The 243793-nt window shown below is 42.5% G+C and overlaps 2 protein-coding genes and 1 pseudogene across 4 annotated transcripts in view; 1 reads left to right on the top strand and 2 right to left on the bottom strand.

Annotated features, from left to right (window-relative positions):
- The first annotated feature begins 7885 nt into the window (after positions 1 to 7885).
- SHPRH (SNF2 histone linker PHD RING helicase) lies at positions 7886 to 202116 on the top strand. Of its 2 annotated transcripts, XR_012243953.1 has the most exons (31): positions 7886 to 8052; positions 10640 to 11270; positions 29409 to 29538; positions 39771 to 39989; positions 58235 to 58313; positions 68657 to 68807; positions 84927 to 85014; positions 86929 to 87185; positions 89548 to 90159; positions 94617 to 94868; positions 96222 to 96300; positions 97321 to 97484; positions 98976 to 99232; positions 109722 to 109843; positions 118159 to 118247; positions 126032 to 126124; positions 126812 to 126919; positions 134574 to 134716; positions 136855 to 137028; positions 137634 to 137696; positions 146179 to 146404; positions 147902 to 148045; positions 157871 to 157972; positions 159530 to 159601; positions 174890 to 175078; positions 178227 to 178319; positions 183768 to 183854; positions 184431 to 184609; positions 186676 to 186756; positions 198286 to 198496; positions 199952 to 202116. XR_012243953.1 is itself a non-coding variant. In XM_073627811.1 (30 exons), the coding sequence occupies exons 2-30, from the start codon at positions 10659 to 10661 to the stop codon at positions 198377 to 198379; spliced, it is 4959 nt and encodes a 1652-aa protein (XP_073483912.1). In that variant the 5' UTR covers positions 7886 to 8052; positions 10640 to 10658; the 3' UTR covers positions 198380 to 199847. The 2 variants fall into 2 exon arrangements, 1 of the variants encoding a protein (XP_073483912.1); XM_073627811.1 differs by lacking the exon at positions 199952 to 202116 and having other exon boundaries at positions 198286 to 199847.
- Positions 201274 to 216257, bottom strand: LOC141141276 (PACRG-like protein pseudogene; annotated as a pseudogene).
- An 11255-nt stretch (positions 216258 to 227512) lies between these two features.
- The window catches only part of LOC141140520 (sulfotransferase 6B1-like), a 104126-nt gene continuing 87845 nt past the window's right edge, over positions 227513 to 243793 (bottom strand). For both annotated transcript variants that reach the window (XM_073627810.1, XM_073627808.1), the window contains 3 exons: positions 240510 to 240604; positions 236927 to 237083; positions 227513 to 228024 (listed from right to left, as the gene is read on the bottom strand). In XM_073627810.1, coding sequence (XP_073483911.1) covers positions 227894 to 228024; positions 236927 to 237083; positions 240510 to 240604 — 383 coding nt within the window. In that variant the 3' untranslated portion in view covers positions 227513 to 227893. The remainder of the gene's footprint in view (positions 228025 to 236926; positions 237084 to 240509; positions 240605 to 243793) is intronic.

The following is a 243793-nucleotide window of genomic DNA, read 5'->3' as shown; positions in this document are numbered from 1 at the left end:
CAAAAATAAAGGAGGCCTGGGATACCCTAATTTTACTAACTACTACAGAGCAGCACATTTGGCCAGTCTATCCAAATACCATGCAAAACAGGAAATCCCATTATGGGTATTTATAGAGGCTTCAGAAAATGACCCTCTATTAATATCAAATTTATTATGGCTTGATCCTAAAGACCGCTTTAAAATTCATAATCCCATAACTAAACACTTCTTATCTCTCTGGGATAAACTAAAAACCAAATATCAGTTACAATCTCCACACAATCCTCTCCTTTCTTTTATCAGAAATCCAGGCCTTTTATCCGGCATGGATCTACCCAAATTCTTTTAAAGCTTGGACAACATCAGGCATTCAGACACTAAATGACTTCATAGCATCTAAATCATTCCTTTCATTCCCATCGCTTAGAGAAAAATATGATCTACCAAACTCTGAGATATTTAGATATCTCCAAATCAAAAATTTCTATACACCATTCCTAAAGGGGGATACACCATTATCCCAATTATCCATTTTTGAATCAATCTGTACAAAAGATTCATTTGCTAAAGGTACAATTTCATCACTTTATAATCAATTATATGGAGTAGCAAATCTTAATAGACCCTCTTACGTTCAGAGGTGGGAGGAGGACCTGGGACGAACTTTAGAAGACACGGACTGGTCTAACATATGGCTCACATCTAAGTCATCTTCACCCAACATCTTAGCACTGGAGACAAATTATAAAGTCCTAACTCGCTGGTACCTTGTACCCGCTAGAGTGGCAAAATATTCACCTAATACCTCAGCTCTTTGTTTTCGAGGATGCCCAGAAATAGGCACATATTTACACATATGGTGGACGTGCCCAGTAATCCAAACCTTCTGGAAGGAAGTCTTCGTGATTGCATCTAAAATATTTAAAAAAATAATACAACCAGATCCATATTTAACTTTACTTAATCTAAAACCGGAATGGTTAACCACTTGACGACCGCCTCACGCCGATTTACGTACGTGATTTGCCTTCCGCGGGTGGGGGGTCCGATCGGACCCCTCCCCGGTGCCCGAGGCCCCCCCCTCGCGATCGCCGCCGGCCAATCAGATAACTTCCTTTGCTGCTGTATGCTAAACAGCAGCAAAGGAAATGATGTCATCTCTCCTCGGCTCGGTATTCCGTTGCAGCGCCGAGGAGAGAAGACATCACTGTGAGTGCACCAACACTACACACACAGTAGAACATGCCAGGCACACAAAACACCCCAATCCCCCCCCCGATCGCCCCCCGATCCCCCCCCCCTCCCTGTCACAAACTGACACCAGCAGTTTTTTTTTTTTTTTTTTTCTGATTACTGCATTGGTGTCAGTTTGTGACAGTTACAGTGTTGGGACAGTTAGTATTACCCCCCTGTAGGTCTAGGATACCCCCCTAACCCCCCCTAATAAAGTTTTAACCCCTTGATCACCCCCTGTCACCAGTGTCGCTAAGCGATCATTTTTCTGATCGCTGTATTAGTGTCGCTGGTGATGCTAGTTAGTGAGGTAAATATTTAGGTTCGCCGTCAGCGTTTTATAGCGACAGGGACCCCCATATACTACCTAATAAATGTTTTAACCCCTTGATGGCCCCCTAGTTAACCCTTTCACCACTGATCACCGTATAACTGTTACGGGTGACGCTGGTTAGTTTGTTTATTTTTTTTAGTGTGAGGGCACCCGCCGTTTATTACCGAATAAAGGTTTAGCCCCCTGATCGCCCGGCGGTGATATGCGTCGCCCCAGGCAGCGTCAGATTAGCGCCAGTATCGCTAACACCCACGCACGCAGCATACGCCTCCCTTAGTGGTATAGTATCTGATCGGATCAATATCTGATCTAATCAGATCTATACTAGCGTCCCCAGCAGTTTAGGGTTCCCAAAAACACAGTGTTAGCGGGATCAGCCCAGATACCTGCTAGCACCTGCGTTTTGCCCCTCCGCCCGGCCCAGCTCAGCCCACCCAAGTGCAGTATCGATCGATCACTGTCACTTACAAAACACTAAACGCATAACTGCAGCGTTCGCAGAGTCAGGCCTGATCCCTGCGATCGCTAACAGTTTTTTTGGTAGTATTTTGGTGAACTGGCAAGCACCAGCCCCAAGCAGCGTCAGATTAGCGCCAGTACCGCTAACACCCACGCATGCAGCATACGCCTCCCTTAGTGGTATAGTATCTGAACGGATCAATATCTGATCCGATCAGATCTATACTAGCGTCCCCAGCAGTTTAGGGTTCCCAAAAACGCAGTGTTAGCGGGATCAGCCCAGATACCTGCTAGCACCTGCGTTTTGCCCCTCCGCCCGGCCCAGCCCAGCCCACCCAAGTGCAGTATCGATCGATCACTGACACTTACAAAACACTAAATGCATAACTGCAGCGTTCGCAGAGTCAGGCCTGATCCCTGCGATCGCTAACAGTTTTTTTGGTAGTATTTTGGTGAACTGGCAAGCAACAGCCCCAAGCAGCGTCAGATTAGCGCCAGTACCGCTAACACCCACGCATGCAGCATACGCCTCCCTTAGTGGTATAGTATCTGAACGGATCAATATCTGATCCGATCAGATCTATACTAGCGTCCCCAGCAGTTTAGGGTTCCCAAAAACGCAGTGTTAGCGGGATCAGCCCAGATACCTGCTAGCACCTGCATTTTGCCCCTCCGCCCGGCCCAGCCCACCCAAGTGCAGTATCGATCGATCACTGTCACTTACAAAACACTAAACTAAACTGCAGCATTCGCAGAGTCAGGCCTGATCCCTGCGATCGCTAACAGTTTTTTTGGTAGCGTTTTGGTGAACTGGCAAGCACCAGCGGCCTAGTACACGCCGGTCGTAGTCAAACCAGCACTGCAGTAACACTTGGTGACGTGGCGAGTCCCATAAGTGCAGTTCAAGCTGGTGAGGTGGCAAGCACAAGTAGTGTCCCGCTGCCACCAAGAAGACAAACACAGGCCCGTCGTGCCCATAGTGCCCTTCCTGCTGCATTCGCCAATCCTAATTGGGAACCCACCACTTCTGCAGCGCCTGTACTTCCCCCATTCACATCCCCAACCAAATGCAGTCGGCTGCATGAGAGGCATTTTCTTTATGTCCTCCCGAGTACCCCTACCCAACGCCCCCCAAAAAAGATGTTTTGTCTGCAGCAAACGCGGATATAGGCGTGACACCCGCTATTATTGTCCCTCCTGTCCTGACAATCCTGGTCTTTGCATTGGTGAATGTTTTTAACGCTACCATTCACTAGTTGAGTATTAGCGTAAGGTACAGCATTGCACAGACTAGGACACACTTTCACAGGGTCTCCCAAGATGCCATCGCATTTTGAGAGACCCGAACCTGGAACCGGTTACCGTTATAAAAGTTAGTTACAAAAAAAGTGTAAAAAAAAAAAAAATATATATAAAATAAAAAAAAATAGTTGTCGTTTTATTGTTCTCTCTCTCTCTCTATTCTCTCTCTCTTGTTCTGCTCTTTTTTACTGTATTCTATTCTGCAATGTTTTATTGTTATTATGTTTTATCATGTTTGTTTTTCAGGTATGTAATTATTTATACTTTACCGTTTACTGTGCTTTATTGTTAACCATTTTTTTGTCTTCAGGTACGCCATTCACGACTTTGAATGGTTATACCAGAATGATGCCTGCAGGTTTAGGTATCATCTTGGTATCATTCTTTTCAGCCAGCGGTCGGCTTTCATGTAAAAGCAATCCTAGCGGCTAATTAGCCTCTAGACTGCTTTTACAAGCCGTGGGAGGGAATGCCCCCCCCCCACCGTCTTCCGTGTTTTTCTCTGGCTCTCCTGTCTCAACAGGGAACCTGAGCATGCAGCCGGTGATTCAGCCAGCTGACCATAGAGCTGATCAGAGACCAGAGTGGCTCCAAACATCTCTATGGCCTAAGCTACGAGCATTTTATGACTTAGATTTCGCCAGATGTAAGTAGCGCCATTGGGAAATTGGGGAAGCATTTTATCACACCGATCTTGGTGTCATCAGATGCTTTGAGGGCAGAGGAGAGATCTAGGGTCTAATAGACCCCAATTTTTTCAAAAAAGAGTACCTGTCACTACCTATTGCTATCATAGGGGATATTTACATTCCCCGAGATAACAATAAAAATGATTTAAAAAAAAAAAAAAATGAAAGGAACAGTTTAAAAATAAGATAAAAAAGCAAAAAAATTATAAAGAAAAAAAAAAAAAAAAAAAAAAAAAAAAAGCCCCCCTGTCGCCCCCTGCTCTCGCGCTAAGGCGAACGCAAGCGGCGGTCTGTCGTCAAACGTAAACAGCAATTGCACCATGCATGTGAGGTATCGCCGCGAAGGTCAGATCGAGGGCAGTAATTTTTGCAGTAGACCTCCTCTGTAAATCTAAAGTGGTAACCTGTAAAGGCTTTTAAAGGCTTTTAAAAATGTATTTATTTTGTTGCCACTGCACGTTTGTGCGCAATTTTAAAGCATGTCATGTTTGGTATCCATGTACTTGGCCTAAGATCATCTTTTTTATTTCATCAAACATTTGGGCAATATAGTGTGTTTTAGTGCATTAAAATTTAAAAAAGTGTGTTTTTTCCCCAAAAAATGCGTTTGAAAAATCGCTGCGCAAATACTGTGTGAAAAAAAAAAATGAAACACCCACCATTTAAATCTGTAGGGCATTTGCTTTAAAAAAATATATAATGTTTGGGGGTTCAAAGTAATTTTTTTGGAAAAAAAAAAATCTTTTCCATGTAAACAAAAAGTGTCAGAAAGGGCTTTGTCTTCAAGTGGTTAGAAGAGTGAGTGATGTGTGACATAAGCTTCTAAATGTTGTGCATAAAATGCCAGGACAGTTCAAAACCCCCCCAAATGACCCCATTTTGGAAAGTAGACACCCCAAGCTATTTGCTGAGAGGCATGTCGAGTCCATGGAATATTTTATATTGCGACACAAGTTGCGGGAAAGAGACAAATTTTTTTTTTTTTTTTTTTTTTTTGCACAAAGTTGTCACTAAATGATATATTGCTCAAACATGCCATGGGAATATGTGAAATTACACCCCAAAATACATTCTGTTGCTTCTCCTGAGTACGGGGATACCACATGTGTGAGACTTTTTGGGAGCCTAGCCGCGTACGGGACCCTGAAAACCAAGCACCGCCTTCAGGCTTTCTAAGGGCGTGAATTTTTGATTTCACTCTTCACTGCCTATCACAGTTTCGGAGGCCATGGAAAGCCCAGGTGGCACAAAACCCCCCCAAATGACCCCATTTTGGAAAGTAGACACCCCAAGCTATTTGCTGAGAGGTATAGTGAGTATTTTGCAGACCTCACTTTTTGTCACAAAGTTTTGAAAATTGAAAAAAGAAAAAAAAAAAAGTTTTTTCTTGTCTTTCTTCATTTTCAAAAACAAATGAGAGCTGCAAAATACTCACCATGCCTCTCAGCAAATAGCTTGGGGTGTCTACTTTCCAAAATGGGGTCATTTGGGGGGGTTTTGTGCCACCTGGGCATTCCATGGCCTCCGAAACTGTGATAGGCAGTGAAGAGTGAAATCAAAAATTTACACCCTTAGAAATCCTGAAGGCGGTGCTTGGTTTTCGGGGCCCCGTACGCGGCTAAGCTCCCAAAAAGTCCCACACATGTGGTATCCCCGTACTCAGGAGAAGCAGCTAAATGTATTTTGGGGTGCAATTCCACATAGGCCCATGGCCTGTGTGAGCAATATATCATTTAGTGACAACTTTTTGTAAATATTTTTTTTTTTTTTTGGTCATTATTCAATCACTTGGGACAAAAAAAATAAATATTCAATGGGTTCAACATGCCTCTCAGCAATTTCCTTGGGGTGTCTACTTTCCAAAATGGGGTCATTTGGGGGGGTTTTGTACTGCCCTGCCATTTTAGCACCTCAAGAAATGACATAGGCAGTCATAAACTAAAAGCTGTGTAAATTACAGAAAATGTACCCTAGTTTGTAGGCGCTATAACTTTTGCGCAAACCAATAAATATATGCTTATTGACATTTTTTTTACCAAAGACATGTGGCCGAATACATTTTGGCCTAAATGTATGACTAAAATTTAGTTTATTGGATTTTTTTTATAACAAAAAGTAGAAAATATCATTTTTTTTCAAAATTTTCTGTCTTTTTCCGTTTATAGCGCAAAAAATAAAAACTGCAGAGGTGATCAAATACCATCAAAAGAAAGCTCTATTTGTGGGAAGAAAAGGACGCAAATTTCGTTTGGGTACAGCATTGCATGACCGCGCAATTAGCAGTTAAAGCGACGCAGTGCCAAATTGGAAAAAGACCTCTGGTCCTTAGGCAGCATAATGGTCCGGGGCTCAAGTGGTTAACGCTCTCTCAATTCAAACTTATGATCCAACTAATAACGGCTGCAAAACAAACAGTGGCCAAGGCATGTAGGAAATCTCCTACATTGGTACTAGCAGAAACAATTCACAGAATGAATAATACAATGTCCCATGCTAAGATGGTAGCCATCGATCAAAATCAAATTCAAAAATTTGAAAAACTTTGGCATTCTTGGATAAAACAACAGTTCCTGTCAAACTTCAATGACTCTGTCCTGTTGCCATGGTAACAGATTAAATGACTTACAGAGACACCCATTCTAAGGCTTCAAAGAGAACTAAAAAGAATAATAAACTGACGAGCGGGACAACCTTGTGGACCATACCTCTACCTTTCAACCCTTTTTCTTCTTTCTCTTTCCTTTTCTCCACCTTACGATTAAAGCTCATTATCAGAATTTATTTGACCTATATACACTCTACTTGTAAACAATATGTATAGTAGGTATAAATCCTTTAAATACCTACAAAAGTAACTAAGGAAATGATATATATCTTTAATTTAGGTTTACGTGAACCCAATGTTTAATATTTGAAATTTCATGATATTTACCTATATAAACCTTACTGTAAAACAATGAGCTTACTTTATAGATCCTTGTAAACTTACTTTATGTATCTTGATAACATTGTATACTCAATAAACTTCTTTTGACAAGGAAAACAGCTGTAATCCCAAATAATCTCAATCTTACAATCTGCTATTCTACTTGAGGAACAGCTGTGGGAAAGGTGAAATTGCTATGTCTCTCAGATTTGCCTGCAAATGAGTTTAGATTTTACTTCTCATTATACTCTATGGGCATTCCCTTCTGTCATGCCATAAAAAAACAACAATAATCCCACCTAATCTCAATATTAAATATGGCCACTGATATTTAAAAGTAGGTTTTAAAAAAAAAAAAATTGATATGTCTAAAGTGTCTGTCACAAATTGAATTTTTTTTTTCAATTATTCTCTATGGGCATTCCACTTTGTTCCATTATTCTCTATTGGCAGTCCATCTCCCTGTTAAAGTCTATGGGCATTCCATTCTGTCATTCCTTTAAGTATGTCCCCTACTTGCAACGCTTCTAGAAGCGTGCTTCAGATCACTCAGGGGTTAAAAATAGAGAACAGAACACGTGAAAATCAAAAGCTTCTTAGGGGTTTCATCCGACTATATATTCCTGTACAGCTACACAGACACTGCCCCGAATAGCGCCCATACACCTTTAGCAGCACCGTACAAAGAGTACACACAGGTCATACCCGTCCCTTTACAACATACAGGCTAGGACAGAGAACTGAGCAGCACACTGGCAGTACAGGGGGAGCTCTGTATAAAGAACACAATCACACACACACCGTTCTGTTACACAATAGTAGTCACAACTTTTCTTTTCCGCCTACAAAACATCACGTGACAGCCCCTGGCCCTTTAACCCGCCGTCCAATCACGGCTTTCCCCCATAACAACGCTTCTCATATTGTTATTGCTCCAGTGTGTGAGAAGCGGTGATAGGCTACCGAGCCGGGAGGGCGGGGTTGAGCTGTGGGAAGTGCATGGCCGCTTTATTAGGTTGCTCTCAGTATTTCCGGTACACAGTAGTGGCTGACAGGGAAGAGAAGTGTGCAATGTTTGGCTTTGTACAGTGCAGGAGAATCTAGCAGTGATCGTATAGTGAGTGGCGGTATGTAACTGTGAGTTTATGGAGTGCAGCCCCAGTCTAGTACTGTTACCTGTTCTGCAACGTATATACACTTTTATTTATGAATTATATTTGTTTATACATATACCTTGCTTTGGAGATGATTGAAGCCTGATAGTGAATGTTTGGGTACTATTAGTATGTATATACGTGTGCTTGTCTTTTACATATGTACTGTACTAAATCAGACATATATGATAGTCTGTCACTAGCATTAACAAAGCAGTCTTTGCATTTCTGAGTCCTCCCTGTAACTTTTATTATTATTTTATTTTGCCTGTTGATCCTGCCACTTGGGGCTGGTTTAGACCTCCTGAAGAGTGATCTATGGTAGATTGCTTTTCAGAAGGGGTTTGACAGGTGGTGAGGAAGCATTATGTCTACAGCCCCATTAACTTGAAGGGGGATACATTTTGTATGTATAACCTGGAATGGCTGCCGCAAGACAGAAGTGCTAATCGCTGTGCTTTCTGTTTCCTCTGTTTTCTTTACATCCTTTCTGTGCTTCTGCAAATGTATGCCTTTTGTCCACTGTACTTTGTGCTACATGCTACTGACCTCTGACCTCTGCCGCGGTACCTTCTCCTGACCTCTGACCTCTGCCGCCGTACCTTCTCCTGACCTCTGAACTCTGCCCCCGTAACTTCTCCTTACCTCTGAATCCCTTGTTAGGGATGCACTAATACCATTTTTTTTTTTTTTTTACAAGTACCAACACTCCCCCCCTGCCTCCCCCCCCCCCCCCACTCACCGATACCTACCACAAATCCTTTTTGTTTGTTTTGTTTTTTTTTTTTTTTTTTCAGTTCATTGAAGTGTATTTTTTCCCAAAATGCAGCGTGACATAAAATATTGCAACAACCGCCATTTTATTCTCTAGGTTCTCTGCTAAAAAAATAAATATATATAAATATATATGGTGGAGGGGGAAGGAGGAGGGGGGCCGAATTTCCTAGAGACGGAGCTGCTGCCTCGTCTTCAGAAAACGGGGAAAGGGAACTGTCGAAAACAGGTCCCATTCCCCCGTCCCCCCTGAAAGGTGGGGGGGGGGGGCTTAGGGACGAACAAGGGGGGGAACTCTGCTTTAAGACTCCTTTCACACTGAGGTGTTTTTGCGCAATAAATAGCGGCTGTAAACTGCCTCTTCTGCAGCCCCAGTGTGAAAGCCTGAGTGCTTAAAGGTGTAACAAATCTTAACAAACAAAGCAAAGAAAAAAAGTTTTGACTATAAATAGTTTATAAAATAGAAGTGAACAAAAAAAATCAGCAGGATTACTTGATGGGTTTCTTTCAACTGACTTCATCAGCAGATCAAAGTTCATCCTATTGATCTCTAGATGAATAAACAGAAAGCTACAAAAAGAAGCAATGGGGGTTATTTACTAAAGGCAAATCCACTTTTCACTACAAGTGCACTTGAAAGTGCAGTCGCTGTAAATCTGAGGGGAAGCTCTGCTGATTTTATCATCCAATCATGTGCAAGCTAAAATGCTGTTTTTTTATTTTCCTTGCATGTCCCCCTCGGATCTACAGCTACTGCACTTTCAAGTGCACTTGTAGTGCAAAGTGGATTCGCCTTTATTAAATAGCCCCCAAAGTTTATTTTTATCTTTGTTTCAGCGGCTGAGCAATGTTGTTGATAAACATTGGCCAGCTGCTTTGTTGATATATTTTTTTTTTTTTTTTTAATATAACAAACATGTCTAGACTTACCTGCTCTGTGCAGTAGAATTGCACAGAGCGGCCCGATCCTCCACTTCTTGGGTCCCCCGCTGCCGCTCCTGGTGCCCCCAATAGGAAACTGATTCCCATGAGGGTACCCGTGCTACCTCACTCCCGTGCCATGCTGCTGCTTCCATTGACCCAGACGGTGGGACGCGGCCCCGCCCCCTACTCCCTTGTCACTCGAGTTGATTGACAGGAATGGAAGCCAATGGCTCACGCTGCCATCAATCTGCTTAATGAGGAGGGAGACAGCAGCGAGAGCCACTGCTCTCGTGCACGTCGCTGGATCAGATTGGGCTCTTGTAAGAATAAGGATGGGGGGGGATCCTACAGCGAGAGAAGGTTTTTTTACCTTAATGTTCTCACCAGCAAAAGATCAGTGATTCTAGTCAGCATATGAAGAGTCTAAGGAGTGACTTCTTCAGTAGTGACATGGTACTAAACGTGAAACATTAAAACTCAATTTCAACCTCCCCCCCTTGCTTTTTCATTGGCATGCTTTGAGCAACATTGTATTGAGTGCAGGGCACCATGGGGATGCACTGGTGGTTTCCCAGGCTCGGCTGAAGTGGGGTGAAGGATGGTTGAAGTCATTCTACCCGGAAGAGGACAAGCAGTTGATCAGGGAGTGGAGAGGAGGTAAATATTGCTGCACCACTAATTTTTAAAACAACTGGGTCACTGGAATTGAGCTATAAGGAAATGCTTCCATGGAAACATAATACATTCTGCAAAATGCATTGTGAGACTGTCCTTTTGAAAACCTTTTCTATACTTCATATAAGAGAATTATCAAAACTAAGATGTGCTTCCTATTTGCTAACATTTAATGTGTCTGTTGCAGGGTGAGACATCTTTCAGTTATGGCTGGTCGTAGGAAAAGGGCTGCTCCAGCAAAGCTGGATGATGAAGCAAAGAAGCAATTATGCTGGAACATGCATGAAGACAGAAGGAACGACCCAACTCTAGAAGTGAATGAAAGTGATCTTGATGCTAGTACATCATTCTCATTTGTAAAAGACAAACCTGAGAGTCTGTTTCCCACATTGGGACCTGAAAATGTTAGTTCAGAACTATGCACAGAGGGTAAAAAAGAACCTGATGTCATCTTAACACAAGTGTTCACTGACCTTACTATTTTGAACTCCCTTCATCAAGTAGATGTTTGGAAAGTGTTGCTAGGTATTTTCAGTATTTATTTTAAGTCCACACTGCACTCTCAAACAATTTTTCAAGGCCACAGTTTTACGTTGACTAGAAATGCTCCACAGTCAGCTCAGCTACTACTTTGTGCCTATAAAAGCGGAACAGACGAGGATGATGAGGGGACTATGAATTCTTGCAGGAAGAATAAAACAGAAGAGCTGATGGTTGAAACTTCAGTTGGCGATCAGTTTCTTGAAGATTTAATTTGGTTGCAAAAAAAGAAGCTAATTGCACTTTGTCAAAGACAAATAGAACATGATGAAATTAAGGTAAATTATTTGATTTAGTGTCAAACTCTTACTTTTTTTTTTTTTTTTTTTTTAAGTGATACTAAAGCCTGTTTGTTTTTTTTTCTTTAAAAATAACAAACATGTTATACTTGCCTGCTTTGTGCAGTGGTTCCTCCTCCTTCTCTTGTCCCTCACCAACGCTTCTACCTCCTTCCCCCTGCCGAGTGCCCCCACAGCAAGCAGCTTGCTATGGGGGCACCTCAGCCGCGCCACTGCTCTGTGTGTCCATTAAGACACAGAGCCGTGGTTCAGCCCCCTCTCTCTCCTCATTGGCCAACTGTGTGTCCCAGCCAATCAGGGAGAGTCCTGAATGACCGAGGCACTCGTGGACATCGCTAGCTCAAGAGGGGGCTCAGGTAATTATTAGGGGGGGGCTGCTGTACACAGGTTTTTTTTTATCTCGATGCATAGAATGCATCGAGATAAAAAAAACTTTCTGCCTTTACAACCACTTTAACTGCTGAAAGACAAATTGCCTCGGACAAATTTTTTAGCAGCAACCAGTCTTTGCAACATGAAAAATCAAATTATCAACCTGTCTGATAATTATTTTTTTACAATTTTAGAAATTAGGCCATTTATGTAGATTCTTTGTCCACTGTTTGTTTAAGAATTGCACCATGAAAATATTTATGCATTTTTGATTGGTACAGCAAAGCCATCTTAAAGACCTGAATGTTGAAAGCTGTCCCCAAAATTAAAAACACTATTTTCCTATAAGTTCCCTTAGAAGATCGTTTCCCCATTACTGACTTGTCTTGTCTTGTTCTGCTCTGTGTCTCTGTGTTAAAGGAACCTGGGTAGATGCAGTAGTTTGTTTACTTATGCCAGAGCTTCCCCTCTGATGACTTGTAATCTAATAGTGGGAGAATATTCCAGCAGCAGCAGGAGAGGATCAGAAGGCACAGATTTACGAAATGGATAAGGCAGGAGTAGATACTGTACATTCTTGCACTGCAGGTCCTCGGGTACACATTTCACTGCAGCAAGGAGAACATATTTAGCAGCAATGACATAGCCAAATCTCACTCTTAATCTTGTAAGACCAGCAGCCAGAGGCAGCAGTGCCCTGTAAGATCTCACACTGCAGATATACAACTATAGAGTGACTAGGAACAGGTAATGCACTGCTATTTTTCAGGGGGAATTCAAGATAAAAAGTTAATATTTCAGAGTATGGGTTAAGCTACCCATACATTATGCAATTTTCTTGTTCAATTTTCTTTCTTTTATTTTTTATTTCAAGTTCGTAGTGCAAGGGCCTGTCTACTTGCAAACAAGTTGAATGCGTTCAGGTTTGACCTCGTATGATTTTTGGGAAAATTTATACAAGAAAATTTGTGTAATGTATGGCCGGCCTTAGGTGGAATTAATCTTCAGTTTACATCTACTTTAAGGCACAAGTTTTTACATTTTCATCACTCTCATTGCAAATCTGAAAATGAACAGGGGTTTATTTGTCTTTTTTTAAATGCAGTTTGTAAAGCCATGCACTTTTTATTTTATGTACCATTGGCAACACGTTCATCAGGAAGTACTGGTATATAGCCTAATATCATACTTCCAAATATTACAAACGACATCAAGCTGTCAAGATTTCTGGTGAAAGGTTGAATTCCTAGACAAACAAAAACGCCACCCAGGCAAATGAACATCTACTGATTATTAAAGGATAACTCCACTTTCGTGGGGAAAAAAAAAATATAGTGTGTAAAATTGCGATACAAGTCATATTGTTATTGAATGTTTTTAAAAATGACCTTTCCCTTTCAAGCTGCAGCCACTGTAATTTTATATAAATGCAATGCAATATGGCTACATGGAGTTGTTCTGTATACAGAATGTGTACTGACCACCCCCCAGAAACATAATTTCCTGCTTGTGTGATTGGCTCACCAATATTCCCAGAAGTCTGACTAAGATACAAGTCATATTTCAGGCATCCCCTGCAACAAAAATAAAATTTTTGGTGAGATACTCCCTGTAGGAATACATCTAAAGGGATGCAGGCCCAGCAGATTTCCTCAGCGGTGCTCTTCAGCTATCACAGCTGACCAATAACTATGAAACCACTCCCATTAGACCTACTTAGCACAGATGGACAGACAAACACACATGGGTTTGTTCAGAATAACAAAAGGTAGGAATTTGCAACAAAGGTTGTTGTAATTCTTGCAATGTACATAGAGTCACCCAAGGAGGAATGTTCTTTTTTTTTTTTTCTAAACAAAAGTGGATTTGCGCTTTAAAGGAATACCCATGGATGCTTCCTTGGAGGCCCTTGTTCAGGCACCTCCGATAATGGGGTGACAATCTCCCCATAACAGATGTCACCCAGTTGTTACACGTACCCCTGGTTGAAACTGCAAGTGACAATGCTGACACACCGTAGAGTGCAAAATCTGGCGCAAATCTGCATAAAAACCAATCTGCATCCATGTTTTATTGCTAAACTTAATTGAGCAAGCTGAGGTTAGAAGCTGGTTGGCTACCATGCACAGCTGCACCAGATTCTTAGTGCACCAGTTTTAGTAAATCTACCCCATTGTGCAGGCAAGGGCCACTGTTGTCACTATTAGGGCTGCTTCTTAGCATTAATGTGCAGCAGATGCCGAATTGAGTGCAGAAAGACAGGGAAGGGTGTGACAAAAAGAGGTTGAAGGAGATTGGCGGCAATTAAATATGGATACAGATGGAAAACCTGGAAACGGCAATGTATTAATAGAAAAAAAAAAATTATACATTTTTAGTAAACAAGGGGAATTACACATCAATATATGATTGGTGAATGTCATATTCACTGCTTTCAAATTATGCCCCTAAATGCCATTTAGTGATGATTTCACACAGGCGGTCCGATCGGGTCAACCTGTCACTTTTTCAGGAGGACCTGACTGGACCAGCCATTGTTCTCTATGGAGCTGGCAATGTCAGCGGACATGTGTCCACTGACATCCACTGGCATCCAATCCAATCCTGTTTGCCAAAAACAGACAGATGGGGGATCCATTCCCCATCCGTCCTGGGGATCGGATTGGATGACAGTCAGATGGACAGGTGGACCATTTCCATTCGACCGCCCCAGTGCTGAGCAGACAGATGCGCATTACAGAGTCCGCCTTGTGTGAAAGAGGGGCAAATGGGTCCAGACAGCAAGCAAAGTCAATCACAAAGCTAATAATGTTACCCAGGAAACATTGCTACTAGATTTACTGCGGCAGGGCGGCCACTCTGCACCAGATCATGTACCTGGTATGTGATCTGACAGTTCTGGGTCTGGGGCGCACGTGCGTGCCGCCAGCGACCCACTCCCATTGTGATTGGACACAGTGGGAACCAATTAGCGGGTCCTGCGGACGCTACGTCTGGGACCCGCCAATCATTCAGGAGATAGGCAGAACGACGGTCTGCCTATGTAAACAAAGCAGACTGCTGTTCTATGAGAGGGGAATGTGCTGATCTTTACATTTCCCCAGTCACATTTAGCAATCACTCCTAGGGAACACATTTAACCCTTTGATCGCCTCTGATGTTAACCCCTTCCCTGCCAGTGTCATTACTACAGTAACGGTGCATATTTTTTAGCACTGAACACTGTATTAGTGTCACTGCTCCCCAAAACGTGTCAGGTGTCCGATTAGTCCGCCACAATATCGCAGTGCCGCTGTAAGTCGCTGATCGCCACCATTACTAGTAATAAAGAAAAAGAAATAAAAATATACTGCAGTTTGTAGATGCTGCAACTTTTGCACAAACCAATCAATATACACATATTGGGATTTTTTTTACCAAAAATATGTAGAATACATATTAGCCTAAATTGATGACATTTGATTTTTTTATTTATTTATTTTTTTGGATGTGCTTTATAGCAGAAAGTAATATTTATATATATATATATATATATATATATATATATAATTTTTTTTTTTTCTTTTGTTTGTTTATAGCGCAATAAATAAAAACTGCAGAGGTGATCAAATGCCACCAAAAGCAAGCTCTATTTGTTGGGGGAAGAAAAGGACATAATTTTGTTTTGGGTACAGCGTTGCATGACCACGCAATTGTCAGTTAAAATAACGCAGTGCCGTATCACAAAAAATTGCCTAGTTATGAAGGGGGGTAAATCTTCTGGAGTTGAAGTGGTTAAAGCGGTATCAAACCCAGAATGTGGTATATTGCAGCTATCCAATCATTAGATGTAGTGGCTGCATCAGTTTTAATTTCTTTAGCTTTTTGCCCTCTCTTTTCACCTGGTGATCTGGCCAGTAACACGCCTCCTGTATTAGAGTGCCCCCATTATGGAGGGATGAGCACAGGAAGCACAGCAGACAGCAGTATTGTCAGTATGGGGAGAGTAGTGTTAAATGTATTAGCAGATTTAGATACAATAAGAAATTGAAGCCAAACTCCCGTTCACGCTTTATAATCCATTACACCAGTTTGTGTTTTTTTCTTTTTGGGATAAAGGTTTTACATGAATAAATAAAAGCTGATCATTGTTAAGCACCCTTGTCAGTGTTAAGTGGCTTGTCTTATCCCTGTAAAATGATACATTTTGTTGGAGAGCTTGAGCTTGTGAAACACAACAGCGTTGCTGGCTGGATCACCAGGTGAAAAAGAAGAATGAAAGGTAAACTAATACAGCCTTTACTGCACATCTAAGAATTGGAAAACTGCAATATGATAATGTTTGCTTTTGGGTTTAACACTGCTTTAGGCCTGGTTCACTCTTGTGTAAGTTGCAATTTGCATATTGCAGGTGCATTTTGCATTTTTTTTTTTTTTTCAATACACATCTTTAAACCAGTGGAGTTTATGGAACCAAAAAACAGAAAAAAAAACCCTGTCCCTTTCCATAAAATGCAGATGTGAACTCCATCCATAGGAAACCATGTTAAATGGACTGTAGTGTGTTTCTGCAAAACTGAAAAGGCACTAAAAAATGCATAGGCCTAAGGCCTGATTCACACCTATGCATTTTTAGTGCTTTTTGCATTTTGCAGATTTGCACTACAGTCCATTTAACATGGTTTCCTATGGAACACGTTCTGTAGTGCAAATCTGCAAAATGCAAAAAGCACTAAAAATGCATAGGTGTGAATCGGGCCTTAAATCATAATTGCTTTTTGGAGTGGGGAACACTGAACCAATTAAAGCAAAGCTCCAAATTTTGTTGAGGGGGGGGGGGGGGGGGGGGACCACCTCAAGATGTGCTCTTCTAGCAGATTAGCAAACCTCAACACCAGTTTGTTGAGCATAAATCCCCCTCAAGGTGAACTGTTTAACCACTTGCCGTCATTATGCGGCGGCAGGTTGGCTCGTTCCCGTGAATCGCCGTAGCTGTACAGCGGTCCCTTCAACAGCTACAGCGGGCAAGCCGATGCGCGTGGTGGATGGCCACGATCGCTCCACAGTACGCCAGAACGGGGATCTGTCAATGTAAACAAACAGATCACCGTTCTGTCAGGGGAGTTCAGAGTAATCCTCTGTTCCTAGCGATTAGGAAAAGCGATCTCTCTGTATTCCCAGTCAGTCCCCTCCCCCCACAGCTAGAAACACCTCCCAGGGAACACATTTAACCCCTTGATCACTCCCTAGTGTTAACCCCTTCCCTGCCAGTGACATTTATACAGTAATCAGTGCATTTTTTTTAGCACTGATTGCTGTATAAATGTCAATGATCCCAAAAAGTGTCCGATCTGTCTGCCGCAATGTTGCAGTCCCGCTAAAAATCGTTATTTTTCTACAAATTTATTACCTATTGTGTAGACACTATATTTTTTTTTTTTTTTTTTACAAACCAGTCAATATACGCTTATTGAGATTTTTTTTTTTTTTTCTACCAAAAATATGTAGAAGAATACATATTGGCCTAAACTGATGATGATATTTTGTTTTTTTACATTTTTTTTTTTTTTTTTAATATTATAGCAAAAAGTAAAATATATAAATATATTGCTTTTTCTCAAAATTGTCACTTTTTTTTTTTTTTTTTTTGTTTTTTTTCTTTTGTTTGTTTATAGCGCAAAAAATAAAAACTGCAGAGGTGATCAAATACCACCAAAAGCTCTATTTGTGGGGAAAAAAAAGCACATCAATTTTGTTTTGGTACAACGTCGCACGACCGCGCAATTGTCAGTTAAAGCATTGCAGTGCCGTATTGCAAAAAATGGCCTGGTCATTAAGGGGGCAAATCTTCTGGTCCTTAAGTGGTTAAACTTAACCACTTCAGCCCCGGAAGAATTTACCCCCTTCCTGACCAGAGCACTTTTTGCGATTCGGCACTGCGTCAATTTAACTGACTATTGCGCGGTCGTGCGACGTGGCTCCCAAACAAAATTTGCGTCCTTTTTTTTTTTTCCCACAAATAGAGCTTTCTTTTGGTGGTATTTGATCATCTCTGCGGTTTTTATTTTTTACGCTATAAACAAAAAAAGAGCGACAATTTTGAAAAAACGCATTATTTTTTACTTACGTATTACGTATTCTTCTACATAATTTTTGGTAAAAAATCGCAATAAGTGTTTATTGATTGCTTTGCGCAAAAGTTATAGCGTTTACAAAATAGGGGATAGTTTTATGGCATTTTTATTTATTATTTTTTTTTTTTCTACTGGTAGTGGCGGCGATCAGCGATTATTATTTTAAAATTTAAAAAAAAATTTTTATCTTGACTGCGACATGGCGGACACGTCGGACAATTTTGGCGTGATTTTGGGACCATTCACATTTTATACAGCGATCCGTGCGATTAAAATTGCATTGATTACTGTGTAAATGTGATTGGCAGTGAAGGGGTTAACCACTAGGGGGCGGGGAGGGGTTAAATGTATCCTAGAGATGTGTTCTAACTGTAGGGGGGATGGGCTAGCAGTGTCACTACACTGATCGCTGCTCCTGATGACAGGGAGCAGAAATCGGTAACACTGTCACTAGGCAGAACTGAGAGATGCTTGTTTACCTTAGCATCTCCCTGTTCTTCCTCTCCGTGAGGTGATCGCGGGTATCCCCGCGGTGATTGAGTCCGCGGGACCCGCGACCCGACTCACGGAGCACCTGGCCGGCGCGCGCGTGCAATGGCAGGGCAGCAATTTCAAAAGGACTTACAGGTACGTCCTTTTGCCTAGCCGTGCCATTGTGCCGACGTACATCGGCGTGCGCCGGTCGGCAAGCAGTTAAAGCAGATTATTAAACACTATTGCAATTGTTCACCTTTTTCTTTTCTAAGGCTACTTTGACACTGGGGCTGGGGGGCGCTTTACCGCTGCTACAGCTAAGCTTTTTCGCCCTCTAGCAGGGCGCTTTTAACCCCCGCTAGCGAACGAGGAAAGGGTTAAAAGAGCCCGAAAAGCACCACTGCCGAAGCACTTTGCAGGCGCTTCAGCAGCGCTGCCCATTAATTTCAATGGCAGGGGTGGTGGAGGAGCAGTGTATACACTGCTCCCGCACCGCCCCAAAGATGCTGCTTGCAGAACTTTTTTTTTTTTTTCCCCTGTCCTCTAAATCGATAATCGTTTGTGATGTTTTTGTGGAAAAAAAAACGAACGGCAAGTTTGGAAAATTTCTGCCGAACGTACGATAAATTGCAAGGTTAATGTGTTTCCCGTCCGAACTGTCTGCACTAGGTATATGTAAAAAAAACGAACAAAAAATTGTTTATGTCCACTTAACGATTTATCGGTCATTACATGATGGCACGATCGTTTGCGGTCACGGTCAAACGTTAGTTTTTCGAAGATGTGTTCGGCCGATTTTTCGTATAGTGTATGGCCAGCATAAGACTAGGCCTTCTAATCGCTTTTGCCTAGGCCCTGGTGATATCACTAAGCCTTGGAGTTGGTGAGGATTGCTTGTGAAGTAATTCTAGTCAAAGTTGGTGGGGTTTTCTTTTCTTTTTTTTTTTTTTTTTTTTTTTTACTATCAAAATAAAAAAAAGTTATATTCATCTGCTCTGTGCAATAATATTGCAGATAAGGACTACTGACTCTTCTCTGGTTGTCCTTGACTACAGGTATATACTGTCCCTGGCCAATGTCCACGTTAACATTCTGAAAAAAACTAAAACTTTTTCTCCATATTTGTCATAAACCCTGTCCCTCCCCATGGGTAGGTGAGAAAGCTAGATAACACATAAACACTCTCACATACACCCTACACAATCTTGCCCCAGCTAGTGCCTCGCACTACAATAGCACAAAAATTATAATTATTATTATACAGGATTTATATAGCACCAACAGTTTACGCATCGCTTTACAACATGGGGTAATGTCTTCAATTGATAGTCAGGAATTGCTAGTATTTTTGTACCATAGTCTATTCTATTGACTCATTGCCCATGGCTGTGGAAGCCATGCATCGTTACCGGTAAAATTTTTATTTTTTTTTATGGATCTAAATGCAGGTGTATTGCTTTAAACTAATATCCAAAAATGGTGTAGTGCAATATATATATATATAATACAGTATCTCAAATCAGTGTGATACTGAAAACCGACCGTCTCCTATGTCTTTTAACTTTGGTATGCTCTTACTGCTGCAACTCCAGCTAAAATCGCATTACTGAAAACTGTCTCCTATGTCTTAACTTTGGCATGCTCTTACTGCTGCAACTCCAGCCAAAACTAAAACACTGCTATCTTTTTTCTTATGTGTCTCTAATAATGCTGTCCACATTACAATGCTTTATTATCTCCCTTGTCTTACCCAAAATTATGGCCCGTTTTAACTTTAGTGCCCTCTTGCTAGTCTGTTTCTGACTTAGGAATTTTGCCCTGTTAACCAGCCAAGCTTTATTACCTCTTGATTGTTAATTGAAATCCACCCACACCCACCCTTATCAGTATAAGTATAAGCTTCTCTTGGGGGAAGCATTTGCAGGGGTTACACATTTGCAACTTGGCTCTTTCTCGAAGTGGCGATTTCTCTAAGTGGAATGCACTTCTGACTCTGCACTTTAGCGAATGCATAAATCGAAGGGACACAAGATAAACGCTTTGAAAAAATCCACACAGACATCAGGTGACCTTGTTTACTCCTTTAGCTCTTTCTCCTTGTAACATGCATTCTCTACTACTCCTTTTGACAACTCTGTCCTAAAACTATCCTTCCTTCACCCCTCTTCTCTCTCTCTCCCCCTCTCTCCCCCTCTCTCCCCCTCTCTCCCCCTCTCTCCCCCTCTCTCCCCCTCTCTCCCCCTCTCTCCAAACTAAAAATCTTCAAGACCCTGGGGCTTGGCCCTTCATATAAATCCCACTCCCATATTACCTCCCTCACCCTCTTGCTTCTCCTAATCTCTGGAGATATATCCCCAAACCCTGGGCCTCCATCATTTAACTGTACCCCATACACCCATCACCCTGCACCCTCTGGCAGCAGCCGCAATCAACACAGTTTAGTTTCCATTTCTATTCTTCCCAAGACCAGACTCCTTTTCTCTTGTGCCCTTTGGAACTCCCGCTCTGTCTGCAACAAATTCACCTCTCTCCATGACCTCTTTATTGCCAACTCATTTAACCTACTCGCCATTACCGAAACCTGGCTCCACTAATCCGACACTGCGTCTTCTGCTGCCCTATCCCATGGTGGTCTTCTCTGGACTCACTCCCCCATATCCAGTGGACGTAAGGGAGGAGGTGCCGGAATCCTTCTAGCCCCACATAGCACCTTTCAGGTACTTCACCCACCTCCCTCTCTGTCACTCTTCTCTTTCGAAGCACACTGTATTTGTCTTTCACTACAATTTCGCTAAGGATAGCTGTGATCTACAGGCCCCCTGGACCAGTGTCAACCTTTCTTGATGACTTTGTTGCCTGGCTACCCTACTTTCTTTCTTCTGAAATCCCCACAATCATTCTCGGGGACTTCAACATCCCAATTAATACTAACATTTCTGCCACTTCAAAACTTCTCAGCCTAACATCCTTCTTTGACCCGAAGCAGTGGATACATGCGCCTACTCTCTCAGAAGGCAATATCCTTGACCTTGTTTTCTCTCACCTTTGCACTCCATGCAACCTCTCTAACTATCCATTCCCTCTCTCTGATCACCACCTTATTAGTTTCAGTCTCTCCCTTTCCTTCACCTACTCTCCCTCCAACCACCTTAAAGTTACCCGCAGAAACCTACGTCATCTCAACCCTTCTCTTCTCTACTCTGCTATCGGCAACCTCTACAACAAAATCTCACCCCTATCCTGCACCAACCTAGCCACTTCTGTCTACAACACTTCACTTCTAGCCTCACTGGACTCACTGGCCCCCCTCACTAGACACAGAATCAAGCCCAGACCCCTTCAACCTTGGCAAACAGATGGTACTAGAAGTCTGAAAAAACGTAGTGGTGCTTTTGAGCGCCTGTGGTGTAAAACTAAGTCTCAGATTTCAACCAATATAAATCTTCCCTCCAAAAATACAATTCTAACCTCCTCTCTGCCAAGCAGACCTATTTTACCACTCTCATTAGCAACTTATCATCCCGTCCCCGTCAACTCTTCTCCACCTTCAACTCTCTACTTCGTCCTCCACCCGCCAACTCACTCACTGCCCAGGAGATCGGCAATCACTTCAAACAAGATTGATACAATTCGCACGGAGATCTCTACTGTTCTGACACCCTCCACGCTTTACATTTCATGCCCACAGGCACAATCATTATTTCCCTCTTTCAACCCCACCAATACAGACGAAGTTGCTAAACTACTTGCTAATGTCCACCTTACCACCTGCCCTCTGGATCCTGTTCCCTCACAAATGCTACATTCACCCTCTGGCCCTATGCTACACTCTCTAACCCATATCTTCAATCTCTCCCTCTCTTCTGGCATGTTCCCCAACTCTCTAAAACATGCACTTGTCAGACCCATACTTAAAAAGCCCTCACTAGACCCATCCAATCTTAACAACCTACGCCCCATCTCCTTGCTCCCCTTCTTATCCAAACTCCTTGAACAACTGGTCTACAACCGACTGAGAATCCACCTCGCTGATAATAACCTTCTTGATCCCCTTCAGTCTGGATTTCATCCTCAACACTCCACAGAAACTGCTCTCCTAAAACGAACAAACGATCTACTAGCGGCCAAAACCAATCGACACTATTCTGTACGCCTACTTCTGGACCTCTCTGCTGCCTTTGATACGGTTGACCACCCCCTCCTCAAAAAAAAAACTACACGCCTTTGGTCTCCATGACTGTACACTTCGCTGGTTCTCTTCCTACTTATCCAACTGCTCCTTTAGCGTTTCTTATAACTCTACTTCCTGCTCTCCTCTTCCTTTCTCTGTTTGGGGTTCCCCAGGGTTCTGTTCTTGGACCTCTCCTATTTTCAATCTACACCGCCTCCCTGGGTCAACTATAAGCCCATCCCCACATGCCAAGGTTCTAGGTGTAGTCCTAGACTCTGAACTCTCCTGCAACACATCCAATCACTGTCCAAATCCTGCAGCCTCAACCTCCGCAACATCTCCAAAATATGCCCCTTTCTAACCAATGACACAACAAAGCTCTTAATTCACTCGCTAGTCATCTCTCGCCTCGACTACTGCAACTCCCTTCTCATTGGCTTGCCTCTACATAGTCTATCACCTCTTCAATCCATTATGAATGCCGCTGCCAAACTCATCCACCTTACCAATTGCTCTGTGTCTGCCATTCCTCTCTGTCAATCCCTCCACTGGCTTCCGCTCGGCCAAAGAATTAAATTCAAAATTCTAACAACTACGTACAAAGCCATCCACAATTTCGCCCCCAGCTACATCACTAGCCTAGTCTCTAAATACCAACCTACTCGTTCTCTTCGTTCCTCTCAAGACCTCCTGCTCTCTAGCTCCCTTGTCACCTCCTCCCATGCTCGCCAGTCCTATGGAATGCCCTACCCCAATCTGTCTGCTTATCTCCTACTTTATTAGCTTTTAGACGATCCCTGAAAACCCTTCTCTTCAGAGAAGCCTATCCTACCCACACCTAACAACTGTATTTTCATTTTTTCCATCAGCTCATCCCCCACAGTTATTACCTTTTTGTTTCCACTTGACCCTCCCTTCTAGATTGTAAGCCCTAACGAGCAGGGCCCTCTGATCCCTCTTGTATGGATTTGTATTGTAAGTGTACTGTCTGCCCTCATGTTGTAAAGCGCTGCGCAAACGGTTGGCGCTATATAAATCCTGTATAATAATAATAATAATAATAATAATACAAAACTTCCAAAGTATATAATCAAAATATATACAGAAATTGTGCATTCAAAAATGATTGATATATTGTCTCTCAATTCCAAACAAAAACAATCCAATGGATATCCAAATGAAAAATGTTGAATCAACTTCAGATGATATCCGCCTTCACTCCACTGTAATCACCTCTGTGACATGCATAAAATAAAGTGAATCCACCACCCTTACAGAATAGCCTCTCACCTCCCTGACATGACCCCTGCTTTACCAGTAGGTCATATCATGCAGTCTTCCCTCTCTGGGGAGGAATCAAAGACAGCTACTACTTTCCGAGTTCTCCCTGCTTAACAGTCACAAGAGTGGATGGATGGCTGAATGGATCTCCGATCACAGCATTACATAAACAGGAAGAGAAACCACATACCCTAGGTTTCTAAGCCATAGGTGATTACAGTGGAGTGAAGGTGGATACCATCTGAAGTTGATTCAACATTTTTATATTTGGATATCCATTGGACTTTGTTTTTGTTTGGAATTGAGAGACAATATATCAATATTTTTGGAGCGCACAATTTTTGTATATATTTTGTTTATATACTTTGAAAATTTTGAATCACACTGATTTGAGAATTTGAAAATATATATAATATGAGAGTTGTGCTACACCATTTTTGGATATTGGTTTGATGTAGTAAGCTTTGAATCGCTAAGGCTGGGTTCAGACTGGAGCACAAAGCGGCTCACGGCAGGAGTCTTGTGCGCCTCCGTTCACCGTTTCAGGTCCAATTTCAGCCTGAATTTTTGGCTGAATTTGGATCTGAAATGGACCAAAAGACGCACAGGGCTCCTGTGCAATTCGCACCGGAGCCACTCCACAGATGTGTGAACCAGCTCTGTAGAGAGTCGGTCACAATCTCCTGCTATGCAAATTGGATGCAGGGAAACCGGCATCCAGTTTGCAATAGAGTGAACCCAGCCTTATAGGTGTTGGCTAGCAATTAATTTATCACAGGTTATTTATTATTATATGTTTATTGTATGTGATTGTGCTGATTGATCACTGGTACACAAGTGTATTGCTTTCTATAGGTTCACAGCTGAGTAAATACCAGTAAACTTGTACTGTGATCTCTAAGGACTGGTTAACACCAGAAATTGCCCAGGAACGCGTTTGTGTTGAAATGGGCTAAAATCGCACCAAAAGTAGTGCAGGCACTACATTTAAAAATGTACTGTGCAATCTGGTACAGACAAACACACTGCATTTGCTATCTGTGTTTGGGGTCTCATTAACTTTAAACTGACACCTGCTGCAGATCTCTAACACAGCGAGTTTTGAACGTGGTGCAGAAAATGAGCACGGAACACAGGTTTCCCATACCGCATTCCACTCAGTCTCAGTCTAATAACATATTTCTATTTGTTAGTTTTTAATAACATCTCACAACACTCCTTTCTTATCTATATATAAAATAACATGTAATAATAAATTTTCACTGAACGGACATTTTAAACACAATGATTGAGTCCTGTGAATCTGTTCCTGCAGCTGCAGTATTAACTTTGTTTTAGAGTCCCAATCAGAAATCAGTAATATCAAGGGTGTGTTTGAACTGTATGTTATGCTGTACACATGGAAATTATGTATACATGTGTGTAGCACAGTCATACACTATTGGAGTACAAAAGCCACCTGCGTCAAAGCATGGGAGGACACTAGGCGGCAATAACCGGTTGTATCCTAGAAACCAATATGCTGTATTAACACTGAACTTGTGTTGGCATGTAAATGTTAAGAGATCCTGTGTACTTGTTGCCATATTTTCATATGCCTACAGTGCCTTGAAAAAGTAATCACACCCCTTGAAATTTTCCACATTTTTTCATGTTACAACGAAAAACAAGAATGTATTTTATTGGGATTTTATGTGATAGACCAACACAAAGTGACACATAATTGTGAAGTGGAAGGAAAATGATAAATGGTTTTCAAAATGTTTTACAAATAAATATGTGAAAAGTGTGGCGTGCATTTGTATTCAGTCCCCCTGTGTCAATACTTTGTAGAACCACCTTTCACTGCAATTACAGCTGCAAGTCTTTTTGGGTATGTCTCTACCAGCTTTGCACATCTAGAGAGTGACATTTTTGCCCATTCGTCTTTGCAAAATAGCTCAAGCTTTGTCAGATTGGATGGAGAGTTTCTGAACAGCAATTTTCAAGTCTTGCAACAGATTCTCAATTCAGGTCTGGACTTTGACTGGGCCATTCTAACACATGAATATGCTTTGATCTAAACCATTCCATTGTAGCTCTGGCTGTATGTTTAGGGTCATTGTCCTGCTGGAAGGTGAACCTCCGCCCCAGTCTCAAGGCTTTTGCAGACTCTAACAGGTTTTCTTCTAAAGCCGCGTACACACGAGCGGAATGTCCGACAGAAAAAGTCAGACGGAAGCTTTTCATCGTCTATTCAGATTGTGTATGTGCCTCGAACACGTTCTAAATATTTCCGACGGAACCAATTCCTATCGGGAAAACCGCTCGTCTGTATGCTGTTCCGACGGACCAAAAATGACGCTTGCTCTGAAGCAAGTACGAGGCGAAAGCTACTGGCTATTGAACTTCCTTTTTCTAGTCCCGTTGTACGTGCTGTATGTCGCCGCGTTCTAGACGGTCGGACTTTGGTTTGACCATGTTTAGGCAAGACCACTTGAATGAAATTCCGTCAGAGTTCGTCGGAGAAACCTTCAGGGTTTATTCCGACGGCAAAACCGGTCGTGTGTACGCAGCATAAGATATCCCTGAATTTGGCTCTATCCATCTTCAAATCAACTCTGACCAGCTTCCCTGTCCCTGAAGAAAAGCATCCCCACACCATGATGCTGCCACCACCATGTTTCCGGGTGTGGATGGTGTGTTCAGGATGATAATTTTCCGCCACACATACAATTTTGCTTTTAGGCTAAAAAGTTCAATTTTGATCTCAACTGACCAGAGCACCTTCTTCCACGTGTTTGCTGTGTCCCCCACATGGCTTCTCGCAAACAGGACTTCTTATGGCTTTCTTTCAACAATAGCTTTCTTCTTGCCACTCTTCCATAAAGGCCAAATTTGTGGAGTGCACGACTAATAGTTGTCCTGTGGACAGATTCTCCCACCTGAGCTGTAGATCTCTACAGCTCTTCCAGAGTTATCATGGCTGCTTCTCTGATTAATGCTCTCCTTGCCCGGTCTGTCAGTTTAGGTGGACGGCCATGTCTTGGTAGGTTTGCAGTTGTGCCATACTCTTTCCATTTTCAGATGATGGATTGAACAGTGCTCTGTGAGATGTTCAAAGCTTGGGATATTTTTTTTATAACCTAACCCTGCTTTAAACTTCTCCACAACTTTGTCCCCTACCTGTCTGGTGTGTTCCTTGGCCTTCATGATGCTGTTTGTTCACTAAGCTTCTATAACAAACCTCTGAGGGCTTCACAGAACAGCTGTATTTATACTGAGATTAAGTTACACACAGGTGGAATCTATTCACTAATTAGGTGACTTCTAAAGGCAACTGGTTCCACTAGGTTTTAGTTAGGGGTATCAAAGTAAAGGGGGCTGAATACAAATGCATACCACACTTTTTAGATATTTATTTGTAAACAATTTGTAAAACCATTCATCATTTTCCTTCCACTTTACAATTATGTCCCACTTTGTGTTGGTCTATCACATACAATCCCAATAAAATACATTTGCATTTTTGGTTGTAACATGACAAAATGTTGAAAATGTCAAGGGGTATGAATACTTTTTCAAGGCACTGTATGTACATATACTGTACCCTTAATCTGCACTCTTTAGTCCTATGCTCTTCACAACAAAATTTATGTTAAAATACAGTTTGTTTCTATGAAGAGATATTTTAAAGTGACACTAAACAATATCCTTATCCTGACAAAATTAAACGTACATATTCACTACTTGATGGCCCTATTTTTCATGATCTAGTTGATTACTGTGTTTTTCTGCCTCCTTGAAATGTCATTTGAGCTCCTAAACCAAATTTTTTCCACCTTTACTTCTATTTGTTTCGAACAGACAGTGCACATTATTTGTGGTCATGTACACTATTCTGTGTATACTACAAATCACAGTCTATAGTCCACCTTGTTAGCGAGCAACTTAGGCCCCTTTCACACTGGGGCGGTGGGGGCGTGCCCACGCCATGACACTACCACCACCATGCTTCACGGATGAGGTGGTATGTTTTGGATCATGAGCAGCTCCTTTCCTTCTCCATACTCTTCTCTTCCAATCACTCTGGTACAAGTCGATCTTGGTCTCATATGTCCATAGGATGTTGTTCCAGAACTGTGTAGGCTTTTTCTGATATTGTCTGGCAAACTCTAATCTGGCCTTCCTGTTTTTGAGGCTCATCAATGGTTTACATCTTGTGGTGAGCCTCTGTATTCACTCTGGTGAAGTCTTCTCTTGATTGTTGACTTTGACACACATACACCTACCTCCTGTAGAGTGTTCTTGATCTTGCCAACTGTTGTGAAGGGTGTTTTCTTCACCAGGGAAAGAATTCTTCGGTCATCCACCACAGTTGTTTTCTGTGGTCTTTCGGGTCTTTTTGTGTTGCTGAGCTCACCGGTGCGTTCTTTCTTTTTAAGGATGTTCCAAACAGTTGATTTGGCCACACCTAATGTTTTTGCTATCTCTCTGATGGGTTTGTTTTGTTTTTTCAGCCTAATGATGGCTTGTTTCACTGATAGTGATAGTTCTTTGGATCATATTGAGAGTTGACAGCAACAGATTCCAAATGCAAATACAACACTTGAAATGAACTCCGGACCTTTTATCTGCTCCTTGTAAATGGGATAATGAGGGAATAACACACACTTGGCTATGGAACAGCTGAGCAACCAATTGTCCCATTACTTTTGGTCCCTTAAAAAGTGGGAGGCACATACACAAACTGTTGTAATTCCTACACCGTTCACCTGATTTGGATGTAAATACCCTCAAATTAAAGCTGAAAGTCTGCAGTTAAAGTACATATTGTTTGTTTCATTTCAAATCCATTGTGGTGGTGTATAGAGCCAAAAAGATTAGAATTGAGTCGACGTCCCCAATATTTATGGACCTGACTGTATTGGCCTAAACTGATGAAGAAATTAGATTTTTTACATATTTTTTATTGGATATGTTTTATAGCAGAAAGTAAAAAAATATTGTTTTTTTTTACAAAATTGTTGCTCTATTTATAGCGCAACAAATAAAAACTGGGTAATTAAATACCACCAAAAGAAAGCTCTATTTTTGGGAAAAAAAATGACATCAGTTGTGTTTGGGTACAGTATCGCACGACTGCGCAATTGTCAGTTAAAGTAACGCAGTGCCGTATCTCAAAAAATGGCCTGGTCATTAGGGGGTAAAACCTTCCGGGGCTGAAGTGGTTAAGGGCTGTAGCATTCACTTCTCTTTGACAGGAGGCCTAAGTTTTACTTTAAAAAGGAACCCATGGGAAACTGTTTCCTCTCAAAACAATCCTCAAAGCAACCCCTCCTCCTCCCTGACGGCTGGTAGCATTTTACAATTTCACAGTACCCCCGGATTGCCAAAAACGTCTAGGGCCAAACTATATAGCTTGCACAACTTTTTTGGTTGTTCTTCTTTTTCACCTCCCCCACCCTTCCTGTAGGCCACCAAATGCATCAAGCAGGCTCAGTGGCTTAGCACGAGTGTGAAGGCAGACCTGAGGTGTGGTTAGGAAGCCGAAGTTGCTATTTGGGCCCTAGGTTTAGGGATCTCGGAGCATGCAAACTTGCAAACAGGAGTGTGCCAGCTTTAAGTGTGAGGATCTGTTTGGATTTCTTTGTGTGTGTTATTCCTCCTTATACAGTATGTTGGGTTAATTTTGCATCAATGTATTGTATTGTGTTCTATTTTCAGGTTGGGATCTATTTGCTGGAATCGTGCTTATCTAAACCTGAATTTCTAAGTGAAGGACATAGAAGAATGAAAAAATCTGGTGTTATCATTCAGCGTATGATGGAAAAATTCAATAACATCACCATTCCAGGTGGGAAAAGCACTTTACACTTTATGCAGTAAAACTATTCAAAGCAAAAAAAAATTAAATCCAGTGTGTGTGTATATATATATACATTATATATTGTGACACATTGGGGAATTTGTAGCTCATTGGTAGTGCCAAACGGTGAGTTTACTCCACTCTAGAAGTACGTTTTAGGGCCTTTTCTGACCACTTTTATTTAAAAGTAACACAAAAAGTTCACATGGATATCTCTCCACGCAGGTGGTTCTCACCATTAATACGATAAGGAAAAAACAACATTCAGCCTTGTGGCTTTCTGTGCAGCTTTACTGCTCAACTTAGTAGTTTTGGTCTTCCTGACCATCAAACACATCCAGTGCTCATGAACACCCTCTGTACTTCAGCTCTGTGTCTTTTCTGCAGCGTCCCAGCTGCTCTGTCTGTCGCAGACTGCCTCTCTCTCAGGATCGTGCCTCAATCTGTCCTGTCATGGACAATATGGTGCAAAGTGCACCTGTCACATTAATTATATATATATATATATATATATATATATATATATATATATATATATATATATATATATATATATATATATATATATATATATATATATATATATATATATATATATATACACACAGCCATTTATTTCTAAACCGCTGGTAACAAACGTGAGTACACCCCTAAGTGAAAATGTCAAAATTAGGCCCAATTAGACATTTTCTCTCCGTAGTGTCATGTGACTCGTTAGTGTTACAATGTCTCGTGTGAATGGGGAGCAGGTGTGTTAAATTTGGTGTTATCGCTCTCACTCTCTCATACTGGTCACTGGAAGTTCAACATGGCACCTCATGGCAAAGAACTCTCTGAGTATCTGAAAAAAAAAAATTGTTGCTCTACATAAAGATGGCCTGGGCTATAAGAAGATTGCCAAGACCCTGAGACTGTGCTACAGCATGGTGGCCAAGACCATACAGCAGTTTAACAGGACAGGTTCCACTCAGAACAGGCCTCACCATGGTCGACCAAAGAAGTTGAGTGCACATGCTCGGCATCATATCCAGAGGTTGTCTTTGGAAAATAGATGTATAATTGCTGAAGAGGTTGAAAGGGTGAGGGGGGCCAGCCTGTCAGTGCTCAGACCATACGCCGCACACTGCATCAAATTGGTCTGCATGACTGTCATCTCAGAAGGAAGCCTCTTCCAAAGATGATGCACAAGAAAGCCTGCAAACAGTTTGCTGAAGAAAAGCAGACTAAGGACATGGATTACTGGAACCATGTCCTGTGGTCTGATGAGACCAAGATAAACTTATTTGGTTCAGATGGTGTCAAGCGTGTGTGGTGGCAACCAGGTGAGGAGTACAAAAACAAGTGTGTCTTGCCTACAGTTAAGCATGGTGGTGAAAGTGTCATGGTCTGGGGCTGCATGATTGCTGCCGGCACTGGGGAGCTACAGTTCATTGAGGGAACCATGAATGCCAACATGTACTGTGACATAATGAAGAAGAGCATGATCCCTCTCTTCGGAGACGGGGCCGCAGGGTAGTATTCCAACATAACATAACTCGAAACACACCTACAAGATGACCACTGCCTTGCTAAAGAAGCTGAGGGTAAAGGTGATGGACTGGCCAAGCATTTCTCTAGATCTAAACCCTATTTAACATCTGTGCAGCATCCTCAAATGGAAGGTGGAGGAGCGCAAGGTCTCTAACATCCACCAGCTCTGTGTTTTTCATCATGGAGGAGTTGAAGAGGACTCCAGTGGCATCCTGTGAAGCTCTGGTGAACTCCATGCCCAAGACTGTTAAGGCATTGCTGGAAAATAATGGTGGCCACACAAAATATTGACACTTTGGGTCCAATTTGGCCTTTTTTACTTAAGGGTGTACTCATTTTTGTTGCCAGTGGTTTAGACATTAATGGCTGTGTGTTTGAGTTATTTTGAGGGGACAGCCAATTTACACTGTTACACAAGCTGTACATTCACTACTTTACATTGTAGCAAAATGTAATTTCATCGGTGTTGTCACATACTGTAATGTTACTTTTGTTTTATTGTTGACCATCATTTGCTTAGCAGGTACGCCATTCAGCTGCAGCACGGATTTATTTATCTTGACAGCAACAGCGTTTGCTCCCACGATACATAAAGCCGCGACTCCATCGCTGTAGGAGGTGATTTCACCACCACTGTTTAAAACAAAATGGTGCATGTATGCCCATCATTAGAAGTGGGTGGATGAAGGGCGGTATTCTAATAGTGGGCATACCCACTGATCATTCTCTTTTTTTCGTTCAGCCTACAGGCTGCATGAAAAAAAAGATTACAATATATGCCCAACGTACTGGTATGTCGCTGGACTTTGGTTATACCAGAATGATGCCTGCGGGTTTAGGTATCATCTTGGTATCATTCTTTTCAGCCAGCAGTCGGCTTTTGTGTAAAAGCAATCCTAGCGACTAATTAGCCTCTAGACTGCTTTTGCAGTGGGAGGGAATTACCCCCCCCCCACCGTCTTCCATGTTTTTTTCTGGCTGTCCTGTGCCAACAGTGAACCTGAGAATGCAGCCGGTGGTTCTGCCAGCTGACCATAGAGCTGCTCAGAGACCAGAACGGCTCCAATCATCTCTGTGGCCTTTGAAACCGGAAGCTACGAGCATTTCATGACTTAGATTTTGCCGGAAATAAACAGCACCATTGGGAGATTGGGAAAGCATTTTATCACACCGATAGGGCAAAGGAGAGATCTAGGGTCTAATAGACCCCAATTTTTTCAAAAAAGAGTACCTGTCACTACCTTTTGCTATCAAAGGGGTTATTTAAATTCCCTGTGATAACAATAAAAATGATAAAAAAATAAAAAAAATAAAAGGAACAGTTTAAAAATAAAATAAAAAACTAAAATAAATAATTAAAAAAGAAAAAAAAGCACCCCTGACCCCTCCTGGTCCTGCGCAAAGGCGAACGCAAGCGTCGGCCTGGCGTCATATGTAAACAGCAATTGCACCATGCAGGTAAGGTATCACCGCGAAGGTCAGATTGAGGGCAGTAATTTTAGCAGTAGACCTCCTCTGTAAATCTAAAGTGGTAACCTGTAAAGACTTTTAAAGGCTTTTAAAAATATATGTAGCTTGTTGCCACTGCACGTTTGTGCGCAATTTTAAAGCATATCGTGTTTGGTATCCATGTACTTGGCCTAAGAGCATCTTTTTTATTTCATCAAACATTTGGGCATTATAGTGTGTTGTAGTGCATTAAAATTAAAAAAGTGTGCTTTTTCAAAAAAAATGCGCTTGAAAAATTGCTGCACAAATACTGCAAAAAAAAAATGAAACACCCACCGGTTTAATCTGTAGTGCCTTTGCTTTAAAAAAAATATATAATGTTTGGGGGTTCAAAGTAATTTTCTTGCAAAAAAAAAAAAAATTTTCATGTAAACAAAAATTGTCAGACAGGGCTTTGTCTTCAAGTGGTTAGAAGAGTGGGTGATTTGTGACATAAGCTTCTAAATGTTGTGCATAAAATGCCAGGACAGTTCTAAACCCCCCCAAATGACCCCATTTTGGAAAGTAGACACCCCAAGCTATTTGCTGAGAGGAATGTCGAGTCCATTAAATATTTTATATTTTGACAAAAGTTGCGGGAAAAAGACTTTTTTTTTTTTTTTTTTTTTTTGCTCAAAGGTTTTCACTAAATGATATATTGCTCAAACATGCCATGGGAATATGTGAAATTACACTGCAAAATACATTATGTTGCGTCTCCTGAGTACGGGGATACCACATGTGTGAGACTTTTTGGGAGCCTAGCCGCGTACGAGACCCTGAAAAACCAAGCACCGCCTTCAGAATTTCTAAGGGTGTAAATTTTTATCCCCATACTCAGGAGAAGCAGCAAAATGTATTTTAGGGGGCAATTCCACATATAACCATGGCATGTGTGAGCAATATATCACTTAGTGACAACTTTTTGTAAAAATTTTGTTTTTTTTGTCATTATTCAATCACTTGGGACAAAAAAAAAATTTAATCAGCTCAACATGCCTCTCAGGAATTTCCTTGGGGTGTCTACTTTCCAAAATGGGGTCATTTGGGGGGGGGGGGGGGGGTTGTACTGCACTGCCATTTTAGCACCTCAAGAAATGAGGTAGGCAGTCATAAACTAAAAGCTGTGTAAATTCCAGAAAATGTACCCTAGTTTGTAGACGCTATAACTTTTGCGAAAACCAATAAATATACGCTCATTGACATTTTTTTACCAAAGACATGTGGCTGAATACATTTTGGCCTAATTGTATGACTAAAATTGAGTTGGATTTTTCTTATAACAAAAAAGTAGAAAATATCTTTTTTTTTTTTTTTTTTCAAAATTTTCAGTCTTTTTCCGTTTATATCACAAAAAATGAAAATAGCAGAGGCAATCAAATACCATCAAAAGAAAGCTCTATTTGTGGGAAAAAAAGGACGCAAATTTAGTTTGGGTACAACTTTGCATGACCGCGCAATTACCAGTTAAAGCAGCGCAGTGACAAATTGTAAAAAGTCCTCTGGTCTTTAGGCAGCCAAATGGTCCGGGGCTTAAGTGGTTAAAGACTAAACCTTTTTCGGACACTTGTTGCTTACAAGTTAAAATCAGTATTTTTCGCTAGAAAATTACTTAGAACTCCCAAACATTATATATACAGTATCTCACAAAAGTGAGTACACCCCTCACATTTTTGTAAATATTTTTATTATATCTTTTCATGTGACAACACTGAAGAAATGACACTTTGCTACAATGTAAAGTAGTAAGTAGAGGTCGACCGATATATCAGCCGATATTTGGCCTTTTTTAAGAAATCGGTATCGGCCGATTTTTGTGCAAAAATCGGCTGATTACCTCCCTTCCCCACACTCCACTGACAGTTACACACTGAGCGGCTCTGTGCTCAGTGTGTGAAACTGATTTGCAACTGAATGCAGAGAGAGGAGCTGTCAGAATTCAGCGTGATGTCGGGGGGGTGGGCGGTACCCAGGATGGGCGGGACCCAGATATCAAACACCAGCCAATAGGATGGTATCTGGGCGGGACGCTATGTGTATGTGGCCCCACCCACTTTCTTCAGCAGCCCAATCGTTGGCTGGTGTTTGATAGCTGCAGGACCCCGCCCACCCGGGTCCTGTCCTCCCCCGACATCACGCTGAGTTCTGACAGCTGATCTCTGCATTCAGTCACATATAGTGTAACTGAAACTGACAAATTGGCTCAATGTGAAACCTGCCAGTGCCACCTGCCAGTGCCAACCAATGCCACCTGCCAGTGCCCCTATCAGTGCCAACTGCCAGTGCCAACCAATGCCACCTGCCCGTGCCACCTGCCAGTGCCAATCAGTGCCACCTGCCAGTGCCAACCAGTGCCATCTGCCAGTGCCAATCAGTGGCAACCAGCGCCACCTGCCAAAAAAAAAAAAAATTGGCTTAAAATATCGGCCGCAAAAATTGGCATCATATATCGGCCGTCGGCCGGCCCAATTTCTAAATATCGGCATCGGCCAGAGAAAAACCCATATTGGTCGACCTCTAGTAGTGAGTGTACAGCTTGTATAACAGTGTAAACTGGCTGTCCCCTCAAAATAACTCAACACACAGCCATTAAAGTCTAAACTGCTGGAAACAAAAGTGAGTACATCCCTAAGTGAAAATGTCCAAATTGGGCCCAAAGTATCAATATTTTGTGTGGCCACCAATGATTTTCCAGCACTGCCTTAACCCTCTTGGGCATGGAGTTCACCAGAGCTTCACAGGTTGCCACTGGAGTCCTCGTCCACTGACGACATCACAGAGCTGGTCGATGTTACAGACCTTGCGCTCCTCCACCTTCCGTTTGAGGATGCCCCACAGATGCTCAATAGGGTTTAGGTCTGTAGACATGCTTGGCCAGTCCATCACCTTTACCCTCAGCTTCTTTAGCAAGGCAGTGGTCATCTTGGATGTGTGTTTGGGGTCATTATCATGTTGGAATACTGCCCTGCGGCCCAATCTCCGAAGGGAGGGGGATCATGTTCTACTTCAGTATGTCACAGTACATGTTAGCATTCATGGTTCCCTCAATGAACTGTAGCTCCCCAGTGCAGGCAGCACTCATGCAGCCCCAGACCATGACACTCCCACCACCATGCTTGACTGTAGGCAAGACACACTTGTCTTCCAGTGACCAGTATGAGAGAGTGAGAGCGATAAAACCAAATTTAACACACCTGCTCCCCATTCACACCTGAGACCTTGTAACACTGAGTCACGTGACACCGGGGGAGGGGGGATGGCTAATTGGGCCAATTTGGACATTTTCACTTAGGGGTGTACTCACTTTTGTTGCCAGTGGACGAGTGGATGAGGACTCCAGTGGCAACCTGTGAAGCTCTGGTGAACTCCATGCCCAAGAGGGTTAAGGCAGTGCTGGAAAATTATTGGTGGCCACACAAAATTGGCTTATTGGGCCCAATTTGGACATTTTCACTTAGGGATGTACTCACTTTTGTTGCCAGCAGTTTAGACATTAATGGCTGCGTGTTGAGTTATTTTGAGGGGACAGCAAATTTACACTGTTATACAAGCTGTACACTCACTACTTTTACATTGTAGCAAAGTGTAATTTCTTCAGTGTTGTCACATGAAAAGATATAATAAAATATATACAAAAATGTGAGGGGTGTACTCACTTTTGTGAGATACTGTATATATATATTTTTAGTAGAGAGTGTTGTCACATGAAAAGATATAATAAAATATTTACAAAAATGTGAGGGGTGTACTCACTTTTGTGAGATACTGCATATATATATATATATATATATATATATATATATATATATATATATATATATATATATATATATATATATATATTTTTTTTTAGTAGAGACCCTAGAGAATAAAATGGTGATTATTGCAATATTTTGTGTCACACTGTATTTGCACAGAGGTCTTTGAAACGCAATAATTTTGGAAAAAATACACTTTAACAAATTAAAAAAAAAACAAACAGTAAAGTTAGCCCTTTTTTTTTTTTTTTTTTTTTTTTTTTGTATAATGTGAAAGATGTTACGTCACGAGAATCGTGAGAGAATCGAAATTGTGATTCTCCATTTAGCCAGAATCATGCAGCTCTAGGATTTTACATTGCCATATCATCACTGAATGTAGACATTCCAGATCATTGATGGAAAAAGACTGTGGAATAGTAGGGTATCAAATCTTCGAAATGTGGTTACTTGATTTAGGTACACATGTGAGTGAGTCAGAATTGGGTGGGCCCTGCCTTATAATTAAAATCATGTTGCTATTCAAAACAGAATGTTGTTTATTGCAAGATCACTTTTAAGAAAATTGCTCCTCAGAGGTTTACCAAAGGATATCTATGTTTGTGTCTCCATCCGTCCACAAGTGGATAGTTTACAAACGCAAGAAATTCAGAACAAATTCTACCATCTGTAAAGATCGGACTCTATATAGTTCTCAAAATACATGCTGCTGAATCCCAACATAATTGAGATGGACTAAATGTGTCCTTTGTACTTGATAACGTCCAACATTGGAAAAATGCTGAATAAGACTGTTGTGCATATTGTGAATCTATCTAGGAAACCACTGAAAAAAAATACATAAATAAAATTAGAATGGATTCATGGCAGTGAATTCATGACAGTGTTATAAAATTATGTGGACAAAATAAAGTGGGCATTTCTGTAACTTCACATGCCTACATAAATACATTCCTGACATAATATAATATACAGCAACAATATATTTGTTCCAAAAAAGCATGTTCACAAAGTTACAAGGTGAGAGGTTACAGCAAAAACTGATCTTATTCAGCCTTTTGTGAAAACCAAAGTGAACAGTACGTGCGCCAGGATTTATGTGATTGTGTCATCTTTGAGCCAGCATCTCAGTCAGGTAAAGTAGAAAGGGGAAGATGGCGCAAGAATTTGAGGCATACACAGTGTTATGGAAGAGGCATACTGTAAACAACACAATCATACAGTATCATAATAAATAAGGATAAAAAAGTTTAAAATGACAAGAATATAACAATGGATCAATATTAGGTGAAGTCCCGGTTTAAAAAAGGTCCATAAATAAGTAATTAAAGCACTGATGGCAGCACCCTTAAGAGCGAAGCAGACTCTGGAAGACAGGATAAGAGAAACACTGCACCAACTAAGTGCAGTATATTAGAATAAGCTGAATTTATTAAGATAATGATGAGAAAGCAGCAAGCTTTGAAACGCGTCATCTGACACGCCCCAACGTCATTTCCGGATCCTCTCAATTGCACTCCACGCTGGTACGCACGCTGCCACAGCAGGAATCGGGCCAGCCTGCACCATCTCTTTACATTCCTTTGCTGACGCACCACTGCAAGCCCGCTGGGACGGCTTCTTGGTCTCAGCTCCGGATTAACCAGTGACTATCCACTTGTCATATCCATGTCTGTTTCTCACAGATGTCATGTGAGTAGCCATTTGGCTGATTATCTTAATAAATTCAGCTTATTCTAATATACTGCACTTAGTTTGGTGCACTTTGTTTCTCTTATCTCAGTCAGGTAAGTAGATGCTGATTCTGAATTTTGTCTAAAGATAGCATTGGCCTTCGGGAAAAAAAAACAGTAAGGAAAGTCCTATCCCTGGTGAGCTAATACTGTATCTTGGCAGATGAATGCAGCAAAACCAGCTGGTAGAAACCAGCTGCAGTCTGCAAGAAACTTCGGCCTAGGGAGGTTTATCTTGCAATAAGGCAATGACCCCAATAATAAAGCCAAAACTAGACAAGATTGGCTTAAAAAAAAACTGTTTTGATGTTATGTAATGGCCAAGCCACAGCCCAAATCTCAGTGCAATAGAAAATTTGTTTCTGGACTTACAAAGTTTCACTCATAACCCCCGTAAAATATAAAAAAAATAAGCTTTTGGAGAAAAATTGCAGTGCATATATGTGCAAAGCTACATGGAAGCCTATCCACATGGGGTCAAGTCTCTAACTGTTGCTAAAGGTGCATTTACTAAATACTGACCTGAAGAAGGTGTAGGCTTACGTAGTCAATATTTTTTTTTTTTTTTTCATTGTAACTACCGGTAACTGAAATGTCTTTGCAGAGATCTGTTTTAAATTGAAAAGAAAGAGTTAATTCATGTTGCTCACTGTAAAAATAAATACACAAATGCACCATGATTCAGTGTTCCATGACAACGAGCATTGTAAATGCACTGTGTATTGTTTAGTTATATGGTTTATTTTCAGCTGTTTCTTTTTATGTTCCCTTTAATGTAACTGAGATATTCCAAGAAGTACATTTTACTCTGAGAAAAGTCTGTGTATTTTGTTAGTATTTGTGAGGAACAAAGTGTTTTTTTGTTTTTTTTTTACCTTTTGATGCTCTTATTCTATTTTGCCACAAAGATGATGAAGAGTGATTGGGAAAACACACCAGTCCCAGGGCCTTTGTTGTCAGTGAGAGCTGGACTGCAAAATCTAAAACCAGAAAAGCCTGGCTAACAGTGCATGCAATAGTTTTTACTTTGACAGCTTTGTTAAAATATTGTCTATGAACATCTTTGAAGTTTTGCCATCTTGGGGTGGAAAGCTGACCACTTAATAAATGCAGCAGGAAATGATTGTGGAAAGGCAACCGCAAGTTTAATTCAGTATCTTTACCAAGATTTGTACACAAGCAGTTGGCATTTCAAAAAAGAGGGTTCAACAATGGTAGCCTACATGTTTTCTTTAAAGAACTACTAATATATAATGTTTGGTGACCATGCTGTACTCTATGTAGGTTTATGAGCATGTCAAGGTATTCTGTAAAGTGACAGATTAGACTCTGATGAAAGCAAACATACTGGTGAGCTGCATGCATGTTTGCTGACAATTTATTGAATAAGTTTAGCTCTACTCTTTTTCTGTTCATCGGACATGATTTTTTATCCCTTGTAAAATCAAACATTGTGAATGTTTGTTTCTTATGCTGCTATACACTGTTTGTGACAATGTTGACCCCTTTCAACAAGCTTTCAATTACAAAAATGACAAAATGGATCAAGATAACAAGAGTTTTAATACAATTTGTTGGTGGTAGGTTGCCTATATCCGCTCTGCTGTTTATGTATGTGAAAGCTGATATAAAGACATTTAATATGCTAGAAAATGACCAAAGTTTATGACCATCAATAGAATGAAATCATAAACTTTTTACTTACCTTCAGATATCAGTGAAGAGGATGACCAAGAGTCGGACCAAGAGCTAGAGAGACAGAATATTGAAGAACTGTATGACTATGTAAGACAAACACATCAGCAGGAAGTACAGACTCTCAATGAGGATGTGCAGCATCCAGCTTTGATACCAGTTCTCCGTCCATACCAGAATGATGCTGTCAACTGGATGCTTGAAAGAGAAAACTACAAAAATGTTGCTTCTAATGGTAAAAAAAAGGAAAATTTGGTTTTAATGACATAGTTTTGATTATGCTTTAGACCTTCTTCATATCTTTGCAGACCATTGCTGCATGTGCATTAGCCTCCCTGGCGGTTTTCCCGAGTGTGGCTCGGGGTTAAAATTCAGGACCATTAGCGGTAACCCCGAGCCACACTCGGGATTACATCGCAGGATCCTGGTGCTCCTTACTTACCTTGTCCCCGGGATCCTGCGATGTCCCCCGCAGTGTCCGAGGGCTCCGTCCTCCTCCGAAGCCTCTCCTTGCCAGGCTCCGTTCCCTGCGAGCGTCGCGACGCACGGGGGCGGAGCCTGGCGGCAATTAAAAAAAAAAAAAAAAAAAAATCATAACACATACAGTACTGTAATCTTACAGATTACAGTACTGTATGAAATGATTTCACATCCCTTTTGTCCCCAGTGCTTTGTCCAGTGCCCTGCATGCAGTTTTACATGATATACACTGTTCTTTCTGCCTGGAAACTGGAGATTGTCCATAGCAACCAAAAAGTGTCCCTTTACATCAAAAGTGGCTTTAGACCAGCTAGAAAACAGCGATAGTAAATTAGAACACTTGCAGAATTGAGCGATAGTGAATCCTGGGGAAATTTATTTTATTACTATTTATTTTTATTTTTTTTAATTATTTATTTTTATTTATTATATTATAATTTATGTTTTTGTGTTTCAAACTTTATCATACCCGGGATATCTACTAGACTCTGGTTTGGACAGATTTAAGTGTGTTATTGTTAAGATTTACAGACCTACAATATAAAACGCCAAATTTCCATGCAAAATAATTGTACCGCTTTCAGCACCTAAAATCCGAAATAATCATACCGCCAGGGAGGTTAACATGTGGTATTTCATACTGTTGTGTGGGAGCTCAGAATCACCCCCAGCCGCTTGTAAATGTGGCAGTCTTTATTAAATTTGCAAACAATTCCAGAAAACAAAACAGCTTACTTCAGCAAACAAAAAGAAAATAGTCCATAACTCTGCTTCAGGGGTCCCAGGTTTAGCAACTATGGCTCAGTCCCAAGCTTTATTTACTATGCTCACTCAGTTGTGTCCAGCGCTCTCTCTCTCTCTCTCTCTCTCTCTCTCTCTCTCTCTCTCTCTCTCTCTCTCTCTCTCTCTCTCTCTCTCAGGCAGTTGTCCTCTGTTTCCTTGTCAATTTCTGCACTGTGATGCACCTGAGTTAACCGCTTTAGGACCAAAGTCCATGTAATCAGGATTTGGAGGTTCTTCTCACCCAAAACTCTTTGAATCTCTGAAATTCTGGGTCCCTAACAAAGGACTTGGCAATCCAAAGAGTACCAAAATTCAGTTCTCTCCTCTCCAGCTGGACTACCCCGGAACTAGGGATCAACTGATATCGTTTTTTCTGTGCCGATACGATATCAATATTTCGCCCACCTCTCAGGCCGATAGCCCTTTATTGCAGTAATAGGCAGTGACAGTTACTCTTTATTGAGGGATCGGGGGTCTATATGACCCCAAACCCCTCCACTACACTTGAAAGTATTAAAAACGTCAAGACCAGCGTTTTTTAATGCTTTATAGTTTTTAAAACTGGTGCATTTAAGATGCCAGTAATCCGGGAAGTGATGTCATGACATCGCTTCCAGGTTACTAGATCCGAGACCCCAACGAAGCATAGCATTTTTCCGGGTCTTCGGCCAACCGGCGGACGTGCTGGTGGGACAGGAGAGCCCGGGCGAGCGGCGGAAGGCAGCGGGGGGGATTTCCCCTCCCACTGCTTGTAATAACAGCTGAGCGGCTGCAGAGCTGTCTCGGTTGTTGTTACAAAAAAGCTGACTGTCTGCTCTAAAGAACAGTACCGGTGTGATACATGCAGCTGCATTCGCATCACACCGGTAAAACCCCTTGAAGCAATATCGGTAATATCGGGTACGTTTGTGCCCGATACTTCAAAAAAAGTGATTATCGGCGGCCGATAATCGACCCCACTGATAATCAGTCGATTCCTACCCGGAACCCATTACCTTACTTGGATGAAAACCCCTGAGTAGTCAAAAATTACTGCAGGCCATCCCCCTTAAAGGGACCACAACCCAAATACTGGGAAAATATACTTTGCGTTCAGGACCCATCCCTGGCATTCCGTACAAATCCCCCTCTGCCTTGATGCGGAGATGTCAGATGCACTGTTGGACACTATATAGTGTATACTAAAAAGGGCATCCGCATTTTGGTGTTGTTTTCCCAGGCTGTGTTCCTTGTGTGTGTGTGTGTGTGTGTGTGTTCTGTCTCATCCAGGTCAGTGTAGGCATAGTCCGATGCCAGAGGAAACTTCCTGCCAAGGAGAAAATAGCGTAGTGAGTCCAGAGCCCACTTAATGGTCAGGTACTCCATTGTGGCAAAATTTTCCTCCAGAGCTGTCATTTTTCTACTAACAAAAACTAAGGGGTTTTCCTCCCCGTTGACCTCTTGGGACAGAACAGCTCCTAAGCCCTCACTGGAGGCATCTATTTGGACAATACATTCTCTTGCCAAATCCGTAGCAACCAGCACTGGATACTGGTATAAAACCATTTTAAGCTCCTGGAAAACCTCCTAAGCCTTGTCATTAAACCTGATTATAACTGACTTCTTATGAAACAAGAGTGACATGCCATGCTCAATCAACATTACTTGCAATAAACAATGAATATTATTGGTGTTCTTAAAACTAAAAAATAATATGGTGAACTAGTAATATATGTGCCAATAATATTATGCAAAAAAACACATAAAATCATTGTCCGTCAAAGAAGGTAAAAATTCTCTGAAAATGTAAAACCCGATCTTGCTGTGATTGTAAGTGCTCACAGATACATCTTCATGTATAATCTACCACAGGTCCACTCCACCTTATTATTCAGGCTTACTAGAACTATTGTGAGGCTCTGGAGTATGAGAAGTCAAATTACGCTGGATGTAAACAGCGCTCTGCGGTTAATATAGGGATATAGTGATCACCACGCCTCTAGTCCAGGGTATATTCAGTAAACCATACTCATAGGAGATAATAAATAAAGAGCACCAGGCTCCGATAGTGTAAAAATCCTTAGTAAAACTTTTACCAAAGCGGCGCTCCAGGCTCCTTCAGAAAAAATGAAAAGTCAGCAGCCAGAAATACTGTTGCTGGTGACTTTTAATATTAGGACACTTACTTGTCCATGAAACCAGTGGTGTCCTCATCCGAGCCGATTTTTCAATCGGCTCTAGGGTGCTGCCGTCGTCATCTCGGCTAAGGGAAACCGGCAGTGAAGCCTTGCGGCTTCAGAGCTGGTTCCCTACTGCGCACTGTGCTTTATGAATGGCCCAGTGGTAAGGGAAGGAGGAGGGGGGCTGAACTGCCACAGTGAACTCACACGGAAGTGGGAGCGGGTACCTGTCAGTGCCAAACAAACTACATTTCCCAGATTTCCGTCAGCGGCCATGTGCATGCGTAGTGAAATCATGGCTTCCGACTTCTACCTGTTTCATCATGGCAGGGCAGAGCTAAGTCTGAATAGCCTCTACATTATTTTTCTGAGGTTTCACCAAACCCCTACCTACAATGTACTCCCAAGTACTTGGTCTCTTCCATAGCAGTGGCACATTTTTCCGGATTAACAGTAAATCCCTTTTTACAGTCCAAGACTGTCTGCAGTCAGGTAGATGGGACTCCCAGTCAGTACTAAATATGACAATGTTATCCAAATACATCGATGTGTATTCCTTATGTGGCATAAGGTTTAATCCATCGCTCTCTGAAAAGTAGTCGGGGCAGAATGCAAGCCAAACGGCATTCTGTTATATTGAAAAGGACCTTCTGGAGTGGAAAATGCTTGGTAATATATCAGGTAATATATCAGGCCGGCCTCAGCCTCTCTATCAGTTCATCTATTTGGGGCATTGGTAATGCATCGAATTTTGATACCTCATTGAGTTTTCAAAAATCGCTGCAAAAAGTCTCATCGGGCTTTCATACCAACACAATCGAGCTTGACCATTCACTCTGCGATTCCTCAGTGATATAGAGTCGCAGCCCCTTCTGAACATCCTCCAACATCACTTTCCCATGTGCCTGAGGAATGCGGTAGAGCTTACATCAGGTTCTGTGACGATGCCATACTCAATGACCCGAAGTCTGGAAAACCTTTACCTATTCTGCTTTGAAAATTCCTTTGTTTTATCCTTTTTTGGTTTGGACAGGGTGGTAATAACTGGGACTAAGTCCACCCCTACAAAGGGCTGAGAACTAACCTCAGCCAGGGCAACTACCTGCTCTTGGTCCTTGGAGGGTTTTCACGGACTCCCGTGGTATATCTGGTATTGCTTTCGCTTCCCAAGTTGGTGTACTTTTATAGTTTATACAGTGAAAAAGGGGGATGATTAATGCACTACCCAAAAAGTGAAAAGATACAGCTACTACAAAACATGTGACAAAAATGTGAACCAATATGATAAATAAATTGTAGCGCTAGAGAAAAAGAAAAAACACCATATATAATTTGAAATGAATGTCTCTGTAAACATGAAAATATGTCCCAGTGATGACGTGTTGTCAAGAAGGGAGTGGTAGTCCCCAACAGATGGTGCAATCAATATAGAAGTTCTTTCAGCTTCCCAAATATCTGCTTAGATGTCATCAGAACAATAAGTGGATAAGGTACGCTTACCGGAACTGTTGGACTCGACTACCATTAGTATAAAGTCAATCGAGCTTTATGCCACCAAGGGCAGATGTATGGAATGGTCAAGGACGGATGCAAGCCAAGATATCGCCTCTAGATCCACAGGGAGAGGGCCAGGACTGGTTCCAAGGTTCAAACAATTTCTCAGATCCTGGAGGTATGTGGACTACCACTCCCTTCTTGACAACACGTCATCACTGGGACATATTTTCATGTTTACAGAGACATTCATTTCAAATTATATATGGTGTTTTTTCTTTTTCTCTAGCGCTACACTTTATTTATCATACTTTTATAGTTTACCTCTCCAGCCTATTCCACCACCTCAAATGTTTCCTGCCACTTGGCCAGGCACTTCTTTTCTAATGTGGGTATGGGTACAGACACCCGATCCCCAACTGGGAACTATCCAAGCTTGGCATACCGGTTGTACACCATTCTCTCTGTGTCCTGTGCTGTTCACATATGCTCTTTTACTAGAGGCATCACCTTTGCAATCTTCTCTTGCATTCGGATTAAATCCTCTACCACCATCTTGTAGGGAAAGGATTCTCTTTTCCAGGTCTTTTTCACCAAGTCAAGCAGTCCCCTTGGTCTTCGCCCACACACAAACTCAAACAGAGAAAACCCTGTGGATAACTGAGGTATTTCTCTAATGGCAAACGTAAGTGCTGTGAGTTGGCAGTCCCAATCGTTACTGTCACGGACATGGCCGGAGCAGAGGCTGTTGGAGAGGACTGTGTGCAAGCCTGTTGCCCACCGATTATGGGCCCTAGCATTTGAGGTGAATGAGAAATCCAGTCTGAACTGTATTAATCTGACTCAGTCATGTATATATTGTATGGGGACTCCTTACTGTATATTTGTGTCCCTGAAGAGGGAGGGGGGATTCCTCCAGCAGCCCCCTGCTGATAAGACTGATTCATTCTGCTGGGACACATCCTGTGAGGAGATGCTGGTGTTATCAACATGTGTTTATGTTAATTGAGAGAGCTGATCACATTAGCCACCAGCCCTGGCTAATAGACGAATGGTCTAGGCTGAGGAGGGGGGAGATTGTTGTTTGTATTGTTAATTGTATTAATGTGTGAAGCTCGGTGCCCACAAGACTGTCATCTGGTCTGGGTACATTTTGTAGTAAATTAGGTCATGTTAATTAGGTTAGCTTTGAGTCATCCCTGCTGTATAAAGGTCTGTGAGATCTCAAAATAAAGGTAGTTCTGATGTACTCCAAGACTGGTGTTGTCTAGTTCTTGGGGTTCCTATAGCCAGATCCATTGGACTCGTGTTCCAGAACTTAGGAAGCGGTATATGACGGAAGCACTCAAGCGGAGTGTGGGGCGTTCCGTGACAGTTACCATTTTTTTACACCACCTTCTTAAGCATAAATTTTAGGGTTTTATTAAAACGCTCGACCAGCCCATCCTTCCGTGGGTGGTAGACAGAAGTACGTAACTGACTGATCTTAAATAACTTACTGAGATCTGTCTTCACCCTTGATGTGAATTGAGTACCTTGGTCCGTTAAAATCTCTTTAGGGAATCCAATCTTGGAGAAACGTTAAACAACTTCCTGTGTATTGCTTTTAAGGAGGCCTTTCTCCGAGGGACCGCCTCTGGATGCCCTGTGACATAATTGAGTACCATGAGGTTGTATTGGTGTCCAGAGCTGATTTCACTAAGGGACCCGCCAAATCCATTGCAATACGCTTGAACGGTATCTCGATAATGGGCAGAGATGCCGCAGGTTTCCTAAAATGTGATACTGGTGCTGTTAGCTACAAAGGGGGACATGAACTGAAATATTGTTTTACATGCCGTCAGTGCAGCATATTAGTGCAGCCTCATCAGCGAACGAGAAAAATCACTTATTTACAAAACTTTATAACAGAAACGAAGAAAAACCTTTTTGTTTTCAAAAACGTTAGTCTTTTTTCATTTGTTTAGCAAAAAAAAAAAAAAACCCAGTTGTGATTTAAATACCACCAAAAGAAAGCTCTATCTTGTATTAAAAAAAAAAAAAAAAAAAAAAGTTTTGTTTGGGTACAGTGTTGCATGGCCGTGCAATTGTCATTCAAAGTGCGATAGCACTGAAAGCTGAAAATTGGCCTGGGCAGGAAGGGGGTGAAAGTGCCCCAGTAGGCAAGTGGTCAATCATTGTATCCTGTTCCCAGGCCTTTTTTGTAATGTGGGGTCCCTCATTTGGGTGGAACCAAATGCGTCCCCTGACACTTTTAGGTCAGCATGGATGGGATTGGAGGGACCTTCCCCCTCATCCTACCTGGACATAACCTACATTGGGAAGGTTTATTCTACCATTTATCCCCAACCATGACTTGCATAAGAGAAGGTTCCCCACTCCCCACGGGTCTCCTGAGCTCGTAGATCATCTGCCCCAGGTGCAACACTATCAACATTTTCTAAAGACCCAGCATCCAGCCCTTCAAAGGGAAGGTAGAACTTCCTTTGCCTACATAGTGCCAGAGTTCAAAGAACAAAGGGCAGTCCCATCTCACTATTATGTCATGTACAATGTTGGATAGCACCCCAACCTCTTAGGTAACTGTGCCACAGGCAGTGGTGATAATCACTGGCACCAGCAGGTACTCCTTAGTGTCCCCATGTATACACAACACCTTCAGGGTCTTAGAACCAGTGCCTACTTATGCAGCTACCCCAATATGGTCTAGTGTTGCTATGCTACCTGCCAAGGTCTTCTCATAGTGACGATTTGCATCTGCGGAGGCCACCTTCATGGCCTGGGTGTTTTGCAATAGAGTTCTTTCTTGCCCCTTTCAGCTGTTTGTAGTGCCTGTGTGGCTCTGCCTAGGGTGGGTGCTGGCCCTTTTAAATGTCAGTTTCATTTCAAGTGGCATTTATGCTTGGATTGCCTGTATCCGAGCACCACTTGTCATATGGGATCTCAGGATCACCACAAGTCGCTTGTAAAAGTGACAGTCTTTATTAAACTTGTAAACAATTTTACAAAAACAAAACGGCTTACTTCAGCAAACTGAAAAAAAAAAAATAACTGATTCAATGAAAACACAAGGTAATGGCAATTCTTGTCATCCGTGTTAACTCCCAGTTGTGTTAGGGTGGCCCATTATTTTGAATAAGCTATCAATGTAAGGCATAAGCCCAAAAAAATATACATGAAGCACACCAGAACACACAGCAAACAAACTGATATATATTATTTCTTGTTGCAGTAATGCACATTACTGCAATGCATAGGTCTGGAGGGGCCTTAAACAGCAACCCTGTCTTGCATGAAATGTAATAAAAGTGTAAACCAAATTATATAGCTGTTATTTGCTTGTCTAGTAAGACGCTATGGTAATATTTTCTTTATTATTTACTTTCATTACCTGCATCTCCTGTAAAGTCACCTGTCCTTAGTCAAAAAGTTTTTTGGATAATTCCTGTTAATTTTGGAGAAGTGCTTTTAGCATGATAATTTAATCTGCTAAGAACTTCTGAAAATGGCATAAAACACAAAAATGTAAGTTTATTTTATTCAGTTGGGAACCCAGTTTTGCCTGAGCACTGCTTGTGGATGTATCTGTAATTCCAGGTAAAACTGCAGAATTTTTGAGGGTCTGTTTATAAATATTTTTAATAATACAAAAAAGATGCGGCGCTAAGGACAAATATAGTGAATATGATACAATAATCAAAATATTAGTGCAAATTGAAAATTACATAATACAATGTCCCAAAACTAATGGGATAGATAGATAGAATCCAAGGCAAACAAAGAGTCCGTGATAAATCAAGAAAGAGTGCAAAAAGGGGCCATAGCAGAGATGAGGGTGCAGTGGAGAGAATCTTCCGTAGTTCCTCACACCCGAGGTGAAATATCAAATATGCTCACCAGATCCCGTTGACCGCCGTTACAGCGGTCAAAGACAGCACAGGGAATTTCGGGGCTCCCCACAACCTCAGCTCAATATTCCCGAAGAGCGACAGATGGTATAGTTAGTCGATTCAAGGGTGTGAAGCGTAGGTGCCTCCTCTACGGGGGAGAGAAAATTCCTGTTGTGCGTTGTCGCAGAGCAGAAGTTCTGGAGTTGAGGCTGTAGGAGAGAGCTCTAAATGCCTGTTGCTAGCAACAGGCATTTAGAGCTCTCTCCTACAGCCTCAACTCCAGAACTTCTGCTCTGCGACAACGCACAACAGGAATTTTCTCTCCCCCGTAGAGGAGGCACCTACGCTTCACACCCTTGAATCGACTAACTATACCATCTGTCGCTCTTCGGGAATATTGAGCTGAGGTTGTGGGGAGCCCCGAAATTCCCTGTGCTGTCTTTGACCGCTGTAACGGCGGTCAACGGGATCTGGTGAGCATATTTGATATTTCACCTCGGGTGTGAGGAACTACGGAAGATTCTCTCCACTGCACCCTCATCTCTGCTATGGCCCCTTTTTGCACTCTTTCTTGATTTATCACGGACTCTTTGTTTGCCTTGGATTCTATCTATCTATCCCATTAGTTTTGGGACATTGTATTATGTAATTTTCAATTTGCACTAATATTTTGATTATTGTATCATATTCACTATATTTGTCCTTAGCGCCGCATCTTTTTTGTATTATTATTTATGGTGGGATTTGGAGACTAGATCTCGATGCAGGCTGCTTAGTTTTCATCACATTGTATTTTTGGTTCACCTTAAGCGCAGCTTTTATTTTTGTTTTTGCTATAAATATTTTTACACAACTTTCACCAAAGATTTACACATTTTTCTATTTGAATCTTAGGTAAACATTGTGTGGATCTTTTGTGAAAAAAAATATAAATGTGTTTTCTTTATCTGCTGCTTTACATTGGTGGTCCATTCATTATGACACCAACAAAGAACGTACTGCAGTGGATTGCTATATGAATAAGCCCTTCATCTCCCAGATAAAGCAGGATAGATCTCTCCTTTTAAAACCACAATCTTGGCAAACAATAAATCTAAAGTGGAGATCCGCCCAAAAAAAAAAAAATTAAAAGCCAACAGCTACTCATACTGCAGCTGCTGGCTTTTAATAATAGGACACTTACCTGTCCTGGATGTCGGCACTGCAGCTGATGTTTCCATCAGCTGTTGGGTGCTGCCGCCGCCATTGCAGGTAAAGGGACCCGGCAGTGTAGCCTTACGGCTTCATGCCGGAAACCCTACTGCGCATGCGTGAGGCTCCACTCCTCTCTCCTGCTGGGTATGCTGGTGGGAACAGCGGCGGTTTTGCTCCCCTCTGAAGTCTGTTTGAGGAAATTGCTTGGCTGTGGTGGATTCCAGTACTCCTTAAACCATCTGCTTGGGCTGGGCTTTGAGTTCTCCCCTGCTCCTCGGATAAACTATTCCATCCAGTCCATTTATTCTGTCTGGCTATTTCTCTCTATTGGAGGCTCCTTTTCCATCTTTGCGAGGTCTGCCATCCCTGGCCCCACTACTATAGATGCCATTTATTTTATGGGTATTTATTTGCCTATTCACATTTTGTATCTTGCCCTGGTCCCCACAGTCACCCGGGAATTTGACCTTAGGGGCCTATAGATGCCCTTTGATCTGGTCGGTCCATTCATGGAACAATCTCTGGAAAATTAATTGGATTTCCCTTCCTGGATATTGATATTGGAGAGCTCTGATTAGGTAATCGAGTTTGGAGATCTCAGGTTGGAGGATAGAGCAGAGGAGATACCTTGCCAGGTGAATCGGGTGGAGGACACACCAGGGGACACCGAACCCTCCGGTTACCCATATATGCTTATTACTCCTGCAGGGGTGCGGGGGTGAGTGGGGACCCTTCAGGGGGAGCACAAGAGCGCTTTACATATATATTATACATTCACATCAGTCCCTATACCCTCAAGGAGCTTACAATCTAAGGTCCCTAACTCACATTCATACCTATACTAGGGCCAATTTAGACAGGATACAATTAACCTACCAGCATGTCTTTGGAGTGTGGGAGGAAACTGGAGTACCCGGAGAAAACCCACGCAGACACAGGGAGAACATGCAAACTCCAGGCAGGTAGTGTCGTGGTCGGGATTCGAACCAGCGACCCTTCTTACTGCTAGGCGAGTGTGCTACCCACTACACCACTGTGCATATTATTTGATTTTATACTGTTTGATTTTTGGTATATATTTATTGATATACACGAGTTATATAATTTTTTTCACCTTTTTTATGTGGTGCTGCATCCTAACCTTTTAGATGTAGGTACCCCACTTTTTAGGTATAGATGTTATATGACTGTTTGATGTGTGTATTTATACCTGCTATATAATATTGTTTTTATTATCACATATGATTATTCACCAGTTTTCGTTATAAGTAAGGTAGGGACAACACACTAGGGTGGGTCACAGAGTACCCTTCACCTCATTTTACTAGGGTAGCCCCACCTACACCTTTTTTGCGTTTTATCCTCTCTCCTACTGGCCCGGCGACAAGCGGAGTAGGAGGGAGCCCCGCGGTGACGTCATGGGCAGCGGCGTGGACTCCCGGAAGTGGGAACAGGATACCTGTCAAAGGCAGGTATCCTGTCCCCCCTCCCCCCCGAAAGGTGCCAATTGTGGAATTGAGGGGGAGAGGAGACAAATGAGTGAAAGTTCCACTTTTGGTTGGAACTCCACTTTAAATAGTGCTAATGTTGATAGTGAACTTTCTATGTAGTAAAGGCAAATTAAAATTTCCAGATTTACTGCTGTAGGATTCCACGTTCAGGAGTGAAATCTCCAGGGTCCACGCAACCCACCCCCCCACACACACACACACACACACACACACACACTCCATTCCACCTCCCCCTCTTGGCTTTTTCATTAGGTACCTATGGGCCCTTTACTTGTGTTATGCAATCCTGACCCCTGAGCTCTGTGCGTTGATAACTTCTGACCCTTACATTCTGTGTCTTGCAAACCCTCTCTCTCCTGTGTTACTTTTCATAATTTTGGCCACTGTACTCTGTACACTAGGCTGTATATGACATTCTTCTGACCACTGAACAGTAGTCACTGATTGTGTTAATGAAGTTCTTCTTCAAGGTAGGCTGAGTTCATAAAAAACATATGTAAAGGAAGAGTTTCCTTTTTAAAAATTATTGTACTGAGGTTTGTATGTGTCTCTTATACTCTCTTGTGGCACAATAAATTCAAGGACTTAATTTCAAGGACTGTGCCAAATGTTAACTGTGTGCACAGTGAGTAGACTCAAGTTTTAAACCCCTCTCTCCTTTAGTGTAATTTTGCCACACTCACAATGCATCATACTGCAGGCTCCACCTGCTTATTCCTTTTCAAGCCCAAGGCTGAAAAAATGATCTACAGCTTTGAGCTAGGGGATACAGGGAAAAAAGAAAAAACAAAAAACTTTACAGCCCCAGGCTACATGATACAGGGGATACAATCATTTACCTTTTTCATTCTCTGTACTTCACCTGTGCCCTTCTGCTGTTCCACTGTTCAATGCTCCAATATCCCAGATTTACTACTTTATTTCTGTATATCTTATACATTGATATGGCCACCTGTTCTCTACTGTGAGCCTCCTAAGCATATACAGTCAGGTCCATAAATATTGGGACATCGACACAATACTAATCTTTTTGGCTCTATACACCACCACAATGGATTTGAAATGAAACGAACAAGATGTGCTTTAACTGCAGACTTTCATCTTTAATTTGAGGGTATTTACATCAAAATCAGGTGAAGGGTGTAGAAATTACAAGAGTTTGTATATGTGCCTCCCACTTTTTAAGGGACCAAAAGTAATGGGACAATTGGCTGCTCAGCTGTTCCATGGCCAGGTGTGTGTTATTCCCTCATTATCCCATTTACAAGGAGCAGATAAAAGGTCCAGAGTTCATTTCAAGTGTGCTATTTGCATTTGGAATCTGTTGCTGTCAACTCTCAATATGAGATCCAAAGAGCTGTCACTATCAATGAAGCAAGCCATCATTAGGCTAAAAAAACAAAACAAACCCATCAGAGAGATAGCAAAAACATTAGGTATGGCCAAATCAACTGTTTGGAACATCCTTAAAAAGAAATAACGCACCGGTGAGCTCAGCAACACCAAAAGACCCGGAAGACCATGGAAAAAACTGTGGTGGATGACCAAAGAATTCTTTCCCTGGTGAAGAAAACGCCCTTCACAACAGTTGGCCAGATCAAGAACACTCTCCAGGAGGTAGGTGTATGTGTGTCAAAGTCAACAATCTAGAGAAGACTTCACCAGAGTGAATACAGAGGGTTCACCACAAGATGTAAACCATTTGTGAGCCTCAAAAACAGGAAGGCCAGATTAGAGTTTGCCAAACAACATCTAAAAAAGCCTTTGCAGTTCTGGAACAACATCCTATGGACAGATGAGACCAAGATCAACTTGTACCAGAGTGATGGGAAGAGAAGAGTATGGAGAAGGAACTGCTCATGATCCAAAGCATACCACCTCACCAGTGAAGCATGGTGGTGGTAGTGTCATGGCATGGGCATGTATGGCTGCCAATGGAACTGGTTCTCTTGTATTTATTGATGATGTGACTGCTGACAAAAGCAGCAGGATGAATTCTGAAGTGTTTCGGGCAATATTATCTGCTCATATTCAGCAAAATGCTTCAGAACTCATTGGACGGCGCTTCACAGTGCAGATGGACAACACCCGACGCATACTGCGAAAGCAACCAAAGAGTTTTTTAAGGGAAAGAAGTGGAATGTTATGCAATGGCCAAGTCAATCACCTGACCTGAATCCGATTGAGCATGCATTTCACTTGCTGAAGACAAATCTGAAGGGAAAATGCCCCAAGAACAAGCAGGAACTGAAGACAGTTGCAGTAGAGGCCTGGCAGAGCATCACCAGGGATGAAACCCAGCGTCTGGTGATGTCTATGCGTTCCAGACTTCAGGCTGTAATTGACTGCAAAGGATTTGCAACCAAGTATTAAAAAGTGAAAGTTTGATGGATGATTGTTAATCTGTGCCATTACTTTTGGTCCCTTAAAAAGTGGGAGGCACATATACAAACTGTTGTAATTCCTACACTGTTCACCTGATTTGGATGTAAATACCCTCAAATTAAAGCTGAAAGTCTGCAGTCAACGCACATCTTGTTCGTTTCATTTCAAATCCATTGTTGTGGTGTATAGAGCCAAAAAGATTAGAATTGTGTTAATGTCCCAATATTTATCGACCTGACTGTACAGTGTGGATGGAAAGTATTCAGACCCCCTTAAATTTTTCACTCTGTTATATTGCAGCCATTTGCTAAAATCATTTAAGTTCATTTTTTTCCTCATTAATGTACGCTCAGCACCCCATATTGACAGAAAAACACAGAATTGTTGACATTTTTGCAGCTTTATTAAAAAAGAAAAACTGAAATATCACATGGTCCTAAGTATTCAGACCCTTTGCTCAGTATTTAGTAGAAGCACCCTTTTGATCTAATACAGCCATGAGTCTTTTTGGGAAAGATGCAACAAGTTTTTACACCTGGATTTGGGGATCCTCTGCCATTCCTCCTTGCAGATTGTCTCCAGTTCTGTCAGGTTGGATGGTAAACGTTGGTGGACAGCCATTTTTAGGTCTCTCCAGAGATGCTCAATTAGGTTTAAGTCAGGGCTCTGGCTGGGCCATCCAAGAACAGTCACGGAGTTGTTGTGAAGCCACTCCTTCATTATTTTAGCTGCGTGCTTAGGGTCATTGTCTTGTTGGAAGGTAAACCTTCGGCCCAGTCTGAGGTCCTGAGCGCTCTAGAGAAGGTTTTCGTCCAGAATATCCCTGTACTTGGCCGTATTCATCTTTCCCTCGATTGCAACCAGTCGTCCTGTCCCTGCAGCTGAAAAACACCCCCACAGCATGATGCTGCCACCACCATGCTTCACTGTTGGGACTGTATTGGACAGGTGATGAGCAGTGCCTGCTTTTCTCCACACATACTGCTTAGAATTAAGGCCAAAAAGTTCTATCTTGGTCTCATCAGACCAGCGAATCTTATTTCTCACCATCTTGGAGTTTTTTAGGTGTTTTTTAGCAAACTCCATGCAGGCTTTCATGTGTCTTGCACTGAGGAGAGGCTTCCATCGGGCCACTCTGCCATAAAGTCCCGACTGGTGGAGGACTGCAGTGATGGTTGACTTTCTACAACTTTCTCCCATTTCCCGGCTGCATCTCTGGAGCTCAGCCACAGTGATCTTTGGGTTCTTCTTTACCTCTCTCACCAAAACTCTTCTCCCACCGATAGCTCAGTTTGGCCGGACGGCCAACTCTAGGAAGGGTTCTGGTTGTCCCAAACGTCTTCCATTTAAGGATTATGGCCAGATCTGTGCCTTGCCACAATTCTGTCTCTGAGCTCTTCAGGCAGTTCCTTTTGACCTCATGATTCTCATTTGCTCTGACATGCACTGTGAGCTGTAAGGTCTTATATAGACAGGTGTGTGGCTTTCCTAATCAAGTCCAATCGATATAATCAAACGCAGCTGGACTCAAATGAAGGTGTAGAACCATCTCAAGGATGATCAGAAGAAATGGACAGCACCTGAGTTAAATATGAGTGTCACAGCAAAGGGTCTGAATACTTAGGACCATGTGATATTTCAGTTTTTCTTTTTTAATAAATCTGCAAAAATGTCAACAATTCTGTGTTTTTCTGTCAATATGGGGTGCTGTGTGTACATTAATGAGGAAAAAAAAATGAACTTAAATGATTTTAGCAAATGGGTGCAATATAACCAAGAGTGAAAAATTTAAGGGGGTCTGAATACTTTCCGTCCCCACTGTATATCTCACCTGTCATTAAATAAATGTCCTTGTTAGTGCCAAGCCCTACCCTTGCCAGCTCCTACTCTGCCCCCGTATGCTTGCCCCCAACCATGATCTTCTCCTGTTCTACTTCTTGCTTGGAATAGATGTTTTTTTCCATAGATCAGTTGCTGAACTGTTATTTGTTAACCTGTTTGGTTACACCACTCTATAGCAGAGTTTTTCTTCCTGCAGAGAAGCTACAAACTGAAGAGTCATTAATTGTGTGGGGTTATAAACCAAGGGGGAGGAGCATTGGAGCTCAAATTCCTATATTCTGAGTACTTGCTGCAGAGGTAATGCCAACATAAAAAATATTTTATTGTAAGGAAAGGAAAATCCCATTTTAATAAAGACCTCTTATCGGGTGCTTTATGTACTTAAAGTGATTGTAAAGGGAAAAAAAATAATTAATAAACATCTCTATACTTACCTGCTCTATGCAATAGAATTGTACAAAGCGGCCCTGAACCTCCTCTTCTCAGGTCCTGACTCCTCCTCTCTGTCCAGTGCCCCCACGGGAAGCTGCTTCTCATGGGGGGCATTCATGCATGCTCGCTCCATAGCCCCGCTGCTGCGTCCATTGACACAGACAGCAGGACTTGGCCCTCGGGGGGCTGAGTGAGGAGGGAGACAGCGACGAAAGTCACTGCTCTTGTGCACTTCGCTGGATCGGATGGGACTCAGGTAAGAATAAGGGGGAATGCATTAAGGCAAAAAACCTTCAGACTTTAGAACCACTTTATTACTTCGCGAGATGTGGAATTGCTTTCAGAAGCCATAGAACAGTAAATGGACTGTACAAATTACAGATGACTTTAAAGCAAGAAACATGCGGCTAAATGTGAGTGATAATTTTTTTTTTTTTAACAGAAAAGTTTTTATTAATCTCCATTGGGAGATGATTTTCAGTACATTATACAATTAATAAACCTAAAAAAAAAGGAAAATCAGATCAAACAGATGACAAATCGACAGATATTACAACAAAGTATAACACATAGTAGCCAACATGTTATTTACATGTGTTTTATAGTACATAGCATCAGTATTGCGTTCTCGTGCAAAAGGGGGTAGGGTTGTCTGTAATTCAAGGGATAAGATGTCATAGGTATGAATAGTCCTATCCTGTACCAACCATATTTAGCAATAATGGAATTTTAAGGGGTTTCCTAGGGGGGTGAGAGGAGTGGGGGGAGACACCGAGGGTCCCAAGCATGATCTGCCCAGCTGTACATACTGGGACAGAGTGGGGTCCTCTCTCATTATAAATAGGATTTTAGCTGTTAGCCCAGTCACCCCAGATCTTCTCGAACATTTTTTCAGGCATCTACGGCTCATATATGTAAGCTTATAAAGTGGAAGGGTAGAGTCAATAAGCTTTTTCCACTGCCCAACCGTCGTGGGCTCCGGCTGCTTCCATTTAGTTAGGATGGCCTTTCTGGCATAGAATGAGACTTAGAAAATCAGTAACCTTTTGTGAGTGTTAGTGGTAATATTGTCACAGACACCAAGTAAGAGGACACAGGGGTCAAGTCCTATGGCCAAATTCCCAATCAAGTTGATACATTGCACCACTTCCCTCCAAAATTGTTGGATAAGAGGACAAGACCACATCACATGGAAGAATGTTCCCACTTCAGTATTGCATTTTGGACATTTGTCAGATTGCGTGGGGTATATCCTAGCAAGCCTCTGGGGGGTATAATATGCCCTGTGGAGGAATTTTAGCTGAATGTACCTATCCCTGGCGGATATCATTAAAGGTATATACTGTTGGATACCTTCTTCCCAATTGTCATCCATCAGGGAGGGCACATCCACCTTCCATTTATTAAAGAACTCAGTCCCCTGGTCATCGGTCCCACAGGATACCCGAAGGTACAGGGCGCAGAGGATACGGTCCACACTGGTTGAAATAAGAAAGCGCTCCACCATATGTGACTCCAAGTGAATGTCAGTGGGAAATTGGGCTTGTATGGCATGACGCAATTGTAGGTAGCGGAAAAACATCTTCGCTGGAAGTTGCAAGGTGTGTTTTAGTTCATCATATGAGAGGAGTTTACCTGCTGGCATGATATGCTGTAAAATTTGTATATCATATCTAGCCCAGATAGCTGGGTCTGGGATAGACAATAGATATGGTAGCCTAGGATTGCCCCACAGTGGCGCATAGGGGGAGAGTGTGTTAAGTGGGTTGAGTTAGCAGTCAGCTGTTCCCAAACCCTAGACGTCGTGCACATGGAGACGGTCATTGCGGCCTGTGCCCTCCGGCCCCTAAACACTAGGTTACTCAGTGCCGAGTACGACCCCAGGATGGCTGCCTCTAGGTTAACTGACGGGTTATTTTGTGACTGGGTGAACCACCAACGTACTGTTACCAGCACCGCTGCCCAGTAATACTGTTTAAAGCACGGCAGTGCCAATCCGCCTGCGGAGGGAGGAAGTTGTAAAACAGTTTTAGCCACCCTAAATGTGAAATGTCTTCCTTAAGGGTGATTGGTGCATCTAGTTTAGCATTGTTAACTTCTGATAAGGTAGGGAATTCTATTTGAGCTAAGAAGTCTTGTAGCGAATCTGGTTTGTAGCCTACCCTGGATGTATATAAATGTTCATAGTATTGTGCAAATCTAGCATTTATCTGGACAGGGTCTGTCTGTATTTGTCCCTGGTGAGTGATAAATTAGTGACCTAAATATATTGAACTAATTGTGTTATTCCTTTTTTTTTTTTTGTTTTAGAAAACTCTCTGCATGCGTTGTGGAGGGAAATCACCACACTTGATGGAGTGAAGATCTACTATAATCCATTCTCTGGAAGGTAAAAATGATGTTTGCTGTAGTGTCCTACTTGTTAAAAAAAATACATGATTTCAAGTACCTACAGTATTTTGCAAAGTAAAAAAAAAATGTAGACAGATTCTGAAAGCTGAATTACCCTACACATCGTCTTCAAGAATATGTATGATTTTGTCTGTGTGTGTAGTCCTGGTCAAAAAAGTATTCCTTTCTCATCCATTGAGGAACACAAAGTCTTTCACCTACAGGAGGTCTGAACAAAAAAGTGTAAGCCAGGCCAGGATAACTTCTTCTACCAGTGTGCCTCAGTTTTTTGCTAGGATCCTTGGGAGATGGATGACATTTTTCAGTTCTGCTGTTAAAAGACTAACCCTTTTCCTCACTCAAGACTCTTCTCTACATTGCTGCTAGAGCTGTTCTTTTTGATTGTAACTATCTTATATGGCTGTCATCAGCCTGGCTTTTTAAGAGTTACATTTTAGACCCTGCTGAAATGGACAATGCGGAGGTAGCCTAGAAATAGCCATGGGACACTGGATTCTGAAAAGAAGAAAAAGAGCGCACCAGCCTAGTGCATTATCCTTGACAGATTTATTAATTAAAAACAAGATAAACTACTCACAAAGGTCGAAGAAAAAATCGCATAGTATATGGCACAGAGGCAATTATTCCAGTGGTAGCAGTTTTCCAGGTCCCAGGAAGGAGGCATACGGACTACTGCTGGCTAACGCGTTTCGAAGGTTACCCTTCTTCATCAGAGCCTTGATTCTGGATTCTGCATAAGGTGCTTTCCAGACCCTGTTCTGGAACGCTTAAAGCGTAACTCCACTTTTGTTGAGAAAAAAAAAACATTCCCCTCTGGGTGATCTATGTACATTGCAAGAATTATAACAACCTTTTATGCAGATTCCTACCTTTTGTTATTCTGAAGAAATCCCTGTATGTTCCTCTCTGCCTCTGTTCTGAGTGGGTCTAATGGGGTAGTTTCATAATTAACTGTCAGGTGTGCACCTGTGCAGCACTAATGAGGAAATCTGTTGGGCCTGCATCCCTTTAGACGTGTTCCTACAGGGAGTATCTCACCAAAAATGACATTTTTGTTGCAGGGGATGCCTGAAATCTGAGGCAGACTTTTGGGAAAATTGGTGAGCCAATCACACGAGCAGAAAATTATGTTTCTGGGGAGTGGTCAGTACACACTCTGTGTACAGAACAACTCCAGGCAGCCATATTGCAATGCATTCTCAGAAAATGACACTGGCTGCAGATTGAAAAAGGAAGGTAATTTTTAATAACATTCAATTACAATATGACTTGTGTCACAGTTGTATACGCTATATTATTTTTTCTTTATTTGCTATTTTTTTCCCCACAAAAGTGAAGTTACCCTTTAACAGATCCAGAGATGCCCTGTCTTTGGAAACTCCAACTCTTTTTTCTATTGTGGAAGCAGTTAAGGCTGTGGTTCTGAGCATCTCCCTGTCGTTGCTTCTACATGCAGAAAAGCAACATGGAACTGTGCTCCTTGTTTTGTTCCTGCTGCTCTCCTACAGTTACCTTGGTCCCTTCCAGGTCATTTAACCCTCATCTGCTACCACCTGTTTGGAAATTGTGAGTACCCTGAGGATTTGCCTTGTACCCTGAGCTTCAATTGCTTTATCACTATCTAGTCACATTATGTCTAATCTTAGCCACAGAGGGGACAGAGTCTGGCTGCCACAGCTCTGGGGCTGCTTAATTCATGCTTTCTGAAGATACCATCATCTGCCACCTGGTATTCTGTTATCTTATTCTCCTAAAGTCTTTTTTCATCATTGGAGTCCTTTCTAGCTCTGCCAGGTGTAGCTTAGTCTCTTACCTTGTATTGTCTCCCATGCCTTTGTGTAGCAGATCTGCCCGCTGGCTTAGCAGGTTCTGAGCCATTGGTTGTATTGACTCTCTGATTCTAAGTCACTCCATTCTTTACCTGACAAGCTTATCTTCAAAGAGTCACAGTTTACTATAAAACTGAAAAATACCATTTTAGTTTGTATGGATAAGTTGGTCACCAATTTGAAACCTCGAGGTTCAGCCTGTTTCCAGTCTCTGATATTTTAGAGCCCCTGAAGTTTCAAAGATGGTTCCATTGCAGCCACTTTTCTCTGTGGACATTGGAAACACCCTGACATGCCCTTGACATCTCCTAAACGCTTATTAGACTTGTTTTCTTTTGGAAAGTGTTTTGCAAAACACTGGTCTGCCCATACTGTTGACTCAGTAGTGGCTCACATTAACAATGTGGTGCTAGGGAACATTCCTGTATTTAAAGACCCTATTGAGTAATGGTTGGAAACACTCTTTAGAGCTCAGTTTTATACTTCAGCTGCAATGACTTGCTGGAAACATCTTGGCTTGTCTCCTGCATTGTTCTTTTGTCAATAACTTATGCTTAGAGTATTCTGGTTGCTGGTCTGAAGATTCTGTGTATAAGTCATATTTGATCTGCGAGGGACAATATCTATTTTAACCAGCCCTTGATATTATTATCAAGGTTGTCACTGAAAGTGCACCCACCTGCCTTAGTGCAAGTAAGGTCTGCAAAGTTTACTCCCTTTCATTTCTTTACTCCTGGAGCACACACTTTTAGGCATCCCAAGCTTGGTTCTTTGTCCACCTGCAAAGTTTGGGGTAAAAAGCCTACTAAACCCTCACAGAAACCTTCATCACCCCCCCCCCCCCACCCCCACACACACTTTTCAAATCTCAACAGTGCACCCTGTGTTCCCCAGGGTGCTGAACCTAGTCATGGCCCAACTACATTCTTGTGGCATCCCCACTGTGATATATCTAGGCAACTCCCATTTGAGTGGAGAGTCAATGTGGGCTCCATTGGTCTACACCTACGTTGGAGAATTCTCGTCTCTCAATCTACATCCTGCTCTTTCAGGAAATGTTATTGTTTCTACATAGCTGAATCAAAGATTACCTGATCTTGATCCAGTTGGACAACACCATGGCATGGGCGTTCCTCAGCCGTCTACTTATGACAAAAGAAATACTTTCTATCCTGGTTACATTATAGTCTTGTTAATCATGTTCAACTAGGATCTAGCCAACTGGTGAAAGGCTTCCTCAACCAGTTACACCTACTGTAGATCTTGGGAAGCGATCCATACACCCAAATGTGTTCTTGTGGCCTACGATGCTAAAAGTTGAAAGATATTCCAACAAGGTCTATCATTAGGGTTCCGCTCCATGTGTGTCTTCCCTTTTTTACAGATAGATTGGGCTTGAGCTCAGCTCTCAGTACTGGATTTTTTCCTTGCTATTTTTGGTTTAAAAATGTTAACCTCTCATACTTTTCCTAAGACTTGGTATAGAGAATTTCCCATGTAACCTTCCACGATTATCCCTTTGTGACTCGGTGGGATTCAAAACTGGTTCTCTATGTCTTTTTCAAAAACTGCTGTTTGGACTCCTCTGGAGGTACTGTATTTTTTCTCTAATTCTTCACAAGGGGTTCTTTCTTTGTAGTCATTGACTGTGAAATGAGTATCTAACCTGACAGCTTGTCATTCAAGGGACCCTATTTTGTTTGGATTTGCAATGGGATCTAGGAGGATTCAGTTTCTTGTTCTATCATTTTGGGTGGTTCAGGTAAACTACTTTCTCCAAGCGTCTTCCAGGACAGCCCATGAGACCTTGGGCTCCTCCTACCAGGACAGGAAACACGTCACCCCCACCAGATAAAAGGGCGGTCCTCCAGGCCCATGTCAGTTATTTGTGTTTCCTCCGGACGGGGGGTAACATGTTCATGGAACCTGCTCCCATAGGCCTTATAAGCAGGGGCTTTGTATGGCCTTTTTCTGGGGCATATCACTTACCTCTTCCTCTGCCAGAAGCAGCACACCGCTGGGGAGGTTGGCTGTGTTGCTGTTCTCTGTCCTCAGTGCCTGGAGAGGGCCAGGACCGGTGTGAGGTCGTGCCCCTAGCGCAGTGCATTGCACTCTAGCTCAGCTGAGCTTCGGTTGTCCTTCCCTGCCGACAGCCTGGCTGATCTGAGCAAGGAATGGAGGAAGCCGCAGCGTTCGAGGGGGCGGAGCTATTGCGCTCCAAGCTGGCCCACAGGAAGTGCCTGGAGAGGGTTACTTCCGGGGCATATGACATCATCATCGGGCGCCGGAGACGAGGTTCCAGTCTTCATAAACGGCGCGAACAGAGAACGCTGGCTGCTGGTGTTTCTTGGTGTTAAGCAGCCAGGCTGTGGATGACCAAGAGGGGCAGAATGGATCCTCCTGCAGTACCTGCACAGGCAGCGGATGCAGTTCCCAACACCAGCACCTCACAGGTAAGCCTGGGATGTTCTGTCACCACCTTACTATCCCTGTGAGTGTTCCCTCCCCCTCCCCCCTCTGTAGTAGTGGGTGTAAGGGGACACATTTCCTCCCTCCTGCACGTGGTGTTACGGAGTGATTGTGTGGCTTTAATTACATTGTGGGTCATTTATTTGTCTTGCAGACCAGGACTCAGGACAAGGCCCAAGCGCAGCCACTTAAAAGGAAATGTGCGGTTTGCGCAAACAAATTGAGCTCCTCATGGAGCAAAGCAGTTTGTCGCACCTGTATAGAAGGCCTAGTAAAGGATGACCCGGTTGCCTCTTGCCAGAAGATGCTTACTTCTGTTAGGGATGAGCTTGCGTCCACCTTCAGTTCCTTTAGAACGCTTATTGACAAGCTCCAGACTCCAGCAGAGAGTCCGTCTTCACTGAAGGCGTCAGTAAGCACTCCGCAGCAGGCAGAGAGTGAAGACTCTGAGGCTGAGGTCAGATTTACCCGTTCTTCTCTGGAAGAATCAGGGTCAGATACAGAGCCCAGAGATAGAGAATCCACTCGAGGCTCAAGATTTAAGTTATCTGTTGAGGATGTAGATGACTTATTAAAGGCTATCTATACTACCCTTGAATTAAAAGAGGAAGAGGTTCAGTTATCCAAACATGATCTTATGTATAAAGGATTACATAAGAGAAAATCAAGAGTGTTTCCAGTTCATAGTTCTTTGGTTGATACTATTAAACTGGAATGGGATAATCCCGAGAGAAAACCATTCTTCTCCAGTAACCTGAAAAGGAGGTTTCCTTTTGATGAGGACACTGCGCAGCCATGGAATGAGAATCCCAAGTTAGACGCACCTCTTTCAAAAGTTTCAAAAAACTCGGACCTGGCGTTTGATGATATGGGTACGCTTAAGGATCCGATGGACAAGAGGGGGGATATCCTTCTCCACAGAGCCTGGGACTCAGCAGTTGGAAACCTGAAACCAGCTTTGGCTTCCACTTGTGTGGCCAGAAATCTGGAGGTTTGGTTGACTCAGATTCAGTCACATCTGTCAGCAGGTACCTCCAGAGAGCAAATTTTAAAGTCTTTTCCTCTCCTATTTTAGGCAGTGGGTTTTTTGGCAGATTCTTCCGCTGAGTCGGTAAGAATGTCAGCCAGGACTTCGGCTCTAGTGAACTCGGCCAGGAGAAGCCTTTGGCTTAAGACCTGGTCAGGGGACTCGGCCTCCAAGTTGCGCCTTTGTGGCCTTCCTTTAACTGGCGATCATTTATTTGGCCCAGGTCTACAGGAGGCACTGGAACGCACGGCTGATAAGAAAAAGGCGTTTCCAGAGAAAAAGAGTTCAGACAGCCAGAAAATTTTTTCGTGGCCAAAACAGGCAACAGAGTCCTAGAGAAAAGGACAGCAGGCCGAAAAAGCATTGGACTGGGCACAAAGGCAGAGGCAAACAGCCCGCCAAGCCGCAGTGTTCCCCGGTGGGAGGGAGATTGAGGGCCTTGATCCCACAGTGGGCAGCAGTCACTCTGAGCCCCTTCGTCCTGGACCTAGTGACCAACGGGTACAGGCTGGAGTTTGTTCACCAACCACCAGAACGTTTGTTGGTCACATTTCCTCCACAAGATCGGGAGAAAGCAAGGGCTCTGGGTCTCCAGATCGGAGACCTATTAGATCAAAAAGTCCTGATTCCTGTTTCTCGATCGGAGCGGGGCAAGGGATTCTATTCCCATGTATTTGTGGTCAGAAAGCCAGCAGGAAAGTTTCGACTTATCCTGAATCTCCGGACCTTAAACAAGTCCATCAGATACAAGCATTTCCGTATGGAGACGGTTTTTACAATCAAAAACCTACTATACCCAAACTGCTTTATGGCCACGTTGGACTTAAGGGATGCTTATCTTCACATCCCTATCCATCCAGCCTTCCAAAAGTTTTTTGAGATTGGCAGTGAAGACGGGTATGGGGACCCGACATTTTCAATTTCAGGCCCTCCCCTTCGGTCTTTCCTCAGCCCCACGCATCTTTACGAAGGTGTTGGGGGAAGTGCTGGCTCCTCTAAGATTAAAGGCAATAACGGTTATCCCTTACTTAGACGACCTCCTGATAGTGGCAAAATCATACCAAAGGCTGTTGGAAGATCTCCAGGCTGTACAGGACTTCTTACAGTCCCTAGGCTGGCTAATAAACAAAGAAAAATCGTCCTTGATTCCGGCCCAGAAAGTAACTTATCTGGGTTACGATTTTTGCTCCGTGAACCAAAGAGTTTTTCTTCCTCAGGAGAAGATTACCAAAGTGTTCCAGACTATGTCAACATTGCAGACCAACCAGTCGGTCTCTCTGAGACAGGTGTCGAGGGCAGTGGGTCTTATGACCTCATGTTTTCCCGCAGTACCATGGGCGAGACTCCGTCAGCGTCCGTTACAAAGGTTTCTTTTAGGAAACTGGGACGGGGACGTAAGGTCCCTGGAGTCAAGGATCTGGATTCCCGACAGGATAAAAAGAAGCCTGTGGTGGTGGAGAGCTGGTCAGCACCTAGCAGGAGGTCTTCCATGGTCCTTTCCCATTTCACGAAGGATTACCACGGATGCGAGTTCCTGGGGATGGGGGGCCCACCTCAGCAATGCAGTAGCACAAGGAGAGTGGTCCCCAGAGGAGGCAAGGGCCTCATCCAATCAAAGAGCTGCTTGCAGTCCAGAGAGCCCTCCAGTCTTTTCAGATGGAGATCAGGGGTCACAACCTCCAAATCCTGTCAGACAATATAGCGACAGTCGCGTATATCAACAAGCAGGGAGGCACGAGAAGCCGGAGGCTTCAGTCCATTGCCCAGGAGATCCTTTCATGGGCAGAGGGGAATCTAGCCTCCATTTCTGCTGTACACCTGAAGGGGAAAAACAATTACCTGGCAGATTATCTCAGCCGTCACAGGATAGACCGAGACAACTGGTCCCTTCATCCCGAAGTCTTTGCAGACCTCACCAAGAGATGGGGTTATCCGGTAGCGGATTTGTTTGCAAACCGAAACAACTGCAAGACGGAGATATTCTTTTCCATGAACCCGGCAGACCAAGCCTTGGGGATCGATGCTCTGGCGAACCCGTGGCCTCCAGGCCTATGTTATGCCTTTCCGCCAATCAGGCTGATTCCAGAAGTCCTCCGGAAGTTTCGGCTGGAAGAGACAGATCTGATTCTAATTGCCCCGTTTTGGCCCAAGAGGCCATGGTTTTCCCTGCTACAGTCTCTGGTTTCAGAGCCTCCGTGGAGTCTTCCGAAAAGGGAAGACCTATTATTGCAGGGTCCAGTATCACACCCTCAGGTGGTTTCCTTAACTGGTATCTGAAGAAAAGATACTGAGCGCCCAAGGGTTCTCTGACAAAGTAGTCAGGACTCTCGTTAATTGCAGGAAGCCAGTTACTAGAGCCATATATTCCAAAGTTTGGAAAAGGTTTAACTCATGGTTATCTGAAAATGATAGATTAACTCATGATATTCCGTCTATTTTGGAATTTTTCCAAGAGGGTGTCGACAAAGGTCTTTCTGTTGGTACCTTAAAGGTACAGGCAGCAGCTATTAGTGTGTTCCTCCAGTTTTCTCTCCTGGAAAATCCCACTATAGCCAGATTTTTCAAATCTATCTCTAGGGCCAGACCAGTAGTAGTGAGAAGTTGTCCAACGTGGGATCTGTCCCTAGTTCTTCAAACTCTGGTAGAATTTCCGTTTGAACCTCTGGAAAGTATGTCAGTTAAGTTACTTACATTAAAAACTGTGTTCCTTATAGCTGTTACCTCAGCTCGTAGGGTAAGTGAGTTGCAGGCCCTATCAGTTAGGGAGCCCTTCCTCACGATTTTTGAGGATCGAGTTGTGTTACGAACCGATCCAGGTTTTTTTGCCCAAGGTGGCAAGTACATTCCACCGATCTCAGAACATTGTATTGCCAACCTTTTGTAGTTCGCCACAGGGCGACTTAGAAAGAAAATTTAGTTTTCTAGATGTAAGAAGGATTCTCTTGGTCTATCTTGAGGTCACGAAGACCTTTAGGAAAACTGATGCCTTGTTTGTCCTCTTTTCTGGAGTTCACAAGGGGAATAGTGCATCTAAAGCCACATTGGCTAGATGGATAAAGCAAGCCATCTTGGAAGCTTACAAAATTAGGGAGGTCCCTACACCTTTTGTTACTGCGCACTCAACTAGAGCCTTGTCTACGTCTTGGGCTGAGAGGGCTGGTGCCTCACCGGAACAAATTTGCAGGGCTGCCACTTGGTCCAGTTACTCGACCTTCATTAAACATTATTGCCTGGATCTCCTATGAGCTCAGGAGCAGGCGTTTGGTCGTAAGGTCCTTCAGGCAGTTGTCCCTCCCTAGACTGGTAAGTTCTGGCTCATCGTCTCATGGGCTGTCCTGGAAGACGCTTGGAGAAAAGCTGAGTTAGACTTACCTGTAACTCCTTTTCTGAGAGTCTTCCAGGACAGCCGGATTCCCACCCGGTATTGTCTGAAGTTATGTGTATTATGCATATGTTTTGCAGGGTCCTACGGTTCTTGAGAATACTGACATGGGCCTGGAGGACCGCCCTTTTATCTGGTGGGGGTGACGTGTTTCCTGTCCTGGTAGGAGGAGCCCAAGGTCTCATGGGCTGTCCTGGAAGACTCTCAGAAAAGGAGTTACCGGTAAGTCTAACTCAGCTTTTCAAGCTCATGGTCTTATAGTATGTAAACCCTTTTTAAGTATTTTCTGGTATATGAGACATAAATAGCACCATTAAGTGGTATTAAAGCCAAAACCAAAAATGTAATTTATTGCATCCTACCAATCATTATATGTGGTGGCTGCATCAGTTTTTTTTTTCTTAGGCTTTTTTACCTCTGTTTTTACCTGGCGATCTAGGAAGTAACACACCTCCTGTATTAGTGTGCCCCCACTCTGGATGAAGGAGAACAGGAGAAACTTTGGACATTAATATTCTCAGTCTGGGGGAAGTGTAGTGTTAGATGTACTAGCAGATGTAAGTACACTAACAAATTTAAGCCAAACTCCAGCTCACATTTTATAAGCATTTATAGCAAACAGTTTTTCTTTTTTATCTTTTTGGGATAAAGGTTTTACATTAACAAAAAGCAGATCACTGTAAGCACCCCTGCTAGTGTTAAATGGTTTGTTTCATCTCTGTAACTGATATAATTCTGTTGGCGAGCTTGTTCTTTTGAAAAACAAAGGACTTACTGACTTACTCACCAAATGAAAAAATTAATGCAGCCATCACATCTAAAAAATGGTAAGTTGGAATATATTAAATGTTTGATTTGGGGTTTAATACCTTTTTTGTTGCAATATAATAAATGTTTGATTTTGAGTTTATTACCACATTAAACAGCTGTCTAAATGGCATTCATATAACATAGTAAAATATATTTTTGGAGCTTTCATATACCATGGACCGCAATCATGTGATATTACCTGCTTACTCCCCACTGTACTGTACGATCTATGGGTGGGGCTAAAAGGAAGCCTATGATGCTGCCTGCAGACATCACACTGCTGGAATTGCCTTATTTTCCCTGTGGCTGTACAACAGAGCGGATTGATGCTGTTGTGGTTAGGTAAGTTAGGCAAGGCTGCCATCTGGCCTTCTGTTTCCATGTTCTTCTACCAGGTGGAGGCTGCAGCCTCATGTGATGTTAGCTTCAGCCAGCTCTTTAGCTACAAGCGATCTCCATTTTTTTATGTTCTTTGGGCCTGTTAGCGACTATTTTCTGTTGGCCTCCCATATGTTAGACTGCTTTTGGATGCTCTGAAGGCAAAAGACTTCCTGTGAATGGAGGGAAAGTTAAGGGGATTTTTGAACTTGCCAAACAATTATTTTCCTCGAATCCCTAGAAAAAGACTTTATGATGAGCACAAAAATCCTATTATTTTGTTGACTTCTAGAAATGTAATAACATGACTAATGTATCAAACTGGTAAAAATGGTTTGATCTTATCTGCTTGTGGTATTTTACAAAAGCCAGTCCCAACCCTGACCTTCATCTTTCATTCAAAATTCAAATTTACTGTCTTCCAGTATCATTCAGGAATACCCTGCTGCTTCTCGTGAGTGGCCTGGAGGTATTCTTGCAGATGAAATGGGCCTCGGAAAGACAGTGGAAGTTCTGAGTTTGATCCTTTGTCATCCAAGAAAAGATCTTCAAGCTGACTTGCTGTTGTTACCTGAGGTAAAAAGAATTTTGGGTCTAAGGTCCCATGCATGTGGTTGCTTAGCAGCTCCAGTGTTTTAGGCATAAAATCCCTGTCACTTTCTGGAACCCAGTGAGCTGCACATGCTACTTACAGCCGCTAATACAAAAGAATGGCTGTGCTTGAGCAAATGGCAATGGCTTCTACTTTGGTGCTTACTTACGCATTTGCATATGACACTTCTCCCTGAAGGCAAATATGGTGCATCCAGGAAAAAGAGCCATATACGCACAGGTAAATGCCGATGTAGAAGTCATCAGAGTTTACCTGAGCACAACTGCATATAGCAATTCACTTGCATTGGCAACTCTACGTGGCGTGTGTGGCTCCCCAGGCGCTAGAAAGCATCAGGGATTTTACGCATCAGCACACAGGACCTGCTAAGCATCCCTGCACATGAGGCCTAATAATGACAGTTTAAATTAAACGTTCGGTGCATATTTAATTTGGTACTGTGGAACTTACTGTATATATTGTGGCATTCATTTGGATTTGATACCAGCAACTGTAATTACATCTTATTTCTGTTGTCTTTACTTTTTTGTCATGCAATGTTTACAACATAATTCTTATAATTAGAAAATACTTGGCCAAGATATTTAAAATATCTGCTCTCATATTGATATTGATACACATCATACTAATCTTAGTTGTGTGAACAAAACACATATTAAAATGAGCTAATTCATGCACAATTGTATTCCTGCACCTCTATGGTGATTATATTGCTTGCAAATTATTCCAGAATATGTAAAGTGCCTTATACAGCTGAACATCCATATACAATAATCTAAACAGGACTTGGCCAATACATGCTTTTTTGTACATTTGGGTATTTGATATATATAGAGTGGTTGATTAAGTCCCGATCATATCTTTTATTTTTCTTGTGGGTTCATGATTTAAGTACCAAGAACTCCTCCACTGATAATACTTTATTTATTATTATTGGGACCGAGGTTTTTTATTTTTGCTCCAGTTGTTATCCTAGTTATAGTTATACTAAAGCTAAAACCTAGGTAGTGTTGTCTTGTTCCTCCATTCCATCCACACACACAAAGAATATGAACTTTTAGGGGCAGTTCACACCACATGCAGTCCATTGCGTGTTTTTTTTCTGCATCAAAAATGCATGGAAAGTAGGTTATATGGTTTTCAATGGCATAGTTCACACCAGTGCTTGCAGTTCCAGTGTGTTCCAGCTCCAGGGAAAAAAGTAGAACATGCTGCATTTTTTCTGCACTGGACTGTACTGCAACGCCGTAAAACGCATCAAAAACGCACTGGAACTCACCGGAACGCACCTAAATGCACCAAAAAGGCAGTGCAACACACTTGTCCTTATTTAAGGTTAAAAAAAAAGAGGGGGAGGGAAGCACTGGACTGTATCAAACGCATCAAAACCGCACTGGAACGCATCAAAAATGCGCATGCAGAAAAGCACTTGGAACACATCTGGACTTCGTTTCTATAGTGTGAACTGGCCCTTAGGGTAGCAAAAAAAAAAAAAATACTCATAAGAAATATAAAACATAGCTGACACCAATATTGTGGCAGCTTCTGATCTTCTCATAAAATAGTTGTCATGGGCAGAATGTGCAGTAGAACTTTTCCATCCCTACATTACTATGCCTGCCACAAAGCTTTGTAAGGATGCGCATCCCTGCACAATTTTGTTCTAGATGCCATGTTTCTTAGGAAATTGGCATTATTTTCTGCCCTTTTGAAAACTTGGAAAGCCATCCTTGACAGCACATGGCTGTGGCCAAAGGCATAGCACATAACCATCATGGGTGTCATTTTGATGAGTGCTGCTGTGCTTTAGCAAAATGGTATTTAGGACAATCAGATCCTACTGCTGCTATTAGTAGGTCTGCCACCATTTTGGACAATACAACCATTACTCTCCTGAAAAAATGGCATTAGCAATGGACATGGCGTGCACAGTAAGGCATGTTCTTTATGAATGGCATTTTATTAAGCATGAGCAGCAAACAAGATTTTTTAAAGATAAACAACCATCTGGATCTGGAATATGCAGTTCAGTTTTGGGCACCAGTTCTCAAAAAGGATATGGGGGGAACTGGAGAAAGTGCAGAGAAGGGCAACCAAACTGATAAGAGGCATGGAGGAGCTCAGCTATGAGGAAAGATTGGAGGAACTGAATCTATTCCCTCTTGAGAAGAGGAGATTAAGGGGGGATATGATCAACATGTACAAATACATGAGGGGTCCATATAGTGAACTTGGTGTTGAGTTATTTACTTTAAGGTCATCACAGAGGACAAGGGGTTGAACTAGATGGACTTGTCTTTTTTCAACCTGACTAACTATGTAACCAAAATAGCTCCAGAAGTTGGCATGTGCATGTTATGTTCTTGGGTGCCATTTTGATGAGGATAGCAATGGTTGATTTACCTTTTCAAAATAATGATGCAGTTTTGAAAAGGATTACTGTACTCCGCGAAATGGTGCCCAGAATGACTAGGCCAGTGTAACAGCTGCATTTCCTTGTTAATGTAGTAGGGAACTATACACTGACCACTAAAATAAAATGTGCATGAACACTGACCACCAATATAACTCACCAGTTCACTCTGTACACTAAGCTGTACATTAATACATTTGATAACACTCTACACTGTCCTGTACATTAAATACTTCACACTGTTCCACTTGATATGGCTGATTTCTGATTGGGACTCTAAAACAAAGTTAATACTGCAGCTGCAGGAACAGATTCACAGGACTCAATCACTGTGTTTAAAATGTCCGTTCAGTGAAAAATGTATTATTACATGTTATTTTATACATAGATAAGAAAGGGGTGGTGTGAGATGTTATTAAAAAGTAACAAATAGCAATATGTTATTAAAAGCTAACAAATAGAAATATATTATTAAAAACTAGCAAATAGAACAATTGCAAAAGTTAAACCTTGAAAAGGGAGGGGGGAGTAGAGAGCGTTTAGGAGAAGTGTCTGTGTGTTAGGTGAAGGTTACAGAACACATTTCAACAGTGAGAACAAAATGGATTCTCTTGTGCTTAAATAAACAGTACAATGAATGTCCATGTCATTTCCCCCCTTTTGTTTATTTGACACCATTCTTCTCCGCCTTACGTGCAGCCGATTGCTGGTAACTCCTGTTACATTGGCGCAGAGAGACGGCGTCCTGTTCAGCTCTCTCCTAGCTTTCTCACAATAATGGGTTCATCAGGGCTGGTGGTACATTTGTTGGTACAGCGGGTAGTCACACAGAGGCTAGCCTGATGAGGAATTAAATAACAAACATGAGAAATAGGAACATCACAATGTAAGCGCCTAGTTTCTGTAACCATGTTGCTATGCCATATAAAAAATCACCAAAACCTCCTAAACCCTGAAAGGGGTTCCATCCATCTTTAGCAATATCTCTGGCCTTATTCTGTAGTTCTCTTATCTTAGCAAGATGCCCTTTAATAATGTCCTCATTATCAGAAATGTATATACAACAGTCAGTGTGAAATATCTTACACATCCCACCTTGAGCTGCAGTGAGATAATTTAGCGTTAATCTGTGCTCTAATACTACTTTTTTAAGCTGAGCCATTTATTGTGGTCCTGTTTAGATCAGTGAAATTGAGAGGCATTGCTATCATGGGTATTGTTCCTGTTTGGGGATGTAAGTGAGAACACACCCAGCAGTTACTAGCGTTGCTATGGGTTGCATACAATTTTAACATTTGGATGAAAGGGTTATTTTTCCATGTCTCAGTTCTCACAAACAACAAAAAGAAAAGAAACATTATCATCTTTTTTTCAAAGGATATCATCACTTCAGGATTTTCTTGCAGTGACTGGCGTGAATCCAGGTGGGTTTTCCTTCCAACTTGACAGCAGAACCGGTTGTCAAAAGCACCAAATGTAGTCCGTCAAATTTTGGTTCTAGTGGCTTTCTGACGTGTCGCTTGACCACCACCCAGTCACCTGGTTGGATTCTGTGAATACCTGAAACAGAATCTGGGTCGGGGATAGATTTATAAACACCTTCATGTATTTTATTCAATGTTCTTTGCAAAATCTGAACATATTCTAACAGATTAGAGTGAGAAGCCTGCAACTGTTGGGGAAAATATAGCCCTGTTTTGGGTGGCCCTCCAAATAAAATCTCATAGGGGGACAGCCCATGTGGTTGTTTAGGGGTAGTTCTTACAGAATATAGGGCTAATGGCAAAGCTTCCACCCATCCTTTTCCTGTATCTGCTTTAATTTTTGCACATCTGTTTTTCAAAATTCCATTAAGTCTCTCAACTTTACCACTACTTTGTGGGTGATAAGGTGTATGGAAAGCTTGCTGTATGTGAAGTGCTTCCATTACCTCTTTCATTACTTCCCCAGTAAAATGGGTTCCTCTGTCACTCTCAATAGTTTCAGGAACTCCATATCTACAAACTATTTCATTCAAAATTTTCTTTGCTGTTGTTTTTGCATTTGCTTTGGCTACTGGCCAGCTCTCGGGCCAACCTGAAAACATGTCAACACACACTAAAGCAAACTCATAGGTGCCTATTCTGGGAATCTGAATGTAGTCTATTTGAATTCTTTGGAAAGGGAAATCTGGCTTTGGAGAATGCCTTTGGGGAACATGAACAGGCCTCCCTGCATTGTACAGAGCACAAGTGAGACATGAAGCACAAAACCTGGCTGCAAATGCACTAAATCCAGGTGCTATCCAATAGCAGTCAGTAAGTGCCACCATCGCGCCCTTAGCAAGATGACTGACGCCATGTGCCAGCTGTGCTAAAACTGGGTACAAACTCCTGGGTAGACACCACCTGTTGTCAGCGCTCCACAGGCCCTGCTGATTTTGGGTAGCATTACATTTGATCCACTTATCCTTCTCTTCATCAGGGGCCTGGTTCTGCAACTGAATTAGAGTTTCTACATCCCACTGCTCTTGATGAGGGGAATCTGTCCCCGCTACCTGGGCGACCCCTACAGTGGATGTGACTCCAAATGCCATAAGGGCAGCATCCTTTGCCGCTTGGTCCGCTAAAGCATTTCCTCTGGCTGTCATGTCACTTCCCCTTGCATGCCCTTTTACCTTCAAGATGGCAACTTCTGCTGGTTTCTGAAAGGCCTCAAATAGCCGCTCTATGAGTTTTGCATGTCTCACTGGCTTCCCTGCACTAGTCAGAAAGTGCCGTGCTTTCCAGATAGGCCCAAAATCGTGGGCTATTCCAAATGCATATCTGCTGTCAGTGTAAACATTTCCCCTTTTATTCTCTAGGAGATGACATGCTTTGACTACAGCATACAACTCCGCTTCCTGTGCTGACATCTGGGGTTTCAATGCTTCCTGATGTAAAATGGTGTCTGTAGTGGTTACAGCAAACCCTGTGTGTGGCTGACCATCATCAGTGTAAAATCTGGAACCATCTACGAATAAGTGTGTGTCACAATCTGATAAGGGCTCATCTTTTGCTGGTGTGACAGAGGCCCTTTCTACCTCCATAAGAGCCATACAATCATGAGAAAAACTCTCAGGTTCTACATCAGTACCATTTGTTGCATCTTCCTCATCAATTATAGGAAGAAGAGTAGCCGGATTTAAAGTAACACATCGTTTGATTGTTAAATTCGATGGAGCAAAAAGAGCAGACTGGTACTTGTCAAATCTACTGGCAGACACATGTCTAGTATTTACTTGATTCATGATTTCCTGCACTGCATGTGGCACATACAGGATCAGAGCAGAATCTAGTACAAGCTCCGTTACTTTGTCTAGCAGCAAAATGCAGGCTGCTATGGCTCGCATACAACTGGGGGAGCCTTTGATGACAGGGTCTAATGAGGCTGATACATACATCACAGGCCTCTGTTTGTCTCCATGTAGCTGGGTGAGTACACCTGCAGCAAATCCATTGACTTCATGACAGAACAACGAGAAAGTCTTAGTATAGTCAGGAAGTCCAATGGCGGGCGCTTCAGACAAAATTTTAATAAGCTCCTTCATCTGCAATTCATTGTCCCATGTGAGTTTGAAAGGGTTTCTAGTGGTAGCCTCATATAGAGGAGCCATAAGTTCTGATGCATTTGGAATCCAGTCCCTACAATATCCCACTAACCCCAGGAAGGCACGTAGTTGCCGGACATTTCTTGGCTTTTCAAAGTTTTATAGAGTTTTAACTCGATCTGGGGTTAGGTGACGGATTCCATGTGAAATGCAGTGACCCAGGAAGATCACTTTCTCTTGGCAGTATTGTAGCTTATCTTTGCTAACTTTGTTGTTACTGTTATAGAGAAACAGGAGAAGGCTTACTGTTTCTCTGCTACAAATGTCCTTTGTATCAGAACAAATAAGCAAATCGTCTATGTACTGAAGCAAAACTGTGTTTGGGTGTAAGGGGGACCATTGGTCCAATACTTGCTTTAACGCAGTATTATATTCAGAGGGGCTACTCACACAGCCTTGGGGCAATCTTGTCCATGCTAACTTTTGGGCATCATGGGTAAATGAAAAAAGGTGCCAGCAATCTGGGTGCAGGGGCACCGAAAAGAAAGCATTTGCAAGATCAATCACTGTAAAGCAGGTGCTGGAGGCAGGTATTCCACTTAGTAAAGTGCGGGGGTTGGGCACGATCGGGGTATCTGCCTCTATTATATTGTTAATGGCTCTCAAATCATGCACCATGCGATATGTCACCTGCCCACCCTTTTTGTCTGGCTTCTTTGCAATTGGGAACAGGGGTGTATTGACCTGGGACTTAATTGGTACAACAACCCCTGCTGCTTTCAGTTGAGTGATTTGATCCTTTATCCCCTCAGTCTGAGCAATACTCAGTGGGTACTGTTTAATCTGTGGGAGATGGGCTCCTGGTTTAATTTTTATCATGACTGGGGTGCAATCCAGCAGACCTACATCATATTTGCTGGTGGCCCATAATTCAGTGGGAATCACTTTCAATTCTGGTGGAAATGGCAGAGTGGAGTCTTGGATTAAAAATACTCCACAGGCAGAATTTAAAACTTCTCCTGATAGACTACTGACCACTTGGACTCCTGTAGGAGTGTAGTCTATGTTTGCTAGAATTTGGTTCAAAATGTCAGCTCCCAAAAGATTGGTAGGAACTGTGTCTGAAACTAACACTTTAGTGACAATTTCTGTTTGCTGTCCTAGCCTGAGTTTAAGTGGCTTGGACTCAACCAAATCAGTAGAGGTCCCGGTTAGGCCAACACCAGAGATAACATTTGTAGATAATAATCCTGGAGGTAAGTCCTCTATATTAAAAACACTTCAGCTTGCACCAGTATCAATTAAACAGGTTAATTCTGTTTCTCCTCCAGGATAGGGGAGTTCTTGTAAAAATACTTTTACTCTGGCCTCGGGACCATTGTCTCCCCTATTTAACATGATTGATACTGGCATGCCATTTTCCTATGCCTGATCCACTGCTTTTGGCAGAGAACTGGGATCAGCATGAGGGGCCTCTAAGCTCTTTTCTAGTCTACGGTCAGGAAGATGGCAGAATTTGGCTATGTGTCCTTCCCCATCACAATTGTAGCATATAATTGGTCCCCGATTGCCATGATTTCTGAAATTGCCTTTGCCTCTTCCTCTTCCTTTTCCTCTCTGCTTCCCCATGTACATTACCTTGGGTTTGCTGTCTTTTTGGTTAATCCTGTTTTCTATGGACAACAGGATAGGCAGGACGTCTAGAATAGACATATTGCCTGCCTCAGGCCTTGCTGTGAACAACTTTTCTTTCAACTGGGGTATTAAACCATCAAGAAACCTTTGTTTCACCAGTTGTGTAGATGGACTTGCAGTTTCTCCCGCCTTCTCTTCCTCTATTTTAATGCCTGCTTCCTCAGCCATCTCACTTAACCGCCTCCAATAAGCCCCTGCTGCTTCCTCTTTCCCTTGCTTAGCATTCATAAATTCAGCATGTCTGGTTTGTCCATATATTTGGGGCAATTTTTCCTTCAATTTCTCACAAACCTCCCGTCCACTAACCATCTTACCTAGATTTTTGACGTCTACACCACATTCTTTAAGTATATAGCCAGACATGTTGCTTCCCACTGCTTTAATAAGAAGCTGATGAATGTCAGTAGCAGAAGCCTCATATGCTTCCTGTGCAGCACTAAGTTTGTTTGCAAACCCAATTGGATTCTTTCTAGGATCTCCCAATCCTTCTAATATGGCTCTCATATCTTGGGGACTAAAAGGTACATGCCATTTAATTTGAGACTTACTGTCAACAGCATCACCTTCAAAAACTAATTGGGTTCTGACAGGATAAACTGCAACAGATTTCTCTATGCCAGGGGCAGAAGGGCTGGCATCTCCCTTCCTTCTCTCTTCATCTTGCTGCCACAATTTGGAAATTATGGTTTGCTCCGGAAGTTCAGACTCTATCTCTCTTTCTCTGGCCAAAGCCTTAAGTTCAGAGAGATCCAGGTTTGCATATGTGCCTTTTGATTTATGCCAATCATCTGTTTCTAGGATACGAGCCAAATCCCTCTTTGTAGGTTGATATGGGGCTGTTAAACCTCTGCTCTCTACTATATTGCATAGCTCATCTTTTGTGTGTTCCATGTAATCTAATTCTTTTGCTTTTGTGCGTGGACCCCTTAAAGCTAAACTGGCAGCCACATAAGGTGGGGGGTCCTCCTCTACAGAGTCTTCTGGCCAGACGTAGTAAATTTGGGCAGTACTTTTATTAAATATCTCCGTCAAGCCAGTTTGATTTGCTACTTTAGCTTCTGTCTCCCATGTGCAAGCTATTCTCACTGCACAGTAGTGGGCCATAATCGTGCAGAAAAGTTTGCCATACTTTTAAATCAAAAGTCCCTTCAGATTTTAAAGGTTTAGCTGTTCCCTTTGTCCATTCTACCCATTTATCTAGGGGCTCAGTATAAGCAGAACCGTACCTTCGATTCATATATTCTCTAGCGCTCATCTTGCGCTGGGCATTTTCTGAAGGCCTCTCTCCCTTCATTCCCTTAATTAATTTAATGCCCATAATGACTGGCCAGTCTTCTCTCTTCTCTACTTGTGCCTATACCCTCTTGCCTCTAAAACAAATAGTACAGCAAATCTGCAGATTTACAAGAATAGTCTCCACTTATCTACGTGGATAGAAGGGGTTTATGACAATAGACAAAACACTCATTAAGAGACCCTCCTCGTCTCTTCTCTTCTCTGAGTTTTATCTGACCCTACCATGCGCCTCTGACCCAGGTTGCCCACAAGGAGTCAACGCAGGGAACTGCAGAGGATTTTCCCTATCCACACACAGTCCAACCCGTGAAGGGGGACACAAACACATTCACACACACACGTTACCCAACCAGAAAGGTCCGAGAGTGGTCTGGTTTCCTTGAGAACCGACAGATAGGATACATAGGAAAAGGCAGAAATATAGCAAGCTTAAGGGCAGCTTACCTAGCCGGCATTTGAGGTCTGCGTTTCCCGATGATCCCGATCGAAGCGCGGTTCCTTCTGGAGACTCTGCCAAACTCCTGGCTGGCTCGCCAAGACTGATATGACTGATTTCTGATTGGGACTCTAAAACAAAGTTAATACTGCAGCTGCAGGAACAGATTCACAGGACTCAATCACTGTGTTTAAAATGTCCGTTCAGTGAAAAATTTATTATTACATGTTATTTTATACATAGATAAGAAAGGGGTGGTGTGAGATGTTATTAAAAAGTAACAAATAGCAATATGTTATTAAAAGCTAACAAATAGAAATATATTATTAAAAACTAGCGAATAGAACAATTGCAAAAGTTAAACCTTGAAAAGGGAGGGGGGAGTAGAGAGCGTTTAGTAGGAGAAGTGTCTGTGTGTTAGGTGAAGGTTACAGAACACATTTCAACAGTGAGAACAAAATGGATTCTCTTGTGCTTAAATGAACAGTACAATGAATGTCCATGTCACACTGTATTCACTGTACTGTACAATATATAATCTACACTCCAATCTGTATACTGTGCTGTACATGAATGTACTCAATAAGGCTATTTTTAATATGCACTGTGCTGCGCTTTAATATACTCCACACATCTTCACTTTGTACATTGTGCTGTGCCTTACAAACTCCTAATGCTTCACTCTCTACACCATGTTGTAGAATAAAGGACCATTGGTGAAGTTGTTTATTTGTCCTTTATTGTACAAAACATGGAATATATTGGAACAGTGTACTTCCAGCAGTAATCACAGCAGATAATTGCTGACTGTGCAAACATCCACAAAAGGCCACTGACAGCCTGTCATTGCATTGGTATGGGTTGATCACTGCCAGGCCTGTACTGGCCATAGGGACTACCGGGAGATTCCCGGTGGGCTGATGGCTCAGTGGGCCAGTCAGGTGCAGTCCTGGAGCCGCTCCTCTCTGACAGTGAGTGATCGCAATTTCACTCCTGTCAGGAGGAGAAGCTTCCTTCCATTAGGCGTTATGCTCCCTCCAGCCTGCAGGGGGAGATAGACCAACGGCAGACTTTCCTTCCTCTCTCCCCTATCACTTGTTATCAAATGACTGGAGAGAGGAACGAGAAGCTACCTTCAAAATGGTGAGTAGATGTGGGAGGGGGAGAAGAGGGAGGACACTGATGTGAAGGGCTGCTGATGGGGGCTCTCTGATGGGGACTGTGATGTGAAGTGGGCTGCTGGTGGGGACTCTGATGTGAAGTGAGCTGCTGGTGGGGACTCTGATGTAAAATGGGCTGCTGGTGGGGACTCTGATGTAAAGTGGGCTGCTGGTGGGGACTCTGATGTGAAGTGGGCTGCTGGTGGGGACTGCTATGTGAAGTGGGCTGCTGGTGGGGACTCTGATGTGAAGGGAGCTGCTGGTGGGGACTCTGATGTGAAGGGAGCTGCTGGTGGGGACTGCTATGTGAAGGGAGCTGCTGGTGGGGACTCTGATGTGAAGGGAGCTGCTGACTGGGACACTCTGATGTAAGGGGGGAGCTGTTTGGGACACTCTGATGTAAGGGGGGCGCTATTGGTGACACTCTGATGTAAGGAGGGTGCTGTTGGGGACACTCTGATGTAAGGGGGGCGCTGTTGGGGACACTCTGATGTAAGGGGGGCACTGTTGGGGACACTCTGATGTAAGGGGGGCGCTGTTGGGGACACTCTGATGTAAGGGGGGTGCTGTTGGGGACACTCTGATGTAAGGGGGATGCTGTTGGGGACACTCTGATGTAAGGGGGATGCTGTTGGGGACACTCTGATGTAAGGGGGATGCTGTTGGGGACACTCTGATGTAAGGGGGATGCTGTTGGGGACACTCTGATGTAAGGGGGGGTGCTGTTGGGGACACTCTGATGTAAGGGGGCGCTGTTGGGGACACTCTGATGTAAGGGGGGTGCTGTTGGGGACACTCTGATGTAAGGGGGCGCTGTTGGGGACACTCTGATGTAAGGGGGGCGCTGTTGGGGACACTCTGATGTAAGGGGGACGCTGTTGGGGACACTCTGATGTAAGGGGGACGCTGTTGAGGACACTTTGATGTAAGGGGGATGCTGTTGGGGACACTCTGATGTAAGGGGGACGCTGTTGGGGACACTCTGATGTAAGGGGGACGCTGTTGGGGACACTCTGATGTTAGGGGGACGCTGTTGGGGACACTCTGATGTAAGGAGGGCGCTGTTGGGGACACTCTGATGTAAGGGGGGCGCTGTTAGGGACACTCTGATGTAAGGAGGGCGCTGTTGGGGACACTCTGATGTAAGGGGGACGCTGTTGGGGACACTCTGATGTAAGGGGGATGCTGTTGGGGACACTCTGATGTAAGGGGGATGCTGTTGGGGACACTCTGATGTAAGGGGGGCGCTGTTGGGGACACTCTGATGTAAGGAGGGCGCTGTTGGGGACACTCTGATGTAAGGCGGACGCTGTTGGGGACACTCTGATGTAAGGGGGGCGCTGTTGGGGACACTCTGATGTAAGGGGGTGCTGTTGGGGACACTCTGATGTAAGGGGGGCGCTGTTGGGGACACTCTGATGTAAGGGGGGTGCTGTTGGGGACACTCTGATGTAAGGGGGGCGCTGTTGGGACACTCAAAATAAAGTGGGCCAGTCATGAGGAAGTCCAGGGCCAAATTTTTGTCCCAGTCCAGCCCTGATCACTGCAACTGTCCACTCTCAGCTGTTAAACCCAGCAGCAGGTATCAGTAGATTTCTGCTGATGAGAATACAACCTTAGGCTTGTACACTTAACACTAAAACAGTGCATTTATCCATAGGAACTAATCATATTTCTATTAATACATTGGAATTCTGATTGTCTTCTATAGGTTATTGCACTTTGCTCATCAATTTGTACCTTCATGCATAAGCTTTAGAAGTGGTATGTTTTAAAGAGCAGCAAGCAACTTGATCAAGTCATCTAATCCAATCACACAGTTTGCACAGTCCAATTGGTAAATAGGCAGCAATCATTAGAATGTAATGTGTTTAAATGCACTAGTTGCACAGGTTCTTTACCAGTATTATATGCATCTCAGGAGGGCACGTCTGCTTCTACTTACCTTGTCACCAGGATCCTGCGATGTCCCCCCGCCAGATCTTCCACCCAAAGCTCTGTGTTCCGGGCTCTGTTCCCTGCGAGCATCGTGACGCATGGGGGCAGAGCCCGGCGGCAAATTCAAAAAGTACACAATACAGGGGGTCCCCTAGTTACAAACATCTGACTTACAAACGACTCCTACTTACAAACGGAGGGAGACAACAGGAAGTAAGAGCAAATCTACCCCTAGGAAGGGAAATTCTCTCCTGTAAGAGCTATTATGGGGAAAAGGTACCTCCACTGATGCTTTATCACCAATCCTTGTTTCCACAACAACTCAAAATTTTCAAAATCCAATTGTCATTGGGACAGAAAGGGAGGTGAAATCTTCTGAACAGGGGCACACACAGCAAAACAAATGTTACAGGGGTGTTAACCCTTCCCTATGCTATCCAAAAAGCTTAAAAATAGTTTTTTTGGCTGGAGCTACACTTAAAAAATGTACCTGTTCCGACTTACAAACAGATTCAACTTAAGAACAAACCTACAGTCCCTAACTTGTTTGTAACCCGGGGACCCCCTGTACATAACACATACAGTACGCTGTAATCTTACTGTATCAAATCATTTCACCTCCTTTTGTCCAGTGCCCTGCCTGCAGTTTTATATTATATATAGTGTTCTTTCTGCCTGGAAACTTGAGATTTTCCATGGCAACCAAAAAGTGTCCCTTTACGTCAAAAGCGGTTTTAGACCAGCTAGAAAACAGCGATAGTAAATTAGAACACTTGCAGAATTGAGCGATAGTGAATCGTGGGGAAATTAATTTTATTATCATTATATTATTATTTTTTATAATTATTTATAGTTATTTATTATATTATAATTTATGATTTTGTGTTTCAAACGTTATCATACCCAGGATGTCTACTAGACTCTTGTTTGGACTGATTTTAGTGCATTGTTACTAGACATGTGCATTCGTTTTCGTCCAAATGCATTTTCGTCCGAATTTCAGGTATTTTCGTTATCGTTTTAACAAACGATAACGAATGTGCAGAATCCGAAAAACTAAAGATCCGACATTAACAAATGCTTTATTTTAGTTTTCGTTGCTACAACAGTTCGATATAGATAGGAGATTCGACATGATGATGACAATAACAATCTGTGTCCATCAAACCTGTGGTCGATTGTGCCTAACCTTAACTCTATTAGTCCAAGATTATTCTACATAGAGAGAAAAGATTTGACGTTGGGGAGAAAGATTCGACGTAGGGGAGAAAAGATTCGACGTAGGGGAGAAAAGATAAATAAAAATAATGATGATGATGAATGTTATTGGCTGATTGTAACCAAAGAGGAGGAGCAGTAAAATAGCTAGAACTAAGTACACACGTACTTTGGCTTATGGTGTCTGTTGAAAGTTCTAAGAAGATTCGACGGAGCAGGTAAACTATACGGCGTCGTACAGTTTAGCTGCTCCGTCGAATCTTCTTTGAACATTCGACAGACACCATAAGCCTTCAATGACAGATTCGACCTCAATTTGGATTTTCGGACGAATGCAATTTTTAACAAAAAACTAAATGAATAAAAACGTATTTCGGGAGTAACTAAATAAATTTATTTTTTGGACGAAAACGAAATTCCGAAACGAAATATTTCAGTGTGCACATGTCTAATTGTTACTAAGAATTACAGGCCTGCAATATAAAACGCCAAATTTCTATGCAAAACAATGTAGCACTTTGAGATTAAAAAATCTGACATCATACCACCAGGGAGGTTAATGGCATCCCAGTCTTCGTCCGTAGGGTTTAATCGTCCGTTGGCCCACCCTTTGCAGCTATACCAGCTTCAACTCTTCTGGGAAGGCTGTCTACAAGGTTTAGGATTGTGTCTTTGGGAATGTTTGACCATTCTTCCAGAAGTGCATTTGTGAGGTCAGGCACTGATGTGGACAAGAAGGCTCACAGTCTCCGCTCTAATTCATCCCAAAGGTGTTCTATTGGGTTGAGTTCAGGACTCTGTTCAGGCCAGTCAAGTTCCTACACCCAAAACTGTGTTATTCATGTCTTTATGCACCTTGCTTTCTGCACTGGTCCAAATCATTTACCTAAGACAGTAATAATTATGGAACAGCTGCAAATCTAAGCTTAAATTTGTCAGAACCATACTAGAGTGGTTGGAATAGGATCCTTCTGCAGAACCCTGGGATAACACTTCTGTATCAAAACTGACTGTGTTTATTGAAGTAATTTAGGTAAAATGCAATGCAGCAAGCAGTGATTTTTGGTTATCTTTGACAACTGATAGGAGGTCAAGCAATTTTAAACCCAAAAACAAAAATGTGATTTACTGCAGCTTACCTATTCTTAGATGTGGTGGCTGTATTAGTTTCCTTTTATTCCCCTTTATTTTCACCTGGTGATACTGCCAGTAACACACTAATATGTCACCATTGCACTGGAGTGGCAACTGAGACACCTTTGGACTGCAGAATTTTAAGGATTGATAAGCTGCAATATATTACAGTAAAACCTTGGTTTGAGAGCGTTTTGTAATACAAGCAAAATTTTTTAATAACTTTTGACTTGAGATTCAAGCGATGTCTTGATATACAAGTAGTGTCATGTCACAACTGAGTATAAAAGAGAAGAGAGGCACCTTTAAGTCTAGCAGTATGATTAGATTACATTTAATGAAGGTACAATGTTTAGAAACTCACATGGTTGATGATTAAAACAGACATATCTAAGTGTATAGGCATCCAGGGTAAATATGTCCACATAGACCATCCTCTGCACCGTCATTGATGTCATCCCTTCCACGCTGCACTCCACGAGCGGTTCAAGCCTCGCTTCCAGATCGCTCTACTGCAGGGTTGTCTACCCGGTCACGAATGCAGACAGCTTTACTCTGGATGCCTGCATACTTAGATGTGCCTCTTTTAATCATCAACCATGTGAGGTGCTAAATGTTGTACCGTCATTAAATGTAACCATATTGCTACACTTAGAGGCGCCTTCTCTTTTATACTCTGTAGCTCCTACTGGATTTTGCTTTTAATCTCCTTGTGGAAGCTTCCATTTGTGGATGGACATTTTATGGTTACACAACCTATCACATTGCTATAATCTTTTTATGTGGACTATAAACTGAAAGACCTATGAATAAATGGTTGTGGAATGAATCATCTGAGTTTCCATTATTTCTTATGGGGAAATTCACTTTGATATACAAGTGCTTTGGATTACAAGCATGCTTCTGGAACTAATTATGCTCGCAATCCAAGGTTTTACTGTACTTTGTTATTTTGAAGGTCCATACCTCTAAAATGATTCTGCACAGTCATAGGACACTGGAGCACAGGATTCCATCAGTACATGACAATAACAGGCACACAAAAAGTGAAAAAAAAATTAGCCAGCACACCAATAGTTGCATTTAAATTTTAAATATGCAGCTCTGGTGCTATTAGTACTAACACTGGGATTTAGAAAAAAAACATGACTTTTTTTATCTGTACAAATGTTAGATATGCATCACATTTTCTTTTCTCGAAAGCTTTATTTTTCTTTATTTCAGGGAAGAGTTGTAAACTATTTTATTCCAACTCCACCAGTAGAAACATCTAAAAAGAGAAAAGCTGGAGATACCAGATTGATTTACCCAAGTAAGTGTGTTGTTTGTTGTGCATGCTAATTGTTGATTAAGAAGTGTTGATCTTTATATGTGACTATATATATATATATATATATATATATATATATATATATATATATAAATCTAAACATAAACCCCAAGAGCCAGTTCACTTATGCCCCGTACACACGGTCAGATTTTCTGATGGAAAATGTCCGATCGGAGCGTATTGTCGGAAATTCCGACCGTGTGTGGGCTCCATCGGACATTTTCCATCGGATTTTCCGACACACAAAGTTGGAGAGCAGGAGATAAAATTTTCCGACAACAAAATCCGTTGTCGGAAATTCCGATCGTGTGTACACAAATCCGACGGACACAGTGCCACGCATGCTCAGAATAAATAAAGAGATGAAAGCTATTGGCCTCTGCCCTGTTTATAGTCCCGACGTACGTGTTTTGCATCACCGCGTTTAGAACGATCGGATTTTCCAACAACTTTGTGTGACCGTGTGTATGCAAGACAAGTTTGAGCCAACATCCGTCGGAAAAAAATCCTAGGATTTTGTTGTCGGAATGTCCGAACAAAGTCCGACCGTGTGTACGGGGCATTAGTGTTACTAAACCCACAACAGTGAAATCAGTCTGTATATGCAGTAAAGCACGCTTATTATACTCACACTGCAACCTAAAGGGTTAATCCTCTGCATTGTGTAAAAGGGCTGTTTGATCCTGTATGCACAGATCCTCCTTCTTCCACTGACTCGAACAGGTCTGGATAAGATATAGTTACTGGCTGTACATGCTCAGTTTGATGTGTATTGCTAGAGAGTTTTTCTTTTTTCTTGGGAGAGAGCATGTGATCAGCACTGTCCAGACAGAGGGTCAGGTGTCCTGGATGCTGATAGGACAGCTCACTGCAGTATGAAAACCCCTCCTACAATCTTTAACCAGGAACTGATAGAAGTCACAAGACTGCTATATACTGCTGATGAGAAAAGGTATTTACTTAAAACAATTGTATTTCCATGTTCTGTGTACTGTGGGAAACCAGATATAGTGAATGCAGGGTCCTGGGTTTAGTAACCCTTTAAAACAGTAGAGCTGGTACCTTTTAAACACATACGATTTTTGGGCAAATCAAGTGACAATCTTTTATGGAAGACCCTTAATGATTAGCCCCCATTCGAAGGAGTGGTTAATGGGACATGTTTTAAAAAGTTTTCCTTTGTTCTTGCTGTTCAAAACTTCCTGCCTCTGCCATCTCCATACACATGAACATGTACAGTATGGTAAGCACAGCCGACCTTGCCATTGTATCAGATAGTTAGAAATACTTAATGTGAAATAGCATGCTTTCTGTACCACATATAATAATATGCTAGAGCATATCTTAAATTTCTATATAATCCGGTGTTTACCACTGCACACATATCAGAGATAATAAATGAGCCCGGGTGCGCAGCAAAGACTTTACTACATATAATCCAAAAGAGAGGGCAGCACTCATGGGTCTTGAGAGGTGAACGCACAGTGAAGATTTTATTTCGATGTTTCATTGAGGCACAAGCTCGTCTTCCTCAGGACAGGTCCTGAAGAAGACGAGCTTGTGCCTCATAGAAAATGTCAAAATTAAATCTTCACTTTGCATTCACCTTTCAAGACCCATGATTTCCGTTCTCTCTTTTGGATTAAATTTCTATATAGATATTGAAGCTTTTACATACAAATGTGTTATTTTGTGAATAATAACCTCCTTTTTTTGCAACTTTTATTCATAATTTAGTTTAGTGCATAGTTTACAGACCACCCCTTTGTACATTTGTGTAGTTTGAACAGAAACTCTTCATGTTTATTAATGTTTGCATAATTAATAAATAATCTCAACAAACCAAAAGACAATGTAATAGTTTATCATACTTAAAAGATCGTTTTGCTTTTATAGGTTTACAAGTTATGATTCTTACAGCAATCAAGGAAATGAGTGTAAGCAAAGGTGTGTCTGTAATCGGCATACTTAAATATGTGAACTCTGTATATAGTTATGACATGCAGAGAAACCATCGGCTGCTTAAAAAGACTTTGGAAAAACTACTATCTAAAAAGATTGTGGAGCAGGTTAAAGGACGTGGACTTCAAGGATCTTTTAAGCTGGGGGTGAATTACAAAGAAGAGATGACACGAGATAAACAACAAACACTGGTATGAAACACTCAATAGTATACACTCACATGTTTACTGGAGACACTTTTTTTTTTTTACTTCTTTGTTGAGGACTTGTAGCCTATGTGAGCTTTGTTCATAGTGGAAATAAACCCATTAATTTAACTGTTTCCCATAACAGTAACATCCAAGGCATGCTGTGGATGATAACTATTGAAAGTGCTTGTTATCCGAACGAACAGTCAAACCATTAAATGGCTTGTATCATAACTGATCACATATGCAGCACCATGGCAACTGCAGATCAAACAAGGGCTAAGATGGCAGCTTCCTTGGCTGTAAAGGATAGGAGGGTTTAGTTTTGGCTTTAAGAGTGGGCTCTAGAAGCAGAGACACTGATTAGCTGCCTCTTCCTGAGCAGAACCCACCTCTGTCTACACCTGAACAGTGGAAGTGATGGTGAAGTAGTGACCAATCTTACTCCAGGGACACTAGGCGAAAAGTAAGCATTTCCAAATACCCCCTCCAGAGTTGCACTGTTTTTTTTTTAATTACAACAGCAAGGCCTAATGTCAAGTTTTGACTTAAGGTCTACAAATACAGAATAAGTAATAGTCTAAATCTACTCTTACATGAAAATGAATGTGCCAACACATACTATCATGACTTGCTTTAGTTATGCTATCCTACATGTTTTATTCAATTGACTCAAATACTAAAATTCACCATGCAAGACTTTTATGAAATGTAGCACATTGGTGGAAACAAATGCTGCATAAACCAGTGAGTTTTTTTTTCCATTTATTAAGCTGATGCTGAGAGCTGGAGGAGAAATGTTTTGCTGTAGGATGCAAATAAGAAAATGTCAGGAAAGACCTACTAGAACAGCTGAACATTATTTGAGGTTAATCAGAGGCACTTTAAATGATGACAGGTGTGTACTGACTCCTATTTAACATGAGTTTTAATGTGATTGCTTAATTCTGAACACCGCTACATCCCCAGTTATAAGAGGGTGTGCACACTTATGCAACCACATTATTTTAGTTCTTTTATTTTATTTTTTTTACCCCCCCCCCCAAAAAAAAAAAAAAAATATTTCAGTTTGTTTTCCAATTGAGTTGTACAGTTTATAGGTCACATTGTATGAAGATTGTCATGACCAATTTAACAGTTTCAGCCAAAATGTTTATGCTGTCAAAGTTAATTTACAATTTGTAGCCATATCTGGTGCAAAGTAGACACAAAGAAAGGCAACTGGCAATAGCATACTTTATTAGTACAAAATAAAAAATGGATCTGTTTGAACAATGTGTCCTTTTTATTTCTGCATCACCTTGTACCTGATACATGAATATTAGTTTTCAATGCCGTTTATGAGATAATCACAACAAAAGGCTAAAGCGATCATGTTATAATAATAAAAAAAAAATGTTCATACAATGGTGACCTGCAGGAGAAGAACTCTCATACCTTCCCTATATTCCAGGGATGAAGCATCCATTAGTCTCTTTAGCATTCTACACTTGTGAATCTCCTTGCCTGTGTTCCCCACTGTGATGTAGAGATTGAAGGATGGAACTCTGCAAGGACATAGGCATTCAAAACTTCCAGAAGAGAATGAAAGAGCAAGGTAGGGGATCAAAGGCCACTGGAGCAAGAAACTGGAATGGAGGGAAGTTAAAGAGCTCTTCTTTTGCAGTGCACCTTTTTTTTTTTTTTTTTTTTTTTTTACCCTGACCGGGTTGTTTTGAGCATTTACAATGGTCATAGCTAGCCAAAATGCCTATTTATCCTAAAATACTTGATGTGAGAAGTTGCAAGTGAGGATGAATTTGCACAGACATACCATCAAGGAACATAAAAAAGACAGTTTATGCACACCTGTGTGACATCACTTCTCACAACCGGACCACACTATAGGAGACCTCAATGTTTTAGTTCTTAAAGGGAATTTCAGAACTATCCAGGAAAGGAAAACATTTGAACTAAGAATGATAGTTCTTTTTGACACAAAAAAAAATTGGCCTATACTAAAGTTTTATGACCCCTTTTGTGACTAGCACCCCCCCCCCCCCCCCTTTCATTCTATAGCTCTCCCTCTGTCTTATCTCACTAACTCTGCTGCTATCTTTATTACCATTGATTTGTATGTGTTTGTTTTTCTCTCTTTTTTTTCTCTCTCCTTTCCCTCAGAGATGTGTTTTTTTTTTTTACATTCTGCTTAAAAATGTGTGAATCAGTACTGCTTGGACCTTGAAGGGGGCATACCCCGAAAGCTTGTCCTGAAAAATTGTATGTTAGTGCAAGTAAAAAAAGTACTCAATTCTCTCTATCCTAAAATAGTATGTTGCCTTTTGTAACTATATATTTGTTTGTTTTTTTTTTGTATCCTGTTTAGAGAACAAGATCTTCCAGCAGAACACAGCCCAAAAGAAATCATCTCAAAGAAAACAATGAAGAGTTTTCTCAGACTGGCACTGATAAAGATATGATGCCGAAGGATCATGACTACTGTGCTCTAAACAGAGACGATAATCCGGAAAATGATCCCCACAACTCTACAACAACAAATGGAATTTCAAAAAGAATGTCTGGTTTGGAAGCTTGTACTTTAACAGATGACTCATCTACAGCCACTAGTAACAGCACAGCTTTTGCAGAATCTGATGATTTAGGAATAAAAACAGTTGATGAGAACTTAGAGTCCCCACAAATAGTCTTCCCTAGTAATACCTCGAATTACCGATTTGAATGTATATGTGGAGGACTGCAATATCCTGACCTCAAGGACAGAGTACAGTGTTTACAGTGTCATTTATGGCAGCATGCTGATTGTGTAAACTATAAAAAAGAAAATGTAGACACAATACCATTTTATTGCCCACACTGTCTAGTAGCAATGAAGCCAGTTCCCACAGGAGCAACCCTGATTATATCCCCCAGTTCCATTTGCCACCAGTGGGTAGATGAAATTAACCGACATGTGCGCTCATCTTCTCTACAAGTTATGGTAAGAGATCATTACTGCTTAGTTTAAAGTGTTACTAAAGAAGTGTTACTAAACATTTTATACTTACCTGCTCTATGCATTGGTATTGCACAGAGCGCCCCGATCCTCCTCTTCTCGGGTCCCCCAGCCAGCGATCTTGGCTGCTCTTCTTCTTCGTGTATTCCCATAGCAAGCCATTTGCTATGAGGACACACGGTGCCTGCTCGCTCCTGAGCTGTGTGTCTATGGAGCTGCGCTCCATAGACACACAGCGGGATTTAGCCTTGCCCCGCACTTCCTCCTCACCACATTTGATTGACAGTTCAAATGTTCTAGTCCCTGTGTGAAGAGAGAAGAGAGGTGATGCAGCCGTGCACAGCACTGGATCTCTTCTCCCCTCTCTTCCCCTTTACATAGAGAAGGGGGAGGACAGAGAAATATAAAACATTATTTAATTTTCAAGGTATGCATTAAGGTAAAAATGTTTTTAGCTTTAGTATCACTTTAAGTATATTTAATTTTATTGCTTTTGCTTTTCAACACTTTGAGGTCTAGTTATAACTGTTTTCACACAACCTTCACCCAAGATTCACACATATTCTAATTAAATTCAATTAAACGTGTGAATCCTGGGTGAAAGTTTGTGAGTTCTGTGTGTAAAAAAAAAAAATAATTAGACCACTTTGGGCCTTTATTTACTAAAGGCAAATCCACTCTGCACTACACATGCACTGCAAATGCACTTGAAAGTGCACTGCAAGTGCACTGGGAAGTGCAGTCGCTGTAGATCTGAGGGGAAGATCTGAAATAAGGGGAAGATCTGCTGATTTTATCTTCCAATCATGTGCAAGAAAAATGCTGTTTTTTATTTTACTTGCATGTCCCCCTCAGATCTACAGCAACTGCACTTCCAAGTGCACTTTCTAGTGCAATTGCAGTGCACTTGAGTGGATTTGCCTTTAGTAAATCAACCTCAGTGTGTGTGTATTGCTTCTTAACCACTTCCCTACCCGCCTATAGTCAAATGACGTCCACAGATGGGATCTCCCATCCTGGGTGGACGTCATATGACGGCCTCAGGTTCCCGGCCGCCTAGGGGGCGCGCGCGCGCCCGCCGCGTTGCTCAGGACCCGGTGCGTGTGCCCGGCGGCCGCGATGTCTGCCAGGCACCCGCGTTTGCCCGTTAACCGGGCCGGACCGTGGATCTGTGTGTGTAAACACAGATCCACGTCCTGTCAGTTCAGAGGAGAGGGATCTGTGTTCCCAGAACAGCAGAACACTGATCGGTCTCCTCCCCTTGTGCGTCCCCTCCCCCTACAGTTAGAAGCATTCCCTAGAAAACATATTTAACCCCTCCCCGTCCCCTAGTGGTTAACCCCTTCACTGCCTGTCACATTTACACAGTAATCAATGCAATTTTATAGCATTGATCGCTGTATAAATGGTCCCAAAAATGTGTCAAAAGTGTTCGATGTGTCATACGTAGCAGTCACGAAAAAAAATCGCTGATCGCCGCTATTACTAGTAAAAAAATAAATAAATATTTTTTTTTTAAAAATGCCATAAATCTATCCCATATTTTATAGACGCTATAACTTTTGCGCAAACCAATCAATATACGCTTATTGTGATTTTTTTTACCAAAAATATGTAGAAGAATATGTATCGGCCTAAACTGAGGAAATTTTTTTTTTTTTTTTTTAAATTGGGATATTTATTATAGCAAAAAGTAAAAAATATTGTGTTTTTTTCAAAATTGTCGCTCTTCTTTTGTTTATAGCGCAAAAAATAAAAACCGCAGAGGTGATCAAATACCACCAAAAGAAAGCTCTATTTGTGGGGAAAAAAGGACGTCAATTTTGTTTGGGTACAACATCGCACGACCGCGCAATTGTCGTTTAAATTGCGACAGCGCTGAAAACTAAAAATTGGTCTGGGAAGGAAGGGGGTGAAAATCCCCGGTATTGAACTGGTTAATGAAGAAAACAAGAGAGAACCAAAGCAAGCTAGCAGTGAGAAGTATTCGTTTACACATGTACAGGTAGTGGCAGGTTTTTTTGCACCTACCATGACACTGAGATGGATCGACCTTCTGGAAAGTGGAAGATTTTGAAACAAGATTTTGCTACTTTCATAAAATGGAATCTGGAATCTGATTAGGGGTTATTTACGAAAGGCAAATCCACTTTGCACTACAAGTGCACTGCAAGTGCACTTGGAAGTGCAGTCACTGGAAATCTGAGATGTAGATCTGAAATGATGGGAAGCTCTGCTGATTTTATCATCCAATCATGTGCAAGCTAAAATGCTGTTTTTTATATTCCTTGCATGTCCCCCTCGGATTTACAGTGACTGCACTTCCAAGTGCACTTGCAGTGAGGTTGAGGTTCAAATGAGGTTCAATGTAGAAAAATGTAAAATAATGCATTTGGGTGGCAAAAATATGAATGCAATCTATACACTGGGGGGAGAACCTCTGGGGGAATCTAGGATGGAAAAGGACCTGGGGGTCCTAGTAGATGATAGGCTCAGCAATGGCAGGCAATGCCAAGCTGCTGCTAACAAAGCAAACAGAATATTGGCATGCATTAAAAAGGGGATCAACTCCAGAGATAAAACAATAATTCTCCCGCTCTACATGACTCTGGTCAGGCCGCACCTAGAGTATGCGGTCCAGTTCTGGGCACCAGTCCTCAGGAAGGATGTACTGGAAATGGAGCGAGTACAAAGAAGGGCAACAAAGCTAATAAAGGGTCTGGAGGATCTTAGTTATGAGGAAAGATTGCGAGCACTGAACTTATTCTCTCTGGAGAAGAGACGCTTGAGAGGGGATATGGTTTCAATTTACAAATACCGGACTGGTGACCCCACAATAGGGATAAAACTTTTTGGCAGAAGAGAGTTTAACAAGACTCGTGGCCACTCATTAAAATTAGAAGAAAAGAGGTTTAACCTTAAACTACGTAGAGGGTTCTTTACTGTAAGAGCGGCAAGGATGTGGAATTCCCTTCCACAGGCGGTGGTCTCAGTGGGGAGCATTGATAGCTTCAAGAAACTATTAGATAAGCACCTGAATGACCACAACATACAGGGACATACAATGCAATACTGACACATAATCACACACATAGGTTGGACTTGATGGACTTGTGTCTTTTTTTCAACCTCACCTACTATGTAACTATGTAACTATGCAGTGGAAAGTGTATTTGCCTTTCGTAAATAACCCCCAGTGTGTAGTGGAGTGCAGCTCAACTATAACTTGTTGGAAGGTGGCGTAGTGTAAAGAATGCGTCCATTATTGTAATATGCAATTTTATGTGGCTACCCCATATATCATATATACGGTATATATGAAAAAAGGCCTAAAGTCAAACTTGATCCCAGCCATCCACTTTTTTTATGGGGTTTATTTACTAAAGCTAGAGAGGGCAAAATTAATCACAATTCTGCAGAGAAACCAATCAGCTTCTAACCTCCGCTTGTTTAATTTAGCTTTAGCAATAAAACCTGGAAGCTAATTGGTTTCTCTGCAGGATTTTGCTCTCTCTAGCTTTAGTAAAAAAAAAAAACCTTATGTGTCTTTTGTCAGAAATAAGCCAAAAAAATTAATGAATGAAGGAAAAAGATGCAGAGTGACACCTTCGTGATGAAATCGGGTAAATGAGCAAAACATCTATTTTAGAAGTTATAGTTATTGGACTTAGAAAATGCATACTAATTCCCTGAATGGAAAGATGAGTATGCATTTCCTCAGGAAATAATATCACATCCCAGAATTAATATGTAGTTTGTGAAATGTAGTTTGCCAGCTCTGTGTCAGAATTTGTGATATCATGACCCTCAAAACAGTAAGGGCCAGTTCACACCAGAATGCGGTGCCGGAAACCCATGTTCCATTTGCGTATCTCACACCGTGTTGAAAACGCATTGCACTTGCAATCTGCAACGTGTATGAGTGTTAACGACATCCCACGTGCCAGTCGCAAACAGTAGTACCAGTTGTGCGTTTTATACAGTAGTGCATGCACTACTTTTGGTGTAGTCTGGCGTGATTTTAGCCCATTCAAATGAATGGGCTGATATTGCACTGCACCAGGATTGCATTGAATCGCACAGGAATGCACAGCGCATTCCTGTGCAATTCATGGTGTGAACTGGCCCTACATGTAACTTAATCATACATTAAAAGACACTGGATGAATATTCATAGACCCTGGGTTATAGGTTGGTACCTTGAGGTGATTGGACACAGGCAAAGCTTTGCTAGACATCCCCTCCCCCCTCCTCCTTTGGCTACCCCTCTTACCCTACCCATGAGAGATTTGTTATTTATTTAAGAACATAATGGAACTCTGAAAAAAGACTGTTTATTCACAACTTATACTTCCTGTAGTTCTGCTTGAAATGTGTACTCTGATATTCATCTCATAGTTTTAGACATCAGTGAGACATTTGCAACTTTTGCATTCTACCAGGTTTATCAAGGCGTCAAGAAGCATGGCTTTCTGCAACCACAGATGTTGGCAGAACAAGACGTGGTCATAACCACTTATGATGTTCTGAGAACCGAGCTAAATTATGTGGACATCCCACACAGCAACAGCAAAGATGGGCGCAGATTTCGGAACCAAAAGCGGTACATGGCAATACCAAGCCCACTCATTGCTGTGGAGTGGTGGAGGATTTGTTTAGATGAAGCACAAATGGTAGAGTGCACAACAGCAAAGGTGGGTTACACTGTATAAGCTTAAAGTGTGCTACTAACCATTTGAGTAACTTTACTGACACATGCAGCAAACTCAGGTAGTTCTTAATAGTGCCGAATGACACCTTTAATGCACCAAATTGAAAAATAATTAGCTCCAGTTTGTAAATAACAAAACTGAAGGTTATTAAAACCAATTGTAATTTGGCATGCAGAGACAATCAGAATGTCTGTCCCTGTACACAGTGCAGCAGAGTGCCATATTTACCGCCACTACCCCTTGCTTTCACAGGTTGTTTAGGACACTCAGCTTCACAACTGACAGCCTCCTAGTGACCAATGAGACTACAGTGGGCAGAGCCTGATGAGGAAGCTGATACATTAGTTCCACATCAGGTCAATTCTCTCCTTGTAATTGATAGCAGGCAGTGGGCGCTTTCTTTATCTATTAGCAGTCTGTCTTTTGGAGAGTGGGCCCAATGTGGACCTAGCTTCTGTAAATCCCCATAAGGCTCTGTCCACCCATGTACAAGGCCTAACCCTCCACACTGCCGTATCTGTCTGACAGTTGCAGTGGCAGGAGGAAGTCAAATTGTAAGGACACTCCAGTTTCATTAAGCTTCCATGCTCGGTGCGTGCCACAAATTCATGTACCTGTTTACAACAGGTACATGAATCTGTCACTGCATCAACATTTGTCATTTGGCGGTACATCAGAATTCTAAAGAATGTCGTAGACGCTCTTTTGTAGACACTCTTTATTTCCCACATTGATGCTAACAAATTCATCTTTGCTTCTGTGTTCAAAATTTGTATGCACTTTTCAGTTTTCCCTGGCAGTAAATATAGATTTCCTCCTAATATATTCATTTTTTTAATGAAATGTTTTAGAAATTTGTCTTCTCAACCTTTCCTTATTAGGATGTTATTTTTTTATTTGTATGTTATTAAAAATGACCAAAACATGTAATATGAGAGCATCTCTTGAATGTATGTATATTTACCTATATTTATTTATACAGTATAGTGAAAGGAGGTGGAAATCCAGTTGTTTGATATCCACCTCTTTCAGGTATGCACATATCATTTAGCTGGTTTTGAAATTTCCAGTGAGACCAGATATTCAATGTTACAATATTATGTAAAGGTGCACGTGGCCAAAACATCTTGGGTCAAGCAAGTCTGTTTGATGCTTTATGAATTTGGTCTGCCATTGTAGTGCCATTATTTGCATCTATGCAATCAAGGCTGCAAATATAGTCAAAAGCATTTTTTATTTTCTTCTGCAAATAATAATAATGAGTGATGTAGGTCTGGATCAAAAAATACAATATAATATGGTAAAGTTAAGAGCTAACTGATTTCTTGTTCACAGGCTGCGGAAATGGCCTTGCGTCTAACTGGGGTTAATAGATGGTGTGTGAGTGGAACCCCAGTGCAAAGAGGATTGGAAGGTAAGCTCTAAGCCATCTACTTTAATACATTTTGACATCTCCTAGCAGATTAACAAGAAAATGCTAAATATGTAAGGAAGCTTCTTGTTTATTATTTCCTGACACTGGGTCCTGAAGATCATTGTTCTGCTAGAGTTTCATCAGAAAACGTGTATGTTGTTTATAACTGGTTTTGGATGATCTTGCACATTGCACATCTTGCACATTGTAATGGTTTCCTGTTACAAGTAGGTAAGAATATAGTTGGGTTATATTTATTGGTTTCAAAACTGTAAAAAAAGATCCTGCTCTATCCTCAATCTGTTGAGTTTGTTTTGCTTTTTAGATAAAATAGGAGTCAATTCTAACTGTACTAATTTCAAAGCAGGAGAACAGAAGCATATTGCACTCAATGAACACTTTATCACAAACCGATATTGGGATTAATTTACTAAAGGCAAATATACTGTGCCGTGCAAGTGCAGCTGCTCTAAATCTTCGTATATGAGGGAAAGCTCTGCTGATTTCTATCATCCCATCATGTGCAAACAAAAATGCATTTTTTTTTAAAATTTTCCTTGCATGTTTTTGGGTATTCTTTGCAAAGCAAAGCTTTACCACTTTTACTAAGCTCTGGAGCAACTGCACTTGCAGTGCACAGTATATTTGCCTTTACTAAATCCACTTCAACCTTTACCACCACCAACAAAAACAACAGTTCTGTCTTTTAATAACCAGCTAAACCAGGGGTACCTCCACAGCAACCAACATACACACACTTTAAGAGTGAGCCCCTCTTAAAATGCTATAACACTGCTTTATATAAGAATTTTTTGGGACTATGTCTGTATGTAGTAAAGTATTTATTGAGTGACTGTTCTCGTCTTTTGAAATTAGTTTGGATTTCAATGTACCACATGTATTTTGTTTCACACAGATGTTGAACCTAATTATAGAATTATAGTGGAGAAATTAGGGAGAGGTGGTGCTGGTTTTATCTAATTCTAACTATATTTATTCTGATAAATATTTGACTTCCAGATTTGTTTGGGCTGGTATTATTCCTTGGAGTGGACCCCTACTGGGTGAAACACTGGTGGGACCAGCTTCTATACAAGCCATATTGCAGAAAGGATCCTTTGCTATTATACCATTGCATAGCCAAAATAATGTGGAGATCTGCGAAAAAAGATGTAATTGACCAGGTGAATAAAAAACATTTATGAACAGATTTTAAACAGTATATTTCTTTTAGAGCTGTAACTGGTCCTCTTGGATAAGAGGTTGCATTACTATTTAAACAGCAGTTTGTCTTGTATTTTCTTAAAGCAGGCCTATCATTAAAAGTTTGTTAGTCTCTCTTATTAGCCTATTAATCATTATACTAGCTTTTAGTAATTATTTAGCAAATTATTTATCATTCATTTAAAAAAATCTTGTTTTTAATTTCCCATCATGTAAACAACCATAGGTATAGATACAAATTGTTATTTGCCCCAGGAGATATCTCATCATACTGATATGGCAGCAGGAGAGTGGGAGGGAAAGGACACAATGGACACTACCGCTATAGTATTAGCAAGTGTCAGAACTTTTTCCATTTGGAACGTATGACATTTGGCCAAAGCAGAGACCAATTGGCAACTGAAGGTATGATGAGGAACCTCTTAAGTGGTGCACTTCAAAGAGGAACTTAAGTCTGGAAACTGTGTAAAAAGAAAAAAAAAAAGAGGTAGGCAGAGCGCAAAGGACTAGTTACTGGTATCACCTGTGGTCCACAGAGGTGGTCTCTAGCAGCTGTAATGTTCCTACAATATATGCTGTTAGTTGCATTTCTTTTGTTACTGAGTATGGTATTTTTGTAGCTACAAGTTTGCTCTTTCTAACTAAATATTTTCTCCACATAGAGTAATAATATAGCATTGGTCCTGTAGACGTGAGATCATTGGCATAACTGTCGCTTTGTGACTATGGATGAGCTAAATTTTCAGAACTCTAATGAGCTTGCTTTTACTCAGTAACTGTGCTGACTAAAGTCATACCTGTATGTATGTGTGTGTGTATATATATATATATATATATATATATATATATATATATATATATATATATATATATATATATATATATATATATATATATATATATATATAGAGAGAGAGAGATCTCTCTCTCTCTCTCTCTCTCTCTCTCTCTCTCTCTCTCTCTCTCTCTCTCTCTCTCTCTCTCTCTCTCTCTCTCTCTCTCTCTCTCTCTCCCTATATATATATCTCTATATCTATATATAGATACATATATACTCAATGCGACTGATTTACTAAAGGCAAATAGACTGTGAACTTTGCAAGGGCATTTGCTCCAGAGCTTAGCAAATGAGGTAAAGCTTCACTTTGCAAAGAATACCCAATCGCATGCAAGGGAAAAAATAAAACAGTATTTTTGCTTGCACATGATTGGATGATGGAGGTCAGCAGAGCTTCCCCTCATTTACTAAGCTCTGGAGCAAATGCCCTTGCAGAGTGCAGCCACAGTCTGTTTGCCTTTAGTAAATCAACCCAATAGTTATTTATACTGCAGAGCATTATAGAGGGCAACTTTTTGCCACACACTTCTCATGGTAGTATGTTTCATTTTAGCTGCTCCACTGCATTAGAATAAACATGACAGCAATTTATGTATTTCCTTTTTATCCCTAGATTCAAATCCCAGAGCAAACAGAAGATGTACACTGGCTGCATTTCTCCCCAGTGGAAAGACATTTCTACCATAGGCAACATGAAGTATGCTGTCAGGATGCTCTTGCTAAACTACGCAAAATCTCAGATTGGTCTCTCAAGTTGAGTAGCTTGGACAGACGAACGGTGTCCTCCATCTTGTACCCCCTTCTGAGATTGAGGCAGGCCTGTTGCCATCCGCAGGCTGTCCGTGGAGAATTTTTACCGTTACAGAAGAGGTAACAGGCATATCCATCAACTACCATAGCTCCATTACGTGTGTGTGTGTATATAATATATACATATATATTTCCTCTTTGCACTGGAGATTCTGCTGTCTGTGCTTTCTTTTTCATAGACTATAACCCAGATCTAAATGATCAGCCGTTTCTCTCCTCATTACATGACCAGATTTTCTTCTGCGTCTTCTCCCAGTGGAATATCGTTAGCTATCGCTCCTCTCTCTTCATTCCACCACTAAGCAGCAATCAATTCTGGTTTGGCCTCCTGTCTTCTGTGTCCACATTCTGCTTCTGCTCTCATTTCTTACACCTTGCCACAATTACTATGTCCTCTGGCCCCCAACCATTCTCAGACCCACTCCTCTTCTTGCCATAATCCATTATCAGATCATACTAGGCCTTCTGTCTTTGCCAAGCTCAGATCCCAATTTTTATTCATATTCCTATAGTGATAATCCATTATCTGCCTTCTCTCTTAACCACTTAAGGACAGAGCCTCGTTTTGAGATTTGGTGTTTAAAGTTAAAATCATTTTTTTTGCTAGAAAATTACTTAGAACCCCAACGTAATATATATATTTTTTCTAACACCCTAGAGATTAAAATGGCAGTTGTTGCTATACTTTCTGTCACACTGTATTTGAGCAGTGTTCTTATAAGCGCACTTTTTTGGAAAAAACTAAGACAACAGTAAAGTTAGCCCAATATATTTTTTTTATATTGTGAAGGATAATGTTTCGCCAAGTAAACTTATACCCAACATGTCACTCTTCAAAATTGTGCTCGCTCATGGAATGGCGACAAACTTTTACCCTTAAAAATCTCCATAGACGATGTTTAAAAAATTCTACAGGTTGCATGTTTTGAGTTACAGAGGAAGTGTAGGACAGAGGAGGTCTAGGGCTAGAATTATTGCTCTTGCTCTAACGATCGCGGTCATACCTCACATGTGTGGTTTGAACACCGTTTTCATATACGGGCGCTGCTCACGTATGCGTTTGATTCTGCGCGCGAGCTCAGCGGGACGGGGAACGTTAAAAATGTATTTTATTTTTTCTTATTTATTTTACTTGTTACTTTTTATTTTTATACTGTTCTTTTAAAAAACATAAACATCCATAAACATCCCTTGTAATAGAAAAAAAGCATGAGAGGACCTCTTAAATATGAGATCTGGGGTCAAAAAGACCTCAGATCTCATGTTTACACTAAACCACAATAAAAGAAAAAAATTGTTGTTTATCCTGCCACTAATAAAAGTGATCTCGAGGCGAATCCGCCGCAGAGACCACTTTTATCTGAAAGTCGAACGCCGCTAAAGAAGAAGATACCAGGGCTATGGCAGCTAGCTGCTGCCATAACAACGATATTCCTCTTCAAACAGCCGAAATATAACGACGGTGGGTGGTCTGCAAGTGGTTAAGCTGGCCATACATTATACAAATTTCTTATTAGATTTCCTTTAGATTTACCTTCCACTATGTAGTGCAAGGATAGTATAGAAAAATCTCGCACTAAATATAGGTAAGACTGATGCGCAATTACTATATCTTGAATATGAGAAGGTGAAGATACGGTGCTCAAAATATAAAAGATATGCGCTGTCTCATGTGAATCAATAAAGTGAAGTATTGTGAAAAAACACCAAAATTACCACAATGTGATTAAATGAACATAATAACATAAAATGAAACCAAATTCATCAGAAAATCATTCATGAAAAAATATTCATCAAAAAAAATAAAATTATATATTTTTTATCAAAAAAAATACATATAAACTGTCCTGGTGTTTTCATTTCAATCCATGTTCAAATCTTTCTATAAAATCAAGTGAACCACTTCCAGTGAAAGAATATTTTCAATTAGGTTTTCCAAATATAATTAAATGTGCAGCTTACCAGATCCCATGGATCTCCAAGTTATAAGAGATCATTGATCACATGAGATGGACAGATATGTGTATTCCTCTTGTATGTAACATGACCTCCTCGATGGATCACTCCAGCAGCCCCCTAATTAGCCTCCCAGCCCTGCACACTCCAACCTGGACTCGCTTGATGCTCTCCACTCGGTGTATGTGTGGGGTTTAAACATAGGGAAGACTCATCGCATAATACGTTTACAAAAAGGTTTATTGAAGCTAAAATAATGCACTTACAGCAACTAGGATAAATTTAGGCAATAGAGAGGGTAATCCAACCAAGAGATCATCAACAAGTATGGATCATCACATCACAGCTCCCATCTCCTTCCAACATGTTTCCCCTTAATAGGCTACTTCTGAAAATGGAGGATGGAGCAGAGACTTCCAGCACTGATTTTAAAACCGGCTGTGACACCAGAAGTTAATTGCCTAGCCATATTGACCGGGGTCACTGCAGAAGAGGTTGTCAAAATACTACATAATCAATCAAAATTGATCAATTTAAGCAATAAAGGGATAACAAAATTAAATATAATAAATACAATATGTATAATAAAAATTAAAATGTAGTGCGAGAGCCTGCCTGATTGCATACAAATTGAAAGAATCTAGGTTTGACCTCATATTGACATTCATGTCAAATGTGTCACAGTTGTACTTTTAATCAATAACCGATACATTGTGAGCGTGGTACACTAGTGGGGCTTTTTTTTCAACCGCCTCTGGTGAACCTAACGCCTGGAAATTAACTTTCATATATAAAGTCTTATATCAATTTGCAAGTAGACTGTAGTTGATCCTCCTCTTTTACCTTTCTGGTGACATCTCTTTTATAGCCATAACCATAGTCGGTAAGGCCAAAAAAAGACAATAGTCCATCCAGTTCAACTTGTACGTGTACCAGTGTCTATAATTATTTCCCATATCCCTGTATGTTGTGTCCTTTAAGATGTACATCTAAAAGTCTTTTAAAAATATCCATACTCCCCGCAGCCACCACCAGTTGTGGGAGAGAGTTCCACATCCTTATTGCCCTAACAGTGAAGGACCCCCTACGCAGTTTAAGGTTAAACCATGTCTCCTCCAGTCTCATTGTTTGGCCCAGTGCGTTTTTACACTCCCTAGGCCTGAATGGTTTATTTCCTATGCTGGGAACCCCATTGAGATATTTGTAGATCGCTATCATGTCTCCTCTTAAGCGTCTCATTTCCAGCGAGAATAAATTTAGTGTTTGCAGCTGTTCCTCGTAATTGAGGTCCTCCAGTCCCTTTATTAGTTTTGTTGCTTATCTTTGAACTCTCTCCAGCTACAGCACATCACTTTGGAGGACTGGTGACCAGAACTGGACGGAAAACTCCAGATGAGGCCTAACCAGAGTTTTATAAAGTGGCAGAATGATAGTTTTGTCCCTGGAGTATATCCCTTTTTTATGCATGCTAATATTATGCCTGCTTTGGTAGCTGCAGCTTGGCACTGCATGCTGTTGCTCAATCTGTCTATTAGCACCCATAGATCCCTCTCCATCCTTGATTCTCCCAGCTGTTCTCCACCTAGTGAATATTTTTCATTTGTTTTTAACCCCAAGTGCATTACTTTACATTTTTCCACATTAAACCTCATTTGCCATTTGTCTGACAACTCCTTTATTATATTCATATATTCTCTATGTCCTGATGCAAGTTTATTACTCTACTTATCTTTGTGTCATCCGCAAGAACTGAGACTGAACTAGTTATCCCATACTCTATATGAATAAGTTGAATAGAATTGGTCACAAGACAGAACCTTGGGGTACCGCACTCACCACTCCAGACCAGTCTGAGTACATGTTATTTATCACTACCCTTTGGACCCGTCCCTGTAACCAGTTTTTTACCCAACACAGACCCTATGGTCCAAGCCTGGAGACCTCAGCTTGTAAATGAAGCGTTTATGGGGGACTTTATCAAATGCTTTTGCAATGTCCATATACACCACATGCACAGGCCCCCCTATCTAGATGGCTGCTCACTTCCTCGTAGAATGTTAGCATCCTCTCATAAACCCATGCTGATTACTACTAATGATATTCTTCTCCTCAGTAAAACTTTGGATATAGTCCCTAATCATCCCTCCAATAATTTACCCACTGTTGATGTTAGGCTGACTGGCCTATAATTCCCATGAATATGTCTCTGCCCTTTTTTGAATAATTGTACCACGTTGGCTTTTCTCCAATCAGCTGGTACCAAACCTGTCATTATGCTGTCCACAAAGATCAGGAATAATGGCCTGGCTATAACTTGACTGAGTTCTCTGAGGACTCTCGGTGTAAGCCATCTGGTCCTGGTGATTTATTTGTGTTAAGTTTATTAAGTCTTTCATTGACTCCGGCCCCTGTTAGCCATGTTTCACTGTATCACTAACACTACAGTCGCTGTCGGTAAACCCTTCTTTTTCTTGCGTAAAAACTGTGAAGAAGGTATTTAGTACAGTTGCCTTCTCTGTCATCTGTAACCATCCTCCCATCCTCGTCTTGTAAGTGTGCAATGTGCTCAGAGTTTGTCTTTTTACCTTTAATTTGGGGTTATTTTTACCCTTTTCCACTATGTATCTCTCCTTTTTAGCCGTCCTGATTGCCATTTTATATTTCGTATTGCATTCCTTGTAGTGCTGGCATGCTGATGGTGACCCATTCCCTTTATATTTTTTAAAGGCCATACTTTTCTTCTTAATGAGGCTAGATCAGAGGTCAGACTTAGATCGTTCGTAATTAATAGGTCTAACGGGGCATTTTTTCTAGTTGGGGAATCCACCAATTGTGACATGAAGTTATCCTGTAAAACATTCATGAAATGACGGGCCTTTAGTGAGTGAGCTGTTCCCTCTGCCCAGTCGATATCGGGATAATTGAAGTCCCCCATTATGATTACATTTCCCTGTCATTTCTAACTGAGATAGTAATTCCAGCTCCTCCTCCTCCTTCATGTTGGATGGCCTATAGCATACCCCCACTATTAATTTCCCACTTCCTCTCTTTGAAGCTCTACCTATATTCCACCTCCCCCCTAGTCCCATACATAATGTCACTCCTCTCTACCACCCTTACATCATTTTTAACATATAGACACACCCCTCCCCCTCTTCTACCTTCCCTGACCTTTCGATACAAGGAATAGCCCTGTATATTGGCCAGCCAATTGTGTGAGCTGTCAAACTAAGTTTCAGTTATTCCCACAAAGTCTAAGTCCTCCTCGTGTAATAGCAGCTCCAGATCCACTATTTTGTTAGCTAGACTGCTAGCATTTGTGTATACTCCTCTTAGTGTTGTATGAGTGCTTATTGTTTCCCCCTTTGTTTCCCCTGGCTTTGTTTTTGAATTTGAATTGCCCACTCGCTTACCCCGGGATTCGTTTTTATGGTTGTATTTTCACTGCCATTACTACTGCTGACTCTCCTATCAGCCTCTGTCACCTGCTCCCTCTCGGCTATCGCTTTCTCTGATTCCCCCCCCCCCCCAACACCTAGTTTAAAAGGCCCTCCAGCTTTCTGGCCATCTTACTTCCCAATAGAGCTGTACCATCTGCATTAAGGTGCAGCCCATCCTTACTAAAGAGCCGGTAACCGACTGAGAAGTCAGCCCAGTTCTCCAGGAACCCAAACCCCTCTTTCATCACCAGTTCCTCAGCCACTTGTTCAGTTCCCTGAGTTCCTATTGCCTCTCTGGTGTGGCCCGAGGTACAGGTAGTATTTCAGAGAAAACTACATTTTACCCTCTATTCTATTGGGGAAATTGAGTAGACTAACTATTTGTAATCTACCCTATTCCCAGCTCTCTACTCCTAGTGCACCCACAATGCACAGGCACTCACAGTACGCAGCACTCACAGTACACAGCACTCACATCACTCGAGGACTCACAGTACACGGGCGCTCACAGCATACGGGCGCACACAGCAGACGGGCACTCAGCACATGGTGTTCACAGCAGACGGGCACTCATATCACACGGGCGCTCCCAGCACTCGTTCCCTCACAGCACACAGGCACTCACAGCACTCGGATACTCGCAATACACCGGTACTCACAATACACATGTACTCATATTACACAGGTTACTCCCAATACACAGGTACTCACTGGGTACTCACAATTCAAAGGGTACTCCCAACACACAGGTACTCACAATACATAGTAGCAAGAGAAAACTCACCCAAGCTCTACCGCTATATCATGTAGTTAGTGTGCAGAGTGGTCGGTGCTCTGGCTAATTGAGTTCACAGTGAATCCATAACAAGTACAAGCCAGCAACTTGACAGCTTCTCCACAGAAAATTTTATTATAGCATTATAGCAGTAACATCATCCAAAATGCTGATGCGTTTCAGCCTAAGCGTTCATTAAAGCATAAAAATATGACATTAAAAACAGGTATATATAAAGGAACAACCCTCCTGAAATGAGAGGGGCAGTATTAGCTTGATGAAAAAATCATCTCATTAATCGGTTACAGATGGAGATGATCAAAACCTGGGTCAAATTATCAAATGTGACAGAGGGTTTAAACAGGAAGCACAATTAGCCATTTTCCCTCCCCGATGTCATGTAACTTGTTAGTGTTACAAGGTCTCAGGTGTGAATGGGGAGAAGGTGTGTTAAATATGGTGTTATCACTCTCACCCTCTCATACTGGTCACTGGAAGTTCAACATGGCACTTCATGGCAAAGAACTCTTTGAGGATCTAAAAAAAGAATTGTTGCTCTACATAAAGATGGCCTAGGTTAACCATTAAAGTCCCACTGATGCAGAAGTGGAAAAATTGCAATACAAAAAAAAAAATATATTTCAAAGACTTATTTCAAAAACAGGCTAACATCCATCCTGTTCATACCCAACGGCATCCTGGTATTACAGTGTGTATCCACCACCCCTCTCTTTGGAGTAGGGTGCGATGGGTGACCCCTCCCCCTCTTGTAGATTGTTTGATTTTGTTCTAGACCGAAGAAAGAAAAGGTGTCAAGGTTACCTTCATGCACTGTCTTAAAATGTTTTGATACATTTGAAATGTTTTTGGCATTTGGATTAGCAGTGTCTTAATGTTCTGAAACCCTGAATCGTAACTCACGAAGGGTACACCCCACATACTGTATCTGACAGGCACTACATTCCACTACATAGATCACTGATTTGGAACTGCAGTTAATAAAATGTTTGAGTGTATGTTTTGCCTGTAGAAAAAGAGGTGACAGTTTTAGCCTTTCTGTGTCTTCTACATTGTCTACACATGCTAGTGCCACAAGGGAATGATTCTGTGGTACTTAGCCATGTGTGTGAACCAAATAAGTTTATCTTGGTCTCATCAGACCACAGGACATGATTCCAGTAATCTATGTCCTTAGTCTGCTTGTCTTCAGCAAACTGTTGTCTCTTGTGCATCATATTTGGTAGAGGCTTCCTCCTGGGACGACAGCCATGCAGACTAATTTGATGCAGTATGCGGCATATGGTCTGAGCACTGACAGGCTGACTCCCAACCCCTTCAACCTCTGCAGCAATGCTGGCAGCACTCATATGTCTATTTCCCAAAGACAACCTCTGGATATGACGCTGAGCACCTGCACTCAACTCCTTTGGTCGACCATGGCGAGGGCTGTTCTGAGTGGAACCTGTCCTGTTAAACTGCTGTATTGTCTTGGCCACCGTGCTGCAGCTCAGTTTCAGGGTCTTTGCAATCTTCTTATAGCCTAGGCCATCTTTATGTAGAGCAACAATTCTTTTTTTAGATCATCAAAGAGTTCTTTGTCATGAAGTGCCATGTTGAACTTCCAGTGACCAGTATGGGAGGGTGAGAGCGATAACACCATATTTAACACACCTTCTCCCCATTCACACCTGAGATCTTGTAACACTAACAAGTCACATGACATCGGGGAGGGAAAATGGCTAATTGGGCCCAATTTGGAAATTTACACTTGTATGTAACTATGGGTGTACTCACTTTTGTTACCAGCAGTTTAGACATTAATGGCTGTGTGTTGAGTTATATTTACACTGTTATACAAGCTGTACACTCACTACTTTACATTGTAGCAAAGTGTCATTTCTTTAGTGTTGTCACATGAAAAGATATAATAAGATATTTACAAAAATACTCATTGTACTCATTTTTGTGAGATACTGTGTGTGTGTGTATGTATGTATGTGTGTGTATATATATATATATATATATATATATAATTTATTATTATTACACAGGATTTATAAAGCGGCAACAGTTTACGCAACGCTTTACAACATGAGGGCAGACAGTACACTTACAATACAAATTAATACAGGAGGAATCAGAGGGCCCTGCTCGTTAGAGCTTACAATCTAGAAGGGAGGGTCAAGTGGAAACAAAAGGTAATAACTGTGGGGGGTGAGCTGATGGAGAAAACTAAAAAACAGTTGATAGGTGTGGGTAGGGTAGACTTCTCTGAAGAGAAGGGTTTTCAGGGATCGTCTAAAAGCCAATAGAGTAGGAAATAAGCCGACAGATTGGGGTAAGGCATTCCATAGGATTGGAGAGGCTTTGGAAAAGTCCTGGAGGAGAGCATGGGAGGAGGTGATGAGGGAGCTAGAGAGCAGAAGGTCTTGAGAGGAACGAAGAGAACGAGTAGGTTGGTATTTAGAGACTAGGCTAGCGATGTAGCTGGGGGCTAAATTGTGGATGGCTTTGTACGTAGTTGTTAGTATTTTGAATTTAATTCGTTGGCCGACCGGAAGCCAGTGGAGGGATTGAGAGAGGGGTAGCAGAGACAGAGCGATTGGTAAGGTGGATGAGTCTGACAGCAGCATTCATGATGGATTGAAGAGGTGATAGACTATGTAGAGGTAAACCAATGAGAAGGGAGTTGCAGTAGTCGAGGCAACAGATGACCAGCGAGTGAATTAAGAGTTTTGTTGTGTCATTGGTTAGAAAGGGGCGTATTTTGGAGATGTTGCGGAGGTTGAGGCGGCAGGATTTGGACAGTGATACAATGTGGTGCTTGAAGGAAAGTTCAGGACTATACCTAGAACCTTGGCATGCGGGGATGGGCTTATAGTTGTGCAATCGATTTTAACCGAGAGATCAGGGGAAGGGGCGTATGGGGGAGGAAAAATTATAAGTTCGGTTTTGGATAGATTGAGTTTGAGGAAGTGGTGTGACATCCAGACTGATATATCTGATAGTAAAATAGTGATACGTGAGGAGACAGAGGGAGTGAGCTGAGGGGTAGAGAAATAGATTTGAGTGTCGTCAGCGTAGAGGTGGTATTGGAAGCCATGGGATGCTATCAGCTGACCCAGGGAGGAGGTGTAGATTGAAAATAGGAGAGGTCCAAGAACAGAACCTTGGGGGACCCCAACTGAGAAAGGAAGAGGAAGTAGAGTTGTAGGAAACGCTAAAGGTGCGGTTGGATAAGTAGGAAGAGAACCAGCGAAGATTACAGTCACAGAGACCAATGTCGTGGAGTTTTTTGAGGAGGAGGGGGTGGTCAACCGTATCAAAGGCAACAGAGCGGTCCAGGAGTGGGAGTACAGAATAGTGTTGATTGGTTTTGGCCATTAGTAGATCGTTTGTTAGTTTTAGGAGAGCAGTTTCTGTGGAGTGTTGAGGATGAAATGCAGACTTTAGGGGATCAAGAAGGCTATTATCAGCAAGGTGGACGCTCAGTCGGTTGTAGACCAGACGTTCGAGGAGTTTGGATAAGATGTGGAGCAAGGAGATGGGGCGTAGGTTGTTAAGATTGGATGGGTCTAGTGAGGGCTTTTTAAGTATGGGTCTGACAAGTGCATGTTTTAGAGAGTTGGGGAAGATGCCAGAAGAGAGGGAGAGATTGATGTGGGTTAGAGAGAGTAGCATAGAGCCAGAGGGTGAACGTAGCATTTGTGAGGGACAGGAGCCAGAGGGCAGGTGGTAAGGTGGACATTAGCAAGTAGTTTAGCAACCTCGTCTATAGTGGTGGGGTTGAAAGAGGGAAGTAATGATTGAGCCTGTGGGCATGAAGTGTGAAGCATGGAGGGTATTGGAACAGTATAGATCTCACGAATTGTATCAATCTTCGTTTGAAGTGATTGGTGATATCCTGGGCAGTGAGTGAGTTGGCGGGTGGAGGACGAAGTAGAGAGTTGAAGGCGGAGAAGAGTTGACGGGGACGGGATGATAAGCTGCTAATGAGAGTGATAAAGTAGGTCTGCTTGGCAGTGAGGAGGCTGGAATTGTATTTTTGGAGGGCAGATTTATATTGGCTGAAATCTCTCTGAGACTTAGTTTTACGCCACTGGTGCTCGTGAGCACGACTATTTTTTTTTTTTTTCTTGTATGTTTTGTATATCACTTTTATATTGTATGATTTGTATACATTTACAATAGTTGATCATTTTAAACAGTTTCTTAAGATGTAAAAATTGTCTTTAGTAATAAAATATACAAAATAGATATAAAAAGGTTCAAAGAAGTTCATGTGCTGCAGGTTAGACTAAAATATACTCGTGTAACCTTTTGTAGGAATTAACATACATTAATGCAAATTTTGACTATGACTGACTTTGTGTTGCAGCACAATGACAATGGAAGAGTTGCTGACATCTTTGCAGAAGAAATGTCGTACAGAGTGTGAAGAGGCACATCGTCAGCTTGTCTGTGCTTTTAATGGTCTGGCTGGAATCCACATCATTAAAGGTGATGTGATTGAACGGTCTATTGGAAGTTATCTATTACTTTACTGGTGGTAATTAATAATCACACATATTAGAATATTTTTGCTGTTGAAATATTGAACTTTGTGATCATATTAGAGATGGACTAATGTAGTATATATAATCCTAGAATTTGTGCCCTGTGGGATAGGGGATATACAATTAAAGCTGCCCCTTGATAGTAAACGAGTCGCCAATATAGTGTTATACAAAATATAGTGTAGGCGCTAGGTATATCTGTGATTATACAGTATATATCAGCATTTTGTTGGTTTTTTTTTGGTGTTGGGTACACTATCACAAACGGACTTTTAGCTTGCTATATGTTCAATATTCTATGTTTTTTGGCAGTGTTATATGTTATGTATTTATGTTCATGATATATACTGTATATTCACCTATATACCTAGTGCCTACATTTTATTTTGTATAACAAGAGATGTTGTCATGCTACAAATTAGTTTTTTCAAAAATGATTTGATTTTAAATTCTAATTGTAACTGTTAACAGTACGAAAATTAGAGCTTGTTTGTTTACCTGGTCCATTGCTTTTGTTGTAGTAAGTGCCATTAATGGTTTAAGTGCCGGTTCACTTTTGTACGCTCTGCGAGATCGCATGGGATTCGCACCGCACTGCAGTGCAAATCACATGTGATGTTCCGTGCAATGCGATTTCAGCCATACAGCTTCGCATTCAGACCAAACTCACACAGGATTCTTTTCTTTATCGTACATCATGGGACATAGAGCCTTAAGTAATTACTTAATGGGTTATAGGCCACCTTCAGGTGTTGACACTGGTTATACCCAGTCAAGGAAGTTCACTCCCTATATAACCCCTCCTCCTTCCAGGAGCACTTCAGCTTTTTCGCCAGTGTCTAAGGTGTTAGTCACAAGTGAAGATGTGCTCTGAGGAGCTCCACTGGAGGAATCTATGCTGGATTTAAATAGCCTCCATAAAGACCAGATCCATCCAAAGTACCACTAAGGCCTAAAAGGATGTTACCTGGGGCCTCGTATCCAAAGCACGTGTTTTTGCCTGTAATGCCTCTCTTTGTAGGGCTGGACCCCAGGAACCCATGGCCTTAGGTCTTGCTACACTACCTAAAGCTTCCTGATGGGGTGTTTTACAGGTCCAAGGGAGTTGGAACCCCGTTTTAGGGACCCGGTCCTTGAAGGTTTGCTAAACGCAGCCTGCCTTGATGGGTAAAGGCTGGATTGTCTGTTAATTCAGCAAATCCTGTGACCGGGATAAGGTAAGGGAAGAAACTTGGGTATTAAAAACACCTATGTATATTTCTTCCATTAGGGAAAAAATCTTGTCATGCCTTAATTCTTCACTAGAGGGAGTCTATGCACATACCTTATTCTGTTGTCTTCACTGTAAAGCTCAGTTCGTGTCTGATTGCAGCAGCGTGTGGTGGGAGACTTTCAAGGTAAAGGAACTCTGAAAAAATGTTTTCTTTCTCCCCTGATGGGACCAGAGGTTTAGGCTTACATTAACCACCCAACCCCCACCCCCGGCACCACGTGGGGGCGTGGAGGTCCCGCTAATACCGATAATTGTTTTAACTGTGGCTGATTTCTCTATTGTTTGTGCCTGCTGCTCGATGGGTCCCTGCTCCCCTTCCCCCCCTCTTGTTGGGTCGGTGGACCCGAAAACGGCGCGCACAACCGCAGGAACTTTTTAAAAGTAAAAAGGGGCAGAATTTTTTTTCTTGGAGGGGGCGGGCCTAAGCACGATGCCGTGAATGTCCACGAGGACACACGGCAGGCTAAAATCAAATACAACACAGCTGTGACAGTCTCTCCTCGGGGGAGAAAACAAGCAGCCTGCACAAAGGGACACAGGAGCTGTGGGACATGTGAGGGTTGCAAACTGGCATTCCTGATACAGGAACGACACCTTTTTCCCAGGACTAGACTGAATTTTATAGCTGCTTTAATTGTCATGGCTATTTTTCAGCGATTATGTGCAATTTGTGTAGTGCCTCTGTTTTTGTACTTAGGACTATGCCTACCAAAAGAGACACCACAAAAACCAAAAAGGTAAAGGTTTCACCCCCAGGCAGTAGGATCCCAAGTCGCATTTCTATGCTGTCATTCTCGCCTGAATTACCAGTTATGGCAAGCCAGGGTGAGCCATTGGAACAAATTCCTTTCCTTTCCTCCTCCCTGCAGGGTCTGGAAGAAAGATTAGCATCCTCCATTCAGATGGATAGGAAGCGTGCTAGATCCCCCTCACCCACTTCAGAACCTTTGCAAGGGGAACAGTGGGCACAGGATGAGGCGTTACCCTCAGTCAATCAGGAGGAAAAACAAACCAATGATGATTCCTCTGCGGAGGAAACAACGGTAGATGAGCCTTTTTCAGCCTCTCAAATCTGAGAAATTGCTGATACAATCTCTTACGGAGATGGTTCGTTCTACTTTCATGCTACCCCTAACAGAGTCTCCTGAAAGTTCGATTTCTTCCTTGGGTTCCTTAAAACCCTCTCAACCACTACATGCTTTTCCTGCACATGCATTATTAGAACAGCTTATTTTTGCTGATGGGATCACCCGAATAAGCATTTTCTCCCTCCTAAGAAATTTGCAATTCTCTATCCCCGGATGAGAAATTCTCCAAAAGGTGGAAAATACCAGCGGTTGACGCTGCAATTTCAAATGTGAATAAACTTGTCCAGTAGACAATGACAGATGCTTAAAGATCCAACAGATAAGGAGTTGGAATCGCTGTTAAGATCTACTTTTTCCATGACAGGTGCCATTACTCAGTCTGCAGTCGCTGCAATAAGCATCTGTCAATCCCTTAAGGACCAATTTAAACAGGCCCTTAGACAGCTTCCTGCACAACAAGCTCGGGATTTGGCTGAACTACCAAAAGCATTATGCTTTGCCATAGATGCTATTAAAGATTCTATTCACCAGGCGATCCGCCTTACGCTTATGCTTGTGCATATGCGTAGAATCCCCGACTATTTGGAGAAAACTTGGACAAATATATCCAAACAATTTCTAGTGGGAAAAGTACTCTTTTGCCAGTCAAAAGAATGTATAAATGCCCTTCATTTAAACGGGCTCTTTCCCCTATGTCAGGGGCTTCCGCCTCTAGGCAGGGGCGATGGCCTCTGCCGTCACACTCTAGAGGAAGATCTCAGAATCAGACCCAGGCTCAAAAGAAGTCCTGGGATCGGAAACCTGCAAGTCAGAATCCTAAAGCCTCATTATGAAGAGGCAACCCCCCTCACCAAGGTGGGGGAAAGACTTCTGCAGTTTTCAGACGTCTGAAAAGAAGAAGTTCAGGACAGATGGATCCTCTCCACGGTAACACTAGGGTTCAAGCTGGAATTTCGGGAATTTCCACTGTCTCGCTTCCTGAGGTCAAGCGTTCCCAAAGATCCAGAGAAAAGACAATCTGTTTCAGGCACTAGCCTGATTAATATCTCAAGGGGTGATCATACAGATCCCCAAAGCAGAGCAAGGTTTGGAGTTTTATTAAAAAATTTTTTATGGTACCGAAACCAGATGGAGATGTCAGACCCATCCTAGATCTAAGAAATCGAAATCAGTTCCTGAAGATCCGCTCCTTTCGCATGGCGACGATCAGGTCAGTTTCTGTCCTTCTAGGAGGAGAACTTCTGGCATCAATCGACATCAGGGATGCATATCTGCACGTCTTTATATTTCCCGTTCATCAAAAGTCTCTGCGGTTCGAGTTAGAACAGCAGCATTTCCAGTTTGTAGCCTTGCCCTTCAGCCTAGCCACAGCACCCCGGGTGTTCACCAAAGTGCTGGCCCCACCTCTAGCCAGGTTAAGGGCACAGGGCATAACAGTTGTAGTGTACCTAGATGATCTATTACTAATAGATCAGTCAGTGTCTCATTTGGAGCAAAGCAATCAACTATCTGAAGAGTTGGGTTGGATTCTAAACCTAGAGAAATCTTCCTTAATACCGCTAAAAAAGCTGGAGTACTTGGGTCTGATCATAGACACAGACCAGGAAAAGGTGTTCTTGCCTCAGGCAAAGGTCAACTCCATAAGAGAGTTGGTGCGAATGGTCAGGTCAAATGACAATCCCTCCATTCGCCTTTGCATGAGGTTGCTAGGAACCATGGTGACTTCATTCAAAGCAGTTCCCTATGCCCATTTTCATTAAGACTGTTGCAAAACAGTATCATGTCTGCTTGGAACAAAACAATTCAAGCTTTAGACTTGCCAATGCAGCTGTCCCCAAGAGTGTCCCCAAGCCTCACTTAGTGGTTACTAACTCAGAATCTGCTGAAAGGAAAATCCTTCAGACCAGTCATCTGGCAAATGGTAACGACAGATGCCAGGCTTTCGGGCTGGGGAGCAGTACTAGAAAAGACAACTGTCCAGGGACAGTAGTCGAGAACCCGAAAAGAACCTTGTCCATCAATATCCTAGAGATTCGGGCAGTACATCTAGCTCTCAAGACCTGGACTTTCAGGTTATGGGATTGTACTGTCAGGATTCAATCCGACAATGCCACAGCTGTGGCCTATATCAATCACCGAGAAGGCACCAAAAGTCTCTCAGCGCAGAGGTGAACCATATTCTAACTTGGGCAGAAAGGAATGTTCCTATCGGCAGTCTTCATTCCGGGAGTAGAGAATCGGCAGGCGGACTACTTGAGTCACCAGTAGTTATTCCCAGCGGAATGGTCTCCTCACCCCGACATATTTCGGGCTGTTTGCCAAAGATGGGGGACTCTGTACGTAGATCTTCTAGCGTCCAAGTTCAACATGAAGTTAGTCAACTTTGTGGCGAGAACAAGAGATCCATTCGCATGCGGAACAGATGCGTTGGTGACCCCATGGGATCAGTTCTCACTGATCTATGCATTCCCCCCTATTCAGTTGCTGCCTCGACTTCTTTGCAGGATCAAGCTGGAAAGAAAGCCAGTAATTCTGGTGGCACCAGCATGGCCCAGAAGGTCATGGTATGCAGAAATCGTAAAGATGGCAGTGGAGGGCCCATGGTCCCTCCCACTACGGCCAGATCTGCTCTCACAGGGACCGATATTCCATCCTACCTTACGGTCTCTAAATTTAATGGCTTGGCTATTGAAACCCACATTCTGAAGAAATGCAGGCTTTCCGGGTCAGTTATCTCTACCCTGATTAATGCAAGGAAGCCAGCTTCCAGAACTATATATTATAGAGTCTGGAGGGCTTATGTTTCCTGGTGTGAATCCAAGGGTTGGCACCCTCGGAGATATATCATAGGCAGAATTCTTGCCTTTCTACAATTAGGGGTAAAAATTAAATTGGCCTTGAGTACTATTAAAGGCCAAGTCTCAGCTTTATCGGTCTTATTTCAAAAGACCACTTGCTACTCATTCTTAGTCCGGGGTTTTATACAAGGGGTGACGTGGCTTATTGCGTCCTTCTGACAAGGAAGTTGGTATTTTTGATTGCTATATCCTCAGCAAGGAGGGTTTCGGAATTGGCTGCTCTTTCTTGTAATGAGCCATATTTGATTTGTCATGAGGACAGATTGGTGTTATGCCCTCGTCCAGACTTTTTTATCAAAAGTGGTTTCAGGTTTCATCTGAACCAAGATATTGTCCTGCCATCATTTTTTCCAAAACCATGTTCCAGGGAAGAAGAGTCTTAAATGTGGTGAGAGCAGTGAAAATCTATTTTAAGGCAACTGCTCAGATTCGTAAGACTGATGTCTTATTTATTCTGCCAGAGGGTCCTAAGAAAGGACAGGCAGCGTCGAAATCCACTGTCGCTAAGTGGATTTGGCAGTGCTTTACCAGGCCTCCATGGCTCAGATCTGTAAGACCGCAACTTGGTCTTCAGTGCATACATTCACAAAATTTTATCAGGTGGATGTAAGGAGGTATGAGGATATCGCCTTCAGGCGCAGTGTTCTTCAGGCAGCAGTATAAATCCACAAGTTTGTGGGTACCCTGCGGGTTGTTTCTCCCTCCCCTCAAGTAGCATTGCTATGGGACGTCCCATTAAGTAATTACTTAAGGCTCTGTATCCCATGATGTGCGATAAAGAAAATAGGATTTTTATTACAGCTTACCTGTAAAATCCTTTTCTTTGAGTACATTATGGGACACAGAGGTCCCGGCCCTCTTTTGGGATTAAGTATATTGCTTTGCTAAAAAAACTGATGTGCTCCTGGAAGGAGGAGGGGTTATATAGGGAGTGAACTTCCTTTATTAGGTATAACCAGTGTCATCACCTGAAGGTGGCCTATAACCCATTAAGTAATTACTTAAGGCTCTGTGTCCCATGATGTACTCCAAGAAAAGGATTTTACAGGTAAGCTGTAATAAAAATCCTATTTTTTTGGTCCACACCAGAATCGGATCGCATTGGTTGTGTTCACATCCATGCGATCTGATTCATGTCCGAACTGTCAGTTCGCAGTGCGATATGGGAGCTGAAATGGGGGTGTCATTACCTTGTATTGACACTCCCAGCAGTTCGCATATGGCAGTGTGAACTGCCGTGCGATGTGGGAACCCGCAGTGGATTCACAGTGTTCCCGCATCGCACCTATGTGAACCTGCACTTAAGAGTGCTTGCAGTGATGGTGTTACTGCGGAAACATATTGTTGCATCCTATCATTCCTCTTTATGGGACTTTATCACGGCAACCAAAGATGTTTAAATACTTAATTGTATAGAAGTATAAATTGTATTCAACATATTGTTTAAAAAAAGCCATCATAAGGCTTGATGATTCCTAAAAGGTATATATCAACATTCTAATGAAACAGTTATTTGCAGGGTTGTACTGTCCTAAAACCATATATGACTACACATAACTCAAAGGTTCGGTTACAGCTTGTTTATAATAATATAAACAAGATATAGTTATTAGACAGATATAAATAATATCTGTCTGATAACTGCCAATAATTTCTGTTTTCACAATTAATCATAACAATAATAAAACATATTAACAAGATACCCATTGATCTACCATTATGGTCTACCATTTTGACGGCCTGGTAGGGTTTGTGTCCTCTCTGCACCTCTCATCCTAAAGACTTCCATGTCTGTGTATATAACATGGCCAGCAACTTTTATAAGTCTGTAAGAGAGTGCAATAATGACTTTTGTCTCTGTGTTGCTTAATAAAATGATAACCAACTGAGACTGACAGCTTGGAAGAAAGACTAAAATCCTTTGAGTGCTCGCCCACGGTGATTAATGTGTTCGCACAGTCTCGGCTCCTGCCCTCTATTCGCGAATAAGGATTGTACACTTTATATTTGTATGTATATTTTAGAGTTTATTTCATAGCGCTGCACTATTTAACAATTATAATTAATATATGCTTATTGCGATTTTTATTACCAAAAATATGTAGAAGAATAAAAAATGGGGATATTTATCATATAAAAAAGTACAAAATATTGTTTTTTCAAAATTGTCAATTTTTTTGTTTATAGCGCAAAAAATAAAAACTGCAGAGATGATCAAATACCACCAAAAGAAAGCTCTATTCGTGGGAAAAAAAGGACGTCAATTTTGTTTGGGTACAGCGTCACACGACCGCGCAATTGTCAGTTAAAGTGACGCAGTGCCGAATCCCAAAAAATGGCCTGGTCATTGAGCAGCCAAATCTTCCGGGGCTGAAGTGGTTAAACTCCAAAAAAAAATCTATTGACAGAAAAAAAAGAAATCCCTACAAATTAGGGAATCTCTTTGGGACCCCCAGGTCACCAGAACTAGTGTCCCCCGTTGGAAAATTATCCTTCTATTACTGTTCTGGAGACAAATTTTGGATTTTCTTTTACTTTCACTTTCAGTGATAATAGTAAACAGGGCATATAGAGAGGATAAATCTCCTTAACAGGGACACAGACAACAATAAGACATGTTGTGGGTGTTCTAATTTATCTCCCCTCTATCCAAAACAAAAAAATGTTTTCCCTTTAGTTCTACTTTAATCCCCTTATTTTACCTTGTTGAGCTATAATCACTAATAAAATGTCTGCTACCAGAATAAGGGCAGGACAACATGGGAGCCTTGGCAAAGTCCAGATGCTGGGGTGGATTTTGCTTGGTGCTAATAAATAGCTTACTAAGCTTCTTCCTTCTCTTAGCTTAAAAAGGTGTAACAGTAAATATACTATAGTTCAGCTTAGTGTGTTCAGGAGGTAAGGATTGTTACATCCTTTCTTCAGCTAAACTTTGCTAATTTTACTTTGAATGTGCACAAAGCCTGCTAAGTTGATACCACTTGATATGGTTCTTCTTTCCCTATATTTTCATTTTCAAGTTATATTTATTTACATGCAGGCGAGTACACACTGGCTGCAGAATTATATAGAGACGTATTGAGGTCATCAGAAGAACACAAAGAAAAAATGAAAACTGACTCCTTACAAGTAAGTATAGCTGTAAAAACAAATCTAGTGAGGTAAAACCATATATTTTCAGTGTTTTGTTGTACTGCATGAAAAACATGTTGCTCTATGTGCTCTGTACTGCTCTTCATTGGATATATTTATTCTTTTATCTATGACCTGAGAGGTATCAGATTTTTCCTAGCCCATGTAAATATGTGGTAAAGGCTTTCTGAAATATTTTAGCCATTGTTAAAAGGTGCAGTGCAAGGCAATACAATGTCTGGCTAAGAATGGTTGATAGTGAGATATTTGCCTATCCCCAAACCTGTCAGAAAACTACCTGTGATCATTTCCCCAAGTCAGAAAACTAACAGAAGTGGGTCACAAAAATGACCCTTTTTTGTTTCTCTATAGTAGGGGTGCCCAACTTTTGAGGAGCCAGGGCCACTTTAGCGATTTGGTATTCGGACATGGGTCATAATGAGCAGAACGGGCAGATGACAGGTCCGTGTCCACTCTGCATATGCAGAGCAGACATGGACATAGCCCGCTCTACTCTATGGGCCCTCTAAACTAATCCGCCCAGACAGAAGGGGACTGATCCCCTTCTGTTTTTTTAAGTGGATTGGATTAGAGATAAGCAGGTGTAACCAGACACAAGTCTGTTTACATCTGCCGCTCTATAGTGGTGAATGGAGGGTCCAATTGGGTCCACCTGAAACACAGACATGCAGACCCGATTGGACCAATTATGTGAAAGGGGTTTAAGGCTGCTTTCACACTGATGCACTGCACCTCAACTGACCTCAATCTTCACTTCTCCTCAGGATTCCTGCAGGTATCGCTGGTTGCTGCTGTTCCCCAGGCGGGTATGGCTGGTGGCTGCTGCAGGCTGTCCTCCAGGGCTGGTACTGCTGGTGGGTACTACTGGCTGGTACTGCTGGCGGGTACTGCTGGTGGATACTGCTGGTGGGTATTGTTGGCTGGTTCCCGACCCACCATCCCAGAGCATCAGTGTGACAGGAGCCAGTGATAGGGGAAGCATGCGGCTGCAGTAGAGAGCAGAACCGATGCATCCTGTATCACAGGCACACTACATTTGGTTTCAATCCGCCTGTGTCAGGAGCTGGCGCTATACAGGAAGCATCTGCTCTGCTTCCTCTAGCGCTGTCTTTGTTCTTCACACTGATGATCGGGGATGGCGGGTCGGGAACCCACGATCTGAGCTTGCCGACCCGACATCTCAGAGCAGGAGGTGGCAGGCCACATCAGAGGGTGCCGCAGGCCACATGGTCCATAGTAAAGGGAAGATCACTGTGTGTGATGTTTGTGTTAGTGGGTTGTTCTTGTTATTGGCGCTAGGGAAATCCTAAAGGGTTTGATCTGCAGAGATTGATCTGCAGATCACCATTAATGCCTAAATCAGGCATGAGCACCCCTCACGCACACCTGTAAGCTTAAAAAAAATTTTTGTTCATACATCACGGAACACAGAGCCTTTGATAATTACTTAGTGGATTAGATAGTCACCGTCAGGTGATTGGACAGTGGCAACCCTAATTACAAGACAAGTTCCTCCCCTATATAACCCCTCCCATATGGAGAGTACCTCAGTTTTTTCGCCAGTGTCTAAGGTGATTGGTCATGTTAAAGATGTGCTAAGAAGAAAGCTCTGTTTGATGGTCTCTGCGGGGGCCTAGGAGCTATACAACCGGATCCATGCCTCGGACCAATACGCCTAAGATGGATGGTACCCGTGCCTCGTGAAAGAAGAAACAAGGTTTTTCCTGTAATGTCTCTTTGAGCACTGGGCTCCGGGATCCAGCGCTTTGGTGTACAAAATTTAAGTTGCGCAAAAAAGTTTTTCTGGCAGAGTCTTCTATAGGTCCAGGGAAGAGGATCCTGTAAGGAGGAACCCAGAACCTTGAAGGTTGGCACAACATTACCTGCCGTGATGGGTGAAGGTTGGATCTGTCTGTTATCAGCAGTTTCCTGCAATCCGGGAGTCCCGCGTAGTCCTCAGGTGGTCTCCTTTCTCCCCCCTCGCCCCTGGCCGCCTCCATGATGGTCCTACGCGGGCGCGCTTTTACATCGCTTTCGGCGGGGAAGGAGGGGGTCATGGTTGCGGCGCCATGCACTTGAGGCGTGCATGGCGCACCAATGCGCAGGCGGCAATGTTTAAAGCCCAGAATGCCGGAGCCACTGTAATCGGTGGGACACAGAGCTGTGGGCAGTAAGAATCTCAGTGGATTCGGATCCAGGCATACCCAAGACACCTACTCAGCATCAGGTTGTGCAGACTGAGCTAATGTTAATATTGTAAGATTAAGGCACAACAGTGATTGCATTTGTACTAGTGCTTCTGCTTTTGCAGCTTAGAACTATGTCTCCCCGTAAGAGGGCTTCAGGGGCAGGTAAAAGAGGCACTAAGAAATCACCGCCTAGATCTAGGGGTTCTGGACATGCCTGCAGGATACCATCCCCCCTGAAAGACTGGAGGCAGCCTCACAGGATGAGTCTGTGCCCCTGTCAGGCTTTGCAGCCTCTTCCAATGTTGCAGCTCCTGTGTATGTCACTGAAGACACTATGAAAGCTGCATTGGATGGTTTAGAAGGAAGGATTACTACTTTTATCACAGCTTCCCTAAAGAGTAGCAGAAAAAGGGGTAGATCCCCTTCCTCTTCTCTGGGTTCCCTATCGGATGAGCATTCTGATAATGAGGAAGTATCCCTATCTGGGGATGGGGATCAGGAGCAGTCGGATGATTCAGGGGAAGAGGAGAAGCTCTCTTCTGCCTCTCAGGCCCTCAAAGTGCAGGTGCAATATTATACTGAGTTGGTGCATACAACATACAAATTGCCCTCTGCTGAGGCTACCATATCCTCTGTTTCCTCCTTGGGATCTCAGAAATCCCCACAGGGTGCGTATACCTTCCCAATTCATCCCTTGCTGGAGAAATTGTTGTATGAGGACTGGGTTCACCCAGATAAACTATTTTCTCCTCCTAAGAGGTTTTCCATGCTTTATCCGGTAGAGAAAAAGTTCACAGAGAAATGGGGGGTGCCAGCAATTGATGCAGCTGTTTCCTGTGTGTATAAAAGCCTGACCTGTCCTGTGGACAATGCTCAGGGGTTCAAAGATCCAACTGATAAGAAGCTGGAAACTTTATTTAAAGCTTTTCTGTGGCTGGCGCTGTGGTCCAACCTGCAGTCGCAGCAATTGGCATGTGCCAGTTCCTCAGGGAACAAATGAAGCAGGTGCTTAACCTCCTTTCCACTGAGGTCGTGGTTTATGCAGACCTTCCTAAGGCCTTGTGTTTTGCGGTTGATGCCATTATGGATTCTGTTCATCAAGTGTCCCGCCTTACTTCCCTGCTGGTACACATGCGCAGGTCCCTTTTGGCTTAAGCATTGGGCAGCTGAGGCTTCATGCAAAAGATATTTGACTGGATTTTATGGGGAACGCCTGTTTGGAGATGATCTGGACAAATATATCCAGAAGATTACCGGGGGCAAGACCACGTTGTTACCGGTTAAGAAGAAGAATAAACGTCCCTCATTTAGACATTCTCTTTTCCCAGCCCCTGGAGCCGCAACCTCCAGGCAGTGGCGACAGCCTCCCCGGTCCAATACTAGGGGAAAGGTCCAAGGCCAAGTCCAAGGGCAAAAGAAGTGTTGGGGTCAAAGATCTGTTAAGCAGAACCCTAAAGTCTCCCTATGAAGAGGCGCCCCCGCTCGGCCCAGTGGGGGAAGGCTGCTGCAGTTTGCAGGCACCTGGCGGGAAGAGATTCAGGACAAATGGGTAACCTTCACAGTGTCTCTGGGCTACAAGCTGGAGTTCCGGGAGCTTCCGCCATCTCATTTCCTAAGGTCAAGAGTTTCCAAAGATCCAGAAAAGAGGAGGCGCTTGTTTCTGGCCTTAGAACGTCTGTTATGCCAAGGGGTAATTATAGAAGTAGCCTTAGAGCAAGGCTCAGGGTTCTACTCAAACCTCTTTATGGTTCCAAAACTGAAGGAGGATGTCAGACCTATTCTAGATCTAAAAGACCTGAATCAGTTTCTAAACATTCGCTCTTTCTGCATGGAGTCAATCCGCTCAGTGATTTCCACCCTTCAGGGAGGAGAATTCCTGGCATCAATAGACATCAAAGATGCATATTTACATGTGCCAATATTTCCCGCTCACCAAAGGTTTCTAAGGTTTGTGGTGGATCAGCGCCACTTCCAATTCGTGGCCCTACCTTTCAGTCTTGCTACCGCACCTCGAATGTTCACGAAAATTCTAGCCCCGCCCCTGGCAAAACTAAGGGTTGGGGCATAGCAGTGACAGCCTATCTGGACAATTTGCTACTCGTAGAACAGTCCTTATAGCACGATTAGACCGCAATGTGCTCAGTGCAGTAGAGTACTTAGGGCACCAAGGCTGGGTCCTCAGTCTAGAAAAATCCTCCTTACAGCCCCTAAAAAGGCTGGAGTATTTGGGCATGGTTATAAACGCAATCCAAAACCGAGTATTCTTACCCAGGTCAAAAGCCAAAGCCATAAAGGATTTGGTCCGGGTAGTCATAGCAAGGAAAAATCCTTCCATTCGACCATGTATGAGACTATTAGGGAAAATGGTGGCTTCATTCGGGGCTGTTCCTTACACTCAGTTTCACTCAAGGCCTTTACAGAGCAACATTCTCTCTGCCTGGAACAAAAGAGTTCAAGCCTTGGATCTTCCAATGTGCCCATCACAATGGGTACGCCAGAGCCTCAATTGGTGGTTGCTGACCGAGAATCTACTGAAAGGAAAATCCTTTGTCCCAGTTACTTGGAAAGTCGTAACCATGGATGCCAGTCTAATAGGCTGGGGAGCGGTTCTGGAAGAAGCTTCCACCCAGGGAAGATGGTCTAGAGCCCAAGGGCCCTTGCCCATCAACATTCTGGAGATCCGGGCGATTCATCTAGCCCTCAGGGTATGGACTTACAGGTTGCAAGGTTGTCCTGTCCGAATACAGTCTGACAATGCTACGGCAGTGGCCTATATCAATCACCAAGGGGGCACCAGGAGTCTGGATGCCCAAAAAGAGGTGAATCACATTTTTTGTTGGGCAGAAAGGCATGTTCCTTGCCTGTCTGTGGTCTTCATTCCAGGGGTACAAAATTGCCAGGTGGATTTCCTAAGCCAACAGCAGCTGTGTCCAGGAGAATGGTCTCTACACCCCAACATATTTCAGGTTATATGTCGGAAATGGGTTACCCCGGATGTAGACCTGTTGGGTTCCAGGTTCAACAAAAAAACTGGACAGCTTTGTGTCAAGAACAAAGGATCCTCTAGCACAGGGGTCAGATGCCTTAACGATTCCATAGGATCAGTACTCTCTGATCTATGCATTCCCTCCAGTTCCGCTTCTCCCGCGATTCCTTCAGAGGGTCAAAAAGGAAGGAAAGACGGTAATTCTTGTGGCCCTGGCTTTGCCCAGATGATCTTGGTATGCGGAGATCATAAAGATGGCAGAAGGAAGACCTTGGGTTCTTCCTCTGCGCCCAGATCTACTCTCACAGGGTCCAATATTCCATCCTGCCTTACGAAGTCTGAATTTGACGGTTTGGCTGTTGAGACCCACATTCTGAAGGGCCGTGGGCTCTCGGGGCCAGTCCTATTCACTCTAGTTAATGCTAGGAAGCCGGCCTCCAGGCTCATCTACTACAGAATCTGGAAGGCATATGTTTCCTGGTGTGAATCCAGGGGGTGGCATCCTAGAAAGTATGCCATTAGCAGGAATCTTGCCTTTCTTCAATTAGGTGTAGAAATGAAGCTGGCCTTGAGCACTATCAAGGGCCAGATCTCAGGCCTTGTCGGTATTCTTTCAAAGGCTGCTTGCCTCTCATTCCCTGATCCGGGCCTTTGTTTAGGGGGGCACTGCGCTTGAATCCACCAGTTAAGCCTCCCGTTGCCCATGGGATTTAAATTTTGGTTTTGTCTGTTTTACAGAAACAACCTTTTGAACCATTGCACCATGCTTCTTTAGTTATTTGGACAAAGAAATTGTTTTTTCTGGTAGCCATATCCTCAGCTAGGAGGGTATCGGAATTAGCAACTCTTTCTTGTAAAGAGCCATATTTGATTATTCACAAAGACAGGGTGGTGTTGCGTCCTCACCCGGCTTTTCTGCCTAAAGTGGTTTCAGGATTCCATCTGAATCAAGATGTGGTTTACCGTCCTTTTTTCCAGATCCGCAGTCCGTGGAGAAGTTGTTACACTCTCTAGATCAGGTATATGCAATTAGCGGACCTCCAGCTGTTGCAAAACTACAAGTCCCATCATGCCTCTGCCTCTGGGTGTCATGCTTGTCTTGCTATGCCTCATGGGAATTGTAGTTCTGCAACAGCTGGAGGTCCGCTAATTGCATATCCCTGCTCTAGATGTTGTGAGAGCAGTCAAAATCTATCTCCAGGCAACAGCTCAGATACGAAAGACTGATTGTCTATTTATTTTGCCAGAAGGCCCCAAAAAAGGGCCATGTAGCATCGAAATCTACTATCTCTAGATGGATTCGACAGGTTATTGTTCAGAAGAAAATTCCTCCTTTTCAGGTTAAAGCGCACTCGACTAGAGCAGTTAGTGCTTCATGGGCAGTGCATCACCAGGACTCCATGGCTCAGATCTGCAAGGCTGCAACTTGGTCTTCGGTCCATATATTCACTAGATTCTACCAGGTGCATGTAAGAGGGCATGAGGATGCCGCCTTCGGGCGCAGTGTGCTGCAGGCAGGGGTATAAGTCCTCTTGTCCGTTTGCAGTCTGTATTTTCTGATCTGTGTCTCCCTCCCCTCAAATTTGGGCATTGCTCTGGGACATCCCACTAAGTAATTATCAAAGGCTCTGTATCCCGTGATGTATGAACAAGAAAATAGGATTTTTTAAAACAGCTTACCTGTAAAATCCTTTTCTTGGGAGTACATCACGGGACACAGAGCTCCCACCCCTCTTTGGGATTATACTTTGGGATACTTATTGCTTTGCTACAAAACTGAGGTGCTCTCCATATGGGAGGGGTTATATAGGGGAGGAACTCTTCTTGTAATTAGGGTTGCCAGTGTCCAATCACCTGATGGTGACTATCTAACCCACTAAGTAATTATCAAAGGCTCTGTGTCCTGTAATGTACTCCCAAGAAAAGGATTTTACAGGTAAGCTGTTTTTAAAAAATCCTATTTTTTCTCCTACAGGTGATTGCAGCCTCAAAAACATGGGAAAAAGCTGCATTTTTGCATGGGCGTTTATACTTGTTCACATGCGTTTAATGTGAGCTCCCGCGCCTGTCATTAATGCATTCTATTGGCCAGAATGCTGGCTATTAGAATGCATTAACGCAGGAATGCGCCAATCGGTAATGTGCATTAATACGCGCTGTTAAGGATTATTTGAGCGTTTTTATCAACAGCTCTGCTCCAAAATGCAAAGCAATGTTTTTTTTGTTCTTCCTGTAAACTCCCCTGGCACTGAACTCCTGAAAACCGTATGGATGAACACATGCTCACATGGAGGGTAGTGCAGCAGGCAGAGAAAAAAAATGCTCAAACAACCTGGAGAAGGAACTTTTTTGAGCTCTAGTGTGCATGAGGCCTTACGCTGGGAGTGTTTTGGTCAATTAGATTCAAAGTTATGTTCCATGTTAACACTATATGTGGCAGTGTTTGTACACAGTTTAATGCAAAAATATATCACACTTTTTGTCCAATTTCACACACTGAATTATTCAGAAGGGATGATTAAAAAGCAAGTGGACCTTATTTTGCTTCTTGATGCAAATAATTCCTGTTGGTGTTTTACTTTTAGAGACTGCATTCTACACACAACCTGATGGAACTGCTGACAGCAAAGCACCCTGGGATCCCACCAACACTTAGAGATGACAAACTGGAAGAAGAGGTTAAAATTAATGTTGTACCGTAATTTAAAAAAACCTGAAATTGTCTGGTTGAATTCTGTAAAAATTTTCACAAGCCTTTCCAAATCTTTCAACACAGACTTTTGCTTTTCTGATTTTCTAAAACGAATCATTTAGGTATCATTTCATATACTGTTAACATGATTGTAACCATTTATCATATAATTAAAGAAAATTGTCACTAAAACCACTCATTTTGATATAAGAGAGAGAGTTTTCACTACAGTACATAACTCTATTGTGGTGACCCACTCCAGTGCATATCTGTCTATTAAGATACCATGTTACTGCAGTCATAATAATATGCAGTCATAATATACTCTGCATTAATTTCTTTAATAATTATTCCTACAAAACCTAGCCTGTATACTCTGTGAATTTATAAAAATTGTACTCTAAGCATCATAATGCTGTTTCTCTTACAAGTAACTTAGTACTTCTGGTCAGAGTCCTGATTTCATTTTACAGATTTTCTTCTCTTTTCTTATACATGGCTCTGTCCATCATCCATGTCTAGGCTGCACTGGAAGTCAAAGATTATACTAGGGAAGACCAAACAGTTCCCTAATATATTTGTCACGTGGCACCATAGGTCAATTGTCTGATCAGATCATTTTGTGTAAATTACATAAGCATAAATAATATAATATTTACCATTTCTATTGTAGATAAAACAGCTTAAAGAACACTACATGACCAAATCTAATGCTGAAGTGTCTGAAGCTCACCAAGCTTTGCAACCATGCTTGCAAAATTTAAGAGAACTACAACGAAAGGTAAATGTTTTATAAGTTCTTGGCATTGTATATGTTCTTTCTTTTTAAACATTTAGAATTTTTGGAGTTATACAACAGGCTGGCTGGAACAGCCAAGACTTTACCTTTATAGTCATCATGTATTAATAATACTCATTAGAATAGTCATAATTCTAGATAAATCATTTCAGCACTTCAGATATTTTTTATTGGAAAATGTAAGTGAACCTCTGGAACAATACACTTTTATAAAGTGTTAAGATGGCCATACATGGATCGAAATTCAGCTAGTTCAGCAGCGACCCGACGAATATTGATCCATGTATGGGCAATGTGATTGTACAGAAGTCGACCTACACATTGACATCTATACTACCGCCCTGTTAGGTTTTCCTTGCTTGATCAGCACCACAGGCTATAGCTAGCAGCACTGATAAGTGTATTCTAATGGTGGGGAACCTTCTCCACTGTCAGAATACAATATCTAAGCAGGAGGATTCCCCCATCCACTTGGGTGTGTGGATGGTGGAATGGGGCCAGTGTTTTTCCTTCAACCCACTGGTTGAAGGACAAAACTGACTCATGTATGGACTGCCTAACTCCACATTTGCTGAGAAAAAGAACACTCCCCTCTGGGTGATTAATGTACATTGCAGGAATTTTAACAAACTTTGTAGCGGATCCATACATTTTGTCGCTCTAAAGAAATAGCAATTTATTTCACCATGTCCTTTGGATACTGATTCTGAGAGGGATTGGTTCGTTATAATCAGCTGCTCTGTTTTCTATTGAGAAAAGCTGCAGGGTCTTCTTCCCTTTAGAAGTGTTATTATTGTAGTACAAGAAGTTCAAAAAATGTCTCTCAGCAAATACTATGTGCTCAAAACAATAGTAACATAAACATTGGGAATATTTAAACTTATAATCACTTATCACTCTGTGTATAATACAATACAACCACACTCACAACCATCAATACTACTGTATATACAACGCCTTTATAAAACAACAAAAAGTCTTTAAACAAAAATGTAGTAGTGTTTCCTTTTTTTAATCCTTCGATGTAATCACCACTGTGAAATCACTACAAATCATTTGTGGTCCCCTCACCGGTGTTTGCCTAAATCTCACACGAGATTTTTTTGATCTTTAGTTCAGTAAGGTCAACACACACTTAATGTTAGTTGCAATAAGGTTACCCTCGATAAATCTTCCCGTCCCCATCTTCATCTCTTTATAAATGTCAGAAGGACAGAATTATTTCAAATAGTTTGTTATTGTTTAAAAAAACATTTATAAAATGAATAAAATCATTCTACTCATGTTTTTAAGTGTTAGGTTGGCACCCACAACAACACTATTAAACATTCTGCCTCTGCCATACACTGCTGATCCACAAATTCCTATTTTTATTGTGGCACTTGGGTCCCATCTTTTTCTCCCCTGTCCACTAGGTCCAAACTCCTTTTTAAGGTGTCCATGCAACAAGTGCAGCCATGCAACACACCATTTCTTCCATGGGGGTTTGTCAAGCTTTGCTGGTCTGGGCAAAGCATTTAGCAAAAGAACCTGGAGCTCTGAAATTCGTGTTCAATATGTTTATTGAATTTACAATAAAAAGAAGAATATAACATTATATTGACATGTACATAAGATTTGGAAATTAAGAAACATTGTCATACAATTGATGATACCATCTCATTTAGATAATACAAGAAAGAGCTTAAATATGAAGAAAAAAAAATAAAATTCCCTCAGTTATCTGCACATCAGTTGAGTCATGCCTCCATACCACCCAACCACCCCAAATGGGATCAAACTGTGGATGAATGGGGGCATGATCTTAAGATAATGAATTATCAATTTACAGAATAGAGGGAATGTTTGACGAATCTTAGAGTGATCAAGGTAAATAAAAAATAACTCGTGTTTTCTTCATGTATAGAGTAAATATAGTCTATACACAAAAAAAAAAAGGTGATATTATAGGAAAAATGAACAATGTATGACTGAAGTATCAATACTGGTAAATTATCTCATGTATGAGGATAATAGAATGGAAAGAAAAAAGAAGAAAAAAGGAAAGGAGAAACAAGGAAAGATACTATTAATAGAACCACAATTGAGCAACACAAGCTTTAATCTACATATGAGAAAAAAATGTAAAGTAGGTATCATTCACCTCTAAATTAATGTCTGTAAGTCAATATGTGGAGAAAGAAGAAAGTAAGAAAGAAAGAAAAAAAGTCTCTCGTGGTGGTGGTGCGGCCCAAGTTCTGAAATTCAATCACTAGACAGCACACGGGGCTCTTTCATGAAGCGCTGTGCTTCTGTGTAGACCAGTTGGGAGACTCCTGCCATCAACACTCTTGTTTGGGATTTATATTGGCTCACATGAGGCAAGTACTGTGACTTAAATGCTTGCTCAGCTGACCTCCCTTGCAAGAAGCTAATGAAGTGAATGCCCTTCAAGGGTTGAGCACTTCTTTGGCAATTCCCTTAATATGTTTATCTAAAAGATTAAGGGAGGAAAGAGTACTCTCTTACATCTGAAAAAGTGGCAGAAGCTGTCTTCCTCTGGGACCAGAAAGGGTTCCTTTCATTTCTTCCAGTCCCTGGGAGCCAAGAAAAAATCTTTCTTTCGGAAAAAAGCCTGGACTTCCAAAGCTGCCATGCTGGGCACCAAATCATCTTTCCAGTGAAGGGGTGTCCCCACTTCTAAAAGTGGGGAAATGTCTGGCGGCCTCCATAGCCACAAGCTAGAATGTTGCGCCTTGTCTCCTCCATACTTCATGCCATTAAATGTGCCAACAGCACCCAACAGCAGAGTTACATTTCCAAGGGGTCAGCGTTTCTGTTACAGAGCAAAAAATGTTTGTAGATATTATTATAACCTTTTTATGGTGCTCATGTCAAATGGCAATGTGTGGCCCATGCTGGACATAAAGTGTTTGAACTAGTTTCTACATGCACAAAGGTTCCATATGAAATTTCTGAGGAAGTTAGCAACGGCAGGCTAACGAAACGCAGTGTCAGCATGACGTCAGCACATCTGTGACAAACGGACAGTCGTAGCTCGCAGCTCCTATTTGCGGAGGAGAAGTGACCCCTGGAAACACTACCTGGATGTGGAGACACCACAGCATACACAGACTGTTATTTGGACTTAATCGCATCAGGGCTGTATCTGCAATCTGCATAGAGGAGTTCTGAGTAACAGGTGGATGACCCAGTGGAGATGGTTGAGGTGGTGAGATGTCAGTGATTCCCTTTATGCACAATCTAGGATGTCATTAGAGGCTTCTATGCTGTAAAACAGAATGGCCTTGTTTCCTTCTCACCCTCACCTTCACGCATTCAAACATCCAACTTTTCCACACCACCCCCCCCCCCCCCCCACACACACCCCCCTTGATGAATTATCATCCAGGAACTTTCTTGTACCAGGGTGTTCTTCCAATGCTTGACTTTGGTTACTACAAGCCTGAATGATCAGGCATTACCTGCAGTTTCAACGCAACGCCTATAAGAGTATAGCACCAGGATTATAGGAAGTATCTTTATGAATCTAACCACACATTCTATACTATTCCTGGGTAACTCTTGAATACGGAAGCCGCCTTGCAGCATCCACGGCTGTGTATATATACGTCTTATCAGTGGTTTTTTTGGAACCCCATTTGAATTTTATTGTGCATTAACCATTTGCATCTAGTTTATCTAGTACTAAGATCTGGATAACTGCTGGGATGAATGGATGCGAGCGCAGCTGCGACCTTTCCTAAGATAATGTCGTCTTTTTAATTAACTCAGTTGTGGAAGATATCTTCACTGGAAATTATGTTATTTTTGTTGTTTATTAACAATGGTGCTTTTTTCTACAATAAATACAATTTTATTCAACCGTGGTTTTCCACACATGTGACCTTCTTGGTAAGATTCTTTTTCCATATGAAATCTGTTAGATCAGTAATTGATTCTCTCCATTAAGGAGACTTTCTGGTCTTAGTGGACATCAAGGATGCTTACTTCCACATCCCCATTTTTCAGGCTTGTCAACACTATCTGTGCTTTGCGGTGGGGAATGGCATTTTGTTTGTGGACCTGTTCTTTGGGTTAGCTATGATACCAAGAGTCTTCATGAAAGTTCTATCCCCAGTGTTGGCTTATCTTTGACTATAGTGTATACCAATTGTGGGGTATTTGGAAGGTCTGCTCCTATGGGAATGGTCAAGACAAATGTGCTACAAATGGTGCAAATCCTAAAGGACTTTGACTGGGTTCTCACTCTACAAAAGTCAACAGTGTAATTGCACTGTCTTCGGTCTTGGACAGGAAAATCTTTTCTGCCCATGGTGTAGAAAGTGCCAAAGAAAGACGCCAACCTGTTGGGATAGGATGGAGGGGGGCTGTACCTGGACACCGTGTCCGACCAGGGGACTTATCATCATTAGAAACTTGGATACATATCAACATCCTGGAACTGTGATTCGAGTGATTCGACTTGCCCTTCAAATCAGGGTTCAGTTCTACAATGCCATGGCTGTGAAGTACATAAATTGGCAAGGCAAAACAAGAAGTCAGGCTCCAAGAAAATGGAGCTCATTCTGACTTGGGCAGAATTTCACATTCCTATCCTGTCTGTGGTGCGCACTCAAGGCGTGAAAAATTGGCAAGCAGACTTTCTAAGCTGACAACAGCTAGACCCTGAGGAGTGGTCCCTCTACCAGGGGCTGTTTCACCAACTTGTCTTCAGTAGGGGACTTCAGATGTGGACATTCTGGCATCCAAACCCAACCACATGCTGGACAGGTTCATGTCCAGGGATCCTCTGGCCTTTGGGGTGAATGCCCTTGTGACACTGTGGAATCAGTACAACCTGATTTAAGCGTTTTCTCCTCTCAAACTCTTGCCTCACCTACTTTGAAGGATCGACAGGGAAGGCATACTGGTAAATCTCATTCGACCAGTTTGGCCCAGGAGGGCATGGTACTCAAGGATAGTCTAACTCTTAGCGGACAACCCTGTGCTCTTCTGTGACAAGGCCCTGTGTTTAATCCTGTTTCATGGATACTGACTTTGAAGCCCAAGACCCCAGGGATAGGGGTCTTTCAGACTCTGTGAGTCCTACCTTGTTAAAGGTTTGGAAGCCATCATCTTGCAAGGTTTACCATAGCACATAGAAAGCTTACTTTGCTTGCTGCAAAAGAGGAAGCTCCATCCTGGAATGTATTCCATCACACAGATTTTTAGACTTCCTGCATTTGGGACTGGACCAGTCCTTAGCCTTAAGGACTGTCAGAGGTCAGATTTTTGCCTTGGCAGTACTTTTTCAAAGACCGCTTGCTTCCCATTTCCTGGTCAGAACCTTCGTACAAAATGTAGAAAATGTGCCATGAATATGCTTTCCACTGACTTCTTGGACCGTAGTATTTTGGGCCCATCAAAGGCTACCATTTGAGCCTATCTGGGATTTTCCTCTCTCTCTTTCTAGTGGCTATCACCTCCATCATGAGGGTGTCTGAACTGGAAATTTTATCCTGTAAGGAGCCATTCCTTGTTCTTCACAAAGGCAAGGTTGTGCTGAGGCCTCAAAATTCCTTTTTATGCCACATACACACGACCGGACTTTCCGGCAGAAAAAGATCGTGTGTGGGCTTCATCTGACTTTTTCTTTCTAAAATTCTGACGGACCTAGAAATAGAACATGTTTCAAATCTTTCAGACGGAATCAGTTCCTATTGGGAAAACCACTCGTCTGTATGCTATTCCGACGGACCAAAAACGCAAGGGCAGCTATTGGCTACTGGCTATTGAACTTCCTTTTTCTAGTCCCGTCGTACGTCATCGCATTCTAAACAATCGGACTTTGGTGTGATCGTGTGTAGGCAAGTCTGTTTCAGCGGAACTCCGTCGGAAAGACCGTCGGAGTCTATTCTGACGGAAAGTCTGGTTGTGTGTACGCGGCATGAAAGTGGTTCCATTTGAACAATGACATAGTGTTGGCTTTCCTTTTGGAGATTACCCATGATTGGATCCTCCTCTGAATGTTGTTAGGGTGGTGCAAGTGTGTCTTGCTGCCAAGACCTTCATTAGTCAATCTGATGCTCTCTTGGTGTTGCCTGAAAGCTCTCAGAAAGGACAGAAGCCTTTTGCTCCACATGTACGGCCTCATACACACTGATCACTTGCTCAGCTCCCCTGAACTCCTTTTTCTTCTGGCAAGAGAAAAGCTACCTAGAAAACAAGCCTATAGGCATGTTTTGCACATTTGTGTTGAGGGCCTATCCAGAAGTAAGAGGGCAGCGCAGGGTTGGGACTGCGGCTTGCAGTCCAACCACAAGTGACGGTTCTGCCGGCCGGAGACCTATCATGGTCAGAGGCAGAAGGGAAGCTGTCGCCACTAAGGGACTAACCACCTTTACCAGGGACCACATTGAGTAACTGAAGCAATTACCAGAGTAACATTCTCACCGAACGGGCACGGTGGAGAATTGGGAAACTTCAGGGGGTGATCAAGTCACTGAAACCAACCAGTGGAGGTGACGCTTCTAGAGCAGCCTTGTGTTTCAAGCCAGGGACTGAGCTGGTCAGCAGGGGTGAAGCTTGAAAGGTATCTGGAGTGCCAAGCTAGGGACCCAGCAGGGTGGGTGACGCTTGAGGGAGATACTGCCGCAAAAGCCTTGAGGAGCTCACGGGATTCGGAGTCGGTGAATCAGAGAGTCCAGTGAGAAACTAGGAGCTCAAAGGGCTGAAGAGCTACAAGTGGTCATTGTAGTGAAGTTGAGAGGACAGTTGAACTTTGCGTTCGGAACTGTTAAATACTGTTGCCATAGGAGACAGCAAACCTGCACGTGCAGAAGTGGCACCTTGCTGGGGCCTTTCCCTGTACTGCTGTCTTCCTATTGAAGCCCCGGAGTCTGCTAATTTAAATTGCAACCACTTAAGGGTGTCCTGGCCCTAACCCTCTTTCCCTCACAAAATATAAAAAGGACTGTTAAAAGAAATAAAACCTATTTTGCATCCAAGAAGTGTCTGGCGCCCAATGACTTTCACCATCTTTGCACCCACTGTTCCTCACAACCCACTACATATTGAAGGATGTCAGTGGTCTGTGGCCTCAAAGGTTCTCATTAGACTGGAAGAGGTTAGAGATTCTACTACATTTGCCAATTGTGTCCAATTCCAATTACCTGGATGCAGTGACATGCTTTTATTTGTTAGGACATAGAGGACTCAATAAACAACAGGGGAAAACGAGTTAAACGTTTTTAGTAGCAAACTTTTTTGATTTTCTTTGGTGTATAAATATACAGTATCTGTAGTATAATAAAGTGCAATTTGTTTTAAACACTTAAACATATTTAGAGCTTCACTATTTCATTGGGAAATAAAATATTAAAAAGAGCAACTTTATGATAAAGCTGTTTTCATTTTTAGAAAACTTTGTAGAGGTATCATATGGATTCTATTATAAATTTACTTCAGTAATAGGTTAGTATTCCTTCTTGAATATTTACTGTGAGCCTGCTTTGTCGGTGTGTACACAATAATGGTCTCTTTGTATAAATCCCCAGATAACTGCTAACTCTTGAGGTTGATATTTTTTTTTATACACATATTATACTTGTATGGATTTCCTGCTTACCGCAGTAATTGTCTTGAATTCTTTCAGACAAATTTCTCCTCCCCCTGGTGGATTGATGTAATCCAGCGTGCCATCCATAATGCCATTGATGAAGATCTTGTTCAGCGTGTACAAAATGAAATAACAATCAGATATAAACATCAAGTTAACAAGCTGTCCATGGCTGAAAAGTATGGATAACACTTTGAATGTTTTGAACATTTGACATTTACTGTTTAACAGTTGTAAGGGGACCATAGAAACAAAAATCCGAAGAAAAAATGGTACACTGTTATTTTCTTGTTGCAAAAGTTTTACACAGTACTGTATAGGCATCCTGTATTTTTATTGCCACATTGAATGAGTGATAAAAGAAGAATAAAAGGTCCCCGCGCAGTGGAATAATACTCTGGAGATGTTTTCAAGAACTGCTGCCTCTACCAATTACTTCCACTAGGTGGAGTATAGTGCTGAAAAAAGGAGGGAGTAGATATGGCACTGTTCTAAACCTGATTGGGTTCAGGTGTGTTCTACTCCCTAAAGAGGGAGGAAAGGAGTTATAGGTGGGGAAAAAAAATATGAAATAGTGCATGTTAGATGAGTATCTTCAACCCAAAAAATGCCAGATGCACTGTGCCTATGTGCTCATTATGTGAAACCAAAAATAGAAATTAAAAATGAAAATAAAAATAAAAATGAGTAAATTACAGTTCTATGTGAAATGTGTGTCAGGCTGTGTGCCTGGCTAAATAAAAAGTGCAATGTGTAATATTCCAACTTGCTTATATAATAAATACAGTAAATCATTGTTATTATTAAAATGACCATAGATGCAATATGTTCAAACAATTAAATAAATATACAAGGTGCTACTGTGAATATACAAGTGAACACGTGACTGGCGAAGGAGGTGTGCGGATACAGCTGCGGGGGATCGTCTGATCGCCAACAATAAAGACGGAGCTATCCTATACTGCTACACAGTGGCATATACTGTGGATGTGTGAGACCCCATGAGGGGGTGGAGGATCTGGTGAGTGCAGCCACTATAGGAGCACGAATAAGGCACGCACTGAGTGTTTATTCATTGAAAAGCCCACCAGTGTCAAAACGGATTCCTTCACTGGCACAACAGCACTTTTATTGTATATATCAGTCACGTGTTCACTTGTTTATTCACACTAGCACCTTGTATATTTATTTGTTTGAACATATTGCATCTATGGTCATTTTAATAATAACAATGATTTACTGCATTTATTTATTATATAAGCAAGTTGGAATATTACACATCGCACTTTCTATTTAGTCAGGCACACAGCCTGACACACATTTCACATAGGAGTGTAATTTACTCATTTTTATTTTTATTTTCATTTTTAATTTCTATTTTTGGTTTTACATAATGAGAACGTAGGCACAGTGCATCTGGCATTTTTTGGGTTGAATGAGTGATAGTCAAGAAAATATAACATATATTTTCAGTGAAAATTCATTTTGATTGATTAGGGAAGCTTGGCTGAAGGTGATGTCCCCATTTCACCCTTCTGTGCCTTTTCATTATATTTCCATCACAAATGTCAATGTTCTCCTTTCCAGTGGCTAGTATGTTTGGCATTTTTGCTAAAAGCTAATGTAAAAAAATTAGTTGTCTGAAAAATAACCTACAAAATAACTTCCAGTAACCAGTATGGGATAGTGAGACCGATAACACCAAATTTAACACACCTGCTCCCCATTCACACCTGAGATCTTGTAACAATAACAAGTCACCGGGGAGGGAAAATGGCTAATTGGGCCCAATTTGGACATTTTCACTTAGGGGTGTACTCACTTTTGTTGCCAGCAGTTTAGACATTAATGGCTGTGTGTTGAGTTATTTTTAGGGGACAGCAAATTTACACTGTTATACAAGCTGTACACTCACTACTTTACATTGTAGCTATGTGTATGTGTCTTCAGTGTTGTCACATGAAAAGATGTAATAAAATATTTACAAAAATCTAAGGGGTTTACTCACTTTTGTGAGATACTGTACTTCTGCACATCTGTGCATGTGCCATAATGGTGTCAGAGGAGGGGGTAGAGCCAATAAAAGGGGATTTGAAGTTCCTATTTAAGCATGAATTGGATTGTTTACCTCCTTGTATTTTCCTCTGGAACCAAAATAATCAAAAATACTGAATGTAGATCTTTGTAAATACATATATAATCAGGATAATTTTAAGATGTGTTAAAAGAGAGTTCCACTCAGCTTGGCCTCCCACTACATTTTCTACACAAATACTTTAAGAATGCATAAACTCGAGCTTATTGTGTTTATATAAAGGTTCCGGGACTGCCGAGGACTTCAGTACATTGTCACAACGCAGATGGAAGAACTAAAGAAGTGCCAGAAACTGGTGAGAGATGCTGTGAAGAATCTTGAGGGTCCTCCTTCTCAAGAAATTATCCAGACTGCCTCAGTATGCCACCTTCGAGTTGGTCGACTTCCACTCCACATGTATGTTTAATACCTTTGTTAACATTACATTTTTCTTTCATTTTTTTACTTACAAATATAGAATTATGTATTTTTCCTATTACATATTAGACACTACATATTTGTGATACACAATATTAAAGTGCAAAAGTGATGGCACTCAACAGAGGATTTCTGAGTTTTTACCCCTGTTACTTCTGTACAAATACACAAAATACAAATATACACTAAATACACTGGCCACATACAGTGCTGTTGACTAGAATTAAAGGGAAAATGAATTTAGTGACTGTAAACTTACTGTTGTGAACACCATGGGGTTGATTTACCTAAAATGGAGAATGCAAAATCTGGTGCAGCTGTGCATCGAAACCAATCAGCTTCCAGGTTTTTTTTTTTTTTTTTTTTGTCAAAGCTTAGTTGAACAAGCTGAAGTTAGAAACCGATTGGCTACCATGCACAGCTGCACCAGATTTTTCACTCTCCAGTTTTAGTAAATCAACCCCATGTATGGTCTTTGCGGTACTGACTTGTATGTAGTCTTTTTTTACATTCACCTGACCTGGCTGTTCTCTGCATCAGATTAGAGGCTTTTCTAACAGCAAGTCTATTTCTTCCCCCCACAGCTGTGTCTTTTGTAAAGCTGATGAATTATTCACAGATTATGAGTCAAAACTCTTCGCTCCTACGTAAGTACCTACCAAAAAATAAATAAAGATTTGTTCTTCTGAAATCCAGACAAAACAATATTCTCATGTAGAATAGGTTGGTAATGCAAATTGGTTTTCCTTTTTATTTTTCTCTGTGTTGTTTGGAAGTTTTTGTTATGATGCAGCTGGAAGTTTTAGAAAATGAATCGTATGTTAATAATACCAGGCATTTTGGTTACACAAAAGAAACACTTGAAGTGTTTTCATGGTAGTGAATACATTTTACTTTGTTAGTTGTACATTACAGGACACAGGATAATATACTGCCACCTTCAGGAGAATTGGCGAAGCTGTTGGACAGCCCAGTATAACCAGCCCTGCTCCCAACATACGTTTTTTTAATTAGTGACCTTTTTATTAAGGATTTTTTTTTTCTAGTAAGATTCTTGATTTGCTACAGAGCTACTGGGGCTTATGTTTGCTGCTTCTGGATCGGTTACCCTTTTGGTTTGCCCTGAGGAAGCTTATGTGACCATGCCAGAAAGAAGATGTAGGGCCATGCCGTAATGTTGTCCTCTGGGCACTGGATTTTGCTTTGGCACTCTACTAGGTACATAGTTCAGTGCGTTGCATTAGCTACATGGTGCTGTACAGGTCCAGTGCCTTGTTCTGCCTATCTGGTGGAGCCCTGTCCCTGAAGACCCCATAGGGGGTATGCCTACCAGAGGGACAAAGGCTGTTTGGAAGGTACATGTTCCTCAGGATCCTCCCTATAATTTTCCAGCCTGTGTGCAATGTGGGGGCCGTAGAGGGCATTTTGGGCCACTGCTGGGGTAAGTCATGGCATTGCCCTAGAGTAGTGATGGCGAACCTTGGCACCCCTGATGTTTTGGAACACCCATATGAGGTTAATTGAGGAGCTCCAAGCCTTGTCACTTTTTTGCCTTCTATCCAGAGGTGGAAGTGGAGTGCTGGGTACTTTCAGAATTGGCACTCAGCACAAGCTCTACTGCAGTTGCACAGGTTGTTTTCCATTTTTGTTGTTTTTGATACACCATGTGTGTCCTGTGAAAGCAGCTTTCCTTTGACTGGTATTCCAGTCACCTGTTTTCTTTTGTATTAATACATATGCTGCAGGGACTGCACTGACTTTGTGAGTTGGCATATTTCTATGGTTTAAACCAATTTCCCTTTTTATTAGCACTAAAATCTGACATGGGATTTAAAGTGTATGTGAAGACATATTTATAAGACTATGCCAGCCCCTCTATTAGAGGCTGGCATAGCACACTATGTAAGTGGTTTTAAAAAACAAGTGTTCTAAATACAGATTCTGAGCTGTCGCCGCCGCTTTCCAGCTCTGATGGAAGTCTTTCGTGTATGTGGAGCCATGATCTCCCTCTGATGACAGGCAGAAAGGAGGGGATGAGGGGGGGGGGGGGGGGAGGAGAGCAGAGGGGACAGCAGCGTATGACGAAGGGACGCAATCAGACCACGGTGGTCAGGGCAGAGCAGCCCTGATTTTCATGGTCTGTACAGAGAGGGCATACAGGAAGTGGGAGGTTCAGGGAAGTTTCTTTCACAGTTTAGAGGGGGGCAGATTACACAGCACAAGCACTGTGCTGTGTAATCTGCTTTATGGGACCAGGATCTGTATTTCTTTCTCGAACATCACGGGACACAGAGCCACAGTAATTACTGATGGGTTATATAGGGTATCACTGGTGATTGGACACTGGCACACCCTATCAGGAAGTTCAACCCCTTATATAATCCCTCCCCTTGCAGGGATACCTCAGTTTTTACGCCAGTGTCTTAGGTGATGGACGTGTAAAGATGTCCTGTGCTGAGCTCCAAAGGGAATATCCTATATCCTATACTGGGGCAAGCCAGACAGACCGGATCCATTCAAAGTGTCCTTTCTAGGCCGAATTGGATGGTACCCGGGCCTTGTGTCCGAAGAAACAAGGTTTTACCTGTAATGCTTCTCTTTTTAGAGAGCTGGACCCCGCATATTAGAAAATGGTTTTCTAGCCTAATTTCTAGCCGGGTGCTTTACGGGCCCAGAACTGCAGGATCCCCCTATTCGTAGGGGGCCCCAGTCTCTGACGGTTTTTTCAAACGGAGCCCACCGTGAGAGGTGAAGATTGGGTCTGTGTAAACTGAACCCTGCGGCTGGATAAGGTAAGAGGAGATTCCACAGAATTTTCTAATTCTAGTAGGTTTCTCCTTTAAGGTAAATGCATGCTATGCCTATTGTGACCACCGGGGGCTGCCAAGAGCACAAACCTTCACATTGTTTGTCTCAGTGTTTATGCTGCACATGTTTTTCACAGCGTCTCAGGCCGTCTGCAAAGGTAGGATGGATGGGGGGATTTCTCATGTTTGAATGTTCCCCCCCCCCAGGCTAGAGAGAGGCCACAGGGGTCTAGAAGGTGGTTATACCGCTCGGGCACCGCTGCCTCGGCCGCCATTTCCGACCATTGCCGTTTTTTAGGCAGGTCTTCACTACCAGCTTCTCTCCCTCCTCCCCCTCCCCCAGCCTTCCTCCATAGTATTACAGGAGAGTTGGCCAGCGCGGGAAGCGCTCGTTTTTTTCAAAATTCATGGGGGGGGGGTTGTGGGACGTCAGCACAGGTGCTTAGACTCCCACTCAGGCCAGCTGCAGGCTATTAAGGCACTCTGTACAGGTGCACACAGCCTTTGGAGAGACACAGAGCTGACGGTCGCATGTAAGGTGGGACAAGGGCATTCTCCTAAGCAACATTTACTGAAGTAACATCAGACTGAGCATTGGGTAGCAAGGCTTTTAGCCAGACTACATCACTCGGCAGTCAGTGTTCATTTGTATACCTCACACCTTGTTGCTTTGCGCTATGGGTAGAAGAGGTTCAAGCACCCCAAGAACCAGAGACACTAGGGGATCTCGTTCAGGTTCTGAGGGCCCCCTGTCAGCAGCATCCTCCCCCCCTGATGGGCCAGGGACGGCTAGCCAGGGAGAACCGTTGGGGTCAGGGGCTACACCTGCTTCGGGCACTTCAGCCCCTGTATACATTACACAAGAGGTTTTTTCCTTAACCATTAATGGTCTAGAGGAAAGATTAATGGCCGTGATTACGTCTTCACTCAGAAGAAGAAAACGCACTAGGCCTTCCTCTGTTCCCCAAGACCCTCAGGAAGAGGAGTTTTGGGATAAAGGAGATGAATCCCTTTCAGAGGATCGGGATGGGATGGATGATTCCTCTTCAGAGGAATCAGGTGGAGAGGGGCCCTCTGCGACTTCCCAAGAGGAGAAAGTCTTAGTGCAGATCCTTACTGGATTGGTCCGCTCCACATTTAAGTTGCCTGTACCTGAAACTGCTAAAGAATCCTCTTCTGCTTTGGGGTCACTGAAACCTTTCCAAGTAGCACAGGCTTTTCCTGTTCATAATTTACTTGAAAAGCTCATTTATTCTGAGTGGGATCACCCAAACAAAGTTTTTTTCCACTGAGAAAGTTTTCAACACTTTATCAGATGGAAGAAAAGTTTATTAAAATGTGGGGAATACCGGCCATTGATGCCGCCATTTCCTCCATAAATAATAGTCTGACTTGTCCTGTAGACAATGCTCAGATGCTCAGGGATCCTGTAGATAAAAAGATGGAATCCCTATTGAAGGATGTTTTTTCCTTAGCAGGTTCAGTGGCTCAACCTGCAGTAGCAGCGATTGGAGTCTGTCAATACTTAAGAGACCATGTTAAGCAGGTCATCAAAGTATTACCTGAACAACAGGCCCAGGGGTTTGCTAACCTTCCAGCAGCCTTATGCTTTGTGGTTGACGCCATTAGAGATTCTATCGTGCAAACCTCCCGTCTTTCACTGGGGTTGGTGCATATACGTAGAATCCTATGGTTGAAAAATTGATCAGCCGAAGCACCATGTAAGAAGCTGCTGGCTGGGTTTCCATTTCGTGGTGCAAGGTTGTTTGGCGAAGACTTGGATAACTATATCAAGAGAATCTCTTGTGGGAAAAGCAGTCTCTTACCTGTCAAAAAGAAGAGTAAGCGTCCCTCTTTCAAACGGACTCTTTCCCCAGCGCCGGGGGCTTCAGCCTCCAGACAGTCTCGACGGCCGCCTCCATCTGGGTCCAGAGACAAGAGTCAACCCCAGGGACAAAAGAAGTCCTAGGAAAAGAAGCCTAATAGGCAAAACACTAAGACCTCTGCATGAGGGGGCGCCCCCGCTTACTCGAGTGGGGGGAAGACTGCGACAGTTCTCAGGGCTCTGGCAGGAGGATTTCCAGGACAGATGGGTAATCTCCACGGTAACCTTAGGGTACAAGCTGGAGTTTCAGGAATTTCCCTCTCCTCGGTTCCTCAGATCAAGTGTCCCCAGAGACCCAGGGAAAAAGCAGTCGCTCCCTCTAGCGTTAGAGCGACTTTTGTCGCAGGAGGTCATTATGATAGTTCCCGCAAAGGACCAGGGATTGGGCTTCTATTCCAACCTTTTTACAGTCCAAAAGCCAAATGGGGATGTCAGACCCATTCTGGATTTAAGGGATCTGAACCGATTCCTAAGGATTCAATCCTTTCACATGGAATCAATTCGGACAGTAGTTCCCACCCTGCAGGGAGGAGAATTTCTGGCATCGATAGACATCAGAGATGCATATCTGCATGTGCCATTTTTCCTGCTCATCAGAAGTTTCTGCGCTTCGAGGTAGGAGGGCACCATTTCCAGTTTGTGGCTCTGCCTTTCGAGTGTTCACAAAGATCTTGGCTCCTCCTCTGGCCAGATTAAGGGCTCAGGGTATAGCTGTCATAGCATACCTAGACGACCTGCTCTTGATAGACCGGTCGGTAGACTCTTTGAATGGAAACTTGAGGACCACAGTCAGGTATCTAGAAAAGTCTTTCCTAAAACCAGTAAGAAGACTGGAGTATTTAGGTCTGATTATAGATACAAGCCAGGAGAACATATTTCTACCCCAGGCAAAGATCGCTGCTTTAAGAGAGCTGATTCTGGCAGTCAGGACCAAGAAGGGTCCCTCTGTCCGCCTTTGTATGAGGCTACTAGGGAAGATGGTGGTTTCATTCGAAGCAGTTCCCTATGCTCAGTTTCATTCAAGAATGCTGCAACACAGTATTCTGTCGACCTGGAACAAGAAGGTTAAGGCATTAGACTTTCCGATGCACCTGTCGCATGCGGTGCGTCAGAGCCTCAATTGGTGGCTCATACCCGAAAACCTGCAGAAGGGGAAATCCTTTCTACCGGTTACCTGGACGGTGGTAACAACAGATGCCAGTCTGTCAGGTTGGGGAGCAGTTCTGGAACAGTCTGCGGTTCAGGATATGGTCCAAGACCGAGAGGACCTTACCCATCAACATTCTGGAGATCCGGGCGATATATCTAGCCCTAAAAGCCTGGACTATCAGGCTACAGGGTTGTACGGTCAGGATCCAGTCCGATAATGCCACAGCAGTGGCTTATGTCAATCATTAGGGAGGCACCCGGAGCCGAGCTGCTCAAAAGGAGGTGAACCAGATCTTAGTCTGGGCAGAGATGCATGTGCCATGCATATCAGCAGTTTTCATCCCGGGAATAGAGATCTGGCAGGCGGACTATCTAAGTCGCCAGCAGTTACTTCCAGGGGAATGGTCTCTGCATCCCGACGTCTTTTGGGCCATATGCCAAGGATGGGGGGGTTCCAGATGTAGATCTCTTTGCATCCCGATTCAACAAAAAGATAGACAGATTTGTGGCAAGGACAAAAGATCCTCTTGCATGCGGGACAGATGCGTTGGTGATTCCGTGGCATCAGTTCTCACTGATTTACGCATTCCCGCCTATTCTGCTACTACCACGACTCCTTCGCAGGATCAGGCAGGAAAGGAAGTCGGTACTTCTGGTGTTCCCCGCTTGGCCCAGAAAGACCCGGTATGCAGAAATAGTAAGGATGACGGTGGGTTCCCCGTGGACCCTACCGGTACGCCCAGACCTGTTATCTCAAGGTCCACTGTTCCATCCTGCCTTACAAACGCTAAATTTGACGGTTTGGCTATTGAGACCCACGTTCTGAAGAGTCGTGGGCTCTCAGGTCCTGTCATATCTACCTTGATTAATGCAAGGAAGCCAGCTTCCAGGATGATTTATCATAGAGTCTGGAAAGCTTATGTATCCTGGTGTGAATCCAGAGGTTGGCATCCCAGGAAATATGTCATGGGTAGAATTCTTGATTTTCTACAATTAGGATTAGAGATGAAGCTGGCCTTGAGTACCATCAAGGGCCAGGTCTCTGCTTTATCAGTATTATTTCAGCGGCCACTTGCTTCGCATTCTTTGGTCCGAAGCTTTATGCAGGGGGTGATGCGTCTTAATCCTCCGGTTAAAGCGCCCCTAAACCCCTGGGACTTGAACTTGGTCCTGGCTGTGTTACAGAAACAGCCTTTTGAACCAATAAGTCAGATTCCTTTGGTCTTGTTGACAAGGAAGTTAATTTTTCTGGTGGCCATCTCTTCTGCTAGAAGAGTTTCAGAATTAGCAGCCCTTTCCTGTAAGGAGCTTTATTTGATTATACACAAGGATAGAGTGGTACTGCGCCCTCATCCTAGTTTTTTACCGAAGGTGGTTTCTGATTTTCATTTAAACCAAGACATTGTTCTGCCTTCCTTTTTTCCAGATCCCTGTTCTCCGGAAGAGAGATCTCTACATTCGTTGGATGTAGTAAGAGCAGTTAAGCCCTATCTCGGGGCAACTGCTCAGATCCGCAAGACGGATGTTTTGTTTGTGCTGCCAGAGGGTCCCAATAGACGACAGGCAGCGTCAAAAGCTACCATTTCTAAATGGATTTGACAATTGATCATTCAAGCTTACAGTTTGAAACAGAAGATTCCTCCGTTTCAGATCAGGGCACATTCCACAAGGGCTATTGGTGCTTCTTGGGCAGTGCATCACCAGGCCTCTATGGCTCAAATCTGCAAGGCCGCAACCTGGTCTTCAGTTCATACATTCACCAGATTCTATCAGGTGGATGTGAGAAGGCATGAGGATATCGCCTTTGGGCGTAGTGTGCTGCAGGCAGCGGTACAGGGTCCTCAGGTCTGATTGCACCCTACTTAGTCATGGTTTCCCCCCCCTCAGGTAGCATTGCTCTGGGACATCCCATCAGTAATTACTGTGGCTCTGTGTCCCGTGGTGTTCGAGACAGAAAATAGGATTTTTTAAAACCGCTTACCTGTAAAATCCTTTTCTTTCGAAGGACATCACGGGACACAGAGGTCCCACCCCTCTTCTAATACACTATATTGCTTGGCTATAAAACGGAGGTATCCCTGCAAGGGGAGGGATTATATAGGGGGTTGAACTTCCTGATAGGGTGTGCTAGTGTCCAATCACCAGTGATACCCTATATAACCCATCAGTAATTACTGTGGCTCTGTGTCCCGTGATGTCCTTCAAAAGAAAAGGATTTTACAGGTAAGATGTTTTAAAAAAATCCTATTTTTTTTTTCAGTTAACAAACACTTTAATCCTTCTCCACTGTATCCATCCTAATAAAGAATGGTTTTATGAGTAGAATACCTCATATTTTGATGAAATAACACTTTATTATGGTAGTATTTGTTTGTGAATTGCAAAAAAATTTTGAAAAAATCTCTGAGTTATTTTAGCTCAGATTCTAGGAGTAAAATAACTCTTTGTGAATTGAGCCCACAGTCTTAAAATGATTGTAAAGCTTATTATTAACAAACATGTTATACTTACCTGCTTTGTGCAATAGTATTACACATTGTGGCCCCAGACCTCCATCTTCTAGGGTCCCCCACTGGTGATCTAGACTCCTCCTCTTCTGTGTCTGTCCCCATAGCAAGCTGCTTGCTATGGGAAAAGACAAGCTGGCTCAGCGCTGTGTGCATCTATAGACATACACAGTGCAGCTTGACCCCGCCCCCACTCCCTCCACAGTGGATTTGACTGACAGCAGCAGGAGCCAATAGTTCCTGCTGCTGTCAAGTATCCTGTAAGAAAAGAGAGAGAGGAGAAGAGCTGCTGCAGTTGGACACAGCGCTGGATCAAGATCGGCCTTGGATAAGTATTTAAAGCAGTTTTTTATATTACAATAATAAACATGTTATACTTACCTGCTCAGTGCAGTGGTAGTACACAGTGCAGCCCCAAACGTCTTCTTCTGGGATCCCCGTCGGTGATCTTGGCTCATCCTCTTCTGTGTCTTCCCCCATAGCAAGTGCTTGCTATGGGGGCAGATGTGCAGGCTCAATCTCTATTGACACACACAGAATGGCTTGACCCCGCCCTCCTGTAAGTATTGGGGGGAAGGGCACAGCAAGTGGCAACGTGTTTTCTTTACCTTAATGCAAGGAATGCACTTTAAGAGGTGGGGAGGGAGGCACAGGTACATGAAGGTTTTTTACCTTAATGCAGAGACTCCATTAAGGTAAAAAAAACCTTAACTTATTAGAATTGTATAAAAATGTAATCTGTATAATTCCAAAATATGTATTATTAGACTCTAATTTGCAGGGTAAAAGGTCAAACTGCCATCTTTGAAGAGATGATTGAAGAGGAGAATGGTGTTGTGGATGATCGCTTGCCCAAAACAAGTCGAGGTCTGTGGGCTGCTAGTGAGCTTGAACGCGCCCTAAAAGCCATACTGGCATTTGCTAGAAGCCACCGCATGGATACTTGGCTAACTGATGAGGGTGCTACCTTCATGGAGCTATTCGAAGCATGGAAGAAAGAATACAAGGCAAGATTATAATAATTTTTTAACCGCCCTTCAGCCACTTAAACAGAAATCAGGGTTTGCCATAATTGTATCACCAGCATCCCCACCTCTTTGTTTATTTTCAGCGGATAACTATGTTAAGTGAGAACATGCATGTTTTACATATGTCCTTAGTCAATGAACCATGAAAATCAATGAAATATAATAATTTAACCACACATCAGGCTCCTAAACAGAAGTCATGGTTTGCCATAATTATATCACCAGCATCCTACCCCTTGGTTTAAATAAAACAATGTGTCCTGCGCGCCACAGCTGAGTAAATACAGTGAATGTGCTAAAAAGGTGGATGTGTCTTACCGTGAAATAAGATTGCAGCAAAATCTGAAATGTGTTCACACTACAACAACATGAACTATATAATAAAAATGATCTTGCGCAATCTCATCATGTCTCACACAATGAATATACAGTGCCAAATAGAAACGTTTCAATAAACCAGTAATGAGTAAAAGTACTCTATTGGTGTCACAAAGGCTGAAAAAAAGGTGAAACCGTTCTATCAAAAAATAGTGGATAGGTGAATAAAGAATAAAAAATGCATAAAAAATATATAGAATACATAAAAAATGTGTGGATGAGTCAAAGTTCATAAGTATCTTCATAAATTGTGTCCTGTAAGTGTCAGTCTCTCTAAACTCTCACCTTCATGCATGTATAAGCAAGCGTTGTATATTGACATCAAGTGGTGGATAGATGTATGGCAGCAAAATGGAGTTCAAATGTTCCTCATCACTTTATCCCGGCTTGGTTAGTTTCCTCTTATATTCCAATGCCGCTCACTAGCCTGTCATAATATATACCACCGAGGCACAAACGGCCCGGTGGTATAAGAGGGAAAAGGAAAGAAGCCTCCAATAGTGTAGTAGTAGGTGATAAGTAAAAGGTTTTATTAAAGTTATCAGATGTACTCTTACAATAAAAACATTAAAAACAGGCGAGATACAGTGAAATGCAGAACAGCGGCGTCTGAAGCGCCTTCTCACGTTACTTCCGGTTTACGTCCTTCCACAGCCACTCCCTACGCGTTACGTCACCGCTCGTGACTTAATCTAGGGACTACCCCTTGGTTTACCTTTAGCTGGTAAATATGTGAGGCGAGAACATGCAGGTTTTTTAAGGTATTGCCTTATTCAAAATAGTGTAAGGGAAAAGTGGTAAGTGCAGATTCCTGTAACTAGCCAATCAAAACTCATTTTCCTGCAATAAGATCAATGCAGGATTGATTTAGATAGGTTGCTCTGGGTTTTAACTTTACCTGTCTTAATGTTTTGTTTTATTGAATAAACCTGAGATTGTTAGAAAACTAAATATATTGCCTACATCTAAATGATTTAGCAACATTTTTTATCTCCTGTTGCTTTTATAAACCTCTTTAGAATTCATTCAGGGAAATCAGGTTTTGCTTGAAATATGATGCGCACGCAGTGTTAATGTTTTTTCCTCCTCTGACTTTAGTTTCTTCATGAGTACTGGATGGTCTTAAGAAATCATGTGTCAGCTATCGATGAACTTTCTATGGCAACCCAGCGCATTAGAGTCCGTCTTCCTGATGAACCAAAGCCTAATCCCCCTGTTCTTCATATTATTGAACCACATGAAGTGAGTAATTTCCACATAGCTATTTAAGGCCCCATGTACACGGGACACTGCTAAAAACACGTTCAGAGGAAGTTGGATGCTTTTTTCAGCTGCCCCTGAACTCCTTCAATGTCATCCTATGCGACCATATACACAGACTCGTTTATTGCCGTTTTTAGGCAGTTGCGCTTAACAGCGTTTCTTCGAAAGCAATAAAATGGGTTCAGACGCCGACGTTTCAGATGCCAAACGCGGCTAAATGCAGTAACCCGCATTCAGCTGCATTTCGTTTATAGGCGTTTTTCATTTTTTGGCCATTTTAAAAAAAATTTTTTTTTTTTTTTTTTTTTTTTAGAAACGCTTCTAAATGAAAACACGGCTAAATGCGGCTTGTAAACGTAGCAAAACGGATGTTTTAAATGTGGGTTACTATCTGTCAAGTTAAATCATTCAGGAGAGGTTTTAAAAACGTCCCGTGTACATGAAGCCTAACCCTAAAGTAGTATTAAACCTAAAAGCAAACCTTTATTATATTGTAGCATACCAATTCTTAGATGTGATGGCTGCATTTGTTTTGTTTTTTAGGCTTTCTTGCTTCTATTTTCATCAGGTGATCCAGCCACTAAGTCTGTTGCTCTTTAACCACTACCTGCCCACCTACTGTCCTATGACTGTGGGACGAGGCAGCTCTCGTTCTGGGCGGATGTCATATGACGTGACCACCTTCCCAAGCCACCAGGGGGCGCGCGCGCGCGCTGTGTCACTGGGGACTCGATGCGCGTGCCCGGCGGCCACAATGTCCGCCGTTCACCTGCGATTGCCCAGCAACCGAGCAGGACCGTGGATCTGTGTGTGTAAACACACAGATCCACGTCCTGTCAGAAAGGAGAGGAGACCGATGTGTGTCCCTTGTACATAGGGACACCGATTGGTCACCTCCCCCAGTCAGTCCCCTCCCCCCACAGTTAGAATCACCTCCCTAGGACACTCATTAACCCCTCGATCACCCCCTAGTGTTAACCCCTTCCCTGCCAGTCACATTTACACAGTAACCAATGCATTTTTATAGCACGGATCGCTGTATAAATGTGAATGGTCTCAAAAATGTGTCAAAAGTGTCCGATATGTCAGCCGCAATATCGCAGTCACAATAAAAATCGCAGATCGCCGCCATTACTAGTAAAAAAAAAATTACAAAAATGCTATAAATCTATCCCCTATTTGGAGACGCTATAACTTTTGCACAAACCAATCAATATACCCTTATTGCGATTTTTTTTTTTTTTTTTTTTTTTTACCAAAAATATGTAGAAGAATACGTATCGGCCCAAACTGAGGAAAAAAATAGTTTTTTCAAAAAGAAAAATTGGATATTTATTATAGCAAAAAGTAAAAAATATTGTGTTTTTTTTAAACTTGTCCCTCTTCTTTTGTTTATAGCGCAATAAATAAAAACCGCAGAGGTGATCAAATCCCACCAAAAGAAAGCTCTATTTGTGGGGAAAAATGATAAAAATTTCATTAGGGTGCAGTGTAACATGACCACGCAATTGTCATTCAAAGTGCGACAGCGCTGAAAGCTGAAAAATGGCTTGGGCAGGAAGGGGGTGAAAGTGCCCTGTATTGAGGTGGTTAAAAGAACAAGCTGTCTTCCCGCTGTATCAGTTTACAGGGATGCTGCTTCCTTTGTGAGCTATTGAGCTATAAAGCCCATGTATAGGAAGCTAAGGTTTACTGAGCTTTAGGAAAGTTTCCTAGTCTCCTTTGGTTCTCGTGGTCTCCTTTCAGAGCTGCCTGGCAGTGGGGTCTCTATTCTTTTTCTGACCAGTCTAGCCTCCCCTCCACTCCTCTTCACTGGTAAATGAAGGAGGCATATGAGACATGTCTGCCTCAGCTTGACAGTTTTTTGGCTGATGGTATCCAGTTTTAAGGCGATTCCCTTTGCCCAATTTTACACCTGTCCTCTCCAAATGGCCACCCTCTTCAGTGGGGACAAGAAACTCTTCTCCCTATTCTTTAGGATCTGCAATCTTTGGGGCAATCTGGACAGCGATCTGATGACATTTTACCACTACTGAAATTGCCAGGTTTCTAGTCCACTCCGTGGATTATCTCACCAGTAATGCATTCATCACTTTACGGGCTCTTTATTCTCTGGTGTATGTCTTTTCTCCTCTAAAGCTTATTCTTTGAACTTAATTTTTAACCGCTTTAAGATTGCCCGTCGTCATTTGACGGTGGCAGAATTGCACTGCTGCTCAAATCGCCGTAGCTGTACGGCGCTCGCGCTCGCACCACCACAGTGCCTGCGGTGATCGGATTAGTTACAGAACCGATCAGTCTTCAGGTCCAGGCCAATGATTTCTGGCCTGGACCTGCTGATTGGTTCTGGCGAATGAAATGCCTCCCCTGCCTGTGTAATGTAAACACAGGCAGGGGAAGTGATGTAATCTCCCCTTGTGGAACTCTTTTCGGTTCCAGAGAGAGGACGTCTAACAGTGAGTTGCACAACACTACACTAACACCAGTACATGTAAGCACACCTTTCAACCCCCCGATCGCCCCCCAGTTAACACCTTCACTCCCTGTCACTGAGCCACCAAGTGGAGTTTTCAGATTTTTCACTGATTGGTATCATTTGTGACACTAATCAGCGTAAGGGCAGTTAGTAGTAGGCCCAGGTACCCCCCTAAACCCCCCTTTAATAAAAGTTTAACCCCTTGATCGCCCCCCAGTTAACCCTTTCACTCCCTGTCACTAGTGTCACTAATATAGTGTACAGATCTTATTTCTGATCACTGTATTTAGTGTCACGGGTGACGCTAGTTAGCCAGTTAGCTAGTTACTGTCACCGTCAGGTTTTTATAGCGTCAGGGTACCCGCCATATATTGCTAAATAAAGGTTTAACTCCTGATCGCCCCCGAGTATGGGTTTTAGGGTCAGCCCCAGCCCCAGGGAGAGTCAGATTAGTGCCAGTAGCGCTAACACCCATGCACACACCATACACCTCCCTTACTAGTATAGTGTTTGAACGGATCAATATCTTGGATCTGATCAGATCTATACTAGCATTTCCTGTAGTTTAGGGCTCCCAAAAATGCAGCGTTAGCGGGATCATCCCAGATACCTGCTAGCACCTGCGCTTAGCCCCTCCACCCAGCCCAGCCCACCCAAGTGCAGTATCAATCGATCAATGTCACTTCCAAAACACAACACACATAACGGCAGCATTCCCAGAGTCAGGCCTGATCCCTGCAAACGCTAACAGTTTTTTTTGGTAGCGATTGAAGCAGGCTCTGACAACCAGGTGCTTTTTTTGCCTGTGAGTTGCACTAGCTGTACCTGTAAATTTAGAGGCCATAATGTCCAATCGGAGGTACAGTAGTGGAGAGGCCTACACGTTTCTGAGCATGACAGATGAGTGAAGAGGAAGTCACCCATCTGTCAGATTCAGGCTCAGAATATGAACCAGTAGACAGCAGCAGCACCCTGACAGATAGCTCTGAAGACAGAGTAGTGATCTCTGCCAAGGTCAGGCGTACCCGACCCCATTCTTCTGTTGTTGAGGTGCAAGAACCACAGGGCTCTCATATGGAGCAGAAAACCAGTACTAGTGCCGCTCATCCTTCCGGTGAACTGGCAAGCACCAGTGGCCTAGTACATCCTGGTCATACATCCAGCACTACAGTAAAACTTGGTGACGTGGCGAGTCCCATAAGTGCAGTTCAAGCTGATATGGTGGCTAGCACAAATAGTGTTCCACAGCCAACAAGAAGAAAAACACAGGCCCGTCGAGCCCATAGTGCCCTTCCCGCTGCATTTGCCAATCCTAATTGGGAGCCCACTACTTCTGCAGCACCCTTACTTTCCCCATTCACTGGCCAACCCGGAATTCAGGTGGAAACAGTTGATTTTGATTGTAAGCTCTTCTGAGCAGGGCCCTCTTAATCCTCTTGTATTTTATTGTATTATAACTGTATTGTCTCCCTTTTATATTGTTAAGCGCTGCGTAAACTGTTGGCACTATATAAATCCTGTATAATAATAATTTTCTTACGTCACTTGTTTTTTTTTCGCTGTTTTTCACGGAAGATCTCTATAGATCTATTGTGGACGAAAGCAATTTGTATGCGGGTCAATTCATTGCTGCTAATCCCCAGTTGAATTTAAGAAATTTTTGGATCTATCCCTCCTCATGGGCATAGTTAAAAAAAAGTGAGTTGCGATCATATTGGTCCACTAAATAAAAGGTATAGTCCCTCGTGCTATCAAGTGAATCAGTCTAATCTAATAAATAGAAAATTGCAGCCAGACCTAAAGTGTATACAGTGCACAAAATTGGTGTTAAGTAAAAAAGTGATCAGCGCAACTTTATATAGTATAAATATATTAAAACTAATGCCCCGTACACACGGTCGGACATTGATCGGACATTCCGACAACAAAATCCTAGGATTTTTTCCGACAGATGTTGGCTCAAACTTGTCTTGCATACACACGGTCACACAAAGTTGTCGGAAAATCCGATCATTCTGAATGCGGTGACGTAAAGCACGTACGTCGGGACTATAAACGGGGCAGTAGCCAATAGCTTTCATCTCTTTATTTATTCTGAGCATGCATGGCACTTTGTGCGTCGGATTTGTGTACACACGATTGGAAATTCTGACAACGGATTTTGTTGTCGGAAAATTTTATAGCCAACTCTCAAACTTTGTGTGTCGGAAAATCCGATGGAAAATGTGTGATGGAGCCTACACACGGTCGGAATTTCCCATAACAAGGTCCTATCACACATTTTACGTCGGAAAATCCGACCGTGTGTACGGGGCATAACTATGATCATAAATGAATATCTCCTGTGTAAAAATGAGTAATATGTCTCCTGTGCAAAATAAGCAAATTACCGTATTTATCGGCGTATAACACGCACCGGCGTATAACACGCACCTCAATTTAGGAGGGAATTTTAAGGAAAAAAAACTTTTAGGAGGGAAGTTGAAGGGAAAAAAACTTACATTTAAATGCCCATCATTGCAGCCTTCTCAGTGCAGCCTTGCCCCAGTCCAGCCTTGCCCCAGTCCAGCCTTGCCCCAGTCCAGCCTTGCCCAGTGCAGCCTTGCCAGTGCAGCCATGTCAGTGCAGCCTTGCTAGTGCAGCCATGTCAGTGCAGCCTTGCTAGTGCAGCCATGTCAGTGCAGCCTTGCTAGTGCAGCCTTGCTAGTGCAGCCATGTCAGTGCAGCCATGTCAGTGCAGCCATGTCAGTACAGCCATGTCAGTGCAGCCATGTCGGTGCAGCCATGTCAGTGCAGCCTTCCCCAGTGTCCAGTCCAGCCTTGCCCCAGTCCAGCCTTGCCCCAGTCCAGCCTTGCTGAAGCCTGTGAGCTTCAAAATCGCCGACCGCGATTTGAAAATGGCGCCGCCGGCGCCGAAATACACAGAGCCGGTCCTCGGCTCTTCTCGGCGGCTCTCGTTTACTTTCGGTTCCACTCGGACGGTGAGCGGAGCTATCCGAAACTAGCCGAGTATACTCGGCTAGGTTCGGGCGGCGCTCGAGTGAAACCGAAAGCCGCCGAGAAGAGCCGAGGACCGGCACTGTGTATTTCGGCGCCGGCGGCGCCATTTTCAAATCGCGGTCAGCGATTTTTTAATTCTGACAGGTCAGGATCGCAGGGGATCGGCGTATAACACGCACCCGCGATTTTCTCCTGATTTTAAGGGGAAAAAAGTGCGTGTTATACGCCAATAAATACGGTAACTCCTGTGCAAAATTAAGCAATAAAGCGTACCGTGCAAAATGCTAATAAATATAGCAGGGTGTGTAAACAAATTGTGCGGATGAATTATAAAGTCCCAAATAGTCCTAATATAGAACTATAACAATAATTTGTGATGCAATAAAGATAAAATATAGCCCACTATGTCTACAATAGACCAATGGATAAAGTGCCGTGTCATCAAAGGCAATCTTCAATAGGGAATCTTCATGAACACCACTTAATGCTCTCTGGACTCTTAACTCAATATGAAGTATATACAGCTTTAGCAATCCACTTAGCTGGGGAACATCTATGGATCTCACGATCTTAGCCGGTGATCTTTGCACCACCAGCTATCACTGGATTCAAAGATCGTGACATCCATAGATGTTCCTTAGAACAGATCAAGGGCAGTAATTTTAGCAGTAACACTCCTCTGTAAATCTAAAGTGGTAACCTGTAAAGGCTTTTAAGGCTTTTAAAAATGTATGTAGTTGTGCGCAATTTTAAAACATGTCGTGTTTGACATCTATGTACTCGGCATAAGATCATCTTTTATATTTTACCAAACCTTTGGGCAATATAGTGTGTAGTGCATTAAAATTCAAAAAAGTTTTTTTTCCAAAAAAAAAATTGCGTTTGAAAAATCACTGCGCAAATACTGTGTGAAAAAAAAAATTTCAACACCCACCATTTTAATCTGTCTTGCATTTGCTTAAAAAAATATATATATATGATGTTTGGGGGTTCTAAGTAATTTTCTAGCAAAAAAAAAAATATTTTTTCATGTAAACAAAAAGTGTTTTAGAAGAGTGGTTAGAAGAGTGGGTGATGTGTGGAATAAGCTTCTAAATGTTGTGCATAAAATACCATGACAGTTCAACCCCCCCCCCCAAATTACCCCTTTTTGGAAAGTAGACACCCCAAGCTATTTGCTGATAGGCATGTTGAGTCCATGGAATATTTTATATTATGCCACAAGTTTTGAGAAAATTACAATACATTTTTTTTTTCACAAAGGTGACACTAAATTATATATTGCTCAAACATGCCATAGGCATATGTGAAATTACATCCCAAAATACATTCTGCTGCTTCTCCTGAGTATGGGAATACCACATGTGTGGGACTTTTTGGGAGCCTAGCCGCGTACAGGACCCCAAAACCAATCACCGCCTTCAGGCTTTGTAAGGGCGTAAAGTGGTGATTTCACTTCTCACTACCTATCACAGGCCCTGAAATGTCAAGATAGCACAAACCCCCCCCAAATGACCCCATTTTGGAAAGCAGACAGCACAAGGTATTTGCTAAGAGGCATGGTGAGTATTTTGCAGCTCTCATTTATTTTTGAAAATGAAGAAAGAAAAGGAAAAATTTTCTATTTTCAAAACTTTGTGACAAAAAGCGAGATCTGCAAAAACATACTCAACATGCCTCTCAGCAAATAGCTTGGGGTGTCTACTTTCCAAAATGGGGTAATTTGGGGGGGGGGGGGTTGTGCTATCTTGACTTTTCATGACCTCCAAAACTGTGATAAGTAGTAAGGAGTGAAATCAAGAATTTACACCCTTAGAAAGCCTGCAGACGGTTATTGGTTTTCGGGGTCCTGTACGTGGCTAGACTGCCAAAAAGTCCCACACATGTGGTATCCCCGTACTCAGGAGAAGCAGCAGAATGTATTTTATGGTGTCATTTCACATTTGCTCATGGCATATTTGAGCAATATATCATTTAGTGACAACTTTGTGAAAAAAAGAAAAAAAAATATTGTAATTTTCCCGAAACTTCTGGCAAAATATAAAATATTCCATGGACTCAAAATGCCTCTCAGCAAATGGCTTGGGGTGTCTACTTTCCAAAATGGGGTCATTTGGGGGGGGGGGGTTGTGCTATCTGGGCATTTCATGGCCTCCGAAACTGTGATCGGTAGTGAGGAGTAAAATCCAAAATTTACGCCCTTAGAAAGCCTGAAGGCGGTGATTGGTTTTCGGGGTCCTGTACGCCACTAGACTGCCAAAAAGTCCCACACATGTGGTATCCCTGTACTCAGGAGAAGAAGCAGAATGTATTTTGGGTTGTCATTTCACATTTGCTCATGGCATGTTTGAGCAATATATCATTTCAGTGAAAACTTTGTGTAAACTTTTAATTTTTTTTTTTGTCATTTTTCAGTCACTTGTGACAAAAAAATAAAATATTCAATGTGCTCAACAAGCCTTTCAGCAAATTCCTTGGGTTGTCTACTTTCCAAAATGGGGCAATTTGGGGGGGGTTGTACTGTCCTGCCATTTTAGCACCTCAAGAAATGAGATAGGCAGTCACAAACTAAAAGCTGCATAAATTCCAGAAAATGTACCTTAGTTTGTAGATGCTATAACTTTTGCGCAAACCCATAAATATACACTTATTACATTTTTTTTTTTACCCGAGACATGTGGCTGAATGTTTTTTGGCCTAAATGTATTATGACGAGAATTGAGTTGATTGTATTTTTTTTATAACAAAAAGTAGAAAATATCATTTTTTTTCAACATTTTTGGTCTTTTTACGTTTGTATCGCAAAAAATAAAAACCAGGTGATCAAATACCACCAAAAGAAAGCTCTATTTGTGGGAAAAAAAGGACGCAATTTTCGTTTTGGGTACAGAATTGCATAACCGTGCAATTACCAGTTAAAGCAGCACAGTGCCAAATTGTAAAAAGTGCTCTGGTCAGGAAGGGGGTAAAACCTTCTGGGGCTGAAGTGGTTAAAGAGATACTTTTAGAACATGTTACATGTTACACCCATATTTAGGTTGTTGTTCCAGCGCCCCTTGAGCCCCCATCATCCCTGTGACAGCAGACGAGGGTTCCTCTCCCCAAAGCCACTGTCACATTTAAAATCAGCATGACTGTGCAGAGCACTTCCACCTGAACAGCCTTGTCATTTATTCACAGACATTTGTGAATGAATTAACAAGTGCCATCTTCCACTGCGGCAGATTGCTTGTAGTTCATAATAGACCACAAGGGGGCTGATCAGTGTGCCCATAGTTTGTTCCCTCTTCTTCCAGCTTTCTAACTGAAAGCCCCTACAGAGGTATGGGCAGAAAGCCGAAGGGAGAGTGTGCAGGAGTCTGACATTGCACCCATGATCCACTGATAGCAGGTGCAATGCTTTGCAGGCTCCTGTGGGAAAAAAAGGATAAATGCACATTTTTATTTTAGCAAAATATTGTGCATTTATTATTTTTTACTTAGCCTTTAGGAAGATCAAGTTGGAGTGGGTCATAAACATCTAGTTACTCCAAACGCATTGCACCATGCTAAATACACTGTCTGTGGATGTTCTCTGGCCTCTTTTTGATTGACCAACCTTTTGTTCCCTCCTCTCCATCTCTGGCTTTAATAATATGGCTGTTAAAGCCTAGGCGCTGATCAAGCCCTTGTCCCCATGCATGTATGATTACATATATCGCAGAATTTCTTCAAGAGGTACGAATCTCATAATCTTAACCCTAAGTGGCACTGTGGGATATTAACTTGGTGCTTTCTGTTTTCCAGGATTCTCACATTGTGCCCCTTTGTGGGGGCTTCTCCCCCTTTTTACTTTCACAAAAACTGTATGTGGTGCAGGCCCCCATGGCTTACCTTGATGTTATTGCACCCTTCTGTCTGTTAGACCCCTCTTTATAATTTCTGAGTTTCCTTGCAAAGATTCCTCTGTATCTTGCATCCCCACCTGTAGCATTTGCCAGTTTATCTTCTGGGCTAATCTTGAAGGGTGAGATACCGCCCTTTCCAGTTACCACTCAAACTGGGGGAGGGGACTCTTTAATGTGTTTTTTACCCCTGACCCGCAAACCTTAAAAAAAGGAAACCAATGTAACCCCAACATCTAAGGATTGTTAAGAAGTAATATTACTGTATTTGTTTTTGTGTTTAGTAAGTAACCAAGTAAGTAAATTAACTTACAGTAACAAATTAAATCCTCTTAATTTTCTAAACATACAAATACCGAAAACAAATTAGTATCTAGAGTACTGCATAGGGTGCTTACTAAATAATCCTAAAGCCCTCCAATTACAGCTTTTTATTTAACACAGGTGGAACAGAACCGTGTAAAGCTGCTAAATGACAAAGCCGTTGCCAAGTCACAACTGCAGAAGAAGCTGGGGCAGCTCCTTTATCTTACTAATTTAGAGAAGGTATGTGTAATTTAGTTTTATGTAATGTTTATAGTAGTCTTTAGCACTGAAAGAATATGATACTTAGAAGATGAGTTTTGCTGATGCAATTTTACTGCGTTATTCCACTAATTAAATATATTTTTTACATTTATTCCTAGTCCGCTTCTAGCACTAGGTTTGTATTCTCACTCTTGTCGCACACTCTTGTATTCTCTTGAAATAGGTCATGCTTGCACCCATGAGATTGCCATTTATAAAACCAGATCTTGGAGGAATTAAGATTGTAGGGCTTGCTAAAGGGCTTTATGGCCAGCTACACATTTCCCTGATTATTTTCCAGTTACCTGGCGATACCCCTTGCTGTTATTGAAGATGTACTCTGTCTGCTAACAGTAGGAAATTTACAGTAGTCAGCTGTTATTTTGCGTTGCTATTGGAGACCAACCTTATCTGTTTGGATGGAAAGTTTTGTTGGTTTGTTTCATAGAGATCTGTGCTTTAGTCTGTTAATCAAATCTTCATTGTAACACAATAGGTTTATAGACCACCATGATAGCACTGTGAGGATTCCCTTCCTCACACTCATCCATAAGCAACTTACCTTGCTATGAAGCTAAGAGACTGCTATTTGAAATCTTAAAGAGGATGTTCAGTCCCTCCAAAAAAAATTAAAGTCAGCAGCTACAAATAGTTTAGCTGCTGTATTTTAATTAAATGGACAATTACCTGGCCAGGTGTCTAGTGCTGTCCTTACCTAAGCGAGTTGTTCACCAGTTTTCGGGTCCCCGGCATGTTTACTTCCCACTGCACATACGCGAGCCATGCTGCGCTCTGTGAATGGTCCCGCAGCCTTCTGGGACGTGTGTCCCAGAAGACAGTGTGCAAAGTGTGCACTCTGATTGCATAGGCAATCTGAGCAGAAGTGGGAGCTGGGTACCTGTCAAAACCAAGTACCTGCCCACCCCCCCCCCGCAATAAGGATCTAAAGGTGGTAGAGGAGGGGGGGAGAAAGCAGAAAAGTGGAATTTTCTCTTTTGGGTGAAGTTCCCCTTTAAGTACCGTTATCACTTAAGGTTGTGAATTTGATGTGGTTGGGCATTTATCATGCATTATCGCTTATATTTGTCAGATTTACATTGAGATCTGCAAAGTGTTAGAAAGGTATAGTTAACAGGAGGAGACAATCATACATTATTGGTACATTATTTGATTGCATATACGTATTTCCTTTCAGCTTTATATTGATCGCTGGGACCCAAGGATCTATGTTTTTATTGCTTGTTTCTTTTGTCTGTAAAACATCTTAATACATTACAAGGTTTATTTTATTTTGTCCTGTTGTGTTTCCTGATTTTACCCCTATTGTACCCTTTATACATAGTTGCTAATGTAGATATGAACATTACTGTTCATCTGCTTCTACAAATTGCTAGTATGACAGTGATTAGCTGCTGCATTGGAGAACATGAGAAGCTATTGAAAATCATGATTCTACACATAAAATTCCAGATGAGAAGTCCATACATGTTGGAAGTTGTGAATGAAAGCTTATGTTTTACAATTTTGTATTTTTAGTCTCAGGATAAAACATCTGGCGGAGTAAATCCAGAGCCCTGCCCAATATGTGCCCGGAGTCTCGGAAAACAGGTAATTTCATGTTTTATCTCATTGATAAAATTTTAAAGTTTGTATGTCATCTAAGGCATTGTATAAAGACCAACAGCCCTAAGACCGTTGCTGTGTTCCTCCACCTTGAATGTTATGTCAGCCCCAACAGACTCAAGTGAAATTGTATAGTATTCCGCTTCACTTCAAGTTTATGTAGGTAGGTAAAGGGAGAGGCTAAGGACCTTGGCTAGCACAGAGTGTAATTGGATACTCCCGGAAGAGTAGAGGGCTGTGACATGCCAGGAACGGGGAAGAGGGTCGAATCTTGTGTTAGGGAATTTACTAATCAAATTTTCCAGCAAGTCTAAAACTTTTATTGCCAACAATGTACTGTACATCATAATTCGGCAGCAATGGGGGGATTTACACACACAAGCTTAATTGTTGGCTTTCAGATGGGTTGCTTCCACTGACCCCCGGAACATGCGCCCCTCCGCACCATGTATCCTGGACCTGGGACTTGCACGCCCGTTCACGGGTCTCCTTTAGACTAGGTTCACATCTATGCGGCCATGCAGGCTGTGGTTTGCATGGGCACAATTCAGCCCCCATACGCAATAGTTCCCTATCCCTGTGACTAAGCTCTGAGGGCAGAGTGAAATACGTTGGGGGCGTGGCCGGTCAGAGTCCAGGCTGAGGTTGCCACTCCATTCAATGCAGCAGGATATCATAGATGTGCGACTTCCAGGGGTTACCCTTCCTCTTTTGAACCTTTACAGGAGCCAGGACAGGCTCCATCCCCTATCAGCACTCTAGCAGCAGCTGCGGATGCACTTCCACATACCCCCTCCCTATCGAGCCTGAGCAGCCCACACACTTTTCCCAGGTCACAGCCCATTCATTTGAATGAGCTGCCTGTCCCCATGAAATGCAGGAAAGAAGTCCCTGCACCTGAAACCGTAAGCATGGTTCCTAGTGCGGGTGGCAATGTGCGGGTGGCAATGTGTGGGTGGTTGCAACTGCTGGAATTTGTGCGGGTCCCGCAGCAGCACCACCCTCATAGGTGTGAACCTGGCCTTAGCTCCTTTAGCTAGTAAGAACCCAGAAGTTACGTGTATTGCTCCACCTTTGGTTTCTACCTTCACTTTCCCCGACTAGTGTGGCCAGGAAAGCAGCTGTTCTATGAACTGTTAGCTTCAGTGTAGTACAGGGGAGACATCAGATGTCCAATAGACCTCTGATGTCTCATTAAAGAGGGGCTGCCTATATATATATATATATATATATATATATATATATATATATATATATATATATAGTTAGTTCCATATATATTTGGACAATTTTAGATTTTTTCAGGTATTCACCAAAACATATTCAAGCTATAGTTATATAATGACTATGGGCTGAAAGTGCACTCTCTCAGGTTTAATTTAAGGGTATGTACATCCAAATCGGAGGAAGGGTTTAATGAATTACAGCTCTTAAGGATAGCCGCCCCCCCCCCCTTTTTCAAGGGGCCAAAAGTAATACGACAATTGAATCAAAAGCTGTTTCGTGGCCAGGTGTGGACTACTCCTTTGCTATTTCTTTATCAATTAAGCAGGTACAAGATCTGGAGTTGATTCTAATGCCCCGTACACACGGTCGGATTTTCCGCCGGAAAATGTGCGATCGGAGCGTGTTGTCGGAAATTCCGACCGTGTGTGGGCTCCATCGGACATTTTCCATGGGATTTTCCGACACACGAAGTTTGAGAGCAGGCTATAAAATTTTCCGGCAACAAAATCCGATCGCGTCAATTCCGACCGTGTGTGTGGACAATTCCGACGCACAAAGTGCCACGCATGCTCAGAAGAAATTCCGAGAACAACTTGGTCTGGTAAAATTAGCGTTAGCAATGGATACAGCACTTTCGTCACGCTGCAATGTAAAAAATGGTTTAATACAGTGCACTCTCTTCTTCTTTATAATGTGAGAAGAATGAAGTAGTATTGCTGCTCATATTCACACAGACTTCTCACAAACTTCTTTCTTTATTATTTATCGTGATTCCCTCAATATATTTTGATTTGTCACATCTGACCAAATTTCTTTTTTGTTGTTTTATTTATTTTTATTTATTTTTCAAGGCTGTTTTTTTTTTTCTTTTTTTTTTTTGTGTCAATTTTTTTTTTGTGTAATCTCAAGGAGATTGCTTGGTGTTGGTGTCCCTTGTTAATTTCACATTGTATTTTTGAAATGTACCTGAATCCTCACAAACAAACTGTCCTTTTTGAAGGAAAACACACATAGGTGAGTATAATTGAAACAAAAAATCCTTTATTAAGGGCTCAGAACCAGACAAAGAGGTAGGCAACGCTGGAGAAACATCATAAATTGGCGAAGCCTTGGACACCCAGGGCAGACATCAATTGTTTTACTGCAAAATTGGTGGCCTGAGGAGTCCATATCTAAGGGAGTGCAGTCTGGTCCAGAAGTCCCAGAGATCATGAAAGCAGCAGATGGCATCTATGTCCCCAGGCTGTGGTACTACAAGAGGCTGCATCTTTTGCCAGACCAGACTGGACCCAGGGTCATCACTCTCTGGTCTTTTTTCCACGCTTCCTTCCCGGCTGTGGCTCTGGTGTTGGAGATGTGGCAGGAGGAGGAGTAGGACCTGGAGGAGGAGGAGTAGTAGGACCTGGAGGAGGAGGAGGAGGAGGAGGAGGAGGACTATGTGTGAGGTTACAAATGTGGGTAGCACATGTTATTTGGCCCCTCAACCCCTTATTGAGAGCTTATCTTTCAAGATATCCATTTTCACTGCAAGACACAAGACAAGCCCTAATGTCAGCCTAAAGTCTTCTAAACTTGTGCAAATACAGGCCTCAATCTAGAAGCAGTATAGGTCCAATGTTAAATCTTACCCTCGCAATCACGATCGGCGCCTCCGTTACTCCTTCCTCCGCTCACAGATCGTACGTACTACGCACGCGTGTTACGCTTTATAGACACTGCACATGCGTGAAACTCCGCCCGCCCCTGACGTTCTTTATAGTCTATTCCCCGCCCCTTCTCGTTCGTCGTAGTGGGGAAGAGCACATGGCGGAGTCAGAGCAGGTGTCTGAATTACACCAACGAGGAGGAGGAAAGCCCGGAGGCAGAAATGTCCCGATCCAGAAGGAGACGATTTAAGGCATCAAATATGTCCTTTGGGGAGATGTTGGAGATGGCCGACATCCTGAAGAAGGCCGACTATGACGGAAAGTATGGACCTTACCCCAACCCCAGTGTCCGAAAGGCCAAGATCATGGCGAAAGTGGTCAAAAGTCTGCACCGGAATTTCAGGGTACATCAATCGAAAGATCAGCTCAGGAAGCGGTGGTCGGACCTAAAATTACGAGAGCACGAGCAGTACAGAAAGATCCGGAGAGTGCTGCAAAAAAGTAAGTAGTTGTCCTGTGTTCCTATTCTTTTTGTGTTTATTACGTTCATGCTGCTCCATGTGCTTTTCTTAACTGTTATCCAGTTTAAAATGTCAACTTTCATGTTCATGGGCACATTATTCGTTCGTATCAAACATTTTTCTTTCGGCCTATAAAACACCATTGTTTTGGCCATATGCATTTGCCCACATTTTTTAGGGTCTACTTGTGTAAAACTAATTTGGTTGTGTAGATGGGTTTGTTACTAGAATGAAATGCAAACTAGATTCTGTGCAAGAAGAGGACACTCAGCAGCTGTTTACACATCTGGACGTTGGAGCTCTAGTGTCGGACACAAGAACACCCTTTTTATTAGGGGGCCACACAGGTGCTCCAGTGTATACTATAGGGGTGTCTCAATCTGTGAAGCTTGTACAAAAAAGGTAAGTATTGAAGCCTCATAAAGGACAAGAAAAATGCAACATCTTGGAACTCTGCCAAAACAGACAATTGTACCCCACTTCCAAGCAATTTTCATATTTATAGTTCTGACATCAAATATCTGTGTGCTAAGTTGACCTATTTTTTTTTTACATAGAGGAGAAAAGACTCGGAGGACACCCCTCATCCGAGGAGACCAGAGACCCCCCCACCTCTGGAAGAAGGGGAAATCCACCCAGAACAAGCACAGCAGGAGGAGGAAGACGTGGTGGAAATTGGCACCACAACAGGTGAGTGTCTGCAACCACAGGCTCAGGTAAGAGATGGATGCCGGCATATTTATAATACATGGTGTTTTTTGGTTTCTATCTTTTTAGGTGATCGTGATGTTGTGGATCCAGATCCTTTCACCCCGGAAAGTGCACAGATCCTGATCGGGGAGATCATGGGGTGTAATAGGGACTTAGAAAACATCAAGAAAAAAATCAATGATGTTATTCAAAAAATGAAGAACATCATTGATGTTTTAGGGAGAGTTTAAAACCCCTCAAAATCCCTTTGTTTTTTTGTGTGCTAAAAATTTTTGACAATTTTTGACAAATTTGAGAAAAGCCAAATTTTGAAGATGCACACAGTGTGTCAACATGTGCTATCTGCCATCACGGGAGATCAGTGGACGCGTTTTGGGGGTGCAACCCCTTCCTCAATAATCAAGTAGCTGTGAGGAAGGGGTTGCACCCCCAAAACACGTCCCTTGATCCCCTGTGATGGCAGGTAGCATATGTTGACATTCGTAAATTTTTGTGCATCTTTAATATTTGGCTTTTCCTGGGGTGACTTCACCCCATCTGAAAGTAATATCAAACACAGTTTGTAAATACTCATGTCTGATATTGCCTTCAAGTTCTACCAAATGTGAACTTTGTAAGTTCAAGATTTGTGTCTTTCTTGTTGGTTTTAAACATGCCTGTTTTATCTTAAATGGACATTTCTACTTTTTCTAATGTGACCCCAAAAATTGTTATACAACAAACATGTTGATTTGTTTTAAAAACCTTTTCTAAATGCACATGTGATTGTGCTGCTATTAAAAAGATTGTTAATCAAGAATGTGTGGATTATTGTTTCAACGCTCCAACACTTTTGTTGTGCTCTAATTGGTGTTTTCTGTGACAATGGGTGTTATTTCCTAAGGTAAAATCCACTTTGCACTACAAGTGCAGTTTCAAGTGCACTTGTAGTGCAAAGTGTCTTTGCCTTTAGTAAATAACACCCACCAGTGCTTTGTAAGGTTACACAATCACGCCATTTTCAGGACTCGTCACATTTCTGTCAGGGTCAGCTAAAACAAACACAAGCAGTAAATGTCACAAAAGATTTGAGTAGTTATTTTTTTTTTTATTTGAAAAAGGTTTCAGACATTGTCTGGCATATTGATAGCCCCCCTACCCGCAAAGAATTCAAGGTATCTTAGCCAGACATCACGGGCACTCGGGGGGGGGGGGGGGCAAGCCAGGACGGCCACTTTCAAGCGCCGTCAGGGTTGTTTCATTTTGAAGTCCAGCCTCAGGCCCAACTGAGCCAGCATAGTTGGCAGAATGTTGCAGTAAAAAGTTGTGTAGAACACAGCACGCCAGGATAATATGATTCAGTTTGTACTCCGCCATGTGTATGGGTGTAAGAAATAGGCGGAACCGGCTCGCCATGATTCCAAACGTGTTCTCCACCAGTCTTCTGGCTCTGGCCAGCCGGTAATTAAAAACCCTCTGGTCCGGGGTGAGGGCCCTCATCGGGAATGGCTGCATAAGATGGTCCCCCAGCGCAAACGCTTCATCAGCAACGAAAACGAATGGGAGTCCTTCCACATTGTCTTCTGGAGGTGGCAAGTCCAAACTGCCATTCTGGAGACACCTGTAGAACTCCGTCTGGGCGATGACTCCACCATCGGACATCCGGCCATTCTTCCCCACGGCCACATATAGGAACTCATAAGTAGCCGACACCACCACCAACATCACAATACTATTGATCCCCTTATAATTATAATAGTACGACCCCGAGTTGGGTGGTGGGATGATGTGGACATGTTTCCCATCAATTGCCCCTCCGCAGTTAGGAAAGTCCCACCGCTGGGCAAAGTGGGAGGCCACAGTCTGTCATTCCTATGGCATGGAAGGAAACACTGGAGTCAAACAAAAAAAAAAAAAAATTTAGTCATTTTGCACATAAACAGGGAAAGCAGATTAGACACAAACATTCTTGGCCAACATCAAGATAACATTTATTTGAGGGAGTTTTTAAAGACCAAAGTATAAGGAACACCTATCAAATTTCCCCCCCCCCCTCTCATGGGCCATTTCTAACATTATAGGGGGGGGCTCTTGGACAGGTAACCCTCTCCACTTCATTGAGAGATGAATGCCTAAATAATGGGTATTACTTTGAACAGCCCCTCCTTAGTTACACTATTGGCAGCCCACTGGACAGGTAAGAAGTGTCATAATACAAAGATATAATTACACACTGTACACATTTGAGCACATTTGGACATTCTGCTATTACCTATCAAGATAATAATAGGATACAAAAACTTTAAACAGTACCATTTGAAAGTATACAGGCAGGCCCTTGCTATATATGCTTTGGGGAATTCATCCATACATCTGACCACAAAAGAGATGGGTAAAGTGTGTATGGGTTTGGCAAAGTCAGCAGATAGATGATTGAGGATCGATAGAGAATTGGTATCAGCTGACTTAGCAGTTGGGGGGAGGGAGGGTTAAAAATGATTTGGGGACACCCAAAAAGAAGGCTCTGGCACTCTGCCTGAATTTAAAGCACAAATCACATTTATAAACATTTTAGGGGGTATTTAGGGTAAAGCAATACTATGGAGCTGACAAAATACATTGTTAAGTGACTACATGAGGTGAATATAGGGCAGGAGACCATGCTGGGGAGGTAAGTGAAGGCAAATATGGAGAATAAGGAGAAAAAAATAATTACATAAAAATCCAGCATGCATGAGAACAAAGGGGACATTCACAGCATATTACAATCATGGTAATTAGTAGGGATGAGCTTCGAGTTCGAGTCGAACTCATGTTCAACTTGAACATTGACTGTTCGCAAGTTCGCCGAACAGCGAACAATTTGGGGTGTTCGCGGCAAATTCGAATGCCGCGGAACACCCTTTAAAAGTCTATGGGAGGAATCAAAAGTGCTAATTTTAAAGGCTTATATGCAAGTTATTGTCATAAAAAGTGTTTGGGGACCCGGTCCTGCCCCAGGGGACATGGATCAATGCAAAAAAAAGTTTTAAAAACGGCCGTTTTTTCAGGAGCAGTGATTTTAATAATGCTTAAAGTCAAACAATAAAAGTGTAATATTCCTTTAAATTTCGTAGCTGGGGGGTGTCTATAGTATGCCTGTAAAGGGGCGCATGTTTCCCGTGTTTAGAACAGTCTGACAGCAAAATGACATTTCGAAGGAAAAAACCCATTTAAACCTACTCGCGGCTATTGCATTGCCGACAATACACATAGAAGTTCATTGATAAAAACGGCATGGGAATTCCCCACAGGGGAACCCCGAACCAAAATTAAAAAAAAAAGACGTGGGATTCCCCCTAAATTCCATACCAGGCCCTTCAGGTCTGGTATGGATATTAAGGGAAACCCCGGCCAAAATTTTAAAAAAAGACGTGGGGGGTCTGGTATGGATTTTAAGGGGAACCCCGCGCCAAAAAAAAAAAAAAAAAAAAAACGGCGTGGGGTCCCCCCAAAAATCCATACCAGACCCTTATCCGAGCACGCAACCTGGCAGGCCGCAGGAAAAGAGGGGGGGACGAGAGTGCGGCCCCCCCCTCCTGAACCGTATAAGGCCACATGCCCTCAACATTGGGAGGGTGCTTTGGGGTAGCCCCCCAAAACACCTTGTCCCCATGTTGATGAGGACAAGGGCCTCATCCCCACAACCCTGGCCGGTGGTTGTGGGGGTCTGGGGGCGGGTGGCTTATCGGAATCTGGAAGCCCCCTTTAACAAGGGGACCCCTAGATCCTGGCCCCCCCTGTGTGAAATGGTAAGGGGGTACTTACCCCTACCATTTCACTAAAAATCTGTCAAAAATGTTAAAAATGACAAGAGACAGTTTTTGACAATTCCTTTATTTAAATGCTTCTTCTTTCTTCTATCTTCCTTCATCTTCTGGTTCTTCCTCCTGCGTTCTCGTCCAGCATCTCCTCCGCGGCATCTTCTATCTTCTTCTCCTCGGGCCGCTCCGCACCCATGGCATGGGGGGAGGCTCCCGCTCTTCTCTTCGTTTTCTTCTCTTCTTCCTTCTTCTCTTCTTCATTTTCTTCTCCGGGCCGCTCCGCATCCATGCTGGCATGGAGGGAGGCTCCCGCTGTGTGACGGCGTCTCCTCGTCTGACGGTTCTTAAATAACGGAGGGCGGGGCCACCCGGTGACCAGAAGAAGAAGAGAAGAAAACGAAGAGAAGAGCGGGAGCCTCCCCCCATGCCATGGGTGCGGAGCGGCCCGAGGAGAAAAAGATAGAAGACGCCGCGGAGGAGATGCTGGACGAGAACGCCGGAGGAAGAGCCAGAAGAACCAGAAGAAGAAGATGAAGGAAGAAAGAAGAAGCATTTAAATAAAGGAATTGTCAAACTGTCTCTTGTCATTTTTAACATTTTTGACAGTTTTTTAGTGAAATGGTAGGGGTAAGTGCCCCTTACAATTTCACACAGGGGGGGGGGCCCTGGATCTGGGGGTCCGCTTGTTAAAGGGGGCTTCCAGATTCCGATAAGCCCCCCGCCCGCAGACCCCCACAACCACCGGCCAGGGTTGTGGGGATGAGGCCCTTGTCCTCATCAACATGGGGACAAGGTGTTTTGGGGGCTACCCCAAAGCACCCTCCCAATGTTGAGGGCATGTGGCCTGGTACGGTTCAGGAGGGGGGGGCGCACTCTCGTCCCCCCTCTTTTCCTGCGGCCTGCCAGGTTGCGTGCTCGGATAAGGGTCTGGTATGGATTTTTAGGGGGGACCCCATGCCGTTTTTTTTTTTTTTTGGCGCGGGGTTCCCCTTAAAATCCATACCAGAGGGTCTGGTATGGAATTTAGGGGGAACCCCACGTCATTTCTTTTTTAAATTTTGGCCGGGGTTCCCCTTAATATCCATACCAGACCTGAAGGGCCTGGTATGGAATTTAGGGGGACTCCCACGTCATTTTTTTTTTTTTTTAATTTTGGTTCGGGGTTCCCCTGTGGGAAATTCCCATGCCGTTTTTACCAATGAACTTCTATGTGTATTGTCGGCAATGCAATAGCCGCGAGTAGGTTTAAATGGGTTTTTTCCTTCGAAATGTAATTTTGCTGTCAGACTGTTCTAAACACGGGAAACATGCGCCCCTTTACAGGCATACTATAGACACCCCCCAGCTACGAAATTTAAAGGGATATTACACTTTTATTGTTTGACTTTAAGCATTATTAAAATCACTGCTCCTGAAAAAACGGCCGTTTTTAAAACTTTTTTTTGCATTGATCCATGTCCCCTGGGGCAGGACCCAGGTCCCCAAACACTTTTTATGACAATAACTTGCATATAAGCCTTTAAAATTAGCACTTTTGATTATTCATGTTCCATAGACTTTAACGGTGTTCGCACGTTCGAACAAACTTTTTTCCTGTTCGCATGTTCTGGTGCGAACCGAACAGGGGGGTGTTCGGCTCATCCCTAGTAATTAGGGAATGAGGAAAGAAATACAATATATTATCAAACATTATATACAATAAAATGCGATGTTAAAGGATAAAAATTTTACCTTTTAATATACTCCTTCTGCAGGACCTGGATGATGGCAGAATAGGTCTCTGGGATAATGATCCCCAGAGCCTGGGGGGAGATGCCTGTCGAGAACGTCAAGTCCTGCAGACTTCTCCCCGTCGCCAAGTACCGCAGGGTGGCGATGAGCCTCTGCTCCGGAGTGATGGCTTGCCTCATGCGGGTATCCTGCCTACTAATATAAGGGGTCAGCAAAGCCAACAAACGGTGAAATACGGGGTTCGTCATCCGGAGAAAGTTCCTGAAATCATCAGGATTATTCTCACGGATCTCATGGAGCAAAGGCATATGACAGAACTGGTCACGCTGGAGCAACCAATTCTTGGTCCATGAACTCCTCCCCACCCTGTTCATGCACTGGACTTGTGTCAAGGTAAGGACCCCAACACCAAGCCCCCGCACAGCACTAACTCTATGAGGAGTACGTATACGCAACATGGCTAGAAAAGGTCGGCTGCTCAGAACTAAGTAACAGAACGCACTGAAGAACAGCAAGTCCTGTGAAGAGCGACCTGAAAAACAGTAACGAACGAACAAGAACACAATGACAGAGTTACGCGTAGCTTGCTGCACGCACTGAAGAGCAGATACAAACCCACAAGCACAAACTGAACAGCAGAAAATGATCTGAAAACCACGAGTCTGAAAAAGCGCAAATCGTCTCTCACCAAACTTTTACTAACACAAGATTAGCAAAAGGAGCCCAAAGGGTGCCGTGCTTGGTTCTGAACTGGCCTTTTCTAGTTTCGTCGTACGTGGTGTACGTCACCGCGTTCTTGGCGATCGGAAATTCCGACAACTTTGTGTGACCGTGTGTACACAAAACCAGCCAACATCCGTCGGAAAAAATCCATGGATTTTGTTGTCGGAATGTCCGATCGTGTGTACGGGGCATTAGTGTGGTTTTTCCATTTGGAATCATTGCTGTGAACCTACAGTACATCATGCATTCAAAAGAGCTGTCCATGCAAGTGAAACAGGCCATGGTAAAGCCTCAAAAACAAAACAAGTCCACCAGAGAGATAGCAGCAACATTAGGAGTGGCCAAATGAACAGTTTGATACATTCTGAGGAAAGAAGAACGCACTGGTGAGCTCAGCAACATAAAAAGACATCCACGGAAGACAACAGTGGTGGATGATCGCAGAATCCTCTCTATGGTAAAGAAAAACCCATTCACAATATCCAGGAAAGTGAAGGACACTCTCCATGAGGTGGGCGTATCATTGTCAAAGTCTACAATCAAGAGAAGACTTCACGTGAGCAAATACAGAGGGTTTACCACAAGGTGCAAACCATTCATAAGCCTAAGGAATAGAAAACCCAGATTAGTTGTTGCCAAAAAACATCTAAAAAGCAAGACCAGTTCTGGAAAAGCATTCTTTGGATGGATGAAGTTAAGATTAATCAGTACTAGAATGATGGGAAGAAAAAAGTGTGGAGAAGGCTTGGAACAGCTCATGATCAAAAGCACACAACGTCATCTGTAAAATATGGTGGAGGCAGTGTGATGGCATGGGCATGCATGGCTTCCAGTGGCACTGGGTCATTGGTGTTTATTGATGATGTGACAGAAGCAGCCAGATGAATTATGCAGTGTTTAGAGATATACTGTCAGCCAAGATCCAGCAAAATTCAGCAAAGTTGATTGGATGGTACTTCCCAGTACAGATGGACAATGATCTAAAACACACTGCAAAAGCGACCCAGGAGCTTTTGAAGGAAAAGAAGTGGAATATTCTGCAATTGCAGAGTCAATCACCTGATCTCAACCCAATTGAGCATTCATTTCACCTGCTGAAGGCAAAACTAAAGGCAGAGTAGATGGGAGGAACACCTCAGAGGAACTAACCCACAAGCTCTATATGCACACTTTACAAAGAGAACACATAAGGTGCTCTTTTACTGGTACCTAACTCCGTCACACCTGCATGCTATATACCCATCGGCCTCGGATCGCTGCTGGAGGTGTCTCCAAGACCGGGGCACGCTATACCACATCTACTGGAGCTGTCCATCAGTCCAGCCCTACTGGCGCGCGGTCCGGGACCTCCTCCACTAAGTTCTTTTAACTGGGCCTCCCTCCCCCCACACTCTCCGGACTAGCCAAAAAGCTGGCCACACAAATATTAACGGCAGCCAGATGTTTAGTATCCCTCCACTGGAAACAACAAAACACCCCATCATCAGAATTAAGGATGTAGAGGTTATGGAGTCCATAACGGCTAGACTAACAGATCGAGTAGACAGACATACAGTGAGATGGGACCCGTGGCATCGGTCAATGGACCACCCATGATTCCATGAGGCCCCTCCACCCTGCACACTGCTAACCCCTGGAGCCCATGAGAGACGCGCCCTAATGATTGGGACTCTGCTACACCTATCTCTTCCCCCCCTTCTTTCCACCTTCTTTCTTTTCTCTTCTTTTTCTTTTCTTTTCCCCACTCTGGAAAAAGGGGCCAAGCAATTCTAATTTACAATATCTGCTGTTGATCTGGTTGACAGAAGGGCTAGTATTGTAATTGCCCCAATGCTCGGTCTTCTCGTTTTATAGAACGGTACTTTAATTAATTGCTCCTGTGGACTTTATGTTAATCCAGTTATATGTAGACCACTATGCCCTTTCCAGAGCTGTTTGTTACTTTTACTGCCTTTTCATTCATTTTTTCTTCCACAATGTTGTTTTAAACAATTGTATTGTTCACACTGAAACTTAATAAAAATTGTTAATTATAAAAAAAAAAAAAAAAACTAAAGGCAGAAAGACCCACAAAGAAAAACTGAAGATAGCTGCAGTTAGAGCCTAGCAAAGCATGAGAAAGGAGGAAACTCAGACTTTGGTAATGTTCATGGGTTCCAGACTTCAGGCAGTCATTGCCAGTAAAGGATTCTCAACAAAATATTAAAAATGAACATTTTATTTATGATTATATTCATTTGTCCAATTACATTTGAGCCCCTGAAAATGGGGGGACTGTGTATAAAAATGGTTACAGTTCCTAAAATTTGTACTTGATATTTATGTTCAACCCCTTGAATTAAAGCTGAAAGTCTGCACTTCAAATTAATTTTGATTGTTTCATTTTAATTTTATTCTGGTGGCATACAGAGCCAAACGTATGAAAATTGTGCCTGTGTCCAAGTATATATGGACCTAACTGTGTGCTGTGTGTGTGTGTGTGTATGTGTGTAGATAGATAGATATAGATAGATAGATATATATAGATAGATAGATAGATAGATAGATAGATAGATAGATAGATAGATACACACTTGTGCTCATAAGTTTACATACCCTGGCAGAATTTGATTCCTAATGCCGCGTACACACGACCAGTTTTGCCGTCGGAATAAACTCCGAAGGTTTCTCCGACAGAATTCCGCTCAAGCGGTCTTGCGTACACGCGGTCACACCAAAGTCCGACCGTCCAGAACGCGGTGATGTACAACGGGACTAGAAAAACACACTCATTGTCTGTTTGCCAGGGTGCCTGTGGTGGACTCTGAAGTCAGCTTAAAGAAGATTCTATAGCCCGTTCAGACTAGATTTGAGCTTTTTGACCTTCACACTAAAGCCTGGTACACACTAAAAAATATTTTTTCGTCAGAGCTGCTGTACTAATGATCCAACATTAGTACAGTGATCTACCCCACTAAGCTGTTGTGTTCTGACAGTGAGACCCCCCCCCCATCCACAAGAACACTCCGGTCAGCGCTCTCAGCCATTGATTGAGAGCGCTGATTGAGAGCTGGCCGGCTGCTGGTTTTCCAACATGCTCGTCCGACAGAAGCCGGCTTCTGTCGGATCAGCTGACTTACACACGCCCAAATGTCTCCTGACGGGGCTTTACAGCATAAGCCAAACATTGCACATCACCATAAATGCACCGTCCCCACTAAGAAGCATGTGGGGATGTTTAGCTGCAGTACACCCTGGCAGGATTGTGAAGATACAGGTTGCATGAATGCTGAAAATCCAGGGAAATCCAGTTTGCAGTCTGAAAAGAAATCTGAGACTTGGGAGAACATTTGTCTTCCATCAAGACAAAGTCTCCAAGCATAAATCCAAAATTACAGAAGAATACTTTAAAAAACATCCGTGGTAATGTCCTAAAATTGTAATGTTGGAGCCCAAAGCTTAATCTAATAGAGAATTTGTTGGTGAACTTGAAAAAGGCTGTTCACCCACACTCCCCAGCCGGTGCATATTGCATGTTGTGACCTATTATGGGCAGGAGTGACGTCATCGCGGCTCGGCATTCAATTAGCTGGGGCCCACAAACCTGGAAGGAAGACCAGGTGAAGATGTAAGCCCTGGCAGTGATAGCAGTGTGCTGCTGGAGGGCTATGTTTTAAGATAAGTCTTTCATAATGTGCTAGTATGCGATGCATACTAGCACATTATGACATTAAAGGATAAGTTTGCGTTTTGGAACATGTTATGTGTTCCACCCATATTTAGGGTAAAACATGTAACAGCAGCTGCAGCCTGTCCCTCATCTTCTCCTAGTGCCTGCTGTCACTGTTTGAAAATAACGTGGCCATGCGGGGCTCCACCCCCCAGCCTCGTCATTCATTCACAGTCCTCTGTGAATGGGATACTAAAAGTCCCAACAACCTTTGCAGCTGTTGGCTTGTAGTTTCAATTAACTACCATGGTGCTGTTGAACGCTCTGGTAGGTCATTCATTCTTCCTGTCAGTGTGTATCTGTCTGCCCATATGAGGTATGAGCAGACAGATACACTGAGAAGTTTGCAGGAGACCTGCAAGTTACCCGCGATCTGCAATGCTTTCCAGGCTCCAAGTACAAAAAAAATAAGAAATGCTAATTTTTTACCTGGAAAAAAGATGTGCATTTATTATTTTTTTTAAAAAGGTGAACTTCTCCTTTAACTTGCAGGTACCATATATTTTTTTTTCTTTTTCAACACATTTCTACCGCTGTAAGGCAGCTCATTCATTCGATTGGAAGATATAACACATGAATGCACCAAAGAAGGTGCATCTAGTATATCTAGCAGCGCATTGCACCTCTGTGCAGGTTATGATGCAATGCTCATCTGTTGGCAAGGTGTGTTGGGGTGTTATTCAGAATGCAACACCATTGCGTGTAATATGTCTTACAGCAACACAATAGTGCGAATGGACATTTTTTAATAATCATCTGGCAACACCCTTAAAAGCATAACACATAATCTCAGTTCTTAGTTTGTGAATTTAATTTGTGAGTATTTCTGCAATAACACCTACTTTATATTTGTTACATGTTCTCATTCACATAGCATAACTTAAAAAAAAAAAATTGCTTCCTAACATGCTGCTTACCATTTTAAATGCTCTTTCCTGATAACTCCAGCACTGAAAAATCCTACTTAGTTGTTTATAAGGATGCTTTGGAGCTGAGTTTGTCCTAATTAACCCTGTCTGTACTGTGCCAGCAACTCTCATTATCAATTGTAAACTAGATTTGAATATAATACATTTTAAGCAGTATTTAAATTGTTTTGTTATGGTGATGTGAGTAATTGATTTACACTTGCTAAGCTTACAAATGTAGCATAAATTGCTAGTTTGTTAGAAAAAATGATATGATAATGTATAGACATAAGATTTCTTTTTTTTTTTCCACAGTGGGCGGTATTAACTTGTGGCCACTGCTTCTGTAATGAGTGTGTGGCGATCATGGTAGAACAGTACAGTGTCGGTGCTCGTAAAAGTGCAATCAAATGTGCAATTTGTCGGCAGACCACCTCACATAAGGAGATTTCCTATGTGTTCACAAGTGAAGCTGCAAATGAAGAACAGGATGTTCCTGTAAAGGTAAATTATTTTCTCTGGGCGATTCATTTAAGCAGTGACATCGAGGAGGCAATTTACTAAGATATTTTAAATCCACACCTCACAAATCATATTTATCTCTTTCCGATATATTGTCAATTTGGTTTTCATGAGATAAACAGAAATGAGCAATTTAAAGATTGACATTTAATAAAAATGACTTAACATTTTCATCAGTCAGTTTGTTAACAAGTTCACTTCTGTTCTCCTCATCAGATGCTTGGTTTTTAATTTCTGAATGCCTTTATACTGCCTGTTTTCATTTGCTAGAACACATTATATCTGCCATATGTCTGTCAGTCCATGAGTGATTGAATATTAATATTTCACTGCATGAATTTCTTTTCTGAACAGATAACACAAATGTTCCATATTTATAAGTGTGTGCTAAAAAAGGATTGACGGTGTTGCCCACAGATAGCAGTCTAGCTGTTGGCTGATTTGTTTACACATGTAGGTGGAGAAAAATATGCTACAGGGAAAAGTTTACTTAGAGAACATACAGTATATCACTCTACAAGTTAGGATTAGTAGATGGATGTTTAGTGCACCAAGTGATTGTTAAAACTCCCAACCCTAATAAATATTGCTATGGAGTTTTTCTGTCTTTTCATAATGTCAGTCTAAAGCAGAACTAAAAGAGGTTTTTTCCAAAATTGCTAGCAGGTAGAGTTTTTTATGACAGAAAAGACAAAATATCTCTTCTGCAAACTTTTTTTTTTTTATTCATACAGTGCAGGACACAGGCATAGTATTCATACACCCTGGGTAAGGTATAGGCTCATACCTTCAGGCGATTGGGCTCTGGCAAAGCTGTTGAGGACACCTCCCCTATAGTCCTGCCACACTCTGTGAATCCTCAGTCTTTTGCTTGTGTCCTAAGGTAATGGGCCTCTTCTACCATGCTGAGAAATCACTTTGAGGTTTATTACTTTATTTTATCTTCGGATTCTTCAATCAGCTCCTCACTGCCATCTGGATCAGTGCAATGTTGGTAAAACCCTGGGAACTGTACCTGGACCCCACAGCCTACAATGTTATTTTGAGCACTGGATCCTGCTTGGGCACTCACCTTGGCACTCCGTGTAATGCGTTGTAGTTACCCGCAGGGTGCTATACAGGTCCAGAGCCATGGTCCATTCCTGTAGAGCACAGACCCTAAAGACCCCTTTGGGGGTATGCCCACCATGATGGGAGAAGCCTGGAGCCTATTGGAGAGGGTCTTAGCACTATTGTGATTGACCCCTTTCCATCTCGTTATACCCCTTCTGCTGAAAAGAGGCTTGGAATCAAACAAAAAAGACAATTAATGAAGATTTGTGCAATCCAGGAAAAAAAAATTCTTGGTTGGTAAAAGCTGAACACAAAAGGCGCCTCATAAGCTCTAAACAATCTCATGAAAGTTGTCACTGGAAAAAGTCTTATTCCTACAATGAGAATGCTCTTAAAAGTCTCATCTTCAAAGCCTTTACCCCATCAAAGCACAGAATGCTTAGTTTTTCCACTAGAGTTGAAAAACATAAATCTAGATTCGGCCCTTATTTTATACACAACTCTAGAAGTTTAAATCTTAAAAAGTATTTACATTAAACCTTCCTCCCTTTAAAGCCCTGATCTCACTTTTAGGAGTAAAGTGTGGGGAGGGGCCCACTGTGTGCTTTTTATAGTATTGGCATGCCAGACCTGGATTTTCCAGCAGGGACACAGATAGTTATGATGTAAAGTTGAACCTGTACCTCCTCGTTTTTCACCTTTTCTGCTCTGCCAAGACCGTCAGAATTGCAGAACACCATACCCCAATTTTAGGGATTAGTTCCTGGAAACAGGTGTTTCCAAACCCCTTCAGGTTCAGAATACCTAAGCCTTTAGGGTGTGTGGGTCTTGTTTACAACACACACAAATATTCCTACATTCTTTCCATATGTGGCTCAAGTCTATTAATCGCTAGAATACTGCAAGATTTTTGAGGTCTCGTATGTCAGTAGTACTATTCAGACAAAAAATGCCTTTGTTAGGTAACTAGGCCTCAAGTCCATCCTCAGCCTTGTCTGGGATACTTGAGTTTTTCCCTACTCAAAAAAGACAGATCTCTTTTAGTAGACTCATTTCTTCACACCCACATTTTCCTGTTTACTCATAGGAGAATATGGACCTTTCATTCTGGCAGAGTTTATTTCTATGTCAAATCACACTCATTAAAAAAAAATAGACTTATTGTCACTTTAACAAATGGATCCATAGGATCTGATATTGAAGGCCAAAGATTGTTTCCTGGCCTCAACCCATGCTAATTCTTGATCATTGCTGTAGATCAGGGATATGCAATTAGCGGACCTCCAGCTGTTGCAAAACTACAAGTCCCATCATGCCTCTGCCTCTGGGTGTCATGCTTGTGGCTGTCAGAGTCTTACTATGCCTCATGGGACTTGTAGTTCTGCAACAGCTGGAGGTCCGCTAATTGCATATCCCTGCTGTAGATTATGAAGATTTAGGATAAGTCATGGAAGATCTTTTTCTATTCCAATTTATAGAGGTACTCAGTACCCTTCTAAAGTCTTTCCAAGTCTTTCCCTTTTCAAAATGGCTTCTTCTGCACTTTCCTTACATATCTTACACTACAGAAAAATCGTATCACATTTTTTTCCTTACTAAAATGTTTTTTTTCCACTTTCTTTATTAGCTTTTCTTTCTTTATCTTGTACAAAGTAAACCATTTTCAGGAATACCCTCAGTATACCTGTCTACTTTCTGCTTCCTTGATTTACAGCTAGACAGTTGGAGTAGGCAACTTCTCCTGACTCAGTCTCCTTCTAGTAGGCATCTACAGACACTTATCAGAGGGGGCCAACCTGATGTGCAGATCTGCTCCATGTCAGTATTCACTTCAATGTAAAGAAATTTGTTTTTTCAATAAACATTTAATACTAAAAGCTTTTCATAGTGTTTAATTTACAACAGAAAAGTACTAGATCTTTGCATAGTGAAATTTGATTTATTTTGTTGATATTACACATGCTTTTACACATTTTGATAGCTATAGTTTCTTTTAAAGATAGTGCTTTCTTATTTTTATTTGAATTATTTGCATATTTCAGTAAACTGTTTTTTTTTTTTTTTGTGTCTCCAAAAGGGAAGCCATTCCACCAAAGTTGAAGCAGTGGTCAGAACTCTCATGAAAATACAGTCAATGGACCCTGGAGCCAAATCATTGGTATTCTCTACGGTAAGAACATATAGGTGAATATTATACAGTACATAATATAAATGGTTGCATAACTGTAAAGGCATGAATAACAGAGGCACAGTGATCGGGAGCAGTGATCTCTGTCATGTTCTAGTGAGCCCATCCCCCTACAATTAGAACATGCTGAGGGAACACAGTTAAGCCCTTGATCACCCCCTAGTATTTAACCCCTTCCCTGCCAGTGACATTTACACAGTCATTTTTATAGCACTGATCGCTGTATATGTGCCAATGGTCCCAAAATAGTGTCAAAAGTGTCTGATCTGTCAGCCGCAATGTCGCAGTCACGATAAAAAATTAATAAAAATGCCATAAATCTCCTATTTTGTAGACGCAATAACTTTTAACCAATCAATATACGCTTATTGCGATTTTTTTTTTTTTTTTTTATACCAAAAATATGTAGAAGAACACATATTGGCCTAAACTGTGGAAGAAATTAGCTTTTTTATATATTTTTTGTAGGTGATATTTATTATAGCCAAAAGTAACAAATATTCCTTTTTTTCAAAACTGTCGCTCTTTTTTGTTTATAACGCAAAAAATAAAAACTGCAGAGGTGATCAAATTCCACCAAAAGAAAGCTCTATTTGTGGGGAAAAAAAGGACGTCAATTTTGTTTGGGTACAGGATCGCATGACCGCACAATTGTCAGTTAAAGCAACGCAGTGCCGTATTGCAAAAAAGGGCTTGGTTAGGAAGGGGGTAAATCCTTCCGGGGCTGAAGTGGTTAATATATGAGGGCTGCACTGAAATTAATTCAAGAGAGCATATAGCTTTTTTTATTAGCTTACATGGGTTATTTAAATTTCACGTGTTGGTAGAGTATCTCTTCCTGTATAGTAACTATTTATCTTCTTCTTTTTCATTGTAGGTAAGTAATGGATTCCAAGCAGAAGCAATGTGTCGTCACGTTCTGGACAAAGCAGGGGTGCACGTAGGCTGTCCGACATCCACAGAAGGCTATAAAATGTTTATTGAGATGACAATATTGATCAAAGCAATGTCTTGTCATTGGTGTCATCTCCCTAAACATTCAGTAGCCCTCTGTGGATGTTGGACAGCTGACACCCCTCTACAGCAGGTAAAATAAGTATTGAACACGTCACCATTTTTCTAGGTAAATATATTTCTAAAAGTGCTATTGACATGAAATTTTTAATACATGTCGGTAACAACCCATGCAATCCATACATACAAAGAAGCCAGAACAAATAAGTTCAGAAATGAAGTTATGTGTAATAAAATGGAATGACACAGGGAAAAAGTATTGAACACGCTAACTGAAATGTATTTAATACTTTGTCCTTTGGTAATGACAGCTTCAAGATGCCTCCTGTATGGAGAAACTAGTCGCATGCATTGCTCAGGTGTGATTTTGGCCCATTCTTCCACACAGTCTGCAAATCTTGAAGGTTCTGTGGGCCTCTTCTGTGAACTCTGATCTTTAGTTCTTTCCATAGATTTTCTATTGGTCAAGTCAGGTGATTGGCTGGGCCATTCTAGCAGCTATATTTTCTTTCTTTGAAACCAGTTGAGAGTTTCCTTGGCTTTGTGTTTGGGATCATTGTCTTTCTGAAATGTCCACCCTCATTTCATCTTCATTATCCTGGTAGATGGCAGCAGATTTTTATCAAAACTGTCCTGGCACATTTTTCCATTCATCCTTTGCCAGTACCGTATGCTGAAAAACAGCCCCACCATGATGCTCCCACCTCCAAACTTCACTGCGTTTTTGGGGTGATGTGCAGTGCCATTTGACCTCCAAACATGGTGTCTATTATGGCATCCAAACAGTTCAATTTTGGTCTCATCTGACCAGACTATATTCTCCCAGTATTTCATAGGCTTGTCTAAATGTTGTGAAGCAAATTTTAAACAAGCTTCAACATGCTTTTTCTTTGGAAATAGAATCTTGCATGGTGAGCGTGCATACATCCCATGGTGGTTGAGTGCAATACTTGTTTTCTTTGAAACAATTGTACCTGCTAATTCCAGCTCTTTCTGAAGCTCTCCACAAGTGATTCTTGGCTCTTGGACAACTCTTCTGATAATTCTTTTCACTCCTCTGTCAGAAATCTTGCGGTCATGGCTGGTTTTATCCACTTCCGGATTATGGCCCCAACAGTGCTCACTGGAACATTCAGAAGTTTAGAAATCCTTCTGGAGCCAATGCCATCAGTATGTTTTGCAACAATAAGGTTGCAAAGGTCTTGAGAGGGCTCTTTGCTTTTACAATTATTAGATGCTTCTTGTGTGACACCTTGGTAATGAGACACCTTTTTATAGGCCATCAGTTAAAACTGAACCAGCTGATATTATTTTGCATTTACAAGGGGCAGGATTGCTTTATAATCACTGATAGATTTCAGTTGGTGTCTTGGCTTTCCATGCCTTTTTGCACCTCCCTTTCATCATGTGTTCAATACTTTTTCTCTGTGTCATTCCATTTTATTACACATAACTTCATTTCTGAACTTATTTGTTTTGGTTTCTTTGTATGTATGGATTGCATGGTTTGATACCGACATGTGGTGACAATTGTCAATAGCACCTTTCGAAATATATTTACCCAGAAAAATGGTGACGTATTCTATACTTATTTTACCTGCTGTATATAATACAATTCATAGACTGTGTTGAGTAAACTGAAATATTCTGTTTTATTTCCTGTTGGTTATAAAACATATATATTTGCTTGGTTAAAATGAACACATTTTAGTTAGTAATTTTTTAAAGAAATCCACGGCACCTTCTAATGCAAATACATCCTATCACCAGTGCTTTGGCCTGCCTACGTCTGCTTCCTATACAGTCCTCTGGGTCTGATAATGTGATAAATTAAAACAATCTTAACAGAGACAATCAGCACAAACAGTAAGACAATAAGGAAATAATAATGACGGTGTTGCAAGCTGAACACTGGAGGAAACCCCTCAAATAATACATGCAGACAATCAGTGCAATGCAACTAGCAATAATAAATGTCCATTCCTTTAATTCAAAAGTAGCTGAAGTCGTAGGGAAGTCCATATACCAAGATCTTTTGTGTAAGAGTAAAGATGAATTGAATAAACACCTGGGATGATATCCTTCCACTACCAATAAAGAGACTGGTGGCTCACCTCAGACCATTGACCCCTGGTCAAACAGGATGGTCAAATGCGCTTGTCCCACCACAGGGTGTAAATAAACAGAGGCTTCAGGTCCCAGTATGGAGATGAGATCCCGGATGATATATAAAGAAAGGAAAGGAGACTAATAGTGCTCTCTGCTAAAAATGTTAAACTTTCAATGTTTGCAGATGAAAACACTCACATTTAATCCACTTGTATCATGCATGTAGGTAAAGAGCTGAAGACACTCACAAACGGCTCTCACTCGAGCCAGGATAGTAGCAAGTGACGTCACTGTAGCAGCTCCTCCTCCCAAACCCGTTACGTCCTACGGGACTTAGTGGATTGGAGCAGCTGAATTGCCTGATAATAGACATAGTAAGCCGCTGCCATGGGGACCAAGGACGCCTTCCATAGGCAGCTCGCACTGCTAGAGCTCACATAGACAAACAAATCAATGGTCCCACAGCACCTCACACAAGGGTGGAAAAAATCCTATGCCACTCACAACGGCGGACCAAAATATTACTACTGCAGCATTACTCCTTAAGCAGCCTAATAAAACCTCCAAAGAATAAAAATTACTCAGAGAGACAATACCAACTAATGTCTGATAGTAATTAATCAAAAACAGCAAAAAAAAAAAAAACAAATAGCTTAACCACTTAAGCCCTGGACCATTTGGCTGGTCAAAGAGCACTTTTTGCGATTCGGCACTGCGTGGCTTTAACTGACAATTGCGTGGTTGTGCGACGTGGCACCAAACAAAATTGACGTCCTTTTTTTCCAACAAATAGAGCTTTCTTTTGGTGGTATTTGATCACCTCTGCGGTTTTTATATTTTTTTTACTTTTTGCTATAATAAATATCCCCAAAAAATATATATAAAAAATTTATTTTCCTCAGTTTAGGCCGATACGTATTCTTCTACATATTTTTGTTAAAATAAATCGCCATAAGCGTTTATTGATTGGTTTGCGCAAAAGTTATAGCATCTACAAGATAGGGGATAGTTTGTTTTTTTTTTGTTACTAGTAATGGCAGCGATCAGCGATTTTTATTGTGACTGCGACATTATGGCGGGCAGATCGGACACTTTTGGCACTATTTTGGGACCATTCACATTTATACAGCGATCAGTGCGATTAAAAATGCATTGATTACTGACACTGGCAGTGAAGGGGTTAACCACTAGGTGGCATTGTAGGGGTTAAGTGTGTCCTAGGGAGTGATTCTAACTGTGGGGGGAGGGGCTGTGTGTGACACGACACTGATCCTCACTCCCAATTACAGGGAGCGGTGATCAGTGTCATTAGGCAGAACGGGGAAATGCTAGTTTACATAAGCATTTCCCCTTTCTTCCTCACCGTGAGACGATCGTGGGTATCCCCGCGGACATCGAGTCCGCAGGACCCGCGATCACGCTCACGCCCGCAAGTCGCCTCTTAAAGGGCAACCTACAGGTACATTAATCTGCTTGTACGTGCCCTTCTGCTGCAGTATATCTGAGTGAGGTGGTCGGGAAGCGGTTAAAGTACAGCCAGTTTGTTCTGTACTCCTGTAACCCATTTTCAACAGACAGTGGGCTGAGGCCCCCTGCCGGCTGACGTCACCGAGCCAGTCCAGGCTCAGGAAAGATCACGAAAATAGAGTCAGGATCCACCCACATGCCTGGAACGGCACCTGGCTCAGCCTCCACACCCTCTCCACAGCCCACTGATCCAGTGAGTGGGGGGGATGGTTGGTGTCAGAGCAGAGAGCCTGTGACTGACAGTTACCAGCTCTCTACTCACGAAATTGTGTTAAAGCCAGCGGGTGACAGTTGTAGCATTGGACCAATGCTGGATCCAGCTAGGTAAGTATGAAAATTGCATACTTCTCTTTTAATGAGAATATGGGGAAATCAATGTGTGAATAAAAAATTTGAGTACCAGTGCATTGTACATCTAACTGAATGACAGAATGTTTTTTTTTTTTTAAACCATTTTCCATAGAAGCAACTGAAGTTGTCAAAGCTAGCAAAAGTCGTAGCCTAACCTCCATTTTACATTGTTCTTTTTTTACAAATATATGTCTGTTAAATGTATTTTTACATATGGACATAATTGTGTAATGCACATATGCTGAAAAATGTTTGTTCCCTGAATTTGTTTGATACAATGCAATAATGCCTTGGGCACCTAGAGGATTCTGCCTCTTGGCGCCTGAGACATTACTAATTCTGGTTTTATTTATATTTCTCTTTTCATATTATTATTTTAAAGAAGGAGACATATATACATCTCATTTAGCAAAAGTTTTTATTTTTCAGTGGCAGGATGTGTTGGATATCATCGCAAAAGCTCTGCAGGACAATGGCTTGGTGTACTCACAGATTAATGGCATTCAGAAATTCCAGGTACATAATTACTACTGAAGTAAGAATTTTAACAATATACAGCATCTTAAGCTTTCAAAGTGGCTCCAAAATGTTTAAAGTTGGATTATATTTTCCGGTTAATGACAACAATGGATCATCTAAATCTTGCAATGGATGCCAAAATTAGTCAAACATTATAAATTAATCTGTCCCCCCAGATCTCTCAGCCACCAAGGATCTGCTGTAATCTGAGGTTGCACATACTGTAGATATTATGGTTATTTAATCCTGCAAAAATCAACAGGCTTAGTTGTTGACAATGAGGTAATGTCTACAGATAACCTAAGTGTTTGGAAAAATTAAAGTTTTTCCCAAAGCAGCCAGTCATTTATTTTATGCATATTCAAATGTGCTTTAGGTAATTAATAATGGAAACCTGATTGGTTGCTATGGGCAGCATACTGCTTGCCCTCTTTCCTTACAGTATCTGCTTCCCCCTGTGTGGTTTTCAGTTATAATACAGATTGTTCATGTTGGTCTTTTTAAGAGCATGACTGCATAATATATCTTTATTTTTAGCAATATGATGTAGAATATGGATGCTTTGTTTTACAGGAAAACCTTTCTGCATTTAAATATGATCCTAAGATAAACATTTTGCTTCTTCCACTGCACACTGGATCCAATGGCCTAAATATCATTGAAGCTACTCATGTGTTACTGGTGGAGCCCATTCTTAATCCAGCACATGAGCTACAAGCTATAGGTCGTGTACATCGCATTGGACAGAAAAAGTATGTTTTGTCTTTATAGTCAAAGCACTAAAGCAAACCTGTGTCTGTAAAGGTTAAAGTAACCATTCTAGTTAATAGACTACATTATAATTTTATAAGCAAGTACCTTTTTATGTATATTTCTTTAGCTTCTAGCAGCACCCAGAGCATCCCTGATGTGATAAAGATTAGATACCCCCTTCCACATCACACAAAACTATGGGGATTCTTGGTAAATCTATCTTGTTAAATTCTTGGTAAATCTATCAGTCGTGGGAATTGTCACCTGCCAATGCTTATAAAAAATATCGTCTTTCAGAAAGTCATTAAATGTATTTTTTGTTTGTCAGACCTTTGCTGTTGCTAGGGGAACATAAACTGGAGAAATTACCTTCTGACAGTTTAAGGTGTCAACTCTTTCTTAAATGGAAGTCAATTTGATAAGTGTAAGGGTCTCATTGGAACAATGTACTGTATGTAGTAGTTTAAAGACATTTTTCTCAACTATTGAGGGACATAGACATTTTTGGATAAAGTCTTATTATACTGCTACCCACAACAGGATTGAACACTGGCAATTGGAAAAATTCATAAGCCAGCTCCCAGTATAACATGTCCTCTACCCAGCATGCCTCCGTTTTTTGCTATTGTCATAGGAGGATAGATGTCTTTTCTCAAGTTCTGTAAGAAAAGTGTAACCAATGTTTGTGCTAGCCTTTTCTCTTTGTTTTGCTTCGTGGATTCCTCTTTCTTGACCTAATTGAAGATTCCTCCCTGCTTCACCACTTGAGCTGGTCTCTACATAGCAGCCATCAGAATCGCTGGTTCTTCCGCCTTGCTTTGAAGACTATGCACTGCTGGGCTGGACGTATGGGGCTAGCCTGAAATGTGACCTTTGGACACTGGGATCGCTATTGTATCACTTTCCAGATCTGAGTATACTAGTTAGGTTAATTGAAGAAGGCTGTCCAGGCCCAGAGGCATGACACAGCCCCAAGTATAACCCTGTCTCTGAAGACCACTTTGCAAGTAAGGCCAGTCAGGATACAACACCAGGATCTGATCAACCAAAACTCACCAATAACCAATGGAACAATAACAAATTCACAAACAGAGATGAAACACTAGGAACAAATCCCAGGAGGAGCAGATCCCAAAGGCAATCTAGCATAAAAAAACAGGCAAGAAAGACCAGCCAGTCTATATGGGGGTTTCATCCCTCAACTGTTAAGGTTGGGAGTGTTAGGCCTCTGGCCTTCTCATGTAGATTGGCTGGTCTTTCTTGCCTTTTTTGAATCTACTTCTTGTGGGAGCTGTGCCTAGTGTTTCTTCTCTGTTTGTGAATTTGTTATTGTTCCACCTGTTATTAGTGGTGACCTTCTCCATCTTAATCTGGAACAGAAGTTTTCAACTGCGGTAGGGGTTAGTGTGGTGTGCGATTCCGCTCATCACACAGCTCCCTGTTTTGTGTTTTTTTTTTTTTAAACTTGTGACACAGTGCACTGCGATCCTGTACAGTGTTTTGCAATAAAATACACCATGTCTGCACTTAATCAGCTGCTCTGAGCTGTGTAGCATTGTAAATAGGACATAATGAAACCAATTGTTTTCTGTATGTACTAGCAGTAACTGTTGTTTGACAGTATAGTAGAACACTGGTCACTGCACAGTGTGAATTAGCCCAGAGGCATTCAAGGTAGAGGAGGGTATTTACTGGGGTCTAGCTTACGAATTTTTCAGTTTTGTCAGTACCCAATCCTCTTGTAGATGTATGGAGGAGCAGGAGTATGGTACATTATAGAGATTGCTGTAGAAGAACCAGTGTCCTCTTGCTGCACAAACATGACCAAAATATCAGTATTGAGTAGACTTTCTCTTTATTTTAAATACAGAATGGCAGTGACCATATTGACATGATTTTTTCAGTTTACTAGATCAATGAAAAAAATTAGAAACCCATGTAAATTGTCTTTCTTGAATATATCCCTTTAGATAATAATCAAATTACATCTAAAGTAAACAAAATATAAAATGTTAGACTGTTAGTATATTAACTTTTGTAATAAATATCATTTTACTTCTTTCAGAGCTACAATAGTCCATAGATTTCTGATTAAAGCAACAATTGAAGAAAGGATGCAAGCAATGTTAAAAGCAGTGGACAGGAGGTATTTCTGATATTTTTCTGTTTTTTAATCAAAATTGCATATTTTGGTACTGTCATCCATATCTTGACTTCACCAATTAGAGAACCATTGACCTGGAACAAGCAACAGCAGATCAGGACATGTGATATGCTGATGCTTACAGTGGGGCAAAAAAGTATTTAGTCAGCCACCAATTGTGCAAGTTCTCCCACTTAAAAAGATGAGAGAGGCCTATAATTGTCATCATAGGTATACCTCAACTATGAGAGACAAAATGTGGAAACAAATCCAGACAATCACATTGTCTGATTTTTGAAAGAATTTATTTGCAAATTATGGTGGAAAATAAGTATTTTGTCAATATCAAAAGTTCATCTCAATACTTTTTTATATATCCTTTGTTGGCAATGACAGAGGTCAAATGTTTTCTGTAAGTCTTCACAAGGTTGTCACACACTGTTGCTGGTATGTTGGCCCATTCCTCCATGCAGATCTCCTCTAGAGCAGTGATGTTTTGGGGCTGTCGCTGGGCAACACGGACTTTCAACTCCTTCCAAAGGTTTTCTATGGGGTTGATATCTGGAGACTGGCTAGGCCACTCCAGGACCTTAAAATGCTTCTTACAAAGCCACTCCTTCGTTGCCCGGGCGGTGTGTTTGGGATCATTGTCATGCTGAAAGACCCAGTCACGTTTCATCTTCAATGCCCTTGCTGATGGGAGGAGGTTTGCACTCAAAATCTCACGATACATGGCCCCATTCATTCTTTCATGTACACGGATCAGTCGTCCTGTTCCCTTTGCAGAGAAACAGCCCCAAAGCATGATGTTGCCACCCCCCATGCTTCACAGTAGGTATGGTGTTCTTTGTTTGCAACTGAGCATTCTCTCTCCTCCAAACACGACGAGTTGTGTTTCTACCAAACAGTTCTACTTTGGTTTCATCTGACCATATGACATTCTCCCAATCCTCTTCTGGATCATCCAAATGCTCTCTAGCAAACCTCAGACGGGCCCGGACATGTACTGGCTTAAGCAGGGAGACACGTCTGGCACTGCAGGATCTGAGTCCCTGGCGGCGTAGTGTGTTACTGATAGTAGCCTTTGTTACGTTGGTCCCAGCTCTCTGCAGGTCATTCACTAGGTCTCCCCGTGTGGTTCTGGGATTTTTGCTCACCGTTCTTGTGATCATTTTGACCCCACGGGGTGAGATCTTGCATGGAGCCCCAGATCGAGGTAGATTATCAGTGGTTTTGTATGTCTACCATTTTCTAATTATTGCTCACACAGTTGATTTCTTCACACCAAGCTGCTTGCCTATTGCAGATTCAGTCTTCCCAGCCTGGTGCAGGTCTACAATTTTGTTTCTGGTGTCCTTCGACAGCTCTTTGGTCTTCACCATAGTAGAGTTTGTAGTGTGACTATTTGAGGTTGTGGACAGGTGTCTTTTATACTGATAACAAGTTCAAACAGGTGCCATTAATACAGGTAATGAGTGGAGGACAGAGGAGCCTCTTAAAGAAGAAGATACAGGTCTGTGAGAGCCAGAAATCTTGCTTGTTTGTAGGTGACCAAATACTTATTTTCCACCATAATTTTCAAATAAATTCTTTAAAAAATCAGATAATGTGATTGTCTGGATTTGTTTCCACATTTTGTCTCTCATAGTTGAGGTATGCCTATGATGACAATTACGGGCCTCTCTCGTCTTTTTAAGTGGGAGAACTTGCACAATTGGTGGCTGACTAAATACTTTTTTGCCCTACTGTATTGTAAGTCAGTAGCTGTCTAGGTTGTGAAGCAGGTTATGACGGAGCACAGCCCCAGAGCTTGCATGAAGTCGGCAATAGCAGCTCCTGTATTGATAGGTTCTCTGTTTAATATACAGTACTGCGCAAATGTTTTGGGTATTAGTTAAAAAAAAAAATTCCATAAATTTAGGATATAATAATGAAAATATTTTTATTTATCAATTAACTTACAAACTGTATAAACAGAAAAAAAATCTAATATTTGGTGTGCCCACCCTTTGCCCATCAATCCCCCTAGTTACATTTGCACCAACTTAAATTGTTGATACATTTTGAATTTAATAGGGATTGTTAGTGAATGTTTGTTAAAGTGTTAGTACACAGACATGTTTAGATTATGACTTAGCAACTAAACCTAATGAGAGATAGTGAATTAATTTCTTGCAAATAGCAATTAACATAGTTCAGGTGCTGTAATATGATTAGTCCAAGCAAAATAACAGTACAGATTAGTTATCGGTCACCCTTTAGCTGTGGAACCCTATAGACTTCTACATGGCTTGTCTGCCTCCTTCTAACAGTCAGGATACACAGGAAGACAAACCCTATAGATTTTTATGGGCCTGTACTGCACAGGTGTGGCCAGATTGAGAGGGCTTGCAGTGATGGATGTCATCAAAGACAGGAGGCTGTGCGTATCTCATTTTAGTAAGGCTCCATGCACACTGGCAAAAAAAATTGATGCTTCCGCAGGAGTTTTGTGTGTTCGTCTGTAGAAACAGCTCAATGGAAACCTATGTTTCTATGTACATTAGGACAATTTAGAGGCAGAAAAAAAATCCTTCTGGTTTGCGTTTTAGATTGAAAAACACTAAACATTTCTAAATGCGCCTGAACGTTTGTACAAAAATGCTCTATATGAGTGTTTTTGTTCTTCCAATGGAACTGGCAGTTTATTAAGCCCAGTGTGCATAGAGCTGAAAGTATGACTCTTTGAAGGGGGAGGGTGGGACTTGTTAGGTCAGCAGAGGGGTGCAAAAAGAGCAAGTGCACTTTGACAGAGCACATATTGTTTAAGACTTTCAACAGACTGCCCATAAGAATTTTACATTTACTTATCTAAGGGTGATGGCAGATGATAAAAAGTTGAAGGTTAAAACAGATTTATAAAGAGGTCCATGATCACAGGCATGCCATGTATTTGTTTACTGAGATCTGTAGTCCATGACATCTTGCAAAAATCCATAATTGGACCAAATCAAAAAATAGCACTAGCTCTTTTTATTGCCAGCATTTTTACACAGCTATCAACAAAATATTACATCATAACATACAGTATCTCACAAGTGAGTACACCCTTCACATTTTTGTAAATATTTTATTATATCTTTTTATTTGACAACACTGAAGAAATTACACTTTGCTACAATGTAAAGTAGTGATTGTACAGCTTGTATAACAGTGTAAATTTGCTGTCCCTCAACACACAGTCATTAATATCCAAACCGCTGGCAACAAAAGTGAGTACTTCCCTAAGTGAAAATGTCCAAATCAGGCCCAATTAGCCATTTTCGTCATGGAGGAGTGGCAGAGGGCTCCAGTGGCAGCCTGTGAAGCTCTGGTGAACTCCATGCCCAAGAGGGTTAAGGCAGTGCTGGAAAATAATGGTGGACAAAATATTGAGACTTTGGGCCCAATTCAGACATTTTAGCTTAGGGGTGTACTCACTTTTGTTGCCAGCTGTTTAAACATTAATGGCTGTGAGTTATTTTGAGAGGACAGTAAATTTACACTGTTATACAAGCTGTAAACTCACTACTTTACATTGTGGCAAAGTGTCATTTCTACAGTGTTGTCACATGAAAAGATATAATAAAATATTTACAATAATGTGAGGGGTGTACTCACTTTTGTGAGATACTGTATATTACACTGCTGCTGATCTAGCTGGTGAATGTAATATTTCTGACATAAAGAGTATGCATATCCAGCTCAGGCATCAGTTTATTATAAAACTACAGTTTTTTCTTCTCTAATGCTAGGTATAGGATTAACACTGACTGCACTACAGCTTGCGCTTCTGATAGCAGGGAGATGTCAGCCACATCCTTGCTTTACTACTTAATGAAGCTAGGAGTTTCATCCTAGTTGGGTGCATAATGGGCCCTCATTATGTAGAAAAGCAATATGTTAGCTTAGGTAAATTAATCACAGAAACTTTTTAGTACCAAAACATAAAGTCATGAAAAATGAAAATGAAGCAGGTTTTGAATGAAATGGTCTAGCTCATTTAAAGCGGAGTTCCACCCAAAAATGGAACTTCCGCTTTAAGCACTCCTCGCCCCCTTACATGCCACATTTGGCATGTACTTTTTTTTGGGGGGGGGGGGGGGCTTCGTTAGGAGGGGTCTTCCTGTCCCACTTCCTCCTTCTGCCCAGGGACCACCAAGGCGACTCCTCCTTTCGCCTTAGGCGGCCCCTCCCTCTAGGCGATCTCCTGGGACACGTGACAGGGCCCAGGAGATTGCCTGTCCACTCCGGGAGCGCAGCGTGACTCGCGCATTCGCCGTGCGTGCCCAGCCGTGAAGCCGAAAGCTATCACAGCCGGGTGTCCAGAGTGGCAATGGAGGTGCCGGCGGAGAGGAGGGGGAGAGGAGCGATGCTCCGTTCTGCTGCATCGCTGGACCGTGGAACAGGTAAGTGTCTGTTTATTAAAAGTCAGCAACTACACTTTTTGTAGCTGCTGACTTTTAATAAACATAAAAAGCCTGGAACTCCGCTTTAAGTTTCAGAGGTGTTAAAGTGGATGTAAACCTGATTCATGAAATTTGACCTAGGCACATATATCTGTAGTGTTTACTTATCTCTCTCCAAATGACTAAGTCCCGTGTCTTTCTGCTATTTCATTCCTCTGTTATCAGCATTATAACTTCTGACAAGTTCTCCGAGACTGGAGATAAAACTAGCCTGAAATTTGTGTCGGGATGAGTGCTATAAATAGATTAGTAGAGAGCTTGTCTTGTCACAGCACAGCTCTGAAAGTATCTTCCTTCTTCTGCCTATGTGGAGTGGGGGGGTGTGCCTTTCCTCCAATCAGCTGTCACACAGTGTAAGCCAAGACTACACTCTGAACGAGGAAGTAAAAATTCTAACACGGTGTAAGAATTGTAAAGAATATAGCAAGCTTAGCGCGGCTCTCTAAGATGGCGGACACGTGATCCCTGAGCTCCGCTCCCGTCCAGTGTTCCGCGGCCTCTGTACAGCAACATAAGCCACAAACTGCTCCAGAGGCGAGACGCCACGACTCCGCTGCACATCCCGGCACCCTATGGGCAAAATCGGGGACCAGAGATCCCACTACCGAGCTACGCAACACTCGAGGCCCTCCTCCACCATGGACTGCTTCCTGACCAGGCCTCAATCCCCGGTCTTGATTTCTCAGGGAGATCCGGAGGATTACGTCAGCACCCTAATGGCGGAGGAGGGATTGCAACAGCAGGCTATCCCCCCACACATGGCTTCTTCTCCTCACCCAGTCCTTACCCCGGAGATGATGGATCTTAAACTCCAGGCCCTGGCTCGGCAGGTAACCAGAGACATAGCACAGGAGAGGGGGAGAATATGTAGAGAGCTCAGGGGAGAGATAGATGCACTAGGAGAACGTACAGCCTCTCTAGAGATAAAATTTGATGAGACTCTGCTCTATGTACAGGTCCTTGAAGAGGAAAATGCAACCCTAAAAAACGCAGTGTCCCAATTGTAGCTTCAGCAGGAGGACCTTGAGAACAGAGAAAGTCGTCAGAACCTGAGAATACGCGGAGTCCCTGTGACTGTTGCTGACAACAATATCAGGCCTTATCTCTTGGGCCTATTTAACACCCTGGCACCTGAAATTGTGGACATTGATTGGCGCCTCGACAGGGCTCGTAGGTCCCTGGCCCCTAAACCCCCTGCGGGGGCCAGACCCCGCGACATAGTGGTACGTTTCCACTTCTATGAGAGTAAAGAGACTCTAACTAGGGCCACCCGGAACAGATCTGGCATTGAATACAAAGGAGACAGAATCCAACTGTTCAGTGACCTCTCTCCGATCACTCTGGCCAAGTGTCGTTTTCTACGGCCCATCACCTCACATCTACAGTAGCACAAGGTCCCTTATTTTTGGGGCTTCCCCTTTCGCCTCAACGTCACTCTAGATGGGGTACCATAATGCCCTTCGGGTCCTTCAAGAAGCTGATGCATTCGTCAAACGTCTAGGCCTGCCTCCACTTCCTGTGGACATGGATTAGGCCCTGCCTACCACCCCATGTCCATTGTCGTCTCCAGACAGAAACTGGACCCCAGTGAGAGGAAGAGGGTCAAAGGCCTACTCCACTCCCCAGCGCTCTCAACGCTCGAGACCACCCACTTGATTTGATGCGGACACTCTACCCTTGTGCATATCCTTTTTATGGCCCCATTTGGGATCTGACTGTTACTCAACTCCCTATTTGGGCCCACTGTGGTTACAGTACGCCTTCTCTTGCAGACGTCCTGCAAAGTTTAGGCTATTTTTGCTGCCTGTTTGCTTTCTTGTTAAATTGATTCAGTTTTCCATAGGAAACAGCTGTTTTTCTTTATCTAATCGTTCCCCCACGGCTGCCTTTGCCCAGGTAGCCCAGAGATGTGCTCGGACAGATAACGCTATTGGCGGATCATTGTGATGGGTAGTCATGGGTCCCTCACCATTTTGGAGACGGCTATGCTCCCCTATTGGTCCTCATTCTACGGCCAAGGATTCCTGAGTAATTCTTGCTCAGGTCTTTTTGTGAAGTTATTTTCTTTTTTCCTCATTTTTTTGGGCCTTACAGGCCTTTTGGTTTCTCAGCGTCATAATCTTACATGATCCCTTTTTTGGATCACCTCAAGTTTGCTCAAATGCTGCAGTTCTACTTTTTCTTGTTTATTTTTTTTTCATTTTTATTTGATTTTTTTTTTACTCTTAGTTTTTTGATTGATCATCTCACAGTAAGGGATAGAGCTGTGCAGGACTGGAAGATGCTGAAGCTCAGGAAGGAGGATGAACAGCTGATCCAACAACAGGCCGGGGGTTAAACACCGTTGACTAGTAAAAGTCTCTGGATAGGCAAAAACAGTCTAGTGCAAAGACTGTTAGCAGGTCTGTCAGCAGGCTGATGACTAGTTCTGAAGATTGATAGTAAAAGTCCGTAGGCAGGCCGAGGGTGAAACACAGGTGACTGGAAGCAAAGTCTGTGAGCAAGCCAGGGGCCGAGCACTGAAGACAATAGCAAAGTCCAAGAGCAGGCTGAGGGTCAATCACTGGAGACAGGAAGCAATATCCATAGACAGGCCGAGGGTCAAACACAATAAGCAAGTGGAGAAGTCCGTTAGGCAAGCCGAGGGTCAGATGCAGGTAGAGATCAGAGCAGGTCAAGGTCAATCCGGGTCACAACAGGTAATCACGAATCAGGATACAAAGCAGGAAACACACGGGGAGCTGAAAGACAAACCAGCAATCTGGTCATGGCACAGAGTGGCTTTTATAGGCCAGTGGGATGCTCATGTTGTGCACGCTATTGCGTACGCGCGTTCGCCGTTGCGCTGAATCGCGCACACGCATTAGCCGTTTCGCTGAATTGCACACAAACAGCCATTTAGCCGAATTGCGCACGCGCATTAGCCGTTTAGCTGTATTGTGCCCAGGGATGCGCCGGAGTGCCGCTCTACCGCGCATGTGTGAAGGAAGGCAGCGATATTGGCGAGACTGGTACTTGCCTCTTTCCTGACAACAGCACTTACTTATCTAACCCTATGACGATCATGAATGTATATGCTCCTAACACGGGTCAAATTAAATTCCTTATTGAGGTTTTTCAACGATTACATAGAGTAGCTCATCCCTTTATGATAATTGGAGGAGACTTCAATGCTGTCCTCTCTCCCGGCCGGGATAGGAAATCTTTGTTCCACACCGTCCCCCCTCATGCCCCACAGTCCTTAGCTACTTCCTTCAGGAAGTTGATTCGCACCCACCGTCTTTGATGCCTGGCGAGTCAGGCACCCCGTGGATCGTCAGTATTCGTTTTACTCCCCTCCCCACAAGATGTTTTCAAGACTGGACTATTTCTTAGTGATGGCTCGATTGCTTTCCCACACGGTGTCCTCCGACCTGGGTCCAATTACCTGGTCGGACCATGCCCCTCTATCCCTAGATCTTTGCCTCTCAGCTGCGTTTCCCAGGAGGTGCCATTGGAGGCTAAATGAGTCTTTAATAAAACATCTGGATTATCACCGCCCTAACTGAATACTTCCACTTAAATACAGGTTCGGTGTCCAGCCCGTCCGTCCTCTGGGAGGCTCACAAGGCGTTCTTTAGAGGACAGTGTATCTCTGTGGGATCCCAGAGAAAGAGGGCTTCGGCCCTTCTGAGGTCCTCTTTAATTTCGGAACTAGTGGCTGCTGAACGTTCTCTGCTACACGCCCCCACGATGGCCCAGCTGCGCACGGGAACTTCTCTACATAACCGTATAAAGTCTCTAGACATGTCTAAAATAGATAAATCTATTTTATGGGCAAAACACAAATTTTACGACTTTTCAAATAAACTGCATGGGATGTTGGTATCTAGGCTTAATCCTAGGCCCTCCCTATCTTTCCCGGATCATATAAAACGCACAGATGGGACTCCCACCTACTGTCCACAGACAATGACTCAATTATTTGGGGAATTTTATGACAAACTCTATAACTGCCTCTCCCCTGACCAACACCCCCCTTTTGACAAGAAAGCTTTTGAAACATTTATGGCTAATCTCCGCCTCCCCTGACTTGCTGAGGAGGAGGTGCAGATTTTAAATGCTCCCATTACTGAGGAGGAGCTCGCACTGTCAAATCTCTCCCATCCCATAAAGCCCCAGGTCCAGACGGCCTTCCCTACACTTATTATAAGACCTTTCTCCCGACTATTTTGAAACACTTGGTATCTCTATACAATTCCCTCCTTCAGGGTCAACGCCCCTGCCAACAATTTCTACACTCCTATATTACGGTAATACCCAAACCGGACAAGGACCCATTGCTCCCAGACAGCTATAGGCCAATTGCACTTTTAAACTCAGACTACAAGCTCTTTACCAAAATTTTATTATAATCGCCTTTCCCAATTCCTGACGAAACTGATAGAGATCAAGTGGGTTTTGTCCCTTCTAGGCACGCAGAGGATAACACCAGACGTACCATTGATCTCATTGACATATTAAACAGAGTCCGCCGTCCTGCCCAGATTCTTAGCCTCGAATCCCAAAAGGTGTTTGATCGATTAAGCTGGCCATATATGTTCGCAACCCTTACTAAATTTGGATTAAGAGGTCCTTTTCTTACAGCCCTCCATGCCCTTTACTCTAACCCCTCTTCTCAGGTTCAATTAGCGTCCTTTACATCCAGTCCCTATGTCTAATGGTACTAGACAAGGCTGCCCCCTTTCGCCACTCCTTTTAATCCACTGCCTGGAGCCACTAGCTAAGGCTATTAGATCACACCCAGACATATGAGGGATTCCTATGCAACAAAGGGAATATAAACTTTCTTTATTTGCCGACGATGTGCTTCTGACCCTTACTAACCTCCATGTATCACTCCCATCCCTACACGCCCTACTATCTCAGTTTAGTTCACTTTCGGGATACAAAATTAATATGTCCAAGACTGAAGATTTGCTCTTACATCTCCCACCTGACGATCTCATCTCCTTTCACTGAAGAAGTCATATCCCTATCGCTGGTGCACCACTTCTCTCAATTACTTAGGAGTACAAATCACTTCATCATATTCTACCCTTCATTCGGCCAACTATGTCCCCTTATTTAAATCTATCAAAGATATGTTAAATAGATGGAACCGCCTCCCGATATCTTGGATAGGCAGGATTAACATGCTGAAGATGTTGGTAATGCCCAAACTGTTGTATTACTTTGAAATTCTTCCTGTCCCTATTCCGATGGCCCAATTGAAACTCCTTAAACAGTGGTTTCTCGTTTTAATATGGAAGTATGGGGCACATAGAGTGGCCAGCTCAGTCATTTTTTCCCCCAGGGGGTAGGGAGGCATGGGAGCACTGGGCATCCACAAGTACTATTTGGCTTCCCACCTCCGTGCAGTGGTGTCCTGGGCCAGCATGCGTCCTCCAAACAGGTGGATGGAGATAGAGATGGGTTCGTTGTTCCCCCGACCCACCCCTGCTCCCTGGTTTGGTCTCCTGCATTATTTACTGATCCCAAGCTCCATGACCTCTGCCTAGGCCCTATGTTGTTTTCACTCAGGATTTGGCGATCCTGCTATACCAAGTTCTCACTGGCATCCTCATGCCCACTCCTTTCTAATGTGCTATTTAACCCCCTTCTACCTGATAGTCTTTCACACTCCCGGATGTTCCTTTGGGCCAAGGCGGGTTTGTTCCAACTCCGACATTTTGTGCACCCTATTACTCGAAAACTTTACTCCTTCCAGGACCTACAAACTAAAAGCCAAATTCCAAACCAGCTGTTCTTTTCATACCTCCAAATAACCCACTATCTAGCATCCCTCTCACCTTTTTTTTACTTTAACCAAACCTACACCCTTCGAAGTTATATGCTCTCAGGGACCATACCAACTGCGACTGATATCTGACAAATATTGACTTCTGCAAGAGAACCTTCTACTCTCTGTGGAGCCCCACTCATATATGAGTAAATGGTCACATTTGACACAACAACAAATCTCCCCATCCCAATGGGCTAAAATTTGGACCTCAACATCCAAAATATCTTGATGTGTAGCACAAAGAGAGACAGCTTACAAAGTGCTTCTTTTTTGGTATAGGACCCCTGAGGTTATACACCAATATGATGCTTCCCTCTCTCCTCTTTGTTGGAGATGCAGAAGGATCAGGGGCTCTCATTATCACATTTTTTGGCAGTGCGATTTGATAGCTCCTTTCTGGTCCATGGTTGTGACCGTGCTCCAGCAGATTCTTGATTCCCCTATCCCGTCGGATCCGATACATCTTCTCTTAGGCCTCCCATTCCCTGGAAAAAATGTGAACAAAATGGCATCATATGTATTACTGGCTGCAAAAAGAGCTATCCCTGCATGTTGGCTTTCCACCTCCCCCCCTACTCAGTCCCAGCTTATACAAGCTATTACTGACATCCGTAGCATATGACAGCCATGGTGGAGGATGCTATGGAGAGATTTGATGGGATTTGGGCCCCATGGGACCACTATATACATGGCTCTTCTTGAGGTTTCGGCTCCTGTCATTCTACTATTGTCCCTTGTCTGACAATTGAAATATATAGTAGAGTCCACGGCTTGATGATCAACTTATACTGATTCTAATGGTTTCATTTTGATGTTATTTTTTTTATTATTTCTGATTACATTATGTACAAAAATACTGTTTCTGTAATCACACACCTGCTTATTTTTTTTTTTCTCTTGATTGAGATTATTACAGTTTGTATGCTATGATTCTTGGAAAAAAAATTCTCAATAAAAATACAATTAAAAAAAAAAGAATATAGCAAGCTGAAGACAGCAGATATGCATGTAAAACTTATGTAGGGAAATTTGTTTAATCTCTGTGTATCATCTGAGACTGTTCACTTCACTGGGTATAGGAGAGGGTTTACATCCACTTTAAGGTGAAAGTAAATACTGTATGTAATGAGGAGAAATAATACCACTATGCACTGTTTAACTAATGTGACTGCTAGTGTTTCCACTAGCCTTCTAACCCCCATTATTTGTTTCTGGTTTCAGTCACACAAGTACATCCATGAAGCAGTCGGAAGCTTCTGTCTTGACTGTAGCTGATCTTGCAGACCTGTTTACTGAAGAAAGAGAACTTGAGTAATGGTTAATTTGTGGACACACTGATATGCCCTCAAAGGCACTTTCCAATGAGACTGTATCTTTACTATAGTTAGTTTCTTTAGAATGCACACGGGACCACTGGTGATGAAATTATTAGGTATATGACAGACAGGTGTATTTTATTCTCTACAGATTCCTGTTTAATGTGTTTGTACTAGTTTAAAAAAAAAAAAAAGTGTAAAAAAAAAAAACCTTTTCATCTTCTAGCAATATTTTCAATTTCACAGGACTTATTTGTACCTCTAGTCTATAACTTTTAACATAATTCTTCAACACTGATGCTGCTCTATGTTCCCTGATAGCATATGGTAAATTAGTTGAAGACCACTGGTGCCATGTGGAATGATCATCATATCTAATCAACTGATCTTGGCTTTCCAAATGAAGATCAATATAATAACAGTTAAACCAATCTGCCACAAGTCTCAGACCATGAGTTTGGAACTGAGCAACCCTCTTCTTGATTTTACATTTTAGCAGAATTATGGGATCTGTTCCCACCTTTTTCACCCACTGTGTGTCCACCATCATTGGAAGTGTAGCTGTTATGTGCTTTTGAACAGGAATAGTTGACTTGTTGACAAGAATTTTCTGATGAACAACTTTTCTACAAACGTTTTCAATAAAAATTCATCTGTGTGGCCAGCTTTACAACGTTGCATCTCCACGACAGGAAGCAAAGGGAAATGTCCCCAGTAGGACACAAGCATAAAAAATAGCTTAGTAGGAGATTTAAGTCTTCCTTCATCCAAAACAAAAGAAAAAAACAATAGCTATACATGCACTTTAAATCTTCTGGAGGACCCCTCTGTAAGTGCTTAACTCTGTTTTAGTTGTTTGGCCTCAGTTCTATTAAGCAAATCTTACTGTAAACCCACCTTTAAGTGTGCTTAACAAGAGTAAACCAAATGGTACCTGAAAAGTGTAGCCTTAGATAGATACATATCAATAAACAGGACAGCTGTGCCTTAGGCACATCAAAATGGAACAATCATTCAAATGCACACCTACAAAATGTCAAGTTACATCAAGTTAGGAGGAAAAAAAAACAGTATGATGCAAGGCATACGCCATTATGGCTTTGAACCATTTAAAATGACATAGTCAAAGATAATTTGCAACAGATTTTTTAGCAAGTTGCAAAATTTGTTACACCCCTTTATGGACATGACTTATAAATTATAGGGGTCATGAAATATGTCACCAGAATGGGTCTCATAAATTGTGAATATTACATGTATTCTGTTGTCCAGAATTCGTACCTTGTTTTCACCCTTCCCTACAGGAATACAGCAGTTATTCTTCCCTTTCAGAACCTGTAACCTGTATTACAAGTAAAAATAAAAATACCAGTTACTGAGACAGAGTCCATTAATGCTAAATTAATATCTGCACTCGAAGTGTATTATTTTTTATGTTTGGAATTAAATTGTGTTATTTCTATTAAATATTTTAAGTGACTCTTATTTAAAGATTAATTCCAGCCTTTTGGCATTTTTTTAATGTGTCGGCTTTCCTTCTCCTAAGAACTCCCCTTGTTCTTTTGTTTCAGATGTACTGAGTACCTCATAGTCTGCTTTCAAACTTTGCATTCATCACTATGGTACCATGTCACATCTGGGTGACACTGCTCCCTCTTCCTGACTGCCAGGTAATGTAAAAAAAAGGAAAGGAGGGCGCAACGACCTTGTGCATTACCAAAGAACATTTTAATAAAGCGTAAACAGCAGTGATTATACTCACATACAAGCGTGGTATATGAGCTTAACAACGCAACAGCAATAGCGATCAGTGTATCTATGGACTGCAAATGGAACCGAAGATCTTGGAGGACCAGACGGTATTGCAGGGTGGCTTACATGTTTAGCTCTGAGGAAGAGGGTCCTCCCTCGAAACACGTGTTTACATAGGCAGATCCCCATTCTGCCTCTCTGTAGAGCGATTGCGGGTGGCCGGTGGTCATCGAATCCGCCGAACGCATGCGCGTGCTCCCGCGGCGCGCAGCCACAGTATCTATTGCATGAAATTACGTACAGGCATCTTGTTTTGCGCAATAGAGCTGACCTGCTGCAGTATATGTACTGTGGCTGGTCGGCAAGTGGCTAAAAAATCACAGCACTTAATGCATGACCTTTTACCATGCATATATAAATCATGTTTACACCTCAGCTTTAATAGCCAAAAAAACTCCTAAAGCTGCATCCGTATACCCTAAAGGCTTTCAGTGCCCCCAGTTTGCCTAAATGCTAGGCTTTTCTGATTGGGGCTTAGGTATTTCCTGGTAAAAGCTGGAGCTTCCATCCACATCCACCTTACACGCATTCCTGTTGGCCACTGTATGTATGGGGTTGGGAGGCAGCCAGGCTCCGATAGTGTCAGGAAGTGTTGGCACTTTGCCCATCCAGCACTGCCCACCATTTTAGCTGAGGGGACATTAACAGCTGCTAAAGGTAGATGCCTGGTTTTTGTTTGTTTTGTTTTGTTTTTTTATGCAAGTGACACAGGCTAGATATCACGTTTGGCTGAGTTGCTGAGTCCAACTGCGGCTAAAATTTTTACTTGATTTTCAATAGTGTGGGGTGTTCTTGCTGAGGGGATTCCCACCACTACCTTTTCTACATGACATCTAATTCATGTACAGGAAGCAAAGGTAAATCTCCCTAATGAGACACAAAGCAAAAAAAAATAAAATAAAAAATGATTGCTGTTTGTGGAGATTTCTTCTTGATTCCTGTCTAAACACACTTTATATTTTTTGTTAATTAGTCTTTTGAAGAGACTGGTGAGCAGATTCTTTAGATCAGGGGTCTCAAACTGGTGGCCCTCCAGCTGTTGCAGAACTACAATTCCCATGAGGCATTGCAAGGCTGACAGTTACAAGCATGACTCACATAGGCAGAGGCATGATGGGACTTGTAGTTCCTCAACAGCTAGAGAGCTGCAAGTTTGAGACTCCTGCTTTAGATGAATGTTTAATGCTGGTCCAACAACAATACTAAGCTGTACCAAACCATTCAAACCTTGTTCACACGGCACCATCTGAATGTGTTCAAGGGTAGCCTTCAATGCTTTGAAGCTTGGGTAATAACGGCAAGGCTTTTTCTTCAGCCCTGGGAACCATCAAAAACTCCTTACATCTCTTTTGTGAAACAAATGTGTGTGGATGTTTGTTCTCTGGAAGACCCTCGGCAAAGTTGATAAGCAGTGGGTCAAAAGGTATTGTTTCTGGAGTGCGCTCCCACTGTAGCTTGTGCTTCACAGAGCAACGGACCAGCCTGCATGGAATGCCTCCTTTGGAGTATATGGCAGCAAACACAGAGGGAGATTTCTGGGGCTTAACAAATGGATCTATAGTTTTGGGGTTGAGTTTACCACTTGATTTTGCTTGAACTCCACTGGCTGAGCTTGTAGAAGGTGAAGCTAACAGTGATGTGGTTTTACTTCTCTTGACCTGTGGTTCTGGATGGACCTCGAGAAGATGCAGACATTGCAGTAAGTAAGGAGAAATCTCCCAAACAGAGATAGAGGGAGATTAAAAAAAAGTCAAGGGTTCCCTTTTGTTTTATTTAACCACTTCAATACCAGGCACTTTCCACCCTTCCTGCCCAGGCCAATTTTCAGCTTTCAGCGCTGTCACTTTTTAAATGATAATTGCTTGGTCATGCTACACTGTACCCAAACAAAATTTTTTATCATTTTGTTCCCACAAATAGAGCTTTCTTTTGGTGGTATTTGATCACCTCTGCGTTTTTTTTTTTTTTTTGCTAAACAAATAATAAAAGAGCTAAAACAAAAAGGTTTTCTTTATTTCTGTTATAAAATATTGTAAATAAGTATGTTTTCTCCTTCACTGATGGGCACTGATGAGGCTGCAATAATAAGGCGGCACTGATGAGGTGGCACTGATATGCAGCACTGATGGGCATTGATAGGCGACACTGATGGGCAGTCATAGGTGGTACTGATGGGTACTGATAGTCGACACTGATGGGCACTGAAAGGCTGCACTGATGGGTACTTATGGGCATTACTGATGGGCACCTATAGGCATCACTGATGGCACTGGCAGGCATTGCTGATGGGCACTGATTGGCATCATGTCTGGACACTGACTAGCGTCCCTGGTGGTCCAGGGTGGCATAACTGGTGGCCATCCATGATCAGCAACCCTGGTGGTACTGGCGGCATCCCTGGTGGTCCTGGGCAGGCATTTGCGGGGGGGGGGGGCTGCGCTGATATCAACGCAGTCCCCCCTGTCAGGAGAGCAGCCGATTGGCTCTCTTCTACTCATGTCTGTCAGACACAAGTGAGGAAAAGCCGATAAACAGCTTTTTCTGTTTACGCTGTGATCAGCCGTGATTGGACACGGCTGATCACATGGTCAGGAGCCTCCGACAGAGGGCCTTTACCGAGATCAGTGTTGCAGTGTGTCGGCTGTTATCCTGAAAGACGTCATATGATAACTGAACTACCGCCCGACTGTCATTTTGCTATAGGCCGAGCGGGAAGTGGTTAACCACTTGCCGACCGCCTAACGCACATATACGGCGGCAGAATGGCACGGGCAGGCAGAATCACGTACCCGTACGTGATCTGCCTCCCGCGGGCGGGGGTTCCAATCGGACCCCCCCCCCGGTGCCAGCGGCGGTCGGCATTTGACTGGGAGCGTCGGGAGGCGAGGGGGAGACCATCCGATCGTGGCCCCCCCCCCTCGCGATCGCTCCCAGCCAATCGGAATCCTCCCCTGCCTGTGTGTAGTTTCACACAGGCAGAGGATGTGATGTCATCTCTCCTCGGCTTGGCAGTTTCCGTCCCAGCACCGAGGAGAGAAGACATGTGAGTGCACAACACACACACACAGTAGAACATGCCAGGCATACTTTACACCCCCGATCCCCCCCCCAATCACCCCCCCTGTCACAAACTGACAGCAAGCAGTATTTTTTTTTTTTTTTTTCTGATTACTGCATGGTGTCAGTTGGTGACAGTTACAGTGTTAGGGCAGTGAGTATTACCCCCCTTTAGGTCTAGGATACCCCCCTAACCCCCCCTAATAAAGTTTTAACCCCTTGATCACCCCCTGTCACCAGTGTCACTAAGCGATCATTTTTCTGATCGCTGTATTAGTGTCGCTGGTGACGCTAGTTAGGGAGGTAAATATTTAGGTTCGCCGTCAGCGTTTTATAGCGACAGGGACCCCCATATACTATCTAATAAATGTTTTAACCCCTTGACTGCCCCCTAGTTAACCCTTTCACCACTGATCACCGTATAACCGTTACGGGTGACGCTGGTTAGTTCGTTTATTTTTTATAGTGTCAGGGCACCCGCCATTTATTACCGAATAAAGGTTTAGCCCCCTGATCGCCCGGCGGTGATATGCGTCGCCCCAGGCAGCGTCAGATTAGCGCCAGTACCGCTAACACCCACGCACGCAGCATACGCCTCCCTTAGTGGTATAGTATCTGTACGGATCAATATCTGATCCGATCAGATCTATACTAGTGTCCCCAGCAGTTTAGGGTTCCCAAAAACGCAGTGTTAGCGGGATCAGCCCAGATACCCGCTAGCACCTGCGTTTTTCCCCTCTGCCCGGCCCAGCCCACCCAAGTGCAGTATCGATCGATCACTGTCACTTACAAAACACTAAACGCATAACTGCAGCATTCACAGAGTCAGGCCTGATCCCTGCGATCGCTAACAGTTTTTTTGGTAGCGTTTTGGTGAACTGGCAAGCACCAGCCCCAGGCAGCGTCAGGTTAGCGCCAGTACCGCTAACACCCACGCACGCACCGTACACCTCCCTTAGTGGTCAGATCAATATCTGATCTGATCAGATCTATACTAGCGTCCCCAGCAGTTTAGGGTTCCCACAAACACAGTGTTAGCGGGATCAGCCCAGATACCTGCTAGCACCTGCGTTTTGCCCCTCCGCCCGGCCCAGCCCAGCCCACCCAAGTGCAGTATCGATCGATCACTGACACTTACAAAACACTAAACGCATAACTGCAGCGTTCGCAGAGTCAGGCCTGATCCCTGCGATCGCTAACAGTTTTTTTTGTAGCGTTTTGGTGAACTGGCAAGCACCAGCGGCCTAGTACACCCCGGTCGTAGTCAAACCAGCACTGCAGTAACACTTGGTGACGTGGCGAGTCCCATAAGTGCAGTTCAAGCTGGTGAGGTGGCAAGCACAAGTAGTGTCCCGCTGCCACCAAAAAGACAAACACAGGCCCGTCGTGCCCATAGTGCCCTTCCTGCTGCATTCGCCAATTCTAATTGGGATCCCACCGCTTCTGCAGCGCCCGTACTTCCCCCATTCACATCCCCAACCAAATGCAGTCGGCTGCATGAGAGGCATTTTCTTTATGTCCTCCCGAGTACCCCTACTCAGCGAACCCCCCCAAAAAAGATGTCGTGTCTGCAGCAAGCGCGGATATAGGCGTGACACCCGCTATTATTGTCCCTACTGTCCTGACAATCCTGGTCTTTGCATTGGTGAATGTTTTGAACGCTACCATTCACTAGTTGAGTATTAACGTAGGGTACAGCATTGCACAGACTAGGCACACTTTCACAGGGTCTCCCAAGATGCCATCGCATTTTGAGAGACCCGAACCTGGAACCGGTTACAGTTATAAAAGTTAGTTACAAAAAAAGTGTATTAAAAAAAAAAAAAACACATACAAAAATATAAAATAAAAAAAAAATAGTTGTCGTTTTATTGTTCTCTCTCTCTCTATTCTCTCTCTATTGTTCTGCTCTTTTTTACTGTATTCTATTCTGCAATGTTTTATTGTTGTTATGTTTTATCATGTTTGCTTTTCAGATATGCAATTTTTTATACCTTACCGTTTACTGTGCTTTATTGTTAACCATTTTTTTGTCTTCAGGTACGCCATTCAACACTTTGAGTGGTTATACCAGAATGATGCATGCAAGGTTTAGGTATCATCTTGGTATCATTCTTTTCAGCCAGCGATCGGCTTTCATGTAAAAGCAATCCTAGCAGCTAATTAGCCTCTAGACTGCTTTTACAAGCAGTGGGAGGGAATGCCCCCCCCCCCAACGTCTTCCGTGTTTTTCTCTGGCTCTCCTGTCTCAACAGGGAACCTGAGAATGCAGCCGGTGATTCAGCCAGCTGACCATAGAGCTGATCAGAGACCAGAGTGGCTCCAAACATCTCTATGGCCTAAGAAACCGGAAGCTACGAGCATTTTATGACTTAGATTTCGCCGGATGTAAACAGCACCATTGGGAAATTGGGAAAGCATTTTATCACACCGATCTTGGTGTGGTCAGATGCTTTGAGGGCAGAGGAGAAATCTAGGGTCTAATAGACCCCAATTTTTGCAAAAAAGAGTACCTGTCACTACCTATTGCTATGATAGGGGATATTTACATTCCCTGAGATAACAATAAAAATGATTTAAAAAAAAAAATGAAAGGAACAGTTTAAAAATAAGATGAAAAAATAATAATAATAAAGAAAAAAAAAAAAGCACCCCTGTCCCCCCTGCTCTCGCGCTAAGGCGAACGCAAGCGTCGGTCTGGCGTCAAATGTAAACAGCAATTGCACCATGCATGTGAGGTATCACCGCGAACGTCAGATCGAGGGCAGTAATTTTAGCAGTAGACCTCCTCTGTAAATCTAAAGTGGTAACCTGTAAAGGCTTTTAAAGGCTTTTAAAAATGTATTTAGTTTGTCGCCACTGCACGTTTGTGCGCAATTTTAAAGCATGTCATGTTTGGTATCCATGTACTCGGCCTAAGATCATCTTTTTTATTTCATCAAACATTTGGGCAATATAGTGTGTTTTAGTGCATTAAAATTTTAAAAAGTGTGTTTTTTCCCCAAAAAATGCGTTTGAAAAATCGCTGCGCAAATACTGTGTGAAAAAAAAAATGAAACACCCACCATTTTAATCTGTAGAGCATTTGCTTTAAAAAAATATATAATGTTTGGGGGTTCAAAGTAATTTTCTTGCAAAAAAAAATTATTTTTTTATGTAATCAAAAAGTGTCAGAAAGGGCTTTGTCTTCAAGTGGTTAGAAGAGTGGGTGATGTGTGACATAAGCTTCTAGATGTTGTGCATAAAATGCCAGGACAGTTCAAAACCCCCCCAAATGACCCCATTTTGGAAAGTAGACACCCCAAGCTATTTGCTGAGAGGCATGTCGAGTCCATGGAATATTTTATATTGTGACACAAGTTGCGGGAAAGAGACAATTTTTTATTTATTTATTTTTTTTTTTGCGCAAAGTTGTCACTAAATGATATATTGCTCAAACATGCCATGGGAATATGTGAAATTACACCCCAAAATACATTCTGTTGCTTCTCCTGAGTACGGGGATACCACATGTGTGAGACTTTTTGGGAGCCTAGCCGCGTACGGGACCCCGAAAACCAAGCACCGCCTTCAGGCTTTCTAAGGCCGTAAATTTTTGATTTCACTCTTCACTGCCTATCACAGTTTCAGAGGCCATGGAATGCCCAGGTGGCAAAAAACCCCCCCAAATGACCCCATTTTGGAAAGTAGACACCCCAAGCTATTTGATGAGAGGTATAGTGAGTATTTTGCAGATCTCACTTTTTGTCACAAAGTTTTGAAAATTGAAAAAAGAAAAAAAAAAATTTTTTTTCTCGTCTTTCTTTATTTTCAAAAACAAATGAGAGCTGCAAAATACTCACCATGCCTCTCAGCAAATAGCTTGGGGTGTCTACTTTCCAAAATGGGGTCATTTGGGGGGGTTTTATGCCATCTGGGCATTTTATGGCCTTCAAAACTGTGATAGGTAGTGAGGAGTAAAATCAAAAATGTACGCCCTTAGAAATCCTGAAGGCAGTGATTGGTTTTCGGGGCCCCGTACGCGGCTAGGCTCCCAAAACGTCCAACACATGTGGTATCCCCGTACTCAGGAGAAGCAGCTAAATGTATTTTGGGGTGCAATTCCACATATGCCCATGGCCTGTGTGAGCAATATATCATTTAGTGACAACTTTGTGCAAAAAAAAAAAAATTGTCACTTTCCCGCAACTTGTGTCAAAATATAAAACATTCCATGGACTCAACATGCCTCAAAGCAAATAGCTTGGGGTGTCTACTTTCCAAAATGGGGTCATTTGGGGGGGTTTTATGCCATCTGGGCATTTTATGGCCTTCAAAACTGTGATAGGTAGTGAGGAGTAAAATCAAAAATGTACGCCCTTAGAAATCCTGAAGGCAGTGATTGGTTTTCGGGGCCCCGTACGCGGCTAGGCTCCCAAAAAGTCCCACACATGTGGTATCCCCATACTCAGGAGAAGCAGCTAAATGTATTTTGGGGTGCAATTCCACATATGCCCATGGCCTGTGTGAGCAATATATCATTTAGTGACAACTTTTTTAATTTTTTTTTTTTTTTTTGTCATTATTCAATCACTTGGGACAAACAAAATGAATATTCAATGGGCTCAACATGCCTCTCAGCAAATTCCTTGGGGTGTCTACTTTCCAAAATGGGGTCATTTGTGGGGGTTTTGTACTGCCCTGCCATTTTAGCACCTCAAGAAACGACATAGGCAGTCATAAATTAAAGGCTGTGTAAATTCCAGAAAATGTACCCTAGTTTGTAGGCGCTATAACTTTTGCACAAACCAATAAATATACACTTATTGACATTTTTTCTACCAAAGACATGTGGCCGAATACATTTTGGCCTAAATGTATGACTAAAATTGAGTTTATTGGATTTTTTTTAGAACAAAAAGTAGAAAATATCTTTTTTTTCAAAATTTTCGGTCTTTTTCCGTGTATAGCGCAAAAAATAAAAACGGCAGAGGTGATCAAATACCATCAAAAGAAAGCTCTATTTGTGGGAAGAAAAGGACGCAAATTTCGTTTGGGTTCAGCATTGCATGACCGCGCAATTAGCAGTTAAAGTGACGCAGTGCCGAATTGTAAAAAGTGCTCTGGTCAGGAAGGGGGTAAAACCTTCCGGGGCTGAAGTGGTTAAACTGTGTTCTGTTAGATGTATGTTTTTTTTTTTCTTTTTTTCTTGTTATATAAAATCATTCTTCTATTTTCCTGATGAAATTTCCATTTTAGTGATCTTATACACTGTATTTTCTAGTGAAATTTATTAATGCACAACTCCAGCCCAAACTGGTTTCTTTTTTGTTTTCCATAGGTCGGACAGATTATAACTTTTCTTGCGTATTATGTGGGATTTTGTATTCCCATCATCTCCAGTTCTCAAAACATCCAAACTCATTTCTGCTTGAATAGGTTTTTGTTTCTTAAAGTGGAGTTCCAACCAAAAGTGGAAGCTCCGCTTATCTGCCTACTCCCCCCCTCTGGTGCCACATTTGGCACCTTTCGGGGGGGGGGGGTACCTGTTTTTGACAGGTACCCGTCCCCACTTCTGAGAGATCTTACCACCAACCAGTGGCTCCCAGTATATTGAACTCCTCTGTTTTCCAATACTCATTTTTTGCAAAAGTACTGTTTTCCATTTTCCAGCTCTATACATAACCTTTGTTCAAGATACAGTAAGTGCTCAAAATGGAATGTGTTAAGGGCCAACAAGTGATGGATCCAAAGTTCAATGTGGAGCCTCTTTTTCACTTAAAGGACCTCACAATCACAAGTTGAGAGACCTGTCTTCTTGTTCACTGTAGTCAAAAACTAAATATCAATAACTATGCTATCCATCTTGTATTTGATACTAAGGTAAACCATTGGGTTCACAGGGCATTCTTTATTCCAATTCGAAGAGGACACAAATTATTTGCGAAACACTTGATTTCTCTCCGTTCACAGGAGTCACTCAGTATATTTTATGGAATGTGTGTTAGACGGGGCCTGCTCTACCTTAACTATATACTATATGATGTAAATGATTATACCTTATTACTTTTGTACAGAACTGCTCATAGGTATAACATCTAAATGTTATGACAAGGAAATAATTATGCAATATCAGAAGTGGATAATGTGAATTATGACACCGATATAATATGACAATTCCAAAAGTGAATAAACCTCTATCAATGCAGTAACTGTATGATTAAATAAAGTGCATTAGTATTAGGGTTGTCCCGATACCACTTTTTTAGGACCGAGTACAAGTACCGATACTTTCTTTCAAGTACTCGCCGATACCGATTACCGATACTTTTTTTTTTAAATGTCACGTGACAGTGTTTTTTGTTTTTTTTTTTTTTGGTTTTTTTTTTTAACAGTGCTTGCTTTTTTTGGGGGGGGGGGGGGTGAACGGTGTATGTGTGTGTGTTTTTTTTTTTTTTATTTACAACTTTTATTTTTTACAATAATTTTTTTTTATTCTTTATTGTTTTTTTTTTTTTTTTGTTTTTTTTTTAATCAGCCCTTTTGGGGGGCTTTGGTGAGATATCAGGGGTCTTAACAGACCTCTGATATTTCCCCCTTGAGACAGAGAAAGAGACAGAGGATAGAGATTCCCCAGTCCCTTTCTCTGCAGCCTCAGCTGCACTGAGAATGAATGGAGAGAAGACAGCAGCTTCTCTCCATTCATAAACTGACACATCGTAATCACAGGAGATTACAATGTTTCAGTTATTGTGAATGGACAGAGTCAGCTGACTCTATCCATACACAAAGGAAGGAGGAGGGGGACTGAGGAACGGAGGGGGAGAACGGAGGGAGACAGATAAGGAGAGAGGAACGGAGGGGACAGATAAGGAGAGCAGAACGGAGGGGACAGATAAGGAGAGCAGAACGGAGGGGACAGATAAGGAGAGCAGAACGGAGGGGACAGATAAGGAGAGCAGAATGGAGGGGGACAGTGGAGAGGCACAGAGGAAAGGAGGGGGCACGGAGGAGGATGCAGTGACAGTCAGCGGTGAGCGATCACCGCTGTATGTCACTAAAGCAGCTGAAAGCCGCTGGGGGAGAATCTTGTAACTCCCCCATGCGCCGATCACAGCTGTCTTCCAGGTATCGGGTGAAGCATCGGGAGCATTTGCCCGAGTACAAGTACTTGGGCAAATGCTCGGTATCGGTGCCGATACCGATACTAGTATCGGTATCGGGACAACCCTAATTAGTATTATTAGTGCAAACAGAGTCTTTTCTTGGTGGAAAAAAGTTCTGTTGTGCTCAGTGTCCCATAGGTGTCAATACATCCACCTCCTGGGAGTAGTGAACGATCCACACTCACCAAATATGTTGGACTCCTTCACCATACAGCAAGAGGAGTTTACCGTGCTTGTGGGTCATTATTGGAGACCACTTCCCAATGCAATATCCTCTGGTAGTTCCCTCTGTATTGGATAACCTCCGGTGGTCGACTCCAAGGCTCCAGGAACAAAAGAATGTGCAGCGGGCGATATAAAAAAAAAAGAAGCTCCTTGTAGACTAAAATCCTTGGGTGATTTATTTATAAAACAACAGGATACATAAAACTTTAAAAAGCTGTCAGTATGACAGAACTGGACATCACCATGTAAACCATTAGCCCTACTCTTATGCGAGATGTGGATACTGTATCATTGCATAGCATGTGTTCCACTCTTCGGGCCAGAAGTGACATGTGGGAGGGTCAGCTTGACGCGTTTCATCATCAAGGTGCGATGTTATGGACTGTGAGTACACGAGTGCTGTGAGTGCACGTGGACTGTGAGTGCACAAGTGCTGTGGGGGGATGTGGACTGTGAGTGCACTTGGGCTGGAAGTACATGAGTGCTGTGAGTGCACGTGTACTGTGAGTGCATGTGGACTGTGAGTCCACTGTGCATGTTGGCACTAATGACAAAGTCAGAGGAAGATGGAGTGTCCTAAAAAACGATTTTAGGGAGCTAAATTGAGGAAAGGGACCTCCAAGGTAGTATTCTCAGAAATACTACCGGTACTTTGAGCCACACTAGAAAGGCAGAGGGAGATTAGGGAGGTAAACAAGTGGCTGAGGAGCTGGTGTAGAAAGGAGGGGTTTGGATTTCTAGAGAACTGGGGCGACTTCTCAGTTGGTTACCAGCTCTATAGAAGGGACGGACTGCACCATAATGGGGAAGGCTCAGATCTGCTGGGAGTGAAGATGGACGAAAAGTTAGAGGGGCTTTTGAACTAGGTGACGGGGGAGAGGGTAAATTGGTAGAGATAGTCAGCATGGAACATATTCCAGAGGGTAGTATTGGGGGCATTAGTGGTAGGTTGACTAAAGCACCTAACCCAGAGGTAAGTATAGTACAAGTCCTATTTGCAACCCCAAAGTACCCAATAAGGAGATAGTATGCGACCGGTCTAAACTACGTGGCATGTTCACCAATGCCAAGAGTCTGGCAAACAAGATGGGAGAACTAGAACTACTGTTGTACGAGGAGGAATCGTAGGAATTACAGAGACTTGGTTGGACAGCTTTCATGATTGGCTGGCAACCATTCAAGGGTATTCTCTATATCGCAGGGATAGAGAGTGTTAAAAAGGGGGAGGGGTATGCCTGTAGATCAAAAATGATGTACAAGTGAATGTGAGAGATGACATCACTAAGGGAGCAAGGGAGGAGTTGGAATCCTTATGTGTACAGCTACAAAGGGAGGAAACTAAGGGGAAAGTAATACTGGGAGTATGCTATAGGCCCCCTAACCAGGAGGAGGCAGAGGTGGACCTTCTATAACAATTTCGATTAGCGGCAAGAATGGGAAGTGTCATTATAGTGGGGGATTTTAATTATCCAGACATAGACCGGGTAGAAGGAACCGCACATTCATCTAAGGCTCGCCAGTTCCTAAATGTATTGCAGGACAATTTTATGGGTCAGATGGTAAATGTACCAACTAGAAACAGCGTTACTAGACCTTCTGATTACCAACAATACAGACCTGATCACGGATGTGGAAATATGGGGCAATTTAGGAAACAGCGATCACAAGTCAATTAGTTTTAGTATAAATCACACAAATAGGAAACATAAGGGGAAGACAAAGACACTGAATTTCATAAGAGCCAACTTCCCTAAACTGCGTTCCTTGCTAGTAGATAATAATTCAGATAAAATCTTAGGAACAAAGAACACAGAGGAAAAATGGGTATGCTTTAAGAGCATATTATATAAGGGCATTAGCCAGTGCATCCCAGAGGGAAATACATTTAAAAAAGTTAATAAAAGTCCTGAGTGGCTTAACTCCAACGTAAAAATGCATATAAAAGCAAAGGAGAAGGCCTTCAAAAAAATACAAAGCTGAGGGATCATCATCAGCATTCCAACTTTACAAAGAATGCAACAAGAAATGTAAGGGTGCAATCAGAACGGCTAAGGAAGGAACACGAAAGGCACATAGCGGAGGAGAGTAAAAAAAATCCCAAGAAATTCTTTAAGTACATGAATTGTAAGAAAGGGAGGTCAGTTCATATTGGTCCCATAAAGAATGATGAAGGGAACCTGGTTACTAAGGATAGAGAGATGGCAAAGGTATTGAATTTATTTTTCTCCTCAGCCTTCACAAGGGAATCGGGGGGCTTCAGTAACCAAAACTGCAATGTTTATCCTCTTGACGTGTCACAGGAAGCACCCTCATGGCTAACAGAGGACAGTATTAGAATTAGACTTGAAAAACTTAACATTAATAAGTCACAAGGGTCCTTGAGGAACTCAGTCAAGTATTTGCCAGACCATTGTTCCTAATTTTTACGAACAGTCTACTAACTGGAATGGTACCAGCCGATTGGAGAAAAGCCATGTAGCACCAATATTTTAAAAAGGACCAAGATACATCCCTGGGAATTACAGACCAGTTAGCCTAACATCAATTGTGTGCAAGCTCTTGGAGGGGATGATAAGGGGCTATATACAAAATTTTAGTAATGACAACGGTATCATTATCAGTAATCAGCATGGATTCATGAAGAATCGTTCTTGCAAACCAATCTATTAACCTTCTATGAGGAGGTGAGCTACCATCTAGATAAAGGAAGGCTCGGCTTGTACAATAGTGTAAATTTGCTGTCCCCTCAAAATAACTCAACACACAGCCATTAATGTCTAAACTGCTGGCAACAAAAGTGAGTACACCCCTAAGTGAAATGTCCAAATTGGGCCCAAAATGTCAATATTTTGTGTGGCCACCATTATTTTCCAGCACTGCCTTAACACTCTTGGGCATGGAGTTCACCAGAGTTTCACAGGTTGTCAATGGAGTCCTCTTCCACTCCTAAATGACGACATCATGGAGCTGGTGGATGTTAGAGACCTTGCGCTCCTCCACCTTCGTTTGAGGATGCCCCACAGATGCTCAATACGGTTTAGGTCTGGAAACGTGCTTGGCCATCCATCACCTTTACCCTCAGCTTCTTTAGCAAGGCAGTGGTCGTCTTGGAGGTGTGTTTGGGGTCGTTATTATCATTAGAATACTGTCCTGCGGCCCAGGCTCTGAAGGGAGAGGATCATGCTCTGCTTCGGTATGTCACAGTACATGTTGGCATTCAAGGTTCCATCAATGAACTGTAGCTCCCCAATGCTGGCAGCACTCATGCAGGCCCAGACCATGTTGCTCCCACCACCATGATTATAGGCAAGACACACTTGTCTTTGTACTCTTTACCTAGTTGCCGCCACACATGCTTGACGCCATCTGAACCAAATAAGTTTATCTTGGTCTCATCAGACCACAGGGCATGGTTCCAATAATCCATGTCCTTAGACTGCTTGTCTTCAGCAAATTGTTTGCGGGCTTTCTTGTGCATCATCTTTAGAAGAGGCTTCCTTCTGGGATGACAGCCATGCAGATCAATTTGATGCAGTGTGCGGCGTATGGTCTGAGCACTGACATGCTGACCCCCCCCACCCCTTCAACCTCTGCAGCAATGCTCGCAGCACTCATACGTCTATTTCCCAAAGACAACCTCTGGATATGACGCTTAGCACGTGCACTCAACTTCTTTGGTTGACCATGGCGAGGCCTGTTCTGAGTGGAACCTGTCCTGTTAAACTGCTGTATGGTCTTGGCCACCGTGCTGCAGCTCAGTTTCAGGGTCTTGGCAATCTTCTTATAGCCTAGGCCATCTTTATGTAGAGCAACAATTCTTTTTTTCAGATCCTCAGAGAGTTCTTTGCCATGAGGTGCCATGTTGACCAGTATGAGAGAGTGAGAGCTATAATACCAAATTTAACACACCTGTTCCCCATTCACTCCCGTGACCTTGTAACACTAACGAGTCACATGACACCGGGGAGGGAAAATGGCTAATTGTGCCCAACTTTGGCATTTTCACTTAGGGGTGTACTCACTTTTGTTGCCAGCAGTTTAGACATTAATGGCTGTGTGTTGACTTATTTTATATATATATTATTTTATATATATATATATATATATATATGTGTGTGTGTATATATATATATATATATATATATATATATATATATATATATATATATATATATTATTTTCAGTTATATTTTTATTTTTTATTAGTTTATTTTTATTATTTTTTTTTATTATTTTCATTTTTATTTTAATTTTCAATTTTATTTTAAGTGTATTTTTGTTTTGTTTTTTGTTATTTTTTTGTTATTATTATTTTCACAATTTAAGCAATTTATATTATATTACACACCACACATTTAATATATAGTTTACATAACAGATCACAGTAGATAATTATATATGGTGTATGGTGTAATTAGCTCATTTGAACTCAAGATGTCTCCACCAAGGCAGTCAGAATTGAATTCATCAATGTACAGTAAGTAGAGATAATACTTAATGTGCAACTCAACCAGTGGAAAGTACTTCCTGGTACTCTAATCTGAATCATGAGAATGATTGGGGGGGGGGGGAGTGCAATATGTTATGACGAGCCCATTTAAGAGACTGGAACGCAAGGGAGCTTCCTGCTCTTGATAACGTTTCACCTAGATGATGAAACGTGTCAAGATGACCCTCCCACACATCACTTCCAGCCTAGAGAGTGGAACGCACACTATGCAATGATACAGAGTCCACATCTCGCATAAGAGTAGGGCTGATGGTTTACCTGGTGACGGACAGATCTGTCATACTGACAGCTTTGGTTTTATGTATGCTGCTGTTTTATAAATAAATCACCCAAGGATTTTACTCTGAGGAGCTTCTTATTTTTATATATTGCCTGCTGCACATTCTTTTGTTCCTGGAGCCTTGGAGTCACCACCGGAGGTTATCCAATACAGAGGGAACCACCAGAGGATATCGCTTTGGGGATCACTGTATTGATAGTGTTTACTCATTTTTGGAATTGCCATATTATATTTGTGTGATAATTTGCATTTGACAAATGATTATCCACTTCTGATATTGCATAATTATTTCCTTGTCCTAGCATTTAGATGTTATACCTATGAGTAGTTCTGTAGGAAAGTAATAAGGTATAATCAGTAATACAGGAGGTATTATATGACAAAAGGCAAAAGATAATGACAAAAGATATAACAAACACACAAACATTTCAGGCACTCTAAAGGCCTATTTACACTTTTGTGACCTCTTGCAGTGTATGTATGTAGATCAGGATTTTGTTTTAAATATTATTTCAACGGGTTGTCAAGTTGTAAGCAGAAAACTAGCCTCGCTATACTGTATATTGTTTTCCCCGAGCCTTTTCTGGTTTTTTTTTTTTTTTTTCTTCTACCAACACTTAGGTGTCACTCTTAGATACCATCAAAAGGGGACAAATGTTTTCTGTGACAGTTAAAAAATTCAGAATGAAACCATTCATTGTGACACCGAATGTGAAGTTTATTTAGTAACTTGTGTTATTTGTCAACTTCAATGCATTGGTTGTTCAACTAAATTGAAGGATGGGAGACCATACCTCAGATTCCAAAAACCCTGAATCTGTTAACCCTTTAAACATGGCTAAACACATGATGACTAATTCAGGCTGATTTAATGGAAGTGTAACACTTCCCTGCCATCTAGCTTGGTTTTCTATGGTGCAAAAAGGGTAGTCAGCACAGGACCAGTGGTCCGCATTCAGTAACAGATTAACTGAGCTACCATGGACATGCATGGGAGTTAAGTCCTCTGCCACTGGCCAATCAAGGCGGTCGAAGAAGCCAGGGAGAAGTTACTGGCACCGGCGAAGGATCAGGTGGGAGTATTTGCAGACTTTAGCTCTGCTTTAAGTGCCCCCCCCCCCCCCCCCCCCTTCAGACAACATGGTGCCCTGACTTCAGTTCTAGCACAGAAACCAGGCAAGCACTGAGACAGAATGCACATGGATGCCTGGAGCCATTAGTACTAGCAGTGTGTGGCTTTGTTTAAAGTGGTATTAAACCCAAAACCAAAAATTTAATATATTGCAGCGTACTAATTATTAGATGTGGCAGCTGCATTCGTTTTCTTTTCTTTGGCTTTTTTTCACTCTGTTTTCACCTGGTGATCTGGCCAGTAACACACCTGCTGGATTAGTGAGACACAACTTTGGAGGAATGAGCAGAAGCAGCACGGCAGACAGCATTGTCAGTCTTGGGGGGGAAGGGAGTGTTAAATGTATTAGCAGATTTAAAACCACTAACAAATTGATGCCAAACGCCACCTCACACTATTATCCGTTACAGCAAAGAGTTTTTTTTTTTTCTTATTGGGATAAAGGTTGTGCATGAAAAAGTAAAAGCTGATCATTTTATGCACCCCTGCCAGTGTTAACTGGTTGGTCTCATCTATGTAAACTGATACATTCTGCTGGAGAGTTTGCGCTGTAAAAAAATAATAGATTTTCTGGCTGGATTACCAGATGAAAATAGAAGAAAGCCTAAAAAAGGAAACTAATACAGCCATCACATTTAAAAGATAAGTTTAACTATGGGAACATTACATTACACCCATTTTTAGGGTGGAACATGTTCCCAATGCAGCAGCCGCTGCCTGATCTCCCCCTCCCTGTGACAGCAATACAGGGAGAAGTTCCCCATACTAGCTGTCAGTTTTTTAAATCAGCACGGCCGTGCAGGGCTCTGCTCACAAAGCCACGTCATTTATTTATATAGTTCTGTGAATCAATGAACACCCTTTGCGGATGTTGGCTTGTAGTTCTCAATGAACACAGGGCATAAACAACGCCTACATTTTACAAGTGAGTGTAATCTGTTTTTAATGCATTGTTTTAATAAAGTGGATTTACACTATGGGAGAATTCACTTGTTTGTCCTTACTGAGCTTGAGCTTGAGCTTCCCTACAACCTGAACCAACAGCAGAGGAAGGAGATTAGGAGTGGAAGAGAGCACAATGAAGGAGAACAAACATCTGTATATACCAGCATTTAAGGCATGGTGCCATGTTGGTTACAAAGGTTAACTTATTGCCTTATGGCCAGTGGTGTATTTTGGTTTTGTGCTGCCCTAGGCAAGACTAGAATCGGGTACCCTGTCCCCATCTGTTCACAGCTGCGACTTCCTCATCAGACGCTGAGACATGATTTGTCTAAGTGCCCTATATGGAATTACTGCCCATGATTGAACGTTGTGTGGGACGATTGTTGTTTGCGTGCAAGTGGGACTGACACGTGTCGCCCTTGTGTGCTAGCACGGGAGGATGGGGGCACTTTAAATCGTTTTTTGGGGGGAGGTTTTATTAATTTTTTATTTTTATTTATTTTTTACTTTTACACTATTGCTTTATTTTTTTAATCACTTTTATTGCTTTCACAAGGAATGTAAGCATCCTTGTGACAGCAATAGGCATGTGACAGGTACTCATTATGGAGAGATCTGGAGTCTATAAGACCCCAAATCCCTCCTCTGCACTTAAATACATTCAAAACACCAAGATCTGTGTTTTTGAATGCTTTAGAGTTCTAAAAACTGACTGATGGTTTCCAAGTAAACTGGAAGTGATGTCATGTCATCAGTTGTGGTTTACTCTTATGAACAGTCAAAGCCAATTTTGGCTCTGCTTGACTGTCCAGCTAGCTGGCAGATGTGCCAGCTGGTAGCTTGGGTCTCTTGGTGGGACGTAAGAGCCCAAGAGAGTTGTGGAAGGTGGCAGCAGGGGGGGGGGGGGGGGTCATCCCCTTCCGCTGCTTGTAATAGCAATCAAGTGGCTAGTAAGCCATTCCAATTGCTATTACAAGAGAGCCGGCTCTAAAAAAACTATACTGGGGTGATGCCTGCAGCTGCATTCATTTTCTTTTTTAGGCCTTATTTCTTCTATTTTCACCTGGTGATCCAACCAGTAAGTCTGTTATTTTTCAAAGGAACAAGTTCTCCAGCAGAATGTAGCAGTTACAGAGATGAGACAAACCATTTAACACTAGCAGGGGTGCTTACAATTATCAGCTTTTATTTATTTATGGAAAACCTTTATCCCCAAAGGAGAAAAAACTGCTGTAATTGCTTATAAAGTAATAGCTAGCATTTGGCTTTAGGTTGTTGTCCAAAGGTGCCCTCTGCTCTGTGCTCCTTTATCCAAAGGGGGGGCACACTAATAGAGGAGGTGTGTTACTGACCCGGTGAAAACAGACTTAAAAACCTAAGAAAAGATAACTGATACAGCCACAACATCTACATTGGTAAGCTTCAATATTTTACATTTTGGATTTTGGGTTTAATACCGCTTTAAAGGATGGCAGTTGTAGAAGACAAGGATAAAGAGTTTGCTTTTGATCCATTCTTCTGTCTAGTAGGTGGCGGTAAATTCACCTTAAAAGCTGTTTTGTCAACTGTCATTAAACAACATAAGAAGATAAAGAGTCAGGAAAATGACATTGCACACTCTGCCTGCAATATTTACAGTCTGATACTCCAGAGATTTAATTGATTCCAGCAATGACCTGGCAATCGGAACAAAATTCTGGCGCTGCCTGGTCCATGTCGTTGAGTTTCCAAGTATGTAAGATGAAGACCTAATTGCTTTTCTATTCCAATGCACCTCTGAAGTAATCTATGGCTGTGAACTAGGCAGTACTCTGCTGAAGAAAAACTATTGTGTGAAAAGATGAATGGAGCCCTTGTAGACAAGTAGGGAAAAGTTCATGCCAGTGAAAGTTCATTTCAGTTAGAGCTACTCCATATTTTTCTAGTTCCATAATTTCCTAGTTTAGTTTTACCTTCACCATACCATGTCTTCTCTTGCATAGGAATAGTTTCCTTTTGTTTAGGGCTCTTCGATTCTCGCGTGAGAAGAACAGTTTAAAGCTGTACTGCTCTCACGCTATTAAAAGGTGACTCAGTGAGACAACGCATATGAGTACTGTAGTTTCAGATAACACAAACAGTATTTCACTCAGGGGAAAACTGCTGAGGAAGCAAGCATTTCAATTCTATCACATTAGTTGCACAGCCAGTTTATATTTTTCTTCATTGCTTTTAAGTACAGGAAAAGCCATCATAATGTACACAGAAAACATTACACCTAGAATTAGTTTATTAATTAAATATTAAACAAAAATTAAGTAAGTCATGGGCAGCACACTGGTGTAGTGGTTAGCACTTTCGCCTAGCAGTAAGAAGTAAGAAATAAATAATAAATAAATAAGTACTGGAAAAGTTTGAGGATAAACTGACATCCCACATTTGCTATGATCTGTTTTCAAATAAAGCAGCCAGGGATTCCTTTCATCTGTACCAGACTCTTATCCTTAAATGCGGGTACCATACAAAAAAAAAAAAAAGTATACGGTTTCCTCTAAACATATATACCAAACTATATACTTAGTGAATGGGGTCCCCCAAATTCCATACCAGACACTTCAGGTCTGGTAAGGGGATTTCAAGCAAAAATCCCATGCAAAAATAAATAAAAGCATATTTCCCCCCTAAAATCTATACCAAACCCTTATCCGAGCATATAGGCTTGCATGCCAGGAAAGGGAGGAGGACAAAATTGCAATTCCTCAAACTATATGAGGCTGAATATCCTCAACATTTACATAGCAGATTTGCTATTGCTTTCTAAGACTAATGCCGGACCGAATCCGGCGGACAATCCGACCGTGTGTGGGCTTCAGCGGACCTTCGGCAGACTGTTTCTGTCAAAAATCTGACGGACTTTAGATTTGGAACATGTTTCAAATCTTTACGTCGGAACTCCGCCAAACCCAGTTCCTATCGAAAAATCCGCTTGTCTGTATGCTAGTCCGACGGACGAAAACCGACGCTAGGGCAAGTATTGGCTACTGGCTATGAACTTCCTTATTTAAGTCCGGTCGTATGTCATCACGTACGAATCCGTCGGACTTTGGTGTGATCGTGTGTAGGCAAGTCCGTTTGGTTGAAAGTCCGTCACAAGTCCGTCAAAAGTCTGTTGAAAGTCCATCAAAAAGACTGTCGGACCTTTGTTGCCGAAAAGTCCGCCCGTGTGTACAGGGCATAAGGTTACACAAGTGATCTCAAACTCTTGCTACCTGCTGGAATTCACTTGAATAGACTGGAGCTACACAAGATATTTTTATTATTATTATACAGTATTTATATAGCCCAACAGTTTGCACAGTACTTTACAATATAAAGGGTGACCGCACAATTACATTACAGTTCAATACAGATAGAATAGCAGGACCCATCTCATGGGGATTACAATCTAAAGAAAGGGGGAGATGGTACAAAACGTAATAGCTGCGGGGATTATTTTATGGAAGTGGCCAAAATACAGGTTGTAGGAGGAGGTGGGGTAGGCTTCTCTGAAAAAATGAGTATTCAAGGATCACTTAAAAGACAACATAAGAGCTAACCTGACATTCTGACCTAGGGAATTCCAGACTATGGGTGGGGTTCTGGAGAAGTCTTGGAGGCAAGCATGGGAAGAGGTAACAAGGGAGCAAGAAAACAAAATGTCTTGTGAGGAGCGGAAAGGACGATTTGGGCATTATCTGCAGATGAGGTTAGTGATGTAGTTGGGGGTGGTTTTGTATGTTATGGTTAGTACTTAGAATTTTATACATTGGGCAATCTAAAGGCTGTGAAGGGATTGGCAGAGAGGGGCAGCGGCCACGGATCTGTTAGTTAGGTGTAGAAGTCTAGTAGCAGCATTCATGATAGGCTGAAAGGGGAATAGCCTGTGTAAAGGTAGGCCAGTAAGGATGGAGTTACAGTAGTCGAGGCAGGAGATAACTAGGAAATTAATACGTTGTTTTGTGGTGTCATTAGATAAGAAGGGGCAAATTTTGGAAATGTAGCAGAGGTAAATGTAGCAAAATGTAGCTAATGATTGGATATGGGTCTCAAAGAAGAGGTCAGAGTCTTGCACCCTGGAGTGTGTGTGGAGGAACCAATAATTGTGCTATGGATCTCAATGGTAAAATCATGAGGGCGGAGGGGGGATTGGACAGGAGAAAATATTACAAGCACAGTTTTTGACATATTTTGTTTGAGGAAATGGTGTGACATCCATACTGATATGTCACTCAGTAAATTTGTGGCACCTGAAGAGATTGAAGGGATTAGCTGGGAAGTAGAGACATAGATCTGGGTGTCCTCGGCGTATAGGAGGTATTGGAAGTCGTGTAAGGTTATCAACTGGCCTAGGGAAAAAGATATAGAGAGAGAATCTGAGGGGCCCAAGGACAGAACCTTGGGGTACCCCAAGAGAAAGAGGAGCAGAGGAGATAGAGTTGTATGTGACACTGAATGTGCACTGAGATAGGTAGAAGGAGACCCAGACCAAGGGATTGCAGTCTATTGAGGAGGTGTGAGAGGTCGACTGTGTCAACGGCATGAGAAGGGTCTAAGAGTATGAGTATGGAGTAATGGCCATTGATTTTAGCAGTTAGTAGGTCCCGAGGCGTGGCTTGAAGCTTGTGGGCCCCAATGCAAAAGTTGACCTGGGTCCCCACCACTACCACCCACCACTTCCACCGTATGTGCAGATACACCCACCGCATGCCAAGATACTCAAAGTGGCTTAAGAGTTTTGAGTTCCCAGAGTTCCTCCTGACATTAGAGGACAGGGATCACCCCTGGAGAATCAGAGGACAGGGATCGTCCCTGGAGAATCAGAGGACAGGGACCCCTGGCAGGTCATTTGGCAGAGCTCCTTTCCCATTCCAGCACCCCCACCCCCCCCCACAATACACAAAGCTGAAATCACATTCCTTTACACACAGTCTATCAGCCTTCATAGGGTTTATCTGGCTCCGATCTTCCCTAGGGCTCCACAGCCATGCACCAGTACTGGGCTTCCACTTTGCCTTCTACAGTCCACACCCCTCTGTTCTCATTGGCTGCAGAGAAGCTTTGAGCCATTTCCTGCCGTCCTGTAGCCACGATGGGACCAATGTCATTGGTGAGTTAAGACACCGCTCAGTGTCTTCTAGTCACTAGCTGGGAATCTCTGTACCCCCCCCCACCCGGGGATGTCTGCTTACCCCACTTCCCTGACAACTGGGAAAAAGACACGCACCTCCGGGAGGTGACCTTCCCCCAACACCTGCCAACACTGACAGAGAAACCTTCAGAAATTGCTAAAACATATAACTTAACACCTCCTGAGGGTCTGCAGGCTCCAGATTTCGCTTTGCCCCCCCCAGATCTAAGTGGCGCCCCCCCAAAGCCCCCTGACCACCCCCTCAACCTTGCGTGCTATGCCTCGCTGCTGTATTGCTGTACAGAGAATCCCAGCTAGTTACTAGAAGACACTGAGTGGTGTCTTACCTCACCAGTTACATTGGTCCCATTGTGGCTACAGGACGGCACTCTCCTCCTCTTAACTCGTTTACCATTCCATGTTGCCAGCACACAGCACAGACACTTCCCCATCCTGGTCTGTTCTCACCCCGTGCTCCTCTTCATTCAGGAAATGGCTCAAAGCTTCTCCCCAGCCAATAAGAACAGAGGGGTGTGAACTGTAGAAGGCAAAGTGGAAGCCCAGTACTGGAGCATAGCTGTGGGGCCCTATGGAAGATCGGAGCTGGACTTTGTGGAGGATATGTTAATATGACAGGGAGGCTGCAGGGGCCCCCTGGAGCTAGGGGCGGGGTTGCTATGGTGACCCCTGCAACCCCTTATGCTACGCCCATGAGTAGGTCATTAGTGAATTTTAGTGAGTTTTAGTAGGGCAGCTTCAGTGAAATGTTGCAAGTGGAAGCCAGACTGTAAGGGGTCAAAAAAGTTGGTATTTGTGAGGTAGCAACTCATATGGTTGTGGACAAGATTTTCAAGAAGCCTGGAGGCAAAAGGGGGCAGAGAGATGGGTCTGAAGTTGCTCAAACAGGTGGGGTCCAAGGTTTTTTGAGTAGGGGGTAACCAGTGCATGTTTGGGAGGGAAGGTTCCAGTAGAGAGGGAGAGATTGAAAATGTGCAGTAGAGAGTGTAGGATAGAGCCAAAAAGGGGCCGTGGTAGTTGTGAGGGGAGAGGTGGTGAGGTGAGCCTCAGAACAGGAGTTTGGCAACTTCCTCAGTGGTAGCGGGTTCAAATGAGGAAAGTATTGCGTGTGGTGTTTGACCTGGTATGCTGGAGGCCGATAGACTACTACAATCCTCTGACAAACAGGACAAAAAAGACGAATATGGTGCACTTCCAAAGAGCAGGGGGACAGAGAGGGAGATGTAGGAAGAACCTGGAAGGTGCTTTGTGGGGAAAGGAGAATTAAAACTCTACTGCCTTTAAATCCAATGGGTCTGGGTGAGTGAGTGCAGTGGAAGCCACCATGGGAGAGGGCAGCCAGAGAGGAAGAGTTGGATTTCTGGAGCAAGGTTTTAGTAAAAGTAGATTGAGGAAGTTGGAGGGAAAAAGGTCACTAACCGAGGCAAGTTTGTTAGAGAGTAAGCAAACATTCCAGAAGGCACAAAAGAGGGGGGGGGGGCTGGGGTGCCAGTCATGCAAAAAATGCAGGTACTGTTGGTGCTAACCTCCTTCCAAAAAATTGCTAGTTGCCTGCCTGTAATGCTGGTCTGCTGGTTTCAGTGTTTTCACTGATTTCCATATATGATATTTCCATATCTTCGTATTGGTCCCAGGCAGGGCTTTTTTTTCCACCACCTCCGGCTCTGCTCCCTGCTCACCACTGTCCATTGTAAATACAGAATCTAGGCATCTGTGTTTACAAGTGACAGCTTGTCTCCCAGCAGCTCCCACAGATCTCATCTTCTGAGACAACGGAGATTCAGGCTCCCCAGACACACTGTGGTCATTGGCGGAAGAGGGGCCTCAGGAGGTAGGCTGCACCTTTTGTGATCCTGTTGTCAGATGCTGATGCCCCCCCCCCCGGTTGATCTGGCTGCAGAGGCAGCGCTGCCAGTGTGCAGGGAGGTGCTAGAGCTGGCCGGGTGCTTCACATTAATACAGTAGCAATAGTAAGACATGTGGAGGGTTATGGAGCATTTAAGGGGGGGAGAAGTTGAGGGCAGTGGAGGTGGAGGGGTATACAGGGGTCAGAGCTGGGGAGGGGTGGATGGGTGTGTAGATGGGAAAGGAGTGGTGGAGGAGAGCTGAACCCTTCACTCTGTATGTAGTGCACACTTATCACTGCACTCTGTATGTAGCGTCCCCCTGAACCCTGCACTCTGTGTGTAGCACACCCCTGAATTCTGCATTCTGTGTGCAGCGCACCCCTCAACTCTACACTCTGTATGTAGCCCACCCCTTAATTCTGCACGCTCTATGTAGTGCACCCCTTAAAGTGGTTGTAATATTGAGTTCCTACACCTATTCTCTGAGAAAAAAACCCTGTTTCCAGATCATTAATTCAAGGTATTGAAGCTGAACAGTCAATATGGATGAAGACAACCCACCAGTCCAGGTGAGATAAAGAAGTCTAATGGACACTGCATGTGGGTGCCCGCCCTGTCTCCCCTCCGTATGTTGCAATGAATGAAGAAATGGCTGCACACCATAGCTAGTCCGAAAGTCCTTTATTGGAATTCCCAACGTGACACATACAGAACACAGTGGCCTGTATGTGTCACATTGAGAATTCCAATAAAGGACTTTGGGACTAGCCGTCGTGTGCAGCCATTTCTTCAATTAAAGCTGAACAGTCAGCATGACAACCAGGCAGCTAACATTTTCAGAAGAGGTCATAGAATAGATGTTTTACTTACCTGCTCTGGGGTCCCACGCCAGTGCTCTTCTTTCCTCCTCTTCTGTGGGTGCCCCAACAGAAAGGAACTTGCTATGGGGGCATTTGTACAGGTATGCTCCCGAGCCAGACTGTGTGTGTCCATAGACACACAGCAAGCCCCCCCCCCGATCCCTTGTCACAGGATTTGATTGACACCAACAGGAGCCAATGGCTCCCACTGCTCTAAGTCAAGCCTGTGAAAGAGTAAAGAGGGGATAAGAGCTGCTGCAGATGGGACATTGCTGACAGGTATTTCATGTATGTGAATATGAAAGTTTTAGCTGGAGGTCAGCTTCAATTTTTTTTAGTGTATCTAAATCTGCTAGTGCATCTAACACTCCCCCCAGATTAACAATGCTGCTGCCCAAAGGTGCCCCTGTGCTCCTTCATCCCGAGTGGGGGCACTCTAATACAGGAGGTGTGTTACTGGCCGGATCACCAGGTGAAACAGAGGGAAAAAGCCTAAAAAGGAAAACTAATGCAGCCACCACATCTAATGATTGGTAAGCAGCAATATATTACATTTTTGGTTAATTGCTGCTAGAGATTTGTATGGATCAGAAGTCATGTAAGATGATGCAGATGGGAACAAACTAGATTTACTAGATTTGTCATTTCCATCTTGCAGGAGAAGTTATTACAGGCCCAGCAGCTTAGGAATGATGCTTCCCTTTTGTCTTTCCCATATGCAATGTGCAGGATGCAGACATTTTGCACTCAAGTACAGCGAATAACATGCTTTTTAGATTGTGCAACCACACTTTACAAATATTCAGTGCCTAATCAAAATTAGGAAAGAGAATAGAAAAAACTACTGAATAGCCATGCTTTTGAACTCACTACGATAGAAACGTGGGAAATAATGAAGTGAAGGCTTTATTCTGCAAAATTCAGCTTCTAGCTGCAAGGATACACCTTTTTCGGCCTCTTCAGTGCATCTTCATTCTTCCACTAGAACTTTCATAAGTGACCACAGCCCACTCCTGTAGTAGTGACGGGTGCAGCCTGCATATTGTCATTATTTCATGTAGTTCACCCTGATCCAGCTGGCTCTTCAAATATTCAGCTCACCCTTTTTTGCTGCTAGCAAGAACCCCCCATTCTTTTAAACACAAATTGACACCAAAGTTGTGTTTGTGACAGTGCCATGCTGCAAAATTTCCCAAGACTGCTCAGATTGTGTAAATACTTTTAATTACTTTCGGAAGTTAAAACCCACAACAGTAAAATCAGTCTGTATATGCAGTAAAGCATGCTTCTTATATTCACTGTGAAACCTAAGGGGTTAATCCTCCACACTGTGTAAAAAGGCTGTTTGATCCTGCCTTCTCTGAGCCTCCCCTTCTTGCACTGTCCCCAATCCATCTTCTATTAAGGCAGAGCCTTTGGAGTCACTCGCTCGGGGTGACGGGGCGCTTTAAATTTTTTTTTTTCTTTTATTTATTTTTTTTTTTTTACATTGTCATTTAAAAAAAAAAATCTGATCACCTTTATTGCTGTCACAAGGAATGTAAACATCCCTTGTGACAGTAATAGGTGTTGACAGGTTCGGGGGTCTAAAAAATGCCAAATCTCTCCTTTGCACTTCAAAGTATTTAGATCGCCAAAAACGGCGATTCTGAATACTGTCATTTTTTTCAAAATCAGCGCCATTGGCAGCCGAGTAAACCGGAAGTGACGTTGTGATGTCGCTTACGTGTTCTCACATAGGAGACTGGAACTAAGCCATTTCCGGCTTTGTTCCAGTCTCAGCCTAGCCAGCGGAAGTGCAGGATCATGGATCGGGTCTCCTGGTAGGACGGGAGGCCCGGGAAGAGCAACAGAAGGTGGCGGGAGGGGATGTCCCCTCCCTGTGGCGGGAGGGAGATGTCCCCTCCTGCTCCTTTGGTAGAACAGCCGAGTGGCTTTTAGCCGCATTGGTTGTTATACCTAAAGAGCTGACCCCCCCGCTCTAAAAAAATGGTACCGGGTGATGCCTGCAGCTGTATAACCCCTTAAAGCTGAGGGTGCATATGTGCGTACGGTAGGCGATAAGGGGTTAAATTAAACATACACGTTGATACGCAACACATTATCCAGACTGTGATCTGATTTCTTATGAAAATGACAATGTCTATGCTTGTGCTTAGTTGTCTGGAGAGCAGCTTTATTTATCCATAGAGATGAAAGAGTATGCAGCCATTGAAGGGAAGACTCATCCAGCTGTTGAGGAAACTCAAAAAGTGGTAAGGTTCCTACGTACAGTAAATATACCACTTGCTCAAAAGAGCCCAGCAATGTAGTTCAGTGGTTGGCTGGTGACCAGGGAGCTTTGACATGAAAAGGACTGTGGAGGTGATTACAACGTTGGCAACAAGCCTGAATCATTTATTGTGGCTTTAGTCGTGTTTATTGCTAGAAGAAAATCTTTGACTGCCCAGTTTAAAAAAAATGACATCAACATTGATTCTGTATACATATGGATTATACATATATAAAACAAAAAATTCCACATAGTTCTGCCTTGTCACCATTCACAATAAATATTGTACTTCAAGACTTCTCCAAGCTTTGTTCCTGCTAAGCACGCTTCAAATTTTGCATCCATTTCTTGACTTTGAGCTTCTGAAAAGTAGTTTTTCCAGTCTCCAACATCCCCTGGGGAAAAAAAAAAGGAAAAATAAAGCTACATTACATGAGTGAAATGTTTTGAATCAAAGTACTAGATTTTGTATTGATATACCTGTTAATTTTAGGGGAAAAATAACAAAAGATATGTATTGTAAGACATGATCTATACATCTTACAAACCCCAAAGTGTACCTAAACCCAAAAGCAAACATGTATATACTGCAGCTTAAAAGTCCTTATGCCGCGTACACACGAGCGGACTTTACGGCAGACTTTTCCCGCCGGACTTTTCGACTGACTTTACGAGGGACTTTCTGAATGAACGGACTTGCCTACACACGATCAACCAAATTCCGTCGAATTTGTACAAGATGACGTACGACCGGACTAAAATAAGGAAGTTCATAGCCAGTAGCCAATAGCTGCCCTAGCATGGCTTTTTGTCCGTCGAACTAGCATACAGACGAGCGGACTTTTCGACCGGACTCGAGTCCGTCGGATAGATTTGAAACATGTTTCAAATCTAAGTCCGTCCAACTTTTGAGCAAAGTCCGCTGGAGCCCACACGCGATCGAATTGTCCGACTAAATCCCGTCCGCCGGGCAAAGTCTGCCGTAAAGTCCGCTCGTGTGTACGCGGCATTAGATGTGGTGGCTGAATTTAGTTTTCCTTTTTTGTGTTTTTTCCATTTATTTTCGGCTGGTGGTCCTGCCATACATCCTGCTCTACGATGATAACCCTCACTTACATAGGCGTGCGCACAGGGTGTGCCGGGTGTGCCCAGGCACACCCTAATGACCCTGTGCAGCATAGATTCCCCCTATTGCCCTGGCTCCCCCCTCCTTCCCTCTGCAGCACTGCCGGCTTTTCCTCCTCTCCTGCCAGCTGTTGCTGCAGGGATGTTTTAGGATAAGTGAGGGAAGGAGCTGGTAAATATGTATTTATCAGCCACTTCTCTTTCTGAATGAACATCGTGCATAATCGGTAGTGTGTGTTTGAGCTTTGGGGTGCACACCCTAATGCAATAGGCTGCACACACCTATGCTCACTTACTGTACTGTATCTATGGAGGAGCAGCATTGTCACCCTGGGACAGAAACGGTATTGGGACCACAGAACACCTGCCCCTCACCTCCTTGATAACATAATGTGGAAGTGTTCTTTAGTTTACAGAGGTAACCTGGGCAAGAAGATAAGACTTACCATTGCAAAGTACACAGAAGAGTACTTTTTTTTTCTTAAAAGGAGTTCTGTTCCGCCTACAAATGCCCATCATAATGGGCATTATGCCTTTTATGGCTCCTGGGATATGCACATCACATATCCAAGGAGGCTTATTGAAGGGAGCAAATAGAAGTTCATTGTTACAGCTTACATGCAGGTTAATAAAGATAATTCACATACACATCTATTTATTAAGTATGCAGCAATACAGCAAGTTATTGATTGGTTTGAAACTGTAATACAGTCAAATAGAATGCATTTTAACGAAATTTTAACCACTTGCTGTCCAGGTCATTTCTGACATTTCTCACATACATGTTAAAGACAAGCATTTCTTTTTTCTAGAATTCTTTTTTTAATGAGTGCAGATGTCCTCCCCATTTTGATGGGGACAAGGGCCTCTTCCCGACAACCCTGGGCGGTGGTTGTGTGGGTCTACTGGCAGGGGACTTATCGGAATCTGGAAGCCCCCTTTAACAAGGGGACCCCCTCCCTATGTGAATGAGTATGGGTACCCCTACCTATTCACCCAAAAAAAGGCAGTGTAATGTAAATAAAAACAAGAGACGGTTTTCACAAGTCCTTTATTAAAAAAATTCTTCCGTTCTTCTCTCTCCGGTTTTCTCCCTCCTGTGTTCTTTCTCCTCCTTCTTCTTTTGGTGTTCTTCCTCTGGTCTTCTCCTCCACTGCTGTCTTCTCCATCGCTGACCCAGTCCTCCTCCAATGCTGTCTCCAGTCGTTGTGCCAACTCCGCTCTCTACAGGTTCCTATATAGCCATGGGGCATGGCCATTTGATGGCGTCACCGTGAGACACCACCCCCGCAGTTTTTTTTTTTCATTTTGACGTGGGTGGACCCCACACCATTTTTTTTAAATTTTGCTGTGGGGTTCTCCTTCAAGATCCTCAGAGCACAGGTGGCACCACAACTCAGATCACAATGATCTGACTTGAATGTGACTTCTATTCCAATCAATGGGCTGAAAGTCAGATCAGTTAAGATGGCTCTCATAGGGAACCATTGATTTTGACATGTCAAAAAGTAAATAAATGCTGGATACAGCATTAAGCCACCTTTAGCAGCGTCAGATGTTTTTTTCAGCTGTAACGCGGCTGCTCCAGATCGCACTGGCTCTGGGGTTTTCTTTGCACTTCTGCTGGGGGTTTGCTAGGTGGTTCCTCCTCTACAGAAACGTCTATTAAATCATTTTGTCAGGCAATGCAGATGTTTTTAAATGCAAAGATAATAAGCCAACATCTGCAAGGCAGAAAGCACAAGTAGTGCAGAGTTACAGATTTTAGGGTTAGACACTCTGTCAAGGTTGTCTTGTTATCTGTGTCCACACTTGGGAGCAGGGTTGCCAACCGCCAGTACGTTTACTGACAGTTTGTAAAAATCAGTGATTTGTTTACATCTTCCAGTAAATATCAGGGGCTGCTAATTTCATGCTGTGTTGACTTTTTAAGTGTAAATCAAGCAAATTACTTTGTTATAGGTATTGTCAATGTTTCCATATCATGTTTAAAATTGTAGTTTTTATTAAAAGTTTTTCAAAGAATATACAAAGCGTACAAATAACTGAATATAAGCAAGGTGTAAGCAAGGTGTAAAAATACAAACAACAAATGTCCATGTTTACAGGGCACAAAAGTGTTCTGTAGATCATAACAAAAAGAAAAGTATTTATCAGTACATAAAGCATAGAACAAGGTGGCTTACTTCATAGTTTACTAGGGTAGGGGAGGTATACCAAATTCTGATTGGTCCCAGAGTTCCCAGATTTTGTTAAACTGGGGGATACTATCATGCACAGAGGCTGTCAAGAACTTCATCCCTCGAATCTCACCTATTAATTGTAAAAACCTAGACCAAGGGGGAGGTGAGTTGGAAAGCCAACACAGTGGAATGAGCCATTTTGCTGCTAAGAGGATATATGCAATCAGCCTGTTAACTTTTTTTGTAATACCAGAAAAGGGTAGTCCTAGAAGGTAATTTAGGGGATCGAGCGGAAGGGACACATCCACCACCTTTTGTATTAGTAACATTACTTTGTGCCAAAAAGGCTGTATCATGGAACATTGCCAGAAGAAATGGAATAGGAATCCGATTTCAGTCCCGCAGCGCCAACAATTAGCCGAGGATGAGAGATCAAATTTGTGGATGAGTTCTGGAGTCTTGTACCAAAACATGAGTACCTTGATGGACGTTTCCCTATGTAAGAAACATCTTGAGGACCAGATTCTATCCCACATTTGGGAACTAATTGGTCTGCCTAATAAATGAGACCATCTACTCATATATCGGTGGGTTTTCTCAGTGAGAGGCATTGACTCATGGAGGATATGGTGTATAGAGGATATTAGATGTAATTGTTGGGGACCTTGCGCACATAGATATTCAAAGGGAGTAGGTTTATCTAGGGTCAAGAGCGGAGACTGAGAATGGAAAAAATGTCTAGTCTGTAGGTAAAAATGGAAGAGGTGCGTTGGGATACCAAATTTCTCACTCAGAGTATCGAAACTGTGTAATCTGAGGGAGATTGGATGCACTAAGTTCTGTAGCTGGAATAACGAGGCCTCCACCCACGGGAGTACTCTACCCAGGGACAAACTATCTGGTATGGAGGGATTGAAAAGCACATTCGCAAGGGGAGAGCAGGGTGAAATAAGTGGAAAAATTTTGAGACATTTGCGCCAGATATTCAAAGTAAAGTTCATTGGAGCGGTACTTTGACGTCTATATATGGGATCCAGAGAGGGAACGGGAGACCAGACTAGAGAGCATGGGTGCACTGGATACAATACTCCCCTCTCAATAGCGGTCCAATGGTTATGGGCATGGAGCGAGGACCATGATGCAATGACTCTTAAATGCGAAGCATAGTAATACTTAACAATATCCGGTGCTCCCAATCCCCCCCTAGATCTTTTTGCAAAAACCACCGTGCTCGCTATACGGTGCTTCCTATTGTTTCAAATGAAATTAAGAAAGCTCCTCTGTAGCGCTTTAAGTTGGGGGGTTGGGATCACAACATGCAATGTCTCAAAATGATATAATAATCTAGGCAAAATAGACATTTTTAAAACATTAATCCTGCCTAGTAATGATAGGGGGAATTTTGCCCAGGTTTGTAGAGATTTGTTGATATCAAGGATCGGAGAGGGGTAATTTGCAGAATATAGTGAGGGGTAGGATGGAGTGAGTAGAACCCCTAGATACTTAAGGGAGTCAGTGCACCACCTATAGGGATAGGAAGCTTTGAGTTGAGATAATAAAGGGGGAGGTATATGGATTGGAAGGGCCTCAGTTTTAGATGTGCTTACCTTATAACCTGAGATGTCACTAAAAAAGGAGAGCAATTTGTGCAGCTATGGGAGTGATAACAGTGGGTTAGTGATGGTCAGTAGTATGTCATCTGCAAAAAGTGACAATTTGTATTCCCCCTGTCTCATCACCACCCCACAAATGTCAGGATGTAAACAAACAGACTCAGTCAGGGGTTCTAGACACAAAATAAAAAGTAGCGACAACAGAGGGCATCCCTGTCGAGTTCCGACAAGACATCTGAATCTGAGCAGTGACTTTCGAATAAAGAGCCTCTAAGGCTTTTAGAAAAGGGCCTCTGAAACCATACACTCGCAAGGTGGCAAACATATAAGGCCAACTCAGCCTGTCAAAGGCTTTTTATGCGTCAAGGCTTAAAACAATAGCCTGCCATGACGACCTATCAAGGAGATCGATCAGGTCTATCGTGCAGCGGGTGTTGTCCCCAGCATGTCTTCCGGGGACAAAACCCACTTGGTCCCTGTTAATTAATTTAGGGATAATTCTGGATAATCTAGATGCAAGAATTTTCATAAAGATTTTATAGTCCAAATTTAAAAGGGCTATGGGTCTATAATTGTCTGGGATTGAAGGATCCTTACCAGGTTTGGGGATAACAGTAATGTAAGAGTGGTAAAATTGGGGATTAGGAGGTTTGCCATTGAGTAATGAATCGTAAAGAGTGAGCATGTGAGGAGACAGTATGTCTATAAAGGTCTTATAGTAAAAGTATGATAACCCGTCTGGGCCTGGTGATTTGTTTAACGGGAGGTCTTTGACTATACTGAGGAGTTCTTCCACTGTTATAGCTGTGTTTAAACTAGCTAGCTCAGGTGTAGACAGTTTTGGAAGCTTTAGGTCAGAGAAGAACGCCTCAAATTTCCCTTGAGTTAAAATTGTTTGCAGGGGTCAGACAATTATACAGCTTATGGTAGAATTTACCAAAAATTTTGAACATCTCATGAGAGCAATGGGTTCTGGATCCATCTGTTTGGAGAAGGAAGTCTGGGAAAGAGTTAAAAGGGCGTGACCGTAATTTATTGACTAGAATCTTGTGAGGTTTATTACAGAACTCATAAAACTTTTGTTTTGACCAAAAAAGGGATTTAGCTGCCTTTCCAAGTTGTGTAGATTTAATTTGTTCTCTGAGAGTAATGACTCTACGAAGTCTCAACACTGTGGGACTGCCCAACAACTGCCGTTCAGCCGTCGCCAAGGCTGTAGCAAGGGTCTGCAAAAGACCATTTCTATCCTTTTTTAGACGTGAACCTTCTGCTATGCATTCACCACGAAAGACAGCCTTATGGGCCTCCCACAATGTAGAGAACTTAGACACAGAACCTATATTAAGTTGAAAAAATTCTTTGAGACCCGTTGCCAGCTTATTTCGTGAGACCTCAGATTGTAGAAGGTGGTCATTGAGGCGCCAGTGGCATGATCTAGCGTGGGTCTGAGAAAGCATAAGATCTAATGTAATGGGGGCGTGATCAGACCACGTGATAGGGGATATATCGGAATCAATGACATAAGGGATGAGTGGAGCCGAAATGAAAAAATGGTGTAGACGGGAATACATTTTATGAGCCATGGAGTAAAATGTATATTGCTTAGCAGAGGGATGTTTGATCCTCCATGAGTCAAAGAGTTGATGGGACCTGATACATTTACGAAATGAACTAGCTTGGCATGTAATCTTCCCCGAGGGGATAGCATTAAACAGAGTTTGTCTATCTCTAGTGGGGGACATGACCAAATTGAAATCCCAACCCACAATCATAAATGGTTGAGAACGATACTGAGGGGCATTAAAAAGTTTATTAAGGAAATCAATCTGCCCAGTATTGGGAGCATATAGGTTTACTAGAGTGAGGGAGGCATTCAAATAGTCACACTCTAGAATGAGAAATCGTCCATGAGGGTCTACATGAGTACTCTTCACCTTAATAGGACATGATTTCCTGATCAGGATAGCTACTTCCACCTTGCCAGTGGAATCAGAGGCAAGAAAGGAGGTAGGGAAGGATTTCAAGGCAAATTTTAGCAAGCCATCAGTCTTAAAGTGCGTCTCTTGAATCATTATCACATCCGCACCTGAGGTCCTGAACTCCTTCAGAGCTAACCAACGCTTCCGAATGGAGCCCAGGCCCTTCACATTATAAGACATGATACTCAGAGCCATTTTTAAAACACTTTCAAAAATGCATTTGTTAGTATACCAACCCTAGGAGAAAACATATCAAACAATACATTTAAACGAGTAAGGGAATGAATAAAATCACTTGTGGGTAAAATAACCTCCTGACGCCCATGCACTAGCAAATTTAACAGGTAGATGAAAAACCATTGTAAAGAAAAAAAAACCTGAAAAAAAGAAATCCGCCACCTCATCTTACCGAGTTGGTATTGAAGCATGGGCATGGTGAGAAGAAAAAAAGAAAAAAAAAAACATAAGAACCTGAGCATATAACTGTCATTGAGACAATATAAAAAAGAAAAAGAAAAGACAACAAATGAAAAAACCTGTATGCGAGAGCCCAAGACATAGCCATGTTTTGGGGGACCCCAAAAAATTTCAGAGGCCATGTAGGGACACATATGAGACTCCACCAAGGGACTCTAAGGAGAGAGGGAGTCCACCAAATCCTTATGAACTTGGCTGTTGCTGTAGAGGTCCTGCAGGATGTAACCTAATAGAAATGTCTGCAGTATAAGAGTATACGAACTACAGTTAATATGTCGTTAATGACCATATCATTTGTTAATAACCCATGGGTTGTGAAAAAACATTACCCCGATAAAAAATACGGGCCAAATTTTGAAAACCTTTAGTCCAGAGCACAGCACTGCGATTCTCCTGGACTATGAATGAATCATAAAAAAGAAGAAGAAAAGGAACCTGGAAAAGCCTTTACGAGAGTATCAAGGAGGTTGTCTAGATGCTCTTGGACGTTGTGGTGTTGATAGTTGTTTCCTCGATCGGTTTCTCATAGGGGTCCAGATCCGACTGGGAGTGGTAGGGAAGGGACGAACTGGTGCCTGAGGGGGTATTAGGTCTTCATCAGGTATAGGAGGAATTCCGAGGATCTTTAGAAAAGCTTCTCCCTCTTGGAGATCGGAGACTTTGTTGGGTCCCATCTTTGGAAACTGTGAGGCGAAAGGGGAAACCCCAATAATATGGGACTTGATGGCGTTGTAAATGAGATGTGATTGGTCGCAGATTTCTTTGTTTAGCCAGGGTAATGGGAGATAGGTCACTGAAAATCTGCAGTTTTGCCCCTTTGTACATAAGCTGAGACTTGTTGCGGGCGGCCAGGGTTAATGCCTCCTTACTTTCATAATAGTGAAACCTCACTATAACGTCTCTGGGCCTAGCTCCAGCCGGAGGTTTCGGGCCCAGAGAGTGATAATCCCTGTCCAGACGCCAGTCCACAGCTACAACCGCTGGTGCTAGAGTGTTGAATAGACCCAGGAGATATGGGCGCAGGCCAGGGTCTCCTACCGTCTCGGGGATGGCTCTGAACCGTAGGTTCTGTCTTCTCTCCCTATTTTCCAAATCCTCCTGCTGCAATTGCAGCTGAGAGACTGATTGTCTGAGTGTGTGATTTTCCTCCTCGATTGCTTGTACATAGTTCACCATTTCATCCATCTTGTATTCAAGTGTATCCGTGCGTTCACCTATTTGGTTTATCTCCCCTCTCAATTCTGTTGTCAGCTTACTCACTTCAGATGCAACTGTATGAGTAATCCGCTGTAGGAGAAGTTGCAGCTTAGCATCCAGTTTAGCGTCTAGAATAGCTGGGGTGAGCTCCTCTTGAGAGAGAGGAGAGGAGGTGGGAAATGAGGCCCGGTTCTGGGTAGTGACCGTGTGGCTTTCTACCTCCTCCAACCCCAGAAGCGGGTCCATTGCGACGAACGGGTCTGTGGGCGAAATCGAGGCCACGGATTGCGGCCTAGTAAGGAAGCGATCCATGTGTGTTTCTCCATGAGGCCCGAGCAGCGGTTTATAGTGCTGCTGCTGGCCAATTTTTCCCATGGGGTGCTTTTTCAGTGCGGCAGGTATTTAGGCTTACCCCTGGCGCTGGATGTGGCTGTTGAAGCTTCTTAGGGGTCTCGGAGATTTGGCGGAGTCCGGAGCTCACCTAAAGAGCGTCAACCATGTTAGAAGCCGCGCATGCACCCCGCTATGTTTATACTGTTTAAATACTCACTGTGTTAGTTTTCAATAGGAGTTCTGTAATTTGTCAGGTTGCCAGTAAGTTTTCCATGTTTTATCAGTAAAAAATGCTGCGGGAGGTTCGCAACCCTGCTTGGGAGATTCACAACTCTATTTGTATGACCATTGTAAAGTGAAAGTTGCATACATGGTATACAATTTTCTTACCTTTTCTGAATATGGCTTTGCCCATTTCACCATGTGTGTTTTTGGAGTTTTCCTTCATAGACTTAAATGTTCCTTTATCAGCAATGATTTTAACTTGCTCTTCAGTGAGAGGTAAAGAAAAAAATTCTGAAATCTTCTTAATTGATCCCTCTAGATCCTACATTAATAGGGAGAGTGTAGAAAGTGAAGATATCTGTTATTGTCAATATTATAATTTTACAAATATGAGTTACAAATATAGTTCTATTTTAAAGTAGAACTAAAGGCAAACTTTTTTTTTCATTAGATAGATATACCTTGTAAAGTTCATTTTTGACATCTGTGTCCGATTAGGCAGATTTCACTTTCTGTCCCACGGGCAAAACAGGAAGGGAGAACAAATCCCTCTAAAGCAAGAGTATGCAACCTTAAAGAGGCGGTGACACCTCATGGGAGAAGTCAAAGATCACCGGGCACAGTGTCGCCTCCTCACAGCAGTTTTAAACCTGTAATTGCTGTACCACCGTGTCACGATTGCATGCGGTGCATGGCAAACATGAGTTTAAATCAAGTGGCGAGGAGGCAACATATCACCTCCTCACCACCTGTCAAACACACTCAGATCAATTTTTAGAGGAGCAGCAGTGCTTGCTGCACTTGAAAATGAGCCCTTACATTGGATTTGACAGCAGCACTCTTAGGGCTCATTTACAGTACATGTAAAACCCTGTGGTTGAGTTGCGGTTTTACTGCCCCACTCCCTACCCCCTTTAGCTGCTGAGGCAGCAGCCAAAGGTGTACACATGCTGCAGCAGGAATTAAGCCCCCTGTTGCTTTTAGTGCATGCTACTGCCTGACAATCAAGACCCATTCAAGTAAATGGGGCCACTCCGCATGGGACAGGAGCCAGCACTACAGAGGAGCCATCGGCTTATGCAGCTCTTGCTCCCTACTACAGCTCCAACTTTACAAGTAGTCCCTCTGCATTGCACTTTGTTTGATGCTCTGGAATGGCAGGTCAACAATCCCAGACCGTGATCTACCAGTCACCTGTCTGCGATCTACAGGTAAATTGAGATTTACAGGTTGCTGACCCCTGCTCTAAAGTGAGGAAACCCCTGGCTGTCATCAGTGTAACTAGAACTTTTGTCCTCTTTGGAAGCTATCCTCACTATTCCAGTTCTGGTGACAACCCAAAATTTTGGATTTTTCTTTACTTTATCTTTCAATGGTAATGGTAAACAGGACAAATAGAGAGGGTGAATCTCCGTAACAGGGGCACAGACAGCAATGAAAAAATAAGACCTGACAGGTGTTCTAATCCCTCTCCAAGCTTGTCCAAAAATTCTCCTCCCAAACCCTGGCAGCCCTTTTGCAAGGCAGTTGGGCTGATTTATTAGATGGCTTTGGAATCTTCACTCAATAAGTTATGTGAATATTAACCACTTACGGACCACCCGCTGCAGTTTTACATCGGCTGTTTAAAGGAGGATATCTTTGTTATGGCAGCAGCTAGCTGCCATAACCCCGGTATCCTCTTCTTCAGCGGGCGGTCCGCTACAAGATAAAAGTGGTCTCTGCGGCAGATTTGCCACAAAATCACTTTTATTGGTGGCGGGAGAGGGGGCCCCCCTCCCGCCGCGATCTGGTGCCCTCCGCCGCTTACCGGAGCCATCGGCAGCAGCGGAGGCATTTGGGTCTGGTCACTAGCTGGGTATGGAGATGAGTGAGGGGAAGATGGCCCCCACCCGTCTCCAAACAATTGCTGGGCGGAAACGATGTCAAAACGTCACTTCCGCCCACAGCTCCTAAAGGGCCATTTTTTTAAAATGATTTTTTTTAATGACAATTTTTTTTTTTTTGCATTTTAGTCTAAATATAAGATCTGGGGTCTTTTTGAAAAAAAGGTAAAATAAATAAGAATTTTTTTTTTCTTTTTTAAACGCGCCCCGTCCTGACGAGCTCGCGTGCAGAAGCGAACGCATATGTGAGTAGCGCCCGCATATGAAAACGGTGTTCAAACAACACATGTGAGGTATCGCTGTGATTGGTAGAGCGAGAGCAATAATTCTAGCCCTAGACCTCCTCTGTAACTTAAAACATGCAACCTGTAGAACTTTTTAAATGACGCCTATGGAGATTTTTAATGGTAAAAGTTTGTCGCCATTCCACGAGCGGGCGCAATTTTGAAGCGTGACATGTTGGGTATCAATTTACTCAGTGTAATATTACCTTTCACAATATAAAAAAAAATTGGGCTAATTTTACTGTTAACTTATTTTTTAATTAAAAAAAGTGTATTTTTTCCAAAAAAAGTGCGCTTATAAGAGCGCTGCGCAAATATGGGGTGACAGAAAGTTATTCTCTAGGGTGTTAGAAAAAAAAATGTATAATGTTTGGGGGTTCTAAGTAATTTTCTAGCAAAAAAACTGTTTTTAACTTGTAAACAAGAAATCTCAGAAAGAGGCTCGATCCTTAAGTGGTTAACTCAAACCTATTCATGTGAAAAACATATTCATCTTTATCTATTTCACCTTTCACAGGATTGGCTAATTGAAGCGAAAAATTAACAACTCCTATTGTAAATCAGCCTCATTGTTGCTTCAGAGCTCAAAGACCCATTTGATTACCTTGCAATAAAGTTCAGATGCTGCATGAAGCACACAGACTACAGGACTCCAAAAGATCAGAAACCCATCCATTGCACCGTTTTAAACAAAAAAAAATGTTTTTCTCTCCAAACCACAGATAATTGGTTACTTGGAATAAACACAATAAACATTGGTTTATGTATTTACAGAACAAATAACCACTTGAATGAAATGTATTAATAGCTTCTACTTCCCTGTTAGACACCAGAACTGTCTATCATATACTCTACCTGATAAACTGCCAGGTGGGTATGGGTTATAATAGCCTGAATATTGCTATTTAGATTCATCCCATAATAATATTAGGTAATTAAAGTGAGTGGTTTAACCTTTTTTTTTTTTTTTTTCTAAAACAACAAACATGCTATACTTACCAGCTGACCCAATTTTCCTCTTTTGGGGTCATCTGCTGGCGCTCCTGGCTCCTCATCTTGTCTGACTGCCCCTTGCTCCATAGCCGCTTGCTGTGGGGGCACTTGTGCAAGCTTGATCCCGAGCTGTACTGTGTGTGTGTCAATAGACGTTCCCATCCCTCGCTCTTTGCTCACAGGATTTGATTGGCTCCAGTTGCTGCTGAGCCTCCTGTGAGAAGAGGGGAGAGCAGAGTAGTGTTGCTGTAGATGGGCACAACACTAGTTTGAGATTTAGCTCAGGTACGTGTGTCAGGAGGGGCTAGGGGAAGCTAACATGAAAAGGTTTTTTAACTTAATGCAGAGAATGCATACGGGTAAAAAACCTTTTACCTTTACAACCACTTTAACTTATTGTAAAACTATTGCGGTTACAAACAAACCTCTAGATGAATAAAACTGTATAATCTGCCATTTAATATTCATGTTATTGGTAGTCCTCTGAATTTTTTTTTTTTTTTAAATCGAAAGCATTATTTCATTTAAAGCCTCTGCAATGGCTAAGATTTTAGTTAGTGCATATATTACAAAATGTTCAGCTACCTCTTTCATATCTTCAAAAGTCATCAACAAAACTGTGTCTTCATCCAAATGTTTATTCCAATCAATAGCATGGTCAAAGTAAGAACCCCAGGCCACTGAAACAGATAAAAACAAGTGATTACGTTTAACTTCTTCATACAACTTTTTAGGTCCAAATGTAAAATGCCCCTTGCCATGAGACAGACAAGAACTCTCATGAACATTAAACATATGGAGCACGGGTATGAAACTAGTGGCCCTCCAGCTGTTTCAGAACTACAAGTTCCATGATGCATTGCACTCTCCTAACCTTCTTTTTAAGGGCTTTTCTTGCCCTATCTTATTAAAAGAAAATTCAACAAAACAAAATCAATGCATAGATTTCCCTCACAGGGGTTTTTCAGCATTTCTCTCTCCTATCCAAAGACATACCCATTCAGCCTTCTGGATTACACATGTAGCATTGCTTCTCTGGCCTTAGCCTTTGGCTCTTGTCTCCTACAGACAGTCTTTTCACACAAGTTTGGTCCTTACAGCTGGCAGCACCTTGCTGCTTTGGTCTCCACCTGTCTACTAGGTGAAGCCCCCTAATGACTCTTAGGCAGAGACCACCTCTATCTGGCGGGTGGAGCAGAGTTACCAACCTTCCAAGGCAAAATTTACTGGCAGGATGCCAAAAATTTACAAACGACACCAATTTTTTACTGGCACTGCAAAAAAGTACCTAAAATTACAGTTTTCAGTGCTAAACAGTTCAAATATCAATATTTAAACTATAAACATATATCTAGTGCTATTAGCAATGTGTTTAAGTTTAACAAAAGTAAAAAAACATATTTCTGCATTGACACGAAGGTCAGGTTACTATAACCTGGCTAGCACAGAGTTCCCCCTTACATCAGAGTCTGCAGGATTCCCTCTTACAGTGAAATGAAACTCTTATGTAAAGGGGAACGCTGCAAATCATGATCTAAGGTGGAACTCTGATGTAGAGGGGGGCTCTGGTGACCAGAGACCACCTTATATCAGAGTCCACTTTGTTCTCTTTACATCAGAGTTCCCACTTACATCAGGGTCTGCAGATTGAGTTCCACGTTGCATTGTAAGGGGGAATCCTGCAGACTCTGATGTAAAGGGGAACGCCAGGAACTCTGATGACACCTTCCCTACAGTGAATACACTAAGGTAAGGGGGTTTACTAATATAGTCGGGAAACCTTTATATCGGTGCCCCCTTACATCAGTGACTCCCCCTCAGATTGGCCTGGCGGCGCTGTCACTGACCTGCTCTCAGGTGCACCGTGCAGGGCTCAGTCAAATGGCTCCAGCTTGGTGGCTCTGGGTTTTATCCTACAAGAGACGGTCAGAGACTGCGGACATGCTAAAGGAGACGGTCATAGACTGCAGACAGGATACAGGAGACGGTCAGAGACTGCGGACATGCTACAGGAGACGGTCAGAGACTGCGGACATGCTAAAGGAGACGGTCAGAGACTACGGACATGCTAAAGGAGATGGTCAGAGACTGCGGACATGCTACAGGAGACGGTCAGAGACTGCGGACATGCTACAGGAGAGGGTCAGAGACTGCGGACATGCTACAGGAGACGGTCAGAGACTGCGGACAGGATACAGGAGACGGTCAGAGACTGTGGACAGGATACAGGAGATGTCAGAGACTGCGGACATGCTACAGGAGACGGTCATAGGCTGCGAACATGCTACAGGAGACGGTCATAGGCTGCGGACATGCTACAGGAGCCGGTCATAGGCTGCGGACATGCTACAGGAGACCAAATGTGCTCACTACTTACTCAGATAAAAAAAATATATGAATAAACACCTCAAGACCATCAAGCACAATACATAATCAATTATAACCATACAGTACAAACACAATATACAGCAGCACTTTTCATCAGAAAATACCAGCCAAATCATATTGCTGCTCCGGCTGCCTCCCCTCTCCTGGCATGCTTGGATTTGTAGTGCCCCAGGCACATGAGTTGGTAACTCTGGAGAGGACTGAGGAGGCTGTGTCTGTACTGGTGGTGAGCACTGCAGGTAATAGGAGATTGAGGAGAAAACATCCTCCCTTTAGAAGAAAAGCAGATCTGGTACACAAAAAAACAATCTGCACAGTGCACACAAGCCTGCTACAGAAGCCTGCAACACAGCCCATCCTCTGCCCCCCCTCCTCCTGCCCACTAAGACAAGTAAAGACACAACTGCATTTAGCTAATAGCTAGGCTAGTTAAGCTTACCCCCTGCTAGGCTGAAGTCCTTTCCGGGCGGGCGCTCCACTGCAGGCTCACTCCACTCCACTCCTCCCCTCCCCCTCCCAGCATCTCCCAGAATCAAATAAGGCGTGCTGTCGGAGGAAGGGGGAGGGTACAAGACAAGTAGCAGCAGTCACAGAATGATCATAGGGATGATCGGAGACTCTAGGCAATGCTTCGGGACTGCACATACGCAGTTCCGAGCCGGGACCGTCATTTTTACGGGCAAGAAATTTTCTTTACGGGTTTTCACTGACATGAAAAAATAGCCCCGTTTTTACGGGCTGCCCATAAAAACACAGGCGGTTGGCAACACTGGGGTGGAGCCCAGAACCATGGTCATTGTTATGTCTCCAGGATACCTTTCTCTCTCCTGAGGTTCAGAAAAGAGAATTCACCTTGTATTTAATATGTATATTGTGTTGTTGCATTATTAAGCTATAAATTATGTTTGTTCCAGGTTAGCTGTTACGCTTGCGCCACCTACTGGCCAAACATTAATTTAGTTTATAACAAAGCCATCCAGCCACTTAAGGATGTGATGTAAAAATCGTCACATCCTCTTTAGTCAGGAAGTGAAACAGCCATAGGGATTAGCATGTTCAATTCATGGCAGCAGCCTAGATGCTATCTCTCCCCATACATGGCATTGGAGGTAAGCAATCTTCTCTTTCCTCCTCCACAGGCTCTTAGGGAAAGGAATTAGTCATTTCAGTTATTACTTTATGTGATGTTTACTATTGTACTATAACGTTATATTATTCTTGTTGTTTTCAGTTTTACCGCATATCACGTGTCACTTATATTAAAATCTGCAACGTGCTAATAAAAGATACAGACAAGAAACGGCAGTCAATTATTGTGTGTGCAGAAAAGGGTCATCTGCCTGGATAGCCACCCATAGACTCCGGGAGTACAGGGGGCGAGGCCAGGACAGTAAAACTCCGTCCAGTAACACTACCGATAGTGCAGAACGGGAAGAGGTTTAGCCACATGGAAGAGCTACAGTCTGCGATCGACTATACAG

The sequence above is a fragment of the Aquarana catesbeiana genome, linkage group LG04 (genome assembly GCF_042186555.1).
Source record: "Aquarana catesbeiana isolate 2022-GZ linkage group LG04, ASM4218655v1, whole genome shotgun sequence".
NCBI lineage: Eukaryota > Metazoa > Chordata > Amphibia > Anura > Ranidae > Aquarana > Aquarana catesbeiana.
Note: the sequence above shows the minus strand (reverse complement) of the source record. Positions and strands in the feature narration are given on the sequence as shown.

Bases quoted from the DNA above. Each gene is read 5' to 3' on its own strand.
- SHPRH (XM_073627811.1), top strand. From the start codon at position 10,659: ATGGCTGGTCGTAGGAAAAGGGCTGCTCCAGCAAAGCTGGATGATGAA. The intron at 118,248-126,031 runs GTAAGTATAGCT...TTTTACTTTTAG, and splicing joins TGAAAACTGACTCCTTACAA to AGACTGCATTCTACACACAA. The intron at 175,079-178,226 runs GTAAATTATTTT...TGTCTCCAAAAG, and splicing joins AACAGGATGTTCCTGTAAAG to GGAAGCCATTCCACCAAAGT.